This window comes from Columba livia, chromosome 3, assembly GCF_036013475.1.
Source record: "Columba livia isolate bColLiv1 breed racing homer chromosome 3, bColLiv1.pat.W.v2, whole genome shotgun sequence".
Taxonomy (NCBI): Eukaryota; Metazoa; Chordata; class Aves; order Columbiformes; family Columbidae; genus Columba; species Columba livia.
Window position 1 is genome coordinate 77,346,776 of NC_088604.1, and position 242,044 is coordinate 77,588,819.

General features: G+C 39.8%; 1 protein-coding gene across 1 annotated transcript; it reads left to right on the forward strand.

Moving 5' to 3' along the window:
• Nucleotides 1–16,427: 16,427 nt before the first annotated feature.
• DISC1 (DISC1 scaffold protein) lies at nt 16,428–220,455 on the forward strand. Its single transcript, XM_065057750.1, has 15 exons — nt 16,428–16,790; nt 36,525–37,516; nt 41,204–41,273; nt 77,723–77,873; nt 81,349–81,472; nt 85,474–85,709; nt 100,372–100,426; nt 104,946–105,048; nt 116,972–117,160; nt 172,555–172,615; nt 194,909–195,152; nt 200,892–200,936; nt 205,379–205,486; nt 210,692–210,808; nt 217,682–220,455. The coding sequence occupies exons 1-15, from the start codon at nt 16,715–16,717 to the stop codon at nt 217,829–217,831; spliced, it is 2,721 nt and encodes a 906-aa protein (XP_064913822.1). The 5' UTR covers nt 16,428–16,714; the 3' UTR covers nt 217,832–220,455.
• Nucleotides 220,456–242,044: the final 21,589 nt, after the last annotated feature.

A 242,044-nucleotide genomic window follows, 5' to 3' on the forward strand; every position in this document is an offset into this window, starting at 1 on the left:
TTTAAGGGTCCTTCTCCTACATTCTTCATTGAACACCTCCAGGATACCCACCCTGGGACTGAAAGCTATTGAACAGTACAGATCTCCCGATCCTACACCCACAGTTCCAGCTTGTCCTAACATCTGACTCCAGGGTGGTGGGCTGGCACAAGGGAAACAATCCGGCAAGACTGGTGTGCCTGGACACGTGGCTGCAGACATCTATTGCTGCCCAGGCACTCTGCAATACAGAATGAGCCCTGTTTTACATTATATTGTCACAGTCATATCTGAGCATCTTTGGCTTTTTGTAATGTAGCTGGGGGCCAGATACCCCATTAACGTAAACAGCTCTCTGGCTTACAGCCACAGGAGGAAGGAGACACTAGTTTGTTTTAGAGCAGTTCCTTTGCCTGTGGAAGATCACAGGTTTTGGAGGGATTTCCATGTTTTTCTGCCATGGCATAGCAAAAACCAAGATTTCATATGAACTTCTGAATGTATAGGACCCAACCTCCACTGTGCATAAAGGTAGGAGAGAGTTGGAGTCCTCTCAGTCTTTTGGATAAGCTCAGGTGAGATTCCAGCTGGTGTCTTCAGTAAAAACACTCAGAAATCTCTAGCTCTGGTGGGGAGGTTAGTGGTATCCCTCTCCCGCTGAAACTCAGCAGCTACATCCTGCAGCTCTGCCTTAGGTCAAAGCTCTCCCTGAACTCATCAGGACCTTTGAGCTGAAGTTGGTGCATCCTCTGGGCAGCAGGAAAACGTGGAGATAGGCAGCTACAAAGCTGTCTCCCCAGCTCGGCAGTCCTTCCTCGGCCCGCTTGTGGCCCTGCTTATTTTCTTATTCTGATCTTTGCTTTTGGGAATCACATTTTGCTGCAGGGTGTTACCACAGGGATTTGTTGATGCAGCACCTGAAAATAGAATAACTGGTATATGACTATGTACTCATATTTTTGCCTTATTTTCTATGCACTTCCCTCCCCACACATGGAGCGTACCCATTAAGACATAGAAAAGGAGGTGAGCAAGCTTCCTCATTATGAGATACTCACTGTAGTAAAGACAACAGTTGACCAAAACAACACAGAAAAGCATTATGAGACTGCAGAGTGACTGGATGGGAAAACAGATTGAGCATAGGTAGATGTGGAGCGGTACATATAGGGAAAAATAATCTCTGCATACTGTCTTCAAGATCAAAATATTGGGATTTTTTCCATTAAAAGATCAACTCAATGCTCATCAACAAGCAAAAAAGCCAGTCAAATGTTAGGAATTATTAGGAAAGGGCTAGAAATAAAGACAAAGGCATGCTGTATAAATGTCACCGTATGAATTGCTGGGTCACCTGCTGTTGAGTGTGACTTCGATCTCTTATCTCAAAAAGGGTATAGCTGAACTGAAGAAGGTCCAGAGAAGGCCAGAAAGGATGACCAAGGGTAGGGAATAGTTCCTCTGTGAAAGGGAGCTATGTAACTCCAGTGAACTGGAATCCTTCAGCCTGGAAAAAATGACTTTAGGGAGGGTGTAATAGAGGTCTACAGAGTTATGTGTGCCATAAAGAAGGTGGGTATGGAGCAACTGCTCACTGTCTATGCCAAAAGAAGAATTAGATGCCATCAACCGCAGCTGCCCAAAGCCACAATCTGGTGCCTTGCGCAGTGGATGGACATCTGGGGAACCCCTCATCCGTGGATGCTGTGTTTGCCAAAAGCTGAAGTGGCCTTAAGGGGGCCTGGACGAGCACTCAGAGAGCGTGAGAGCCACTGCAGATTACTGACTCGACAAACCAAGCGGAGCTGAGTAAGCCCCTGAGCACTTTTGGGTGCAGGCTCCTCTCAGGTGAGCCCTGCTTTTGGCTGGAGGGTTGCCCCTGCGGGCGCTTTGCTCCTGCCCCATGGAGGTCATGCTGCGCAGCGGGGCAGCCCCCACAGGGGCTGAGCACAGCGAGAGCAAACAGGGCCCTACACCCTCCGGGAAACAGCCTGAGTTTGGGGCCAGCTGCTACCGCTGGTGTCCTCCTGCTTCTTCATAGGAAGGGGATGCGGGAGGGCTCCTGAGAGGCCTGTGTGTGTGGAGACAGCCACAAACATGGGGAGGGAGGACATTGGCATGTTGCTGAGGCCATACTTCCGCTTTCAAAAGCATGTTTCAGCACAGGAGAATAGAGTTTAAACAAGGTTTTCTGGGTCATTGAAGGCAAATGCTTCCTACCAGAGCCAGCTATGTCTTATGACTTTCACCTCAAGCTCCCCCAACAAACCAGTCAGGTTTCTCACACAGGGTTTGGGGCTGGGAAGGGGACAGGTTGAGGGTGGCTGCAGTTCCTAAACACAGCAGGGCACAGCCCCGCAAAGCAGTAGGGATCCAGACTATGCACGTAGCAACACCCAGCAGAGACCTCTTGGGCATCTCAACACAAAGCTACTGCTGGACGTGCTTCAGGCATGGCTCCGCAGCCCAAATTGGACCATCTCAGCATCCCCCAGGCTCGGCCTGAGCTCTTGCCTTGCCACAAAACTCACCCCGCTTGAGCTAATGCAGGTTTTGATGTCCACGTCCTTAAATTGTTTGTCTCTGCTTCTAACAGGCTTGTATTGATTTAAGTTAATTTGGTTACCCAAAAAAAGGGTTGTGCTGATTGCTCTAAATTGATTAAATAGTGATTTTAGTTAAACTGATGGCAGGTTTGTGTGTGGACAGGGCCTGGAGCTTTGTAAGCTAATGACTTGGCAATGATGCAATGAGGTTTTTTTATATAGCTGAGACCAAGCTGCTGTTTTAAATATGACGGTAAGTGTTACTACTCTAGTAAATGGTCCCCAAATGTGATCATTTGACACTAACTTGGGCTCCTGAATCCTGGCATATGTCTTGCTAACTCTCACTTTTATGATAATAATTTGGCAAGTAGTTCTCCTCCAAATGGACTTTGGATTAAATCCGAGTATAAAATATGGAAAATTTCCACTTTTTGGCAAGATTTTCTAGTTTTTGTTGACCTTCCCAGACTGCTAATTTTCTCACATTTTTGGCAATGGAAAAAAAGTTTGTCTTAATTTTTTATAAAAATTCAGATAGAAGAAAAATGCAAATGAACCCAGCTCTTGCCAACAGCAGGGACCTTTCCCCACAAGTGAGACCTGAGAGGAGGACAGGTCCAGAAGCAGCCACTGTTTAATTTCTTCACTCAGAAAAGAGCAAGGGTGAGATCAACCCTTTGTTATTAAATCTTTCATGCCCATATAATCTCAATGGGAAGAAACCACTGTATCTGCATAAAGTCTTTCCTGCCTGCCTCTGCACTGAGCTTCTGCCAAGTGCATCTGCCTTCACAGATCTTTTCTCTATCAAACTGCAAATCCCATTTTGATTAATCTGCTTTCTCTGTTGATGTTTTTGTCTCCAGATTGGGACTGCAATTTGAAAAGAACATGACTCCAGACCAATGAGTCGCTGAGACTTGGTTATCTTTGATTTGCAAGGAAGTCTACTGAGATACTGAATAAGCCTTAGCTCAGAAAACAACAGTACAGCAGGTAGGCTGTGATCCCTTTCTAGGGATCTAGGTCAGGCAGGTCCATGCCTCAGAGGACAGAGAGAACAGGAGGAAAGAAAAGCTCAGGGCTGCCAACATGACAATGATTGGAGACCAAGAATCTCAGTTATCTAGAGAAATGAGTACACGGTAATCCAGTGTGCCCTAAGACAAATTTTTTGGCGAAGAGGTTTCTGTACCACTAGCACATGTCAGATCCTGGACTGTTTTCTGCAGTCCTGGATGCTGGAAATCGGATCCCAATAACCCGGAGCACCCATAGAGGTGAAGCTGTGGAAGAGGGACAAGACACAAATCAGGCAAATCAGGGATTAGATCATTTCTGGAGGAGCTGGGTTGCCCAGAGGGAGTAACAAACCAATTCTCTGTCCAAGATGTAGGCCAAAGAGATCAAGGGAACCACTGTAAAAGCAAGTGGGTTGTGTGTGATGGAACCGCAGCAGCTTGCTGGGAGTGGTGGTCAGTAAGGAGTAGGGAAGGGCAAAAGCACAGCCACAGGGCAGCCCCACAGCCATAAACTTGCAGTTTGCTTGAAATCCTGTAGCAATAAGCACTGTGGAAGCCATCTCCATCTTCACTGACCCCCTTGCCATTGCGATCTGCCAGTGGACAAATGCCCTTTAGTCTCTCCTTCTAACCTGCAGTGCGTTCCCAGCCATTCGTGCAACCCCTGGGCCTGAGACTGCGCTCATCCCTCTCACGTGCATCCTCAGTTCCCATGACCAGGGTGTATCAGCAACAACAGGAGCGCCGATTAATTGTTCTTTTGTGAGGGAAAGGGAGCTGACAGTACACTATGCATTTAGGATAAGGATACAGACTGTGGCAAAGCAGGGCCCTGGATCCATATGACTCCCAGACCCCTGTTCATTCCCACTCATTACCCAGGGTGTCACATCCAGCCCCTAGTAGGTAAACCTCCACCAGAAGCTCTTCCCCATCTTGTATCTGGCTCCACAGCCCCACTGAACAAGACTCAGGGGCTGATCATTGGGACATCTTGTTCAAGTTCAGAGAATTGAGGCTAGAGATATTTGTCAAATAATAATTACAGTATCATAATCTTGCCTGGCATGTCTGAAATGTAGGTGAACAAATCTTAACCGAACTGACCAAAACATTTGCACAGAGCTGATGGGACAGCTAGACTGGGAGTAAGGCCATTTATCCCCTCCTCCTGTCTGCCATCCAGTGGTGTCTGAGAGCTCTTTCTGGGCAGCCTCAAATCTGTTCCAGGCTCACAGCAAAAACCACTGCCCATGAGGGATTCCCTGCCCTGGAAAACAGCCCTCCTTGGGCTATGTGTTGTATAATAAACTCTCACATCAGAATAGCTGGCTTTGCTACAAAAGACTGCAAAGTTCACAATGAGTAAAAGAATATCCTACAAAATCCTTCTTCAGACTTCCCCAAGCCTCTTCCATGAAACAATTAGTGGATGCTCTTGTTTTGAACTCTGTGACTCACTCCTGTAGTTCAGCTGCAGCCTGTGATCACTCGGTTGCCTAATGCGGCGCAGGGAAACAGGCAATTGTGAGAATTTCCTTTCTCTCTCCCTCGGCCTCTGCTTGTAGCTCTGCAGCATGTTCTACTGCAGTGCCGTGCGACCACAGCCTGGATGCTCGCATCCCAGATGTGCTGGCTCACTCTTCAGGCAGCGCCTCCTCACAGTATTAAGCGGTGATCAGGAAGGTTTCTCAAAGAGAAAATGCATCTCACTACATTTTACAGTACTTCATAATCCTACATTTTACAGTATTTCATAATCCGGCTACAAGTGTAGTCCTTTCATCAACCATCTTAATAGTCTAAGTTGCGGTTTGGCTCTACCAGAGGTTTATTTCTAATTTGATATCTACTGTGTGTGTACATGTGTGTGTGTTTGTAAAAACCCCACTGCATGTAATAGACTCTATTAAAGCAATTATATTGGCTAGTGTCTCCCACATTCTTTTCTATTAAATGTATATAACTTTGCCAGTCAGCAGTATATTTACTGTTATGAACTAGTAAGTTATCTTTAATAACTGGATTTGCACAGCATACGCATTTGTATAACTTTCCAAGTAGGTACAAAAGTAATTTAACAATTAAACCAAAAGTGTTTCCAGAAATTCCCAGCACCCACAGAATACGTTTGGAGGCTTCGCTGTGCTTACCTTGCCTTGGTCATGCTGTGATAATTTAGGTAGCAGAGCTAGGAAAAAGCCCTGAATAATTCGCCAACTTTTTCACATCTAAAAGAGAAGGAAAACAGAAAACTGAAAAATTCTTCCTGCTGATACCATGCACTGGAAGCCCTGCCCTGTGTCCTCTAAACAGTGCTGCATGCTTGTCATGATGAAAAGAAAATTTCATTCTCCAGCTTCTGATACCCAAGTGCTAAATTTCCTCTGTTAACATGGATGGCAGGAGGGACCATTGCATGAGTGACCCAGACAGAGCAAGCTGCAGTGTCCTTCACGCAGGGCTCCCTCCAGCCCCCGGGTGGCTGAGCCAGTGGCTCCTGTGACCACAGGCAGCAGCTGCTCCTTTGTCAGGGTTTGGGGACAAGGGCTTCTCCACATGATGTTTAGGCTTCTTGCTTGGCTGCTTTTGACTTCCCTTTGCTTGATCTCACAGACAGTTTTTCCTCCTTAGTCTCTCTGTTATTTCCCTTTGGCTGTTGCTTTTCCTCTTACTACTCATCTTAATTTCTTTTCATTTCTCCTCCTTTTCCTCTTTTAGCTTCCCTGTTTCTCTTGCTTTTCTCTCTTGCTTTCTGCCAAAATGTATGCACCACTTTCTTGCTTTCTGATCATTTTCAGAAGGGCTGGATCACAGCAGGTCTATTTGCATGGCCATTTGTGTGGCTCAGAGTCATCTCCCACAGCTCAGGGTGCTCTGCTGAGGATGGTGACCTTCCTTGGCTCCCTCTGTAGTTACTGGGGAGAGACAGGAGCCTCAATAAGGTGACTCAGTCTGTAAGGGTGTTCAAAGACTTTGTGAAGGCTGACCTCCTGTCACCTTTCGTCTATAAGAAAGCCAGATGAATATGCGCTTTGAATTGAGGGCTAAAATTTATTTAGTACAAATTCTGCTTTTGCACAGTCTTTTTGCACATGTCAGGGAGCACAAATCACAGCATCTGCCCTCTAAGCAACGTTGCCCTGCCAGACTTCTGCCCATGCCCCGACACTCAGCATGAGTCACACCTGCAACACACGCAGTGGCAGATTTGCTGACAGAACCTTGTGACAACTTGCAGCCACCCCAGAGTCCCAGCTCTGCCCTACAGAGAAAGCATTTGGTCTGACTTCAATAAGCCAAGTGAGCATTTTTGTTCCTCTTCCCTTTTTTGTCTAAATATAAATTTCGTGCAAGGAATAAGGAAATAAAAGTGAAACGGGAAGCAAGACTTTCATTCCCACCTGAACATTTAAAAGCAGGCATCTGCAGTTTCCACAGCTTTCATTTCGCTGGAAAAATGTCTCCCAGGGGCTAACTTTAACATTTTGATTGGAGCCATGTTTAGCCTTTTCAGCAGCAAACCACACAGGAACTAAACTCCAAATGCAGCCTTATCTCCATCCAGGCATTTGTCCCCGAAGAGATTTTTCCAGTTCTCTGTGATCAGATCAAGAAAATACAGGTGACATTATAACACTCCCAGAGTTTCTCCATAGGTAGACTGTATTGTACATTGAGGTTGCTGACAAGCTGTTACATAGTAAAGGTCTATTTTCTATGTAGAAATCTGCTCCTATGATCTGCCTGCAAGATTTTGTCAGTGGCTTTCCTGTTCTTCCCATGAAGGTTCCTTGTCCCCAGGACAGGCTCAGCAGGACATGCTTTCCCACACTTAATCCTTCTCTGCAGGTCAGTGGTGGAGGGAAAACTGGTTCCACATCCACACATTCTTTGGCTCAGATAGCTCTTGGGAGTATTTGTGATTAATTTTATTACTGACACAAGACATGACATAACAGAAAAGTGTAATTCCTTGGCCTCATGCCTGACCAAGGTGGCTATTGTGGCGGTCTCGCTCTCTGCCCCCCAAATGCCATTCTGTTTGCAACTGACCTGGTGGCTTTGATAATCAAATTTTTATTAGCCTGCTAAGTAGAATACTGGCATTGAGCCACTGTCAAGTTGTAGAGCTGGCCAAATAATTGGAATAATAATTCACTTATATTGAATGTGGTCCATTTAAAGGTGACACGTATTTCCTGAATAGAAATTAATCTCTTCTAGGGATTTGGTTTAGATTAGTTCACTGCATGGTTTACTTCAGCCCTATAATTTTACCACTGATATGTAAAGTAGGTTCATAAATAGAGCAATAGAGCTTTGGCTGTGTGAGGAGATAGTGCTATGCACTAATGTAAATTATAAATGTAGAGTTAGAAAACCTAACAAGCCTAGCTGGCAAACTTCCATGTATTATCTCACAATAATTTCTTCCAGCCAGTAGATATTTTTTGTGCAGCAGAAGACAGGTTATTTGTATTATATATTTAGCCTAAAACTGTAATAACATCCTCTGGCAAAGGTATTATCTGATGGTCTCTGAAATGGAACCAGCCTTCCTCTTTCCAGGCATTAACAAATCAAAATCTTTGTGTCATCTCATGGCATTTCCTGAATTGGAGAATAAAATTAAGATGATTTTTAATTCATATAGTTTATTTATTAAAAAGTAAATCTATTTTTGACAACCAGGTTTCCCAGAATTGTTACGTGTGGTTTGCATCACCGACCAGGGAAATATTTCCTTTATCAGTCTCATCAGGCAGAAATAACAGTACCACTAGCAAGACTGGCTCTTGGTTTAGCGAAGTCAGAAAAATACCGGTGAATAAACAAGGTGTGTGATGGTCAGAGAAGAGTGTATGTTTTTTCCTATTGTCTCAGAAATGCTCAGATGCCTGCTACATTGCCCATCTGCACATTCTCAGACAAGCACTACAGCAGTGAGGATATGAAATCAACAATTAAGAAGACCAGTTAGGGTATGTTTTAGAAATCTTAGGCAGAGAAAAATCTTAGTGACGGGCCAGGCTCAGCACTTGATGTAGCTGTTCATCTGCTTCTGATGACAGAGAACAAGAAAGCAGGAGGTTGGGACCTGGGCTTTATGAAGGTATCTCAGGACTGGAGTCCTTTGGTTATTTGGGAGGACATAATGAATACTTGGCCTGAGTTGCCTGCTCCATCCCCAGTCACAGGTCTTGGCCGAAGAAGCCTCTGCCAGTGTTTGGATTAGGTGACTCTTGGGCCTTGGCACAACCCCAGAAGGTCAAGCTGTGCTAATGACAGGATCCTTCTCAATACGGGAGACTAGCCTGACTCGGAGAACTCTAGGCAGGTCAGTTTATAATCTCTGCTCTGGGCAAATTCACCAAAAACAATTTAATTACTGGTAAAGAGCAAACAGTTGTGAACTGAAGATGCTGAAGCATGGAAGGCATTAATGAAAACAAGCCTTGTCAGGCCTGAGACTCACTATTCATCTTCGATGAGAGCACAGGTTTGATGGATATGGGCCATCATAAACGTGAGAGTTTATGTCAGTTATTTGAACAAGTATCACATAGCAGCCTGATTTCAAAAAAAAGAAAATGTAGAACCATGTATAATCAAAATATTAAATGGTATGGGACCTGGTGGATTTAAAAGATACTGTTGTCCAAGGAGAACTTTTAAGAAATGGGAGTTATTGTAGTGAAGTCTGCATGGAGCAATACAAGACTTATTGCTTTTTTAATCAAGACAACGTTTTTATCAAGACCTGAGAGTAAACATAAGATTTCTGCTAAGAAATGGGATAGTGCAAACACTAAGCAGGTGGCAAACAATGAAAAGAAGAGTCACTTATATTGGCCAGGATTGCTCAGGAGAGAGCTCATCCAGGCAAGTGATGTCTTAGTATGGTCCGAAGATATCTAGCTGGATTAAGTACCTAAAAAGCAGGAATACAGGCTGTACTTACAGGAGATGAGTTTCAGAGGGTAAGGAGCTCCCAGTGTGATGGGAGAAAAGGTGTTGGCTGTCTTTGGACACACAATTGGTAAGAAGTGGGTAGGAATCACAAGCCCTACATGAAACCATTGCTGGAATACGTTTCCCATTGAAAAAGAGCACTGAAGAATTTTCTGCCAGCACATGAAAGAGTCACAGAAGTAATCTGAGAACTGGGAAAAAAAAGCCTTTCATCAGCTGCTGTAGAGTTCACTTTATTTAGTTTATTCAAAGGAAGAAGATACCAGCCTTCATCATTCAGGGTATAAACACTTCTATTGGGTAAACCCCCAGGGTGGAATTCAATTGCCTAAACACAGTCATTTACAGCATATTAGATGCTGGATCTGTTACTCCTCCTTTGGGCAGAGGGAAGGATGAGATAAACTCTCAAGGACTTGCTCAGTCTTGCATCCCAGAGGCTGCTGGACAGCCACAAGCTCAGAGCTAGGGCATGGTGTGCACTGCCCGTATTCAGCACCTCAGTCTTCCCCGTCAGCAAGTTGCTCAGCTGCTCTGCAAACTCTGCAGGTAACAGAAGAGTTATTTTAACAGAGCAGCAAAATCCTCCTGCTAACATAGGTATCTGCAGAGGATAACCTGCCCTTCCTGATGTAAACTCCAAGGACAGACTCAGCACAGACATACAGGGATCAAGTTGGATTTGAAGCCAGACCACATACTCCAGCTGGAGGACCCAATGCACTGGGGTTTCAGTCTCCAGACGGCAGTCCTGCTCTAGCACCCATTGGATTCCTGGCATCCAGTTCTGCGTCTGGCAGAGAACATGTGTCTTGAGTTGCTTTATTTATTTGCACTTCTAACAGCAGTTCTGAGGGGCTCTGCACAGCCCAGGGCACTTGCTTTCTCAGCACCCGCTGCTCCTTCAGGCATGGCAGCTGTGTTGACCGGCTGTGGGCAAGTCACAGGATCATGCCCCAGCCAGTGTTTTCTCCTGCATCACAGCACCACCAGGTCATTTGATAGCCCTGATGCAATTAGCCGGGGACTTCCAGGAGTGTGGGAAAGCCAGCAAGAGCCACCATGTCCCAGGGCTGCGGGATGGGACAAGCTATTGCCACAGCTCCATGAAAGCATGAGGGGTTTGTGAAGGACTCTGTGCCAGAGTCACTGTGATGGCCCAGGCCTTCCCCTCTATGTGATCCATGCAATGCCTACAGGAAAGTGGATGTATACAATGTATGTATACAATGATCATCTTATGGGTAAAATGACAAGTTAAAGGGGTAAGGTTGGTTGAAATGAATGCTACAGCCAATAACGACAAGTTCATATTCAAGCACACACATGCTGTGAAAAAACCCCAACACAGTAGTGACAGTTCAATAGAAAATAATTCTGTATACAGACATAAAAAGATAAATGCAGAAATGGTTGTTTACTTAGTAGCTGTACTGTAATGTTTAAATCCCAGTTTGTGATAAGCATTAGATACTGAAGAGTGTGAGACAAGTAAATTTGAGGCAATTTGGGATTTGGGGGGTTTAGTATGGTAAAAATGATAGTTTCTGAGAAAAGTATGCTTATTCTGCTTTTTTTAAACCACCAGTACTCCTGCTTTCATCTATGCTAGTTTTGTTCTTAGTTGATCTGCTGACTTAGAATTAAAGCTGGTCCATATTACTATGAGTAAAGGTCCCTAAAACACATTTTTAAACTGTGAGGAATGGCAATATGAATCCTCAGCTTGTTTGTTGGTCATCAGGTGTCTCTAGGGAAACAAATTCTTTTCTCAAACAAATTTAAGTGTACAGGTAAGTATTCCGTCAAAAGAAACATCCAAAGGCTTGACTGTTGAGTTGTATATCCACTGAATTATCTATAATATATGATTCTTAATACTATAAATATTTTAAACCAAGTGGTAATAAGCTATCAGCTTTACTCTTATTTTGAAGTCTGCCATGTCACCAGTTAAGTCACTGTCTTCAGAATAAGATCAAAAAATGATGCCAGTAAAGTCAACCAGCTGCTCCATTACAGCCTTAGATGAACAACAAAACATATGATTCTGGAAAGTGAAATGTAACAACAATCACATTAAAGTCCCATCAATTTCTTTCAGATTTGCATGAGTTTGTTTTAAAAAGTTATTTAATTCTTTTAACAAAGTCCTGGCTTAGTTGAAGTCTCTAGGAGTTCTGTGGTTTAACAAATGAGACAAGGACTCATATTTCTTTTATTTCTTTTATTTCCTTATCTATTATGAAGATTACCTTTATACTAATCACACCACAAAGCATGTTCCAGAGTGATTGTAAGTATCCATGGAGTTACGTAAAGCACAATCAGTTTAAGAACATCTCATTTTGGATAGGGTGTGATAGTATATTAAATAATATTAAAGCTGTGCAAAACAATTCCGCTTCGGTTTTGTGGATGAGCTAAATATGTATGTGTATATATATATATATACATATATATATGCTCAAAGTTTTTTGGAAATTAAGCATAATGCCCTCACTTTTATTGTTTTTTTTGATGGAAAACAATCCTTTGGAGGTGAACTTCACTACTGAAAATGAAATGAGCTCTTCTGGTTTTGGACATTTAAAGTGAAAATGAAGGAACAGTGGGAGAAAGTGTTAGTTTTCCCTGTAAAAGATGTTACTGAGGGAAAATAAAAGGTGGTGAGCTGAGCCATGAGGGTGCACAGATGAAAAAAAAGCAGCTCAGGGGTTGTGGCTCCAGCAGGACCAGGCAATGGAAAAGTACTGGCCAGGTTCTGACTTGTGCAGAGGGCAGCAACATGGGGAGCAGGAGCCTGTGGCCACAGCAAACCACTGACTTGAGCTGCTGTCTGCCAGCCTCCTGGGCAGCCATGGTTATTGTCAGACCTTGTCCTGAGTCTTCTGGTGAGACAGAGCAGCTTGGCTGGGTGCCCTAACTCCCCATGGACACAGCGTCCACCTGGCTCTGCTCTGTGCCAGCCCGTGCTGCTGCTCTACCCCAGCCACCCCTTCCTGGCCTCCCACCTCACCGCAGCTTCCCTAGTCCGTGCTGAAGCTGTGCTTTGAAAAGTGCCATGTGAATGGTTTGTAAAGCGAAGGAGACATGATGAGAATATCTTGAGAAAATCTGTATTAGAACTTGAGGACATGAGCATGATGGTGATTCACTCCTCTGCTCTGTGATAGACACTGCAGTGCCACATGTGAGCCTAGCTTAAAAAGACCAAGATGCCTTGATCCTGGAGAGATCAAAATAAATAAGTCTAACATGTTCTGGGCTTTCCTCATTTTTATGCTAAGCATAACCTTTTTTTTTTTCCTGAATTTGACTTGAATTTGCAAGTAGAGTTGGCTTCCATTCAGCAGCATGTTTTGGTGAATACGTTATTTACCACTGAAGTAGAAAAGGTCTCTGGTGCAGCAGTGATGGGGTAGAGAGTAAAAAACAAAGATGAATGCAAGAAGAAGAAAAGCAGAGTTTGCAGCTGAGCTATGAGATGAACCGGAGGTCATAATGGACAGAGCTACAGGAAATCTGTTCACGATGGCAGCAGGTGCAGGGGAGAGCTCTCAGACACTCATGTCAATTGGAAATGAAGGTACCACACAAAGAAGCAGCCATGTGTAGACAATGGGAAGCAGAGAAGGCTGAGATGAGGAGTGGAAAAAAGAGGAGGCAATTTTGAGCTGACACAAGGGCTCAGGAAGTCATTTGAGATGGAAAGAGGCTGCGGCACTGTCTTGGGTACACAGGGAGGATTGTTAAAATCTGGTGGGATTTCTGATGCGGCGTGTAATGCTATAGTTTGATGGTTGCTTTCAGTAGGAGAAAGGTTTTTGGTGAAAAAAAAAAAAAAAGTTTAAATCCACATCTGTTTCCATTTTACTGTAGAGCCAGAGAAATGCTCTTGCCAGCACAAAGCAGACAGTAGCTTGAAGAAAGGGAAGGAAAGCACAACTGGAGAAGCAGTGGAGGGAACAGGCAGGACCATTTCTTTTGGCAGCTGTGGCTGTATATGCCATCATAATGAAAACTTGACATGAAGAAGGAGCAAAACACTCCAACTCCCTCCTGTCTGATCTAGAATAGAAGATAGCCATATAATATTAGTTTTAAAGTTTACTCTTATCTGTAATTTTACTCTTATCTGTAATGTTTACTCTTATCTGTAATACCATCCATCTTACTCTAACACCTAACTAGTGTCCAAAAGTGCATTAGGGCAAACTGTAGGTGGGTAGATCTCTTCATAAGCTTTGGATGTCTCACCATGTCAATAGGATCAGACCTTCTATGAAGGGCACAATTCAAAAAGCATTAACAACAAAGAATACTATTCTCACCTACCACTAATAACATTTGCTTCAGAACTCTGTCTGCTTCTTGCACTTTTTTTCTACAGGTATGCTTAAAGTCCTCTGTAGAAACTCTCTGCCACCTCCCTCCAACCCTTTTCCAACAGTGTGACAACTGGCAGAGGGTGGGAGAGTGCAAAGGGGAAGCAGTGTGTGTGCTGCCTTGTTCCTGCCCTTGCTGAGGCAACTGCCCCAGGTCCCAGAGGTAGGCAGGGCTGTGTTAGATGGGCCCTTTGTTTGCACCAGTGCAGCTGCCTTCTGAGAACAAGCTTCCCTCTGACTGATGGGAGCTACCACTGACATCATCTGCATCAGACACACTACAGCAGGGCTGAAGGAAGAAGGAGAAGGATGTGTGGCTATTTTTGGCTTGTGAAGCACAGCTGCTCACTATCTTCTCTCACAAGTCAGGAAGGGCACAGACTGGAACATGAGGTCAAAACTCCCTTAGCATGTCCTGTGTGTCTTAATAAGTGGACTGAAATCCCACAATATCAGTAATCTGTCAGTTGTTAGATAAACCTGGGCCTTTTTTTAGCAACTTTTCTGATTGTTACAAAAACTTTCCTGTGCACAGGATAGTATTTTTAACTTACAATAACATTTGCTGCATCTGAGAAGTCAGAAGAATTCTTGAAGAATAGGATAGATGGAGGTCATCTTGAAAAACACTGATTTCATGTACATGGCTCATATAAAGTATATGATGATCCATGATTGAAGCAGGTGCTATTTTAGCAAAGTTGATAAAACGCTGTAGTCAGTGGACAGTCATAAGCTTATATAAAACTCGTAACTATGGCTTTCTATAGAAATAAAACTGAGCAGAAAATTACTAGCGATAGCAAAAGGTGACACTTGGGTTAACTAGGGAGAAGGTGACACATGGGAAATTATGTGGGACTACAATTATCTACAACACAAAACAGGTGAGGGGATTTTAGCATAAATTCACATTGTTGCAATGATATGTAAGTTCAAGGGGACAGGCTCTGGAAACGTACAGTGATCTTAGAAAAATGACTTGAAATGATTTACTGTATATCGTTATGGGTTAACTCTGGTAGGCAGCTAAGCACCATGCAGCAGCTTGCTCAATCCCCCGTGGTGGGATAGGGGAGAAAATCAGAAAGGTAGAAGAGAGAAAACTTTTGGATTGAGGTAAGCAGTTTAACAGCTAAAGCAAAATCTGTGTGCACAAGCAAAGCAAAATAAAGAATTAATTGACTATTTCCCGTTGGCAGGCAGCTGTTCAGCCATCTCCAGGAAAGCCAGGCTCCCTCATGGCTAGTGGTTACTTGGTAAGACAAATGCTGTAACTCCAAGTATTCCCTGTTCCTTCTTCTTCCCCCAGCTTTATGTACTGAAGCATGATGTCATATGTTGTGGGATATCCCTTTGGTCTGTTGGGGCCATCTGTCCTGGCTGTGTTCCACCCCAGCCCACTTGCTGGCAGGACAGTGTGAGAAGCAGAAAAGACTTAGAGGCATTGAGGTTGTGCAAGCAGTGCACAGCAGCAACTAAAACATCCACATGTTTTCAACACTCTTTTGGTCACAAATCCAAAATGTGGCACCACATGAGCTACTTCGAAGAAAATTGCTTCTATCCCAACCAAAAGCCATACATATATGTTATATAAATGATAGCACCTTGCAACAAAATGAAAAAGCTCTGTATTTGACATCAAGAGAGGTGAAGACATACAAAAGTAATGAAAATACATACTTAGCAGAGATTGGTTCCACATTTAAGCTACAGAAAGCCAATGCATACCACACTATCTAATTGTATGCATGCCTTGCCGAAATCAGCAAGTTTCTGACACGTAAAGCAGTGCCAGAGAAGGGTCTGCGGTCGCCTTGTCTTCTAACACTGGTGTCCTGCAAACCTGGGGGAACAGAAACTGTACAACCTGATACCACTGCATGTGCAGCAACCTGCCTTGACCTAGAAGATCTGATAGAACCTAAGGGAGTGGCAGGAAGATACGCCAGAGGAGGTTTAGGTTGGACACTAGGAAAAGGTTTTTCACCCAGAGGGTGGTGGAGCACTGGAACAGGCTCCTCGGGGAGGTGTCACAGCCCCAAGCCTGACAGTGTTCAAGAAGAGACTGGTCAACGCCCTCAGACACATGGTGTGAAGAGCCACGAAGATGGTGAAGGGAGTGGAGCATCTCCCTTATGAGGAAAGGCTGAGGCAGCTGGGTCTCTAACTTGGAGGAGACTGAGGGGTGACCTCATTAATGTTTATAAATATGTAAAGGGTGAGTATCACGAGGATGGAGGCTCTTATCGGTGACAACCAATGATAGGACAAGGGGCAATGGATACAAACTGGAACACAGGAGGTTACACTTAAATTTGAGAAGAAACTTCTTCACAGTGAGGGTGCCAGAGCACTGGAACAGGCTGCCCAGGGAGGTGTTCGAGTCTCCTTCTCTGGAGACATTCAAAACCCACCTGGACACATTCCTGTGTAACCTCACCTAGGTGTTCCTGCTCTGGCAGGGGGATTGGACTAGATGATCTTTCGAGGTTACAATCCGTGACATTCTGTGATTCTGTGAACTGTGGGGTTGTCATATGCAGAGATAGGAGTTGGACTTGATAACCCTTGTAGGTTCCTTCCAACTCGGGATCCTCTACGACCCTTGCTCTCCGGGCCTGTGCACGGCGTTGACGACAGCCCTGACACCAGCCGCAACACCCTGCACCGCCGGACCCGCCCGCGGTCCTCTCCCTCCCCGGGGCGGTCGAGCCGCCTGCGGCCCGCCCCTGGCTGGGAGTGGCCGGCGCCACCGCCGCTTTCCGCCCCGGCGGCGGGGAGGAGGGTGCCCGGGATGTGGTGGCCGCAGCCCCGGCCGGGTGGTACCGACAGGCGGCGCCGCGGCGGCGGGGGGGAGGCGGCGAGTTCAGGTGAGCGGTGGGCGGCCTGGGGGCCCCGCGGCTGCCGAGGGGGAGGTGGGTCTGGCCGGCGGCGTGGGGGGAAGGAGAGGGAGGGGGGGGCAACGGCGGGTTCCCCGCCGTTGCCCCCCCCTCCCTCTCCTTCCCCCCACGCCGCCGGCCCGGCAGGGCAGGTGCCCGCTCGGAGAGAGGGAACGGGTGCGTCGCGCCGAGTGAAGCCCGTGAACGGGCACGGTGCTTTGGGGAGCGAGGCTGAGCCCCAGCGGTGCCGGGGGCGGCAGCGATTCTCCCCGCTGAAGGGGCCGGGCGGCGCGGTTGGACGCTGCCTTCAGGCGTGGAGGGCCGGGAGCACTTGGTACGGGGAGTCGTGTTGAATGTTGGGCGAGTTAAGGCCTTTTAGGTGGGGAAAAAAAAGGGATTTTTCATTTTGCACTCTGAAAGTTTTGGGGTTTTAAGTACCCAATGATGTTAGCATTTATTTCACAGTAAAGGTAGCCTAGGAAGCCATGTTACAACATTGAAATAACATTATGATTTTTTTAAACTCAAAAAATCCTCTAGTTGGAACTCTGCCAGTGTGGAAGCAGCTATAGTGATGCAAACATGTACTTTTTAAAAATTTTTCTAAATAACCAACTGCAAAGAGGGAAGTAAGGGTACTCTTAGAAAAGTCACTCATATAATATCTCTAAACCTCGTTCGAGGGAAGAAAAAGGAAATTGCCGTCTTAATGGGGAGGCTGTGTGTATACTTCCATGAATAGCTGAGTTTTAAACAACCATGACCTGTAATGTGGATGAGCTGCTCTCCTTCTCCTTCCTCAGAGCAGCAACCATCAGAAACTTGCTGGCCTGAGTTAGGCTATCCCTGTTACCAGCACTGGTCCTGGTGAAAGGCTGGTGCCGTGTGGGAAGTCTGGAAAAAAAACCACTTCACCTTTTGCAGGAGAGCTGGGGAAGAAAGACATGTTGCTCACCAGGTGCATCCCCTGCCTTTTGGGTTTTTTTGGGATAGGTGGTTCTCTGAGCCCCATTAGTCCAGCAAGACTTCTTGCAAACACTTCAGTTGTCCTTGCCAACATTTCAATAGAATACAGCTCATTCATGTTGTGGTAATCTAGGCTAATCTTTGTGTACAAGTGCTTGAGTAACTTTTGCTGTGCTTCTGGATAGTGATTTAAGAACTCTGAAGTGAAGTGCTTTTATAATAAAGGTTTTTACAAAATATGCTGCAGAACATACAGCTGGAAGCGCTACTGGTAGATTAGAGTTTTCAAATAAATAAAGTATGCTGGGATGCATTATCTCTGGTTTTGTCTTTTTGCATTTGTTTATTTACTTCCTAATTTGCAATTGGTCTTACAGTAACTCATGAAAATGGGAGAAGTTCTACTTTATTAAACTTTCCTTGTGTAAATACTAAAGTCCCTTTATGTTGTATGGGTATGCCCCCATCTCATCGCTGGAGTTGTGGCTCATTCTAGGAACGTGTTGACAGTGGTTTTCCAGTTGAAGCTATGGTAGATTTTTACTGTTGGTAGGGCTTTTAGGCACTTATAAAACTGAAAATTAGGGATGTTTTATTTAAATATTTGCTTTAAAAGGAAAAAAGCTGAGTTTAGAGGTTTGTAGTTACTTAAAATGTTGTGGTCATGATGGGTCAAGGGAGTGTAAATGAACACTCAAATGCTTATGAACAGTGGTTTGTATGCTTGAGGTTAAGAGCGTATCCAACGATGCATTTTTTTCTTGCTTCCCAGTGTTTATACTATCAAACTTATTAATTTTCTGTATAGTTCTTTGAGACTGGGCAGTGAAAATAATCTGTTCTTATACATGTTAGTGATGATTATGGTGCAGCAGCACTCTAAAGAGTGGTCAGAGGCAAGCATTGTGTTGCTGCTGGCTTCCTCCCTCTTTAAATTTAGATAAATCAGCCTTTGTTCTCATCAGTGAAGTGAAGTCAAAAGTTTGGGCCTAAGCTTCTGCTGCTGGAATTGTAGTGGGGCCGTGTAAGAAAAGAGGATTTATTAGCACCAGGATAAATTAATTGTGACAAACAGGAAGACAGAGAGCACCGCAAACAATGTTTTGTACACACAAAAGCAAAAACCCTAAAGGTTAATTCCGACTTTGTTCACAAATTAGGCACACTTGGTTAGGCTTTTTTTGCTCACCATAACTTGGGCCTCCGACAGCTACTGAACCACCTGACCTTTCAAATGAGATTTAGTGGAGTGTGTTAACACCTTCTGAGTGTTCCTCGGGAGTTACAATTTTTTTAATTTTAGTGTTGGGTTTCCTTGAGCAAACTTTCTTTCTAATTGAGCTGCAGACAGGCTGCGGTCTTTTCTTGTTTCAGCCATAATACATATTAATGACTCCTGTGGAAAGGGGTTTTCTTATCTCCCTTGGAGTGTCGGCCTCAAAGGTGAACCAAAAGGAACCTGTGGGGTTGCCATAGTGATTTCCAAGTTCATCCTTAGCATCTTGTATCTTTTTTCCAGAGAGCAGCTCTTTCATGCTGTGTCACTTAGATTAGGATTGAGCCTGGGGTATGTTGTAATACTATTCAATATCCTTGAAGGAAGACTGCTGCAAAACCCTTATGTATTCGGGATGAATGTGCCCTTTGTAAATCAGCAGTCACATGAGGAAAAACTTGGCCCTCTGGCACTGAACAAAGGCTACTGTGCGTGTGTTAAGTGTGGTAGTATCCTTACGTGGAGGTGTTTATTTAAATCTGTGTAATGTTAACTGTTTAACACTCCATTTAATTTCCTCCCACTCTTCCTCCTCTTTTAGTTCATTCAATGAACTGTTCACTCGAAATGCTTTTGGGGTTAAATGTTTCATTACTGAGCCTCCTAGCTGCCGCTGCTACTGCTGTGGAAGCTGAGATCCACTATTGACATACTTTGTTTGTTAAACATGAGTTTCTGTATGGAAATTGAATTAGCTATTGATGTGGAGTTACTTCCCTATTTATTGATGCCGAGAAGGTAAAGTGGCTTAATGACTAATCTGAAGTCTGCAGACAGAGCGGTGAGATCATGTGCCTGCCTCAAGTGGTGTCTCTTTGTTAGTGCGATTCCTTTGGGGCATGCAGAATTTGGATTCTGCCTCCCCTTTGTACATAATGTACAATGCTGCTCTCTCTGTTTCAGATGCTCCTTCACCTTATAGCCACACTTCCTTCCAGCACATCTCTTATTCTCTCTGTGTAATAAATTATTAATTAGGACTCTGCTGCCTAAGGGGTATGATTGGTGGCACTTCCTATTCTTTCCTGCACCCTCCCACCTCCCTTTCCTGCCTCTCTTGCTGCCTTACGAATAGGTGTGTTAATTGTTTGACACTGGTGTCAAAGTAACTTTTCTAGTTACTCTTCGCATTTTTTTTCTATCAATGTGTTTATCTGTAACAACAACAAATGTAAAAAAAAAAAAAAAAAAAAAAAAAAAAATTTACTACTGTTGTGGTTTAACCTGAGCTAGTAATACAACCACAATAGCCACTCACCCTCTCCTCGCCCTCCCCAAACAGGGGAGGGAATCAAAAGGGAAGGTAGAAACTTGGATTGAGATAAACACAGTTTAATAAAATAACAAAATACTAATACACTACTAGCAAATATGCATATAAAATAGAAATAAAAGATACTCAAGGCAATTCCTTACAAGCATGCTGAGCAGCCAGTCCCAGGAAACAGCTTGGTCCCAGCAGCTGATCCCAAAGACAGAGAAGAGAGGAAAATGGCAGAAAAGCCCAGAGGCCTCTGCAAAGTGGCAAAAGGCCGGACTGAACATCCTGACTGAACTTCCTGGCTTGGAAGAGCCAAAACTGGAAGGCTCCACACGTAAATAATTAGCATGAGGCCAATGGGATGGAATACTCTCATTGATCAGTCTGGATGTCAGTCAAGCTCTGCCCTATCTCTGCTCCCCCTTCCATGACACCTGTAAGCAAGGTGCTCAGAATGTCCTTGGCTTTCAGACCAGAGCAATTAAAAGCATTAGCTCTGTGCTGGGGTGTTATCTGCTTGTTCTCAAACTGAGTCCAAATAATGAGCATGCTAGCTATGAAAAGGAAAGGTTTCTAACTGCACAAAAAAAATTAACCAGTTTTCAGTCAAACCAGTACAGCTACATAAACAGCTGTGTATTCAGAATTAGTTATGGAAAGTGGAAAATGTATTTTGTTAATAGTGCTTAGCCAACTCCTTTTGTTTCAAAGGTGTATGCCTTACCTGTATTTATAGATTGGATCAAACAGCACCTAAGTCAGAACTACAAATGCAACAGTAATTTGCTAAACACAGTGTATGTATGGTCAGATGACAAAATCTCCCAGCTTTGTGGAAGAAATGGCTGCTTAAAATTAAGAGCAGAAGGAATGTGATGTACGTGAACTTTCCTTTTTCTCTGTAATGGCAGAAGAGTTGGTTGTTTGGAGTGGCTTAGTGGACCCTAGTAAAAAGGTTTCGTTTGCTGGGCTGAGAGGTCAGTGGAGCAGGAAACTGTTACAGGGAAAAATCTCTTAGTAGAGCAACTTTGAGGCAATATGTGGAACAAAAAGTCTAAAGGTTTATAGTGAGCATTATAAAACTGAGGAAGAGTGAAAGGGTTGGTATCTGTGGGAGAGGCAGGACCTGGGAGTTGATATAATTAGATTTTCTGAATTGTTTTGCAAGTCTCCACATCTGTGTAAGGTGAGGCATGTGGTATCACTGTAGCTTTTCAAGACCTTGCTAAATTCTGCATAATAATAATGGAAAATCAGAATCAAATGATAGCAATGTTTTCAAGGCACCTGTAGAAGATGAACTTTGACAGTGGCTTAATGACTTTGCTGATTGATGGGGTGAGCAGAGTAGTCCCTAGCTCAGTTCATCTATCTGGCAGCACTTTGAGTTTAAATTGGCAGTCAGGCTTTTGGGTCTGACAAGTATGTTTTGAGCATTGAAGGAAACCATTTTTAGGGTCTTCTTGTTTGTTTTTGGAAAACCACAAAGTCTCCAGAGAGCTTGGGAAGTAGAAGGACACATTTTTTTTTTCCTGCTAGTAAGCTGCTTTCTTGCTGTTTTAGTGGTCTGCTGAAAATATTTTGGTTCCTATCTTTAATGATAAAGCATCCTGGTAAGCATCCTTTCCACTGACACATCAGCTTTGTTTTATGGATTATCGCTATTGCAGGTATACAGACATCTGGAATGGTGCTGGTGGAGACTACTTGCAAGGCCAAATGCCTACAGCCACAGGGTTTTTTCTTATATTGTGCTTATCTAATTCTTGTGGCCTGGTTGTTCCCCTTTTCACATGCACAAATGTTTTACTTCAGGGAAACACACTGAGGTTCCAAGGAAGGAGCATCACCAAGCCTCTTCATTGTGGTAAATCCAGGCAGCCTCAGCCCTGTAAAATATCTGACTTCTTTTTGCAAGGGCTAATATGATCATATCAGGAAGGCCTTGTTTTCCTGTGTTGTTGGAGAGCATTGCCTTGAGAACAAGAGCTTTTTCTTCTCCACCAGGGATGGTTACTGAGGCAGGGATGAGGTTGAATTTTATGCACTGGGCTAATGTCCAGGTGCTTCCTGTTGCTAATGACCCATGAAGACCCAGGTGGTGGGGGAATGGGCAGCACAGCTGTTTAGTGGAGTTTGGCTGTTCAGATTGATTGAGTGCATTAACCTGTCAGTATTTGCACTGATAGCTCAGGCTGTGATTAGCAGGAGCTGAGCTGTGGATGTGTTGCATTCCCAGTTTTGTTCTTGAAGAGCGACAGGCACACCAATCTCATGAGAGCAGGACAGACAGCTGCTGAATTTGGTGGTGTCTTACATTGCTGTAGCAAGATTTCATTAATTTAAACATATTTTTGGTTGCCGTGTCCCCAGTGGAAGCGACACAGAAGGGATGGTGTACATCAGTGGTGGTGTGGAGCATCAGAGGCATGAGATGCTCATGGACACCCTGGACAATCCCAGGCTATGTTGCCACTGTGGTGAGCAGCACTTTTTTGGCAGGGTACTGTGCTGAAACTTTGCTTGTGTCCTGCCAGAGCCCTTCTTTGGGAGACCAGCACCTTTTTATCTGTTTAGAGCAGTGAAAACCCTGAGGAGACCCTCACTGAAATTGTGTGAAAAGGGCCTGGTCGCTGTTGCCTGGAGTGCAGCAGCAGTGCAGCTGATCCTCTGTGTGGTTTTGTGCCCAAACTAGTTAATAATCAACTGGTATTCCTGCTGTAGCATTCCCATGCTTGTGGTCTGCCAGGGTCTTTTACAGATGTGGCCATGAGAAGGGCTGCTGCAGCTAATGGTTCTCTCTGAGCCGTGCAGCGACGCTGGCTGGCTGCTTCCCGTGAGAATGAAGGTGAGGGGCAGGTGTGGGGGTGTGTGTGGAAATCCTGGTCAAGGGGTCTCGGATTGCTGTAAGGTGAGAAAAGACCAGGTCCTGCTTCTTCCCTTGTATGCGGTGAGCAGTAGCAGTAGGGTGTTTGTTCTTTTAGCGGTTAGGAAATCTTCTGTCTGTAACACCAGCTTTTGTCAATGAGAGAATTTTCCATGGCATTATCTACCCAATGCCAAGTAAGAAACGATTTTGTGTTAGCCAAAGAGGTGTTCTTTGTCTGTCTGGAGTATAGTTGTAATGCTTAGTTTTTTAGAGGTACATTTGTTGTCTTTTCCTTTATGAGGTAGCACTGGGAACTAATATCCAGTGTTACTGTTTTGGGAAGGACTTCTGATCATCTTTTGTGAAATCCACTGGCTTGCCTTGTTTTTGTTCAGGGCCTTCTGTTTATTCCTTAGAGTGTGGCTGGTAAGGTTTTTAATCTTTGCTGGGTTGAATGGACTGGGTATATTCATGCTATTATTCACCTTCCAAATTAATCTAATATAATTTTAAAATAACTTAGCATTGTTATAACTAGTGATAATGGTGTGTAACAACACTTCTGTTGGGTTTCATGTGAGCTTGGTGTGGCACTGAACTTCTTGATGAGGGTCCAGACATTTCTACTAGATGTGGACACACAAACTTCTTAATGTTAGTGCTTTCTGTGCTGCCAGGTCTTAGGGAAACTCTGCGTGCTCTGCCTGGGCATTAAGGTGGAAGCCTAGGTCCCAAGTGTGGCCATAGTGAATGTAGAGCAGCTGTGGTTTTAATATTGAGCAGCCAGTATGACTGTTCAGTGCAGGCTATATGGGAAGTACACAGGGTTGTTGTCTTTATTTCAGGTCTTTGCTTAGGAGCAGTTGTTCTAAGTTAGCTGTCTAAAAATGATCTCTAATGACTTACAAGTCATGATATAAAATATGAGAGGAGTTTAAAAAGGAGGATTACAATGTAGAGTGCTAAATAGGGAGTAAAAGAAGTACTAATACAAGGTGAAGACAATGCAGAGGACAGCCTAAGGGTGTTCTAATAAATTCCGTGTAGCACAATGGGTAGTGTAGAAGTGGTATTCCCTGGGCAGAGGTGGTCTTTCTCCTTCCTTTGCCAGGAAGTTTGTGTGAGAGGCAGGTTTTGTTGCAGCTGTTCAGAGATGATGTTAGATTTTTTTAATGTGTGTGTAATGCCCCTGGCACCATTTCAGGGATTATGTCTTTGAAAGTGTCTTCAGACAGTTACAGTTAGGCAGATGGCTCCATCTTGTCCTCCAATTGGCAAAACATCCTAGGAAAAGGTATCAAAATAATTTTTAATATACCAAACTGAATAACGTCTTGAGATAAATGCCCTCCAATGTTTGTGTAGCCAATAAAAATCCTCAGTAATAAACATTTTATGAAATAACTGCAGTAGATCAAAGTGACATTGAAGTGGTGCTCATGAGCAACATTTAATCACCAGCTAACTACGAAAGGTCTGTTGCTGTGGAGCATCAGGGGTTTCCTATGTTATGCCATATTGTCTGTGTCTTCCCTAAGGAAGGACTATCATTGAAGCTTGTGTTTTCTCTCTGTGTATGTGTGGATGCTGGATGCTTAAACACTGGTTGAGAACCTATTTATTTCAAGTGCTGGATTTTAATCTTAATTTTGTTAATAGAAAGTCAACCGTTCCCAGCTTCCAGGATGTGACGAAACTATTGTTATTGTGACCCCTTTGTGGAGTTAAATTGGATAAATTGCTTTCTTGCAATGTTGGATATGTTTTAACAGATGAAACTCTTGAACTTTTGTTGCATGTAGAGATAACAAATAGAATGCTACAAATCCTGAGACTTGTATGTAGAGCTTAGATGTATGATAGGATAGTTTGTGTTGGAGGATACCTCAGGAGGTCTGACTGAAGTTAGGCGAGGTTGCTCAGGGCTTTGTCCTGTTGGGTCTTGAAAACGACTACGCAGCCTCCCTGGGCAGCCTGTTCCACTGCCTGGCTGCCCTCAGGGTGTTTCTTTGTACCTAGTCTGAACCTCTCTTGTTTTAAGTTATGCCCACCTCTTTCTCCTCCTCCTGCCGTGGGCTGCTGTGTGTGGATTGCTGTTATCCTCACTATTGGTCTGTCGTCTCAGCAACGATCTTGCTATTAGAGGGTAATCAGGTGCCGTTTGTAACATCTTTTTAAGTTTTAGAGTACCACATTTGGCATTCTTCACTTTCCTTCTTATAGCGTCAAATAGCACTGGGTTTGTGGAAATTTACTGTTGCTGCAAATATATCTTTATACCCAAAGAGGGCATTCTAACATTAAAGATATCCTTAGTTTTGTCTTCATGTCTCTCTGGTACAGCAGCCCTTGCTTATAGCTCTGACTTGAAGGTAATTTATGTTTAAGACATTTCATATGTTTTTGTTCAGTAAAGCACTATGACACTTTTATTGTACAGAAATGAAAATCCATGTGTCTTCTCAGTATCTTTCACAGTTTTACTGGCACCTCTTTGTTTTTGTAAGGCTGTTCATGCAAGATGTTCTTCCTCTCTGAGGGCCGGAGGGAGAAGATGCTTTTCAGGTTGTGGAGCTTTTGCAAGTCCTTTCAAAATCCTGTGAGTTCCTTTTACTAGTCAGCAGAGGATTTAAAAGACTTCCAGCTTGGGAAGTCAAGTTTTACTTGGGAATTAAAGGAGTTAGTCAAAGTTCTCCTTCTGTCTATGGAGTATCATTTTGGACTTACTTGACACAGATATTTTATAAGTATACTTTCATGTATCAGATATATAGATTAGTATAGACTTATTTAGATTTTGAGTACAAAAATGTAGGCAGGCTCGAGTCATGTTAGTTAAGTTAAAGAGTTACCCAAATACGATGTTTCTATTTGCTTCCAATTTCTGTTACGCGTGTTACAAATTTAAGTTACACTTGAAGTTTCCAATGAAATTTCTCTGTACAGAATCCCCCATGGAATAGCATTATTGCAGGATCTGCCTTGGGGCGGACCCATGACTCCGAGGTTTGATAGTTTTGAGAATATTAAGGTAAAATTATGCCTAAATGCTGTTTTTTAAATCTCCAATATTTTCAATGAAGATAGGAGTTCTAATGGTGCAAAGCCTTCTGTGTATTCTTATAGTGAAAATCCTTTTTTCCTAGTTGTCTGCCAGGAGTCCTGTGCAAGTCCTTAGCTCTCTCTTGGGTGTGCTTTGCGATGTGGATAGGTCATGCAGCTTCTCACGTGGTCTGTTTTAACCACAACCTAATGCATCCGATTACTGCTGTACCTCAGGACTGATGAGGTCAAATGTCTATGAAAAAACACTTTGCTTTCTTAGAAAGGAAGCTGCAGCAGTTCTGTCTGCTGCTTTTTAATATTAATACTTGTCAGTAGTACAGTGTGTGAACCTGAAAGAAGCAGGGGAAGGAAGCCCCCACTGCTACAACCCTAATACTGCCTAGAGGTCTGACTCAGACAACTGAAAGGGACAGGCAAATGTGAGCTACCTCGCCTATGACCCTGCTAATCCTGGATTCTGAGTTCAGGTTTTCTAAAGCAAGTAATAACTTCAAAAAATTAGATATATATATATATATATATATATATATTTATATGAAATAAGGAGTTAACTATCCATATTTATTTTGGAAAACAATTTGAACGACACTCAAAGTTTTCCTCTGCCAAGCATTTTGTTACCAAAGCAGGTCTTTTCAGGTGTGCGTGTTTAACGCTATATGGTAGAATCTGCACCTTTTTTTAATCCATTTTAAATGCTAAGCTGAATCTGGAATATATTGACCTGAAAAACTGTTTCATTAGCTTATTCAAGACAATCTTCTTTTTATATACAGAATATTTTTGAAAGGTCAGTCTGATTTATGTTTACTCTTTGTTATTTTTTAACTTGAAGTGTTTTTCTTAAGACTTTGCTTCATTACAATATCACTTGGAATCTTTGGTGCTCAAGAACTATCTGCAAGCTATCTCATGAAAGGGTACAAGTTCTTTGAAGGTTAATACTGTGCTTTAATTTACTTGGGTAATAAGAGCAGACAGGTAAGGGTCAATAAAAGATGGCAGATCCTGTGGCCTTGTACTTAGGTAGGAATACTTCAGTGAATTACAAATAGCGTGTGACAGAAATAAGTTTAAAAAAACCTCTGGCAAAAATCTATGCTTTTGTTGAGCATCATAGGCATATGTTAATAAGCGTAATCTGTATTATTAGTTAATATATGTTAGCCTGGGGAGACTGTCAGAGTAAATTGTGGCAGGTAATTGTCTTGATTTCCTAGACATGAATAGCAGTGATTTACAGTCTTGGGGAAAGAAGATATTATAAGAGCATCTTCACTGAGGTGGTCTCAAAGGGAATGAGTGGAGCCAGTGTCTGTCTGGCTTTGAGCATTGTTTTGGAGCTTTGTGGATGGTTATCACTCCAGAATGTGCAGTGTTAAATGTGACCCATGTAGAGTTCAGTCAAAGGTCCAGAGCAGCAATTGGAAAGATTTCTGGTTCAACTGTCTGTTTCACCATTGGTTTGTGAGAACTACTTGGGGGCCAAGAAGATAAATGCAGTGGAAGTTGGTAGAAGACAGGGTTTGATGGCTGCAGTGGAAAGCATGTGCAGCGTTGGTATTGGCAGAGTTGGAATGGACACAAAACCAAGTGACAATCAGAGTAGATCTGTCAGTTTTGGTGGTGTGCTTCGTCAGCATGGAGTTTGGCTGGCTGCTGCTTGACTGTATCCCCTGATCCTTGTCTCCTACTGGTGGGCGTGGCTTTCAAATCTGTGTGGAGACAGGACTTTGGTCCTATTGAGTCTTTAGTCTCCAGTCGTGGTGTGAGGTGCTGAGCAGGCAGTTGCTCAGATCTTCTCTGAGTTGTCACTCCAGTGGTCTGTTACAGAGGCAGCGGTCCTACAGTACCTGGTGATGTGGGTAGGAAATACCAAGTTTGGCCTCTAATGCCTGGGCTCTTATCTGGGGAGTTACAGCCTGCAAGCTGTCTATCACTGGTGGGTGCTGCCTCTGAGTGCTCTCCAGCCTTTTGTGGAGGTCTTCTCAACCTTCATGTAGATTACCATCGTCGCTCTGTAGTGGCACATCTGCCAAAATCTGTAAATTACTGCAGTTACCTTCTAGAGAGAAACTATATTCTTTACTGGAATGTTAATTTGTTGTTATTATTGGGTGTGTGTGTTTTTTTTTTTTTTTTTTTTCTTTTTTTAGATATCTAATTTGCTCTAGGTGGAGCGACTTCTGTCCAGCCTTATTTAGAAGGAGCTGTGATTTGTGGGAAAAGAGAGGTGTTTGTGCCTGTAGGTAGTATTCTGCTGCAGTTTCAGCAAAATCTGATTCTTCCACAGTTTGTTCATAAGATAATCTTATAATTTCACCTAACAATCTACTTTTCTCTTTCATGGTAGAGGAAAAGCATGTAGCTAGTATCTTCACTTCTGTGTTCTCAGGCCCAATAAAACAAACTTCCAACTTCTGTTTTGTCTATCTACAGGCTTGAGTAAGAGTTGTAACAGTTGAGCCATATTGTCACTGAACATTTTAAAAGGGATATCATGTGCATCTTTGCTGCTTATTAGTGTAGGTCTCTAAGGGAACTGCACTTGGCTTGCTGGAGCCCAAAGGCTGAGCCCTTGCAGGCTATACCATCTGCAGACTGATGATGCTGAGTAATCTGCTGGCTGTTAGCATGCACTTGTGTTAACTCAGGTTGTCCGTGTAGCTGTTGAGGATTGGAGAGCAGAGCTGCAGCTTGTGTCAGTGCGGGTCCAGCTGAGAATCTTTATCTCACCACTCAGAGTGTCGATTTATTGTCAGCTAGCAAAAGCACAGTCCACACAATTGCTGCTGCAAAGAGCAGAGAATGCCCGAGTACAGAAGTTCTGTGGGAGGATGAAGAGTTGTGGGGGTTGGTGCAAAGCCCTGAGATTTTCTTTTCAAGGGAACTGGGGTGAGGGACCCGTGCTACTTGTTTTCTGCCTTCTCGCTACAAGTGGAACCTGTGTCCTATGCGTTGCTGTAACTGCAGCTTATGTACATGTCTGGCTTTTGCAGTATCTCATATTTAAGCTGCATCTTGAGGTGCTGTGCTTTCTGTGGGAAGTTATTGCTCAGGTTTCCTGATGTCTGGAGCTCCATTTCATCTCCATTTTTGTCTAGGCAGCATTGACATCGCATCCTGACAGCCCAGCTGGGGCTGTAAGGTAAAATTCCTTCAGCAGGCAAAGGAGGAGCATTTGTCCTGGGACTTCGATATTAAATTGTAAAGCTCAAAGCATTCTGACTCCTCACCCTTGGCAATATAGGAACTGCCATGTTGTTTTATTTTCATTATATGTGATCACTACTGAGCTGTTAAGAGAAAATTACTTTCTATTTCAGTAAACTCAATTCTGATTTCAGACTGACTGTGCATCAGATGCTTAATTTGGAACCCACTCTCTTGGTGAAATTAAAAATTCAAATCTCCAAGCTGGAGCACTCAAACTGTGCTTGAATTAGAAATTGACTGCTGTCAATGTGCTCTCACACTTCACTCTCTCTTCTTATTCTTTTTTTTTTTTTTTTTTTTAAATTCCTGTCTTCCCTGCCCCCTGATGAGTTTTATATTAGTGTCTTGCTGTAGATGATCTGACTGAGCAGAAGTAGTGGGAATCCACACTGTCACTCCATAGACAGAGTGATGAAAGAGAAGTGTGGTGTGTTAAATAGACCATTCTTGAAAAGGACTGCTGTGTACTAGTTTCATAATTACATACATGTTTGGTGAAGCACTTTTAGGAGATATGACTGCAAGCACAGGAAGTGTTAGTTGCAAACTAATTTAGGACCTAACCAAACTTCACAGTTTCTATGCAAAATCCTTGCTCCCCTATTTATATGTAATATTTAAAGCTGTTTTCAGATCTTGACTGTAGGAACCGAGCTTTGTCTTTACTTGAGACATTTGCATAGACTGCCTATACAGACTTTCCAGACAAGTGGGAACAAGAGTTGTTTGTGGGATTTTTTTGGTGTTTTTTTTTGTTTTTTTTTCTCTGCCCAGGAAGAAAACTAATGACAAACCTAACAAGGACAAACCTAATGACAAATAAACTCACCAAAAACCCAAACTAAACAGCAATAACCGTAAAACTACAACAACATCCCCTCCACCCCCAACCAACCAAACCAACCCCCCAAAAAACCATCAACAAAAACCAACCAACCAATTGCAAAACAGAACTCCTGAAGCAAGCTTTGGTTATCTATTCTGAGTGTTCTCTATAGACTTGCAACTTAAATGTCCCCGTGCCTTTTTGGAAAATGGATAAATTATTCTCAATTATTTAGCTGTAAGTTAAAAAATAATTATGCTGATGGGTGTAAAGTAGATTGGGGTTGGATATTGTGGAGAAGTGAAGTGTCTTCTGTTATTGGTTGTGCTGCAGGTACACAGTGCTGGTACTGGCTTGTGTTCTGCCCAGGGTGTTTGGTTGTCCATCAGTGGTGCAGGGGTTGGATTGCAGAGATGCGTGAAGGGGAAGCAATGACTGGGGAGTCTGAAAAGGAAGCTTAAGTCAGGTAGTTGATTATGTGATTTGGGCAGTTTCAGCTCTCCTAGGCTGATAGCAGTGGGTTGGGTGAAATATATGAGTGAGCTGTGTAAGGAGATTGGGAGACACTTGGGGCCAAGGCTTGTCAACCAGAGATGAATTTTGAGTATGAGATGTGGTAACAGCTGGAGAATGAGGTATGTGAGGAGTCTCTGTAACAGGATTATTCTGAAGTTTATTGCAAAAGTCTTAGGCTTCCCTGGCTTTATCTTTTTTTTTTTTTTTTGGGGGGGGGGGGGAAGGGGGACTTCTGTAATAGTAGCTTGTTGGGGGGGAGAAAAAAAAATGCAGACATGATTTTTTTTCCACATTATTGTGCTATCTATGTGGTCCTGTTTTCCTGAGACAGCAAGGAGTCACTTGGCTGTTCCAGAGTGAATCTGGCCACTCATTTTTCTGGTCAACAAAACTGATTTTTCTTGTAACACTGCAGTGGAGAAGTTGGGTGTTGTAATTTTCATTCAGGCTGAAGGAATGCATTGGGTCTCAGGTTGCCAGCCATAGGGTGTTGATTAGTTATCAAGGAGACCTTCACAGTGCAACTATTTGCTTTCACAGGCTGGGTAGTTACTGTATTTTTAAACTTAAAAAGGTCAGAAAGGCATATTTCTGTTCTTTTTGTCACATTGAGGTGCTTAGGCCCTGATTCAGCAAGGCGTTTGCTTGAGAAAAAAGCCCGCTTGTGTGCGAAGACAATGGACTGCTGAATACTGATGGGTGCAGACGTGTTTTAAAGTATTACCAGTATTTCACACAACTGTAATACGTAATTAAGAAAAGGGGTGTTTCTTTTATTCCCTGACTAAATAGGTTGTTGTTATTGATACAAGAACTGTTTTGATATTTACCTGCTTACTTTTTAATATTTTTTTTTTCTTGGTGTTTAGGCAAAGTGAGGTTTAACACACTTTTGTTTTTTTCTTGAGGGGAAAAAACGTTGCTGGGTGTATTAAAACTGTTATTGGCCATTGTGATTCTAACTCTCTCTAGGGGTGCTGTGATTTCATCCAATGGCTTAAAATAAGTTGTTGCATTAAGGAGGTGAGTGGCTCAAATGTAACAACACAATGACAGATACATTATGGGAGTGTGTCAATAAAAATATGATTATTTAAACACTGGCTAAGGAAGCCTACTCTGGCATATAGAATGCACAACTCCTTGAAGGTTGTGGTTGTGGTGGTGTGGTATGTCTGTGTGTGATTTTTTTTTTTTTTTTTTTTTTTTTTAATGAAGAACAGAAACTGACATGTACTTATTGACTTCAGAGAATATTTTGTATGTGACATCTTGGAAATTTAACAACTGAATAACTGAAGCCAGCCTGTGATCCTAGAAATCATAGGAACCCTTGGTGAGGAAATAATTGGTAAATGGTATCATATATTATGTGGCTCAGCCAGTGCTTTCCTTCTGAAGGTTGGGTAAATCAAAGTGTAATCAACATTCAGTAGGTAAAATGAGAAACCTGAACGAAACATTTGAAGAGTTATAAAAATATGTATTTAAAAATAACTTTCTTTGAAAGCTGACTTGTGTAAAGAGATGGTGCTGGTTTGTTTTAATGTAGGTTGCATTGAGATCAGGGCTGTCTTATTTTGAATATTTTGTAGTATCCTGAAAATTCAGCAAATGAGTAAAAATATAACTAATTAGGAACCTGCAACATTTGACGTATTTTTGATGTAGGACCTGAGCAGTAATGGTTATTGTTATGTCAGATTGATTAATTTCCCTCAGAATTATTTGTTTTTGTTACCGATACGATAAACACTTGTGTGTCTCTGTAAACAATAAATATTTTCATCTCACCTACTTTGTTTATGTACAGTTTAATGCAGGTGTTTAAGGCTTCTTTAATAGAAGCAGCACTACAGAAATTGCTCGGAGCAGTGCTTTGATATTTGGCTTTGAATATGACCAAGTATCTTTTCTTTCGCATCACAGTCACCACCCAAAAATACTCTAAAGGTGAATTTGTTATTCTAATAAAGAACAACACTGTGTAATATAGGTATATTCGGATAGTTGAGCTCTCTTTAAAACTGCATGTATGATTTCTCGGTTACTTTCAGAGAGAATTTAATGAGCTTGCAAGCATTCTGCATTATATGTTTAAAGCAGGGGTAGGGAGGTAATCAGGGTGTCTGTGCTGATCTATAAAATCCTTGTGGACTTCATAAAAATGTAAGGTAGTTACGCTTGTCCATCTACAGATGCTACTAGAGCATTTGATCAAAAACTGAACTGCCATTTTTGTGCCTGAAAACAAAGACTGATTATGTAAAATAAATTAGATTACTGTTCTGCTCTCCTTTAGCATTAGGCTGGGTACAAGAAAATGTGCTCTTTCCATCATTGGGAAATGCTCTTTGGCTTCATGTCTCCCTCTTTCATCTTAGTGGTGCAATTAAGACATGAACAGCATTGCTGGTCATGCCTTGCTTCAGAGCAATAAACTCTTCTTCCCCACTATCCCCCCACCCCACTCTATCATTCTGAGTTGTTAGTCTTTATGAAACATTTGCCATCAGGAAAGATTGTTATGATGAAAGTTGTTATAATTAAGTTATTTTTGCGCTTTCACAATATGGATTTGAAGCAATTTTCACATAATCTGACATTAGAATATATATTGTGTCATCTTCTAGGGTTGTAACATTTTTAAAAATTGATTTGTAATATTGCAATTGAAAGGACCTTCTTCCATTTGTGACCTTTCTCTTTTTCTGAGTGCTTGTCTCATGCAATGCATGACACACTATAATGTAGTTTTATTTTAATTACCTTCAGTTGTTTCACAGTGTTCCAAGGTACCATTTTGATAATCTTGTAGTTAATTGCCATCAGTTATTTGACATGCTTGAAACTAAGGGAATTATGAGGAAAAAATTGAGGCCTGTCTTTTTTTAACGAGCTAGCTGAATTGGTTCAGTGTAGTTTCTCTATCTGCTGTGCAGACAAAGTGAGCTATGGTTGGAAGGCTATGCAAAAAAACCGGAGTCTTTGTAAGTAAATTTCAGATATATGATGATAAACAACTGAAATTATCCTGAACTTCAGAAAAGCAACATGAAAGAAGGGAAAATGGCATGCCAACAGTGAGCCCGACGCCACGGTACCATGCTGGCTGGATGTTGTGATGGCTAAGAGTGCTGTGACTGCCCGCTGGCTGGAGACAGGGCTCTGGCTGTGGCCACCTCCTCCCTCCTGTATCCTTTGGGGAAAGTGTGGGTGTTTGTGTTGAGATGCTGCTCCCAGTTCTGTGTCTGTCCATCCTCTCCTTCTCTGCCTTGTGCTCAGGAGCAGCTACGCTGGCACTAAGGACCTGCCTGCTTTTCCTCATAGCATGCTCTGAACGACTCGTGGCTCTGGTCATGGGTACAGTTTGGGCTTGTGGTGCCCCTCTGGTAGCCAGGCGAGGAGCTGGTGCTGCTGGGCTCACCAGGAGGCAGCCAGGACTATGTAAAGGACCTGGATGGTAAACCGGTCTGGAGGATTTCCTGCAAGTGTGGGGAGGAGTGTGGAGGTGTGTTGTTCTTGTTCAGGATGTGGGCTAGTTGAGGACACTGGAATTGTACCACTGCAACCCAAATAATTTTTAGAATTGCATCTGGTTTCTTGGTGTAAATGTCTAGCACTTCGGCAAATTTAAACCTTACTTACATTAGCTTAGTTTAAATGTGGTGTTTAAAGAGCTGTAATTATCTGTCTGCTTTTGAAATTCATAGTGATTTAGTGAGATCAGTTTTAAACTGATTTTAATTAAACCCAAGAACCTTTTCCATTTTTACAGATGAGGCCTCTGACAAGCCTTTGTAAATGGCGATAAAGTATATCCAGTCTTAGAATGACTTTTTTTCTACATGACCGATTTCTGCTGAAGGCAAATTTAGGCTGTTATTTTGTATATAAACTAAAAGAATTAAATTCTAAAGAACATTTTGTTAAATTTTTATTCCTTTAGTTCAAGAGTGATTCCCACTTGTTAAGACTTCTATTAAATCGTTCCCAGTACAGCATTTCACTATCTTTTTATAGTAGACAAGGTGATGGACTCCATGACCTTTTTTATTTCTGATTTCTCTGATGCTTTTTCCTCTGACAAAAGAGAATGTAAGGGACAGCTGGGGTATTCTAATCTATGGTGATGGAAGCAAAATACAGAAACATAACTGCAGTCCCATGGCGAGATGTGCCATTATCGTAGTGTGTGGAAAAAGTATAAGTTGCTTCCGTTGAAGGTTATTTGGAGAGGATATAGGAAATATTGGGAAAAGTCTCCTGGGAAGTTTCAGGTCTAGTGCTAGTGTTTGAATAGGATGTTGTTCTAGTGAGGTGTGTACAAGACCTGGGTTAGGAGTTGCTGAGATGTGTTTAGATTATATACACATCTGTCAGTGTAAAAGTGGTCAAAGGGTTGTGATTAGAGATGAATATGAAATACATTGCATGTAATTTTTTTGTTTTTTCCCCAGAAACTTGTGTTTCTCCAAGAGCTCTGTGCAGGTGATTAGAGTATTTCTACCACCTGAGATTCTGGTATTTGATTCTGTTTCAGTGAGTAGAGGGCAGCTAACTGAGTGCATAATTCAGCTGGTCACGAAATTCCTTGGAAGTGAGATTCTGGCAAATAGGCCCGGTCAATATGTTTTTGTGTTACAAAATGGATGATGGTGCAGAGCTTGTATTCTCATTGATTCTGTACAGGACAGAAGAATGGAATATCTTTTGATTAGCAGTGAATCCATAAGAAACTGAAAGTAGTCACCACGTAATCTTTCACCCGTAATTTCTTCTTATAGAAATATACAGAAAACAAAGACAAGATACCATATTTTCATCTCCCACTTTTAATATTATTTCTCTTTTTTTTTGTTGTTTTGTTTTGTTTATCTTGGTTGTTTCTATTTTGCTCTGCAAGCAGCAAATTTGTCTTTTCATCTGTGTAAGTAAGGTGTATATGGAGAAATTGACCTATTGAGGAGAGGCCCTTTCTTAACGATATTAATACTGCAGTAATGTTAGCAAACATATAGTGGCTTTTGTTTTTTAGGACTGATGGTACTGAATGCAGGACTTTAACTTCACATTTTGGACATCAAGAAGTACAGTAAATCTTAATGAAAACTTATAATCTCGTTAGACTGACATATGCAGCCACAGACTGTTACAGGCTTGCATCTGTTCTGGAAGCAGAATCTGAAACACTTGCTGGTATTAATAAAACTTGTATATGAACACAAGACACTGGCCATGAGCAACAACAGATTATGTGTAAAATTTATTTGCAATTATGATTCTTATATTTTTGATTCAGATTTAGTCCTATCCTAGATGTGCTCGTAAATCTGAAAATAATTCTGGATCAGAGAGACTTGAACAAGGTCTGTGCTTTAGTGTGCTGCTAAGCAAATTAAGAATGAAGTAGTTCAGGGAGTTGCTGTGAATAGGGAACATGATACGATTCATCTTACCCAGGTTTGTGTCCTGATGGATGTGACTATGTTAGCGAGTTCACTTAAAAGCAGTGCAAGCTCTTTAGAAAGTGAATGAATGCACACAGTGTTCTCTGGCAATAACTTTTCTCCTCTACCTGCAGTATGATCAGTGTCTTTGCTTTGTTGAAATGGAAACTGATTCGCTGTTTGAAATTCCTGAAATAATTATTTTCAGATTGTATGATATGTTAAGCCTAGAAAACTGCAGAAACATTTTAATGACTTTTTTCTCTCCCTTTCCTTCAGATGGTCAGGAGCATTTCATGCCTGCAGGCTCTCTTCGTAAAAAGAAACTGGCAAAAAGACCTGGGTATATGAGGCCAGAAGCTCAGCGCCAGGCAGAGTTTCAGTCCCTGGGTGCCTGCAAGCCATTCAGCCCAGAAGAGTTCAGCCATGGCAGGCAGCATTGTGGCGACTTTGAGAACTGCTCTCTATGCAGACAGTGCCAAGATAACTTTGAATTCTTAGACAGTAGTTCAGTTACAAATAGTTCTGTAGTTCCTGCTAAGAGGGTAACAGCATTGGCTGCTGCTGGAAATACACCAGGGCGCTGCAAAAGTCTTCCATGTTGTAAGAGTCCATGGTCAGAAAACACAGCGATTGGGGTTTACCCTGCTGCAGCAGCAGGCAAAGGAGATGTTTCTGCAGTGTGTTGTACACGGCAGAAAAGCCACGGTGCTCAAGTGAGCAAGCCTGCAAACATGTATGCTTCGGATCAGACAGAAGTGAATAACAACTGTGAATATCAAAACAGAGACGTGGTTTCTCGTTCTGTTGGTGCACACGATAGTTTTAGTTCGAGTTTCAGCTTCATACAGCTCTCCCTGGACTCGGCTTTTGCAGTAAGTGATGCTGAAGGCAAATCAACTGTCAAGGAAGCCGAGTATGCTCTGCATCCCAGCACTGCAGGAAATCTGCAGAAGCCAGAAGAGATGGCACAAACTCGTGAGCACTTGGGAGCTTCGCATTGCTTCTCCAGGCCTGGTGAGGATTTGGAATATGAAACTGAGACCACAGCAAATGATAAACTACAGGACTGTGAGACTGTTTCTCTCGCGGATACAGATGCAACATTCTCATATTCTACAGATTCCTCAGATGCAGCATCTGCTGGCTCTTCTGTCACTTCAGGCTATGAAAGTAGCTTTACTGTTAGTGACCATCGCTGGGATACTTTGATGAAGAAATATGAACCAGTGCTACAGGACTGCCTGCTTGGTAATCGCAGTGCATTAAAGGTTAGTAATGTCGCTTCATCTTTGATTCCTCCCCCTGGACCTCAAAACATTTGTATTTATAGAGCCAAAGCCAAAGTTGGTGTAGGTGTTGGGATATTAATGGATTTTGCAGCATTTGTTCACAGAGGTTTACAGTAGCAGTCTGCATGATAAAAATAAGAGAACTGATTTTTTTTCTTTTTGATTCTTTAAAAAAAGGTGATGATGTTGCAGTACTTGATTCCTGTGTTCTACTGAAACTGTGATCCTCTCATTTTTAATATGTCGCACATCAGTTTCTGAATTCAACAATACCATTTACTTTCACAGGTAGCTGTTTTGTCTGTAGTTTGGAGTATATGTAGTACAAAATTAAGGGGTGGTAAGAACTCTTTTCTTGAAGCACCATGACCTAACAACACTAAACTTTGTAATTGGAAATGTGTAAGTTTAGCCAAAGATTTCTTGGAGTGAGGCACCTGTATGAAAGTAGCCTGTAGTCTAATAGATGGGTGCTCTCCCTGCATGAAGAAAAATGGGTATCAAGTCTCTGCTCTAACTCAAACTGGGAATTGAATCTTTTGGTTTTTACTTCTACCTCAGAGGAGTACCGGGCTGTTGAATCAGGAGTCTTTCTTTTTGCACGTATGTTTACCCACATGTCTACCTACCATATATACCGGCAGTCTCATTCACTGTGTTCTTCATTGGAGAAGGGTGGGGAAACTTTAAGAAGGATCAGTTATGCTTTTTTTCTTTTTTAATACAGTTTTTGGGATGGTGCAGTGAGCATTAGAGGGAAGCCATTCTGAGTGTACCTGAGCGTTGCATGCGGGAAGCAACAATCCAGAGATTAATGCAGACACGATAGATTTCACAAATTTGCTCAAGGTGTACTAAGTGGGTGGTGGGGTTTTCCTGGTGTAGTGGTTTTTGTGGGTGAGTGTGTTTGTGGGGCTTTTTTGTGTGTGTGTCTCACTAGTGTCCTGAGTTTCTGGGATGCCTTTCAGAAAACCAGATTCTTGTGATTTCTCAGCTCAGATGTATCTGCTGAGATGCACCGTATTGTCTTTAGGCCTGGTCAAACAAACTGCCCTGGGGAGGCTTTACACAACCCTGCTGTCTGGGCAAGACAGAATGTCAAGAATCTTTAATTCTTACTTTACTCTCTGTGACATCTGACTGGGCTTATGATGCTCTCTAATACTTATTTTCATAGAGGATGCTTGTAAGACTCACACTAGATTCTCTTACTTACAGACTTCGCATGCATTGATGTGGAGCAGTTTCTTTGGCCTCAAGCCTAGAGTGACAATGTGCCTGTAGTCTAGGATGGTTTGGGAAATCAATTTGCTGCAAATGTAGGAATATATAATATAATCAAAATAGGAAATTATTTTTGTGTCTTATTTGATAGGCACAAAAGAAACATTGCTATCTTTAATTTTTGTATTCACTAATTCATTGAATGGAGAATTGGGGATTTGTACCCTCTTGATGTCTTTGCCCTTGGTTAGCCAGTTGTGTGTGTTTAATTGGAAGCACCTTCCTATTGTAATGATAATGAGCAAGACTCAAACTTTTCAGAAAGCAACAAAGGCATCTGTAGTCAAGAAAAGGAGACAATACCAAAGTTGTTAATTTTTATTTTATTAATAAGCATGGAAAAAGGAAAGTAGTCATCACACGGTACAGATATAAGACATGCCACGCTGAAGCAGCTCTGATCAGTTGAGCTCCAAACATCTTGCCAGCCTGCAAAGAGAAAGCACTTTACTGTGACAGCATCAGTTGGTTTGCCGTGGGCATGCCTGGGCTGTGGTACCCAAACAGACTTTGATTCACCTGCCACTGAGTGCGTGATGGGATAAACACTGCAAACAGCAGCAAAGCTGTACTCTGGGTACAGATGGCTGTTACACATCAAATATATGAAAAAAGTGTTATTTGAACTATTCCTACTGTAGGCTTCTTTAAAACTCTATCAAAAGTATGGTGTAAAATACAGAACATAATTTATGATGAGGATTCAGAGCTCCTCCCTTCAATATGTTACATGTTCCTCACCAGCCTCAGAGAAAAAAGATTTGACTTCCAAGATGTGAAAAATAAAATAAAGCCTTGAGAGAAAGGGAATGTATACAATGTTTCTGTTTGTTTGCTTTTGTTTTTCCTCTAGGGCATCCTATAGCCTATTATTAATTAAGCATTTTTAAAAATCCGTTCCTGGCTTTATTTGTGTAGTGCTTTTCTGACTAGTCCACTTTCACATACCATATTTAGAAGGGATACCATTAATTTAAATGTCTTGTCTAATTTGTGTGTTGACTGCATAGTCACGATAGTGTTTCTATTAAGTTGTTGACTGGCTGTAGCTATTTTTCTCCATGGAATTGAGAGTTTAAATATAGGGATTTAAATATGAAAGAGTTTCAGGGAGGAGGGAAATCTTATGTAAATGCAGGATGTCTAAAGTATGGACTTCCTTGTGTTGGAAAATGCTTTCCTAAGTACTTTCAGGCTTTGGATAGGAGTTGAAAGGGACCCACAGGGATCATCGAGTCCAACTCCTGTCCCTGCATATGACAACCCCACAGTTCACACCATATGTCTGAGGGTGTTGTCCAGTCTCATCTTGAACAATGTTGGGCTTGGGGCCATGACACCTCCCTGGGGAGCCAGTTCCAGTGCTCCACCACCCTCTGGGAATATATGCTGCTTCTTTTTCTAGGCTTACATTTTTCAGTGTTGATATTAGCTTGTTTGGTAGAGGTCATGTATAAATATAACAAGAAAACAATTTTCATTCTTGTAACTTTAGCTGTGTTAGGCTGTGGCTGGCATGGCAAAGAAGAGAGGACTGACAACCTTCTAGTTAAATTCTTCTAACAGTAAGAACTTTTAATGGCTTTTGAATGCACAGCTGGCCTTATGAATTTTTAGTAAATTCAGAACTTTGGTCCAGACCCTTCATGTTAACAGAGAGAAGCGGTAACTTTTGAAATAAAGCTTCATTATGGTAAGTTTCTTTTTGGGTGTGGAAGGGCATGCTCTATGTGGTATAGGTGTTTTGCTTTTTTTCCCATCTAGCATTTGCAATGTGAACATTTCTGAAAATGCAAACATCAATGTTATGTAGATGAGCCTAAATTATATTTTAATGAAACTTCATTGGCTGCATGTGAACACAGCTTTCTGTGCCATAACATGAACATACCTGTTCCAAAATATTCATACTGCATTTCTTTTTTCTACTTAGAGAAGAAAAAGTGGTTTGCATATGAAAATTCTCTATTTGTTCCGTGCAAAGCTCATATAGGCAAAAAAATTGTTAGAATGGGCTCAAGAACACACTGTTGAGTACAATGTGATCAGGAGTAGATGTCATGCTGACAGAATCCTTTAATAATCCTTACTTTGATTTATTCAAAGGGTGAAAAATATCCAACTATCACATGATCTCTTTTGCTTTTCAAGGAATATTTTTTGTTATTCTCTGTATGTGTTTGGACTAGAGCCGTGCTTGGCTCACATAGCTGCAGTTCAGCTGATTTCCATATCAGTTTGTCCACTTAAATGTTGGGCCTAACTCTCAAAATTGGGCCATTCCAGTGAAGTAATAATCCATTAAATTTATATTGTCCTAGTCTAAATAGGTTTAAAAGCAATTTCATAATAATTAACTTCATTTTTTTTCTCTTTGCGTAGATAAAATCCTTAATCTTCCAGCTACAGAGGCTTCAAGAAAAAGCGATAGAGGAAGATGACTATGATAGAGGTGAGAGATGCTCCCCCCTACGTCCTACTGAATCATGCTGCTTTTTTTTAATTTTCTCCCTCCTTCATCTACTAATTTTATTTCATATTTGCTATGTAGAAAATGTGGAAGACTAGTTCAATGAACTGTATTGTTTATTCTGTTGTATAGCAGGAAACAAATTAAAGAAAAAAGTAGGTCAGCAGCAGGTAGCAACAGTTTTTTATTTTCTTGAGCCACATCACCATGTGGAAAGGTTGAAATCTGAATATCCACCATCTGGATCAGCTGTTTTGAAGCAGCATGACTTTAAAAAATGCAGAAATGAATGAAAGCTTTGAAGGGAGAAAGGACAGGCGCTGGCTGCTGACAGTGTGCTTTGTTACTTACCACATTTAGTCATAACACTACAGCACGGCTCATACACATAAAGGAGGTCAGTAGCTATTATGAAAGTGAATGATATTGTCCTGTGGGATTAACTTGATGTCCACTGAGTTGAATCAAAACCAGATACAGAATATGATGGTGATACAGCTACTGGCAAATATCTGTATTTCTTTTCAAATGCCTTGGCATTTCTGATAAGCTCTGTATGTCTTCTTATTAATAGTTAGAGCATCTATTAACACAGATCTCAGGTTTCTTATTGTTCCTTCTTATAGTACTCTGTGTTCATATACTGATATTTTGATAATCTTGAAGTTCTAGATTAAATTCTTCCTGCTAGATTGATCTTTGGTTGGGAAGCTCTGCAAACATTTCAGCAAAATCTGTGTGGTTGCTTCAGAGAATAAGGCTGGTAAAAGTAGTTTATTCCTGCTACTTTTTATTCTCAGCTTTTAGGAGTTGGAGAGTGGTCAGACTTGTGGTCTGCCTTTCAAAATTTATGTGTGAAACTTTGCAGATGCACCGTGGCTCTGTTTCTCTACTCCCAAAGGTGTCCCCCAAGATTATGAAAATGTGTTTTAATAGTGTCTGAGTAGTAGATGTGTAGCCTTTTGCAAGAGTGGTTTTGTTTGCCTCTTAAAGACCTGCCTATATATAGGAGAAAAGTCTGCTACTGTTGCAAGTCATACATTATGTGTGGCATTTCCCAATGGGGAAAACCTTTAGGTATGTGAAGAGCTGAGGATGTTGTACATATTCATGGGTTTAATCTCTGTCAAATAGACATTATTGATATGTGTGCTTTACATATGCAACACTCATAGCTCTTCTTTAAGTGCCTGTGGGTTGAGTTCTCAGTTGGAGACTTCCCGACAGCTGTTTACTCAGTGCCTGTGGTTCCCACAGATTCCAGCTGGGATTCTCTGGGCAGCCAGGTACTCAGACAGCAATATTTTATGCTATCAGGTGTGACATCTGCATGCAGTGCCATGTAGTCATTGACCACAGTGGAAGATGGTGACTTGTCTAACCTTGCACAGAAAGCTCCTGTGTAGTTTTCCTGAGTGCTAGTCTTGTATCTTCAAAACAGGACCATCTTTCTGTTGATCATCATTTTATCAATTATTCTTTTCAGTTTCCACACTTAGTTATCAGGCAGGTAGCACAGAGGCCGGTTTGCAGTCTTGCATTAATTCCTCTCAGGAAAATGGTCTCGCTGAAATGTGATTTCACCAGGTGTTGTGGGCACAGCTTGCAGAGAGCAGAAGTGGCAACAGTACAAACGTGGAGAGCAGCATCCACAGGTGGGATTGCTGTTTTCTGTGCTAAGTCTGGCATATACAGGCAGAAAGCATTTGTCCTGATATGGGACTAGATACTGAGGTGCTTGAGAGACTTTGCCTTGAGTTCCTCCATCCCTTTGAAAACTGGAACTCTATCTTCACACAAATGTTTTCAGAAAATGCCATGTTCCCTGTACACAAGTGACCATGGATCCTTAATTTTATCAATTTCTCATTTTTGAGTCCTTGACCCACTTTTTGTCATACTGGTCTTTGTTCCTCTTGTGATACAACTGTCAGCCAGTGTTTTTTTGTAATTAATTTTCATTGTTTTCCTCCTATATGAACTGGCTTAATGTTTGTGTGTGGTGGTGTTTATTGTGTTTTGTGGTGTGTTGTTTTTTTTTTTTTTTCTCTGAAACACGAGCAGAATATCTCCAGGGAAAGACTCAAATGGAGAAGGTGCACTGCTGCAAGAAGAAGCACAGTTGTGACCTTCCATCCTGTCTTGCAGTGTCAAGCTTTCCACCTTTGCTTTTAGAGCTACCTCACTGCTCCTCGTGGAGAACAAAGTCTTGCTTGGTGTGAAGTTTGAAAGCTTACTAAAGAACCCACAGATTGGCCCAGTGCCAATTTCTGTCCAAGTGAAATTTCTAATTAGCCTTCTTTAAACGGATCTTATTGCCAGATATTGCCAGCAGGGAATGGAGTTGCTAAATGTGCAGTGCTGTGATGTGGGGTGTAAATGGAAATAGATTATCAGGGAGTGGGAGAAACCGACATGGTGTATGTGGAGGGCTGAGAACATTTTAACTATAATGATAAAAAAAAATTGCCCCTGTAGTTTGGTGGACTTCTTTGAGTACAGAGCTAGTTCTCTGTTAAGAGCAGAGCTGTTTGGAGCCAGAGATTGCGGTAGTGCTGTGTATGGCGGTAGCGTGGGTCTGGCTGATTTGGGTGTGCTGCAGGGGAAGGGGAGGTCTAGTGTGATGCGAGTAGCTGCAGAGTGCCCTGAACACGTAAGACATAAAGGAAGGAGAGCAGGTGGAGCAGGTGTGTGGGTGGCTATATCCCTGAGTGCAAAACTAAATTGTCAATAAATACATTATTGTGTGTAACTATGTTATTGCTTCATTGGTAGAGGCTCTTCTCCAGGTTCAGCCACAGACAAGAACTCAGGAGACTTTCTGACCTCAGCTCTTTAAAAGCCATCTAGTCTTGCAGGAGAGGGCTTGGTTTTTAACAGCAGTTCTGTGAGAGGGAGATGTGTTAGCACTTAACACTCCTCAAAGTGCTCAGGACTAGTTTCTGCTGTCTGACACTGCAAATGTGGCAACTTAAGGAAAACCAAGCATCAACTGCCTAACATTGCTGCTTTCTTGTTCTTTGGAGCTTTTTGAAAGCTCCCATGGCTTATAGTAGCTTTTGAAACTGAAGTGTAAGTAAAGTGGTGCCCCTACAGAGAAGGGAAAATGATATACCGTGTTTTTGGTTGTGACAATGAGACAAGGAAATGACACAGAAATAAAGGTAAGTTTTTCCCACTACAAAATCATGGACAAATACCTTGCTGCAAACAGTTCAGGAATAAGGATATATTTGTTTTTTCCTTTGGCAGAAGCACAGAACACATGCTTGCTGCTTGGGTCTGTTAGAGAACGTGTATGTTATCCAAGTGCATGCGAATGAATTAGCATTTCTTTCCTGAACTGGTGAATGACTTTTTTTTTTTTTTTAAGGGATATTTGGAGCGAGAGCCCTCTATTGTTGTTTAGGAGAGAAGTGAATGCCTTTTTAAATCTTCAGCTTGTTTCTTCCCAGTTTTTCCTTTCTTCAGATGAATCTGTTTGTTCCATCTTCCTGCTTCCCTCAAGCTTGGGTGGAGCACAGCACAAATGGCTTTTGCCATTGCTTGTTTATCTGCGCTGTGCCTTCTTGAACACCTGCCCTGGTGTGGTTAGTGTGTTGCTTTAGAGGAGCTTCAATCAGTCATTCAAACAACTACAGTTTTTTAGTTAAGTTGTGGCAGTGCCGTATGTATGCGGGGCGGGGGGGGGAATTCTTATTCTCTCGGGACAGAGGCTGCCCTCCTGTCCCATGTTCCTGCCCATTTGCAGGAGCTCACTGAGTGAGCACAGTGCTGCGAGGTGCCACCGAGGCAGCTGTGGGTTGTTTCAAATGCACATCCACTGCAAGATGTTTGTGTCCAATGCATATTCAGTGAGACAAATCTCCTCCTCAGTCCTGGTTTAATTTTAAATAGGATCCATTAGGATGTGACATATTTTATTGCTTATTCTGGTTTTGTAGGTGATGGAATATTGGGAAGTAGCTTTTTTTCTGTATTTACTTGTGGTCACCTCTTGATGGCCACATTACTGTATATTTTCAAAGCAGGTACAGTACCATGGGAATATGATAACAGTGCTTTGCATTGCATAGCATATAGTAAAAATTGGTCTGTTTTCCAAGGATCATTTGGACTGTTGTCATGGCTCATTTTTCGTGATGGAGCTTGACGGCTCCAAGGTTAAACACACTGGTACACACACTACAGGAGGGGAAAAAAAAGGCAGCATATTTCTGTGTTTGTGGGAGCTGTGCTTGCAGTGGAAGCAAGTGTATTCTGCTTAGCGCAAATCCATTACCCAAATGTTTAGAAAGCCTTTTCCAGTTCTTTGCTTCCTGAACTCCTCAGCCTTACCTGGTGCAAGGGGCAAACGGATTGGTAAGTAAGTGTCAGTGCCGAGTCGTGCCGCTGAACTCCACTTCTAGTTCACACACCCTCTTGTTACTGAGAAATCTATCTGCAGAACTACTGTGGTGTGTTTTGGTGTGTTGCTGTTGTTTTTTGTTGTTGTTTTTTGGGGTTTTTTTGTGTGTTTGTTTGGGGTGGATTTTTGTTTGTTTGTTTGTTTTTAATTCCTGTATGCAGGAACGTGAGTGTACAGATTCACTGCTTGCAGCTGGTAGGGAATAGTAACTTCCCTGTGCGATCAGGTTACATTTGGAGTTAGGGTTCTCAAGTGAAGGTCACTGAGTAGATCAGAGCAACTCCTTGTCAGTCCAATATGGCAGCTAGAATACAGAAACATTTATGCTTGTCATGGCAAAACCTATCCTATGTTGGCGGTGAAAATTCATGCTGTAGATACACTTAACATCATGTGAGCCTTCAGTTATTTTAGCTGAGGTCTCAAAGCTTGAGCTACATGAGTTGTTGAGCTGCTATAGGCTTGCGTATTGTGTGCTCTGCAGAAAAATAGTGTTTTTATGCTGTTTTTTTTATTTTCTTGTGCTCTTTGAGACCTCTTCCTACCAACTGACCTTTTCATGTCTCAGGATCTTCAGGGCATTAAGGACAGAACCCTATGCTGTGTAGGAGCTGAGGAGTCTCATTTCACACATTTTCCATTAATCAGAAGTGTAGGAAGGAGAAAGAAAGACTTTTTAGCTGTTAGCCTTCTGTACATGTGCACTAGAAGAGATGCTGTTGCTTGTTTGAACCAGCTATTTGTTTTAAGACAACTGCAGAGAAAGAAAATAATATAGTGTTGATTAATATCTGAGCTGAAAATGTCATTTGTTAAATGGTATTCAGAGGGAGGTCTGTGGTACTCACACATGCTGAATTATGCAATAAACTCAAACTCCTGGCCAGATGTACAGTTATTTCATCTTTCAAATTTTCTTTTTGCAGTTTAAACTGAAAAAGTGTTTTTTTTCTGGTTTAAAGTGCTATTTCTGGTCATAGCTCTTAATCTGGTCATAGCTCTTAAACATTTGAAACCATTTGGTCTCCAAGGTGGGTGTTGGTGGTGTTGTTTTGTTCATGGTGGTGTGTGGTTTTTTGTTTGTTTTTGTTGCTTTATTTATTTTTTTTTTCTGGAAAACCTATTTGCAGATGAGGTTTGGATAGAATCCCTGCTTTACTGTACTTCTATTCTTTTGAACAAAAATGCTTGCTTGACAGATGACTGTTATAACAGGACACAGAAATGAATGCAAGTCACCTTCTTTCTGAGGAATGACAGTGAATTTGAGGGAGAAGCTGTATCTGGAAATAACTCTCAATGAACATGTTACTTTGGATTGTACTTGTTTTGGGATATTGTGTACGTGTAGAGTTAAAATCCCTAAACCCAGCTGTATGTTGAGTGAAGCTCAATAGCTGAAGCTACTGAGTCAATAAAAGGTGATGGGGCAGAGCAGAGCTTTTGGGACGCTGGAGACTTAACTGGGAGTTTGTAACTTGCAGTTGCAGGCCATTGAGTTGGAAACGAGTTTGGAATGGATGGGACAAATAGGGTCTTTCTGTTGTGCTGTACTGTCAGAGCCTTATGTGGTCAGAAGCTTGCAGAAGCTTCCTGAAATCTGTGGGTAAGTCTTCTCAGGTTTCATTTTTCATTTCTATAACTTTCCAGTAAAGCTATTAAGAGGATGAGGGAGAAGGGCTTATACAAATTCTCAAACCCAAATCTTCTTTGCATGGATCTTGTTTATCCCGTCTTTCTCTGACAAATTCAAATAACCTCCACAAAAGGGTTTGGGTGGTTAAGGAAAGCAAGTGCTTATGTGAAGAATAAATTGGACTTAATTTTCCTTGCAACAAAGCAGAAGCAGCAGAAGCCTTGCAACTCTTCCACCTTGTCTGGGTTTCTCTGCTTACGACACCAGTCTGAAATGAAAAGATAAGACTTTTTGTCTGTGTCTATTTATTGTTTGGTGCTAGCTGAAACTGTAGACCAAGATGCGCTCATTCAAATGCTTGGTGCTGGCTTCTGTCTAATAGTAGTAGTAGTAGCACTAACAACATTGCTGTTTCCTTTTGGGCAGCCTATGTCATGCTGTTGTTTGTGGTAGTTGGTTTTCTTCCCTTGTTTGTTTGTTTGTTTGTGTTTTTTTGTTTTGTTTTGTTTTTAAATCACAAACTTGGGACAGGAGTTGAGCCAGGCACAATTTAAAGGTCTGAAATTCCATATCTTACTGTCAGGTAGACAGCTGGAAAACTCTTAAACTTTTTTTTCAACACTAACAGAATATAGTAATAGCCAATGTTTGCTTGAGGGAGGCCTGGTAGACGTTTCTGGTACTTTCTCCTCCCATGTATTACATATGTAGCACATGCAACTTCATCAACTTCTTGAAAGACTTTTTGGTGTGAACCCTCATTTTGGCTCTGTTTTTCAGTTTCCATCACATCAGAGGATGTCTTTGAAGTACATCAGGGTCTTGCTGTGGGTCTGCTTATGCCCACACATTGAAAATCCAGTCATGTTTTCTGCATCTTTAATTCCTTAGCCAACATTGAAGAGAAGCTGCTGTAGTCATGCCGTGTCTCACTTCGACTGTGCAGCCTAAATATTTTTAGGAAGCGGTAGTATTTTGTGGGATTCTACTATGCTCTCTTATTTATTTAAATCTTGGCCAGCGTGAAGAGGTTCAGCTACATCTTGTGTTTCTGGAAGCTGCTTGACAAAAAGAAAATTGTTGAAGTTTTGGCATACAGTGTGCTTGGAAGCTTTCTATACTCCCGGCCATCTGCTGTCTAAAACTGACACTGCGGGCTACCCCTCCTCTGGTAGCTGGGCTCTATTTCTCAGTCCATGATGCAGCCAAGCTGTTCCCAGACAGCCTGGCTAGTCTTTTACAAACAAACAAGCAATGAAAAATCTGAATAAAAAAAAGCAGTTATGGATAATTTAAGAGCTTGCTTGCTGATTTGCAGTTTGAAGCATAGAGTTCTGATGGGTGTAACTCGGGAGAAGTGTTGATGTGCTATCTGGACAGTACCCACTGAGTGAGTGACATGGCTCTCCTGCTACCCAGCCCATCTGCTTGCTTTGCACTTGCAAAATCATGCAACCCAATTTTATATTCAGGACAGACTTAATTTCCTTTACTTTTTAGAAATATTAACTCCAGATAAGAAAATTGTCTGTATTTGCAATGTGACCACTGGATGACTATTAATTCAGCCAACAACTGGAAACTGTGTTGCTGTTGTCTTATCCTTACTGTATAAATATTTTAAGGGGCTGGGGGATGCACCTGCTCTTTTTAATTATTGTCTGCTTAATAGATGACTGAACATGGACAGAAACTTCTAGATGGCATGATAATGCAACTTCTGTGTAATCTGGAATTAAAATGTATGCCAAATGACTGTGACTATTATTTGAAAGCAAATATGAAAGACTTCCAATGTGAATCCTCTGCGGGGAACTGATAACACTCCTTGCTGATTGCTGGGTGGTGTCTGGTCGAATTCCTTAATAGGATGCTTTTATTGAAGATCTCTGCAGACCTTCCATTGCTTGTTGAACTCCTCTGCAAAGTGGGATTGCCGCAAGTCAATTAACTTCTCCTTTCTCTTGAGATTTCCCTCCTGTCCGCATGCCCAGACCCAACTGCCCACGCTGGGTATGTCCATAGTACTGTAGGCATGTCTGCCCTCTCTGATGCTTCCCCGCGCTCAGCGTATGCAAGCTTTTGTGTGTTCCTTTCTTATCTTCACCCCATGGAAGGTAAAAGTAGTAAAAAGTGCTGGTTTATGGATGTCTTTAGTCCTCTTGGGACAGGGACAGGGTTATAACGATGAGCGTTAATCAAAAAGGTGAAGAGGAGAAATTTCAAATTCTTAGTACTCATACAGTAATGTGCTTTGGACAAAATGTTACCAAGACTGAAGGAAATGTTGACAGTGGGAGCTTTCAAACTGATGCCAGGTAACATGAGTTTTAAATGTCTGCTATTGATACCATCTTGCCAGTCTAATACTAGTCAGGATTCCTGGTAGATTTTGATTTGAGGAGTGGGAAGTGATTTGGACATCTCCCTACTCACTAAGATTTTTTTTTAAAGCATGAAAAACCAGTCCAACTCATCGATTTGATTTACTTTAATGTAAGGCAGAATTGAATGAAAAGCAAAATGATGTGCTGTGTATCAGAGGCATAATTCAGACATGGTAGTGGGACCAAATGAAAAAAAAAGATGTACAGCCTCTTCAATTACAGAATGTACTATTAATCTGATTTACTTGTGACTGTTAATTTATCCACGCTTCTGGCGTTCTAGAGTGCCTCTGTATGTCTCCCTGCTAGTGACATTTCACTAAAGTAGCATCTTGGAGGACAGACTGTAATATTTGAGTTGGTAGAAGCTGTCCAGGATTCATTCAACTTCTTGAGGAACTGTATCAGCGGGGATAAAGAGCAAAACCAGGCCGGATTTGTATGTGCTGTGGTGCCATACAAAGCATCTGTTGCATTGCACCCAAGTGTCAGGAATAGTGTTGCAAACTAAGGAACCTGGGATAATGGCCTCAACAAGAAGACCTGCTTATAAATGGGTGTGTCTCTATTAGATTTTTTTTTTTCCATTATGTGCTTATCTGAAATATTTCCATGCTGTCTTGATGCCTAACCCTAAACTTGGAATAGGTGCAGCTGACCTAAGATCTAGAATTACAGAATCTAAATTTCAGATAGTCTTGTTTTCAGTTTCTACCTCTACCTGAACAAACTTTCCAAAGGCATGTTGTAAGGAGGTACCAACTGATGTGTCCAGAAAAGCCAGTATGTGTGAGACATGCTAAGTGAAAGCACACAGGAGGCAGAGGCTTGAATTTGATATGCATAACAACATAACTTGTCTACTTAATAAGCATTCTTGAACAGATGGGTTTTGTAACTTCCTTTTCTTAGATTTAGGATTTAAATTGTGCAAAAGATGATGTGGGAAAGTTTTTATTAATTTTCTTCCTGTTGTGTTGTGAATTAGTCAGGTAAAGAGAGTCTAGATTTGTAGACACAGGTGTTCACTCTCTAGAGTTAAGTGAACTGATTTCTTGGGGTGGTATTTTGCAGGGCCATTATGATTTCCAGACAAGGTTTGTTGCTAGGGGCAATGTCTTTAGGAGTCTAACCATAATTAGATAAGTTTTTGGACACACCAGTTTGAGGAAGGGCTGGTGTGCATTGAAGTAAGTAATGTTATTCTAACTTAACTTATTCCTGCTAACTTGCCTTAGCTAACCAGTTAGCAGGACAAGCCTTGTGCTACCTATTTCATGGTGTCATGGTAAAATGCATTGTAAGCAATGTTGTGTATGATGTGGTATTGTGATGTATGTGGGGGAGAAAAACTAGTTCTAGCTTTGTGTTACAAAAGGGTAGGCTCAGTGCTTACCCTTGAGACTTCACGGTGAAAATATGACAGTTGCTTCTCTAAAAATGTCAGATTACAACTACTGCAAAATATCAAAAACTGGTCATGTTGGTAGAGTAATGGGACAAAACTGAAGTTCTGTTTTGCCACTATTATACTCTGTGCATACAGTTCTGGTCGCTGCATCTCAAAAATGATGTGGTCATCTGTAGTCATCAGGTCCAAAAGAGGATAACAAAGATGAGCTAGTGCAGCTCTTTTTCTGTTACTGCTTAAATGCAGCAGGCAAAGTGAAGTAGAATTAATATATGCATATACAATGTGTTCTTCAAATGAAAAAAAAAAAAATAGATATATATTTCTATGAGCTAACAGGTGAATCTGGAGTAAGTAGTTCAGAAGCGGAAACAATTCTGACTGTCTTGGAATAGCAATTGATAATAAGCAAGTTATAAGATCTACCTGATTCATTACATCTGCATAAGCAAGAGAATGCATAGATAACTAAAATTTTCAACTAGAAAAGGTTTATTTTTATGAAAAATAAATTGTCATTATGTATTAGAAAACTGGAAATTCAGTAGAAAGTAGTTTGGAATTTCTTGTTGTGCATGCCAATAGCAACAAAAGAAATGCTGCTGGAATTAAAGAGTTGTTTGGTTTTTTTTTAGAGACTTCTGGATGAATTATTATTATTAAACTGTTTGTTTTGGAGTTGTACACGAAGTTCTCAGGTGTATCAAGTGCCAGGGAAGCTATTTCAGTTTTGGTTTTGACTAGCAGACGTCTTGGAAATTTTTTGTTTGTTTGTTTTTGTTTGTTTGTTTGTTTGTGTTTTTTTTTTTAAGATAAAGTAGCTCTGTAGAATTAAGACCACTTAATTCTGAAAAAAAATAAAAAACACCTGTAGATGAAGAGTACATCCTTCAGGCTGTGGGATTCTTTGGAAAGCACAGATGGAAGAGGTGGTAGCGCTCAGTGTGCGTCTGTTTAAGTTTTAGTTTTCTTTACAGGGTGAAGATCAGCCATGCAGTCACACTGACGATCTGTCACTTCGAGAATTGTACATAATTTGAAATGAGTTGTGGCAACAGAAAAAGGCATATGAGTAAGGGTGTGAACATCAGTCTAATTCTTGAACTGAATTATGCTTTATCTGGTTTTGGATTAATTCTTTTTAATCCCAACAGATTTAATAGTTATAAAGGAAAACCTATGTTTAAAAGACCTGCCATCCCCAAACAATACAACCTCTAAGTGCATTATTCTCATCGCCAAATGCATATGAAATCCTCTCATGTTACTGGCGGTCTAGTATTTTCATATTTCACCAATGAAACTTTCCTCTCTTCATGTGTGGTTTTCCTGTATTTATGGTTTGTGATAAGAATTTAACTAATAGGTAATTATTTTTTTCAGAAAACCGCAAAGCAACTTTCTTAAATATAAGTACATACAGTGTTATCCACTGAGGGTGTATTCCCAAACAGTATGTCATTTAGCAATGTGATGGATAGGAAAAAGTGTTTGTTTTTTTTTTTTTTTTAAATCCCCATTAAAATGAATATAATGAGGGCTTATGAAATACAGTGTAAATTTACAGGGACAATGTAGATAATATGGCAGACAGAGATACAGAAAGGACTGTCACCCTCATCAGGTGGAGGAGCTGCTTGCTTTCTGGAACGGATTGCTCTTCTGAGAGTTCTCTCCTGTTTCAGCTGTGAGACTGCGTGCCTGCCCAGCCACTGCCCTTTTCTGTCCTTCACTCTTAATTGGCTTTATTCTGAATCATTTTGGAAAGGTCATGAAAATGTAACAGTTAGGAAAGAGGCAACGTGAACACTTTGAGTAGACGAATTGCAGAAACCTTTAGTCTCAGGTGAAGCAGCTGAGAGCTTTAAGAATGATAATCTTTTCTGAAAAGGCAGCATTTCTTTCAGCTGACCATACTGCTATTACCACTGTGCATCTCTTATCTTCCACATCATGTGTACAGTCCCTGTGCACTTCAACTGTGTGTTAAGTCCCTGCATGCATTCCCCTCTCCATTACATCAAATCTTAGGGAAAAAAATTGCTTTGTTGTCTGCTCACCACAGCCGTTTCATTTGTGCAACTTATGGCAGCTTGTGGAGTAGGATATGAAATCATTGCTGATGGAATAAAATAATGGAGAGAAATGGCAGAGGCTCTTGTGGTACAGCATAAACCACGTTTGATTTCTTCTGAATAACGATACAAACTACTGGTCTGCCAATTCACAGTCTCCTCAGTCGCTGTTGGCTATGGTACTGCATTGAGCTGTTTGGTTGTGTTTTGGTTGGACCTGGCATTCAGCAAACTTGTGGTAGATTTGAGCATCAAGACCCTTGTTAGAAAAGAGGTGGGGGGTGGTCCTAGGTGAGAGCTATATGTCTGTGAACATGTATGCACTGGAGGAGATGGCAGCATTTGAACATCTCTTATGATTACGGGAGGAGAGGAAATTCTCTAGCCAGGAAGCATTGTTTAGCATTCACTTTAAATCTAGAGGTTGAGTGAAGAACTGTATGTATAGATCAGCACTCGATGCAGGTGTCAATTTATGTGCATCTCTAAATGAGGTCTATATTATGAGATATCCCAGGTAGGCTTCAGGAAGGGGTGGGATGAAGGTGGGTTGTAGGAAACCGTCAGCACAATTGGATTTTGTAGAAGCAAAGAAAATTTGTGGAGCATTAAGACTGCATTGGATCAAGCCTACAGAAACCGTGATGTATGTGCTTTTCTATTTGTTAGAGCTCAAATAGCCGAGGCTGTGGTTCTGCCCCCAAAATGACATTCAAATGTTTTACTAAATAGTTTTTTTTCTTTCTTTTTCTGTTTTGACCATCACCTGCTCAGTCTCAAGGGCATGGGTGACTCCTAGTGCTGCCAAATACTCTGGTGTTAAAGTGGAATGACTTCTGGCTGCTGCTCTGCTCTGAGTTGAAGCTGTGTGCTTTTCAGTCTGAATCCTGAGTAACAGCAAGAACTTTCTCAGTAGCAGTCAGCTGAAATTAAATCACTCTTTTAGTGATGACCATATAGAAATAAAGAGAGAAAAGGTCCTCGCTTTACACTATAATGTAGTGCAAAGCCTACCAGTGGGGTTTATTGCTGAAAAATCCTCACCTATCAAATACCATTCAAGGGGAACAATTTCTCAATCCTTAATCTGAGCGAGAGTCAGACTGCTGAACTGGAAGCAGAAAGCTCAATAGCACATTTTTAATTCTATGGAGGTCTTATGTTTACAGGTTTAAGCTCTGGTGACTTAAGGGTGCTACACTGATCCTGACCTCCTCCAAGTGTGTATGAGAATTATCTTCTATATTCATAGGCTGAATGTCGCGTTTTGCCCAATTTCATAAAGAATCTGCTGTCCTGTCCTTTCAAAGAACAAACAAAAGTAATAAACCAGAAAAGCTCAGCTCTTTTAAGTGCGCAGCAGCAATTAAAACCAAACACCAATTCATATTGATGTGCAGAGGTGTTGGTTTGAAATATTTTAATCGTGACCTTCTCTTGCTGGAGAAAATACTTGTGAGCAAGAGCTGACATCACCCTAGTCACAGGGAGGCCTTAACAGCTGGTTATTCTGGTGTCATCTAGCTAATAGCAAGAATGAAAACAGTGAGGAGTTCTGAACAAACAGATTCTAGTTATGCTTTGTCACCTGTTTTGCGGAATGTAGGGTTAGAAGAGTCAAGATGTACTAGCATTAAAAAAAAAAAAAAATTCATAATGTTGTGTAAAATGATAAGGTCTTCCAAGGTTAAGAAACATTGAATATGGTGAGAAGAAGAAAGAATGAGAAATACTTTGGGGAAAAAAAATTTCTGAAGTAGAATTATTCAGAATTAAAATTTAATTCTGTTTCAGAGCACCGTGCCTGCAGAAGCACTGCTGCTGGAGTAGCTTTCTGATATTAGTTATTCTTCAATCACAAGTCTGTTCATCTCTCCCTGTAGATAAGTCTTCTGAGTTTTGTGCTGTTTTATATTTCCTGTCTTGGATGCTTTTCATCCAGTGTAACTCCCAGGACTTGTAACAAGGAATACACAGGATGGTGTTATTTCATTTAAATGACCCTTACATTTCTTCTTTTGGACACTTTCAAAAACAATCATGCAGTTCCAAATAAGAAGGAGAGAAATCTGACAGAGGAACAAATAATCTTCATTCCCCCTATTTGTACTATTATCAAATATCTTCATTTTTTTCATCTATATGCCACTTTGCTTGTTGGTTGAACCTGCCTGTTTTGTATACAAGAGGTGTTTTGTCTCTTCCCGTCTTCTGCTTTCAAAATACTTGGGCTCTGCTTGTGTATTGACTAACTCATTCAATCTGAATATTTAGGGGCAGCCTCACATGATCAGCAAATCTATTTCATTGCCATTATTCTTGGGGCGGGGGGAAGAAGGAAAGAAGCTGTTTCCTTTTAAATCAGGCAAGGAGAAGGCAAGGCTGCATGTCTGTGTGTGAACAGCTAATGTCTCCCCAGCGTAAACAGATGGGAGTTACTTGGAAACAGTGTGGGCAGCAAAGCAGCTGAGCTGTATTTGACTTACTCTCTTCTCTTGTGTCTCACTTATTTGTTCAATGCAGGAAAAAATTATTTGTTTTGTCAACAAATGTGAAACAAAGGGTGTGGTTGTTTTTTTTTTTTTTTGCTTGTTCAAACTGTCAGAAAAAATGCTACTGTAACTCAGATGAGGGAAAAAAAAGAATTCTGTTCCTATCTAAGTTGGAGCTCAGTTATGTGATGGCTACAGGAGGCATAGGACATGTAAGGGCTGGAGTCATGCGAAGGGTTATGCAGCAGGGCTGGTTCTGCTGGACAAGCATCCCATGGCTTGTAGCTTTAAGGATGCAAACTTGGACTTTGACTTCAACAAGCCTGTGGCGAGAGGTTTCTTGTATATGTATGCTTCTATAGGGACTATGCTATTAATATTAGTGGTGCCAGCCACATTTCCTGGCCTCCTTTGTATGCAAGCAACAGCATTGTGTCTCCTGTCTCTCTGGAGTTAGAGGCCAACTCTGCCTTGCATGGTGTGCCTGCTTTAATTTGTCTAGAAACCCTTTCTTTGCCGCTTTAATTGCATAGGGTATAATTGTTTAATAGAAACTTCCTTGCTAAGTGCCTCTAGTTGTTGTTCAGAGTGAGTGCTGTTAAGAGCAACTAATAAAGAACTGAACGGTTGCCTACAAAATTAATTATTATTTCAGAAGTTAGGAGAGATGGCAAATTTGTCCTTCAGAGAAACTTACACTCGTTGCTTCTGAAAGCTTTCCTGGCTCTCCCTTCCCTAAGCAGCAGTATTTACTGTATTTCTATTAGAAAAGTGAACTTTTGCGTTCCCACTTCCCTGCTCGAGAGTTCAGCATGCTGCTTGGCCTTCTCTGTGCTTGCCAAAGTCACTTCTTTCTGTAGCAGATGCAGGCAGGTCAGTGGTTTGTGTATCTTCCCCGCTGCTGAAGGAGGGATCTTAGAAGCTGGGGTGTTCATAGCCAAAATAGATGGGTTTTTAAGTTTCTTTCATGTAAGCCAGATGCCTGTGGGGTTCATATTTCTTTGTCTGTAGGAAGATCTAAAGGACTGTTGTTTGGATGGTTGGTAGTTCAGGTATGTGTAGTTAATGCCTGTTAGTTCTAAGGAGTGACTTTTTATACATTTTTATATGATCTTAGTTTCTTTTCCCCATCCAGTACAAAGATACACTGTATGTCTGCCTAAAATTACCAAATACCTACTATCTCCAATGCCTACCCAAAAGAAATATTACTGTTACCTGTGGCACAGAATTTCTTGAAGTACCCTTGGGAAAGAAAAGAAAGCATTTACAGAGCACTGGTAGGCAACCAGAAAGGTTACCTATACCAAAGTAAACTGGATAACCTTTGGAAAAATCAAGAAAACAGTGTGAAATACTAGCTTTTTTTTTTTTTTTCCAATTTTCATCTGCAGGCCAATTGACTCTTGACAGTTGGAGGTCTTTTTTGAAGTGATGTACAGCGCACAAACCTATCATCTCAGCTTCCAAGCGAGTAGACAGAAGATACCAGGGCCAGCTAAAGGTCATGAAAAATACCAGTTGCCCTTTCCATGTAAAGGGTTTTAAAGCAACAGCCCAAACCAACTTGCAGAAGAGAGATATAGAGAGGCTGGATCTTCCTTGATGTTAATATTCTGCTCAGCTAAGATTAACTGACTGCTGCGGATTTCTTTTGAAGGTTAGGATGAAGCTGTGGCAATGCATATTTCTAGTCAGAGAATGTTCTTATTGGCAGCTCAGAGTAAGGTCAAAAAGTTGAATGAGTATTTCATCACTGCCAACTCTCACAAAATTCATGACTGTCCTGCTTCATCCTATTAGTGAGGAGGCTATTTTGGCCTCAGGTACCTGTTTGAGAAGCAACAGATTTGTGTTTAGCAGATGTGTTTAGCAGAATTATGATGTCTTCAGTGACATACTGCCTGTGCGTGTCCTTTGTGCAGGTAATGCTCTTGCCATGCTTGCTTTCCAATCGATATTTAAACAGCCTATTCCTTATTGCTCAGCTGCTTCTAAGCATAGGCAACTGCTTGCTACTGAAGTCTGTGGGAATGACCATAGTGAAAATGGAGTGTTAATTACCAGGGTAGCCCCAGTGGGAAATACAGATCTGTCAGAACTGCTGTTCCTGGGTGGATTTGTCTTTGGGGGTTTTTCAATTGTATCGTTGAGAAATACACTGCTTGGGGTTCCTTTCTAGCAAAAGGGCTAACAAATGGCTTTTCTTTGCTGCTTTAACTTTGGCCATGGGGAGTTGTCAGGGTTCCTGTTGTGCAAATTCGGCCCCAGCAGGTGCTGTTTTTATAAATTAAGATTTCCAGGCTATCAGGCATGGAATTTGTGCAGGAAGAAGAATGCATCCTCCATGCACAAGAAGATATGAGGAATTTTAGTGATTGTAAGGCAAGAAGCTTGCTTTCCCGTGTCTCCTGCTTTTATGTTCTCTGTTCCCATGCCCTCATCTTACAACATTAGGATATTTCCTAGAAGTAACTTCTCTTTCCTCCACTTTGTGTTTTAGGAAGGTGGTTGGCAAGTGTCTTTTGTGTCTTCTTTCTATCCTGTGCCCTTCTTATGTATTTATTCACCCAGCAGACATTGTTAGCCTGTGCTGCTGCTGTTTCTGCCTGTCACCTGGTGAGGAGGGCTTGAATTTACTCCTCACCTGCTCATTGTGATGCCCTGAAGGTGGTAGTGGATACTATCAATGTGCTGCTGTGTTGCAAAACTGTCCTCTGGGCTGAAGGCACAAAGCTGGTGCAAAGCAGTCACTCTGCTCTCTCCTTGTAATCTTGAAGTTAAGATGGGTGCATGGTGTCAAGGTGCATCTTCCTTGTCCCCTTATTTCAATGAGTTAATTTTCACCAGACTGGAAAACTATTGACCTTTTCTTCTCAGGCGATGTTTTCCTGCATTCCTTTATTTGCAGCAGTGCCCCAGGAGCCTGAGGAACAGTGGTGTGTGTATGAAAGGAGCTGGAGGTCAAGCCACTGTGCTCTTTAGTATGGAAGGCAGCCTCACACAATGCATCTGCTTGCATCAGAATTAGATGGTGGTGGTTTCAATCTGTGCCATCTGGAAGCTAGTAAAAATTATTTGGATGATGATGCTGTGTGTTTCTGTGTTGTTTTTCTGCTGGCTGTGAATGGTTTGAGTCAGATTCTGCAAGGCCATCCTCAGCTCCTAACCAAATTCCCTGCCCCTTCTTGAGGCTTCAGACTTCTGTGTGCGATTGGAGGAGAATAATTCTGGCAGGAAGGTGTAGTGGGAAGAGCCTGGTTTAAAGTTACCCCTTCACTGTCCTGGTTTGTCCTAGGAGCAAGAGAGCAGTGGCTTCTGGCTTGCTCTTTACCTATACCTTTTGTCCTTGGGCTTGTCAGAGCTTCCCATTTTAGAAGAACAGTGGGATTGTTTTTGTGTGTGGTGTTTTGTGTTTGTTGGTTGTGGTGGTTTTTTTGTGTGCGTGTTGTTTTTTTTTCTTCAGCACATATTTACTTTGAACTGTGTAATTTTTGTTCTCTTGTTTTGCCAAGAGATGGAGCATGCATGAAATGTTTAGCCTCAAATACTCTACTTTTCTTCTAGCTTTCTTTCTGCTTTCTTTTATTTCCCAGCCTAACTTCTCACCTCAGATCACATTCCTTGAAACCTCTCTGCTCACCGCCTGCAATCACTGTCTTTTGTGTTTTCTGCCATACCTTCTACTGCAGCTGGCAACATTTGCACCTTCTTAATGATTTGCATCACTGCTCTTTTCTTTCCCTCCTCCTTCTCTGTTTCTATAAATCCCATGCAGTCACTTTTCTTCCCCCAGTATCTCCAGGAAATTCCCAGGCTACCTTTGATACTGGGAGCGGAGCACCCATGTTAACCTATTGTGGGGCATCTCTGCTGACCAGGCTTGTGAGGCTCACACATATCTTTTGTTCTTCTGTTCCAAGTCCCTGCCTGGAGCCAAAGCTGCTGGTGGTCTGATTGTGTCCTTAGTCCTGAGGTGATGTCAGGCGTGCTGGCAGCCTGCAGGTCTGGGGTTCAGCTGGAATCATGCCTTGCTCTAACCACATTGGGGGAGCGTCACACCCTGCCCTGATGAGAGCTTCGTGGCCAGCTGCCAAAAAGCTTTTAATCCCCTTTCAGTCCTTTTTGCCAGAATTTGAGAAAATCTGTACTCATTTCACAGCTAGGGCTCATTGTTGGTGGATTTAGGTAAATAAGCCAAAGACTTGTTTATATGTGATGGAAATAAAGCCAAGCTAGGAGAGAAGAAGCTGTAGTGCTAGAGAATATCTTAATCGCTAAATATCTTGATCCTTTTATCAGAAAATAAGTAATTTAGAGAGTCGGGTTAGTACAAATGATGGTTTGTTGAGTTCTCAAAGGAAGATTTGTGAAACTGGATGCAATGACCATGAATGTCTCAATTGGAGAAGATATGGTTTTGCTACTTACAAACGATTTTATTTCAAACTTTTTGGGAGTTTTATGTTAATTCTTTTGTCTAATAACAGTGGAAGTAGAAGGTGAATATAAATTAGAATGATGCTAGTGCAAATTTAGCAGTCTCAGGGAAAAACTCTGTAGAAGCTAATAAAAAAAATAAAAAAGGCTTTTGATCATCAGTGAAGCTCATTAACAGGGTTATAATGTAGGAGACAAGGTAGTTATACAGAGAAAAATATTCTGTAAGAGTTTTCTGAAAGAATAACATTCAGACTTTTACTTTCTTTAAAACTTTATGCAAATACTTTGCATTTTTTTATTATACTCTTTCATGTATTTGATACATTATTATACATGATTGCACCTTCCTTTTGATTTCCCAGCACCAAAACATGTGCAGCGTTCCAGAGGCTTGGCAGGCTGCCCCTCCAGGACTTTCTCTCCATCCTTTGAAATGTTGAAACATCCAGTCAGCACTGCTGCAGGCAGCATCCTGTGCTGGATGGACCCGCATCTGATCTAACCTGGCAATTCTTGTCACTTCAAGACTGTTTTTGTTTCGTTTGCTGGTGTAATATGCCTATCTTATGTTGTATGTACTTACATGCTGCTGCATTGTGCTTGGAAAGGTTTAAGGTATTACCTGTAAATTTTTCTTTGTATTCCTTTATTTTAAAAAAAAATCAAATGCTTTTCTTCCCCAATTTAGGCTCATATACTCACTCCAGCCTGCAAATAACCTGCACACTTGAAGATCCCACTGACTTCAGTGGATATCACATTTTTTATATTTTGATTATCAAGTATGGATTTTTAAGCTTTCACTTCTTCAGGTAGGAGACAGCTGGCCAAGAGCAAATTTTATTTACACAGTAATACATTTATTTGATGAAGTTTTCAAGTAGACATAAATAACATTCTCTAGAATGGGGGGAATATATTGTATTGCGTTAACGCAGTTACATTTAAAGCATCCATATCTCAAGGGGCATTAGTCAAACACAGTGCTTTGTTAACATAAAAGTAAAAGACTTTAAAATTATCTTTTCTGTCCTTTACCAAACAGCTAGAAAACAAAGATATTTGAGACTAATTTTGTCTTCTTCTGGATGTGCTTCACTGCAGCTGTTTGCAACCTAACATTGCAAGGCTGCCATTGTTTGTAGTCCTTGTCACTGAAGAAACCTACAATTACATTATGGCTTTCTAAGTTCTTGATAGTGTTGTTATTGAGTATCTTTGAATAACTAGTTGAATTTGTCACACTTAGGAAATGTGCCAGGGGGTAAAACAAATGTCACTCCCATTCTTGCATGTGGCAGCTGAAGTGGCAGTGAAGAGGTCTGTGAAGAATGCCACCCCATCCCTTGGCCGCCTTCCAGCCTCCCCTTCCCTGTGGAAAGGAAAACCTATGAAAGGAGCTCTGTGTTACTATGCTGTGCCAGATCTTTTTTTAATGGAGCAATAATGCTTTGAAAGAGTAGTATGTGGCTTCAAATACCTGTACAGTATCTCTTACAGTACTTATTGACAGGTTGGCCTGGCTCTGTTATTAATGTTGGTGGTTAAAATTTCCATTAGCCTTATTCTGGAGATATTTGGGTAGTTAATGTTGATTCTGTATCTTAGAGACAGAATCACAGCTGTCTCTTGTTAACTTTTTGTTAAAGAAACAAAAGTTATTTCTTCTTGATTTAATCTAAAGCTTGCTTAGGGTGCATACAGTTCTTGGTTATATTCATCTGCAAGTCCAGAAGCCCAGTGCTTACAATCAGAGCATTGATTGCACACTATGCTGAGAAAGATCTTTGGCTTTTTTTGCTTTTAAACTATTTCTGCTGCACTTCCAAATAACTGCAGAATTTCTTCCAAACTTGTTTTGATGATACAAGATCTGAATCTTATGTGCTAGTGTTCAATTTTTAATCTTTCATTAATAATGGAAACTGAGAGTACACTGAGTTGTATAAGAACTGCTTTTGGATTACTGTAGTGAGATGAGGTGAACCTGAATATCTTCCCTCTCCTCTTCCATCATTGTGCAACACAAACCAGGTTTCCTCGGGTGATGAGGGTCACGGGTCTGTAAGTTAGGTAGTTGCTCACTTAGCCTTAGGATTTCGGCTCCAGCTTTGAAGCGGCTTAATGCTAACTTCTGTATTTGTATACATTAATTTTACATTTCACAGCATGCTGTGGTGTTCCAAATGGTAGAGTGATAGTTTCTGGAGAAGCAGAAAAAAAGTTTTTATAAGAGAGAATGAATTATACAGGAATAGGGAACTAAAAAAAGAGAAAAAAACAAAAAACAAAAAACAACACAGAAGAAAAAACAACATAAACCCAAACCAACAGTTTTTGGAGTTTCAATTAAAGATTCTAAAGCCCATTGAGCTACTATCATGCTTGGAGCTTCAGAGTTGTAAGGTGTTAATGTAATTAAATGTCGACATTTTAATTTTCATGTTTTTACAGAGAAGTTGTCCTCGTGTAACTTTGTGTATTGCAGTAGATGTACTTGTGAAACCTATAGAGCCTGTAGGTTAAGCTGTTCTCATTAGACTGTATAGGCTACAAGAAAATGACAGTAATGTTAGTTTGTCGTGGAAAAATTGAAGGATTTGAACTGCCTTCTTTTTTTTCCTCTATCATGTAGATTACAACAAAGTTATTTTCTGTAATAGCAATTATTGGATGGAGTGACCTTTACCAATTTATGACACTGATGTAGTGGAAGGGACATTTTTCCACTTGACCTTTATGTGATGTGTCGGCTTGTCCTGTAGCACCAAATGAGTTGCAATTGGCAGATTTGATGGAACACTAACTTGACAGGAGCTTATTGCTTGGAAGAAGATATGTGTTGAAAAGTGTAGCTTCTAGTAAATAACATGATAGAAGATATTTGCATATCCTCTGTCACTAAGGAACAACTTGCTTAGAAATGACCAGTGCCTAAATTGCAATTTGAACACTGATTAACAGAGATTGTAGTAAAACAGTCATCAAAGAGTAATATTTCAGTGAAACTTAATTTTTTAACTCTTTCCTTTGTTTTTTAATCAAATAATGATATTTTTGGTATTTTAACCTTGCTTCTTGTCTTAATACCTCTGTTCATAAAAGGAAGAGTAATGAAAGTCAGATAAAGAGTATTCAATATACAACGAGGAAAACATCTCCTCATGTATATATGTATACATTAGAAATGTAGTTTATTTGGTTATTTATTTATATATTAAAGAAATATTGGTGATATATAATTGTGGGAAGAGAGAAGTTCTGGTTGTGGGGAGGAACGAAAAGCTATGAGCATGCCATAGGGCGAGGATGGATAGTGTAAGGAGGACCGTAAAGGAGGGGTAAGTTGTCTGTACCCTACTGTTCCAGTTGGGAAGTGCAGAGGAGAGCTGAACTGCGGATCTGTTGAAATAAAACGGGGGGGGGGTTGTGGTGTTGTGCTTTTTGGAGGAGAAATTTAAAAGCTAAGAACTTGTTATAATCCTCTTTCCGCCCTGGTTGAAGGATCTGGTACTTCCTGTAAGTAAAATAATTCCACTTACACAGTGGATGAGATGAAATTGTAGTGGAACCCAGGATCCATCTGAGACTATTCAAATAATGAATCATCATGGCTTTTTGAAACTATTGAGCAGCAGGACTGATAAAAGAGCAGAAAATACCATCTGTCTGATCTACATATTTTACCACAGTTCTCAAGCTGCCCAGCTGAGGTGGAGTAAAAAGGAGCTGAATGGGTGTGGGAGGGGAAAGCAGCTATCTTCTGTTGCATTTGCAGGAGGTATTTGGAAAAAATGTAGAGGTTGTTGTTTAGAAACATTAATCTTTACTCCTTATTTCAAAGACATACTGCTCAAACAATATCAGTAACAGAGAATGCTGCTGGACAAAATCAAGGTGAGAGGCTAGGTGAAAACATTTATCTTGCTATAGTAAAATCACTTAATATTTGTGTAAAACTATTGAGGTGTTGTGGGTGTACTGCCATAGAGTGAAATTCATAGCAGGATTCACTATTGTAGTGATACTGTTTAATTGTAACTCTTGAAGAAGGTAGAGATTAGTTATTGTAAAACAATGCTAATAATATTTTTGGCAGTGTGGTCATGTGTGGCTAATGCATGCTAAGGGAAGAGAGTAGGCTTGAATACATTTATTTTACATGCTTACAGATGTGTAGAAAGCTCAGCTGCAGGGCTGCAAGCAGAACCCGCATCTGGTGAGCGGCAATTCTGGGGCCTGCGACAGGATCACACTTGAAAGACGGTCCTTTATTTTGCTTGTGGGTTCATATTAAAATGGCAAATTCTTCATCTTTTCCAGAGCTCCTGCTTTTTGAACCTCTTTGGGAGACCATGACAATAGCCAAACCTATTTCCTCGAACTCTGTTTCCAGCAGGTGCTCCTGCCTTTGCCCCTGCATGCCAAGTCCCATCAGAGTGCGACTGCTCTTCTTTCCCCTTTTCTCCTGGCTCTGGTTTTCACCTGGCTCTCAGTCAGCACAGATACTGGTCTGGCAGCTTTAATTTCCAGGCTGAGGGGCTCTGATGAGCAGGTGCAGAGGCTGCTGGAGGCAATAGAACTTCATGGGCTCAGGCTGGAAGGAGGCAGTGAGCCTGTATTTAAAATTTTCAAGTGCAATAGCATGAAGCAAGGAGGCTAGTGAAGGTGCCTTGGCACTGCTGAGCTTCGCTCAGCTTGGATGTGTGAGAGGCTCATCTGTGGATCTGTGTGCTGGAGGAGGTCAGGCTTCTTTGCAGCGGCTGGTGTTGGCTGGGCTCTGCTCCTCTGATGTGACCGCAATCTGGCCCAGCCTCTTGACTGCATTTGGTAGTTGATGGGATGTTGTCGGTTCATAACTGTGTCCACCCCAGTGAAGTTAAAGGATCATGGAACTTACCTAAAGAGACTTTCAGTTTTCTTCCTGGTGACCTCTGCTGAGATCCTCCTGAGCAGCCCTGCCCTGTGTTCTTGGGGGTAACTCTTGTGCCTGAAACGCTTTCAGGAGCTCTGTGCTGGGACAGTGGGGACAGCTTCAGAGCCCGCATGAAAAAAACATCAAAACACTGAAAAAAGTAAAGCTTGTGTGAAAGGGAGAAAAGTAAGGGAATGATCATTTAAAATGAACACAAAACATAACAAAAACCCCACAAAACAAACCAACACCCCGGCTTCTCCCTCCCGAAACTCCAGGGTCCCTTTTGTTCAAAATAGAAAAGAAAGGCTGGGCTTTATCTGCATTTTGAAATCAGAATATTAAGAGGCGACTGCAGGAGGCAATACTCTTTTATAGGGAATGGAGTCCTATAAAAGAACAAAAGGGCACTAACTCTTAAGAAAAGGTCAAATTATGAAAGAGATAGTACAAGGTTTCTTATGCAAGAAGCAGTTCAGATTCTGTAATTACAGCAATCCTTTTATCTGAAGTTCTCACACAGGTGTTAATTAAGCCTAATGAGGCCCCTATAGTGCAATTGTCCTATCTACATTTTTACAGACAGAGGATCTAGAAGCTGAAAGAAATTGGGTTATTCATTTGAGACTGTGTAACACAGCAGTGTAGAATTGGTGCTCATGAGAGAACAGGCAGACTGTGACTTGAAGCTACCTGGCACAGCAATGGGCAGAACCATTTCCATGAAGCTGTGTATCTCTCTACTTCTTTTTTTTTTTTCTCCTCCTAAAAATGTATGTATGTGTAAATGCATCAAAAGAAACTGTGGACTAAGGAAGTTACTCTTTCTGATGTGCTGTCTTGATTATGCCTGCAACTACTCCTGTGTTTGTGTGTTTGGTTTCCTTTTTCTTCTTTTTACTTTTTTTTTTTTTTTTTGTTTTATTTTTCTTCTTTTTTCCCTTCTTCCCTCTCCTTCTTCCCTCTCCTTCTTCCCTCTCCTTCTTCCCTCTCCTTCTTCCCTCTCCTTCTTCCCTCTCCTTCTTCCCTCTCCTTCTTCCCTCTCCTTCTTCCCTCTCCTTCTTCCCTCTCCTTCTTCCCTCTCCTTCTTCCCTCTCCTTCTTCCCTCTCCTTCTTCCCTCTCCTTCTTCCCTCTCCTTCTTCCCTCTCCTTCTTCCCTCTCCTTCTTCCCTCTCCTTCTTCCCTCTCCTTCTTCCCTCTCCTTCTTCCCTCTCCTTCTTCCCTCTCCTTCTTCCCTCTCCTTCTTCCCTCTCCTTCTTCCCTCTCCTTCTTCCCTCTCCTTCTTCCCTCTCCTTCTTCCCTCTCCTTCTTCCCTCTCCTTCTTCCCTCTCCTTCTTCCCTCTCCTTCTTCCCTCTCCTTCTTCCCTCTCCTTCTTCCCTCTCCTTCTTCCCTCTTCCCCAACATTATGCTTGAAACTTGCAGGTTCCTGTGATGTTTTGGATAGCATTCAGTGTTTTGAGAGCCTTAGGGGTTCCAGCAATCGGAAAATAAACCTACGTTGGTGAGGTATTGTATGATAATTCCTTTCATGTGTTCAGTCTTTCCAATGTAGAGCAGATGGATAGATTATTTTGTGAGCTCCCTACGGGGAAACCAAAGAACTCTGTACAAGTGCTGGTGGATGTGTGAGAATGGGAAAACACAGAGTTTTGAGATACTCTTAGAAGACTGTTTGTAGGACATTGGGCTTTTGAGTCTTCTAAGTGTTAACCGCTGTATCTTACCACACTGCATGTAGTGTGGGTGGCTGCCTGTTTTGTACTTGTTCACCCTCTGTGCAAATCCATCATTAAGCCTGTAAAAATTGCTACTTTCATTGTGCCTTGGAAGGCTCAATAACGCATTGAATGCAGTGGGTACGTTTACACCACTGCTACCGTGATGCGTTGGTATGTATACAGAGGGATGGTGCCCCTGAGTCACCAGCTCTGTTTTCCAACCTATTGTTCTACTGTATGGACTGGATCACTTATGAATTACTGTGCTCTGCTGGAAATCTGAGTTTTTCAAGGCTTTGTTCCTCACATGCACAACGCACAGCTACTGTTTCAGTGGAAGCATGTTGTATCTGCTCATCTTCCATAACAGAGGCTTGCAGGCTGTGGAAGGGTAAAATAGCTCAGCAAACCAAAGTAATTTTTAGAATAAGAACCTGCTGGGATGCTTGTTTTTTAGTTTTTAAATGGGTCTAAATGAACAGCAGTCTGTGAAATTCTATCACTTCCAATACAGAGTCATTGTCTGAGAAGGGGTACCTGGGACCTCTGCTGGTAGACAGCTATCTGTGCTACTTGTGAAAACATAACCACTTGGCAACATAATGGGTAGGAGTCCGTTTTGGAAGACTTAGAAAATATTTAGAGGTGAAGACTGCTTGGGATTCTGTGCCGGTTAAGGAGTGGTGGTCTCATTTTCACACAGCAGAACAATTCATGGCAGTAAGGTGTTGGTGTGAGGGCTGTAACACGTGTGTAGGGAAAGGAAGAAGTCTTTTTTTCATGGCAGTGCTGTGGCAGATGGTGATGCCTTGTGGTGCAATACATCGCACCACTGCCAAGCTGCTGCTGTGAAGAGTGACTTGATAGTAGAGGAGGTGCCTACTAGAGGTCTCCTACTCTGGAGGCATTTAAGACCTGCCTGGATGCCTTCCTGTGTAACCTCATCCAGGTGTTTCTGCTCTGACAGGGGGATTGGACTAGATGATCTTTCGAGGTCCCTTCCAATCCCTAACATTCTGTGATTCTGTGATTTTGTGCCTCCTCAGAGGCTGCTGCAGTGAGGTGCGGCTTTGTTCCAGTTCAGCTTGAGAACCCATGTCTACAGATAGGTTTATTTTGCGTGGTGCTCTGAACCCCACAAATGTACTGAATTTTTTACAGAATTTGCTGCTACTTTGGGAATATCAGTAAATATTGAATATTTGAAATTGGGGGGTTAGGGGTCAATTGGACAAAGTATGCATGAGATAAAGTTTCCAGGGAAGAAAAAAAAGAAGGGTTTACAGCTTTTATATTTGACTTTTATTTTCTTCCAGAGTTGCAGCATCCGCTGACAGTTGTCACTGCCCCAAATTATTTAAATTGCTTTGTGTTTGCCCCATATATGTTTTGGTACTAAAAGCAGTCTTGGGAAAGCAATGTTGAAGATGGTAGTTAGGAAACAGGCAACAGCTTAGTATTTTGTATATGTAAACCAAATAAAGCATGTGTAGGTCAAATAACTGAAAAGCTTTATTTTGCGTGGCCTTGTGTCTCTGTGCCCCAGCAAAAGTTAACTTTATTCGAACATTCGTCTGAGGTGGAGGGTGTGGGCAGGCAAGAGGATGAAGGGACAGAGAAACAGAGTGGGGAGAAACTGGTGTTTAAGGGTGTCAGGGTGACTGTGAGTTGTCAAGAAGAGAGCATTGGTTTGTGAGGCCAAGTTCAAAGGGAAAGGTAGGAGGTAGGTCACCAGATAGTAACAGTCAGCAACCATTCAGTGTTTAAATGGTTTTCTTTGCTATTGAATTCAGATTCCATGATCTGGTGAAAATTACTGGATCTGACTAGATGTAAGGAAGGAATGGTTTACAATGATGGTGGTCAAATGCTGGAACAGGTTTCCCAGAGAGGTGGTAGATGCCCCATCCCTGAAGACATTCAAGATGTGGCTGGATGTGGCTCTGAGCAACCTGATCTGGTTGAAGATGTCCCTGCTGATTGCAGGGAGATTGGACTAGATCTTTGAAGATCCCTTCCAAACCATTCTATGATTCTATGAAATTTTAAAATTTGTGAATTGATTTTTGACTTGCAGCAGGCAAAATAATCTGAGAACAAATTACAAACATGGTAAACTGTTCTCCCTTATTGCTTGCTTTCTTACAATATGGCCTTTTGGTGTAAAGTAGAACAGCATAACTTCTGAGTGCTAGAACAGTGATGGATGGTGGGATTTGGAAATGTGGCTAGGCTCAACTAACCTGGCATCTTTACCAGTTCAGGTTTTGTGTTTTACATCTACTGATCCAGAGTGCTCAGGAAGAGTATCGGCTTAATTTAGTGGTGAAATTTTAATTCTTGAAGAACATTGAGGTTAAGGAAGGAATAATGAGAGAGGAAATTAGATGTATATATTTGAGATTATGTAGGCTACTAAATATGAGAGTGAAAACCTGGAATACAGGAAAACATTGAGCACTATTGTTGGAACTCATGAAGGGTAATGCAGGGAGCAAGGGGAAAATAATATATATTTATTTATTTAACCAAAAGCAGAATTCTGGCATCCAGGTACTCATCCATAATGAACGGATGTACTGTTTTCAGCCCAGTTACCACGAAGACTTCCTTTATCTTTTCTTTCACCTTTTGTTTCTTGAGCAAAGTTTCAAGTTTGCTTGCAGAGTTCCCCACTGCAGTTTTCAGAGCAATCAGTTTAGGGTTGTGTGTACGTATTTATATTGTTGCTATAATTCTCTGCGTGTAATATCTATTCTATAAGAAAGAACATTTGATACTTTTTCATCAGTGTGCCTTGCCACAAAAGGAAGATCATGTTGTCTAGTTGCATTTTTGTTGTTGTGCTGATCTGTAGCTGGTGGCTTAAGCAGAGCTACACGCTGATTTCTTCACATATTATATTCTCCAGGGAAAATCCCACAATTTAATAAACACCATGCTTTAAAATCTGTGTTATTTTCTCCAAAACTTCAATGTAAAGCAACTCTACACCTACTTGTTGATGTTTCTTAGCCTACACTTTGTGCTGCTTTGTTGTGTATTTTTACAGCATGGCTTTTAAAAGTATGAAGAAAAATCTTTGTGGAAAACTTTGACTTCTATAGTATATATACGTGTGTGTATATATATATATATAAATCTTTCAAATTATATGCTTTAGGATGGTATTCTCAATATGTTCAGGTTAGGCAACAGCAAAGGAGTGTTTTCTTTGTTTGACAGCTGGAACAAAACACTTTAGATTCACAATAAGTGCTTAAATAGAATCTAGTACAAAAAAACAAAATAAAACCAACATAATCTGACTGTTGTTCTACTCATAAAATCCTGGCTAGAAAATCCCAGATGTAGTCCACCAGATTTCTTAGTGTTTTGTCAGAGTATTTAGAATTTGCTTTATAAAAATGACTGGTATCTCACAATACAATGCAATTAGTTGTAGAGTATTGCATCATTTTACTGTTAATTGACTGGCCTGTCTTCTAATCAACCCATGGCATTTATTCAGAGGCAGTGAAGAAAGGCAGATGTTGGCTTAGAGATTCCTGGAGCGAGGAAAAGGACACAGTGAACTGGGATTGAATTGTCCTCAGTCAACATTAATATATATCTGTCAGTTGTTCATGTATGTGAACTGTGCTGATTGGAAACCTTTACCAAAGCTCTTTCTCTATCTCCAATGAATAAGGAACTGTATTGCAAGCTAAGGAGCTCTGCATTGATTTCTGCTAGCTTCCTTGTCTTGAGGGATCTTTTAAAGAGTGGAATTTAATTCAGAATAGGGATCTATACCATTGTGCTGTATAGCCTTACTTTTAAAAAAACGCAGATTCATCCTGGAATCAGTACGTGTTTTTCTTTATTTCTGTACAATTTCATGTGTAGTGATAGTACTGTCAGCACTGCTTACAAAATAATGTTGATATCAAAGAAATTGCACCAGCAATCAGCTTGTTTTTTTCTTTAATATATCTTTCAATGTTATTGTAATTTATTTTTACTGTGATGTCATACTAGAAATGTAGGCATCTTGGTGGTTTCATTGGAAATTTGATGTTTATGGAAGAACATGAAAAGCAAGCAGTCAACAGGGCACTGTTTGTTTTGTATTGTGACTTGACTAAAACAGAAATTATGTCTCCAAAAGTCCCTATGCATTTAAAGCCATGTGCTGTTCAAAGGAATTTACAAAAGCAGCACATCTGAAAATAAGGACTGTATGGCATAGACACTGTATAGAATTGTACCTTTATTTTAGTGCAGTTACAAAGATGAGTAAGGCGTTGCCACACACAGAAAACAGCCCACTATTTCAGCAACTTTTAAGCATGTCAGGCACTTTTAAAAAAAGTCATTACTACAGCATTTGGAAGATTGTGGAAGTGGCTAGTTTATGCTGTAATGTAAATTACTTATGAAGCTCTTACTTTCGAAGACTTTGCTATTAAAAATACTATAAAAACTTAATGTTTTTTGGAAGCATCTGATTAAAAGCAGTGACGATTAAGTTGTTTCTGGTACACTAAAATTATCGTACATAATTTTTACCCAGAGTGTATGTCTGATACTTCATTCTCTCCATTTATCATTTTGGCTGTCATTTGTTTCGTTGATTGTAAATCTATTGATGTAGGACAACTGGAGACTGCTCTGTGAGATGATAGTGGCAAATAATAACTACTTTGCTTGCAGGATAGTAATGTTACAGGAAATTTAGCGTGGGTTTGTCCAGATAGTCCTGATGTGCCTCAAACTCAGCCCAGGAAGAATAGATGTGAGAATAGTTCAGCCTACATCATTGTCAGGTGATAATGAGAAAGAAACATGGGAGAGCAAAATTTTTCTAACACTGGTCAAGTAACTTAACAGATTAATCACTCAAGTCAGGACTCCAACATTTCCCACTGGGCTCTCGCCATTCCCAGAAGCGTGCTAGAAGAACCTTTCTGGCTTTGTGGATCCTTAATAATCTTCCTGCTGATGTTGAAAGTAACTGTACCTCCACCTTCACAAAACCTACTGACTCCTATGGCTTGTACCCATAAATCATGGCTCCATTTAACTGTTATTACTGAGAGACAGTGAACATGTTACAGATCTGAGTGACAATCTGTCAGTGGTGTTGCTGCTGTGGATGTTCTATGAAATAGAGGCACTGATCAAATTTATGCTGAAAGTCCACATTAGGCTTGCACTGGTGCCCTTCTGGGAAGAAATTTCATATATAGCACAGACTGTGCAGTGTTAAAATATAAACTAGGTGGGAAAATTGGTGTTGTGCTTTGGGGGAAGCATCTGTGAAACTTCTCAGAATTTAGCTTTTTGTTCAAAGCCTAAACGAGTGCTCTCAAATTCAATATGAATTAGAGGGGGAAAATCAATATCTGCCAATGTGTCATGCTCCTTTTGTAAGAAGTATAACAGCTGAAATGTATTTGTTCTTGTATTTTTGAAACCTTTCAGACTTCCCAACTCTGCTGCAACACTGACATTCAGTACCTTCAATTCTGAAATGTTAGATATGTTTAAAGGATGCAGCGATTTCCCAGCATGTACCTGATACGGACTGGTGGGGGAAAACGCAGAGTTTGCTGGGAGGCAGAGCACCTGCTTCAGCAGTCCTTGCAAGAAATCAGACACTATTCTCTGTTGCTTCTCTTGCAGGGTCTATTTCAGTCACATACCAGATTTCCTTTGCTTTCCTCCCTGACTTGGTCTCTCATTGCTAGGGAAGGAAAAAGAGTGGAGAGATGGTAGACAGCTGATGTTGCCTGCAGCAGAGGAACCTTGTGGCATTAAATGTGACATCAGGTCATCATCATATGTTTTGGCTACTCTGATGCCTTGCATCTGGCTGGGAATGCAGGAGACCTATTCTCTTGTACTCTTCAGGTTACTAGTCTTTTAAATTTAAATAGCACCAGAATCAGAGGCAAATATTGTTCTAGTATTTAGGCAGAGTAAAGCAGGGGTTAGAATGGTTTGTCAACTGCACTAAGAGTACCAAATAACTGAGGGATGCACACAAAACGAAGAATTACGGAGTTGTAGCGCTCTATAGATCTTGGCTGTCCTGCTTTGAGGTAAATTCTGTAGCAGTTGCTTCTGACTCCAAAGGGTGTTCAGCAGCCAGGAGTTTGATTTGCTCAGCTGTTCCTCTAGGTCGTATTGGTAGTTCAGGAGCACAGCTGGAGTGCTGAATTTCACAACGTTGCCTTTTGGTTGGAATGGAAAAAATTCAGTGCTGGGTAAGCAGAGTAATTTAATTTTTGTTTTGCTCCAAGAGCCATTACACTCTAGCCTTTTATGAACTGAACATGAACATCTGGCTGTGGTAACCAGGGGGTTATAGCCTTGTCTGGAAAGCTTTAGCCTCTGCTGGCCTTTTCAGGAGCTACTTTTTCCACTGACTGCTGGAAGCATTCCACATACCCTGGCTCAAACAGCATTTTAGTTGAGATGAGGTGTGAGAGCCTTTGAAGGGAATCTCCCAGTTGTCCCGTTTACCCTACTTCTTTTTGCATCATGGAGCAGTCTTGGAGTCCATGGACTGGTTTTCTTTCAGGTGGAGCGAAGTGTGAAGATGTGCTCTAGAGGTGTACCTGAGGGGCTCCAACTACTAACTGGCCTTTGGTCCATGGGGCTACACTAAACCTAGTCTGAAGTAAGACCCTCTGAGCTGCAGATGTTGGTTGCTCAGTGCTGAACTGTTTTGCTCTGCGGTTGTGCTCCTGTTGGCCTGTGCAGTCAGAAGGGCAGGCACAGCTCTGGGGTACAGCTGCTGCTCCTGTCCCTCCAACAGGCTCTTCCAGTGTCTGTCCCCAGCCCCATGCCTTGTTACCCAGCCAACTGTGCTTGGGTGTCCAGTTGTACTCTGCACTGGGTTTATCTTGTTGGTTTCCATATGCAGGGCTGAATGGAAGGCAGAAAAGGTTTTGCTCTGTACCACTGACCAGGCAGCACATGGTAAGGGCTAACTGTTCAACTGCCCAAATGTAATCTGCAGCTCCCTTTCACACATAACTGGGGTGTTAGGACTTGCAAGGAATATCTTCTACTGTGTATCTCTTTGATACTGTTAAATGCTGAATTATTTTATTCTTAATTAAGAGCACATGCATACTGTGGTTGCTTGTAGTGCCTTCATTTCTGATCACAGTACCTGTCTTTACATGTCAAATTTGTATATTAATTGGCCTACATGTTCTCCTGCAAGCAATTTTGCAGGAGGCCAATGCTAGTAATTGGGCTGTAGATACCTTGCTTACTAGTCTGTTCTCCAGCTGTATTTTAGTCACGTATTCAAGCTCTGCATTAGACTGCTTGCATTCTAGCCTTTGTAACATTGCTTTAGCTAATGCAATTCTGTCTGTCCTGGAAAATGAGTGATACAATGGGAACATGGCAATGTCTAAGTTATTAATGTGCAGGGCATGTGAAGAAGGAATATTTTGTTTTATTTACAGAAATAAAAAAAAAAGAAACACCTTATAAGATCATCAGACCTTTGGTTTAAAATTACCACATGGGGTACATGTTTGTACTTCATAATTCCATTTTGAAGTTCTCGGTCATAGTATATTTTGGAGACCAAAAGCATAGATAGTCTGAGAAAAGGTATGTTTCTGGTGGATAGATGTCCACCAGTTGGTGATTTCCCTGTGTCCCCCCTCACCCCCCCAAGCAGTGAGGTGATCTGGGAGTAGTGTCTTGCTTAGGAAGTCTTTCAGTTGACAAACATCAGAGTCAAAGGTTCAGGAGCAGTATCAAGGTAAACGAGCACCTCACACCTTGGTTCTTAGTCAGTTATTTAAAGGCCTGTTGCCGTGTGCGGTTGGAGGCAGACTGCTAGAACACAGGTCTTTGTATCTGAAGCTGGGACTTTTTCAGTTCTTACAAAATTGGTAGCAGTATCTTTGCTGAGTATACAAAACCACTCTCTTCAAAGGAATAAAACCAATATCAGAATATGTAAAAGGTAGAGGGGTAGCCAGATGTTCTCATATGATCAATTAAAAATTATGGAAATTGCTACCCTTGCTCAAAGCTGTTACAAAATGTGATCTTTGGAGGCAGTGCAGTTCTCCAACTGCTGTCAGTTTAGTTGAGAACAGCAGTTAGTCAGCATCTTCCAGACCTGTACCCTAGGTTGGCTTTAAACTGAGTGGGATGTCTGAAGTGCACCAGAAAGTAACAGATTGAGATGGAGGGTAATTTAAGAGTTGACTCTTGGTGTCTGGTAGCAACAGAATAAAGTGAAATAAAGGGCTGGTAAAGAGAATTAAGCTTTGTGTGTGATGGAGGGAGGTATCAGATGGTGTGTGGTTTCTTTCAGTGTCTCAGTCTGTCAGTGAGCTCTGGGATCCTGTGAAGGTCCTTTCCATGTTGAAATAATGTGCTAGCTGTCTCAAGCATTTAGTGCTTTTCTATCTCTAATGTTTTTCCTCATCTCCTTTGCTGCAGCTCAGGTTTGTTACTAAGGACTCAAGTTCTGAGGAGAGGTGAAAAGTATTGTATTACTTCTTTGTTTGCACCTTCCTGATATGTAACAGTACTGGAAGTTACTCCCCTCAGCCTCTGTCTCCACTAGATCGAGTAACTCTACTTATAGCTGTCTTTTTAATGTGCCCTATTTTCTTGACTTGTGATCATTTCCATTACCTCTGTTTGATCCAGATCTCTCTTGAGTTGCGGCACTGAAAGCTGGACTGAGATGAGCCTTATTTGCATGGTTCCCTCCTCTGCATCTGGCACTGAGGTGCATTAGTCTCTCCATGCACTGTAGACATCAGCAAGGTCAAGCCAAGGGGTTACCTTTCCAGGAGACAAGTGTGAAAACCAAGTGCTGCAGTGTTCAGCTCAGTGGTGGTCGAGTGTCTTGAGATGTAGCCCATAACCACAATGCTGAAAGGGCAAACCATCATTTAGACCTGAGAGATGACGAGCAGATATGGCCAGCAATAGTACTTATAAAATGCCAGTGAAACAAATTATTTAGAAACGTCTGTTAGTAGAAACTAATTGAATTCTCTGTAGACTGGAATGTAGAAAGCAGGATGCAGCCAAAAATTGAGAGAGAGACTGAAGTTGGCACGTGGATCCCCTCATCTGCTTTCCTTCTCAAAATAGCTTGTTTCTAGGGCCAGGATGGGTAGGACTGGAACGGTGAAACAACTGGACACACAAACACAGAGAGAGCATAATTATGTCAAAGAACAATGACAACCTTGTTGAACGGCTGTAGAGAATTGCCACAACTCCTGCTTTGGTAATGCAGGAAGCTTGAGAGTGAATGGTTTGAGTAAAAGGAGGTGTTTTCATGTGTTTTGTCATTCAGTGGTCATTGGTCACAATCCAACACTTAGTTTTCTGTTGTAACAGTGGCTGTGTTCGAAATTCCACTAGAAATGTGAATTCTGATATGTTTTTTCTGGTCAAAGTATGGGTTTGGAAGTCTCATCTGGGCCCAAATTCTATTTTCCTTGTGGTGACAGGGAAGGGATACATCTGTTCATCTGTGGTCCCTGAGAAACTCCTTGCAGATGTGGTTCACCTCCACTGCTGAAAAAGTGTTTCTCCTTTGCAGGAAGAGTACATGCACGTGTATATGTGGCTATTGGGGCAAGGCCTGGACCCTGCAGTAACTTGAGTGGTAATCATTTCAGCTAGAGCCTTCTGGCAGCGTTTTGTGCCCTAATAATTAACAACAACAAAATGAGTTTAACTACCTTGGAAGGGTCTGTTTGCCTAGTGAGAAGATCTAGTACATTTTGTGTCTTCATTCTACCCCGTCCTCACAAAAGCAGAAGGGAGATCAATATTATTGATAGATCATTGTAAAAATGAATAATTTCACTAAACTGGCAAATGTAAACAACCTGTTTTCTTAAAACCCCTTTGAGGATAAAGAAAGAAAATAAGCAGTGAAAAGACCGCACAGATGGATGTTATTCTGATGGTAACATGTTGTATTGAAAATGTTAGAAGGAAAGGAACACTAATCATGCAAAATTGTAGACAGCAAGGTCATGAGGAAAGTACTGAACTGTGAAGGTTTTCCATTTGTTGGCTAGCTCAAAACTCTCTGATTTTAGTCATGTATTGATAAAAGGTATTCTGTCTTGGACCAGCCAGACTTCTTCTCTGTTGTTTGTGTGATTTTGCCAGTACACTGGCACTATGGAGAATATACGTACCGGAAATAATATTTTGTAATTGGAACTGCATTCCTTTGTTTTCTACAGAGAAACAGCAAAAAAATAACAACTGATTTATACAGAAAAGTGTTTAAGAAATCTATAGTTATGATAGAGTCAAAGCAATCTCTTTAGGACGGTTGTTATATTTTGAAGTTGAAAGTAAATAATTTTGTTGGATGATAAAGTAAGCCTAATGCAGGAGAGCCTGGAATGAGAGAACTCTTTAATTACTATAATTGCGCATGGATTTTTCTGCTGAAATATATTGCTGAGATATTGTCTGTGATTCTTTAGTTCTTGAGCTAATTACAATGAAGTTTTATAAAATGTCAGACTTTAAGTGTGTGACTACCATCTAAGATTGTCTTAAAACTGGAATTGTGAAGAGTACGTGTTTTCTTAGCTTTTCCTAGAGTAACAGTTTGAAAAGAAAAGAGCACAGATGATAACTTTGAGTCAGTTCTTTGGAACCTCACCAATTAAAACTCAGAAAATGCTGGGAAGCCTTCAGATTTGTCCTTGTCATAGAAGAAAGTAGCTTAACATCCTGGTTATCCGATAGTTTCCATTGTAGTCTTAGTACTTCATCCTTGAGCAAAACAGACATATATTTTATCAAAAGGGAAACAACTGTCTCTGAGGTGGATTTGACTTCTTGTTGATTGACCTTTTTTCTTCTTCAGGTAAAATGGAACCTTTTTGTCTTTTAAGTAACTTTTGCTTTGTTTTGTTTTATTTTCTAGCTGATAAATTTAGACGGAAACTGGAAGAACTGGAGAAAGAGAAGAATTCTTTAAAATTTCAGCTTCCTTCAAGGCATCCTTCAGTTAGCAGTTTTTTGCGTAGGTTCATTACCCAAGTTCAAGCAGCATTGCACTGGGCTGCTGAACATCGGTAAGTTTGTTCACTTCTTATTATGTAAAATGATGCTTGTGTTTTCCTCAAAATACAGAATACAATTTAAGAATAAATTTTGAACCATTTTAATAAGAGTTTTAAGGACCTTCTAATATATCAGCTTGGAGCTTGTTTATAGAAACCCCCCTTTTTTTCTTTCTTCAATTCTTTCAGAATTGCCCTCAAAAACATTGATTGTGATGAACTGGTGAGTTAAATGGAACTTTTCTCACTGATGTCGACTGGGAATGAGACTGAATCCTTGACACGTCAGCTTGAGCATACAACAGCAAGGCAGCTTGAGAAACAGTTCCCCATGGAGTTAATTCTGATGCTCCTTTTCAGGCAATGAAAGGATATTTAAATATAAACTAAAAGCAGATTCTTTTGGAGCTTCCTTTTATGCATCTTTTGTTGGGTGGCAGTAATGTGCTCAGCGCTGTACGAAGTAACAAAAATAAATTCTCAGCCTTCTCTTGAAGGGATTAAAATCTTCAAAGATTGGGGGAATGTGAGATATGTTGGGTGACCCAAGGGAGGTAGTTAGCTTAGGAAGCAAAACTTGTCTCTGCTTCTAGGTTTGTCTTCAGCTGTGTCACTGGTTAATGTTGTTAGAAGTAAGAATTCTTCATAGGTATTGGAAGCTATTCTCAAATATAATAGCACAAATGAAAGAAGGAAAAACCTTTTGTTTTCTGGCACCTTGTACATGTAAAGGATGCAGTGTACATTTGGGTGTAATTTTTGACAGACATGAAGATCATATAAAATCAGTACAGACAATAGGATTTTATTGTGAAATTTGAGACTTTTAAGGATATTTTAGCCTCTATTTGTAGTATTTAGTAATGATGCAGGTTTAAAACAAACTTCACTTCTTCAGGGCTGTTTCCTTCTACCTCCTGAGGCCCTAAGAGGCTGTTTTACTGTTCCTTAAAGATTACAACATTCTGTGTTTTGTCATTAATACACATTTGATCTATGCATTAATTTGTAATAAAGATTTTGGTTTTAGTGATAGTGTTGTCTTAGTGTTGTAGAAACTATGTCACTAAAGCATCCTTGTCTGTTTATTTATATATAATATATTTATATTTATATTTATATTTGTATTTGCATTTATATAAATATAAATATAAATATAAATATATAAAATATAAATATATATTTATATTTATATTTATATAAATATAAATATAAATAGTCTGCTTATGTATATATAATGTATTTTCATATATAAAATATATGTCTCATAAAACACATACATTTATGAAAGGTTCCTGTCCCTCAGATGATTATATCTGTAACTCTCCTCTTTGCACAGATCTGAGAGCAGTGCCATTCTTCAGGGTCAGATGAATATCTTCTTCATTTTTCTGTCTTGTGCACATTCCTTTTTTGAGCTTGACTTTGACTGTTGTTGTGACACCCATTCTTTTTCTTACTTGATTCTTGTAGCTTTTCACACTGCTTTGACTGTGGTCTGACTCTCTTCTTGATGCAGCAAAAGGATACACTTGGTCTTCAATGGATGTTTAAAATCTTTCTGTTCCAATAGTATTTTTAAGCAGTACAGGGTGGGAAACATAACCACTTCTTCAAGGGAAACTTGTAGGCTTCAGTTTTTATCTTCATTTTGAATCAGGAAAAAACCCAATATACCCAAGATTTCTTTTTTGACCTGGAAAATTAAAAATACAATCAGACTAGCCACAGAAGACTAAATCATTGCAGTTTTAATGTAGTTAAACCAGTCGCATCTTTTTGCAAATAAAGAACTTTTTAAATGAAAAGTGTGCATAGCAGAATATTTTTCTACTACATGAGGCTGGAGTTCATACCCCAGTTTTGTTTGACTTAAATTATGAGGTGAATTTTTAGGTGAATGCATTTGGTGTCAACACAGGATATTTGCGGCAGGTGGTAGGAGCCAGGTTTGGTTATGTTTAGCTTAGGAACAATGCTGTGTTTGTGCAATCACCCACATTTGGTTTGATCAGAGAGATCTTGTTTCTGTTTCCTTGGTACCAAGTAGACAGATCCCATGTATTAATACATGGGATTTCCAAGGAGGTTCTGAGAATAACCCATGTTTGTCGTGGAATGTTTCCAAAGTTTTCACCAGCTACTCAGGAGCTTCTATTACATATAGCTCTCAGAAAGACACAGCCTTGCTAAAAGAAGGCGGCTTCAGAGCTGCTGGGCAGTCTGGTTGGGTGGAGCTGCAGCAACCTATAATGATTGTGAAGCACATATGTAGTGATGGCCTAGCACCTCCTGACACAGGTGTCTATTTGATCTGTGTTGTTATTACAGAAACACAGTTACACTGTCTTTGTGTTTATTTTGTTGGGAGTATTAATACTATCTGTTTTAGTTCCAGGATTTATTTTGCTTTTTCAGTACATTCTTAAGCCCACAGAGGGAGTAATGCATGTGTGTCTTCTGATGGTCCTGTAGAAGAGATGGGAACCTCTTGTTCTACACACTTATTAAACAGCTGTGCATGGAGATCGTAATTGTGTGATTAATCATGCCTAAACCAGACTTGTGATGCATGTTTTGTATGTGGCATGGACGTGTTTGCTTTGCAAGATTACAGTGGGAAATCATGCTTCGAACACATGCTTTGTTTGAGACAGTGCTTTTTTAAAATAAGATATTGAATAGCATCTGTATCCTTTATGTGGAAATGCACCAACTTGTCTCTAGAGATGGACAGAAATGCAGTTGGCCTTGTAAGCTCACATGTCCTTATGCAGAAACATGCAGGACAAAATCAGTTTGCATTGTTTGCAGGTGCATTTTGAGAGGCTGATTATAGACTTGACACTTAATGTAATGCACTGATTACCTTGGGGTCCAATCATGCGGAGATTTACAGCTGAGGGTTGTACCGACCACTGTGAGGAATCCCACTGACTGTGATTTGGAAAGAACTTGCTATGCAAGGGCGAAGTAAGATTTGGCATTGTGGAGCAAACACTCCAGATGATCTCTAAATGTAATCTCTTAAAGCTGACAGAAGCTGCAAAAATGGCTTTGGCAAATTTCTAAACTTCTGTCTGAGAGTGATTTTTTTTTTTTTTTTTTTTTTTTCTTTCCTTTCCTGTATTGATAGAAATGACATGCCTTAGTTTTGTCTCTTTCAAGGCAGTGATGGATAAATTTCTGAAATATGAAAAATCTGGGGGAAGCCTGAAGCTCTACAAGTTTTCCTTTTTCCTTCTTCAGTGTGTTGCAAAAACAGTGTAAATGTTTGAGGTAATAGAGGAAGATATGCCAAGGAAAAATCTCTTGTTCTCTAACTGTATCCGTTTACAGTGTAATCATGTAATCGTTCTGGTGATGGAGTGTTATGACTCTGAAGGTAACATTGTAGCATTCTGATCTACTTAATCTTTGAGACATTGATACTCAGTGATAATTCTAATTTTTAACCTTTTTTTTTTTTTTTCCTCCTAATGGTTAGACATGAAGCAACACAGCTTTGGCATGAAAACGAACATAAACTTTTGAGATCCGCTTACCAGGAGAGAATGCAGGTTTCAGCCACGAAACGAAACCAGCTTTTTCAAGAAAAGAAATGGTTGCAGGTAACAGGACTGCAAAGTTGCCTATAAAAACAGTGCTGTGGGGGGAAAGCTTGTAAGCTGTCACACAGAATTAAATAAATTTATTCTAATAGTGACTTTGCTTCTGTGCAGCAATTATAGCCTTGGCTGTAGTCCAGTTGATAATCTAAGTGATGATTGGAGATGGCAGCCACAGGAGTTGTGTTAATCTCATTACAGTGAAGCAGAACTGGGAGGCTCGGTGGCTTGTGTTTGTGCTTTTAACTTCCCTCATTATCTTTTTAAGTGTGCTCTTTATGTTCTAATTTGCCATTTTAATATTTCTCTGCTCTTCAGAAGTTTTGATTCAAAGACAAAAAGTTTCCATCCGTTTCTGGTTAGCATTGACTAGAAATACATGATTTCCCAGCTTTTGTTCCTGAAAGATGATTGATGCATTTTATAAGGATGAAGGAATCATCATGGAGCAGTCAGCATTTGCCAACAATAACTGTACAGTGACACGTGATGTCACAATGTGGTAATTTGGCAAATGGAATGTTTTTAAGATGGCTTCTCTCCAATTTGAAATCTGTGAGCCTTTTAAGCAAAATTTAGCTCTTTCTTTTCACTGTCCTTCAAAAATCTCAGTTTACTGTCTAGTACAAGTCTTTGTTCTACCTCCTTTTCAGCCTGGGTGATCACATTTGGCAATATGACACCTTGGAGAGCTAATAGGTCTGGTTTTCTTCTTTTGTGGTCTTGTCTTGAAATCTCATTATTTTTGATACTTTTCTTCCTTTGATGGATCTGATAGTATAATCATCTGTGTGTTTATGTACACAGAAATGTATCTATAAAACTCAGAAAGAAATACAGAAAAGCATCTTAAATGGCCATTGCAAAATCTTAGGTGAAGAAATGTCTTTTATATCCTAGACATTGCCTTTGTATTGTTTAGATTTATTTCATCAACATTTAAGAGGAGACATAGTGTAGTTCAACATTCAGTGTTCAGAAAACTATTTTTGATAATCTAAACATCCAGGCAGTCACCTCAGGATATTCACGTGAAAACTCCTGTACTTAAGACTCCAAGCCAGTTAATGATCTTATATGTGCTCCAGGTGAATCTTTATTTCTATGTAGTTATACTAGAGACAAATTAAACACATCATTGTACAAGCACAAAATTTATGAGCATTTGATCAAAATTATAATGAATTTGAGCTTCTGGAGAAGCCTCACCTCTAACGTTTGGTGGTTTCCAGCATCTCTTAAGGATTGCTCCTGCCCAAAATCTCACATGATCTGAAGTCATTGTTATGACTTATTTTTTCCTCAGCCCTTCACTGACTTTCATTTTCCTTCTACTCTCTCTCCTGTTGGTTCCACATTTGTCTTGAGGGATTTGAAAGCCTGTGACAGTATCTAAAATTTACCTTATTAATGTTTCTACTGCAATCTACGCTTCCTGGAGAACACTAGCCCATAAGTGAAGCTGGAGGTTGACAATCAGTACTTGATTTGCCATTGTGTTAGAAATCTCAGCTTAAACTCCAATCCACAGAATAAGACTCCAGCTTATGTTTAGTGAGCTGAATATCATATGTTGCTCCATGCTAAGACTTTAAGTCCTTTTTATCTGTCCCTGGAGGCTGACCAAGAGCACATTAAAGGCTTCTTAGCATTTCTGGAGAAGAATGCGGGAGAATTCCAGTTTACTGACTAAAATTTCCATTCTCCCAAGAATACGTGTGAGCTATTCCTGAGCAGAACAGCTTTGTCTCTATGAAAGCAGATTGTGTGCTTCTGCTATCTATTTATGTTGTAAAAACATTTCAGTAGTAAAAGTGTGTTTATAAAACCAAATTCTGTTCATCTCCCTTTCTGTTCCCATGTAGGTTCCTTTATTGCAGTGATTGCAATTACTACATTTTCACAGAATATGGAGGTCTTTGTATTAAGTAGGGCCTATTAAGATTTTGGCAGTGTTCCCAAACCAGTAATACAGAGACAGAATTGTCCTTTGTGCGTACTAAAAGCCTAATTTGAGATTGAAAGAAACAAAACTGATGTTTTTGGCCTGCTGACCTTTTCGTCCTTGGCAAATGCCTGTGGGTTGAAACACGGGCCACTGTGTTCTCTTGTCACTAAATCTAAAACCAAAAAAGGAGGAAAATATTTGACGAATGTAGTGCACAGCTCTAATATAAATTGAAAATTCTGAGCCAGTCAACCTTTCAACATGCAAGGACCGTTTCTTTTTTTAAGTGATGCTCAGGGAGCTTGTTGCGGTGCAGCAAACCTGAAAATGTTTGTTAACAAAATGAGCATTAGTGAAGTAAACTTAAATTACATTAAGAACATTAAAAAAATGTTAAGCTTTCAAAGTGAAGCACTCAAAAAGCAAAGAAGCGGTGAAGTCACTTATCTGTGCATAGTATGTATGTTTTATGAGAATCTTTAATTGTATGAGCATGCCATTTTTTTTTTTTCCCCTCGATATCTCTCTCCTACATTGCTGAAGATGGAAAATGCTTGTTCAGCTATTCAGAATACTGTTTTAATCTTAATTACTTGGTATTCGGCCCCAGAACTCTTTTACCATATGCCACTCAAACCCTCTTTTGGATGCAGATTTATTAATTTACGAGTGGGCTCTTTTTACAGCATTAATCAACATGGCATCTGAGTGATTCAAAACCATTTAATTTTATCTCCATAACATCACTTTGGGTGAAGAGATATTCTTATTGCCATTTAACAGATAGAGGGTGAAGCAGTGAATTACTCTAAAAAGCAATATGGTCGTGCCTAATGGTCTAATGTCAGTTTTGTAATGCCTAGTTATTTACATGAAAAAGGTGTGTGTGTGGGGGGGTTAATTATTATTATTTTAAAATAAATTTTTATTTTTAGCTGGACTGAATGTGGTCAGAGCATGGAATTATATGCTATGATTTATGTTGAGAGTCTATAGATAGTACTTGACAGACCTCTGTTGTTGGTTGTATGGAAAATGGTAAACATTCAATATGTGGCTCAAAATGTGCTTTAAACATTGACACTGTAAAAAATGTAGAATCAAATTCTCCAGTATGGCATTCAACTACTTTGATAGCAAGTAGTTCTCCTTTAGGTTTTTTTTTTTGTTTGTTTTGTTTTGTGTTTGTTTTCTTTCTTTTCTCTTTTTTTTAAACTCACTTTTCAAGTTCTGGGACAAATGAGCCAAGGGCAGTATATTAAATAGCTTTATTAACTCTGCAACCTAGACTCCTTCATGAGGTGCTCATTCCTTGGGTGCAAGGTACCTGTTGAGTTTTCAACTAAAAATTAGAAAATGCTTTTGAAAGAAACATCAGTATTTTAAAGCATAGGCTTTGAACCTCTGGCAAGATAAGTGCAACTGAGGTTGAAGCTTTGGTTATTTTAAGTCAAGGGAAGGATTTTGTGCTTTTAATTAAAATTAGATATTAATAATCAAAAGGACTGGCCAGACAGTCAGTGATTTACCACTTGCATCCTGTGCCTGATGTTGGGTTGGAAACCTAGAGGAACCATTGCAGGGACATTAGATGGTTGATCACTTTAGCTGCCAGTCTGTAACAAGAGTGTTTGCTGTCATTGTTGACTGCGGTGTTGTTTTTCTGGTGTGGTGTGGTTTGTGTTTTGTTGTTTTTTTTTGGGGGGGGGGGGGTGGAGGTGGGGTGGGGAGAGGGCAAGGGGGAAGTTTTTAACTTGGGAAATACCCATGTGTTTTAAAGGTAAAAGGCGGCTGAGAGTTGGTGTTGGAAAAAGGAACCTGAAATGTGGTGTTGAAATGGAGGTGGGGAGTTTCCGACTGTGGAAGCACTAGTTTCTAAATACAACAAACCTAAGAATTTTTGTATGTCAGCAAAATAATGTCTTCTCATTTTATGTTGTGCTTAATTGGACAACCTTAATTCATGCCGCTTCCGAGACTTGTACTGCATTTTTCTAGGGGCAGGGGAGTTTATCTAACAGGGTTCAGAGTAAACTCCATTTTCTGTTCTCTGCAGAAAGAAACTGAAGACCTCCGAGCGAGACTAACCATATTAGAAGCAAAAGATCAACAGCTCAGAAGAGAAATTGAAGAGCAAGACAGGCTTATTCAGTCACAAGACTGTGAACTGATGGCTTTACTTGGCTGCATTTCTTTGAGAGAACTACAGGAAATAAGCAAGGCTGTGGATGACACTTTAGCATCCTCTGACCAAATTCCGTTCAGTCTGGATCTTCCAGGGACAATAAAGAGGTATCGAAATTTCAATATGTTGTCAGTGATGTAGAGTCTTGTATTTTCCCAGTGTACTGTTGAACTGACTGTCAGTAGTTTTCTATGTAATTGTGCCAGCTAATTAGCTGGATTCAGACACTTTAAAATTTTCTAAGAACAGATGAAGTTCTAATATTAATATACTTGCTCAGGAAGGAAGACTTTGAAGTTATTTGAAGGTCTTGCACTTAATAGTTCTAATGGTAAAAAGCCACCTAGAGAAACAATGTGTATCCATCAGCTGTTCATACCTATCACCAGTTTCACTTATTTCTTGTTAACTGGTGGATTTTTTTCTCCATTTTGGTAAAACAGTAATTATAACTTATTTCTCACAGCCTGAAAGTGTGTACCAGGCACCATCCAAATAAATATTTGAGATGCTTCTTGCTTCAGTGAACTTGCAATTGTAATGAAGTCCAATGTGATGAGTCAGTGGACTTGAGGTAGCGGATATAGGGATATAGTGTGGAGACTTTTGGGACACCTACAGTTAAATGCACAGCGTATGGTTCCTTTAAATGGAAAAGTAGCTACTCTTGGTAACCTTTTGGAAATAACCGCATCTTTATTTACAAAAGCAATAGAAGTGCTTCAGGGCCTAAACTGTACTGGCAGTCAATGGGACGTTGATGATGGAACTTTGAAAGTGCTACTGCTGCACCAGAACAAAATAAAATTCCTGTTTGTCCTAACTTGCATTTCTTCCAGATAAGCAATAACTGTGTTGCTTGCATTTTTTTCTCCCTTCGGGTTTATTGGATTTAGTCTGGTTATATTAACATTCATGAGAAATTGGTGCTCATGTGTGCTAATTTATACACTTTTTTAAAAGTCAGCAGAACCTTTCATAGAGGACATATTCCTCTCTTTTGAGGTTTGTTTAAAGTTTTAAATAAGGTTATAGAAATTAAGTTTATTTTGTTTTAATGGTATTCTGTGATTCTGTGATCTTACACCTGTGTTTCTGTGATTGAGGAATAAAAGGTCTCAAGCAGTCTGTCTGAGAACTTGTGCTTTGATGTGAGTTTTCTCTTAGTTTAGGATTTGCTTACTAAAGAATATTCAGATTTATTTTTTTTTCTCTCACATTGCTGATGCAACACTTGAGTTGCACTTTTTGGGAATTTTTTTAAAGGTGAGTTAAATTAGTATTGACTCTGGAGGAACTTGCTCCCATTTCTTCACTCATCAGCACCATGAATAACACAGTCAATTGAGGGAATACAGGCATTCATTATTTGAACTGGGTTCAGAACTTTCATGAAGATTTAGAATTAATTTCTTTCCTTTCTGTTCATTTTTACAAGATGCGTTGAATGGAACTTTCCTGTTTTAGTTTTGTTTGTTGATCAAACCTTGTGTCACCAGGGCCCATGATCAAGTGCTTACACTCTCTTTACCATAGCTGCAGTTCCCCTGTTGCAAGTGGGGACAAATAAATGCTGTTTTGGGCTGCACAAGTAAGCACACTTAAGCAGGCATCTGTGACAGTCTTCGGGAACAGTTTAAATCTCCTATGTCAGTTTGTAGTTGTGTGCTCTTGTCAAATTCAAAAACCTTTTCTGACCAGAATTAATGGCAGTGGTGTAGATGCCCACCTATGGCATGGTCATGTGGTGGCGAGAGTCCGTGGTTCAGGAAGTGCAAGCTCTACGTTTAGGTCATCTGCAGCCTGTCTGAATCTGAGCCTACAGTCTCAGAGCAAGCTCTTACCTGCCAAGGATTTCAGTGTCCTGGCAGGGAGTATGCTTCATCACAGTTCTTAAGCTGGGCCTAAATGTATACAGGAATGCAAAAGCAGAAATATGTGAAAAGGCCAGAAGGCTAACAGGCAAGAGATCAGGTGCAGGAAGAGTGACAGTGGAGAGGATTAATAGTTGTAACACTCAGCTGACATGAGAGAGAGACCTGGTGGTCACAGTTGTTGAGGGAGTCGACAAATGTCCATTGATGAAGTGCTAGATTTATTTATTTTTTTTTTTGCCTTCTCTTCCCAACTTAAAAGCAAAGTGGCAGGAATGTCTCACAAGCTGGCTGATGCAGCCTTTCAAAACAGCAAGGTACCACTGCCTATTCAGCAACTTCTCCCCGCAGGAGATGATATCTCTTTCTGAATTAAAAACACCTTGTAGGTGTTCTCTTTACATGATGTGGCTTCTTGGTCTGGTAAATCCCATTCAGAATCTGCTCAAGTTTGTATATCCTGTGCCTGCTGCTTTATTGAAAAATGTACAAGCTGCCTTGGGATCACAGACTGAAATCTCCAGTTCAGCTGTGTGACTCAACCACTTGACTTTATCATCTGCCTCCTTTCTTGCCTTTAGTTCTCAAATCTCTTCCCCCCAAACCACTTGCTGCTTTGGGTGGCTGAAAGCATCCCCAGGGCTGTGCTTGTGTGATGGTCAGCAGGCACATTTCCAGCATGGGTTCCATGCCACTTTATGCTTTGAGGGCAGGCTATATATCCAGAAGGGCTGAGGGGAATAATATCCTTCTACAATGGTTGTGGTTAATTAACAATGCAAATTAAGGTCACTGTTAAACTGAACAGAGTCATGAGTGTCTTCCTTTTCAAGCTGTGCAGTCCATCATACCGTACGTACAGTGATCTTATGTCTGCATCCAGTCATGTTCTCTTCTATCTTTCTGTAAGATGAAAAAGCAGAAAGTAAGACATCTGGTGTGTATATACTTCCCATGTACCTATGGGCATCCCCTTCATTGTCCCACAATTATAGAATAATTTAGGAGGTCATCTTGTCAAAACCCTGCTCAAAGCCCAGCCGCAATTCCCAAGTGCGATCAGCTTGCTCAGGGCCCTATCTGTCTGAGTTTTGCATATCTTCAAGGATGGAGATTTTGAGCCTTGCTAGGCATCCTGCATGTCACCACTCTTGCTGTGAAATGTTTTGTCTCTTATCTAGCCAGAATTTCCCTCATTGCAACTTGCATTGGCTTATCTTAAATCAGTACTTCTTGTGAAAGGCAATTGTACAATGAGGTAACAGCTTAAAATACTTGATGAAGCCAGTTCAGCATATTAGTTTTAAATCCCAAAGTCTAGGGATATTTAATGTGAAAGAGATTTTTCTAGAAATGTACACTTTATTTTATGAGTTATTGCAGAGAAAAAAAAATAAGTCTTCTAAAGGCTGTCTGTGTGAGAAATGAAGTTATTACTCATGCATATACACTAAAGATCAGTGCTTATGTAGAAAGTAATTCATTATTGATGGGCTGTAAATGACAAGCTTCTGGGTATTGGATTGCAAAATACTGGGTATTGGATTGCGAGATACTATGTATTTATTCTAACTGTATTGTGCTAGTCAGTAAAGTACTGCTATAATGTGCTTTTGCGTAATTATTTATTGGGTACATGAATTGCATTCAGCGCTGGAACAACATGGCTGATGTGAAGCATCTCCTAAGACAATCTGTGCTATAATGGATCATATTGAGTGGCTTGCAGCTCACTATAAAATACAAATTATTTTGCTTTTCTTGGTCTAAATGCCATTAAATAGCAACTTATTAAAGCAAACTTCAGGGAACATGAGAGAACATCTTAAATGAAGAATAATTGCTTAGATAGAAGTATGCAGAAGCAAGAGAGCAAGTCAGTGTAACTCTGGGCTGAGCATTGTTTCTAAGCATATTTTTCTTGTCAAACATTGTTATTTTCAGGAAGATTAATAACTCTTTGTTTTGTTTATCTTTGGTATGTGGTGGTCTTTCTGAAAACAAAAAAAAATTGTCAGTAATTATAGAATGTTTTAAATTTGAAGAACTGAGAAATATTGCCCTGGGCCCTTTCTTCAGGGCTGTTGGAAACTGAGGTTAAAGCCATTTGCAAACAGATACGCTAGCTTGTGTTTTGATATTGTATTCTCATGGAGGTTTAGATCACAGAATGTGGTCATTTTGCTCATCCAGACAGGCCTACTTGTTCTTGGTAAACTGAAGCATGTAATCATTATTATAAAACAAGGAAAATACAATGCAGAAGCTCAGTTTGCTTGCATTGAGGTTGCATGGAGATGTGTTTAAAAGGTGACAGCAGCTGGTGTTGTGTGCCCCACGATGTGTCTGTGTTTTAAATAAACATGGCATATTGAAATAGGTCTGAGTGTTTCAGTGTGAACTACTTTCTCTGGAGACTGCAAAAGGTACCAAAATACATAATTTCCTTATCCTCTACTGAAGAGGACACCATTTCAGGAATATGTTTTTAACTAGTGATTCTTCTGATTATAAAATAAGACTGTGTTAATTATTCGACTTACTCTTTTCAGTACCTGTTGTTTCCTTTTTTGTTTATTTTCATTTCACAATGAAAACTGGGGAAGTCTGTTATACTTCTGTTCAGATTCAGTTTCACTCAGCATTTTCTCTTTTGGTTTTATCTCTATCTACATATGCATGTGACTGTACAGCATATCATCCTTAAACTAAATTGCACAGTTCTGTCTGGACTATTGTCTGAGAACTGAATGCTGGTTGAAAGAGATTAAATATCTTTGAATACTCCACCTCTTCTTCCACTCTTCCCATGAAACAATTTTTAATTAGTAAGAATTTGTTCCACAGTGGGTATGGGGGTTCTTCCGAAGACAGGGACATTCTCTATACTTTTATATTAGTTATTATAGTGCTGTCATGGCCAGTGGTGCAAGGAACTGAACTTGAAGCTTTATGCAACCAGTTGACTCTGCTTTAGTGATGCCTGGAGCTCATCTAACAAAGATTAATTCAAAGTGAAATACATATGCTCATGGGGTTGAAAACCTTAGTTGGAATATGCTCAAAGCATTCAGCAACTTCAGTTGAGGCCAAAGCATTTTAAAGAAAATAAAGGTGTTCCTTTTTTTTTTTTTTTTTTTTAGAGAAGTTGGTTTACTTAGGAAAAATTGGAAAAAAATACTTATGCATAGTTTCACATATAAACTTAGGAAAAGTGCCATTCAGAATGGGCTGTCATGTACTGTCATTAGGAGAGACTGATTTGTACATCTTCAGTTGTCCTTCAAATCATATGTCCACATGAAATTTCAAGTCAAATTAGCAGTTAGGAAGCTATGTGAAATTATGTGTGCTATGTGTGCAAATGCAGCCTTATTTATTCACATCAGCCTTTCAACAAAAATCTTAGCTTTAAAGAACTGTATTTAGAAGCAGCAAAACAAATTGCACCCTATTCTTTCAAAAAGATATCTGTTGTTTGCTACGTAACATGCAGTCTATCCAGGAAAGACCTTTTAAAATACATTGTTTAGGGTCTTCTTTGGCTATTTCCATGAAAATATGTACTTATCAAAAATATCCTCTAGAAATAAAAGGATAGCACAAATACAAAGAGCAGATGGGTGAAATGGCTTTATAGCATCAATAAATTTCTACTACAGCGCCCAGGCTGTTGATGTTCCTGACTTTTTGCTGGGCCTGTGTGTGAGAGAGCAGAGAACTGAACTGTACTTTTAATGCCAGATCAGATACTCTGGGAGTCTTTACTTTCTGAGTTTGCTTCTTGGGTATTTGTGTTGTTGGGAGATTTTCTGCTGTCTGCACTTTTTCCTGATCTCACAACCTTAGTAGTACTTAATTACAAATAGAAACTGATGTTGGTAGGTAGGTTAGAGGCAAAATAGTTTAAACTTTTAAAAAGATCTTCCTGAATATTTTCAGGAGAGACTCCTATGCTGTGTTATGAGTTGGATCAGTATTTGCCTTACTGCCTTGACTTAGAGCCCTTTCATGCTGCTCTGTTTGTTGTTGTTGGTGGTTTTTGTTTTAAAAAAAAAAGCTTAATGCAGATTTTTAAAACCGTGTTAGGAAACATGTCTCCATGCTACAAGAGATGAACCAAAATACAATTATGGGGTTAAAATACAGCCAATACTACTGCTGCTACTAGAGCTAGGCATACTAAGGATGATACGCTGCCTTGTTTATTTTTTTTTCAATTGTAGTTCTTTTGTTTAGTGATCCATTGATCCATTTTATTCTGCATGCCACAGCTTCACCAAACTTGCAGGAGTGGGCATGCAGCAGAGGAGCAGAGCCAGAGAGTTTGTTCCTCAGCACCTGGGGAGGGCTCTGCCCTGCAAATTCCCCGGCCCTCCTGCCCTCAGAGTGACTGGCTGCACAGCCAGCTTCCTTCGCCACATGGGGCTTCTTGAGGGAAACTCCAGATTTTGTGTCAAATGTCATAACCCAGCCTGAGCTTTGCTAATAAAATTGTCTCATTTTTCAGCTAATCCCATGGCTAGGTTTGTGTTTTGAGGAGGTCATTGTCTCAGCTTTGTCCAAGAAGTTGGCTGCAAGCTCTTGTGAGAGGCTAAGACAAGTCATAGGTGAAAGGAGAGGTCTGCCTCTTCCTTTGTAATCTGACCGATTAGGAGGCTCAGCTTTCTTTTTGTAGATAGGTAGGTATTTTCCTCTCTATTTTGTCTACCTAGGATTAATTTTGTTCCTTTGTTCTCTCTAGGATTGAAGGGTAGACTCCTTGGGCAAGTGGTTTTGTTTATCTGGGTTTTTTTGGTGTGTTTTTCACTTGTTGGAGCAACTCTAGACGAAACTGTCTACTGAAATCCTGTCGTGCTGTACAATGTGTTTCAGCACACGAACTGAATGTACTTTTTGCAAAGGTGCAAAGGTTATTGGGGAAGAGCTGGCAGAGTTTGAAATTGTGTCAGAGCACTTTTTGATTGAGTTGCCTGTGTCTGAGCTGAGTCCTTTATTCTGTGACTTGGCAGTTCATAGTGACTCTGACCCTATTGGGGCTGGTGGGGACCCCCTGTTGAAGGGGGGAAAAAGAGCTTCTGTGAAGTCTGGCTCTGCACCACAGGCACTGGCTTTCCTTGGGAAGAACAGGAGAGGGTGGAAACACAGCAGGGAAAGGAGAGAGCAAGTCTTCCAACTTGGAGGACAGAGCCACTGCTAGTAACCTGAAATACTTTTGAGCAATCTTGGAGGCAGTTTTTTGTCTTTTCAAGGAGCATTATAGAAGGAAAAAGGCACAGCACAAAGATGAGTACTATCTGCCTGAGTGCCCGCGTGTGCATGGTAATGAGGAATCTGGTTTTCCCAGCTGAGCATCTGGTTCCCACTGCCTGCCTAAACAGCATCCAGTGGGATGTAGCAGCCTATGAAGTCTAGGCCATGTTTGTGCTGATTCCTCTGGGTATACACACAATGAGATTTATTTCTCTTTAGGCGAAAAATGACCAGCTGTCCCAATCATTGCATGATACTGAATTCATTTGTATATAATAAAGAGAAACAACTATCAACGATATCCAGAGACAGACCCTTTTGGGCAGTCTAGTACAATGGCTGTTAGGAGAATAATTGCAGATGCTGTGAGCACGCTTTAGTTTTTGGGCACTCCAGACAGATGTAGCAGAAGAATGGGGATCTCTTAACACATCAGAAAATCTGGGCACAGTGTTTGGATGTGACGAACTGCTACTGCAGAGAGCTGTTTGATTGTGCCTTTTTTTTCAGTCTGATGCTCCTGTTTCAGGTAGCATCTGGAACAACAACTGCCACAACCGCTCTGCAGCAGCAGCTGACGCAAGAGTGGTGGGGAAGTACAGCATCATGCAAAAGGTTGGTTGAAACAGGCAGCCAGTTCGTTTGTCTGAATGGTATGTTATAGGACCAGAAGATTTCTCAATACCTGGCAATGAAAATTCAGCTTGGATTCATTGTTAAAGATGCTAGCAGCATCTTCAAGTTTCTGTTGGAGTGATTTTTATCTGAAAAAAAAAAAAAAACCCAGCTACCGTACTACACAGACTGAGATGCTGCTTCAGTCCTCCTATGGTAAGCATTAAAAAAAAAAAAAAAAATCTTATTAATAATTCTTACAAAAAATTGTGAAATGTCATCTAATGCCCTGATTTTTATGCAAGCCACTCATAACTGGGGCTAGTGTCTGGCAGCACTGCAGGAAATCAGGGTCGTCTCAGTTTAGAGTTCTTGTGTATGTAAGAGCTTCTCGGCAGGATGATGAGCTATTATAGTCCACATAGTCCGGGTATAACTCTTTGAGAGTCAACAAAGACAAGTGCAGTAACCTAGCAATCCATGTGTCAATGGGAAACCTTTTTGGTAAGCTAAAGTCATACAGAGACATTGGGAAAAAGTGTACTTGTAGTTCTGCCTCTTGATAAACACTGAGTGGTGGGGGAGCACGTGTACTGAAGCCATCCTTGACATAAAGCAACAATGAAGAAATACTGCTCTGCAAATGATAGCTAGAAGAAAAGCAAATTGCTGGAGCAAAATAATCTCTCTGGTGTTTCAGAACTAGGTACATAATTTTGGGTTCTTATTCATATTGCTTGGAGAACTCAGTAGATCAAAATATGCAGAAGGTCCAATGCTCCTGTACCTTAAAGTACATCTCTTGATAATTTTTGTCTCAGATTAGACTAATTTTTGAGGTTGGAAGCTTTCCAAGGTGACACTGCATTCTACTTCTAATTCAGGTGACTAGTCCTTGCAACTACTACAAATTTCATTTTCAGGGTGAATTAAACAAAACTTTTCTCTCTTTCTATTAGTGTCAAAGTCCACGCCTCAAGAGCAATGACAGGTTTAGACAGAGAAATTGGATTTTCACCACATCAGTTCAGCAGAAATTTTGTGTTTTTTATCATTGTTTAACCAGCTCTGTTGTCTTACAAAAGTTTTCTGTGGGCTGCATTATCTAGGGAAAAATTAGGGTTTGTCTGGAAAACCTTGACTTATGTTTAGAGGATGATTTTGCTTCCTAACGTGGAGATATGCAACTGTGAAAATACCGTTGTTTAAAATCCCATGCGTCCTTGCACAAAGATGAAAAGGAACTTAGGTGCTTGACTGAAAAATTACTTTCCTGTTACGGTAATACCCAGATATGCAGCTCAACCAAGCTTATGAATAGATCACATAGAATGAAAACCTTGTTATTCAATGTCTTATTTTATTAGGTAGAATCAAACTTTTTGGTGGAGACTTCAAAAAGAAGACAAAAAGTACTGTGTCACCTCAGTGCATTTAGTGCAATCTAGCTCTGAACATTCTTAACTGAGCAGAAGTGTAGGACTGACACCACCCTTGTAGGTTTTTTCCTGGTAAAAGAACTGCACATGATATCTCTAAATAATGAACCGGTCGATTTGACTCAAGAAAACTTCAGGTCCAAATATGTTTTCTTATTTTTTTATTTTAGCCTTAGTTGTTAAGTGTCTGGCTTAAAGCTGTATCTTGTTAAGTATAGTTTTGTTCGAAAGCTTTTCTTTCCTGACTTGACTTTAAAGCTCTCTGAGATATGCACATCAAAGGAACTGTAAAAGTACAAGAAAGCTATTGATTGTTTGATTTGAGTTTGTATTTTGGATTTCTTCCTTAAAGGCCCAGTGAAGTTCCTAGACTTAAGATTTCTGGTGGATTTTTGTTGGATTTTTGCCTTGATGTAGACTGTAGCAGATGTTTACGGCAAATGTTCCCTGAGTTGTACTTCTGATTTCTTTTGCAAAGGACTGGACAAAGGCTTTTTTGGAAGGTCAGCTTCTGTTTACTGTTAAAAGCAAGATTACGAGTGTAGGGCTTGATTTAAGTATTTTCATCTTCTAAGAGAGTACAGCTTCTTATGACTTCAATATCAAAGAAGGAATCATGTTAGAAGCCTTCAAGTTGTAGAAGTCATGCACTGTGCAGGCTGTGACCTTTAGAATGAGGCTATCCATTGCAGGCAGTTTCATTACTCTGGGCCAAATTCAGACATACTGCAAACTGTTTAAATTTGCCGATAGCCAAGAAAATACTCTTTAATCATTTTATCTAGGAGGGAATACAAATCCATATGAATTGATAGTTCAGCCCATCATGCTTTCGCATATGTGTACAATCTGAGCATAGGCTTCTTGACCATTGTTCTTGAATTAAAAATTCAAATATGGATAATTTTAGTTGTTCTGAGCTGTGCTTAGTTTTAAACAAATGAAGGTGTTTTTTGCTTAAGTACTGTATTGTGGTGTGGACAGGGAGTGAAATAACAGCATCTAGAATAATCTTTTAGATGACAACAAGGTAAAGAAGAATATTTGCTGTTAAAGGTCATCTTTTTGTCTTTCAGTCTCTTCAAGAAGACATTAGAGATGGCTGCTCAGTTTCTGTATGAAAATAAGGATTTCCAGTACAGAATTTACTTATTTATTTTACACTTGTAGCACACATGTATGTTCTATTTTGCAGTTATGGAAATTACATTCTGACTACATTTTTTTTTTGTCACTGTATTTATATATTTTGTCATTAATACAGGAACTGTTTCTGTTTAAGCAGTATGTGTGTTTATATAACTTGAATGTAGAGAACAGCATGGCTTGCCTTTTGCCCATTTTCATTCTTTGAATTTTTTCTTAGGAAGCAAAACATAAACACACAATAGCCTGGAATGCAAAGGGAAGTATACTAGCAAAATGGAAGGAAAGACATTCAGAAACATGCTTTCCTGTAGTAGAAAGCCATTCTTCCCAGTATTGTGCTAGTCAGCCTTCCTCTGAACAAAGCCACTTCCATAGCATCTGTAATTCCTGCATGTAGATCATAACTTCTCAGAATATTCTTTAAAAGCCTTTTTAAACATTATATCATGACATTTTATGTCCTCTGTGGTCATTGGGAAGCCTGCGACAGAATGAGGAATGTGTGAACCAGGCCACTCAATTTCCAGTCTTCCTTCTGTCCCTGTTGCACTGAATTGGCTTTCTTTATTTTGCCAGCACATCATTCCTGAGTACGAGCATCAATGTCTCAGCAGGATCCAACTGTGTTATTACAATTCAACATACTCAGTACCTATTTATGCTCACAAAAATGAGATACCTAAAAAGCACTGGCTTGCTTGAAGTATTTGGATCTTAATTTTTTTTCCCAGAGTCTATTATTACATGCCGAGTCAGCCTCAGCTCCCGAACATGCAGAATTCCCACATCTTTCTGCAGTTCTCCAGCTGAAGTCCATGTTTTGCCAAAGTATTACTTCATTTGTCATCCAGAAAGGGTAATTCCTCAGCTCCTGCTTTCCTGTTCTAGTGCATATACAAGTCTACATTCCTTTTCTTCTCTCCTCATTATGGATTCTACTATGTGTAAATCCATTGCAAGCCATTTAAATGATAGGCCTACATGGCTATCTGTGTGATTGAAGAAATTACGCATGATGTATAGGTTGCTGTCAGTTCTGCAAGTGTTTAAACCCTTTATTTTCCTACATTTAGTCAGTTAAATTTGCGTTAATTGAATTCCTGTCTCATTCTAGTTCTTCCTTCAGCTGGGTCAAGAACTTTGCTTTCTCTGTGATGGAGTTAGCTTATATTGAATTCAAGGAATAACTTCTGAATGGTCCCTATAATAGATTGCAGAGACTGTGAAGACAACCAGTCAAATTCTTGATTAGCTCTTCTGCTAGAGAAGAATAGCAATGAGTCAAAACTATGGACATCTTCCTAAGCAAAAATTTAGTGTTATTCCAAGGACCTCTTTTTAAAGCCATATTTCCTGGTAGTCATAAGTAAAGCAACTTTTAAACAGACAGAGTAACCCTCTTAAAATGAAATATGATGCTCCAGGGTAGTGGTAGAAGAAAATACTGTTTCTGGTTCAAGTCACATGTTAAGATCGTTGCTGTTAAAGCCCTTTGTTGGTAGAATGAATCTGTATTGACTGCTTGGTTTCTCTTGCGGGTCATTAGCTTGTCAGTTAATTGGAAAGCTTGTGATGGGCTTCTCTGTGATGGTGGTTTATGGTACGAGAAAACGACCCAGGAATAAATGTAGTTAAAAGCTCTTCTCTTGGTAAATGTGGCTGGTTTGTACACAGTTTTGATTCCCGCATGTGAATAGTATCATGGGATAATCTGTAAAAGAGATAAGGGATTTCTATAGTATCTCTCTGAAGGCTAACAAGGATCCAAAATGGGATACTACTGTGAAATTCATACCATAAATAATACACTTGTAAGAGTCTGCATGAGTGCTGTAAATGTAACAAAAGGATTCTTTAGATTCAAGTATGTGGTTAATGTGGCTATCACTAGCTTGAGGCAAAATGATGATTTACTAATTTTATCCTTTTTGATATGTGACAGATTAATACATAATTCTGTTAAAACTATAGTTCTGTTGTCACTGGAATGTCACTGTGCAATTCCTTATTTATTTTTCAGTGACTCAATAGATGCTCATAGAAAGGAAAACTGGGTACAAAAAGGGTATTTTTTTTCTACTCAGCACCTGGATCTGAAAGCCCACGTATGCTTGTGCATTGTTCTTAGCAATATGGACTCTACAACTGGGTCTTTGTCTGTAGTGCTGTTTTGATCTAAAAAATTAAAAATTTTCTCTCTTTCTGTTAGCTATGTGAATTCTCCAGAGGAGTGAAACATCTATGAACCTGGGGGGTGGGATTTCTGTGAGGAAAATAAACAGATGAGAGGAAAGGCACATGGAAGAGATTTATTAAATAGAGGTGCCATCTTTATACTGTTGTTCTTCTGGCTATAACTGCACTTTACATTTTATTATGGCCTGGGTCTTTAGAGTTGAATTTTATAAGGCAGTTACAGAACAATTGGGTCAGTCACCCATTATTCATTCAATTGCACACTGCAGCCTTGCTGCTCCCCGGTGACATCTGTACACAAAGCTCAGCTCCTTTTTACATAACCTGACCAGCTCAAATGCCAATTGTGGGAGATGCTGAAAGTCACTGAGAGCTCCAGTGCCTGAGAAAAGAAATGGCTAAATAGTTCATTCCCTCTGGCATGCCCAGAGGCAGGCAGGGAGCTGATAATGGCATCATTACACATGTAATGTTTTGTGTTTTGCCCATATATTATTGTAGAAAAGGGAGAAATTGGAGACTGCTATGTGGGAAATCTTGTTAAACCACTTTTATGTAGCTAGCCAGCTGTATTTCTGTTTGTTGCCTTACACAGGCATTGACTTACGCTATCATGAGCTATTTCTGAGGGGTCTGCCTCATCTGGGGCTGGAGGGACCCCCTTGTGCTCTGGTGGTAATGAGGTGGCTGGTCTTGCTGGGCTGTGGACTGCAAAGGTGTGTGCACCATGAAGCAGGGGGTTAGGGAAAGCAATGCAAATAGCTGTCTCATTAATGTGATCAAGTGATACAGCTGAATTCTGCCTCTGAGACTGTCTTGTGCCTCTGTGCAGCCAGGCAAGGTGCTCCAACCAGCCTTGCTCTAGGTGGTCAGTAGCTGAGTGCAAGTCCAACACTGCTTTGAGGTTCGGACTTACATGTGTACTGATTCTTGAAACAGCACTTAGTAAGTTCCGTGCTTGGAAAATACGGAAGAGCAAGTTCTCAAAAGAAAACAGAGATGCACAGAGATAGGGAGCAGGGACTGTGCACATGTCAAAACGGGCACTCAGTTGTAACATGCCTCCTGAATAACAGTGACTTGTGTTTCTGCCAGCTGTAAAATGAACACAATGCTGCCATATCTTGCAAGAATTATCATTGAAATAAATCCAATAATGTTTCTGAAATGTTTGGACACTTCAGCGCTGAACACTAAAGAAAAGCTCAGAAATAAATTAGTAGTTCTTTATTTGGGAAGAACATCAGTGGTAGGTCTTGAAGTACAATTTTTACAATGCAGCTAAAAGGAAGCATTGAAATGCTGCTGGTGGGGGGTGCTGACTGTCACGTACACTGAATTGAAGTGATTTTCTTTTCTTGTGGAAAAGAAAATAGCTTGTGATAAAGTAGATGAATACTGTATAAAAGCGTATGCCTGCAAAGTAGGAGGGAGGGAAGTATTAAAGTTGCAAAAATAATCTCTATATTTCTAATGATTTTACTTGGATTTTTGAACTTTTCGTTAAAAATTAACTTGTGAATTTATCTACAAGCACCAAAAGGCACAGGTTTCCATTGGGTTTGCTAATATCAAAGTAGTAAACCTACCTGTTTTTATATGTGGAAGAAAACCTTGCATTTGTTTGTATAAGCATTGACGATGCCTCAATTTCAGCCCACTGTTGAATCAATTTGGTACAAATATTTTGTAGGTTTTTATTAGACTAAACAAACTAAGTAGTGATATTTCATATAAAATTACTGTGAGAACAAGTGATAGCTGTTTGAACTTTTCCTGGCAGGGTTGGAAGCTGGGTTATAAGAGAATAGTTAACTGCAACTGTTTGTGTAAGAAATGCCTTTGTGTCAGGTGTTTGGATGGTAGCTCAGGAAAGCACTGGTCCTGCATGCTGCTGAGAACTTCTAAGATATTATGGTTACACAAATGATCATAATTGTGTTTCAGATGGTAAGTAAAATGTGTATAAACTCATTAGTTAAGAACTGTAAAGCTAGTGTGCAAACCACTTTGCAAACATGGAGGATTAAGTGGGTAGAAGTTGGGTGGAAGAAATATTGGTTAGTCACAAGCAACAGTGAAACCAAATATACAGATTTTATATTGGTATTGGCTCTTTTGTGTTACTATGAGTCATCTTAAAGCCTGTATGCTTCCATCTGAAAATGTGTCTTGTGTAGCAGACCACGATGAGCACAGCAGAGAAGGTCAACTTTGTTTTATTGTATTTTAATCCCCTCTAGCCTTCAGGAAAAAGAACAATCGTTCAGCACTTCCATTAAAGAGACTACTGCCAAAGTAAGTACAGAATTATTATTCAGAATATTTAGAGAAGGAGATAATAGCTTGCATCTTAATAGATTGTGTATGTTTTAGAAAATTAGTTTTGCGATGTTTCTTCTGAACAGATTTTGCAGGTAAATATTTTTACGCATACACTCCAAAAAAACCTACTCCAACTTATATTTGGACAGGCCACATAAATTTTGCTTAAGGAAGCAGATTGAGTAATCTGTTGTTTCTCGGCTTGTGTTCACTAGTGGTCGGTCTTCTCACCGGTTTCCATTTAGGAACAGATTCCTTAGCCTCATATAATGAAAGCGAATTCTGGTCAAGGTTGAATGTTTTCACTCTTAATACAGAGCCTCTTACTTTCCTAGCTGACTGGCTTTGTTGTTGTGAAGGAAGAAAATAAATGAAGTACCTCTTTTCTCCACCCTTTCACTAATAATGAACTAGCAATCTAATTCTCATCCCACTTTAAAATATGAAGAAAATTGATGTGGCATATTTGGCATACGTTTTGTTTCTAACCAGTTATGTTAATACTTTTCCTTTTAATTTTCTTATTTCTCATGGCCTCCTTTCAAGAAAGAAACTACTAAAGTTTTCTTTTTTATTTCAGAATTACTCAGTGAGCCACAAAGCATTTTTGCTCCAGGAGTGGTCTAGAAAAAGGCCTATTTATTGTAGCTAATTCATATAAGTCTACGTGGAACAGGGCATGGAAGGCATTTCTGGGTTTTGATCAGTAATGAATTTATACTCTGAAACTAGTTCATTTTTCATGTTCTTTTTCTAACAGCACTCACCAAAATCAGTGAAAAATTTATCCTTTGTTGTCTTCTAAGTCACGTGGATCAACACTTTTAGCATGCACTGTTAAAAATACCATTTAAAGACTGTGTCTCAATACCTCTCCATCCTTCTCTCTTCTGCTTTATTTTGAGCTCATTCTCCTCTATTCCTTGGTTATGCACCATCTTGGAAAAATTAGTGTAGACCATTATAATATGATGTTCCTTCCTGTATATTTAAATTACTATAGAAAAAGCATCAAGGAAAATATTGTAACTGACCTACTACTCATCTACTAAAATGAATGAGACATCTGGTACCTCAGAGTGCTGTGTTGTTTCAAGCTATCTGCAAGCTAAAACATAAGTTACAGATTTTACCCTCTGCTCTGAAAATATGTGCCTCTTGGAGTTTTATTTTATAACTATAGTATCTAGACACTATTTCAATAAGAGCTGAAACACTGGGTAACAATTGAGAAGTCTGCAAGTTAGAATTCCACAGCCTGTTTTTTTCTTTAAATATTCAATAGATAAAATATCATTTTAATTTTATTCCATTCCTATGTTATGACTTTTATTTATTGGAGCAGATAAATATGAAGCATGTAATAATACTCCTCCAAATAATTTATAATTTTACTTATTCAGATCATCTTATCCTATTATTTTCTTCTCAAACTGAATAGAGCTGGTCTTTTAAAGCTCTTTGTTTTGTGGGGAAGACACTAGATTGTCAAAGGTCTTTTCTTTTCCCATGTGCCACTAGCATTTATATGGCCTTTTCTGCCTCATCTGTGTTGTTTTCAGCTGAGGCTGCAAAAGCTGAGATTTACCTGTTAATGAAGGGGCAATCTCCCTTATCCACCTTCTTCCTTTGGAAATTAATAAGTGCTTTTGCTAATGGCAAGATTGCACTGTATGGGAGATCCAGGTGTGCTGCCCTTTTCTTCAGGCAGCGTAAAGAGAATTTCTGTGTTTTCCAAGTTACTGTTGTAAAGAAATGTGAAGGCTCCTCAAAACTTTTTTTTTCCTAGAGGTGTTTGGAGGAAGAGTAAATTTCAGTGCGTTAGTTGGTGTCCTTGTCCCTGTTTTTGCTCCTTTAGATCAACTTTATATGCTGGAGAGATGGAAGAGGATGACAATGGGCAAATTTGCTTTTGATATTTTGCAGCTTCTCATCTTGATTTCTTATATCTTTGCTAACCAGTGTCCTACTGGTTTCAGAGAGACTTCTTTGTGTCTGAACACAGATTTGTAAGGTATAAATCTAAACAAAAGTATTTTTTTTCTTTTTTTTTTTTCTTTTTTTTTTTTTTTAAGTTTGCAAAAAAAACCCTGCGAAGCACTGAAGAGGATTTTGGAATTATGCAGTAACATTTGGCTGTAAAGAACTTCCCTGAAATGGAAAGGGAGTTTTTTTAGACTTGGAGCTTGCTGCTCCATGGGTGGCAGCAGAGCTGATCACTATGAGCAGTGACAAGGCATTGCTGGGCCAGAGGCACAGGCACTGGCAGTCAGACTGGTCAGGGGAGGATGGCACATGCCCTGGGAGCAAAGGAGGCTTTGTGAATGCTCATTGTCCTTGTTAGCTAAAAAGTAACCTTTCCTTGTGACTTAAAAAGCTACTGTAATGAATAACAGTAACTGTTATTAGGATAAAATAATTAGGAAAAAATGGAAAGAATTGGAGCTTGTAGAGTAGAAATGATGTAATGTAGAAGCAGTGCTATTAGTTTAGAGGACGTTACACTATTTGCCTCTCCCAGTTGCTCATTTAGTTTTGTGGAACTATGCCATATAATAGTTCTGAAGATTAATGTGGTTCATTTATCTACAGAATACATGTGACACAGATACAAGCAGAGGCTCTGTAACACACTTACCTAATGTTCCAGAAGAATCAGCTCCAAGTCAGAGGAACTGCCTTTCGGCCTCTGATCTCTGCATTTGGTCCATTAATAAAGCGCACCAGCGAGCTTCATTCTGACAGTCGTGCTTACAACGTGGACAGTGTTCACTAGAAACTGATTAAACCTCCTAGCTTATTTTGCATAATCGCCAAACAGCTGTCTAGTGGTAATGACTTTAAGTTACTACCAGCATGGGATATATTCATGCAGTTTTCCTGGAGCTGAAAGAGCCCCCATCTAATTGCAATTCACTGAGCCATTCAGTACCCCTAAAGAGAGAGCGCTGCTTCAAAAGAAGTCATTAAAAACTTTCAGATTTATTTTAGAGATGTGAGACTGAAATAGCCTTTGGGTTCTTTAGGTACGTTTATTCACCTCTGACAGGTTTGGACTTTTTGAAGCATTTTAAGTGAATTAGTAGGCAAGTTGCTTAGGGGATACTGAAACAAAGTGAAATATCTGGGAACTGAAAAATTATAGTAGGTGCAGAAGTGATGAGATATATGTGTTTTTAAATTAATAGAAAGACTCTAAAGTCTTTAGATAGTAACAGTTACTGCTTGAAGGATAGTTCTGTTGACTCAAGAAAAAGATATGACCCATTTATGGCTAACAGATGCTCGCAGCTAAAACAAGAGGACATTATCCATTTAAAAGGATTTACAGTTAGTGTCATATCTGAATTATTATAATTTAATTGTACAAACAGATAAGCCATTACAGCTGTAAGGCTTTTGCTCTTAAAAAGTGAAGTGGTAGCTATGCTTCTGTTAATAAGCATGGTATATACACTTATTTTTGAGGGGGAGGTGTGGAAAAAGTCAAGGAGAGCAGGAAATCTTTCCTCTGGAGATTTCATTTCACATTTCATCTCTTCACAACTGGCCTGTGCTTCTCTTGATTATTGCTTTACCCTTGGCTCCAATGAGTGCAATGTTTTCTCAAGTGTCAGCTACAATTTTAAGCAAGTGTTTGACGTCTGCCTTCAGAACAAGTGGTTTGCCATAGCTTGATGAGGATTTTTTCTGTTTGTTCATTTTGCTTTCCTTCATAAATGTGGAGTAAGAACCAACATCTTTTTTGTATGTAGGAGTTGTATGAATTGTTTATGCTCTATAAAGTTGTCCTGAGGTGGGTAATGTACAGTAAATGTAAAGTACAGAAACAGTTGAACTTTCTTTCTTTTTTTCTTCTGTGTCTCACCATGTTATTAGTACTAGTCCTGATTCGTTGCTGAAGGAAATTCCAGCTAAAAAGATAAAAAAGAGAGAGGGAAAGTCAGAAACGTGACGCCCCATCAGCTGTGTGGTGAAATAAGTACAGTATTGAGCTGGTATAGCCTTGTTTGTTGCCTTTGCAGAGAATTAATGATGGATATTTTGCCTTTTTTTTCAGTTAAGATGTGCAGCATGGTGTATTTTGTAGAAAAATTGCTGTATATTCTGTATTATGGTATCGAAAACTCCAAACATTGACTTATTTACACTCCCCTGTAGGCATCACTAATAATGCTGAAATCATACAGAATCTGTTAGATGGCCTTTCTTCTTCTATGTGCAGCCTCAGTATCTAGTAGTGAAACTTCTCTTATGCAGGTAGCTAATGCTAATACCATTCCCTGTTACAGTAGAATGTGTGGCAAAGCCTGGAAATTTTGATTCATATTGGGTATTTCTGTAGAGACATCATTTTTTATTAAGCTTCTTTACCTGGCTGTAGGATGTTATATCATGTCTGTAAAGCAAGAACATTTGCAGCCTCATTTAAGTTACCTTATACTTTTACATAACTGAATTATATGTATCATGGCTGTCTGCCTCAATCTAGGTTTGCACAAGTCAGAAACTCTGCAGTACTTTAAGGAGGAAAGTGAGTGATATCGAGACGCAACTACCAGCTCTACTTGAAGCCAAAATGCTGTCCGTTTCAGGTAAGTTTAAAGTGATGAGAAGGACTAACATTGATGAGTGGTCTGTCAGAGCACTCGTTGACCCTATCATGGCTGAGACTTGCTAGGAAAAGTCACTGATGTGCATTTGTGTTGATCCCTTGAAGTCATGGCAAGTTCAGCAGAACAGGGCTGTGTTGTATCTTGTGTAAGGTCCTTCAGGCCCCACTTCATGGTTGGGAACTACTGACAATTGGATGCTGTGTGGTAGGCAGTAAACATGAAAGGAACACTATGTTTTTCCATAGGTGAAGTTGGTAAATAACTATCAGTAGCTCTTTCTGGACCTTTGAAGTTATATGTCTAGAGCTCTATAGCTAGGAGCATGAATTTATAACAAAGGTATAACAATTAGAAGTGTGGCTTTAAATGACACTCTCAAATGGAATACAGTAATTGGCAGCTTCTGCTGTTCAGATCGTTAAACAACTAATGTTGATAGCAAAAGAGCAGTTTGGTCCTTGGAGCACTCGTGCATGTTATTTACAACCAGTAGAACACTGAAATGTGATTAGAGAGTCTGATACATAACAGCTTTACATGCCACTTAGTTGGGATTACTGCACTGCTCACTAAGAAAAAAGGTAAGCACAGTTCTGCCTCTTAAGTTTGAAGAGGTGGGTTTTCTAATTCAGCAGATTATTTGTAGATGTGTAATTAGGTGTCTCTTTGCTGGACACCTGTCTCAGAGAAGAAGCTGAATAGGAGGGAGTGTGGACTTGGATGCAAGGAATTTTCCAGTGTTACACCAAGAGAAGAAAGGCTAGAGGGTTTTGAATACAACAAGGTGACGTGTTGTAGCTATCTGTTGGTGATTTACCTTCTCAATTAGATACAAGAATCTGGTACCAGCGCACATTAATTATTTTAAAATGAAACCTCGTGCCATGTCACATGGTTTGCTTGCCAGAAATGGATAATGTCAAGCTTGAGCAAAATCCTAAAGGAAATTACGGATCAAATCTTGTATTGCTGCTGAGCGCACTCAATTTCCTTACTTCTCATAACACCTCTTCAAAATGGAAAACCTCTCTGTTTCTCTGTGTCCACCTGTGAGAGGTGAGCTGAGCAATCGCCCTTCTCTGCCCATGGGCTGTTTGAATGTAAGTAATTTTCTCACTTTCAGAAACGGGGTCAAAGTTTTCCCCAACCATTTTATGACTTTCTTGGGAACAAAATAGCCCATAAACTGGATGTGCAACTGTTTCACACTGCCAGCAGGAAGCAGTTGGCCAGAAAAGATGTAACTCAAGTCTGACACTTTGAGAGAGTAAATGACAACTTGAGGACTATTTCCAGAACATTCAGAACAATATTTTATATTTGTTAGCTCTTAAAAAGAGGTTGTTTGTTTCAGGAATGAATTCAAAAGACAACCTAATGCTGATGTTTCTATGAACTGTTTTCACAATATTGTGACTATGATTGCTTTTCTGTGCTTTTTAAGTAGCAGCAGTGCTATTTCTTAGTACTGATAAGCATTATCAGTACTTTTTTATTCTTACTCTGAAAACTTGTACTTCAGGGAATTTTAATGACTTTGAATGGTACAATCCTACATTGTTACTAAGGCAAAATTCTGGAGGAAACTGGTTGAAATTCAAGGACAAAAGGTAATTTAGTGACAGTGGATACTGTAATTTCTTTACGTCATTGTAAGAAAAAGATGCAGTTAGTTGATACGATGGCACTCATCTATGTTAAATGCAGAGTAGTATCAGAGGATATAGGGGAAACTTAAGAATAAAAAAAATAGCTCTCTAAAGACCTGAAAGTTAAAAAAAAAAAAAAAACCAAACAAACAAACAAACAAACAAAATCTGAGAAAATTGAAATATTTTTAGTCTTGGAGCATGAAGTGATAAAATTAGAAAAGCTAGGATGCAGAATGAATTGCACCTAGCAGAGAAACAAGTCAGGAAGAAAAGACTTGGTATATGCCGAAGAGGAAGGAGGTGATAAAAATAGCTTTTTATTTTACTTAACAATGTGGAAACAGTGAGCGGTGGATAATATAGAGAAGGCTGAAGCATTCAGTATCTGTATATTCCTGTGTTAGGCATAAATTAATGACACCTCTTATATAAGGCATAATTAAAAAGTGTGTCTTAACTTTTTAAATACTGGTTAAAATTTAAGCAAGATGCTGTATTCTTGTAACCCCTGAACTGTCAGGCAGCTAACAGTATGTTAGTCAACAGCCTGGATATATGAAATCATTAGTAGGTGAGAGAATCTTCAATTTGGTAATATAAAATTATTTAAGGACAACATCAGAATAGCATGAAGTTCAGAGGGAATTATAGTGTATATATAAATATGCAGGTAGAATAAAGTTTGGTGGTCATAGTTGGAGGTTTTAATTTAGTCTGGAAGCATCACGCAGGGATAAATATCTGTTATTTCTGCCTTTTTTTTTTTTACCATAGCAGTTAGATCATTCATTCAAACAATTTCCTCATGCAACTGTACTGATGGATACCAAGAACAACTGTTTTTGTCTAAACAGATGTTGCGTCATTTTGGTTTAATGTAGCATTTTCCTTGAGGAAACAGACAGAGTTAAGTGATTTTGGAACAGCGTCGTAGCAAAAAGGTAACTGAATGCAGTTGCACACATCTGGATTCATGCATCCCAAAAGTTAAGTTAGATGAATTTAAGAATACAGTTATTGAGTGATGCATTAGTTTCAGAGCTCACATGTGATGACTTAATAATGTGATGACTTGGAAAGCATAATACATACCTCAGCCTTTAATGGCTACCTTGACAGCTTCAGACAGCATTAATCTTTTATGTGAACTGTACTTTCTATTTCAAACACATTGTGTTTGCACCAGAAATTGGAAGAATATAGCTGGTCTTTTTTTTGAGAGGACAATGCACAATAAATGCAATGTAAGCAAAGCAATTCTGTTAGTCCTGTCAATACAATACCTTGGATTTTAAGATTGTACTGTAAAGACATAAGACATGATCCTGTATGTGTAAATGTCTCTCCTCACTAATATTTCTTTCTCGGAAGAGGTGTAAAATTAAATTTGGAGGAGAAAGAAGTAAGGTTTGAGAATCTTTGGATTATTGAAGGTCATAGGATAAATATAATAGATTAATCAAATCCAAGTGAGATTTCACATGGGAAAAAAAAGAGAAGCCTGTACTTAAATGTTCAAGAGGTATTTCTGTCAACAGTTACAATTGAGATCCTTTATATCAACAACTCCCTTACTTCTGATTGACATTTGCTTGTTGTGATAAATAACTTGCAGTTAATACTCCTGAGATGCTAGTCTAGAATTTTTCTCCAAACATAATTAGTAGAGTCTTATTATATTGTTCATGGTTTTTAAGTCAGTAGCTTTAGCTAATTGTAGCTAACAACTGCTGCTGATTGCATGAGATGTTACTGTTGACATACACATTTGTAAATACTTATCAATGAAATCATATGGTTTAGCATCTACTAGATTTTTATTAAAACAAAACACCTTAGTGTCAGTGCTTAGAAACCTACATGGGAGTATTATAACAGTTGCTTCTTACAGTAGCTCTTAACATGTTTATAAATTTTTTTTCATCAGTTATGGGAAGAACATGGCAGTACATGATACTCTGGTCTCTCTCTTAGCATCGTATGTCTATTCAGCATGAAATTTTTTGGGGGAGTAAATTGAAAATGAAATAGCCCTAAGCCAGTAAGAAAAATCAAATAGGGACAATGTGTAAGCAAGTGTGAATGTGACTTTAGAAATATTATTAAAATTTATTTTCCTACTTTAGGCTGTTTTGCATGAGAGCAAGTCATATGTGAGAAATGGTGTGTTTCTCGTTTTTCCTTAGTAAGAAAATAATTTGAGAATAGGAGGGAGGATGTAAACTAAAATGAATTTTTAGCTATCATTTTGTCTGTCTCTTGAATGAAAGAAGTTGGTTGATATATTTTACAGTGTCTTAATATACTCTATATGAATTTTTTCCTCTTGAGAATGCGTGGTAGCGTGGGACTAGAAGCCAGAAAGTGACTAGCAGGGAGCTAAGAAGCCATGAATGAAAAACTGAATTCATTATGTACTATGATATGCATGTCATTAACTTTCCTTATGTCTTTGCAAATACAAATTAGATCCAAACACAGAGTTAGCATGATGTGAGTTGGAAGACGTTAAAAAAAATTAAATTCTGATCTTAAAAGTGTCTAAACGAGTAAGACCAGTAAGAGGTCCTGTGTTAGTGTCCTAAAATTAGCTCTATCTCTGTTTCATTAGATACCTGGAAATGGGAGCTGGTTGAAAATGCTCTTGCAGAATGATTTCCAGCAGTACAATGAAAAGGGTTTTGTCCTTCTGTCAGTCTAGAATTGTAGTTTATAAATAGCATGACTTAAATACTAGATAGTGTATTTTCAGAAAATTTGATGCTGAGACTGCTGTCTCTTTGCCTGCTCGTTGATGCTGAGTTAGGGCAAGTTCTGCAGCCTCAGAAAGCAACTGTAAACAAAAAGGCTCCAGCCTTCCAGTTTTGGTGCTATGTGTTCCTGTTGGGAATGAGACTGATGGAGAAGGGTCAGAGCAGTTGGGGTGGAAGGTGCCTGTACTGTATTCTGTCATTTCATGGACAAATTTGTACGGGCATAAAGGTCTTGACATGATGTTGAGATCTTCCCCAGACATGCTACACGGAACTTGTAATTTGCCTTTCATTGGAATGGAATGGTGCTTATGGCTTGCTTGTTTGTTTTTATTTTTTAGTTTTTTTTTTTTTAAATCCTTTCTGCATGTGAGTACTGTTGTTTGGTAACAGTTAGAGAACTCGGCTGGTCTTAGAGGCAAAAATACCAATGCCTCTTTGTGCCTTCTTATGAAGGCTTAGTTTGTGATAAATTGGATCTGATAGAGGCTTGTGTCTTGTCAGATGACATGGCTGCTTCTCCACTTTCAGATTCTTGTTTTAAGCAGCAGTCTGGGTTGATGGCTCAGAGGCATAATGAGATTAATTCTTCTTCATGCCTGTATTGCAATGTCTGGTTCCAGCATATAATGCTGTGTATTGGGGTGTCTTCCCACAAAAGGCACTTTATGCTCTGTGAAATAAAATTTACTACCACGTATTGCTGCAAGTGATGTGCTTTTTAGCAAGCCTGTTAACTAATTTTAAAAATAATGCCAGTGAGCCCCCGCAAACCAACCTCCAAACAGTCACGCAGGCTGCAGACAGCTATGCAATGTGTCTTTTTATCTCATTTCTAAATGAGACTGCTGAATGTTACTGGCTTTCAGCGAACTTCAAGGATAATTTGTTGTAGCTGAAGTTTCAGCATGGTATGTGACCAGACAGCAGAAAATCATTGCTTTTGTTGCAGAAGTCAGCCAGTCATGTAACAACTTACTCCTCTTCTCCCCGTACCTAGACCATTCCTGGAGTGGGAGAGAGGGTCAAGCAATCTCTTTGGCAGTTCCTTTTCTGGGGTTTTTTGCTCGAAGGAGAAATGTTAGATGGAGAGAGCTGTGAAGGGAAGGTGCCTTGCCCCTTGGAAAAGCTGTGCTCTGGTCTGGCAGGGACATAATAAAACCCCTGTGCAATCTGTGGAAAGGGAGAGTGATGCCCACCTTTTCACTGACTGTCCAGGGAGCCAAGGTGACAAACCTCTGAACCTCAGTGCATGCACTTTTGGTGTCTAAACCTAGACAGCATGAGTATTTCCCTCCCTGATCCTTCTCTGGTGTTCTTTCCTGGCTTTGTTGGTAAAAAATGGGCTGATGATTTCATGCATCCCTCAAGATCATGGAGATCAGGTCTGGGGTGCTTCCCTACCCTCTGCATAACCCTCCTCATCACTGGTAGAAGTAGTGAGTGGAGAAAAAGGCAGGAGACGAGGGAGATGTCAGAGATCCAGAGACTGAAAGGCATAAGGTAAATGGGAGCTATGAGGGAGGGAAAAGTGATTATGTAGGGAAGCCAGTTTGCATACGTGTCGGTGCTGTTGGGTGACCCTTGAGCCTGGGAGTCACTTTCCAGTTGGGCATTCTTTACCGTGCGGAAAGAGAATGATATGTAACTTGTAACAACCATTTATTGGCCAATGCACATAGGAAATTGCTGGGACTAATGTGCTCCCGGACTGTACTTGTCACCTACAGTGCAGGCGCTTGACAGCATCTGGAGGCCCAGCAGTCACCAGTAGCTATTGCTCCTTGGAACAGGTTGTGTTCTCAGTATAGCTGAATTGCCATCTTCCAAACCTCTGCCTTTTTCTTCAGTGGTGGTTTGTTTGTTTTTTTTCCTTTTCTCAATGATAATTTTCACTCGAGCCTTTGTGCTTTTATTACTGATTTAAATTGTTGTTGTTGTTTGGATTTTTTGGCCCCTATTCTGCCCTGCCCCCCCCCCCCCCCACTTTTTTTTTTTTATTCCTGGGTTGCTCTGTGGTGACTGATTCAGTCTGGGTACAAGAGACTTTCTGTGGTAGAGAATTCCTTTCAGGATCACATCAACCATTCACTTGCATTATGCTTCATAAAAGTGTTGGCACCTGTTATTGCTTAAAAGCAATAATTGTGATTCACATATGCTGAAATTCTGTAAAATGTTTCAGGAGATGGTAGACTGTCCCTCACTTGCTATTCAGTTCTTCAGAGATGCAAACACACTGACAGTCCTTCCAAAATTTTACATTTCTGTCATGTTTAGCTTTTTGTGAGCAGCTGAGTGATATTTATTTTCTTCAATTTATTTTCTGGTGTTGCGATCAGTTTGTATTATCATTTATTGCAGAGTGGAGGATTTTCAGCCTTGAATTCCAGTGCCATTGATAAATACCATGGTGGCAAATGCTCTAAGCTAAAATGTAAATTTTCACTTTCTTATGTATTATTAAAGGTAGTGTTAGTCTGTGAAGAATTAGCTTATAGATAATGATAAATGATGAACCGTCTGTTCTTTCCTGCATTCAAGCTAGTGTCCAAGCCGAGTATGTATGCTTTACTGTTATGCAAAAATTGCCCTTTGGCTTGTACTACAATGAACATAGTTTCAGTAAGTATGGGATGTATCTCTCTGCTTCACGTATGAATAATGGAAACTATAAGGATGTGTAATTTCTAGCATAAATATGAGAAAAAGTGGGAGTAAAAAAGTTGTGAGCCATTAGCTTTGTCTTGTATTTTGAAGGGGAAATATTTAACAAAGCTTAAATAACAACACATTTTTTGTTTTTTATAAAATGTGACAGATTTCAAACCGTATTTTTAGGCATTTGTTGCTGCCAAATGGTATCAAAATAGTGCTTTGTTAACCCTTTCCTTTCCCCCCTCTCTCAGCCTACCCCTCCCCACTAAGGCAAGGAAATAGGAGGGCAAAGAGAGTGAGAGGACTTGCAAGTTGGAAAAAGTTAACAATGTTTTACTAATGCTACTGAGAAAATAGAGAAAATAATACAAAATATACAAAACCAATCTTGAATTCCCCAACAAACCTCAGCACTGCTCCAGAAACTGCAGGGCAGGCACCTGGAAGTCCTGTGTTGGACTCTGCGGCAAACTAGAACTGGATTCAAGGATGCAGGGTCTGTCACTAGGCCTCAGGTCTCAGGGACAGCACATACGGTCTTTCCCAGATGCTGGCCATAGTTGAAAAGAGAGCCGAGACCCTTGTGATCTCCCACTTTTATATGAAGTATCACATGGATGGGATGGAATACTTAGTTGGTCAGGTTTAGTCTCCTGTTCAGTTCATTCCTTCTTGCTCACAGGATGTGCATTTTATCAGTGACCTTTCATTCCACTACTATGTCTACCAAAACATGTATCCAACTTCAGAAAAGTGCAGTTACTAAGAACTTAGCTGAAAGAAAAATTCACTAAATGAGAAACTGGTCTTGTTTTTAACAAAACCAGGATAGGCTACTAAATGGGCAACAATCTGCCCAGTATAGTAAAATCTGACCATGAGCTGTTATAATGGACATGAGTTTGTGGCTTGTAACTATGTACATAGCAAATATGCTTGATATGCAGAGCACTGTTTAGCTGTAGTGTTTAGCCATGCAAGTAAAATTTTGGGAAGAGAGGAAAATAAGGTAAATATACTACTTATGTTTATGGTGAATAAAAGCAATTATATAACTACTTTGTACTTGGGGATAATTTTTAATTTGATTTTCCAATTTGGGTTGTTTTGTTTAATTTGGCTGGTATTTTTGGCCTTCATATCAAGCTGTTGGAGCTTACCTAATTTCACTATCTGTAGGGAGCAGGTTATGAAGGATGCACACAAGGGGAGAGCCCCAGAGGGCAAGATTAGGGAGGAAGTTTAAACTGGGTTGTTTTTTGCTGCCTTTTGAAGTAGCAGTAAGGTTCAGCTCCTCAGAGTTAAGTACACACACTCAGCTCCTTAGGGCAGCGTACTGCAAGCATGTTATTCAGCCTGTTCAGAGCACTGGATACTTCAAATCAGCTGGAAAGTGCAAATATGACTTTTCAGTGTTGTACTTGTAGAAGTATAATCAGTTTGGCCAAGTTCCTGTGAACTGTTTCAGTGTTTGTTATAAACTCAACTTTACTTCATGTGATTATTCTTCCTCTCCCCCTCATTTTAATCAAGCACTGCTGATTCCATGTATTTATTCAAGTTGAGACAGAATAGATTTGAGGTTCTAACAGAGCAATAGACTTTCTTGCCTGGATGCTTATAAACAGTTTTCTGAACTTGTGGGTTTCCCCATTTGGTGTACCACTTTGCATCACTGGGAGTCAGGGAGGAGGATGGGAAAAGTTGCATTTCACCCTTCAGACCCCTTCATAGAATCCCTGTCTCATTACTTGATTTAGACCAGGAGATCAGCTTTGGTCTTAGACTATTAATTTCTTAGTTTTGTTGTCTCTGTACAGATTTTCTGAGTAAGCAGTCCTATTAGCTTCAGTGATTTTTGAGTTTTCTGGGAAGAGATAGGACTGACCTCATGTATTAATATCTAATGTCACCCAACTCTCCCAGCGGTATGGCTAAAGAAAACATAGCTCTGAGTGGTTGACAAAGTAACAGTTACAGTGTTTACTTAGGCAAAATAATTATTTCATTCTCAAAAAGAGGAATTTTAACATTTTCAGAATATCAGCAGAATAAAATACTTTGACACGTGTCTTCAGAATGTTTCTACAGCGTCCAATATGACTTTGTTAATAAACAAAAAGCCCCAGGAGGGCATGTTTTTTAATGCTGGCAGCTAGAGATTATATATTAATTTTAAACCCAACCTTCTTTTGGCATTTAGAAAGCAGTTATTTTGGTTGCTGTGATTGAGGTCAGAAGCTCACTGATGGCACTTGTGGTGCAAGAGTTTGTCTATACTGTTTGTACATGAATTTTCACTGCAGACTTCCAGACATTTCTGCTGTCATGGGCAGCTGCATCAGGCGGTTTTGCCTTTTGGGCATGTATCTGATGCCATTTCTTCATAGTCTCCATTTGATATAAACTTCACTTCTGGGACTTATGATCCATTCAATATATATTAAACTTTCATGTGTGATATCATAGCTTTTTCCTTGCTGTCTTGTGAAATGTAAGAGCAGGCTCCAGATTCTAATGAAGAATCTCTTGCCTTCATGTTTTATTAAGGCTCTTGTGTGTTGGTGCTTAGGATGAGTTCAGCTGAAGTAAAAGCGCACTGTTTAATCTAAGTCTTGTTGCCTTAGAAGCACCTGAATGTCTACCATTATCCAAGTGATTTTGTCTTGCTTATCTTGTTGCTGTTTTTTACCCTTTGGGAAATGTGTGACAGATGAAGAAAATAAAATTTTTGCTGTTGTTTCCAATAAATTCACTGGTAAGCTGTAAGATCCTACGATTTGTAAAGCATATTCATGGTTATTTAATTGTATAATTCTTTGTAAGAGGGAACTGGCAAAGAGCATATTAGCTGAGGATTAGAAATAGGGGAGTCGTCTCTTTTTAAGAGTTGAAAAAAGAAGCCAGCTTTAAGTAAGGAAAAGGGGTTGACTGAAACTACCATAGCCTTGGGACTAAATTAAAAACAAAGAAACAAGACAAAACAATTTTTTTTTTTAAAAAAAGCCTCCCAAAAACACAAGGCTACCCAACTTTGCAATGTTCAGTCTTCAAACCTGATTTATTTGATACAGGCTTTCCCAAAATTTAAGGAAGTGCAGTCTCCTGTTGGCACACACCTGTCCTCAACCAGCCCCTGGGGTGTGCAGCAGCACTTTTCCTCCAGAAGAGTGGTGGTGATTCTGTGCGGGAAGTGTTCCCATTTGCTCTTACACTCCAATGGATGGAGCTGCTCCCAGCATCTGGTGGGGCTTTGCTGTCTGCCAACCAGTGTAAATACTTGTGGTCCGATCTTGCTCCCCTGTCCTGAAGGAACTGAGCAACAACCAAACCAGTCCTGTTCGAGACTTTGTGACTGACGCTTTTGAGACACCAGATAAAAAAGGATGCAATGCCACAACTTAGGAAACTCTGTGGATTTGATGTTTTGGATTATGTCTTAATATTCTAAAATAAACTTTTAAATTGACCTGTTGTGTATAAGCAACAGTTTATTATATTCCTGAAGCAAAAGCCAGAGAACACCTTTATATCTGAGTAATGCTGGTGGTATTATAAAGTTATTTCAGGAGTCTAAAGTCATTGCACGTATTTCAGCAGCTGACGAGACATATGTGTGACTGGATGAGCTTTACATTAATATTTCCTTCAAAGCTAAATATTCTGAGTGCCTTTACTTGCTAGATGAGTTTAATTATTAGATCATACCACCAAATTTTTGCTAAATTAGGATGATGCTAGAGTTTAGATCTTGTACTAGAGATCTTTTGACTTGTATTGAGCAAGTTGACATGGAAATTATTTTTGAGTATTTTTTAGATTGATGTGGGAGGTTTGTAGTGTTGTGTGTGTGTGGTGTGTTGGGTTTTTTTTCCCCACCCCATCCAAGTAGCTGAATCATTGAAGAGACACAGGTACAGCTGTATAAATGTAGCATTATAATAGTTACTCTACTGCTCCTTAAAAATAATTTCATAGTTGAGCATATGTCATCATCTCTTTATACTTAAGGCCTCTCTGTGAAGTAATGGAGCGTTCTCCAGCTTCTTAAAAAGGGATTTTACAGAAAGGTTAAATGGGCATATGTTACTAGGCTACGCTGTAAACTGCTTGGAAATTGAACTTTTGTCTCTGGATCTCTGTCCAGAGGGGCCAAACATTTAAAAAAAACTTCAGAGCAGTGTGGGCTGGTGATACTGAGGTATTCTCTCTGTCCCTGAGATTTCACACATCACAGAGAGCCAGAAGTGGAAAGTTGTGACTTCTAAATACATTTTCTCAGAAGAACATTGCCTAGTAGTCTTTGTATAGGGTGCATGCCATTTAAGAAATGCAACGTGTCATTTATAAACTACCTTCTGGTGCTTGTTATGAACAACAGCATAGTGTTACTTTGTTCAAGGAGGAAATACTTCAGGGTCTAGCAGATTGATAGCATCTATTTCAAGACACTGTGAGTTGAGGTGCCCTCCAAAACAAGGAAATGGTCTGACAGTTCACACAGCAACGATCAATGAGTTACAGTATGATATTTTCTGAAGTGTGGACCCTTAGAAACAGGTTTTCTCCAAAAATGTGAATTGTATCAATAATGTAAAAAGACTGTTTCTGTGTGTATAAGGTTAAATCTGCTACAATTGTGATTCTTTTTATAGTATATTAATGAAATGAATGCTTGCAAAGCATTTTTTTCATCCCCCTCCATATTGATCTTTCAGTTGCTGTTGGGAAGCATGATTGCTTAATTTCCTTTGTTTGCTGTGTAACCTACTGGTGTTGCAAGTGTCTACTTCATTGTCTCTTTTTTCTCTCTTCTCCCTGCCCCCACAAAACATGCAGGAAGTAATTTTGGTACTGCAAAGGATCTCACAGAAGAAATAAGGTCATTAACGTCAGAGAAGGAGGGGCTGGAAGGACTTCTCAAAGAACTGTTGCTCCTGAGTGTCAGAAATGTCCGAAAATTAGAGAGAATTAAAGATGATTACACCAGACTGAAACAAGAACTTGAACAAGGAGAGGCTGCCTTTGGTAAGTAGTTCACAGGCTGTTACAGCTTTTGCTCAGTCATGAGCTCTTAAAAGTCTGCTGGCTTTGATGAACCTTCCTGCATTTCACAAAGCATACTGATTTTTCTGAGAAAGGTTTGGCCAGAACCTAGGTAAGCAATATGCTGTCGGCTCTTTCCACTGGAGGTGGGAGGGGCTCAGTGGGAGATGGGATATCCCAACAATATACAGCTTTTTGGAATCTATCTTAGCCCAGTTCTCAAAGACTTTCTTTTTCTAAGCCTGTTTTTGTAATAGCGATGATGATGCTGTGCCTGAATTCACGTACAGAGAAATGTATGTAGTCTTTCATGTGGAAGCAGTAGATGTGGTTGGTTGTGACAATATGAACATATTTAGTATATAACTAAATATTTAGTGTATATATGTAACATAAATGGTGATGGGTCTGAGTGTATGAGGTGCATGGGCAGCATGTTCTGAAGGCAAGGGTTCTCTTTGTAAATTTATGTTTTGAGTTGGGGTTTAAGCAGCCTGCCAAGCTCAATTCACATGTAACTGTGAGCAGTGTGCTTGGGTTGTAGTGTCACAGTGGAATTGGGGAAGTTCTTTGTAATTACTGGGAAAGCTACTGACAAATGAAAAAATAGCAAAGTCATTGCTAGACTTGGCTTATTCTTTTGTCCTCTTTATCCCCTCCTGAATTTAGGCAGATAAAGTGGTCTTGCTGCTTGATTAAATGAAAAGGCTGAGTAACACTTAATTGACTACAAATGTACAGTTACTATAGTTACCTCTAAACAGCTAAGTATAAATCTGAGAGCTATTTTAAAGCTCTAGGGCCGGGATGTCAAACTAATTTTCACGGGGGACCACACCAGCCTCACGGTTGCCTTCAAAGGGCCGAATGTAACTTTAGGACTGTTTAAATGTAATTTGAGGACTGATGTGATCTCTGGTGAAAATGAGTTTGACACCCCTGCTCTAGGGTTTGAAATGTCTTTGCTTTTTCAGGATCTTATGAGCAGTAGGTAGGTTGAAGAGAGGAAAGTGCCTCTGTTTTAAGAGTTTATGAAGTTTCTTCGTAGGCAAGTGGAAAGGCAAGAGCTATTTTAGAAACAAAAAGTTTTGTAGGCAATGGAATACATCTAAGACAATATTTAAAGATTAATAGAGCAATACATATACACACACTCTACTAGATAAGAACTTTCTTATCTGCTAGGTGGTTAAAAATTTTAAGAAATGATTCCTCAGAGTGGTGCACTATTACCGAAGCCATGTGATTCAAACGCACATTGGGTAACACATCCTCATTGCTTGGATTTACAAGTGAATTGAAGAGGGTTCTGACCTAATCTGTCCATTTTGTTGCTGCTTTGTTTCTAGGACAATTTAACTTCCTACAATGCACATGCACTTCTCATTTGTGTTTTTCTTCAGTAGGGTTTTAAACAAAACCTGTGCAAGACTGTTGCTGAAGCAACAGAATTGGTAGCAGTTCGTAGACTCTTTTTTTCCCCTTTGCATTTATCTAACTGTAATGAGATGTCTTCTTGGCTTGACCTCTCCTGTCCTACAATTTATGACAGTAAATTGCAAAACACTGAGTGTTTACTGTGTGGATTCTTCTTTTAATTTATTGTAATTCTGTAGGCGTAAGGAGAAATTTACCCGTGTGTAAAATAAAACTCTATCAAGCACACACTAGTCAGAGATACACAAAATGAAATCTGAGATTTTTCCCTTTTCATCGTCCATGCTCCGCTTGTATGTGATCTGTACCATTTTCTCCTTTAACAAATGGAAACTCACTTAGGTTTGAGAACACGAGCATGAGTTTACTACCAACGCATTTAACTGAATATAAGCCTTCTGATACCTTCTGGAAAAATAGCATATAGATTGTGCCTTGAAAATGGCATCCACTTTTATGAACCAGTTGTTATTTTGTACTGTACTCTTATGTTTGGAGAATAAAGCATAAACAATTGGAATTTGATTTTGTTACTGTTTGATTTTGCTGTTGTTTAAAAGAACTGGAGATAATGTATTGACTTTGTCTGCACTGTGAAAGGTGTGATTTGAGCTGGGGTAGCCAAGCTGACTTACTGCCTGGCCTCAGGTTTTGTGGTTCATTTACACCAGTAAAATCTGTGTTCCTGGTGAGAAGGGCAGTTTTACCTTTTCCTTTTGTTCCTGCCCCATCCCAAATGCCAGCTCAGTGCTGACCAGAAGCTTGATGTAAGCTGAGCGTTAGCGTACCCATGAGAGCCACCAGTGTGCAGTGGGAGCACCAGCATCAGCACGAGGGGTGCCGCAGGGGTGGGGGGCCTGTGATGGGGGTTGTGTTGACCCATTTGTTTTGTGACAGTGTAATATTTTGGGGAGATTGTAGAGTGGCAGGAAAACGACTCCTCAGGTGCTTCTGTTCCTTGTACTGGTAGTGTAGCACAGACTGAGCTGCTCTGTGCCATGGGTAAAATCAGCATGAGTGGTTGGTACCATGGCTTGGTGCAGCTGTTCTTGGTTAGTCTGGCTTCTCCCTCTATAGCTATGAGCCAGGGAGGGAAATCCTTTTTCCATCTAACTCTACTAGCTGAAGATGTTACTGTCTTCTGGCGTTGTTACTAGCTGTCTGCCCAGTGTTCATTAGGGAGCCCTTCAGGCCAAATTAGCCATGCTAAGTTAAACAGCAAAAATAATCGGGGCTAGACTGGCTGATCTGTGTCCTGGCATGTGGTTGGGATGTACCTGTGATTCAGTTGTGTTATGCTTTGGCTCAACTCTTCATGGAATAGGTATCTGTCTATAAACTAAACATAGGTTATTGAAAGTAATGCAGAGGAAGTAGTCTTCTCATCTTTGAAGGCTTATGCTGGTTGAAATAAGTCAATGGTTTAAATGTCTTTCACTGTAGAAAGGACCTGCTTCATTTTTCTTCAGGAAAGGTAATCAGATTGACTGGTGCTGTTGTCTCATCTAATTTTTGCTTTCGTATTGTTTCCAGGGCTTAATCTTATACTTCCGCTGCGTTTTTTTGTGCACAGACATTCCTACACATTGCTATTTCTACATCATCTGGCCCTTGAACTGTTGTAACCTTTTGTGCCTGTGAACTTCTTGAAAACTTATTCTGAGATTTTTTTTTTTTATTAATAACTGAAGATAATACTGCTATGTCTAGAAAACATCAAAAAAAAATTTGAAATGCTAGAATATGTGTGTGTTTGTCTTTTGTGTATAGATTGGTCACCTATTTTTTTTTTACTTCATTTATAATTGTTGATTTCTCACAGTAATGCAGATATAAGGAAGCAGGCGTCAAGGGAAGAGACTTAATCACACAATAATCAGAGCTGGAATTTTAAATAGGACACATCATTAGCATGTTAATGAATTTTCTCACTTTGTGCCAGCTGCCCAAGTATAAAAGATATTGCAGATGTAGTGCAAAAATCAGGCTTGGCTTACTGTGCTGAGAGCTATCAATGTTCCCTATAAAGGAGATTTGGCAAAAATCCTTTCATATTTCTAGAGATTCTCAAAAATAAGTTTTTCCCATTGGATAATGGGAGCATCAACAAGTAACACAATGTATTACCATTTTAGGATGAATAGTACTAATTTGTCCTTTAGATGATAAGTTTCTTATGAGGGCATCAGAACAGTTCTATAAAAGTGACCAGCTGTTATGGCCATTTGACAGATAGAAAAGCCAGAGACTCAGAGGTCATGCAATTTTACCTGAAAGGGTGGTGAAACTGTTTCCCAACTGATGCTCTAGAATCAATCGGGATTGAACCTAGTCACTTGCAATAAACAGATTTGAGATCAAGTGATATATTTTGTGTGAGCTTTACATTCTTCTAGACTGCAAGTATTTCTGTAGCCGAAGACATAACGGTTCTGGGAAAATCGCTGAAGGTTTTGAGCTTTACTGTTGAGCAGACCTGCCTTATAAAGTCAGAAGGTTCTGTTACAGTGAGGCAGAGAACGGCTTTGCAGCCCAAAACAACCAAACCCATGTTCCAGACAAGTGAAGCTTAATTACATGCCTGTCTGCCAAGCTGCTGGATTACACTTATAAATCCTGGCTCGGGTTGATTGGCATTTGTAACCCAAGGCTGCAAATGAAACCTACACTCTTGTCTCGGTTTCCTCATTACCAATACTGATGGGCAGGTTTTCCTGCCTCATTTGCTGAATTCCTTTCCTGGCTGCACTCAGCCATTTTTGGCCCCTATTACACTTTTGGGAGAGCGTCTCCTGCTAAATGATGTATGCACGCACAAAACTGGGGAGGACTGTATTTCGCAATCTAATTACTGGGTTGTACTTGCCAAGTCATCTTAAGTACAATTTCTATACTGAATTAATTTCTAGAGGAAATATAAAATAAAGGCTACCTGCACATCAAAATAGCTTTTTAGTCCCCTTTTTAAAACTATTGTTTGGAGACTGATGCTTTAGTTTCTACTGCTCAACTCTCATTGACATAACTGAGTTTTATTGTCTTAGAAGTTGCTTGTTAAGTCCTAAAGCTCTTATCAGATGGCTTTGTAGAGTGAAGCTTTCTGGAATTGAACAGATATATTTATTAAATAATGGATTAAATGTAGCAGAAGGGTTTCTTAGGAAGCTGGAATTTTTTTTCACACTCAGTTTTTCTCTTCGATACACATACTCTGCATGCTTGCACAGAATATCTTACAGCTTTTTGTCTTCTGACAGAAGAGAAACCTAAGTCCATTTTTAAAAATTTGCCTTTTAAAAAAAATGTTTCACTTAACTACTTAAGAATAAGATATATTCAGAATGTACTTTGAAGAATAACATAAATTCCCCTAGTGTTTTTACAGTCATTGTTCAAAAAGCTGCATATTTGGCCATTACAAAGGATGTAATTAATTAACCTGAAGCTTAATATCATGTGGACTGCAGAAAAACCACTAGTGGTGCTGCTTAAAGTAATACTGGGTTTGCATACTGAAATATTTATGAAAAGCAGCTTCTGTGCTTCATATACAATTGTATAAGATGTGATATATCAAACTATTTATGGCCATTTACTGTGAAGCATTATTTTTTATCTTTTAAAACCACTCTTTTTATTTGGTAGATTCAACATTAGAAGTCTTATAACAGAAGCACATACAATGTGCTTCCCACTGGGAAACCTTTTTTTTTTGAGTTTAAATTTTAACAATAGCGGTTACACAAAAGCTTCTCTATTTATCTTCCTAATTGGTTTTTGTAATGCTTCTTGAAAATGTCTAAAGATTATTAGAAACTTTATACCACATTTAATTATTTCTTAAACTATCAATAGGGTATCTGCCTATGACATGATAAAAATGATGCCATGTTTTGCTTTACTGTGTTTTTGGTTTGTTTTTCTGCGCCCCCCCCCTTTTTTTTGGGGGGGGGGGGGGGGGCGGGTTGGTGTGGAGCGGATAGTGGTGATTTTAATTTTTTTTCTTCAGTGCTGTTTATTTTTGCACCAAACAGGTTTTCCATACTGTTTCCACAGTTCATCCTGCATCTGAGTGATTATCTGATCCTTAACTGAAAAGCTGAACCTTTTGATTGCTTCTGTTTAAATAAATCATTAAAGGAGAACCACATAGCGTGTAACAGATGGTCTTCCATGAGGAAGAAGCTGTTCAGAGTCTCATTGTATATCCACTTCTAATTTGTGCGAGGTCATTACGTTCCCCATGTCACACCTATATGAAAGGCTTGTTGTCATTCAGGGGAGTGGCGAAATGGAACGGCTTATTGCTTATGTCTAACGTCATTGCTACTTGAAGAGTGATCTTGTCAGATTTAGGCAGTGTTCACTCTATTTAGCTTTCAAACAAAGTATAAAACCCTTGGAGGAGATGCAGGAATGGGGCTGGCACTGCAGCTGGTCGCATCCTTTATTCTGAGCTGACGTTCAACTGGTGCTCCAAAGTAGCGCTTTGCCTGCTGTCAGGCAGCATGTGAAGCCAGAACAATGTAAGAAAAGGAAAGGAAAAAATAACAACAAAAAAAAAAAAACCCAAGAAACCCAACCTTGCAGAGCTCCTTTTGTGTTGTCATGGCCAAATATAGCATGAGTAATTGCGCTCTGCTCATCAGTATTCTCTCTGCTGTTTCATTTGAAAAATTGGTATTTTTGCATTTGCTTGGACTTGTACTGTTATGCATATTGTGTGCTTGTCTGCATTTCATTGATTGTGAGCCTGATTCTCATGTTCTTGGGTCATTTTTGAAGCACTTGGAATCTTTCAAGTTAAGTACACCCATATACATCTTTTGGTCTTACAATTCTCTAATGGTAGTCACTGCATTTTGAATTGCTGTCGAGACTGATGGTTTTTGTTCTGTGTCATGCTTCCACAAAATCTATATAAAATATGTAAACTCATTTTTTAATAACATCTCTGTTAAATAATATTTAATTGTAAGTAGTTGAGGGGTTGTTGTGTTATGGAATTGCCTTTTTTTGGTAAATAGTATCTGTAGTATTTAGTAACACATAAAATCTAAGTTCTGCTAAGCATTTCCTATAACTAAAACGTGTAATGAATTTTCATTTTAGACATCAATTCTTGTCAGGATTGAAAATATTGGAAAACAGTCTGGTTTAGCATAATTAAGTTTTCCATATGTCTTGAATCACTTGTAATTGTGTTTCTTATAATGATGATTATAAAGGTCATCTTGTCTGCTGTTGTTCATTTAAATATGTAAAATACTTTATAATTTTCACATGGAGGATAGAGGTTTAGTTTATATAAGTGCAATGGAGGTATTAAATTTAATCTGGCCATTCTGTATAATTAGATGCAAATATCTGTAATGCAGGAAATATGAAATATGTGTTCAGGCAACTTGGAACTGACACAGCAGCTTGGTTTAAAGCCCACTGATATCTGTGGGGGTCTTTTGATCAGGCCGTTTCTCTGTTGATGTTCAAAGGTGAACTTCTCTTCTGTCTCTTTCTTCTGAGATCTTATAGTATGAACTTTACTGAAATGTTTTATATACCTGTTTAATACTCTTTCTTTGTAGACAGCACTATGACCTAATTACACACAGAATAATAACTCCTGAAATGAGCTGGTACTGGTTTTGCAGTCATAGAGGTGGTTACCTACCAGGTGCAAGAAACAGAGCTTGGTCTGAAGTTTTATGCAGGCTCTCTTTAGGGAAAATGATGGTCTCATCTTTAACTAGGATAAGCAGTAAATAAATCAAGGTTTCCAAAGCTGTAGTGCACAGAAATACAGAGTGGCTCTGTTGGAATCATGGAAGTTCAATCTGATGACTAAAAGTTCTACTGAGTAGCCTTCTGGTGCAATGAGATGTGCAACCTCCACCCCGTCACGCGACACACAGACTTCAATGTGCTGCTGTATGATACATAGAAACAATCAGGCAGAAGGTTCTGGTAGTATTCCAGGCAACTTTTTCCTTCACATCTGAAATGCTATGGCCAGCTACATACACCGTGCATTAAACTTTTGGGGTGTGTGTGACATCACATTGTTCCTGGTTTGCTATTTCTGCTCTAGGTTTCTGCATTACTCCACTTTTTAGTTTAGCTGCTTCACTGGATTGAGCTGCATCAGGATAAATATGAAGCAACACAGATGAGTGAATTTGGAATAAATTTCAAAGTGTATCCCACCAATTTTAATCATTCTTCATTAGATTTTAACTCTGCAGCTGCATCTTCTGTGATACCAGGCTCAGATTGAGCTTTCACTGTTTTTTTTAAGTTGCCATAGCTGGTTTCAGAAGAAATGAGATGCTAAGATGCCAGAAAACTAGGATTAAAAAGAAAGAAAAAATGAAGTGTCTTGTGCTCATCAGACAGATAGAACAGGTTCCTGTATGCAATTCTAGCTTTAGCATGGCACTTAGTCCCAGTGATGACCAAGAAACACTCTTTAAGGTTTGCCACTTATTGAGTTTGAGCAAATAGTACTGTCATGCTACTGAACTTCATGTTATTTCATTGTGAAGCACTTTTTTTCTTGATGGTGTACAGCTACTGTTTCTAGATCTTGCATTAAGAGAATTCCAGTTATGGCAGAGAAATGAAGTTGTGTCTGACTGGAGCTGCTCAGAGGCAGGCAGAAAGGTGGAACCTGTCTGAGGGTGGTGGGGTGCTCAGAAGATGACCAAGAAAACTACTGACATACATAGTTACATTTAACAGATAAGACTGAATTACTTTTCGAAGAAAATGCTGCTTTTCCTTGTCTCACAGATGAGATAGCTGAGATACTTGGGTAACTGGTTTTGTGGTTCTGTTTGTTTTGGTATTTCGTATAGGTATTGACTGTATACATTTGCTCCAGGACCTGTTAGATGAGATTACAGCATGTATTGGATAACTTGATCCTGAAACACGAAGAGGTTGGAAGTATGCGAACAGTGTTTGACCTCTTAAAACTGTGAAGTTTTATTGAAAAAGTCAGTGAACAGTTGGCCTAGCATTCACAGGTTTCTGTACTTAAAGTTATATTGATTTTAGTTTTGATTTTCAGTGCCATACAGCAGAGGTGGTTGTGTTTGTTGTTGTTGATTTTTTTAATTAGTTTTGTTTTGGTGTTTTATTTTGTTGTCATTTTTTTGACATTATTGGAGTTATGTTAACATGGCATGATATTTTCAGGTCCCAAAAATGTACAAAGGGACTCTTTAGGATGCTTTGCCTCATTTACTTTCTTTTGAGGTAGAGTGTAGGATAGGATATTTAAGGAATAGTGTCAGTTTGTTTTCAAGTAGCATTTCACTGAGACCAGTCAGGCAGTTCTCTTTCCAAAGGTTCAAGCTCTCTGTAGAATGAAGATAAAAATAGCACAACCTTTTACATTCAGTTAATGTTTTGCATTTTAGTGTTGTTGGTTGGTTGGTGTTTTTTGCTGTGAGCAAAAAAATGTCGTTTTGGGTCATCTGGGGTCACTGATGTAAACCGAGTGTACCAGAACAGCATTATATTGCAGCAGAACCAGAGAGTGAAGATGTTTAACTTTTTAGTTACTGGTATTTTTTCAGATGTATGTATTTTAATTCAAAACCTTACATTTCCACCCAAAAGTTTTTTGTTGAAGAGTTTTGGCGGGGTTCTTGAGTTCCAGTGTCCGAGTCTAATTCTGTGCTTGCACAAGTGCATGCAGTTTGTACAGAATTGTTGATGGTACAGATTATGTTGATGGTAAAGTCACCTCGGCAGCTGAATGAAAAGTCAGATAGTTTTCTGAGACATTACCTTTTATTTTTGCTTTGATCTTGATTGGTGATATTCAGATACAGCATCTAGGAATGTGAACATCTAAGCAAAAGAAACCCCTGGGATAGCATTCTGTTTGGAATACAAGATGTCCCTCATGAAATACAGTTGTTCTTTTTTCAGTTTTTGTTCCTGTTGATTGTCAGATGTAGAGTAGTTAGATCCTTCTGTCCTGTTCTTTCTTTTTGTTATTGCTTGACAGTTTTCTTTCAGGTATGTGCAAATACAGTAGTAAAGATACAAGCTAAATGAAGGTTTCTGTAAGAAAGATATTGTAAAATAGTGACATTATCATTCTTGACTGACTTTTTGCTTAATAATTATATATCTAAAAGGAATGAAATTCTTGTCTGCTGTATAGTTTCTTACTTGGATCACCATAGGCTTGCAAGCCTGCTGCAGACTTTATACCCACAGATATGCAGAAGTATAACCAAACCTGGAGTGATGGAAAATATTTATTGAAACATGGGGGAGGTATAATATCTGATAATAAAAACAGAATAAAACCACTGAAATTGTAATACTTTCTAGAACATCTGATTTTTGTCCCCCAAATTATTTTAATCCTGCATACATTATCCTAGAGAGCTTTACAGTAGAACACCTCTTCCAATGCACAACTTTTACCAAGGTACAAAAGTGGAAGTACAGAGAATTTAAATGGAAGTAGAGATTATTTGTTCTGATTCCCCAGAGAAAATACATTTACAGTTCTTGTTTTGTTTTGTTTTCTTTTAGCTTTTTTCTTTTTTTTCCCCCCTTTTATCCATTAAATCCTGATTGCTCTGAGACAATGGAAATTTTATGATTTAAAGCAGAGTTAAGTACCTTATATCCTCCGTTCAGGCACTGGAAGTTTCCCTGCAAGAATTTTCTTCCTCCCTCTGTCCTTGGAGGCAAAGTGGAGTAAAATGCAGAAAACCAAGGATTGGTCACCTGGGATCAGGAGCTGGAACTCTATATCCTTCATATTGATTTCTCTTCTCACTGGAGCAGGAACAGAGAGAGTTTGCTCATGTTTATGTTGATTGGTGCCCCAGTTCCTTTGTTTGAGGAGTGGAGGGAACAACTTCTGTTGCAATTACATTGTAAGGTCCATGCTCAGCATACTCAGCACTTCTACTGCAGCCTCCTACTACCATCTCTTGTGCTTAAGACCAGGGATTTTGTCACCTATTATTGCCCAGACTGTGTGGTCCGTGTGCAGCAGTGATTAGTATTATTTCTGATTACTTGCCAAATTTCAGCTGATAGGCAGAGATCATGTAAGAAATATATCAAACTGGTTATTCAAAGGTCTACTCATTGCTGTTGTGTTTGAACCCTGGTTTATTTCTTTATACAAAAATATTGTATTAGATAGAATATAATTAAAACTTTGAATAATGAAAAATGAAAAGAAGATGCAGTCATCATATTTGTGGAAGATATGTTTTGTTTGATGTGCATGTTGAAGGCTTGGGTAAAGATAAACAGGCAATATTTGCTAAGCTGCATAAGATTAAACAGTTCATTACCTGTTGGAATTATCAGCTGGAAGACACATTGCATAATTTGGATTATAACCTTTCTATGCTTTCGTCTGGATTAAACCTCTTATCTAGTGAGGTATATTGAAATATAATGAACGATGTGAACTGGAAATGACAGGCTGAAACTATGTGTATTTTTGTGCAGATAAACAAACCTATATCTAGATCACAGACATGGTAACATTTTCCCTATTAATTTTTTCCCAGTTCCTGTGTTCTAAAGCATTGTACAGAGAAAAATTATCTGTGCTCCATGACGGAGAAAAGCAAATAGGCACAAGCCATATCTCCCAGCAGCTTGATTTGAAGTACCTTTGGAAAGGGGTAAATCCTGCAGAAAACAGCAGGAATTGCAGATCTCTTGTGTTCTTGATTTGAATATTTTGTTTGACAGATAATTTTGAAAATACATGGAGGCAGAAATTCTGGTCCATTGGTACAAGTAAGAGGTTTGCCTCCAGTTTCAGCGGACTTCAGGGTTTTACCTGTCATTCTGCTATATTGAAACTGCAGCATCCGTTTCTGATCTGAGCTGCTTGTATGCGGATCCTCTTTGAGGGAAGTGCTGTCTGCATACAAAAGACCATTAATTGGTCAGAAATTCTCTTAATTAGAAAATCCTTCCGTTTTATCACCAAATGATACATTTTGCAGTTGGTAGGCCCCTCCTGTTAAAGAAGAAACAGGTATTTTATTTTGTAGTTTTTAAGCTGAAAGCTAATTACTTTGATTTTTAGTTCAGTGAGCTCATAGTACTTTGCCTTTTGCAATATATTTTTATTTTAGTACAGCGTTTCCCTGTAGTTAGGAGGAAAATAGTTTTCTTTACACATCAAAGCATTTCCAACAGTCACTTGCAGCTTTCATTCTTGTTAGCGCCACAGAAGAATAACATGAATGAAATGTATTGCTCTTGTATTTTCTGGTTTCCACTATATAATCTTGTGGATGTGTAAATGTTCTTGTTAATTCTCATCTAGTGATCAAAATATAAATTTGCACATCCCAGCAGAAAAATGTTAAAAACCTGGTATAAAGTTTATTCCTTCTGTTCATTACCTATGAAAAAAGCTGTGTAAGTACCAGGGTAAAGTATCATCGTTCAGCAGCTCATGAAATGGTCATGAAGCCACATTCTCAGATGGCAGGATATTATTTCAGTGAAAGAGATTTCATTTAAATAAGCCTTAGACACTGTCTGAACTATCTAATATTGTGTTGTCCTTCTTAGCACCTTAGATGGAATTAGAAAGGCATAGGTGTGAAAATTTGTTAGCTTATCTCTTTTTTTTCTCCATGTATTTTCTGTTTACATGCTGAGTAATGAGAATCTTGGGAAAACTTAAAAACCAGCAAAACTCTGGGGAGGGACACAATTTTTCTGCTTCTGAACAAAGCTTTCGGCAGTTTCTGTGGGTATTTGACTTAGTCTTTCACCAGCCCACAGAAGAATGGATGGATGGTGTTTCAGTGAAGCCTGAAGATACTTCATGAGCAAACTGACCAGCAGTCAAAAGGATTTTGCCTAAAACCTGGCTGCAGTAGGGATTATAGACCAGAGAAAATCGAAAAATAAAGCTCCTGAGGGTGGTTAAAACCAGTTGCCCTCTTTGCTGTGCCATCATGGCAATCTGAGACAATATTGTACCTTTGTTCAGGTAGTTAAGAGCATTCTCCATTGCCTGGAGTTTGTCTTGTGTCAAATGTGAGCATATTTGAACTGATCACCTGCTGCACAATTGGTTTGTACAGCAGTTGGAAGAAGGAAAACATTTTAGATACTTGATTTTTCCTTTCTTCATTGTGAGTAGCTGTTTTCCTAATGTGAACAAAATATAGAACTTGTGGGGTTTTTTTAAAGTACTTCTGTTTTGTATCTTTTGGAACGTCACAGGTGGTGATCGATGATGGAATGGAGTCAATACTTTCAAAAATCAAAGAGAATTAGTAGAGCAGTTATGGGAGATGAGAGACCTGGGAGACGGGCTGTGTCGTGGAAGGCCCAAGGTGCTTTGTGTGTCTGCTGAGCTTAATGAGCAGAAGCCTGAGATCACTGGATGACAGTCTACAACTGCCTGCTCAGAAACCAGAGCTTGGTGGTGGAGAGATCTTTAGGATGAGAGACAAAAGCAAGAGTGATCACTTCTAAAGGCTAGCAATAGAAGCTTGACAACTTCAGGTTAAAAAATGAGCCATTCACCTTTTAACTGACAGGACAGTTAGCTTTTGCCAGAGATTTTTGTAAAGATTTGCAAAGATTTTTGTAAATTCCCAGTAACATACATCCATCCATCTAGTTCCATCTGGAATGAATTCGGAGAAATCTTACTGCCTGTGTTTTGCAGATGGCCATGATCAGTAAATGCAATGGTCCCTGTTAGACTTGCATTCTGGAACTGTTGTTTTATCAATATAATGATAACTAGAGAAGCTATTCTTATTTTGGAATTTTTTAGATGAATGAAGCCCAATGCAGCATGTTATTAACATTTTCTATTAGTTTTACAATTCACTGGGGTCTGGAGTAACTCCTAGTTCTCTTCCTTCTCCCTTTATTTTTTTTTTTCATTTTTAATTTACTAGCTCCTGATACTTTTTTCAGTCTCTGTGTAGTTTATTTTCTTGTCCAGCTCACGCCATATGAAATTGTTTTCTTACAATTCAATAATTCATTGGAGTTCTGCTCATCAGAGCACCTAATAACATGGAACACAATTTCACACCTTTTCTAGGGCAGTGCACAATTCACCAAGACCACTCTCTCTACCTGATTTATGTATTTCTAAAAGAAGCTGCCATGTCAAAGTCTTCTCTGATTTGCTTAATTCCTCAAAGGCCCAGTATGTAGGTGTTATCTCATTCTTATCCTGCTTGCATTTTGCCTTTCATGGTGACCCCTACTGAGGTTATTTATGTAGTGTATAAGTGGATCGGGTAGGGAAATGGAGGCAGCAGGAAAACACAGAACCCTCTAAAAGTGTAGAGCATTTTACAAGCCCTCTACCTGACCTTGAAAACCAATATTTTCTGATCTAAATGGAAGATGTGTTCAGTTTTGCAGGATAAAGTATCAGGACACTGGGATCTTTTCATGTGTTAGAACACTTACTTTGTCATAGCTCTACAATACTGAACTGCAGCTGAGAACCATCAGGCTATACATTTATTAGCTAGTTCTGCTTCTGTAGCATCCCCCTAAGTAGGGTACCAGCCGTCCTTTTATGCCTTTCAAAGGAATATAAAGTAGTAAGAAAATCTATGTCTTTTAAAATTCTGTTGGGTCTGGGAAGCTGTTTTCAAACTTCTGAACCCCCAGAATCTGTTGTATTTGGTATTCCTATGTTTATTTTATACGCCCTTTCTAGCACTAAGCTTTTTTTGTAAAGCCTGTACTTTAATACTTCTCCATCTCTGATAAATACCATGCATCTTTTCAGCAGAAGAAAGTTTTAACCTCTGAAGTCTGGGCATTGTATTGCTTACAGCAGTTCCTTTTTTCTTAAATGTTCTTCCTACCTTTGTTGTATGTTTACTTTCATTGTAAGCCATCATCTTTCTAAGTCCAGTTGACGTGTATTCTTCCTTTATTTTTCTTTTATCTTTCCTCATCTCTGTTCAACCCTTTTGTGTTTTCTGTAACCTTTTTCTTTGTATCTCTGTGTGTGCAAAATAATTTCATTTATTATGCTATTCTCTCATGTCTAACGGTTTTTCTGGTGCAAGTGGTTCCTGAAGAAAGCTGCATGGATAGACTTTGCTGTTAACTTCATTTTCTATTATATTAATTAATTTTGTTAACTTTATTTTTCCCCGTTTTAACTGAGCATTCCACATTTGATACTTAACTACTTTAAAAAAGCCCAAAAAACCAAAACAAAACAACACAATAGGCTGGTCCGTTGTTTCCATCCACATGTAGCAAACATGAATTGCAGAAAGATTCTTCATTCTAATGTCATGATTTGTGGACGTGGTAATTAGGTGGATGCTCTAAAAACTGCCAGTACTTGCTGGCAAGTATTTTTCCAGCCTATAAGTTTAATGTAAGAGAATAAGCCAAATAGGAAACAGTTTCTGCTTCTTCCTCCTGTGTATGTACCTTTTCCTTGCTATCCCAAGGAATTTCTGTAGGTTATATATGACTGTTTGTGCAGTGTAAGCCAGCAGAATCTAATGCACAGTATTTCACTCCCTGCTCCCAGCAGCACCATATCCAAAACTGTCAAAGCAGGAGACGACCCATCTCTGTTCAGTTAAGTATTGCTTGATTAAGTATTTGCCAGGTCCTTTTCCTGCTCCAGGAGGGGCGAATGCTGTGACAAAATGCCTTCACTCAAAATACTGCTCTCCCTTTCTGTCAGGTGGTCTGCTCTTGTTGGTGATGGCCAGGCTAGAGACAACGCTGTGCAGCTCTCAGGTGGACATGCACTGATGTATGGTTTCCTTATCACAAACCTGCTATTTTTTTTTTTTACCATGCCCATATTTCACCATTTGATGTGTTACTTAAAGGGTTTTGAGGTTGGGTAACCCTGGCTTAGTTGTGCCATTGCACATCACAAATGTGAGTTTCCTTCAGCAGAGTTTTGCAGGTTCCCTTCGGTTCTTTTGGGAAAAAGGACCATTGTGAGCTGTGATGAAGTACTAGGCTGTCAAGGCAGAGTGTGATGATCCCACAGAGTAGTATTTCTCCTATGTTAAGTATCAGGGAGCCCAAGATGACTTGGGTTTGGAATTATTATTTCTGTCTTTCTGTCTTTCTGTCTTTCTGTCTTTCTGTCTTTCTGTCTTTCTGTCTTTCTGTCTTTCTGTCTTTCTGTCTTTCTGTCTTTCTGTCTTTCTGTCTTTCTGTCTTTCTGTCTTTCTGTCTTTCTGTCTTTCTGTCTTTCTGTCTTTCTGTCTTTCTGTCTTTCTGTCTTTCTGTCTTTATTTCCTCTGTGCTGTTTTGCTACTGAACAGTAGAACTAGTCATAAACTTGTATACCCAAGATATTTCTGGAAATTACATTAGCTGTAAAGTTTAAAAAGGCAAAAAGATTCATTTCTGGAAACAACCTACCTAAAATGATTTTTTAATGAAGAATTCTGCTTCAGTACATAGTATATTCTTCAAGGAATAGCCTCAGTCTGAGTATTGTGAGTTTTTAATGTTATGAAATAGGTAAAAAGCACAGTAATAGAACAGTTGCTATCCAAGAGCAACTGTAATAAGAGGTTGGTAGGAAAAGTTATGTGACTGTCTAACAGTTCAAGGTCACTAGCGCTGGCAAAACTAATTTAGTTTTGTTCCCCATTCCTATTGTAGGTGATTGCTTTCTTCACACATTATTTTTGTTATTTGGGCACACTACGTGTGAGTGACAGAGCTTTTTAACTCTTCTCATCTTCAGCAACCACCCCCCACCCTGCTTCTATGAAATCACAGTCTCTGCAGGTTTTGATAAGGCATTCTTTAAAAGAGAGCTTAATCTGCCATCATTTATTTCATTAGATTGAAATATGTTCTTGCTGCCTCTGTTGCTGAAAGTTATTGCTTCAGCAAACACAGGCAAATCTGATCTACTGTAAACTGTTATAACAGCAGAGTAGGTATGTGGGCTGTAAATTGGTTGGAAAACGGGAGCAATTTGCTAGCAGAGAGAAAGTAACATTAAGTTAAACTGTTGTAGCATTCACTGGAGTCTTGTATCATCAGCTATGCCAGCTTAACTAGGTATTATGAGAAGGCTTTTGCCAGTTCTTGTTTCGCTGCTTGCTTTGCATGCGTTATCGGAGAGCACCGAGAAGGCACTTCCCTGCCTGGCAGGGTGCGGTACCGGCTCAGCTCTGTTGTGACAGGTAGTAAATCAGCTGCAATGAAGAAGAAAAAGGGAAGAGGCTGTTCCTCCATTGTCCTGAGGGGGCAGCTGTGATTTGGATACAGCAAATAATTTATTTTTCATTTTGTCTAATGAACTGGAAAATTGAAGGAGGGGAAAAAAAAGCTTCAGTGGAAGAATTTCAGCAGGGACAGGGGAGAGGCACAAAAACTGAGGATATATTTGAAGAAAGGGGTATTGCAAATGAGAAGCTCTTTATTTAGTAATGCATGAAATGTTTCCTTTGACCAAAAGCAAAGCTTAAGTCTTCTCCCCTTGCAAACCTCCAGAATCAGGTAAATTATTTCCCCCCCTCCCCCCACTTAAAGAAGAGGTGAGAGATCAGTGGCCCAATGTTTAAGGCACTATCCTAGTGTGCAATATCTGGATTCAGTTATTCAGTTCCTATTCTATCTAGGACTGAATCCACCTCTCTGGTGACCCACAGGACACAGGGGCCAGGCTGGAGGAGGGTGATGGGTCCTCAGTAGCTGAATGTGCTCTGGAGGAGAGACTGTGTTATAACCTCTGTGTCCCAACTACCACACTAGAGCTTTTTCCTTTTAGGGGTTATAAAACTCATCCTGCTTTATCATTCATTGTTTTTCTTAGTGCAAACTGTCTTCTGGAGCTGTGGGAAATTGTAATTATGCAATTTATATGATTTATTGCTTGCACTCAACAGCCTCTCTGCACTGCTGTTTCTATTACTTCTGAATTGGATCCCTTTAAAAGTTTGATGTTCTCACAAGTATCACATAAATATAATTACAGGTAGTGTAAAATTATTGGCCAGTCTCATTTGGGAAAGAATTAATTTCAATAAAGAGTATTTTCAAGAATTATTTAATTTAGAGAAAAGCTTTGTGTTTGCTGAATTTTGTTTGGTGTGTGGGTTAAAGGGTCACTATTTTCGTACATGGGAGAGATGCCTTGCTGCAGGGTTTTACACTGAGGCAAGCTCTGTGCTCATTAAGGTGGCAAATGTCACATTTTACATTAAAAATACCCCAAACTTTTAAACGTTATGTGTTTTCCACGTAATACCCTTTATACTGCCTCCCTTTGACCTTGGTGAGAGGCTGTAATTAATCTTCAATTAAAGTAATGCTCGCCTTTTCAGGGTCCGAGAGCCGCCTCTGCCGTGCCGGCAGCACGAGAGGGCGGCATTGCCGAGAGAGACGCGCGTCGCACAGTGCGAGTGGGCAGCGACAGGGGAGCCCCGCTCGCCAGACACCCCCTCTTGCTGGAGACCCCCCCCCAGCAGCCTCCTGCAGTGCCCTGCCCTCTATTTTGGATCACCAGCCTCGGCTCCAGCAAAAGGCAGGCTGGAATAAGATAAACCGGCACAGTGGCAGTGTTTCATGGTGGCCAGGCAGCCTCTTAAAACCTGATTTTAAATTGTTATTCTGTTATGAATGGCATTTTGTTCTGTCTGGGTTCTTCTTTAAAGTGCACCTTGCTGTAATATTCCAGATGGCTGTCGTCTTAACAATAGATAAGAATTGAGAATGGTAATAGAGGATATTTTATTTAAATCCACTTCTTTATCTTTCATTACTTATTCACATTCTATTATACCCTGGTGCTGTATTCAAAACACTTGAGGATTTAACAAGGGGAAAAATAACCATTTAAATTAGGATATTATGTCAGCACCATTCCTAATGGTAAATTTTTAAAGCAATTGTGCAGTATGGAAGAGCTGGAGCTGTTTCACATGGAGGAGGATGCTTCACAAACTCAAAATTGTATCCAAGTAGCATTTACAAGTGAAGAGTTAATTCCGAAAGAGGAAAAAAACAACTTATGTAGTTGGATGGGAAAGTGTCACAAACAGGTATGCTCACAGCCCTCGTGTGTGCTGCCGAAGTGATACAGCTGAGCTGAACCTTGTTAATCACACTAATAATAAACTCTTAAAATTATCAGAGGAGCACAGAGAGAGTATACCACACCACACATGTATTTCGTGCTACTTTACTGCAGCATGATGAAATAATGATATTGTGCATTTCCTATATACCAATTCTAAAACAGGATACTGAGAAGTGTGAAGCATTTTTTGTTTCAGATGCTGCATGGAAAAGTGCACAGTACAGACTATATAGTAGGTAGAACTGGTGAGAAGACATTTTGTAAAAACTTTGCTAAGGTTTTTTTATTTGTTGGAGCATCACAGAATGTTTTGCTGGGACTTTTGACTAAAACTTCCTCAGGTAAAGGATGCAAAACCAGATAGTAAATACAGTGGTCTCAGAAATGGGATATCCATGTACAGGTCTGTGTGTGGCATGATTTAAGAGTGATCTTGGATACTGATTTCTTCACAGAATGAGGTGGTGGAGGAGCAGAGAGATCATGCTGAGCCTCTCGCCCCCCTTGTCTCTGCACCAGGTTTCCTGGGGTGGATGGATTCACTTTCTTGCTTGTAAACAGACACTTTGAGAGAATTAATGTTTCTTGAGACAGTGACAAGATAAGTCTGGGCATTGTCTGACCTAGCCTCAAAATATCAGAATTCTGCTTTGAAACTGAATTATTATCCCTGGTCAGTGCTGGTGCTGCTGCAATGTAATGAAGCCAAATTTTGAAATGTCTGTGTGGTAATGAGTGATTGAGCTGCATAAAGTGCTTTTTCATAGAGGACAAATCTCCTCAAGTGTCAGTACAGGGAGGAAACAAGTGGGTGCATTGAAACTGCTGGAGATTTGTTTCTGTGTAACCACTGTATACATAGACTTAGCTTTTTGTCCATGTTAATTTTTAGTGGCAGAGGTAGAAGCACCATTTTCCTTTGTTGCTTGTGGGATCTGAGCTTGCTAAGAGTTTATTTGGTTCATAACAACCGTGCTTAGTTTCAGAAGGACAGCCAACTGTTTCAGGTAATTGCTAATGAAAGGCAGGCCCTTCTGTGTCTTGATTATCATCTTCAGGATGGATCTACTCACAGCAGATTTCTGAGTTGTTGGTAGTCTAGATAAACTGAGTTGTTGGTCATTGTCCACTTTCCCACTGCTACAGCTCAACCTATCATGGTATTTTATACCTTGATGACAATTGCATGTGAGAACCAGCACTGCATTGTAAACATGTTACTTGAATTCTCTCTTAGTCTTGTTCCCTAAAAGTCAGGATTTAGGTTTATTGGAATAGTGAAATGGGATCAGGGGGATGCTGAGAGTACTAATACTCATGTTGTGGTGTGTATATACACTGACTTTAGAGTATCACATTTAATATATTTGTAATTATTAAGATGACGTATGTTGTTAATGATTTTAATAGCCATCAAGTGTCTGTCTCTTGACTGCTTACTTTAATAAAAAACTTTGGATTTTAGGATCTGTGTTATAAGTGCAATTCCAGTTTTCGTGAGTGTTATTACTCACCTGTATCTTGATATGCCCTTGCATCATATCATGTTGATATAGTGTCAGACGTACTATGTCAGTAAAAGTTAATGTATTATCCATCAGTCTGAACTGGAACTCAGTGGCAGTGTGCTAAGATGAAAACATATCTGGATCTTTATCAACAGGAACCTAAAAATATCCGTAATTTGCCAAATAAGTAAAATGTGTTGGAAAAACCCTTCCTTTTCAGTGGTTACTCTCTTGTATTAGGGAAAACACACAGCTGATTGTCACTGATAAATCTATTGTAGCATGTTCTTAGCAAGGAAGTGGATCTATAGAAGGAAACAGCCCATAATAAAATATGGATTCTCTTTACTTACCATGCACTACCTGCATGTTTTTGGAACTCAACAAAATTGCAGGATGAGCATGTGTAGCTAAAAGCCTCATCAGACTGATCGAAACATTTATAAAACACTCCTGATCAATGGAGTGAAGACAACATGAAATATGTTTTAGCGGGAGATTATATTATCTGTGAGAATCAATACAAATGTTGCAGATTAATTACTGTTTCAGAATATTATTTGTTATGTTGAGTTATGCAGCCATTTTTCTTTCAGTGCTAGTGTTTAGCCATTTGTTTAGGAATAAGAGGAAAACGTGAATTTCATAGTTGACTATACTGAGATTTTTTTTTTCTTTTTTTTCTTTTTTTTTTTCATGAGTTCACTTTATTAATTTTATTGTATGGAAGACAGGAAAACCTGCTGTTGGACTTGCAGTTGTATTGCATTGTTCTCTGGATTTCTCTTTAGTTTTTCTTTGGAGAAGAACACCTTCTATAAGATAGAATGTGGACATTTTTAATGAACGCAAGTTTCCGAACCCCTTTTATGCACAATTAAAATGACATCTAAGGAAAGAATGAGAATAGCTCTTGAAAGTTAAGGCGGCATCACCCAACTATCCTGGAAGTATTGTATAAGAGAATTTCAAAACAGTGGGCAGAATCTAGAGCCTTTGTTTTTTTTGAACCCAGAGCCTTGCAGTCAGCAATTTATTTTGCCATGGATTTGTGTGACATGTCATGAGTTATTTAAATCTGCTTTATAATGAACTTCTCATCAAGCCTTTTTCTCTGATCAGCTTTGAGTACAGCTCTGTTTCGCTCAGTACAATTTGTTTGGTTTGCATATGATGGGACACATCTTTGTCTTCCATCCAGAAAGATTATCTAGGTGGAATTACATTAATTTAGGTGATTGTCCTTAAAAGGCCACTATAAGTGTACTTGTTTGATATATGTGCATGTGTACAGTTAATCTAGTTTGTCCAGTGTGCCTACCCTGCTGTGCCCTATGTCTCCAGCTCATGCCAAGACTGGACAAGGGTAGGATTATGAACCTAAATTTGTGTTATTATGTGTGGCTACTGGAAAGCATACATCCACATCCCTGCCTGTATACATGCAAGAAGTTTTGTCTGTTCAGATTGCAATTATTCATGCAGCAACAGGTACTTCAGCAGGATATGCCTATGAACCTGTGACAAACAACAAGATTTCTACCAGGATCATAGAAACCAGGATTTGTCCTTCTGTATCTCAATTTTAAACATTATGCTGTGAGCACAACTGAAAACAATTTGTGAAAATCAGTTTAGGAAAAAAATCAACCCTTAATTACAGCATGACCCCCTGAAATACTTGGCTATGGATTTGCGTGGAGATGATGGGAACTTCTAGCACCAGGGTGAAATGAGGGAGCTGGGTATGAATGAGATAGAAATGTTAGAGGGTGATATTAATACAAGAAGATGTTGGTAGTCTCTTGTGAAAACTCTTAGTAAGCAGGTTACTGTGTTACTGTCCCGGTTTCAGCTGGGTTTGATTACTCAGGACCAGGATGCTAAGCAAGTTTCTATGAAGACAACACTCTTCCGTAGTTTGCTCAAATGGTAGTTGCAGGAGTTGTGTTACTGTGTTTGCTGTCAGGCATGGATGAGGTTAAAGCTGTGAAATTATTTACAGAAATCTCTGGAATTCACAATAAAATTAAACTTCTCCACTTGAAAGATTTTATGACAAAACTGCTTTTGGGGAGGAGTTTATGGAGTGTCCAGAGTTTATGTTTGATAACTAACGTGTCTTATAAACTGTCCTTAGCATGTAACATAGTATGTGCATACAAGATATTAAGTTGTAAAGTTATAGTCAAGCTAAAAATAATGTTTTGATCTTCATGATAAGTTTGAAGGGCTGCAAAATCTTGTGGAAAAATGCTTGTTAGCATTCATTGCAGGGGACTCCACTGAAACATTAAGTAATTTTTGGCTTTCTGTCACTTTAATCATGAAGGTGGTGTGATAGCTCAGAACTCAGAAGGGTTAAACTGTGTCTCAAGGGCTGCTGGGGCTGTCAAAACAGTAGTGTTAGTGGAGCTTTGTAGCCATTGTGTGAAGCTCATTAGTTTCCCTCTGTCTCTGAATTGTCTTCTAGTTTTTTGCTAGAACATGTATATATTAACAGCAGAACAAGTAGGTTTTGGTTTAGATTCTCTCAAGATAAAATTGTGTTCATGTTAGATGCAGCTGTTGCATGATGGTTTTCAGAGAGATCCAGTGTGGTAGGAGCGGGGCTCTCACTTGAGCTCCAAAGCAGAGAGCCCCAAGTAATGTTCCGTTTCCTTGTTTAGGTCCAAAAGGTCGTGAATTGAAAGGAACAAAATAATATTGGCCTTCACAGGGAGAACTTTTCATTTGTATGTTGTCTGTAGTATCTAATACCTTACATAATTGCTGCCACTTCTCTTTTCACCCATCTTCCTTCCTTGCATTATTTTGTCCCTTCTTTCTCCTGATAATCAACTCATTCAGACACTAATGATTATCTTTGGGTCTTTAACTGATTTCTGAATAAAGAAACAAAAAATTGATTTGGGAATCTTGCAAAGACGGGCTTTCCAATGCAAGCTCAATCTCAGATTTGTTGGGTAGAATTCATTGCAGTTACACCCTTACTTGTCGCTGTGGTAGCAGTATGCTAAAATTACTTGGTTTCAGTGCAATTGGCTTATATTTAAGGCATCCTAAAAAGGTATTTTAAAAAGCAAGGAAATAAAAAAAAAAAAAAAAGCCTCCCAAAAGTAACAGTGGTGTAGGCAAATATTTAAGGCTGTGCTTCCAAAATTATTTTAAATTCTCCTTTTAATCTAAATTATTTAGAAAATCAGCTACTGTGCAACTTTCGGAGTGGCTGTTACCACAAATGTCTTAAGTCAGTTGCAGGGCCCTGTGAAAAATTCGATTAGGTTTGACAAAACTGAATGTAAGGTTAGAAGTTGTTTATCTTCAGTTGGGTTTCTGATTTTTCTGGCAGACACATAGCAGTGTAGAAGGGATTTCTAACCAATACTGGACAAATACTATTAAAAATACTTAAACTTACTTGAGATGGCAAAATTTTTCTTATCCTTCTTTATTTAGATTTTGTTTCTCACCAGTATTACAAATTCTACCTGTCATTTTGTTTGGTTTTGTCCCTGACTTTTAGGAGCTCAAAAAAAAAATTGATTTGCCGTATTTGCCTGCCTGTGCTGCTTGACAGCTGGGGTGTTGAAGCTGGTATTGTGTGTCTTGAGAGTCTCCCTTTGCTTGGCTTGTTCAGTGGAGTAAATAATCCCAAGTGCTGAAGTCCCATTGACTTGGACTAGAATTTAGGCTGTTTAATAACACAAGTGATTATAAAAATTAGATTTACATCTTATTCTCTATATATTGCTTCAAATGTATTTTCAGACAGGTTTTTTTTTCATCTTGGATCATTAATTGCTTAATGAAAAATGAGTAAAAAATGTATTATTCCATCTCAATAAAGTCTTGCAATGCTTTTTAAAGGTGTATTTGTCATACTAAATGATAATTTGTCAGGAAAAATAAATTTCTATAAAAAGAAAAAGCTCCAAGTTTTCCATCAAGACCTGGGATTCATTTGATCTAGTATTAAGGATTCCAAAACTGAGCCAGAGAAATGCAATTTTCTGAATATGTATTTTAAATTCTTGTCGCTAATGTTATCCTTGGAAAGAGAAGCTACAGTGCAAATGTTTCTGAAGTTAGCAGCTCTGTAAATGTATACAGTGTTTGCAGGCTGTGGCAAATGAGGTAGGAGTGTTCATCTCTCTCACTGTACTACCTAATGTAAATTACTTCCCTGAACATCTATTTAGCATACAGGGAGCAGTATACAACAGATGCTTCATAAACTTAACTAGGATCATTTAAAAAACAAAACATGTCCCTAAAACTTGTCCCTTCCTTCGCCATCAGTATTTCATTTGGTACTGGCATTGCCTCTCAGAAGAAAGTTCGCCTAAGCAGCACAGGCAGCATCTTTGCACAAAAGCAAATGTTGAAGATGATAGAGAGTAGTTAGTGATATGTGATCCCAAACTGGAATTTATAACCATGAGAAATCTGTAATATGTGAGTATGTGGATGAAATATTAAATATTCAAAGGAGTTTGTCAGAGTAGTATCCAGGTATGCTATGCAGGCTGCCAGCAATAACTCGCACCCAATGATCTGATAGTCTGTGGCTTGTTATGTTTTGATTTAGAACACCTTAAAGGGCAGCATATCAATATATAACTATGTATGCCCCTATGTGGTCTTTCAAAAATTATCTCTGGTGGATAATAAAATGGAGAGCAGACTTGCTGGCTCCTCTAACAGGACCTGCTTCTACAAGAGTTTTGCATGAACCAAAGTAGTGTCAATAGTGTGATCTCTGGATGACACATCGGCTTGGGAAATAGAGAAGTACACTGGTACAGCTTGTTTTAAATGTACCACTAGTGATGAATTGTTGTTATTTGAGAAGTGGTGCCTGAGTGTGTTTTTAAAGATGATACCACAATGCATACAAATTGTCTGTATATGTCTTTAAATAGGGTCCTTCCTTGTGAGTGCTAAATTTTAGTTTCAGTATTATTGTCTTCCTTTTCTAAATAATTTGTATCCTCTTTGCCACTACTTCCTGCCAATTTCCATACCTACACACATAATAGATCTTTTTGAATGTTCTGATGCATTTTCTGTGTTTGTGAAGTTATTTTTCTTCCTGAGAGAAGCAGGAATTATTCTTCTACTGGAATGTATGTGAAGACTCCCAGCTCCATTACTATATGTAAGAGTTCATCCCTTGAAAATAACACTGCACAGTGTGTGCTAGCACAGACTTCCCTCCCTTGGAACTAGCTATTATTCTTTGAGCGCTGTCAACACACTCAGTGCTATGTAATATAAAGAAAGAGGAGGATAGGATTTCTGCCCCAAAGGGTTTGCAGTCTGTTAGATGCACAAAACAGATTAGATAATGCTAAATATGGTACTGGTCAAATGCACAGATTAGTCTGAAAATGCCACAGATCTTTTTAATATAACTTCCTTATTTGATGGATGTAGTCTGTGTTTTAATGAAAGTAAAAAAATACTCCTGGCTTCCCCAAAGACTTTACAAAAAGCTACATCTGAATAACTGACAGGTAGGATCTATCATGCCAAGCTTAATCTTATTGCTAAGCCAAAATATCTGATAAAGATGGTTTGCCTACTGGCAAAGAATTAATTGGATTTCATACTTTGAGTCCTTTCTTTCGCTCCATCATTATTATCATGGAGTTACAGGAGGCAGAGATACAAAAGACCCATTAAGTCATCCAGGCGATAGACTTCTCAAAGCCTGCCTTCTATTGCCCTTCTTTTTTTTCTTGAGAGTTAGACCTTTCTTAATTTCATCTTATTATTTGTAATTGTATCTAGTTTTTGCCAGCCTAAATAATTCATTTTCCTTGTTGGTGTACATATTCTCCAAATATTTACAGGCTGTTACTGTGTCCCCTGGAAGGTTGTTCTTTAGCCAACCTTTATGCTGTTAACTTTTAATGTCTTGATATAATCAATCTCTTCAATCTCCACTTATCATTTTTGTTCCTTCTCTAATAACTCTTTAATGTGTTATCTTTCTAGTAATGAGGTGTCCAGAGCTGAACGCAATATTTCATATGTGCCTGCACCGGAGCTTTGTGGAGAGGGACTTTCAGCTCTCTGCTCTGGGAATTGATGCATCTGTAAATGTGGACAAACCCCCCTGAGCTTTACTGTGCTATATTGTCTAGCAAACAGGAGACCAATTGATTCAGATGACAATGGCTTTATATCATTTTAGGTGATAAAACCATATTATGTATGTTTTTCCATGCAAGTGTGAGTGGAATTGTCTAGACTTTTATCTCTGGAGGACTGAGCTATATTCACAGAGAAGATTTGTTTCTCTTATCCCCTCTCTATAACGCAGACAGTTGAAAGCTGAACAGAGAAGGGAGGTTAAGATTGTGAGATGATTGGCAGTGTCCTGCTGCTGGTCTTTCCTCTGAACATCTGCTGGCAGCCTCAGGGGGGAAATGATTGGGATAGGAGTGATTTCTGCTGACTCATTATGGTTTATTAACACCAAATTGAATATATTGGTGGTAGAGATATCCCTGGGGAAGTGGCAGCTAGAAGAACCAGGTCTCTGTAGGAGTACCTTATTTATTTGGTGATTAAAAATAAATAAACCCTTACACTGGAAAGGGTGGGGAGGTGCAGTGAGGATGTGAGGCCTTGGGAAGGATAAAGGGAAGAGTGCTCCTGCCATAAAACCTTATTATTCCAAGGTGCATTCAGGGAATTGCAGCTGTGGTCTGTATCCACAGTGTAGCAGAAGGTACAGAGTGATGGGGAGGAAGAGGAGGCTGGGGAAGAGCAGGCTGTCCTAGCAGTGTCACCCAGGCCTCTGCCCCAGGCAGCCCAGCATCACATCAGGCCATTGAACCCAGCCACCAGCTACAGAACCCCCGCCAATATATCAGGGTAGATTTAGAACCAAAGCTGAAAACAAATGGTCTGAAATTAGGTTTGATATTGTTACGTATTAAGCAGTAAGGCACTATGCTTGCTATGATGTTTTAAATACATTTTTCATTTTCATTTTTAGCTTCTCATGCACGCAAGTTAAAATTTTAACAGGAAAGTGCAGCCACTGATCTGAAAGGGAATTTGGAATCCAAGCACTTGGGATCTGAGTTTGTTTGAAAAACAGAACTTTTTGACAGCCTCTTGCCTCTCCTGCAGGAGCTGTGAGATCGTTTTCTCTTTCGGTTTCTTTGACTGATTCAGTTTTGTGGCTGGTCTGTTGAACACTGAGGAACTGGCTGTGTTAAACTAGTAACAAACTTGTTTTCCATCTTCCAATCTGCAAATAAAAGCTATGTGTGGACACACAGGGCTGTGATCTTAGAAGGATTTGGGACCCAGAACTGGTTGTGTCTGCTCTCTGATTAGAGGCAATGTTTTCTTTTGGTCAATTTTAAATATAATTTTGGATTCCATATGTACTCAAGTCACTGAAAGTAATTTATTTAGTGAATTAACACTGTTCTGCAGTGTTCTTGTATGCATTTTAAAAAGGACTCACTTTTCCTTCGAGCTGAGTTTGGTATAAATATTAAGATCACTATGGAAACTTAGCTGACTCTTTTCTAATAAAATAAATATGAAGATAATAAAGATATAACTCTGGTAGATTATAACTGTAGTGTTTATGTCATGTGCTTTTAGAACATACAGTATATATTCCGACATACAGCATAATTTGGTTGCAGATGAACATGTTTTAATAATTGCTATCTAAAGAGAATCATGTCTTTTGAAGATGAGCTAAGAAGTAGAAGAGTGGATTAAGACTGATTTTAAACCAGGCTTTGTCCTAGTTATAATCCAAGATTAAAACTGTCCCAGAGAACAACATGGTAGTTTTGCCTGCTCTCCAGTTGTTTATTTGATGCAGTGGGATTTGTAACTTTGATCATTGTGTTCCTGTGCAACTCCTGTCCTCTTGCATGACTGGCAGGATAAATTGTTCTTGTACCTTTCACTTCAGTACGAAAGTGTTGGTGTAGAGTGTCTGACCGGTCCCCACACTGGCAGGCCATGGTCCTTGTTCAGCACAGCTTTGGGTTCATTTGTTCAGGGTGCCTGGATTAGTATCCCAGTATCTAGAATTGTTGTTCTTCAGTGTTTAGTACCCTCCCTCGAGTACCAAGTTGGAGTCAGATCCTGATTTTGAGTAGAAGGCATGGTATGAGGCTCCCAAAGTTTTATATTCCACTAATTTGGAGCAAGCTTGGATCTCCTGGCAATATGAAAGGAAATTAAGCCGGCCATCTGTACCTAGTTCTCTTTTTGTTATAGGTGATCATAATCTGCCACAGATGAGTGGGCATGTATTGTTGCTAACCTTACAGCATGTTGAGGACAACAGAGAGGAACAAAAGGCGAAACTGCTTGCCTCATTACAGTCTAAAGTTTTAATTTATTTCTTAGCTTTTCAGTCAGCCTAGCATATAAAGAATATAAAAACAATGTGTTGAAGTAACATATGTAATCATCAGCCTTGACTGCAAAATGCCTTCTACTTCCGTGCTTACTGGGGGATATACTGATATATGCTAAGGGAAAACGAGTCTGAATTAAATTAACCAGGAACAATGAATGATTTGCAAGCAGGGCAGCATCATTCTTCCAAGTTTCTGAAGAGATTTTTAAAGCACAAATTAATTAGTCTCTCAGCCCCTCTGAGATAAAGATCCTTTTACACTGGGCTGAGGCCAGGAGAGACTGTGATATTGTTTAGTCTGACTTTCCCCTTTGTGTGTGTGTGTGCCAGGCAAATGCTCTTTTAATGTCTCTCACAGACAACCTAATGTAGCTTTTCCAACTGGTCTTCAGCAAGGTATGGAGGGCTTGATCTGAAAGAACTGTATATGGCAACGCAGGGCACTGGCTTCTAGATGCTAGAGCCTCCAATGTGTGGTACAGCATCCTGTCATGTGTATGGGCATCCTATACAGGGCTTGGGGAGGATTAGTGCCTTGGACAGGGATCTGCGGCAATTGCTTGGAGCTAGACAGTAAAAAAGGCTAAGGAGAGAGATGAGTCCTCAGCCTTGTGTCTCTTCAGAGCTTCGGTACTTAGCCCAGACCTTCAGGGAAAATGTTTTTTTCCATTCGAGATCATAGCCCGGAGCTTTGTCCTGAAGACAGGACAAAGTGATTTTTTTTTTTTTTTCTTTCCCCCCAAAACCCCAAGCAAATCTGATTGTCCTGGAAAGTATGGGCAGTATTTAATTTCTCTTATCAGCTGGAGGGATAGACACTGACAGGTTTCACTTTATTCAAGAATATAGAGACTGCCAGGGAAGGAAAGGGACCCTAGGTTACTACCAGTCCTCCTTGTCTCCCACCAAGTGGATGCGCAGTAATACTTCCTGGTGATCTCGTTTTCCTATTTGATGGGCAGTGGAACATTTTGACTAGACTGAAACCTGAGATAGACATTGAGCATTGTGCTCTTGGCAAAACAGGAACACTAAACCCAGGAGGCTTTAGCTGATGGTGGAACTCAAAAGTTGGTGAACTTTGAGGCGTGTTGAGTAGTTTAGACCACCAACAAAATACCAGGATGATGTATTCTGTGTCCTCAGAGAGCTTGTGGAGTAGGTTACATTTTAGCAGAGATGAATATGTTTGAAATTAATCCTTTATATTTTGCTATGAAATGGCTCCTCTTGGGTAGATAAACCGAAGAGTGTATTGTGTCAAATCACTTGCATAGAAGGCTTTCTGCAAGGTTTCAATGCTACAGTTTTCATAAGTCCTTAATTACTTCCAGTTTAACACCTACATGTTTTTAAAACATTAAATGCTAGAAACAAAAAGTAATAACATAGAGAATATATTTGCAAAAAATTAGTTTCGCCTAGACTTTTTCTTGAAAATATTTTTCAAGTTTGTTTTTAAAGCAAAACCTTTGCCAGTTAATCTCTGCTGAAACATTGTCAAAACTCACAGTACAAAGGATTGGTAAATTACTTTTGAATCTATTCCGTTCTTGCCAACTGTGAGTCAGAGCTGTCTGTCGTTTTTGTTAAGATAGTGTTGTATTTCTTATGTGGCTGCTCTAATATCCTATCTACAAATTACTGCAGACATTATGGAATAAATTATAATGTAGAAAAACATCTCCTGTAAAGAGGGCAGTTTTAATATAAGACACAGGACTTCAGTATTGGGGTATACTGCACAAGGCTTGCTTTTACCTCTCTCAGGAATTAAAGTCACCGTATTCTCAATAAAAGCAGTTGGCAAAAAACCTTAGCTATAGTGGTAGAGGTAGAGAGAGAAAGGGGGAGAGCTGGAGGTTTGTCTTAATCACAACCACATCTCTCCAGTTCTGAAAAAAGTTTTGTCTGGTTTAGAATATCTTACAAAAGCATACTAGTGACTGAGCAAAGAGGTCATGGCTTTCAAAAGGTCCAGTAGGATTTGGAAGCTGAAGTCATATACAGTGAACAGTTTTGGCACTTTTGAGTATCTCTCTGGATGTTAGTGGAGGTTGGACTCCCTAGTATCTATGTCATTTAAAATGAGAATGAAGTATCCTGTGGAAAATCTTAAGCTTGGTTTTAATTCCTTTAATTGCTACATTTCACTCCTGTCCCTTTGAAAAACCTTTTTCAACACTGTTGGTTGGAATGATTTTGAGGGTCCCTTGCAGTACCAGTCCCTTCTCTCCCTCCTCTCCCACTTGTTTCTCTGGGCAAGCAGATGGTTCTTATAATTAAGAAACAGGGACTTCTGGGATTTGGGATAATTACAACATCACTTTTCAGGATGATGACAACTGATATTTCAGAAGCTTTCGAAGTCTGAAAAGGTTGTTAGCATGGTAGCAAAAGTCAGCATGTAATTATTTTTTTTCCTTTCTCCATTATTATTGTACCATTTGAATTGTCATGTAATGATTTTGTAGTGATCCATAGGAGGCAAACTGTGTAATTCTTTTATTTTTGATAACTTAAATGAGGTTTGTGGCAAAATGGATCTTATGGTTCTGAAGAAGTTTGCAGATCCTTGCTGAATTCCAGTCTGTGATACTGAGGAGTGGTGTGGTGGAAATATCAATACCGTTATAAGTGAAGGATGGCGACTTCAGAAGGTAGATGAACAACTGCAGTCAGTTAATGCCATAAGAAATAAAAAATCAGGCCTTGCAAAGTCATCTCTTGACAGAATAGCTGTCATGATCTGTAGGAGACTGTTTCTAAACTGATCAAGCTTCCTGTTAAACACTGTAGTCTAACATTAGATTTTATGAAAGAGGAATTCATACTTGATTTTTTTCCCCCCACAATTTTTTCCCAACAACTATAGCTTGAAGACTTGTGCTGCTAGTTTTAACTACTCAATACATGACTGAGGGAAGTGTGTTCAGAGCAGTCGCTCCTGAAGAGCACCAATGTCAGGGAGATCTCAATGAAATGTTTTTTCACATCTGATAGGTCTTTTTATGTTACAGTAGTTGGGCAATCAAGTGACTTCTAATATGCTGGTGACTGCTTTGCTATCACTTCAAAATGGATGTATCAATTATCTTCTCATGCTTTACATTTAATGGTCAGATCAGTCTCTGCACTGCAATTTTAGTTTATTTTTAGTGTACCCTTTTTAGTCATTGTTCTAGATGGCATATTTCAGATTAAGTTGCTTTATTGAATCTCTTTGGGGAAATTAGAGGAGGAGGAGTTTAGAATTCAATTGTTAATGCAAAAACCATGCTTCACTATGTTACTAAGCGAACTACTTTTGGGATGTTTATTGCTGCAGCATGAATGGGTATGAATGTATCAATCATGCACAAAGCAATTTTTTGCAGACCCTCCCTCCTTTTTGCCACAAAAGAAAGAAAGAATATCTTATCATATGCATGTATGTATATCTAGTTTTGTTTATTTGTTTGGTTTTGTTTGTTTTTAATTCCTTTAGTTTCATTCTTAATTCTGTCACTCTTAGACAGCAGTGGTAGGGGTTTTTTTGCGTTCACTCCCGCCTTGTACAGCTTGGTATAGATGCGTTTTGAGTTATCCTTCAGTGAACAAGTACAGGCCATTTATTTCACACAAAAAGTGCTGAATGAATCATCCTATTTTCCTTCCTCTTCCTTTTTTTTTTTTTTCCTCCAGTCTTCAGCATATTTGTATTGCTTGAAAAACAGCCACAGCCTTGCTGTGAAGTTTTGCAGAACTTCATTATATAATCTCTGAGCTTCGGTCACCATCAGCAGTGAACTTGCCATAGTTGCTTTTGTTCTTCTCCAGTTTGCTCTGATAACGGTTTTCAGTACCTTCTGTGATATCTTCTTCATTTATCTGGAACAACAAAAGGGACACTCCATTGTCTGTAAAGAGTAATTAATTTTTACCTATCTCTCTTAATATTTTTGGTAAAATGTGTAAGCAGAGTGGGAATACTTGGAAGATGATACAGGCTGTTTTTTCAAATAACAATTTTTTTCAGTGTTTTTTTAAAAAACATAACAGTGACTGTAAGCTAAAGTATGATTAATAACAAATTAAGCATGAAAGAATCGTGTGCACCAGCACAAAAGCTTTGTGATGAATATAATGTTCATATTGCAGCGTTATCCCCTAGTTCATAGTAATTATTAAATTTCAAAGTATCTGAAAGAGGAGATGGAGCAACTGTGTTTCTAATGAATCTGTAATGAGTTCTAAGGCTGAGTAACCATGCAGAGTTGAGAGATTTGCATAATAATTATTATAATTGGACAAAAACTATAGAGCTCTTTTCCAGAAGAAATCAGAATTGTCTCAGAATTTACTGGAAATTTAATTTTTGTAGCTTGGTGAGCAATTTCACAACTGTAACTAAGGAAAAAGAGCTGTAAGGAAGATGAAGTGATGGCACTTCACTTGTGCCTGTGTAAAAATGTGCCTGAAAGCAATGGATTTTATGGACTGTATAATTACAAAGAAATAAATTTGAATTTTGTACTAATTAGATCTCCTTCAGCCAATATTAGGATGCAGAAGAATTGAATAACTGAGAAGTGTAGAGTGTAGGTAAAAACCTCCCCAGCATCTTTACACACTAATAAATGGAGACAATTCTTTTTAGTGCAAGGATCAGTTGCAGGAGGAAGGGCTTTGCTTAGCTCTGAGGTGTTGCATGCTAATGTTGATGAGTTTCTTTTGTTTAGGATTACTTTCTACTTAGATTTCTTATAGTCTACAGTGAATGGTTCAAAACTGCATTAATTCTTTTTCTGTAATATGGCAAGAAAGAGCTCACCATTTGTCTCTTGGTTAATACTAGAGGATTCTGAGGGCTCTGAAACAGTGAACTGGAAATTCTGATTTTCTTATGATATTGACTTTGAATTTATATTTAAAAAATACAGTTGTGCAGTTTTCCAGGCAACCAATGTTTTACAACAAAAATATTTCATCTATATGCTGCCTGTTTTTGTTTATTCCATCTTTTAATCTGTCAGGATGTATTTTTTTTGTTTTACTTTGTAAAAGTGCAGCATTTTCTTGCAGGTATTAAAGGGCAGCATTAGAACCAACTCTGATCATCTCTAAATGTTGTGATTGTAGAACAAGAACAATTGATACACAGTATTATGCTTATGATTTAAAGCACTATGTTGGCCTAACAATTTGCAGTCACAACTGTGACTGCAAAAATAAAGCTCTTGTTATTGTTCTCTTTGCTTTTTTTGTCTCCTTCTGCTCCACCAGGTGACTGGTTTGTGCTGCTTGGCCTCATCTTATGGCTGGGTTGGTCCTCTTTTCTGCCAAGATCCTTTCTCCTCTCATTTTCCCATAGCACTTGCTAGTAGTAAACTCAAACTTTCTGTGACTTCGCTGGTCTCATTACATTTCTCCAGAACATGCTGCCAAGAGTAGTTTTTGCTGCTCTCTACCTCCTGATGTTGCACCATTTGTGCATGTCCACGTTTTTCTGTTACAACACTGGTTTGACTTTGGATGTTGAGGTGCACTGAGAGTACAGTTGGTTTGTTGGAAAAGTTGGCAGACAGTGAGTGAAAGTTGCTGAGGTTGACCCTACTCCAAAATTCCCCCTGATCTGTAAGGATGGATAAGTCTCTCTGCAACTCAGTTGTAGACCTCTTAACAGAGTGAGCTCCTTGTGAAGGGGTGGTTGGACAAATAGTAGGAATAGATCAGTCATTACCCATATGTCCCAGAAAGTGTTCTCGTGTCTTAGGTTTGTTCTAATACCAGTTTTGGCTCTTCTTCTCTCTCTCTTTTTCTTCTCCAAACAGATCCAGCTGTGGGATGGTGGATGTTGTGAAGCAGTGCAGGGGCAATCATGGATATGTTATAAAAACCTGTGTCAAGCCAGGTGGCTCCTCACTAAATGTAGTAGATACTGTCACATTTCATTCAGTTTCTTTGCATTCCAGAGGCACATTAAATCAGGCCTCTCCTTTTCTTTTTTCTGTGCCGTAGATGTGAATGTACCATGGTGATCTGTTAATCTTGGGCTGCTGAAGGTTTGAGGGCAGCAGGTACCAACAGTGCTCAGAGCAGTTTGCACATCTGAGGTCAGCAAAACCAACTGGCTCACCTCAGCCTCAGATTGCAGGCTAATGAGACAGTTAAGCTCTGTGAGATGTGTATTCTCTCTTCCACATTGTCTTGTTGTCATGATCAGTCTGTTACAAAGATGCAAATTCCATTTTCTGACCCCACCATCTCCAGCCAGAAATCTTAAAGTCAAATGGGGTCAACATTACCTGTGCAGCCAGAAAGCACATGGGTTAGTACCGTGCTTATCCCAGTCTCATGGCTCTAGGACAATATAGGAGCAGTTATCATTTCCTTAAAACCAGAAGTGCCTGAAGTGATGTCTTCAGATTGATTAAGTTTCTTTTTCGGAAGCTCTTTCCTGTGTTGTGAGTCCGGATGAGCTGATTTGAACTCACAAAAATATTTAATTCAGATTAATGTATCTCTACTGCTAAGCTGAATTGCTCTGTTAATAGCATCCAGAATAGTGAATGACTTGATTAGGAAGAGAAAACCTGATTGATAAACTTATTTTCTTGAAGACTTATCTGTCTTCTTTGAAGCTGCCTTGCTTTTGAATCATTACTGTGATATCATTCGCATGTATCTGTACCCTAAAAACATTTTTCTTTAAAATGTGGTCTCCAACAAGCTTTATCAAATCCTCTTGCTTAAGTGCAACTTTATGAATATTTTGAGATGTTTTCTACAAGTGGATGGTAGTGTTTTGAAAATACCCATCACAGTTTTTAGTTTAGCTCAATTGAAAACAATCAACAGATTAGCAAGCAATGCTTTTTGTCCCTAATTCCCATATCAAAGTTGTTTGTGTTAACTAGATAGAATGCATTCTGAGGCAATATGTGTAAAGGCTTGTTTATTAGCAAGGATGAAGTTATCCTCACTTGACCTGAATTTTTTTCTTTGTTTTGTGCTTTTTCCAGATGCTTCCAAATCATTTAAATGGAAAATAATTTCTATTTGAACTGCACTAGCATCATTTTATCTTCATGTTTTGTGGTTTATTGCTTAATTTAAAACAAATCTGTAAAAAGTAAAGGTAGTATTAATAAAATAGTGCTGTTCTTTCAAAAAAATATTAACACTACTGACAGTCATACATACCTTTTTAAGTTTAGTCAGAAAATGGTGTTGTTCAGTAAAGAAAATTGTGACTTTCTATGTAAAATTATTATAAACATAATTCCATCTATGATTAGTTGCATGAGTATAGCGTTAAGGGTATTATACAAGAAGACTATTGTCATAGCTTTGCTACCTCATTTGAGCCCATTCTGTGTATCCCAGTTGAGCCCCAGCACTTGTACACTTTGTATTTGACTTCCCCTTCCATAAAGGTTGTTATTAAGAGGATTCAACCCTCTGACCCCTCTCTGTATCCTTGTTACATCTTCTTGTGCCAGTCACCCACTGTGCATCATGAATGCTCATCAGGAGTTGAAGCAGTAGGCTTCCAGACTCGGTCTGGGAGTTTTATGTAGGTGGACAAAGGAGCTGTGATTGAGGCAAAGAGATTTTTGCTTCTCTCTCTTTTTTTCTTTCTTTTTTTTTTTTTTTTTTCCCCTTCCAGTGGCAGTACTGTGAGCACTCTCTATTTGAACTCTTTGATTCAATCTGCAGTGCCTCATCCCATTGGTAATTTGTTCTGGTGTTCTCTATGTCAAATCTCATACAATCTTCATGGAAGTGATGAGACAGTCCTTTTAAATGCTGGAATGAAAAGATTTTATTTCTTTAGAAATGTAGGGTTTTGCTTCTTGTTCCGGTTAACAATTTTAAGTGCATGCTGCCTTTAATGGTCATTATTTTTATGCAGTATGCTGATACTTTGAAGCAGAACTTCAGTAACATCACTGAATGCTATGGGTGGTTGTTGAACTCAAAATCCATTATTATTGGAGAAAAGGTTTAATTGCTCAGGATAAGCAATTAAAGGGAGGTCTTGGAGCTGTAGTTTTGTTCCCCAAGAGCTGGAATTGCTGAGAAGTGCTGATCTCAGCAGATGACCAGAAAAAAGGATTAAAAGCCGAACACCGTCAGTGAGAGAATTAGTAACTAAACTTTCTAAAAATGAACATCAGGGTGAGTAATGGGATAGGTGATTTTTTTTTTCTTCATTTCTCCAAGTGTGCACATGCCTTCTCTGGAAGGAAGGGGCTTTCTATCTCTTATGACGATGTCACATCCAGATAACATAAAACTGTTTGAAACTTATATCTGAAACTCAATTCGTGGGGGTTTTTTTGAGAGACTTTGTTGTTTTTAAGGTGGATCTCCTCTTTGTGTTTTGTGTTGCATTGATTCTTAAAGCTGTTCTTTTTTTTTTTTTTTTTTTTTTGAGAGGTCTCTGCTATTTTTTTTATTAGTTCTACTACAAAGTCTGGAAACACTGTGCAGGGGAGGGGGAAGAATTTCCATTAAAATTATAAAGGGAAATCTGAAAAATGATAGCAATAAAAAGAAATTTAAACTCTAGCATTGAATTGAAATATCATTTGACTTGTGCTTGGCTTGAATGTTCCCTGTTATGCCCTGTGGAAAATAACTTGCCTGTGATGAGTTGTGCTGATGCGGCACTAGAAAAAGCTGTTCATACTGAGATGGACCTTCGTGTGTATTGACTAGTTAAGTTTGTGAGGGGATAGTGGTGTTGAGCTGGAAGCATATTAAGTAATGCAGCTAAAAGAGGATTTTGCTGAAATTATTTATATCGGCTATTATTTTGAAGATCCAGAGACATTAATGTCCATGCAGAACAGACAGGGAAGATTCTTTTGTGCCAAGGGATCTTCCCATTTCTGTTTTGCTGTTTTCCCCTTCTTTTCTAGCAGCTGTTCATCAGATTCAAAATGAAGCACCCTGGTGCCTCCTAACCCCTCTCTCTGAAGCGGTTCCTGTGCTGTGATATGCCCTGATGTGCCTCCTTCCCTGCCAGCCCACATTAGGTGCTAATGTCCTGCATGTGCTTTATGGGTTAAGGTGAATGCTGACACTAATGCTACAGGAACATAGGCCGTTTATGCACATACTTAATGCTGTGACTGCAGATAGGTGAGACACCTTTGTTAAGTCTTTTTGAAGAAGAGTTAATGGAAGTGGAAAAAAAAAGATTAAAAAAGCAGGTCAGAAGCAGAGCCCTGCTGAGAGGATGAGAGGAGTGAGAGTTTGTTTCTGTGATATGTACCAGCCTATTAACTTTTTGCTTTGACCTCTGTAAGTTACAGTCTCTCTTTGAGGTGAAGTAGAGGGCCCCCTTGGTAGGAATTGTCAATCACAGTCTGTCGACAGATCCACTACCTTGGGTTGTCTTGCCCTTCACAAACTGTAGGCATGTCTCAGGTCTCCTTTGGGGAAAGGTGGTGTATCCCTGTGCAGGAGGCTGGAATGCAGTCTCCATGAACACTGGCTGTTTCTGGTATTGAGGACATCCCCACTAAGCTTCTGAAACATTCTGGTCCTTCAGGTGACATGGTGATCTTGCCCATCACCTGTGGTGAAAATGTACATTGGCAGGATGCAGCATACCCCCTTTTACAGCTGAGGGGTGGAATTTGGTTTCACCTTGGTAATGCTTTTAGAAATGTAACACCAGAAATTGCCTTAATTTTGGTTATGTGTTTAATAGGCTTAGGCTGTGGGTCTGTTGAAGCAGTGTGCAGTTTGGAGCAACAAACTGAGCAGTTGGACGCTTGGATTCAGCTCCTGTCTCCTCACAGAGTGCCTATACCTTTCTAGATCTGTTCAGGTAACTGTGAAATGACAAAACAGTTCCTCTCTCCCTAAAGAACGTCACTTAGTTTTTGGGATCTGGTAGTGAATGGTACTCATGTAAAGGCAGGACGCTGAGCAGTTCCTTGGTGCAGGAACTTCCTTGTGGAGGAGATAAGATGTAGCCATTGTCTGAAAACTCCTGGGTAGGGATCATCTGATCCTGGGCAGAACACTTGAGTAGCCTGAGAGCTGCTCTCTTTTTGCCAGGAGATAATTCCCAAAGGGGTTTTCTATTAACTGTCATAGCCCATCCAGAAGAAATTTCACCCCCTCATTGTTTTGGGCAAAAATGGGTATCCTCGTTTTGTTTCAGCAGTTGTAGAGGATAAAGCATGCTTAGGAAAAGCTGAGATTTGCCCTTAAATGCAGTAAAACATACAAGCTGTCCCTTCGCTCCAAAGCTCCTTGATCTGAAATAGTTGTGGTTCCTATCAGCTAGAATTCCCATCGCAGTGGCCAAAGTACATTGCTGCCTCTGTGCTTTTTTTGTAAGAATTTTTTTCCTGAAATAGGCTTTTTTGAACAGTGAAGGATTTTTTTTTTTTTTTCTGTTTTTCATCTAGTCCTTTCCTCCACATCTGGAATGCCGTGATTACCCAATCAACAGCACCAGAGATAATTTAAGAGTCTTAAAAAAAACAGCAGAATCTTGTGGGAAGGATTTATAGCCTATTAGGGTGCCTGTATGTTTTTCCTCTGCCTAAAGAACCTTTGCATTATTGTGCTGTTTCTCAGGATGAAGATGCCCTCAAGGAACACAGAAGTTCATCATAAAAATGTACTTGAGCATTCTTTTCCTAGAAATCACTCTAAATAAAAGATGCGTAATAAGTTAACACTGAAACTGTGTTTTCTTGGACAGTTTAGGTCAAAACATCAGATATTCTTCAAATAATTGACAAGGTGCAGGATAAGGACTTTTTGTTAGAGATGAAATGAGTTATATCTGTGTTGTATTTCCCATGCTCTGGTAGAAAGCAGATTACATTAACACCTTTCAAAATGCATGAATTCTCAAGACAGTACAAATCACATACATGAAATCCAATGCCGTTTAATGCCTTGGTTGCTAATTCCTTAGCTAAAGAAGTCAGGAGATAATCAAAGATGAGTCCTTCTAGATTACAAGCTGATTTTTATGGTGGGTGACAGAAGCCCTTTTGCAAGGGTTTCCTTTCATTCTCTTTCATTTTGTCTGCTTCTCCACTCCACTCCTCCTTGCACCGTACGAGCTGGGCAAGTCTGCCCGGCTGTTGGAATCTGGATAATTCCTTGCATGCCAGGCTGACTGCAGAGGGCTGGTGTGCCCCAAGAGTTTGGGGCAGAAGGTGGCACTGTTGACTCTCTGTAGGGCTTGAGTCCTGCCAGGGTGCCCTGAGCTGGAGACTGACCCTAGGGTGTCTGCTGCATAGGATGCTCCTGGTCCTGAACCGTTATGAATGAGAAATTCCTGTTTTCCAAATAGAAAATGGATAACTGTGGTAGTAACTGAAGGCAGGATGGAAAAAGTTTTGAGGAGAGCTCCTCAAACCATTGAGAGTGGATTTTAAGAATTTATTGAGAAGCCCAGAAGGAAGAGGTCATAACTGCAGGCAGTATGAGTAGAAGTGTCAGTTTTCCAAAATGACCGTACCTGGCCTCCTGTTGTCTATTTGACCAGTTCGCCTGGCCAGTAACTCTTCAGATCATCCAATTTGGTGGGAGAACAAGTGTTCAGAACTCTGTTAAAAAAAATTATGAAAACCTCAATATGTTAATGCTCTTCAAAGAATCATAGCTGTCTAAATGTCAAAGAGCTTCCCACAAGAATATATTTGGTGCGAAGATGCAATTGCAGAAATCGGGGTAAGACAGTTGTATTTTCCTTTGCTGACATGTTCCACTTCCAGTTTTAGTGAAGCTGTGCTCGCTTCCTGCTACTGACTGCAGCATTGTACCCTGTTTAAATATCTTCTAGGGAAGACCAAGGAGAATGAAGCTATTAAAAAAGAATCTGAGGTTCTCTGGGATCATTGGAAATGAATAATTATTAAGCAATTCTGCCTCACAGGTTTTTAGAAAGTGAGTGTTTAATTGCTGCTACTCCAATGCATTTTCACAGGGAATGGTTCCCCTCTGGACATCTCCATTCTCTTTGGGTAATTTAGTTTTAAAAATGCTGAAAACTGGAATAACGCACAATTAAGAGTAATAGTTAGACCACTTGTTAGGGAAGTGATAGCAGATTGACAGTCTTATGTGAAACACAGAGAAAGCAGAGAAGCTTTTTTCCCCTCAATACTTGCCCTAACCCTGAGTGGATGCATCTTGAGGAAAAGTCTGACACAAATTCCCATACATTTGTGTGTCTGTATATGTTAAAGAGAAACTTCTAATCAATGTTTCTGTGGGGATATAGAAATGCAGAATGATAGGTGGTGGGTTTTTTTATTATTTTTTAATTTCTTTTTTAATGAGTTGATTATACAAAATTTGGAGAATTCAAATTCAGCTGAATAGTCCTTTAAAGGCAGAATTTTCTTCATAGTATTGAATATTACAGTAATATGTTGCTTCTCTGACTCTGTAAATTCATTTGTGCTTGTAATCTAATCCTTCTAAGGCTAATCTAGGCCTTCCTGTGCTGCTAAGTAGGTAGATATAATAAGCAGTCTATTGATTGGTGTTGCTCTACCTGGTTCCAGAAGCACTTATTATGCCAAATAGCTTTTACTTTGCTGGGCACTCTATCTCATCTGGTTTTGCTGCTGAGTTTTCATGCAATAGTAAGCATCTTATAATGCTTACTTTCTGAAATATGCATTTTGTTTGTTTGTGTTCTGACAATATATTCATTTTCTTTCAATTTACGTATGGTTTCTGATCTTTCATGTGTTACTGTCTTCCATATAAAACATTTTTTGCCCAGCTGAGTATTCATAAGTCCTTGCCAGCTATTTATAATTCACTAAAAGCCTATTTTCTGTTTCACAGATCAGTTTGCATTGCAGGTAGGGTGGAATCTGTTATGTATTTCTGTGATGTTTTCTCTCAAAAAAGCATGCCCAGTGTCCCACACAGGCAAATCCTTTCATTCTCACCACTTTATCCACCATGAGATTACACGTATTTAGCCAGTCATGTTCACATACCTGGAAGCATTTCACAAAGGAACTTGATTCAGACATCTGAGTTAATTTTCCAGTATCTCTTTTTCTTATATACTGTTCTACCTGGTTCTGTGTCTATCATAGTCGTTCTTTTCAGGGCTTGTCAGAAGCTTTGGCGAGTTCACCCCTAGAGATCCATTGGGCAGTTGCAAAACAGGTATATATGTGGTACAAAGAAAAGAATTATAGATATTAATGATGAAATCCTCCTCTGTGTCACATCTATATATGTTGTAGTGTATGAGGAACAACCATTCTCATGCAGTTGACTGTGAAACCTGTCAATTGAGTGATTTCTTTTTGCGTCAACTGAAACACCATGATTTGATTTAAGATTATATAATTTTTGAAGTCGCCTGGCTGTAATTTCAAGTATGTTTCTGCAGAGAATAATGATTTACTATGAGTTAGTAATTTACAGAATTATCAGTTTTATAAGGCAGTTGTTTAGCTAAAATTTCAGAAGTTAACTATTATGTAAAATGATCAAAGGAATGAATCTTAAAGATCATCTTTGGCTGGGCAGAGATGTAGCCCCTGTACTGTGCTGACTTGATAAGACTGACCTGACTTGATCAGAGAGTTTAGACCAATCAACTGACTTGACTAAAATAATATCCTTTGGCCTTTTCTTTTATGTGACATACTTTGGCTTCATCAGAGTTGTAGTCCTGAGGTAGAACTCCATTAGGATACCCCTTCTCCTCTAGCATCTATATGCTTCTGTTCTAGCAGTTTGATCCAAAGATGCTGTTTGTGGTCTCTGAAGTTTATGAAGTTCATTAACTACTTCCATAGTTGTGTGCCTATATATATATATATGTATATACATATACACATGCATATACATATTCATGCAGTTTGCCCAAAAGTTAAGTAGTGTCCTACAGTACTTGTTCTGGGAACTTCTTACCTTAATTTCTTGTGGGCCTTCTCTCATCATTATTAAACTATGACTTTTTGGTCTGTGACTGTGGACTTTGTTGTGCTTGGTTCATCTCTACAGTAGAAACTAAATAGCTTTTCTGCACTAGTTGCATTTTCATGTAAGCAATATATTCTGTGTTAAATTCCCAGATCCTCCAAGTCTTCCTCATACTCACCTGTTCTTTTAAATTGAATGGGGAGAAAGTGCCTCTGTGGGGTTCTGAGGATTTCCACACTCCTGCAGGTTAATTTTGCCCTCTCTTTAGAACAGGCTTATTTTGCTTATCAGGCATCAAGGTCATTGGCATAAGACCACACTGCTGTAAGCTGAGGCATTGTGGTCTCTCCCACGAGCAAAGCCAGACTTCTTTTAAGATGTTCTTAGCCCAAGAAGGGAGAGGATTTCCTAGAATTTTAATCATACCCCTTATGTTTTCACCCAAATTAATGTGCTTTAGAGCTGTGATAATTGACCTGATGTTCTGTTTTTAGATTCGTGGTAGTAACCCTCAGAGCTAATTTACACAACGTGCTTTGAACTGAACTTGGTAATGCAAATATAATGTCCTATTAGCAAACTATGAATAGTTCCTACTGGGATTTGTACAATGATTCTGAGCTCATTATTGCTGTCATTCAATACTGTGGATGAGTACAGGAAAAAATAATTAAACAAAATAGTACTTTAAATCCCAAAAGGAATGTAAAATCAACAAAGTTGAAAACCCAGAAGTCTTAACTTGTGTTTAATATATACACCCTGTGGAAAGGGAGAGGGAAACATGGGTATGTGTTAAACACTCAGCATAGCTGCCCAGCCTAATTGGGTGGAAAAACTGATACCCAGTGAATCATGTATTTCCCCCCAATGATTCCATATTTCTCTGAATTTAAGACTGATAATGTTACATGGAAAATGGTATAAGAAGTATTTTCTTCTAATCCTCCTTTAAATATAAGTCATTTTCCAAAAGTGTTGCTTGGGGATTTAGCTGTGTGACTCTTGCTGATATCACTGGAAGTTCCATGGCTTAAAATGCACAAACAGCGCTTGCAATCCAGCGCTGTGAAAGCATTGCTGTGTGAGCATTTCTCATTGCTATAATGTGAACTAGTGTAAGCAGTAAAATCTATGGGAGGCCTTAAAGTTCAGAAAACTGTGGGATGTTTCTCAACTCTACATGAACTTCCAAGTCCACTTTTGGGTGTTTTGGCCCAGACTTTAAAGTTCAGTTGAGCAGGGGAGGAGGGGGTGGAAGACAGGCAAACCACTCTGTTCGACTGACAGTCAGCCAAGCAAAGAAGCGGCAGCTCAATTGAAAAAATGTTGTCCAATCTGGTGCTCTGTAGCACTTGGCTCCACTCAGATTTGAACAGAGTGCCCTAGAAAGTGGCCTGCAATATGCTCATCAGCTGCAGACCAGCTCGGACCAATGGAGCTCCCCTTGGGCTCAGTTCTTTCAGCAGCACTTTCCAAACTGCTCTTCATTATGACTTTTTTTTTTACCTATTTGACTCTATCCACTTCTCTTTCTGGAACCACTCCAGTCTGTTCCTGGGCAAAGTGTCTCTCTTACGCTGTTCACTGCCCAATGATTAGACCAGATACTGAGTGGGAAACCCAGGTCATCCTCTCTGTGTTCAGGCTGTGAGACTGGTGGAAAATTTCATTCCCTAGGCATCATAGCCCAAACTTTGTGTGGTCCAGCTGGTGGCTCGCAGACAATCTACCTGCCACCTTTTCCATGGAGGAGAGATGAGAAATGGCTGGATGTTATTTGAAGAAGGGATTAATTTCTCCTTAGACTGGCCAGAAAAAGTAGGAGCTATTGCTGCTCTTGCACCCTTGTGAGAAGGGAAGGTTGAGAGAGGAGTTAAAATCCTAATTTTATGTATTGGAGCAGCCTCACAATACTGGTGATGCTTTTGCTATGGGTTTTGGGACATCCTGAAGATTTGGACCTTGACTTTTACTAGAGTTGGACTTCTAGCTTATGTCTTCAAAACTTAATATCTTAAAACTTTTCAGGTACCACTTGAAAAATAGTTTGGGTCAGGAAGATTAGATCAACTAAGCATGTGAATTCATACCTAAAGAACATTTGGTATTATAAAATGTTAAATTAAGCTACTGTAGGAAGAGTCACTGGGAAGTTATTTCAACATTACCAGAATGACTAGTAAAATGTCCGCAAAGTACCGACTTGGGAGTCCTTATCAGATTGTGCTAAAAGTTTATTTTCTGCCAGGAACTTAAGCACTGGAAGTTTGATATGGAGAGCAAAACCAGAAGTAAAATTCCCTGTGGTAATGAATGATTTACAGGGTAAGTGAAAGAGCAAATCTGACAAGAACTTATAAAGATAAATTTGAAAGGCAGAGGACTGGAAAGAAAAAAGAAGAATAGAGGAGAAAATGAGACACAAACAATGTAGACTTAGGAATCACAGAAGGAGATATCTAGGGTAATATGGCAGACAAAATGTACAAAAAAGAAAATCGTAGTCTAAAGTCAAGAAGAAGTGTCAGCTGCATCAGAAATGGTTATTTTCAGTGGATTTTTTTTTTAAAGAAGCCACTGCATTAAAGCCTTGTGCTGCTTTGAAGAATGAATACACTCATCCTACTTACAATGTAGCAATGCTGAGACTCCATGTGAAGGGCAAGGTCTTTAATTCCCTTCCTTTGTGTACGTTACTCAAATAGAGGTCTTAGAGTTTAATTCAAATAAAAGATTTTCTATTGATGCTGTAACTGTCTACTTCAGTCTAGAAAGAGATTCTGAATTAGTAATAAGGCTGCTTTTTTCATCATCTCTCTAAGCAAAGTATGAAATAAGTACTTTTTTTTTCCTTCCCCCCCTCAACACCTTTTCCAAAAAGTTTATCCAGATAAGGGGAAGATGCAGATTTCTGTCTGACTCTGGTGACAGAAGAGGTTATCAAGGAAAAAAAAACACATGAAATACAGACTAGCATAGGTGGAAACTACATGGTCATCTGCAGTGTAGTAGGTTTTGTTTTCTATTGGAATGTCCTTGGAATCACTTGTTTATTGTGCAGTTGGAAGTGATGTGCGCAACTTATTTATAAAATGTACTTTATCATATTATATGAAGTCTTATGCCTTATGTTTCTTTCAAGTGCTCTAGTGTGGTAGAGTTTTGCATTGGAGAGCTAATAAGAAAGCTAACAAAGATTTTGTAGCGTGAGCAATGTTTTTAAGTCAGCCAATTTAAATTAATGATCCTGTCTTGAAAGCAGTTCATAAAAAGTCTGCCCACTCAACAGTGCGCACTTGTGTCTGTGGCTCTGCCCTTTTGGGTGCTTGGGATTAATATGAGCACTTAATGCACATACATTCCTGTAGCTACATCTGTTTTGCTCAGCTGCTGTAATTTTCCCAGTTACCTTTGGTAAATCCCTGCTCCAGCTTTGTATGTTAGTAACAGAGAGCCTTTTAAGGTGTCACTGCATGTTCATGGTCAAAAGCATCGTGTTTACATTGATATGTCAAATCGAGCCAAATATTACTGATGGGTTTAATGAAACTCAGAAGCAGTTGTGTGCAGGTTGTGTAACACCAGGAGGAGGAGGCCAGGGCAAAGATTATTAGGGATTAAGGAAATAGATATATTAAGGTGGTCTGCTTTAATCCTTGTGCCTGGAATGGCTACAGAACAGGCTCTGTGTGGCCTCTCTGCTGGGCAGCTTCACATTTTTTCCTGTTTAGAAGCCTGTAATTGCGTTGCAGAAAAGATGCCTGGTATAGCCAACAGTGGCCAAATAATTCACAGAGGGTTTCTGAAAACTGCAGTGTATCAGGCGATGTGGGGCACTTTGCTTCTCTGTATCACTGCTCATTGTCAGCTATTTTTCAAAAAAGAAATTGCTGCTTCTCTGTAGTTTGAAGACCTGGTCTAGATCCTTGGAGAGAACAGCAGTGCAAAAATGCAAGTTAGTGCTATTTGCAGTTATCGTTTGTAAGCTTTGGTACAGAAAATCACTGCTTTATTTTATGTCATTTCAAGGTTGTTAAAAAATAGCTTCCAGTGCTGAATAGTCCTTTCTTGTCGCTATTGCAATTTGTATTACTTCTAACCTTCAGTATCTACCTTTGAGCTCTGCTTTGCTTTCCTTAAAATAATCTGAAGGACTGATGTCTTAGCAGCCATTTGTTCTGTTGGAGTGAAGATAAGTGTTTTCCTTTGTCGGTGGTAACTCTGGCCTTCTTTTACTACTTTTTTTTCTTCATTGCTTTTCAAGGCACTTATAGTTGTATTCGACTTTCCCTTTCATCTATTTTATTAGCCAAATTCTATGAGAGCATTTGGGAACAATTATTTTTGTTCGATTGGGGTTATTTTTGTTTTGGGTTTTTTGTTCGATTTGGTTTTGTTGTTGTTGTTTCTTTTGTTTTGGTGTGGGTTTTGTTTTGGGTTTTGTTTTGCTTTTTTTTGGGCTGTGCTCCAGTGCTGCATTTTTGTTCCATAAAGAAGTTTTGAGCACAAATATCTTCTGCATTAAATAATTGTATTTGTTGAAGTACAAAATGTGTTTTATCCTCTGGCTGAGGGCTGTCTCTCTGTAGGTGCCTGAGCTCTTGCTAATTTGTATAGCCTGACTGGCAAACATGTTGAGCTGGAGAAAAGGTAATTAGCTATATTAAGACTAGCGTGAAATTTTGCAGAGTCCTTTTGAAAAAACAATTCTGAGGTCGTTAGAGTAATTCAAAGAAATCTTTGACCATCTTTCCTTTGTGACCTTAAATTAAAAAGCCAAAGTGGGTTCCTCTTTTAATGTAATTTTTTGATTGCAATTCAGGGACTAAAACATTAGGTGTAATACCGAATACTGAGAGTTCAGCTGAATATCTGCTATGGGAGATCTTAAACCAACTACTGTATATTTTAGAAGCCTTGATGTTGAACAGTTGTGACATACGTCCAGTGGTCTATGGATCATCCCTATTAGCCATAAGCCAAAAACTCAATGATGATTTCACTTGTCTTATAGTTTGTCTCCTGAGACAAAAAAAACAAGAGGTTTGAACAGTTCCTGCTTTTCATAATCTAGGCATTAGGTGGTGTCAGTTATTGTCATGGAGCTTAGCCCCTGCATAAAGCCTAATTGTTCTCTGGTGTTTGTCTTGGATAGCTGCATAAATGGCTCATTCTGGGCCTTTTTGTTTTATCTAACGGTGTTAAAATAAATCTTACTTTCAGGAAAAAGTTGTGGCAATTCAAGTCACAAGTTTGAACTCTCTTGGTGCCTATGCACATATCGTGTCTGGTTGCCATGTTAGTTTGTGTAATGGATTCCAGATGATCTCTTGTGACTGCTGACAGTCCGCAGAGGGTGAGCTGGACACATGGCTCCCCTTGATGTTCAGGCTTTGCTTTGTGAGTAGAAATGAGAAAGAAGAATTGGGGCAGTCTGGATGAACAGCTGGTCAGCAGAGGATTGAAGTAATAGGTTGCAAACAGGCAGAGAGGGAAACCAGGTAAGAGAAAATGTGAAGAAAATATAAGGAGATTGCTCTCTCTCCCCCTCTGCCTTTCCCTTCATTTCTCCCAAATTGCTGAGTGGAGAATGGAAGGGAAATAGGAATGGAAAGGGAAGGGAAACTTTCCTCATGTTTTTTGGAGAGGGTATGATACTTTCAGCACTAAGGTGCATTGATAAATGATTGTTCGAGGTAAACACTCACTTGGGCAGATGTACAGAAGCTAGCAAAACAGTTAGGAGGGTCCTATCTGTGTGATGGGATGGAAGAGTAAAACTCAATCCTCACATTGTCCATAGGAGAATTCAGGAGCTTTCTGCCCCTGCGGATGTTCTCAGTGCAAATAGAATAGAATAGTTCAGTTGGAACTTCAGCATCGTTCCAGAAATAGTGCTGTGCAGTCATGCTGGAGTTAAAAAATGCACATGGTTTCATGTCTCAACTAATTTAAAATAAAGTGAAACCTGTCTGTAATGGAGAAAACCTTTCCGGGAGAAGGTGGCTTCTTTGTCAGCAGTGCAAAGCAGAGGGATAGTTTGGGTTTAGGGTTGAGTGCAGCTACCCCAGCACTGAGAGCATTGCCATCTGGTGCCAAGCACAGTGAAGAGGCAGTAATGGTTTTCTCCAGATCTGCAGCCAATTTAAAGCTCCTTTTGGTGATCCCCAAACACAGCATTTGTAGCTTTTGAGTAATTTGTGGAAAAGTAACCAAACCTGTGGTAGGGGGTCTCCACCTGGCCTGTGGTTACTGCAGAGGTGGTATGAGCAGGAGAGAAGGTTAAGTTGGAAAGCCTGGAGCCTGCTCCAGACCCATGGCTGGACATGTGGGTGGTCTTGAACTAATCACTTTATAACCCTTCCTGCAATTTATATAGCTCTTTAAATTGTTGAGGCACATCTGTTGTCATCTAACTTAAGTGTTCTGGTCACTTTTGGGACAACGTTTCGCCTCCAGCCCCTTTAATTCAGAAGCGATGTGCTTGCTTTGATATTGCATAATAAAACAATTCATAACATTTCAGCTGATTTTTTTTATTAAAGGTAGATTATTTACTGAAAGTACTTATAAAGCAATTTGCCTCCTTCCCCCTGCTGTCTCCTTCATGCAGCTGTGTGTCTGGCACACCAGATTTTAAAGAAATCTGAAAGAAGCTTAGAAACCCTGTCAGGGTGGCATAATTCCCTTTAATATAGGCAATTTTGTCATCACAGATCTTGAAGGGTCACCTGTCTCTTTGGATGAAAGGTATCACATACAATGAAGAAGGTTCAGGAGGTAAATTCTGGGAATGTCTGTTTTCAAATGTGCTGTTTTATGCAGGGTGGTTCCCCCCACCCTCCTCTTCTGCTCTGCAAACCTTTTATGCCATGCCCAGAGAGACAGAATTGTAAGTTGTTAGAGCTGCTGGTACCTCCTGCCATTTCTCTTTTTTAAGATCTAGTTTTCTGGTTTTTATTTCTGTGTCAAACTTCTGTTCACACTGAGATTTTCTATGCCTTATATCTGGCCTGACATCTAACCCAAGGGCAGGACGTGGCCTCTCTATTGAAATCAGTAATTTCCATATACTTTATATGTTTAGATTTTAATTTTTTACATCAAAGGCAGGGTCCCACTTGACTCATTGGGGGTTCATTTTTGCACCGAAGCCTGCAAATTAAGCCAGCTGTAAATATGTTGAGGCAGAGAAACAAGCAGATGGAGCATGTTCATTGCCTGCTTCTGCTATGTGTTGAACAGTGCCATCTCTCCAAATGAGCTGGTACTTGGCCTTTCTGGGGTTTCCTAAAGAAAGCAAGCGGTTGTCTTGGGTCCTCCAGTGGCCACCCACTCCCAGCATGTCTGGAGGCTCAACTGTACTCTTCCTCATGTTCAGGATGTACCCACGAGTTTGAGAGAAAGTTAACAGTGGACCTTCTGTGTCAACAGCCGCAAAGGGAACTTCCTGAGGAAGATTAATTGTTCACTCTGTACTTTTCCTCTTTTCCTGTTTCAGTGCAGCAAATGTGGGAAAACACTATGCTGTCTTGTGTTCTGCCAATTTTGTTTTTCTTCATTACTTTTTGTATATTTTTATTCTCATATTTTTACCTAGGTTGAAGGTATGAAGTGGAAGGTGGCACCATGCTTTCAGGTTTTAAATGTAAGAGTGAGCAAAATATTCTAAGACAGTGATGCTCAAGCTAGGTCCTTCAATTCTTTCTTTCTGCTGCCTTATGGTATCAGAGCAATTGACTGTCTAGTGCTGGAGAGGCAACAGAAGCCAGTGGTGGAAATATTCATATAGACAAGGTGCAACATGGTGCATTCCTCTGAGAGCCCCCATCCTCTTATGGGATGAGATTAGGATAAGATCAACATTACCTGATTACCCAGTGGTTGCCACATACTCTCCTCTGTGCAGAGGGACCGAGGCTTGTCTGGCAGCCCTGCACAGTGCAGCCCTGCTGCATTCCCACAGCGCAGTCCCAGCAGAAATGCTGTGCTTGAGCTCCCTGCTGGTGGCATGTCACTGCCAAGCACAGCTTTGCTTTGCTGTGGCAGGACTGTATTCTATTCTCCAGACTCAGATGTTTTCAGCAGGAGGAAAAAAACCTTGTGTTTGTGTTATGGAATCATCTCCTATTTGGCAGATAGTATCTCCAACTCCATTGAGTTAGACTGGGTTTCATCTTTAAATGTAGGTCTTTAATTTCATTATGTTCGGTACCAATTTTTGTCTTCACAGTTCTTTGTGTAGTCTCTTCCTAAATTTTGGCCACCTCCTCTCTCATGTCTTTTTTTTTTTTTTTTTAATTTTGTGCAGTTCTGTAATGATATTTTGAGGATTAGCACATTCCTTAGAACAAACCACAACTGCTGGAAGAGACAGGTAGTGACTATGTATCTCGGTATTTACTTCATTACTGGAAGACAGTCAGTAAACCAGAATAGAATTTGGTTGATTGACTTGACCCATAATGTTTGCTTTTTTGGAGTATTTGCACATCTTTATTGAGCCACCTATTTGCCTCACTTTAATCCTGGCCTTTTCTGTTCTTTTTACTTGAGTTCCCTGGGAATAATGCACTGTAGAGAGGCTGTTGTTCTTTATGCAGAGCTGCTTCTTTGGGTTTTTTCCCCACTGTCTGCAAGATGCAAAAATCCTTGCCATTCTGTAATCCAAAATCTTGTTATTGGGCCTTGATAAATCATCTTGACATGTAGTTGAGTAGCTGAGATGTCATCTTTGAAGTCTGAAGCCTTTCCATAGTTTTTCAGACAATGTCACACATTAATGCAGCACATCTTCCATGACAGAAAAGATCAGATAATTTCAAATAAGCATGTTCTGCTTTCACTTCTCTCTTAGCATTAATAATAATTTGTACATTAAAATAAAATAGACTGCTTGCCCTGTCACTGTTCTATCAACCTTTTCTTAAGAGCCAAATCTCATCCCAGATCTTTAAGTCAGGCAAAATTTTCATTGAAGGCAGCGGGAATTTTCCTCTACCTGACTAATAAAGTGTTTGAGAAGGAGTGTAATGCTTGTGGATCAGAGAGGCTAGTTGTGTAGGCTTCAGGTTTGTCATGCAGTCAGGTACTGCCTTACCATTCTTTTGATGCTGGGTCTAGATCTGCTAGCAGCCATTGCAACTGTTCAAATGTTTAATTTTGTGTCAAAATATGTGTCATTATTTACTACTGAAAAGAAGGAAAAAAAAAAAGGGTGGGGGGGACTGGAAGAGTTAAAAAAGAAATAATGCCTTTTAGAATGAAAGGCAAAAAAATAACTTTGGGCTTTGTATCTCTGGGACTCAAGATGTGAATCACTAGTCTGTAGCAAACTACAGAGCTGTAGGCTGGCATTTACACACTTCAGTGATACTGACTGCCTATATTTTCAGGCACCTAATTCAATTTTTGTTCTTCTGAGGTGCCAAGCATCCACATCTGGAGCTTCCATATGGACACTGGGTTCAAGGTTTCTCCAGTCAGATATTCAGTTTTAGAAAGATTTTAAAAATAGTGATGATTGAATGCAAAGCATATGTCATGGTCCATAGGTCTTTGTAATTTCAATTTGTGAGGGCCAAGACTGAAGGAAAAAAACGATGATACACCTTTATATGCTGGCTCAAATAATGTTTGTAAGTAAGAGAAATAGCATCACTCCAGTGGGACTGCTTTCAGATGAGAAGGAAGTGATGTTGTTTTGAAAGAACTCTCTATACATTAATTATTGGAAGAGATTTATGCAGCTTCTAAAATGGCAGACCTACATTCCGTAACAACTAGGCCACCAGAGCACCTCACTTCTGCCCTTCAGCTCTTTCTGACCAGGACTGGTTCCAAGACTAGACTTTGCTGCTGGAAGCAGGAAGAAAAATATATGATAAAATAAGAGAAAGAAATGCTGAATCACTTTTCTTCAATTAAGACTTCACCAGAAAAGTCTATTTTTAATCTTAGGAAATACCCTTGTGTCTGATCTTCCATGAGTATTTATACTTTTTTATTTTAGTAGCTCCCCTCAAGGCCAATATGACCTAAGCATGTAAATCACCAAAGAAGTGATGAAAAAGCAATCCCATTTACTTAAATCTAAAAAAAAAATTGGCATGTTTATGCAGAAAAGAATCTCATAATTTTTTTTTTAGTCTGTCGTTTAGTACTTCCTTAGCAAGATTGAAGGCCTGCAGAGCTTCCTGTTTGAGATTTTTGCTTTGAAGTGAGGGTGAATAGATTCATTAAATTAGAACAAAATATCTGCTAATTTGTTGCTTGCCTTCTATTTCAAATGGATAATCTAAAAGGCTGAAAGCATTTGTGTATTTCTTGCAGTGCTCCTTGCAGTTTGTTATGAGGAAAGTAACCTCTATCAAATTTTTAAGCAATATTTTCATTCCAGCAAAATTTTCATGTCAAAGCTCTTCCAATTAAATGCAGAAGGTGGCAGAAGGTGGCAGGGAGACAAAGCTAGACTGGGTACCTTCTCTTTAAGCAGCAAAGTTTGCATGTCTTTTAATGTAGTTAAAACATTTGACAGGAGAGAGTAGAGTTTAGTGATGTGAGGTGATTTCCAAATGAGTGTTAGCTTTCTAGTGACCTACTTTTGACTAGTGGTATATTCTTGTCCATTACTTTTTGTCATTGAATAATGCTGATATATTAAGCTGTGTGCTTCAAGGGCATTGTAGAATTGCATGTAGGGGCAGGACAGAACTGTGAAAGTGCGAATTATTCTATCAGATCATACCCAATTAAAAAGTGACAAGCCCAGCAGGAGAAATTGAAAGAAAGGTTTATCTTTCATGTAACATAAGAAGTCACTATATCGGTTAGAAACAAAGTGAGTGTGAAACAGATTCTCCACCTCTTGTTATCCCTCTCCAAAAATTAATATCTGCTGACTTTATTATCTGAAAGAATAAGCCCCTGAGTTGTAACAGCTTATGCTGAGGGACATGATGACAATGGCAGGAGAAGGGGAAGTACAGCAGCCGTGCACCTTTAACTATCCACTATAAAAGCCTGCAGCACATTAGGGATTGACGGGCAGGGAGTTTGGAAAAAGTGGGTAGTTTATATAAAACTGTAGTGTGTCATTAAAGGAAGACTTGCAGTCTTGCAGGCTCTCCACAGTTTGGCAGGAAGCATAGGAATAAAAGCAAGGTGAAGAAACTGGGAACTTCTGCTAAGCCCAGTAGTTGTTATAAAACTGCTACAAGCTAAAGAAACTTCTCCAGTCTCCAGTGCCATTGCAAAAGTCCTTATACAACCTTTTGCATAACATTCACCAGCGCTCTTCTAGTGGTGAGATGGTTCTGGGAATGTATAAATAAATGCAGTTGTCTATGTCCAATGTAGTCTTCCAGAATCCTGCTGGCTCAAGATGTTGCATTGCAGAACCTGGTCTGATGGTGAATGTGGATCAAAGATGTTATGGACAGAATTGTGGTGCTTTCTGGAGTACTAGGATTGTGGTGGTGGGTTGGTTTGTTTGGGTTTTTTTTTTGCTAAGCTGATAAACTCTCTCATAAAATCAACAACAACAACAACAACAACAACAAAAAAAACAAAAAGTGAACCAGCTTTGCAAAACATGTCCTTTATTTGCTATTGGGATGTAGACCACTTCAGTGATGTGTGGCTGCTGTGTGACCAGGTGACCACCACCTTCTGCAGGCAGTCTATGTTGCATTGGCCCTGGTGCTTGCTGCTAATGGCATTACCTGAGTGGCTTCAGTTAGTGAACTCCCATGTGTATGTGTGTGTGAACACAACTGTAGCACAGCTGATTTGCTTATCACTGAGTTTTCAGATTAGGCTTTCGTGTGTGATGTTCTACTTTGTGAAGAAAAAAAAAAAGACAGAAACTAAAAGACAAAAGAGAAATACATGAAGAACTAGATATTTGTAAGCTGTGCTTGGAGGTGTTGTATTGTTGGGAAGATAGGGGGAGATGAATAGGTAAACTCAGAGGGTGCTTTATCCATGTAGCGAGTTTTACCCATAAAACCAGTACTGCTCTGTAGAATGCATCTCCATATATAATGTATATTTAATTGGTATACAATGAGTTAAGAGTTTAAAGGTGAGCAACTGATTAACAGTCCTACTAGACTTGGAGTTGGCAAGCAGATGTTAGGGAGGCAAAAAAAATAATCATAATATGAAAATTATTATTCTTTAAACACCTCTGTTTTTCTGGAGGGGATTTACCTTTTCCCCCATTCATACCCATGATGGAGAACCAAGGGCCATCCAAAAGAATGGGTTTATTGGGTTTATTATTGTGTATTATGGTAAGTGGTTTATCAGAGTGTCTTCTGAGTGAAGAAGTGGTAGGGACTCATATACAGGCAGTATCGAGGTCCAAACAGAAATCTCTAAAATACCAAACCACAAAAAAAGAAACCCAAATCTCATAACAAGATTGAGTGGCAATTCTTTCAATTCTGTAGTGTTTCAGTTCGATCAGAAGTTTGATATGAGATTCATAACATTTTAAAGGACTGATGAATTAGACTTACTTGTGTGCTTCTCCTGAAGGTAAAGGGGAGGACCTAGCTGTGTAGGTTTTCCTTCTTTTTTTTGTGTGTGTGGGTTTTTTAGGTGTACAGTTTTGTTTGTTTGGTGGGGTTTGGTTTGGTTTGGTTTGTTTGTTTGTTTTTGTCAAGAGGAAACTTCTACAAACTCTGGCTTTGTTAGTCTCACCATTTTTCTGCCATGACCAAGATATATTAATGTAATACAGACACAATACACTTTCAAGAAAAAAAAGAGAGAAGACACCCACACTGTAATTTGATTGTGGAAAAGATTAATGGAATGCTCATTTTAACTGATATATGTAAAATTTGTGGGTAAGACATAAGTTGGTTAAAAAAAAACCCAAAACAAAAACCAAAACTAAAACACACACACACAAAAAAAAGAAAAAAACCCCAAACCAATAACCAAGAAAACTGTGAAGTTATACCACTACCTAACTTTGAGTTTTATTTTGCAGTAACCAGCATAAAAGAAAATGCTGAAAAGTACATGGAGTTGCTGGAGGATAAACTACATAGGTAAGAATGATGCCACGGTAACCTTTAAAAGCTTAAAAATGCTTTTTAATGCAGCACTGACATGCATTAAAGTGCTAGGGAATGCTTTGGAACCTGCATTAAAATAATACTAAAACCAATTCCAATTTGGAAATCCCTAAGTGTGATTGTTGAGATCTCTGTTCATGGCTGTGGCAGCTTTGCCACCAGCCTGCCCATGGATGCTGGTAAGAGAAGGAATTGCTGTGTTCTGTCATGTGTCGGAGGGCTCTGGAGCAGCCTTGTTGCGGCCGGAGCACAGGGATGGTGTATGTGGCTGGTGTGCACCACTCCAGCTGCAGGTGTGGGAATCCATGGTGTGAGCTCTTGAACACCCAGAAGCCCTGAAGTATCGGGGATGTGAAAGCTAGCTGAAAAATCGCCCATCTGTTCCTATGCAAAACCTAACTCTGAGCAGAGCCAAGGGATCCCTTACCAGAATCCTGGGTATCTTTAACATGTAATGACTCTTTATATAACAGTTTTGAAAGAATGCCACTTCGGGGAATTGTGGAAAGCAAATAGAAACGAAGACAACAATGGAGATATTTTAAGAACTGAATGAAGAATTTACTTATTTTTATGCTTCCCCCCCCCCCCCCCCTTTTTTTTTTCTGAAAAAAAAAAAAAAAGCTAACACTTGTAGTGTTTTTTGTGTGAAGATCACCCCTCAAAATTTAGGCTGCTCTTTGAGACTTGGTTAGCAAATGTTGCAGTGCTGTTGTAATAGAATCTTCTATGGTAGTGGGACTTTGCCTTGGACAAGTATATTTATATGGAAGAAAGCTTTCATAGACAGTAATTGGAGTTTGTGTCTTAATAAAATGCAACCCATCAAGTTAGCATCGCTTCCCTTTCTATCATGAAGCAGGTATAATTAAGAAACTTGTTGCCCTTATTATTTTCTGTTGTATTGGTAAAGAGAGGGTTCTAGATCTTTTAGTTTTGCTCATACTTTTGAATATAGACGTGTTTATTTTGCATAACTTTTAATTTAGAAGTAGTTCAGAGCTGAATGAGAAGTGACGCAAACAGACCTCGAAAGAATAAGCTGTGTTTCGGTGTCCTGCCTAATCCCTCTCTTAATAACACACTCCGATCCATAAGTGTAAGACAAGTCTTAGGAACTTGCTCTGCGTTGTCTTTTTGTAAACCGTACTCTTTGTTAAAAAAATGAAATATAAGATATAACAACATGTATTGGTGCTTCTGGGCTATATGGATTTAACTAACATATCAGACTTCCAGAAACAACTAAATTTCTCTTTAGCTATTAAATACGTACAGAATCTGATTAGAAATATTTTCCTCCCTCTGAGAATTTATCAGATAGAATTTGCAGTTGTGGTTTGATTTACTTTATGTCTTTATATATAATTTTTGGGTTTCTACCCGAACTTTTCTGCATCTTTTTTTTTTTAATTGCACCACATTTTGATGTGTCTTGATAGGTGTTGTTAATGAACTTGCAGCATGCTCTTTTCTCCTCTTCATTCCATTTGTGGGAGAAATTTCCATGTTGAACTGCTGGTATTCATCATGTTTCTTTGGGGAGTATCATTTCAGAGGAATAATTAAATGTTAAACCCTCTTTTTGGCACTGCTTTATATTTTGGAAGCATTTTTTAATGAACAAGTAGTTGACCATTTCAGGCTCCCCTTAGCAGATTTAAGAGTTGTCGAATATGGTATTATAATTTGTTGCTTTTGTATGCAAGGGTTGCCTTTCTCAGTACCGCACAGACCTGTACCTGTTTTGGTCTAGGTTTTCTATTGCAACCAGTCTACAGGCTTCAAAGTTTCACTGTTGAGACAAGGGTTTTTCCCAGCTTTTGCTGAGGGCACAAATGTATGAAGTCCAAGTACATCGTTGCAGCTGTACTGGTGCTTCTAACTTGTACTTCAGAGCTTGCCATCAGCTTCTCTGTCTCTAACAGATTGTGGCAGTGCTCCCAAGCTTCTAAAATTTCCCTTCCAGCCCTTAAGAATTTAAAACAACAACAGGAAAAACCCAACAACAACAAAACTCCCTAAAACTCACTAAATAAACCCAACAAAGAACTCCACAAAAAACCCACCACAGTGCTGGCCAAGCCTCCAGATGGTGAAGATTCAGTCCTGAACCAGTGACAGTTTTCCAATATGTACAAATGGTATTATTCTAAAAATAGCTTATCCCAAGTAATTAAGGGCTAAGAATTTCTTTTAATGTTGTGGGAAGAGAAAATCTGTAATGTTTTTACCAGAAATGCTTCTCAAAAATACTACGTTTTTATGATCTTTTTATATTTATGCTAATAAAGTGGTTATAGACACTTGTTTGTTTAAAGATTCTTTGGACTTTAATTAATTCACTATTCCTGCTTTACAGCTGGAGTAATTAAAAAAAGTAAGCAAGAGCACGAGGGGCCTCCTCTCGCCTTAGACAAGTAGCTTGAAACACTCTTTTTTTTGGGGGGTCTTCATATGGATGCTCAGATTGCTCCTTTATATATATTGTAACCTACAGAAAGACTCTCTAAGCAAAGCTTAAAGAATAAGTTTCAAGTTTACGTTGTAGACAGAGGTACAATTTGCATCTGGCACATAAGTGCTCTTTTTTGAATGCCTTTGACACCAGTAGAGGATCATGTCTGTACAGTGTGAATTCAAATAAGCTTCTAAAGTTTTTCTACAGATGAAACATATCATTTTGCTACGTAATGTTTCAAATGGAAACATCCTGGATTGAAAACCCTTTGATTTAAGATATAGCTTCAAAATAATGTAGAACTGTCAGAAATATAGTTTTTGACTGCTTTTCTGATAGGAGAGAATTAATGAAGAAAACTCAGACCAAAACAGATTTAATGAAGTTTAAAGTTTAAAAAGTATCAATTTTAGAAATTAAAATGTTTCCCCCCCTCCCTTTTATCTTTTGTTTATCTGAAGTTTGGAATATATTCCTCTTATGATTGAAAAACAAGAATGACAATGAACAAACAAACAAAAACAAAACCCCAAACCCAAACAACTGCAGTGCTTTTGACTGGAGCCTACAAAATGCTTCTGTTCTCAAGTAGCTTAATAGAATGTTAATCTCTTAGTTTAAGAGTAGCACTCTTTTTATTAGCCTGGCATCTACAGAATAAAAGGGGAAAACATGTGTTGACAAAAGAAGGAAATATGTTCACTTTCTAATAATTTCACCCCAAAGTAGGCTAACCACCCATTAAGTTTACAGATTACTCAGCATTGTTTTATTGTTTTAAAATATAGCTTGTATTCTGAGTAGTGGATTGACAGCTGTTGAGAACAGTATCCTTCAAGAAAAGAATAAATAGCATGGTTAATAATCCTGCAGGCTGTCTATTTTCCCGTTGCTAATATGCATCAAGGCAGCCCTAGAATTTGCAGATTAATTCACTAGCTGCTCTTTTGAGGGTATAAATACCATTGCCATCGCTTCCATGGTAGACCTTGCCATTTGTTAGTAAACAGATGTGCAAAGGGGTCAGAGTTAGGATAATGAAACTGTGTTCAGTGAACACATCTGTCTCTATGAATGTCTGAAGTGCAAGAAGTTTTGCTTAAATAACTTCAGCTCATCACTTGAGCCATTTAGTAGGGATTGTACGGGAGAAGTTTGCTATAGCTGTCTGATCTAGCTCACTAAAAGTCAGCTGAGCATCCTCTGGTGGGACCCTTGTTCTTCCACAGAAAGTGCATTTCTTCATCTCACTGCTTTTGGCTCCAAGTGAAGGCTCTCTTGGGGCTTTATATCATTACCATGACTAAAGTGGGCTTCAGTGATTCAGCTCTTTCAAGAACCACCGAGTTTTGCTCCTAAATCAGTACTTAAATAAAATTGACCACATTTTACACAATGTGTGGGATACCAATAAACACCTTTGAAATCAATGGAGATGGAGAGAGAGTACCAAGTTACATCTGTTTAGGCCCTTAGATGTGGGAAGTCTAGACTTGGGGTTTGTAAAAATTCACTTGTTTTTGAAGATATGAAAAAATCACCTGCCTTTTAAATGGGTAAGAAAGCTTTCATATGAATTTCTGCATGAAAAGTCATCATCATCTGACTTATTTGCTAGCTCAAACATATCTCAGTGAAGGTCATGTGATGTGAGCAATTGTGTGTCTGACACATTTTACATGCGCCCTGTATCTCATCACATCTCTGTCCTGGCTTCAGTCTATTTCCCTTCCATTGCAGAGAGTTTTGTGAGAATGCACGTGCATAGAAAGATTGATCTGTGTGAGAACTGTATTTGATAGCTGGAGAAAATAAAACAAATGTGTGGAACAAGGTAAAATTAAAAAAAAAAAAATTATCTTTCAGACCATTGCCCTTGCAGAAACTAATAAATGTTCCAAAGTAAATACAGTTATCTTACAAAGCATTGTGCAAAACCAGGAATTTGGTTCCATTGCTGAAATATGCAGCAAAACGTTTTGATTCTTTCAGATCAGTCTTACGTTTGGAGACGTTACTATTCTATTCTTGCAGTAGTAGAGGGAAATAAGCCATTTTATTTTTAAGAAATTATTTAAATGATTTTTTTAAAAATACTTTTATTCCTGTATGTTTTCTTTTTTTAGGTTTCTTCATACTAAAGCAAACTAAGATTAAATTAATGGTGCAAATCAGCTTCATGAGATTTAGGATGAAATAACAATGCTTTTATTTTTTATTATCAAGTGTCCATCTGGTAGATATCCACAGAAACATATTTGGAATACATTGCCCTTGTGAAACTTATTAGAAACTGATCATCTGTGAAATTTTGCATTCTTAAGCAGATGGAGTAAATGTGATGGAATTGTTAAAAGAGAGTGTCATCTGAAGATTTCTTTCTTGTATCCTGTAAATGATTTGACATTTGCCCCAAGAACTGGAGTTTTTGGCATACCAAATACTTCCTGATGGGCACTGCGTGTTAACATGAAAGTGATTCCTGAACCATAGCTGGAGCAATTAATGATAGGTACAATATACAATGAAGGAGTGTCTCACAAGTGAAAATACATCTTGAGAGGAAAGGAGGCAGAGAGCAAATAAAATGTCGGGAGAAACCAAAGATTTTGGGACCATCATTCATCCTTCTCCACACACGCAGAATGTAAGATCCAGACCTGTCATGGAGAATTTAACCCTGAGGCAGCAGAAGCCACAGAAGGAGCTGCTTGCATCACTAATTAAGCAATTAGGCATTTAAACATTTCTTGAGACTGTAATGATTTTTTGCAGTGAGAGGAGGTCCCTGTTGGAGCTTTTTAGCCTCTTGCACCCACCCAGAGCCCTGTTTGAAGTCTGACACTGTACTGTTGAATAGCAGCCTGTGGTATCCAAACCTACAGGTACAACCTTGCAAATAGCCAACATTTTAATGACAAAGCCCCTCTGTGGTTATCTACAGACTCTTATCCTGTGTAAGGGTAAAACTTCATCTTGGGCTGTGAGTGTCCTTGATGTCATTGTGTAGAAAGCCTGATGTCCGCTAGAGGAGAACTGCTGTGCTCAGGATGCTGAGCAAGGCTTTCCAAAAGCTTTCCCCTCTGGTATGCGCAGCAGCACAGGCGTGCTTGGGAGTGCCAGGTGGCCTGCGGTAACTTTGTGTAACCTGTGAAAGTCCTTAGTTGCACGTTTCAGCTGCTGGTAATATGTTAGGAGTGCACAGATAGGACTGAAATGCCATTTTTGCCTACCTTCCCCCAAGACTATGTGTTTTCTATTACAGTTCCAAGAGACCACGCAGCCCTGTCCCTTGCTGCATAATGATCTGATCTTCTTTTGCTTACCAACAGTTCTGCTGCAGGAGTGTTAAATGCAGGTTAGACAAAATAGTAGATCCTTCTAGTGACTCATTTAGTCCCTTTCTTCTTCCCAGCTGGTCTAAGTCATACACAGCTGTGAGAACATTAGCTCTGAAATTGTGAGCAGCAGACACTTTATATGCGGTGATGCATTCCTTTATATCTCATGGCCCACATGGCGATGGCTTCTAAATCCCTTATCATAACTGCCTCAGGCTGGAAACAATTTTTTTGTACCAGCTGATGTAAAGATGACATTTCTTGAGCTGAGGGAATTTAATGTGATTGTGCTGTTCTCCAGGCCCCAAAAGATTATGCTGTGACTTCCATTCATCACAAAACTGGGGCTTTTTAGTTGTTTTTTCTAATTCCCAGATAGGAATCATGAAATTATTTTGGGGAAATAATACTGTTCAAGAATAACTGGTGATGATTACACAAAGGTGTTTTATTGAGCTATTTTCTGTGTTATTCTGCAAGAATGGAGAAATGAATAAATATGCCTGCTAGTGAGATGTAATTGTTGCAATGACTATTCTTTGCCATTGTTGAATGATACAGCACCTGGTAACTCTGCAAATGCATGCAAAACCTTTCTTCTTTAATTGACTCTCTTTCACTGTCTGTCTTGATTCATTTTCTGTTCAACAGTGTTTGTTTTCATGTTAATGGTGGCTTTTATTCAAGTCATGGATGCACGGTCCAAGAAATGTAGTGGAGTCTTACCCTGATGTAAGATGGGCTCGTCTTCACGGCTCCTTGCTCTCTGAAGTGTGAAGGGGATTGTGTGTGTCTAGGACAACTTGTATTTACTGAAAAAGCAGAAGTCAAGCCCAAGGTGTGTTTTACCTGGTCTTGCACATCTGTGATTTTTTTTTTTTTGAGGGTTTCAATCAAATGTTACTCGACTAGTTCAGAACAGTTGTGGCTACAACATGGTTGCTCAGGCTACTGGTGCATACATGCATGCATTCTGCATTTGAAATTTGTGGTTTGCTCAGGCAGACACTGTTTCTAATGCATTTGAATGTGTAGTCTTCACTGAGCTCCATTCCTTCAGATAAGACCTCCAGTGTCCTGAGAGTTCCATGCCATAGGACAAGTCAGGATTAATTGCCACTACATCACATTCCAGTTTACTTGAAAATGAACCATTTAAAACAGTTATTCTCTTCCCTATTATTTGTCCTGTTAGTTTACATAATGTGTGTATCAGTTCTCCTTTACAGCATACTAATTTTCAGAAATGTTTTTGGGAGCAGAGTTGGGTATGAATGCTCTCAATAACACAGCACACCGAAGGATAAAGCTCGTTTAAGGTGGTCTTAGAATGCACCAAAAGGGCTGGGTGTCCTTGTGGATGTATAAGCCCCTTTCTCATGTGGTTATGACTTCTGTTCCCATTTGTATTGGGATATATATATATTTTTTAACATAATATTGATTCTATAGGGATAGTTTCCCCAAATGTGTTATTTGCCTTTGACTTCAAGCTGTTGCTTATGAATGATCCTTATCTCCCTGAAAAAGTGCCCTTGAATATCGGTGTGATCACTTGGGTTACCTGCCCTTGCAACAAAGGGCGGCAGCACTAGGCCCTGAGTGATTATCTTAGATATTGAAAAGTGGGAACATGGTTAGAAGTTGATGCCACTGGAAGTGAACATGGTAAATAACTTGCAGATTCACAAAACTGGAAGGAATGTTTGCACACTTCTGTGACATCTGAAGGCATTCTGCCACAACTGTGGTTTGCTGTTCTTTAAAGTACAACCGTCTCTTTTGAACATTTTGTGTAGTTTTACCATGCGATGGGTTCCCAGACAGCTTTCAACCACCACCGCCAACAGAAAACTTGTCTGGGTTCAGTGATGTTCAAAAAGCATTACAGTGTCACCAAACCCACATGGGGACGATCAAAGACTTCACTTTAGAGAATCAGTTCTCTTTGTTGTGAACAATACATTCGTTTTGTTGCAGTTAACCTTATTCTTCAGTCTACATGAGAGGCACTGTCAGGAAAACAGGAGTATTGTCTCTTAAAGGCTCATGTTTTCCTGATATGCTTTTCCAGCCTGAAAACGGCAACTTATGTCATAGCACTTACTTTACTGTGGAAAGGTTATGATATCATGAATTGAAGGATTATCACTTCAGCTGTGTAACTGGTAACGAGAAAATAAGAACTTGTGAACAAAAGTAGCATTTTAAATAGATTTCTGTAGGGGAGGGAAAAAACGGCAAAACCAGCATGTATATGCAGAGTTGCTTCCACTCAACACTCAGAAAATAGTATTCAAGCTTTTTTTTTTACTATCCCACTGATCTTTTGTTTTAGTACTATTTTAGTGAGGGAAAGTTCACTTGCTAAAAATATTCATTAGTAAAAGGAGCTGTGAATAATGAAAAGCCAAGCACTAAGTGTGCTAGTTAATAAATTACAGGTGATTTTTTTGGTTGCTGTATTGGCCCAGCCTTATTTGGGGGATCCATCCTCTTTTTTTCATGGTTTTGGAAATTTAATTTTCACAATGGTGTATCCAATAAACAAATAAGAAAAACTTAACTATCCTTTTTTACTCTCTCTTTTTTTTTTTCCCCTCTGCTTTTAATGCTTGTGTGCTTTCTTGTTTGTTGTTCTTTAATTGTCCTGTCTTGAAGTTAGCATTCTTAGAAAAGGGGCTTTCTAATTCCCCTCCTGGTCTTGTCCTTTATTGTGGCTTCTCTGCTTTCCTTCCACGTGTCTTATTTCCACTTTGTAAACTTATTCTTCCCTTCTTTCTTTCATTCCCAATTTTATTCTGTAGCACACCTATTTTTGTCTGTCTCTTCTTTGTTTGTCATGGGGTTGGTTGGATAGTAAGAATGTAAGAAAGCACTTGATTCATAGACGCCCTTTCTCTCCTTTAAAACACAGGAGATTATTTTTCAAGATATCTTAGACTGAATGACCACAATGCAGGTTGTCATTAATTTTTTTTATTGTCTCCACAATCACTTGCAATATATTTGAAAATATCTGCAGTGTCCCGATAGAGTATAGTATCTTGTAAGTTCTCAGTAAATTTAAATAATCTCACAATAAATTTGATGGTATGTCTTCATGGAAATGGATTAGCCTAGATTAACTGGGTCTGGAGGAAAGGGGAGAATCTTTGCTGTTCTTTTTGTTTCTGGATGTGGAAAGTGTAGCTCATGCCCAGAGGGGTTGGTAACTGAAATCATTCCTCTAGAAGTGCAGCAGATTTGAGTTTGTAATGATGTCTCTGCAGCATAATATGCCTTTCATCTTCAGGGTGTTCTGGTGCCATTTGCCTTCGATAGACAAACTCATGGCTCACATGAGGATGCAACTTTGGGTTCCCAACCTGTAACTTGTGTTTTCAGCACTGACAGAACTAATATTTTTACCAGTTTATAGATGAAATGCACATTGCACAAGCTGTAAAAATGGTAAAGAATGCAATCTGCTTGTTCCACCAGGTGAGAAAATACAAAAACAAACAGAAAAAGTAAAGCAAAACAAAGCCAAAACCAAACCAACAAACAAAAACAAACAACTCCCCCCAACAACAAACAAACACACACCACAAAACACCAAACATCTTTTCTGGCAGTAGCAAGGATCTTCTGAGTCTGCACTGTTAAAATCAGTACATGCTGCAAGGGGCAGAGGACTTTGTTTCAATTCCTAAGGAGTCATCTGCTTGCTGAAGGTGTGGAGGGTGATTTTTGAAAAAAGGGAAGGATATAATGGGGAGGCTTTTCAGTCCAATAGTTGCCAATGGGTCAGGTAACATAACACAAAATTTCCATTTTATGTTCTAATGGACAGTTAGTATCGCACCAGTGTGTATTTGGTATATATTGCGCCCAGAACATTTTTGTAGTGACTGTTTGGCTTCTATATGAGGCATAGAGAAGTGAAGAATGGCACAAGAATACCAAGCTTAGCAATTGTTGTTGTCTTGTCTTTTTTTGTCTTTTTGCCTGGGTCACAAATATGGATTATTTTTTTTTCTTTTTAATTGGGAGGTGGGGGACTGTAGCATATGTCTGTACTGGTTTATGAGAAGTAGGGGGAAAGTTCTATTATTTTTAAATCTAATCTCAGCATTGAACTAGATCTATCTAGGGAAAGAAAGAAAAAAAGGAGGTCGTATTTGGGGACAGTCTCTTAAAGCTTCAGAAAAAGCAAAGCACATGGTTACACAGCCTTTAGTATTTGTCCATATTAATTCAGGTTTCATGCAGGTTAGGGCTTTTTCGAAGTTACTGAATTAACTTCAGTAGTTAGTGTCCAGCATTGGCAAAGACAAGGTGGCAGGGGATTTCGCGGCTTATTCATGGAAAAGCTTGCTCACCTCCCCCTCTTCCCTCCAGGCTCTTTGTCTTCCATTGATTTGATACTTGGCGTAGCAAAAATCATCAGAGGGCACGGCCGTGTCTCTCCTTCCAAAACAAGAAAATGTTGCCCTTGCAATAGAAAATGTGCTGAAAGTTCACATCCTCTCTAGCTTGTTAGTAATTGTGTATTTTTGTTAGGATTTTCTTTTATTCTGTATTCCCTATTCTTATGCTGCATTGTCCTGGTGCTGCTCAGTCATGCCTGCAAAGCTCGTGTTCAACGCTTTGCCGAAACTCATTAACGTCATAGTAGTCCTCTCTGCTGCGAACTCTTGCCTCATCAAGAATAAGTAATTCTACATCACTTTGCTGCCTTGGTGTGCTGAGATTTCCCTGTTTTGGAACAGAAGTAATGTTTTTCTATTTTTTTTTTTTTTTTTTTTAATAACTTGTGCTCTTCCCTGTTTTAATCTCTTTTTATTTGATTAATTACAGGAATGTTATTATGAGTTTGAAATTAATATTCATTAACTTTTTTGTTTAATCAGTGATACTTGTGAATGTGTAGAGCAGGGATGTCAAACTCATTTTCACCGTGGGCCACATCAGCCTCATGGTTGCCTTCAAAGGGCCAAATGTAATTTTAGGACTGTATGAAGGAGTAGTCACATTTATACGGTCTTAAGATTACATTCAGCCCTTTGAAGACAACTGTGAGGCTGATGTGGCCCCTGGTGAAAATGAGTTTGACACCACTGGGTGCAGAGGGATCCCATTTTGTGAATGGTGAGTGTCTAATATGACTGACATCAGTCACACTGGCTTCCTCTTCCCTGAGAGTAGACTGCATGACTTTTTCACCTGGAGGGCTATACCAAATTTTTTGTAGGTATCTATGCTAGGGTATGTTTTCATTAATGAAAGGAAGGTTGATACAACAAGCTTTTGTGATTTGCTTTTAATAGTTTTCCATTTCCTATGCAAAAATGCTTTGGCTGTGAGGTATTTCTATCTCACAGCTCCATTGTGCTTCAGAAAGATTGTTCAGCCACAGACCTAATCCTGGGATTTTCAGAGTATGTTTGAAGATAAGGTTCAAGACCATCAACATGAGGATGAATTTGCAGTGTGCTGTAGCTGCAGATGTGTTGCCTTTGGATACTCTGTCAAGCTAAAGGACAGTGGTTTCATCATCCCATCCAGATAATGGAGAAAATGAATAACAGGGGGTGCTAGCATTATTTGCAGATACTAGGGACTAAGTTTGAAAATTTATTAAAAAGGCATCTGTTTAAGCAGAAGACTGTTTCCAGTAATTTCATGGGACTTCTCCAAGTCTTTCATTTTTATGGAGAAAAGGGTGAGTGCATCATGGCTGTGAACTCTTCAAAGTGCTCCTCTTTGCCCATCAGCATCACCTGTGCTTCGCCCATCTCTGCCCTGCTATTGTATTCTCTGTGAGTTGAATTCATGCAAACCTCAATCTGCCTTAGTCGTGGAAATATGACGGTGTCGGGAGATGGAGGGATGCACAAAGCCGTTTGTCACATCTGTGTCTGTGGCATTAAGCTTTTGCTCTCTTACCAAGTCCCCTTGATGGCTACGTGTAGGTGAATGTAGGTAGTGAGAAAGACTTGATCCCTTCTGAACTTGGCAAGAAAATTGTTCAGAGGTGTATGTGTATTTTCCTACTGCTACTGTTTTTGATTGTGTCCCTGAAGACAAGACTTGAGACCAGTTTGTGCATTTTTCAGCAGCTTTGTCATCTCTCTTGTGCAGGATTGCCATCAATAGTAGTAATGGGTGCAGAACAATCAAGGAAGATGAGGATGTCATCTGCCTGCTGTCCAGCAGTGCTGCTAAATCCTCCTGTCCTCTATATGGACAACACTTTGCACAGAGTCCTGACTAGCATCATGATAATTAAACAAGTAAAAGATTAAAGTTAAAATAAATAAAATTTAAAAAAAATAAATAAACAAGTAGGAAAAAAAGTATCATCACCTGCATAGCGTGAGTATGAAGATGTAGGAGAGCTCTATCTTGCATACAACTGTGACAATCCTTCCCACTCACATGTGGAAGCATTCATTACTTAATGTACTTACTGCTGGGAACATACTCTGCCAGTTTGGGAAGACACGCAGGCCTTGGCAATTTAAAGTGTGCTGTCAGCAGCAGCGCAGAGTTTGTTGTAGCTGACAGAGCCCAACAAGGGAGGATCTGTAGACCTTGCCCTTTCTCTCATGCTCTTTTTGAGCCGGAATGGGATTTGGCTTCTGATCTTTTGACCCTGCAGCTACAACGGACCATATCGTGCCCACGGACATTTCAGAGGAACTCCGTAAGCACGCAGCTATTGACATCAGTATTTGGCCAGCACTCTAATTTTTCCAGGTGTGTCTTCCTGGTTACAAAGGTTGAATTTCAAGGTACATTCCCACATGATGGCAATAAATCATCTCTCCAAATTGTATCTCTTCTAAAAGGGCATTTCTTTGTCCTGTTGTTTTTAATTGTTATGTGTGCTTAGTTCCTGCTCAGTCGGTAGTACATACAATGATTCACATTCTCAGACTCACTTGACACTGAAAGTCTAAATCTGTTATCCTTTCAGAGAAGGGAATATATTATAAACTGTTGAATTTTATATTGGAGAATGGAGGTGAATAAAAATGATAAAAATTCCTTCTGTGTGCTTTCTTACACTTTTGGTCAGAGACTGTAATGAACAATAAGAGATCAGGCTCATTATTTTAATTGCTTTGAGACAAGAACACATTCTTCTCTTGGTATAAATAGCTATTGCTGCTATTGCAACAGTGCTGATGTGTGGCAGCTGAGAATGTGGCCTCAGTGCAAATGCTGTGCTTTCTTCCTGTGCTGTACTTTTTGGAAACAAGTGTATTTTCCTGGATTAGAATGATTGTGACTTTGAAAGCTGCTGAGTCGCTTCAGTTTCAGTGGAAATCACGAGATGTTGGATCCTTTGCGGGGTTCAAGCTCATGAAAGTATTTAGGCTTGTCCAGCAGCTCAACTGTTTGAACGGAGCTTAGATGAATACATAGATCCTGAGATGCATGCTTTCCAAAATCGTAGCCTAATGCCTCTCCTTTAAATCTGGTTTGAGATCAAATATTAAATAGTGCAAAAAAAAAAAAATGAATCATATTACAGCAATTCCCATTCAGTCAAAAAAAAAGAAAAAAACCCCAACTACTTAATGCCATTGTGGGGCTCTGCTGTTATTGCAGGAGCCAAAGGCAAGCAGGATGCAGACTGAGTTATCAGAGTTAGTAGCAAACTTGAAAGTGCTTTATCAGATTATGAATGAGGTGAATGATAAACTGGAGTTGAGAAGCTGGCTTTATGTGGACTGCTTAATAAGAAGAATTCCCTTGTAACTTTCTCCTCATCTATCAAAGTTAAATTTTTTACCCTTAGAATAGATTATTTATAATAGAAGTTTCAGTGAAGGTAGGGGCAGAGGAACATTACACCATTCGTTTTTATAAAGAGAAATAAATAGCCCTGAAAGCATGTAGTAAATTTTTACATTATAGATTAGGCAATATAGTAAAAATAAACTGTACACTAGATGTAGGGACAAAATTGAGTAGTAAATTCTTACTACAAGGTGCCTTCCTTCTTCCCTTGTAAATTACTTAATTTCCTGCATTCGACATGTCGGTCCCATTCCCGCATCCACCTTGCATTAAGAATCAAAGTGAAACCCATCAACTGCAGCAGTCTATCATTTTGTGTTTCCAGTGGAGATAATTTAAGTATAACACAGTGACACTGAGTATTGATAGAAAGATGACAGGCCATGATTAAAGTTTTGTGCTGGGTAAAATAAAAGGCTGAAGGATTGAAGAGAAAACGAAAAAAATATTGTTCAGTATTGTGTGGTATCTTGTTTTTTAATAACACTAATCAAACTTCCATTATTGGTTTTAAGCAGTATAGAAATTGTTCTTTCTCCTTGTTTTGAACAAGCGTTTCAAGAAAGAAAAAGCAGACATAAAACATGTACGTTTCACATAAAATAGAAGGTGGTAGTTCTAGCCTTAAGATGCTAATATCAGTTTGGTTTTTTTTTTCTATGGGCAATAGGAAGATGTCATGATTCTTAGCAGATTGTTTTTAGATTTCAGTTTAGATTATAATCCTTTGGTATCCTGGATGCAGTAGGTAATATTTTGTTGATTGGACTAAGTTGTGGATAATGAGTGTAGTTGATAAGCATATTTTTTTAAAAACATCATTTGGCAGAAAATACTGGCAGATATTTGCTTTTCTCTTTACTGGGTCACTGTGAGAGGCCATGTATTTTTATATTAATATTTCTTATTTGTTGTTGTTATTTTGTTTTTATAAAAGATCTCAATGTCTTAATGGGAAAGAATGTTTTAAGAAATGTTATATTAAGTCCGTTCAAGCTAATAGCATTTTGAAAGGTGTCAGAAAATTCCTTAGGAATCTTAGAATCCATCCATCACAATAGAATGCATGTATACATTTTTACTTAATTATACAATTTATAGAATTGGTGATGTGATCTTATTATGCATATGTACAAAATTCTCAAACCTGGTTTAAAATATTAATGTGAGAATGTAATGATTCTTCATATGAGAACTATTTTGACACATTATATATTATTTAGATTTTCTTTAGGGTGAGGTAGAGTGGGATTTGCGGGCAAAGGTACAACTTACATCTGGTTCATCACTTTGTTAACATACAGTTACTGCTACAAAACATAATGCTTCATTAAATCAAAACCTATGGAACTAGAGAACCACTTGCAGTTGGTCCTGAGCAGTGCTTTGCTTCCAGCAAAGTAAATGCACTAAAGGCTGTATTCTCAATAATGCATCTCAGCTGCTGATAGGAATCATTCAGTGACAAATCCAAAGTAGGAAACTGTCTCCACTCACAGATCCTCATCGCTTACCCTGCTTTGAGAATTTGGTATGCACATTTGAAAACTGTCCCTTGTTTTGTAGCACTGTGAAATACATAAGATCTAAAGGGTGCATTGATTTTGCCTCAGTGTCACTACCATTATGTTAAAAGCAAAGTATTTGTACAAGTTAGAAAGGTTTATTTCCTTTATGTATGTACATCTTCACATACTGTGAAGTCCTTCATGCAAGGGTAAAACAATACAATTAAAATAGTTTACAAATAGAACATAATACATATAATCATAATGTGTCATTTAGATGCTCTCAGCTAGTTAATCCTATAGTGCAGCACATGCTATTCTGTGCACTGTCTTTCATAGGATCTTCATCTGAAGACACTACCTGGGGCTACCACGAGTAATAAAATGGCAGCATAACCTGCTAGCTAACAGCAGAGAGCGAGGGGGAGAAAATAGAGGCAGGAAAGAAAAAAGTTTTCAACTGAAAGCAGTATAAAGATGTGCGGAGTTTGTCCCTGCAGCCTGGAGTGACAGCTCAGAGAGGGATGAGGAGAACTGCCAACGCAGCAAGGTCTATGCAGTTGGCAGCCGCAGCCTGAAGGAGGTCATGCAGCATTTCAGTGGTTGTATTCCAGCGTGGCATTTCTCCTTTCAAAGGGGTTTTGTTACACTTCAGCTCCACTCTGTAAATGTTTTTATACCAGGTCTAGGATGTCTATAGTGTTAAATATCTCAGATGAGCAGGTGCCTGCTCGTATTTGGGGTTCTCCACTAGGACTCATCTGAAATCTGGCAGATGTTGGCAAGGAAGGAATTGAACTGTTGCTCTTGTTTTTGCTTGTGAAGCCAAGAAGTGATAGCCCCTAATCCCAACATAACTTAAAAGACTGTGGTGGGTGTTCCCTAGCAATATCATAGAGGTTAGATCACTCAACAAAGACCCAGGAGACCTGGCTCCAGGTACTCTGCCTTCTGCACCTTTGGGTATACTCTGTCCTGCTACATCCCTGAATAGAGGAGAGGAGGACACCATAGCCACCACCACACTGAGGGCTGGGCTGCGTGCTCTGTTCACCTGCTTCCTCAAATTTGTCTCTTTCTGCATGTTTGCCTCTGCTCCTGAGATGCTGTAAAAAGTAAAGCCACTGCTGTAACCTGTTCTTCCAGCTGCTTGAAAATAACATCCAGATCTCCATGTTGTGCTGTCACGTCCCATCTGGGTGTGCTGGATGTCTTTTGGATAGGACTGTTGTGCAGAGGTCTTGTCTGCAGCTCATAAGGTTCAGATGTTAAAAAAGTCATCCAAGAGCAAAATTTTTAGGTGAAGATGTAGTAGTTGAGAAGTTAGGTGGGGATTGCTTTCTTGGGCTTTGGTGATTCTGGTCCAGAGTGTTCTCCAGTAGGTCAAACATCACATTAAAAGAGAGTCAACTACTTCTTTTTTTTTCCTAGATATTATTGTATGTTTTATAGGGGAGAAGGCAAGGTCAGAGAAGCAAATTTGTTGTGCAAGAGAAAAGGACTACAAGCTACTTTGCCTAGGGATTCTGGCTAGTCCCCAAGGTAGGTGTTAGGGCAGGTTATCATCTGACAGGGGAGCCTGGAGTCTCCTGACACTCTGGGAGTGAGTCCTGTTTTTGCATGGAGAAGTACAATAGTAGAGCTGAACAGCAAACAAGTGCTGTTAGTGAGCTTTGAAATAATGGACTAGGAAAAAAGTTCCCTGCACTGGAGGACAGCCACATGATGGGAACAACACAAAGTCAGTTCATGAGGTTTTCAGTTCCTGAGGAGATTGGAGAGAAGAGACACAATGCAAGGAATTGAATTGTGAAATTGGGGTTGTATGAAGGGGTTTGTGGTTTATAGGATTAGGGAGACTTGGACAAAAAAACCTAAAAGGTTTTGGTTTCAGGTGTTTAGAAAAGGTGACTTTCTAGTGCATGGGCCCAGAGAAAAAAAGTTGCGCGATTTGAGCAGAGTCCAGGAGTTTTTTGTCAATTTTCCTGCACCTTCTTTCCTTTCTCTTTTAAGTTCATCAATCTGCTGTTGCACACCAGCCAGATGGGGAAAACAGGGTTATATGCCTCCCTTGCCTTAGAGCCTTGTGTGACCCACTGATAGCAACATTGCAGTCCTTGGTTTGTTCAACAGATTGGTTGTAGGCATCTTCAAATATAACAGCTAAGGTTAAAGATCAAGAACTGATGAGACTGGAAAACGTTTTTCATGAAGGAGAGAAGCAAAACATATTCCTGAAATAGTAAATACTTGTGAAATGTAAGAAGGGCTATTAATACAGGACTGTGAATTAATATGATAAACCTAATCAGAGGGGTGGATTTCTGCTAACAGTAGAGTAATATGGTTGTCTGCCTTCCTGTAAGTATTATTACTCCATAGTTTCCTTTACATGCCTCCTTTGTTCACTGCATGGCTGTTGCCTCAAGAAAAGGCAACAAAGACAACTAAATGTAGAGTAAGAAGAGTTAGTTCCTTCCCTGTGGTGCAAAATATAAATAGAACTGAGTGAACAAAATGTAGAGAAAGTTCCCTAGTTTGTACAATAGATCAGCAAATAATGGGGATATAAAGCAAAGTCTTTTGATTCGCGTTTGCCATTTTCTGGAAACCTCAAAACTTTCCAGTCATTTTAATTGTCTTAATGAAAATCCCTGTTGTTTCTGCCAGACTGTTTTTGTTGCATCTCATTTGCTTTCTTGCCAGAGAAAACTGCCTTTAGGGTCAGTGAATGCAGTGTTCACACATGTGCCAGCTATTTGGAAAAGGTAAGTACATGCTTTCCTGAATCTGCACCTTAGTGTGGCTCTCCTATTAGAAGGAAGTTGTCTAGAGTATTTCTTCTTAGTGAAGGTTAATCTTCCCTCATAAATTAGCTTTTGTTTATCCAGTTTCTAAATGTATATCTTACTATGTAGCCTTTTAGCTTCAATCTCACTCTCTTGGCTTTCAGTATGTGGCTTCTTACAGGGATTTCCCTTAAAATAAGGAACATCTTCTATGAAACACAGAGTGTTGACCTGAGGGTGTTATAAACCACTTTTATCAATTCACTCACCAAGGGACATTCCTAAAAACTAGAGATGATAAGATTTACAAGCAGCGACATCTCCCCATGTTTTGCTTTTGAGGAGATTTCGGGGGACTTTTTTTTGATAGGATTTAATATAAATTCTTTTTTTGCTATTTTTATGTGGGCATGTTTTCATTAAGGCTGTAATGTTCAGGAACTGAATGTGCCTTTTGTATATATGCAGGGCCCTCAATAGGAAAGTTGTGTTCCAGTTAGCACTAAAAATAGCTTTTGAGTAATTTTGTGCTGAGAGCCACATAGAGAGCTCCCATTAATATCTGTGGGAATCTTGTGAAAAGGCAGAGAAGCAATGTTTTTTGGACTTCAAGGAAGAGAGAGAGAATTCTTGCTGGGTTCTTCGTGTTACATGTGGGTTGAAGATATCATTTGGTTTCCTTGTACCCTCTGGCCTCCGCTGTTGTTTCCTAGAAAACTACTTGAGACTTGGTAAAGGCCTCTACAATTACAGTTTCAATTGCCACTTTATGAAGAGAACTCAAGGATAAACCACTCCATTCCACATTCATTTCCTCCTGTCCATAAACAGCTCTGTTTCTCTGACAGCTCTTTAATCATCATCAACTTGACCTAATCCAGAATTCTCCCTGCTGTGTCCTTTTGTGTTGCTGTGGATGTCTCAGACATTCTTCTGGTCAACGTAGACCTGCTCTTGTAGATTCTTTCTGCATACTGTCCTTGAGATAAGCCTTGTCCCATCTATCCATCCAGCTAAAAAATTACTCAGGTTGAGTCTTGCATCTCACTTATTTCAACATCCGTTTCCCTGGCTGTGAGTTGACAAAAGCAGCCTTGCCCTACTCTTATCCATCTAAAGTGCTGTTGTCACTGCAACGACTCTTCTTTCTTTCCCCCCACCCCCCCAATTCTGTGTTTCTCCTCATTTCACTTTGTTTGCTTTTTTCCATTGGTTCCCTCTGTTCTTTCACATAAAACATAACTACAAGCCTTTTATTTTTATATATATATATATACACACACACACACATATATATATATATATATATATATATATATATATATATATATATATATATAAAAAACGCCTGACTTCCATTAACAGATGTTAAACCACATTGGTATCAATCACTTGCCCATTATGTGTTTATACTACCATCTTTTGCCTTTCCTATATTATTCCTTTATGGAGGGATGGAGATCTTAAGTATTCACTGACTTGTTTCATTGGCCCCCTCCAAGTCCTTAAAATGCTCATTCACTGTGATACTACCTCAGTGTGCTTGACAGTCATTAGACTAAGGAGTTAGTGACGTAACTAGTTAAACTGTGGTACTGTAACTAGCATGCCATGTTCAGTCCACTGTTGTCTTAGTGTTTCTTTGAACATCCTCATCTGTATCCTGGCTCTCGTTGCTTGCTATAAACTTAAACATCTTTCTGAGAAAAGGGCCATCATTGTAATCTCGTGTTTTTTACAAAGCCTGGCACTTCAGACTCATGAGCCCACTGGTACTTGGAAGCTCAGGATGAGTAGGTGATTAAGGTATTCTTTGCTCTTGCTGGGTCTGTATAAATGGTTGATGGATTCTAATTTGTGGTGGATCCCAGCAAATTGTTCCTTGGACCTCCACTGAACTTGCCACATATTCCACTTTGATAGTGATGTATGGACAGGCATCTAACACCTAGAGGCTGATATGTCATAAAGTATTTTTAAGTATAGGAATAGTATGAAATCTGATCCAATCTAAATCCATCATTTTGAAAAGCTGCATACCTGAAAAAAATCACTGGGTTCAGTACAGGCATCCACATACTTTTGGCTTCATGAAGACTGCAAATGCACTTTTAATGTGGATTGAACATGAATGAACCAAACTCTGAAATTCAGTTGAGCGTGATTTTACACCTGATAGAAAAGCCAAAGATTTTTGAATGCTGGGGACAACACGATTTCAAAAAATTATTTGCTGTTTGTCTCTGTGTCAGGTATTTGCAACTTTCAATAAATTTTCATTCAGAAAGTGTTTTTGAAAAATGCTCCTAGGCACTGAATTTCAAAATACTGAAGAACAGTACAAAGACAATACTAAGAGGTCTCTTGGGCTTGGGTATGTTCAGAATATACAAGTATACAGGTGTTCACTAGTGAAAAGTTCAGTCTAACACATTAGTGTCTTAGTTCTAGATGTATTAGAGTTTTACAGATAGAATGTTAAAGCAAAGATGTCCTTAAAATAAAAGCAAGCTATTAATGGTATGTTCACTAATTGCTGATTACTAAAATGGGTGTGAAACTTACAGATGCAATCAAAAGCATGTTAACCAATGAGCTGAGTCATGGCTGAATAAGAGCAGCATAATTTTAATTTTATATTAAAATGTGCTATACATCATCTCTGCTGTGAATACGACATACACCACTATGTCTGCCCTAGTTTTTTCAATAGAGCTCTTCATTAAATTGAATGGCCAAAAGAAGCTATCCATTGGAATTCATTATTTAGGTCTCTAGTGTATTTTCTGAGCCTTTAATAATAAGCCATATATAGCTGCAAACAGACTTTTTCAAAAAGCAACTAAGTGGGCTTATATATGTCTGCAGGGAAATGATCTGACTGTGTAACCATGACAAGTAGAGAAACAGTTGGGGTTATTTTATTTTTCTGGCTTGGTAAGTGAAATGCTACCTGGATAGAACACTGAAGTGTAATTCAGTGAGGACTTTTTTCTCTTTCTAATTAGTGATACTCTGAACTCCTTGGGGGAGATATCAATTTGTGGACCTCATGCTGCATTCTGCCTTCAAGAAACATATATAGTGATTCTAAGCACAGATCAAGTAGCTCAGCTTCTGAAGCTTAATTTTGCTCTCAGTCTCAAAATATTGCTGTGTGAATTTTACTGCTTGGCATTTTGTAGAATTTGTAGAGTTAAAAATGTGCCTTTGTTAGATTAATGAATTCATTGTGAGCAGTGCAGCCCCTTTATCCTTCATTTAGAATAAAAGATAAGCTGGTATTTCATTTAGTCAGAAAAGTTAAAATCAAATAGTTATTTTCCTTCTTTTAGTCACTTATAATTGCTTACTATTATATAGCGAATTATATAATTTGAAAAGCACCTTGAAAAAAATATTGCGGTTATTAGATATTAGCATTCAAATCTGTCTGGAAGCATGTATTGCCATGGGAATCAGTTCTTCTTAGTCCCATCCCAAGCTCTGCCACTGGACTGCTATATTTTAGCAGGCAATCTAATCTTTCGGTTTCTTAGAGACAACATGTATTAGATGGAGATGCGACCACATCTCTTATGAGCAGTGTCTTGTTCTGAAATACTGTCTATGCCTAGAATTCCCATTTACTTCAGGTGAAGATATCTATTGGATGGATCTTTGGAACAGTATCTGTGGACATCTCTGAGAGATAATCAATGGATTAAAAGTATTGAGAAGATTGGTATTGTGAATGTCATAATACTTCTCCTTTTTTCTTGTGTGGGATAAGTAGGTAGATGAAAAAACAAAACAAAGCACATAAGAGATAAGGACAGCACTCAAAGTGTAAGACTGAAGGAAAGGGGGAGTATTTTAATTTAATCTAATTTGATTCACCAGAGCCAAAGCAAGCACATTTCAGTCCAACAAGAAATTTAGTGTACCTGTTTTCCAAAAATTAGAGGTGATGTAATACAGTAAATAGTTGCTCATACGTGATATTCTACATCAAATTCAGGAAACCCACAGGACTGCTTTTAGGATGACAGGCCTGACAGCATGAAGAAAAATCTGATTGCTATTGCAAGATCCCCGGACTTGTGTCTGATTAGGAGAAGGTCACATGCAGCCAATGTGCGCTGTACAGTTGGAAGCAACATCTTAGCACAAACTGTTATTTTTATGTCATTAACTTTGTAATAGGGCCATAATTTTACTGCTTTTCAGTTTGAAATAGCTTGTGTTGTCTCTCTGGAAGTATTTGAGCTGCTGTTGTTTTTTTGTTGTTTTTATTTTTCTATCTAATAATAAGCAGTCACCCCTAAAGTTACTTGAAATAGCAACCATTCTCCCTGAACTGCAGTTTTATTTTCTTTTGGCTTTTATTTCAGCTGCGGGAGCCAGCTGCTCCAAAGAGTGTGGGAAGCTGACTTGGAGGCCTGTCAGCTGTTGATCCGAGGGTTTCAACTGAAAGAAACCAGTTGCTGTGTGTTTGAGGAAGAGGAGAACCAAATGGATGACATGGAGATGACTGCTCATGGCCCATCTGATTCTGAAAAAAGAAAAGAAGGCCACTTTCCAAAGGGCACAGAGTTGAGGACTGTTCCCTGTCCCAAACACAGCGAATTAAAAGAGGTATCTGAAATATTCCGCAGCTACGTTTCAGGCAATACTGCTGGTTTCCCTTTTGAGAGAAGTTGAAGCTGGGTGATGGGTCAGCAGGGCAAGTTAAGTATGAACTTAACATCTGGCCTCCAATCTGAGATATGAATAAAATAGCTTATTAGCTTCTCAGAAGCCCTTCAACCCCTTTTCCTTTCACCATCAGTCTTTTTAAAATGTGGAAATTATTCAGGCAATGAATACAGAATGTACATCAGGATCTAAAGTAAAAACAATTAAGTATTTGACAGAAATTATCAGCTGTTCCTCATCTCAGTGATGAGTTTCAGTCTGAGTTAGTTCTGCTGGATCTGTGTTAGCTGAAGTGAGGAGAGACTAGGTTTTCCTCCCCTCATTAGATTGTCAAAGGCTTCCTAGCTCAAATGCTGGTAGGCTTCCAGCATCCAAAAAATATGAAAAGGAGGAAATAAATAGTAATGCTTAAAAGATTTGACTTTTTTTTTTTAAAGTTTTCATGTTCTGCTTTGGAATACCATCTTGTTTGAAAAATGTACAGTTACCTAATAATCTTTTAACTGCACTGCAAAGGTAAACAAGCTGTTAAAAAGCTTCATCACCCAACAGCACCACTGTGACAAAAAGACCATCCAACAGGAGTTGTCAGTTTTATTGCCTTGGAATTTGGTTGACAAAAATTAAAAGTGTGCTTAATTGCACCTGATGTTAAGAGCCATTGAGATGAGTTATGCTGAAAGCTGATGCCATTTGTACTGGCTGAGACTTAGTGGAAAGCAGGCCCCTACCTTATTGCAAAATCTCATCTTGTTGGTAAAATAATGTTTTAAAATTGTGCATCAATAGTACTTGCAGCCTTTTCCTAGGGAAAGTGGTTTACAGACTGACTCTCCTAGAGATAGGGTTTTTTGTTTTTAATAGTCAGCTGTGGCTTTAATTCTGCCCCCCTCCTTGCCCCCCCCCATTCTTCCTTGTTCCTGATGAGTCCACTAAGTAATACGAGGAGTTCTGTTGGCTGTGGAAAGCTGTGCTCCCCTTTCAAAAGGGAAGTGGAGAAGCCCTGAAGGGTTTGTGGTTTTGTGACTGTTTCTGTAGTTTTCTTGAAACTTGTGCAATAGGTGACCACCTATTTTACCCCTGCAAGTCTTGATCATTTCCCTGGAAATCGCCATTGCCATCCTAGAATGACATCTAGGCAAATGAAGTGAGGTGACTTCTGGTTCTGGAGAGAGGTGCACATGGGTTGTCCATATGTTTGTTGGAAGAGGAAAGCATATTTGCAGTGCTTTCTTTAAGCTCCTTCTTTTGAACTTGCTTTTTGATAATTTCCTCTCTGCCTCTATCAACCGTAGGGGGAACTTAGAGAGACTATTCCCCTAACTTCAACTCTTCATCTAGGTGCTTAAACTTTGTGGTACAAATGCCTTTGCCTGGGATCTGTCCTATCCTGGTATCCTGAATAAACTTCATTTTGAGAATGTGCCAAAATCCATTTAGAAGCTGACGTGTAAATATAAATGTGAAAACACCCATCAGTGAAGGACCTGTGGAGGTGTTCCTGCTCCTGTTCCCACAGTGCTCCTAGGACTGACAAACTTGACAGAAAAAAAGCAGCAGTTTGTTAATATAAGAATGTTCATTTGTTTTCCAGCTTATAGCTATGCTGCTCAACTTCTATGTTTTATCGCAGCTCACTCAACTAACCTTCCTCTGCTTCAGTTCAGACTGCAGCTTTGACCATTGAGGCCAAGTTATGCATCAGTGATGATTGCAACCCATTGCAACCATAAAAAAAAAACAAAAACAAAAATATAGACTGTATTCTGGTTCTGGAATTAGTGTTGGTCCACTTGCTTTTATACTTTCAGGAGCTGGGATTTTTACCTTGTTGTGGGGTGTAGAAGTTTTACCCAAACAAGTAGACTTTAGGTAGTAAAGCCAGTAGGATCTCAGTAGGAGTGACAGGTAGTATCTAAATTTTCAGAGAGAAGCTATAACATTTCCTAACATGTCCTCGTAGCTTAGCAGAATATAAAAACAGACAAAAAACTTGACTTACTACTTACAATTTATGCTAACTTCTAGTTTTGAATGTGTTGAAGTGCAAGACAGAATATGTCTTGACTTATAAATGGACTTAGTTGGAAGACAAACCACTTCTGTAGCATTTATTTGCTCTGTTTTATAGTATTGCTTGTTTTTATTTAAAAGTAATGTAATGTTTGTGGCAAAAAAAAAGTAGTGGTGTGGATTTTAGTCTCTAAATTTAGCCATTCATATGACTTACATGAAAAAACTTTGTCGTCCATTAGTAATGAACCTTTTTGTAGCCATTTATCAGGAAGTCGGGATACATAATAGAAATGTTTGTATTTTCAAAAAATACCTGGTTTGATATTATTTAACAAGGCTGTGGTGTTCCTGTGAGAGGAGTAGCTTGCTGTGGTTGTCTTGTTTCTAGAAGGACTATTCCCTTCAACTGTGTCACCTGTGTTCCCCGGTGGGGAATTTCTAGAGAGACCTGTTGGTCACTGAAGCAAAAGGAAAAAAGAAAGAGTGTTCTTTGCATTTAAAGGTTACTGAGTTACCTGCTTTAAAACAGTATGGCAAAGGGTAATAATAGCATATTGTGCATGTATGCTGTGGAACTTATATTCATTCCCAGGTGATTGATTCACTTTACAGGGAAATACCTGTACATGAAGCTCTCCAGTTATTCATCATGTCGTATCTGGCTAAGGATTACTGTGGAGTGGATATCAATTTTATTGATGTATACTATAAACACAATTTTCTTGCATATAACTGTATCTTACTGTATAGGCTTCATTAGAAAACAAAGAAACAAATAAGAAACATAATAATAAGAAAAGCAAAACAGATGAATGCAAAGAACACTTCACTTAGATACTCAGATACTGCTTTGCAGAGGGGCTGTTTTTCATTTTTAATTAAATATCCTCACTAGATCATAAAATATGACATGTTCTGGTATGAAATATGTAACGTATAAATTCTTTGAAAGTTCAGATATTTTACTGTCATGTGTGAGCACAGGTTTATTAACTGTCAACAGTTACTTTATAGTCTTCATAACTGTGTTTTCAAAGGCAGTACAATTTTTTTTTCCCCTCGTTTGTTATTGTGGTAGACTGTGGCATCCCAAAATAAACCAGTAAATCAGGTTTCCTTTATAACACTTGACTGTTAACCAGTGAAGACAATCGCCTGCTTTGGCAGCTCAGCTTGTTGAAACATCATTACTAATTTTTTGGTCAGAACTACATAAAGTGAGGCTAGCGAAAACCATCCTGTAGAAAACTCTGAGTTACGTAAAAATTAAGATGTACTTCTCTCGGTGTCAGATAACTTATTAGACTATAGTATTTTTTTAAATGCTGAGGCAAAGTTATGGACAGTCAGTTTGTTACGTATGAGATAGATTCTCGAATTTTTGTATAAGCAAGTACTCTCCAGCTAGTGGTTGTCTTGCTGAATTTAAGGTGCCCCTTCAGTGCAGTTCTAGTTTCTCTCTTGATTTTGTCCGAAGTCTCTGAAGAATTAAAGATAGGTTCTTGTTTTTATCCCAGAAATGTTCTGTACTTTTAAACTGACTGCAAGTTATTTTGCACAGGTGACGTGTGAATGAGGTGAAAGTCGCTATGATTGTTATTACGTAGTAACATACGTATCTGGGTGATTTCTAAAATATATAGTAACATTTCATCTCTCTTCAGATGTCAACGTCTGCTTGTTCCACTCCTTATAAAATCTTGCTCTATTTTTTGCTTGTTGATAATGTCTGTGTAAACAAAATGCTTTTATAACACCTGAAGCACTGATGCTAACTAATAAGCAGAGAGATGTGTGTGTGCTGGGACCTCCCTAACACCAAGTATCTTGATGAACATGAGTATTTGTGCACCTGCAGTCTTGAGTTCCTGACCTATCCTTTTTTCTTCTTCTTCTGCTATCTGGCATGCTGTGCAGTGCTCCCTCTTAATCACTATGAAGGAAAGAAACACCTACTAGATTTCAAGAAAATTGAGGTGATAAAAGTTACAAGGTAAAACCCAAAATTCGGTAGTGTTACCTTTTGTAAGTCAGCATTTTTGATCGTTAGCTCATCAAAATTCTTTGTAGATAATTTCTGAAGTTTCATCATAAAAGAAGCAGAGAGTGGGTGTTAGAGTGAGGGCTGCTGTGTTTCCTCACCTCTGCATACTTCAGTTTTGCCATCTGAGGAGATGTCTGAGGGTCTTTTGTAGAGCACCCTGGTGTTTGGAAGATGTTCTGTAATTGCAAAGCCTTCATTTGATTCGCTTCTTTTAAGATACTGAGTGTTCTAAGTGATACTAAGTGGACAATCATGAAAAAATAATAATTAATATTTAATGTGGTGCCTGTCATTAAAACGAAGCCATCACAGGATATGACACAACATTTTTCAGAATTTAGCGATAGGAAGCACCAAGACAGCCTCTGTCAGCAGGCTGCAACTCATTACTGTGCATTGAGATAGCCTGTGGTCCAGGAAGCAAACGTACAACGTGCAAAGGACTAAGCCTTTAGAAAGCTAAATAAACTGTGCATTCATTTGAGTTTTAGTTACACATTGTATTTGTAGAGCTTCACAAATAATTTGGAAACTTTAAATTTAATCTTAGTTTTAAATGTCAGCATTAAGCATCAGTGAAAAGTCAGCACTTGAGTGTTTTTTGCATTAATCCAAGCTGGAAACTATTTTTGTAGCAACAGGCCGCTGGTTTGTACACAATGATCAGATCATCATTGCACAGTCACACATGTTGTTGTGCAGTAAGATGCACCTTAGCTGCATGTGATACTGTTGTGTAGTATCCACTGGTAAAAGTGCTAACTCTAGCTAGGGATCGTAGCATCTCAGTAAGCTTAATGATTAGATATATTTTGCAGTAAAAATATAATCATAAAACTAATCTTACAGGTAAAAAAAAAGCTAAACATCCTCTTTTCAGACAGATTACTGAAAAAAATACCCAGTAATAATAATGATCTTATGGCAAAGTAATGATTTTGCACTTTATTATATATAGATGTATGTACCTGCACAACTAAGTATTGCCCTTCCAAAACAATATCGCTATCTCAGTTTATTCAAAGATTATCAATACTGTTACATGTGATAAGTATTAATGATTTTCCAATAATGTTAACAAAAAATTCTTTGCTCCTCAGCCAGTCAATGAAATGTTAGCTAATTTCTTATAGACTTTACATATTAAGCAAGTTTTGAGAGGAACTGACTCTAATTAACACGTTACCGATACAGAACATCAGTGGGGTCTCTCATTTCTCATGCCAAAAGTCGCTTACAGTGTTTGTACCAAAAAAAATTTCTTTAGGCTCTTGAATGGTTTATAGAGCTGTAAGAGCTTGATAGAAAAGTTTGTTTCATTCTCTAGTTAGTCCTTGACTTCTAGAGGCAGTATTCTTCAGGGGTTTTAGCTGGGAAGCCAAAGGCAGACTTTAATAAAATATATTCAAATTTAGCTTTAAATATTGGGTGGCTGCCACTGCTCCATTATAAATGCAATTGAAATGTTTCATGTATGTGAAACAAAATTATGTAAAATGATGTAATTGTTCAGCTTATATAACCTTTTAATGTGCTATATGGTTTTTATATGTTGAATTGAAATCTTACTGTTTATATAGCACACATCTACCGTATACTTAATAATTTATCTCTAACAGGTTATGGAAGACATTTCATTTGGAGCGGAGGGTCATTTATCTGAGGTAAGTGTTTTCTAGGCAGCGTAAAGTGGTGATATTGTACAGACTTTTTCAGGTCTCAATTAGAACTAATGACACTTGTTTTTATAGTATTACCTTTGGGTAAAAATTGCTAGAGAGCGTGTGAACAATTAGAAAAGCAAAAGAGGCACAACCAGCACGGGCCCATTCTTTTTTTTTTTTTTTCCATTGAACATAACGGCAAAATTGCAGTGTATTTCAGGAAGCCTATAGTTGAATCCTATGCTAGTGCCTTTAATATGTATCAACAACAGAATGAATATGTTAGGGAAAGGTAGGACCAGTAGTATTTAGCCAGCCTCACTGTAGTGATGCTTAGGAATGGAATGCCTTACTTGTTTCTTTGTGTACCACTAAAAATACCTTTGAATCTACTTTTGAAGTATAAAGGCATATTGCAGCAGAATACAGGGTAATAGGAGTTTCATCTGAATAAAAATATGGGATGCTTGTCATTTTGCACTATTTGCATAAATCAAAAGGTGTCAGATCCTAGTCTATATATTTAAGAAAGTTTAGGGTAATTGAGTAACGTGAGATTCATTTCCTTATGAGAGCAAGTGATGGGAAAAATCTGCTTACATACAAAAATCTGTCTACTTACAAACTAAGAGTTTAGGTAACATATCTGTAAGCAGAGTTATACTGGTTCTAAGAGCTGTGCTGATTCAGTCTGGTCCATTTTTATATCTGTATGCCTTGGGCTGCAACTTACCTATTAAAGGAATTTAGTATCCAAGCATTGTGTCCAGCCAGAAAATTAATTACATGGCTAAGTAAACCCCAGTTCACCTTTCATAATAGGATACATGCCACCTGTCAAGAACAAGTGACAAGTGCTCAGCCAAGCAAATATTAAATAAATAAAAATTGCAATTTGGGATAACAATTCACATGAGGCTTTTTTTTTTTTTTTTTGATTCCCACCAATGAATCCAAAGATTGTGGAGCAGCTGGAACACTCCAGGAAAGATAATCTAACTATAGGACCAAACTCAGATTGTTGACCTTGTGTACAAGGAGATTATGATGTGAGAGCACACCTAGGATGGACTGCTTGGCTGGGTGTGTGATTTCACCATAAAGAAAAACAGGAAGCCTTGAGAATAAAGATGCAGAAAATGCAGATAGCCTTTCTTATCAGTGAAGTCTGCTGTGAATTAAAGCAAAACTGTGCAGGTGCTTGTGTCCATATGTAACATGAAATAGGGGCAGGTAGTCCCACAGGATAAAGGTAGCAAAATGCACTGCCAGCAGGGCAAAATACCGAGGGCACGTTGGTAGCGATAGCTGCCAAGACAGCAGAATGTTTGCTGGAAACTAAGAATTGTGTCTGATCTGCACCAAAGCAAATGAGAATACAACTGCATGCTTGTGTCCAGCATAACATGCACTGAAATCTGTGATACAGCCCAACTCTTGACTGAAAAAGTTGTTCTTTTGCTTAACAGGAGATGTGCCTGTAGCGTGTGTCATGTGTGTGCTGGGTTTACAAATGCATCAGAGCTCCAAGGCACAGAGGGCTGCCACTGTACAAGTACTCACTAAGAGGCCTCATGAGCAGAGGAACTTTGACCTTTTAAAGTTTTGAGGAAAAAAAAAAAAGGTGCATAAAGAGAATAGAGCAATGATACAAATAAAGGAAATGGAAATTTGCTACAAAGCCAGGCTCTACTACACTGCCACAGCTGAGTTGATGGGGACTTGTGAACAGCACTATAAAAGCACTATGAAACTGTCAGCGCCCTGTACCATGTCAAGTTTTTGCCTAAATGTTCCTTTGATGGTCTGGTCCCCTAATGCACTCTTGTCAGTCCCCTCACTGTCTGCAGGAGAGCACCCTGTTAGTCGTTCCAGATTGTTGAATCTTAGCGACTCGGGAGCAGAGATGGGAGTGAACAATGCTAGGAACCACCTATAAACAATACCCAGCTATGCTGACTCCTAGCACAGCAGGGTGTGGACAGCAGAAAACAGTTTGATGCTTTTGTTTCTTTTCCAAGTCCTGGCCCACTGTGAATTTTTATTGATAAGTCAGTAAACAGCCTCATCTTCCCACAGTAGGAACTGGAATTGTCCCAGTTTAATTAAATGAGCCAGTGCGGTAGTGCGGACTCAGGAAGTCTGCGCTCAGAGAAGTTCTTCAGTCTACTAGAGATGTAAAAGGGAAGACTGCCGTCTCACAGGCCACAGCAGGGTGCTGGAAGGCAGGGGAAAGCTCTACTCCTGCATAGATGCTTTTCCAAGGACACTCCTCCGTAGCTGTAATGGAAGATACACGAGGGGAAGAATTGCCAACATCAGGCTGTAATTTTGATGAGTCATTTAATGCTCCCATGTGTTGTAGTATTCCTGTGGAGGAGGGAAGGGGATCAGTTCAAGCAAAGGAAATGTGGGAAAAGCGTGTGAGGGCGGGGAGGAGGTAGGTCACAGTTGCCAAACAGCTGTCTGGAAAATTTTATGCCTGAATTGTTGCATATGAGAAACCAAGGAGCATGTTGTCGTGCTGCAGTATTCTAAATATACATAAACAGGCTGATGGAACAAGCTAGCAGTGTGTAACTGAAAGGTGATAAGGGCAAAAATTATTGGGAAACAACCTTGATTCCTTTTCTGATAAAAGGCAAGTAATCACCTCAATGAAAGCAAAACTCACCTAAACAGAATCAGGGAAGCAACAGGTGGGTTTCTGTGTGGCAAACTCTGTTGGAAGAGGAATCAGCGGATGATCTTTGGTACCCTCCAGAAGACATCACATTTATAGTACAGCATCATCTTCTTTTGGTTCACAAAAGAGCAAACACAGTAACAGACTCTGTCAGAGACTTTTCAATGGCCGAAAAGAATTTTCAAAAGGAAAGGACAAGAACATTCTTAAGGATGAGCCTGAAAGGGTGCTGCACAGTGTAAGAGTGAGCCAGCAAGACCACTGAACACACTGAGCAAAAGACATGCAAAGTGCAAGGGACTTCAGGGATAAGCTGTATGTAAGGGATAGGTGAAAGAAAGCTTGTAATCTAATAAGAAAGGTGATTGAAAAAATAATGAGAGCAGAAATATTTTTTTCTTGTTTTCTTTGCTTTCGGTCTTTCTGAAAAACTGTGTCTATATGTCTAGTGCTCTTAGGCTTCCCTACAAGGAAGCAAGAGATGAACACAGTAAAAGGTCCTGAGGCAAGTGAGATGTACTCACGTCAGGTTAGACTGATGAAATTTCTTCTGAGTGCATATTAGCCAAGAAAAGCAATGTCCAAACCATTAACAAGCTTCTTGGAAAACTAGAGGAAGCTTGAAGTCCCAGGGGATCAGTAAAAGGGAGACTTGGTATTTGCCTTTGAAAAGGAGGTAGGCCAAGAGTTTATGTGCCAGTCAACATAGTTTCAATTAGGATTAGAATTCCAAATGCTCTTGATAGATTGAAAGAATAGCCTGAAATCAATAAGATGGGATATGTTAAGAGACAGGTGCAAATTACATTTGAGGAAGAAAAAAAGATGTCTTTATGTATACAGATGGTAAATAGCAGCTAAGATGACAACACTGCAGAAGCAGAATCTAGGGTTATAGTGAACTACAAATAGAGTGGGATTCATTACTTTTACCCTGTTGCAAGAAAGGGCAAATGTCATTTGCAGCCTCATTAATGGGAATGTCAGTTGTAAGACAGAAATAATTACTATGCTTAGCTGAGAATGTCAAAGCCTCTGGAGGACCATGGCACTGGTCTGTATGCCTCACCCTGTATAAGACAGGAACACATGGAAAAAAAGAAGAAAAGGAATAGAAACAACAGCTTTAAAGTCCTAGTCTGGTTGAAAGCTGAAGTTTTCAACCACTTTAAAAACAATTATAAAAGGAAAACTATTAGTTATCATTGTGTGCTATGTAAGGGTAAAATGAAATGTAACCATCTCAGTTTGTCGCAAGGAAAGTTTGCTTTAGGAAAACCTGCTCACTGCAAGAGCAGTTTCACCCTGGAGCAGGCTCTGCCTTGCAACCAAAACCACAAAATCCCAGTCAGCTGCTAAGAGACATGTGGACAGATACCAGCTGAGCACAGTGACAGTGGGCTTGTTCACACTGCAAGTCAGAGTGGGCCTTGGTGGTCCCTGGTTGCTTCCTGGTGAGCCTTGCCAGGGTGCTGGGATGGTGTTTGTCATCAGTAACATACATTATTTTCAGAGTAAAAATTAGGTCTGATCTCAGTGGCCTCTTTGCCCTCATCTGTGACACTGGCCCAGAACAGTGCAACACAGGGCAGGAAATCTGGGATTCAGAGGAGGGACAAATGCTTCCTCCACCTGCACTTTGGACACACTGTGGCCACACCATGTAGGTCATTGAGAGCACATGCACTTACCTGCATGTGGGTGAAGCATCTGCTCAAGCAGGACCAACATATGAATGGTTGCCTTTTATTTCTAGAGATTATTTAAGAGGTGCCCTGGCCTGACTTTGTGGAGTTTCAAGTGTTCACAATTTCCACTGACTTCTGCAAGGGGTGAGGGTAAGCATGCAGCACTTCTGCCAACAGTAAGTCACTGTTCTAGACCTTGTGCCATAATGTGAAGTATCTGTAAGGGCAACTTTTTGTAGTTGTTATTTTGGATTATTTTAACTATTATAGGAGAGAGAGGATTTAGTACAGGTAAAACAAATCTGGCTTTGATGTTCTCCAGAAGATCTTCTAAGACTTTTATTTTACATATCTTATTGAGGTTAAAGTATTGCTAGTTTGAAGTAAGGCAACTCCTTTTTTATAAAGTTCCTCTGTAGGAAGAATTAATTTTAAGGATCTATCTGGGAATCCTGCTTCTCACTACAACCACGGAAGTCTCTAATAGAGACTCTAATCCCTAATAGAGTTAGGTTAATCTAGCTACCAGAATATTGATTCTTCTGTATAAAATTGCCGAACTAGATCCAAGAGAACCTGGAAGGTGTTTGCACTGGAAAAGCTGATCAAACATTTAACTTGAGTAATGTTGTCATGGAGCTATTGCTCATAGATCACTGAAGTGGCTAGTAAAAGAGTAAATTGAAATGCAGAAGGCTAAAGTGGAAGCCATACTCTCTGCTCTTAATTCAGTGTGTTCATGCTCCAGCTGTGCATCAGCTGGAACATGGTCTGTTCTTCCTGTTTCTTACATCAGACTCTCACATCTCTGGGAGAAAGTGAGAAATTCTGCTTTGCATGAGAAGACAGAAGAATTTCACCTTAAAAAATAACAAATCACACCCACATTTGAGCTGTTTTTACCTGCTTAAGGATTTAAAGGGGAAAAAAAAATCCCAACCAGCTACATTGCCTGTTCACAGCAAAATCAATAAAGCAATATTGCATCTCAGCTCTTTCCTGACTCCTGCAATCTCTCCTAGCTGCCTCCTAGAAGTGCTGTTAGTGCAACAATGAGCAAAGGAGTCTTAAGACTTACAGTAGCTTGTAGCATTGACATAACCTACAAGCTTGGATGAGTTGTATTTTATTAATTTATTGAGCTGGAGGCAGAGTCCACTCTCCTCTCAGAGATGCTGTTGATCAGTGTAAAGTGCCACTTCCCAGCCGGGACCTGTTCTGAGTAGTTTGTGCATCACTGACAGCACTTTCCCTGCCTACATAAGCAAATGTCAAATAAAAATGTTACCAGTGGCGTTACTAGGCATGAAAGGCACTGGGAGAAATCTTTCCTATCTACTTCTCTGAGTTATTGAACCTTTTTTTCAAAAGAGAGTCTAGGGGCAGAAACTGTGGAATTGGTTGAATATTTAGAATTATTCTTGTATATTTTTGAGAGCACTATATGTTTTTTTCAATTTTATCTATAACTCTTCCTGATGTTAAACTAGAGTTCTGTGCCTGACCACATCTTTCCAATCCAAAATAAGAAAGGGCATATATATGTATGTGTATATATATATATATACATATATATATGTTCTCTAAAATCATAAGCTATATGATATGATCTTCCTGAATTTTCATGTGATGCCTGCAAGTAAGTTCCTGAGTGATGCTGCTTCTCTAAACTGTGAAGGAATTTCTTATTTCAACTACAAAGGCAGCTCTGTGCTATGCGGATGCAAAAAGAGTTTATCTGTACACTATTATCTCTGCATTAGAGGTAATAAGCTGCAGAGTATATATTAGGAGTTTAAGATTAATATAATATAACCCCTACCCTATGGAGATACTTTAGTTAAGTTCCAGTGCAACCATAGCTTTAGAGTTATGATGGGTTAAGTGTTAATATTAAATGGGTTTCAAGTGTTTGAAGACCTAAATAAGTTTGATCTGATTCTTACTTACTCGAATTTTCCTGCCTCCCTATATTGTTGTAACAGTTCTGTTTTAAGCACACATTTTTTCTTGGTCCTCATCATTCATTTATTTCCAAAGTAAACAGAATTTCTTTTATTTTTTTAGACAATTCATTAAGTGTTCAAAATGTATTAATTCAGGAAGAATACACTATATTTTTTAAACATGAGAGAGAATGGAGTTTTTCTGGTAGGTGGGAATCTAAATATTCAGTTGATCAAGAAATTAAAGCCAGTGAGTTAAAAACTATAGTCTTTTATTTCTAAATATGTTTAGTGTGAGACCAATGAAGTCCTTGCCTGGAATTGCAGCAGGGTAGAAGCTACTAGCTAAAGCTTAGAACCCAAAAATACAGGTTAGTACTGATGCAAAGCACTGTGTGAGATGCCTTTGGTAGAGAACGAGCACTTACCTCAAGTCTCGGCTGCTTTATCTGGCTGTAAGGTTTTATTTGAAAAGGAAAAGGAGGTGTCAAAAATGAGATCAGATTAGGTAGCAGTACACTGATAAGTGTAGTCATCCAGCTGTGCTGTGACTGTGGATTTTGTAATGTCATTACATTTTTCTCTTGGGTTTTCAGGATCTGTGCACCTTAGAGCTAGGCTGCACTTGCAAATTAGAGCCGTTGCTGCCAAGCAGGTATCTAAATGCTCTTTTGTGTTGCCAGCATCTCTCAACCCACCTGAAGTTCAGTGAGGGGGTAGGTCTAAAGGGCCCATTTTTCCCTGGACATACACAGACACAGTGAATAGGGAAAGATTTTTCACTGTGGATCTTCACAGCAGGGCTATACATATCCAGCCAGTGTGCTTATCATTTAGATTAGCTGCCCAGTGAACTCCTTATATTTGCATATACAAAACAGGAAATACGAGGGCAGTTTTAAAGTGGAGGAAATGGATCTCCTCTTATAGCAACTGACGATAGTGCTAACTGGGTGAGCGATTGTCTGGGTAAACGTTCCTGACATCAACACTATCCCAAAAAAGGAAGTGATACCATCCTGTAATGCATATCTTCATAATGCTTTGTATATTTAACTATATTTAATGGCAAACATATTCAGGAGAGTAGTGTAACATGTGCTTTTTTAATTTGCTGTCTGTAGTAACAGATGACTTCAAGCCAGAACTAGAAATGTCAACGTGTCTTGACAGCATGAATGTGAATCAAAATCTCATATACTAATAGTTCTTGATAAAAGCAGTGACTGAATCAGAGTAAAGTATTCGTTATCTTGATGTTGTTGTAAGAGCAAGAATCTTCTTTTTATGATACCAGTTCTTCAGGATATGTCCAGGACTAATACATTTTGTCAAAGTACACAATCTGTAGTAAGAGTCTGGTTGAAAATTTGTCAGAGCAATACTTGGAAGTTTTTGCATTAATTAAAAGCTGTTCTTCCTAAATTAACTGTTCAATAATTGTATAGCACTGAGTGGTTTTGTCTTGTCTTTCTTGCATTTGAGATGATGGTCATGTGAAAACCTGATTTTCTTACGTGTATTTAACTGTTAACGAAAAATCAGTGTTCGGGGGGGAGCTCACTCTAGATGGTCGTCATGCCAGATGTGCTTTCAGGATACCAGGTTTTTACAATTTACTGACTCTCCTAGCGTGAGACCTAAGTTCTTTTAGACAGCTGTCTTCTGTTCTTGCATGCGTGTCACAGAAAGATTCCCTAAAAGCTTTCTATTTATATAAATTGCCTGAGTTATCCCACTACTTAAATGGATATGGAGTCCTGTTGGTGTACTGAATGATGATTTAGCAACTGGATGGAAGACTTGTTTCTCGTCTTCTGTCTCTGGTCATGAGAGAAGGACGTTCCTAGTTGCCATAGGGAGAATGCATACCTTTATCCTCCCCAGTGCTCATTTTACAAACAATGGCTCATTTTTTCATCTCTAAATTCCGTGGAGTGCTGCTGTAGGTTCTGATGTTCAGTAGTGGCTCTGAAGAAGGCTGCTTGGGTCTCCTACACAGAGCCAGGGACTCAGCCAGGTGGTTCTCACATTGTGCTTCTCTGCAACTAAGCTGTGGGTGTTTGCAACGTAACTTCTTGAAGCCAGAGCCAGCTTGCTTGTCCAGAGTTACCCATGTCTGGTAGAAAAGCTGGGAAAGCAAAAAGGTCAGCACTCTGTGCTGTAACAGAGGATGTGTCAGCAAGCAGAGCTCTTCTGACCTTGGACTCTGAGGTCTGGTAGATGTGTTTACCAAAAATGGGCAGCATTCCAACAAGTATTACGATGACTTCTTTGGAAGGCTTTTGAAAGAAGGCTTGATTTCTCTTAAACAACCATCGATGGCTGCTGTTATAGAAACAGATCAGTGCAAAGGACTCCAAATGGTTTTTTACAGAAGAAAAACTGGCCACGTGTGCAGCTTGCTTTATGGACGAGTTCATAGACTACATCTAGAGAAAATCCAGTTTTCTGGATTCCAGATGGTGTATGACTCTGGTTTTTTCCACATGGCTCAGGCAGAACTTCATCGTGGCACCATAATCTTTTATTTACAGAGAACCCTTGTCATTCTTTGTAGGCAGCACTATGATGTCTTCGGAGGGAGAGGAAAGGCTTGTCTTGGTGCTGCACAATTTTTTTTCCCCACCCCCCTCTTATATTTGCTGCTTGAGTCATTTCTCAAAGAAGTACTCAATACAAAATATAAATACACAAATTACCCTTGTGCAGTATATCTGAAAGCAGACAAACTTATGGGAAGGACTTTGCAACTGGTTTAAAACACTCAGTTTAAAGTAGAAAAAGTGTTTGTCTGCAAAAGTTCTAAGTAGAGAAGCATTAGCTTTGAATTATAGTCTTGTTTCATGATAACACAGTAAAAAAAGTGTATTTTCATCTTGTAATCTCTAAGACTTTAATGCGTTTCTCTGAACAGTTGAGCAAAGTCCCTAAGTGTTCTAGCCAGATTTTTCCTCAAAAAAATAAGTACATTTTGTTTTTATAAGAGATACTAAAAGTGATGCTGGTTAAAATATTTAAATAGCTTAAAAGTGTAAATCATATTTATATGAGCAACTTGAAATTTAGGAACCTAAATGGTGTAGTCAGTGTGAGATTTCCCTCCCCTGCTGTGGTGAGACAACAGGGAAGAGGGAGAGCAGTTCAGTCTTCACACCCCTTTAATCCTCCGCTGAAATTGAGATCATGACTCTTCTGCTGGGAAATAGACTGACACCACAAGCTCATTCCATTTTATATAAATCACCATATTATTATATAGTAACAACTTTTTGTCTCTCTGATGGGAATTTGCTTTCAGGCAATGTCTCAGCACCGCGAAGTGTCATATCCCCTTACTAATATTTTATTTTCCCTTTAATTTGATGCAAATTTGATGTAGAAAAGTGCAGTCAGCAGCAAACATGCTTTCTTCTCTTTTTCAACTTCCTGTAGGAGTTCTTCATGTTTTCTGCAGAGTTGGGAGAAAAATGTGAAGCAATAAGTGAGAAATTGGTGCATCTGGAAGATCAACTGCAGACTTCTTCCTGCAGAGTTGATGAAGGAGTTATTCATATCCTTTTTGATATAGCTATAGATATGTATCAATCTATGTAAGTATGTATGTATGTGAAATACTTGTCTTTCAGATTCATGTGGACTACTAGTTCTTAACGTAGATTAAATATCTTAAGAAGGGGAGAATTTATTGTCTTGCTGAAGTGGGCGTTTTTGTTGTTGCAAGTTTTGCTGCAGTGTGTTTTCACTGTAATCTGGTCCAGCTTTAACTGATTTAGACAGAAATTAGTTCTTTGTAAATTGAGGCTAGGCACTGAAATGCCTTTATTCTGGTGTTATAATCCTTTTGTTTGTAATACTCTTACAGTAAATACCTAGTAGACCAAAATCTGCATGGATACAAGCATCCATGCAATTGCTTTGTCCAACCTGATTTAGCTAAATTAAAAGCTGCATCATTGACTCAGACTGTGTATATTGTCACATGTATTTGGGGTTTTTTTCCTTTTAAAAAAATGAGCAGTAGATGCATCATGTGTCATCCTACACAATGCAATCTACCTCTAGCACTCCAGTGCAAGCAGCCAGATGAGATATTGTCTTAAACAGCACCCTTATCTCTTTCTGTGCCTCATCTGTCATTCGATATCTGACTGAAGATTGCTTAACCTTTATGAGGCGTTTGTTGGGCCTACATCTGTGGACAGTTTTTTCAAAATTTACGAGCACAGAGTATTTTTTCATTTATAACTTTCATAGAAAACTTATCACAAGAGAGATTTTGTTCCTTTAAGAAAAGGAAAAGACAACAAGAACCAACAAGGCTGAGGAAGATGAGAGTACTTAGCTGGTTAGGTTTTAGTGGAGAAGTGGTAGCAGGCAATGGGATAATGAAGAAAGACTAATAAATTGAGTTTGGAGAGATTAGCAGATGTGCCCTTACAGACACCTAAAAGTGAGTTGAGGTGATGATGGTGCTAGAAGGATTCAGTTCCTCCAAAACTGTGGTGGGCAGTCCTGCAGGAGAGAGTTTAGAGAAAGGATAATGAAAGGAGTGTGTGGAAATACCACTGTGTTTTAGGTAACTGGGCATCTCTTGTGATTGCAAAATTACTATTCTTGGTTTATTTAAAGGTATCAGAACGATAACCTTTAAGGAGGGGGTGGGGAGGAAGATGCTGGGGGGGTTGCATCAGAGGGGACATATCCAGTCACTAATTTGTTATTACTTCAAATGTGTATTTTCTAAGCATTTCAATGTACAGAAGGATTATTTTTTCTTGTATTTACCACAGTCCATTTTACAGTATTTTAAATTATATTTACAGCATGTGTGCTCGGTTGCAGTTGTGTTTCACACATGCTGTTTGTGAGTGTCCTTTGCAGAGCTATATGGATATGTGAGTGCAGACCATCTACTTCCTTCCTCCCTTATGTATATTTGGTCTCAAATTTGCTTTTCTCATTGAACCTAGTAGAAGAGCACTGTAGTTATGGGTTCTTTGCGTTGGACTTACATTCATATTCAAACCAAGCAGACAGGTCTGATCACAGTTACAGCTTACTAGATAAGGTGAAATAAGCTGAAAAACTGCCTTTTTGATCGCTGAAGAAAATACACTACAGCTACGCAAAACAGTAGTGTTTGTATTTTCTGTGGAAAGTGCATATTTCTTCGTAGCTGTTGAAAATGCAAGAGTTAGTTGAAAAAATAAAATTTAATAATTGAAAGTTTGAGAATAATTGTAGTTTAGTCCGTTTCTAAGCCACAGTTGTCTGATATAGGCCTGGTTTCCTCTATTGGTGAAATTCAGCTCGCGTTATCTAAGCACAGAAATGCACACTGTGTGATATCCCAGCACTAGCAAGACCATCAGCCACAAACTAAGAAACCATGTTTAAAAGATAGGGACGTACAGAGAAGCAGTTCAGGAATTCAGATACCCTTCATTAACATTCAGCTGCTATTTCAGAGGTAGTCCGGATCAATGTGCATAATATGTTACCATCTGGTACATGTAATCGCTGGGCTTTACTTCAAAAAGGGATGAGAAAAATAGCTACCACAGTGCTATAGACCTGTAGATTGGTTTTGTTTGTTTGTTGGGGTGTTTTTGTCTTGTTTGGGGTTTTTTAAAATAAAAACCTCTCAGTGCCTATAAAGTAAACCTTCAGTCATTGGTAACATTTCTATATTGCAGGAACTAGCACTGAGATTGGTGAAAGTAATTAGAAGAATTTATGTTTAGTAGATAGATCTGTTGTTTGCATGGTAGTTTATTTAGCTTTAAGTAAAACAATTTCTTATCCCAAATATTGGATAATGATGCAGTCTTCTTAAGCAGGAGCTTAAAGATCTAAAATTGTACTGAATGCAGGATAATTTTTTCAACTTCTTGTTCACTGGTTATTTTCACCCTTCCTCTCACCCCCCCCAGAAACTGCCTTACATGTGAATGTTACAAACTGGATTAGGTCAAAAGTCTAACTGGGGTCTGCACAGCTGTAAATTAGTCCTGGTGTCTGATTATTAAAAGACTTTTAAAGACTCCACTGAGAAAAATAAATTCCTGATGCTCTTGAGCCATTTGCCAATGTTTAGTGTGTGTCATAGCTTTGATTAATAATTAATTTGTATTAGAAGAAAAATCCAAGATGTCATTGTTTTTCACTCTACATTTTGATGGCATAGCACCCTTAAATCAACCATGCTGCTTGTCGTAATTGCCAGCATGAACAAAGAAGAAATCCAGCTATATTTCTTAGTCCTGAGTGTAGGCACAGACCCACTTGGAATTCTCATTAATTATTGAGGCTTTTCACAGTGAATATTAAACTGCACTTTTGTATAAAAAGCATCAAACGATGGGGGGGGCAAGGGAAGATCTCTTCTGTAGCACCATGACGTATTTGCTAAATTCTGTGCAGTATAACCGAATAAACCCACGAAACATTCAATTGTGGTTAAACATTGTTGAGTGTATGAAAACAGTCCACGTAATTAATTGGAAAAACCAGAGGACAAGTGGTGACTCATTTTGGTGTCTGTATTGCTGATGAGAGGTGTTACTTTCCTGACAGTAAAGGCCTGGAATTCCCAGAAAAATTAAATGGAGCCTATATTGTAATTTCACAGTCTTTTTTGTTCTTAATTAGCAGTTACATTTTGATAGACAATTTGAATGCGTGTAATAATTCCTTCTGGTGAAATGCTTTTGGTGGAAGAAAACCTGGCTGGACTATTATTATAAAAGCAATCTCCATTCCTCTCCCTAAAACGGGCATTTTAAACAGTTGTTTTGATAACAGAATTTTGTGCCTAAATGTTCATTAGGCACAGCAGGTCACTTTGCTAACCCTTCACCTTTATCATGTGTCAGGCTCTCATACAAGTCTTGCTTTACACCAGCATAGTTTTTTGACAGGATCAGGAGTGTAGAATTTAGTCCAGATTGTATCTCACTGAGGAATCTTGCTCTGGGTGGACTCAAAAGAAATCTTGGGATCCCACAAGAGCGAGAGGTGGCAACGGTGCTCGCTTTGGTTTTATTTTGGTTGGCAGGAAGATGGGCTGTTCTCAATGTGCATTACATGGAGAGAACGTGATTCCACCTTTTTATTTGTTCATGTTGAGATGGAGGTTGGTGAGTGCATTTCCACTTGTGTACTACAGCTTGTCTTCCATTTGGTGCTGGAACAATTGATTTAGAGACAGATCTGATATCCAGATTCCTAAAGTGAGCAATTTTTCAAAATGTTGTGGTGGTTCTGTTGGGGTTTTTTTGTTGAGTATTTTTGGTGAGAGGGGGTATTTTTTTTTTTCATGGGAAGGGTGCTATGATAGTTTGTAGAAACACACTGGCTGTGAAGGAGGTAGGCAGGAATTGGGAGTGAGGGGAATGGAAGAATCCTAATCAGGTTTCATTACTATGACCACCCCTGTATTTTGTAGGAAGTGATGGACTTCCAAAGGTCATTTTGCTTTCTTGCTGTAAGAACACGCAGGCCTCATATGGGAGCAGCAGGGACTTTCTTGATGTCTTTCCTTCACTCCCGAGAGCACTCTTCTAAAAAGCCAAAACCCAGGTCATTCCAAATAGACATGGAATTTTCTTGCCTCTTTGCTTGTCCTTTGGCACATAGCACACACAATCACATAACTGTTTAGTTGGAAGTGATCTCCTGAGATCATCTGGTCCAATGCCCTGCTCAAGCAGGGTCACCTAGACCACGTTGCTTAGGACCATGTCCAGTCAGATTTTTAATATCTCCAAGGATGGAGACTCCATAACCTCTCCAAGCAACATGTTCCAGTGTTTGACCACCTTCACAGTAAAAAAAAATTTCTTTTATTCAGATTCAACTTCCTATTTGGGAATTCTTGCTTGTTGCTTCTTGTTCTGTCAGTGGACACTAGTGAGAACAGTCTGGCTCCTTGTTTTTCTTTCCCACCTTTCAGGGATTTATACACATTGGTAAGATCCCCCTGAACCTTCTCCAGGTTGAACAGTCCCAGCTCTCTCAGCATCTTCTTCATGGTGGCCAGAAAGCTGGACACGAGCCAGCAACACATCTTGTGGTAAAGGTGGCCAACAGCCTCCTGAGCTGAATTAAGAAAAGCCTTGCCAGCAGGTGGAGGGAGCTGATCCTTCTGCTCTACTCAGCACTGGTGAGGTCCCATCTGGAGTGCAGGGTCCAGTTCTGGGTTCCACAGTACAAGACGTGGACTTAATGGAGCAAGTCCAGCACAGGGCTTTTTCTGTCTACCAGAAAAGAACTTAATAATTGCTTGGGATATTATAAACAACAGCCTGTAGTCTGAAACTGCATAGAAGTAATTTAGTTTCAGAGGCTTCATGGTGTTAATAAATGGAAGAATTTCTGCTTTATCAGTTAGGTTTTCAGTAGAGCATCATGATTAAATTGCAGAGTTGTGGACAGTCCAGTAGCACTTGAGAGAGAATGTTTCTTCTGAGAAGATGCAAAGCATAATTAATTTTTCCTTGTATAGTGCTCTGAGATCATAGGATAAGATACTGCTATTACTGGTAATCAGAGACAGAATCCCTTTAGATTAATAGAGCTGTCCAGAAATTAGAAGTATGCATGAATACTCCTGGTGAATGTAAGACATCATATTAAATACATGTAAATACATAAAGATGAAATTTTCAGGAACAGATGACAGAATCAAAAGCAGCTGAAAGGCTTTCAAAGGCATAACTGTGACTGCCTGAAATAGCAGTGATTTGTGTAACTTTCCCATGGTCCTTTCTACTCTCAATTTTTCAAAAGTAGCATCTTATTTTTTACAGTCACATAACCTGAGGGTGCCTTTTTTTTTTTCTTGACTTTGCATTGACATCAGGGTCAAGTAAAACAGTGTTTCATAATGGATGAGCTCTGTGAAGGGTAAAACCTGTCCTTGTGTGTTACCCTTCCTGGGTGTTGGATTTTTGAAATTGTTTCACTGTCAGCCTGTTTCATTTCCCTTGAAGTGAATTTCTGGCTCTCTCAGAGATCATCTGATGACTTACTCCTAGAAATGAATTTATTTCTCTCTCCCTTGCTGTGCTTGGATTAGCCTTTGGGGATCCTTGCCCTCCAGCCATACTTGTACTGGAGGCCTGAGTGTGGATGGGTTGGGCCCCAGGTCTTGTTCACATAGACTTTGGACTCATTGGTTTGGACCTTCAGCAGGGTCTGACTTTTCTCATGCTTGCTGTGCTCTCTATAAGCCATGGAAAAGAAGGTTGGTTGTCTCACTGAGCTACACCCAGTCCTCGCACTTGATTCAACAATGAGTAGTCTCACTGACATGAGATTACCAGAAGAAAGGCTGATGTATTCCATAGTACAAAGTGTGCGTATTCCCAGGAGAGGCAGGCTAGTCATCAGAACAACAAGCTGTACTGCCTAGGAAGCCTGGCCTTCTGCACATCTCAACAGTTGCCACTGTCTCCATGCATGTCCTATCTTCATCTGCCAGCCTGCTCCTTGCTGCACCCCCCATCATCTTGTTGCCACCACCTGACGCCTTCTTTCTGTTAGTGTGGAGCTGGGGAAGGGAAGTAGAAGGTCTCTTAACAGGCTGAGGCATTTGCCATCTTTTTATTCTCAATTGCCTCGCAGGAAGCCTGAACTAGATAATGGCAAATAAAATGTGAAAAACTCCTTTCTTAATGAAGTATTTTTAGCGAATTATCAGATGATTTTTCTGGTGGCCTTTTTCCTTTTAATGCACGACAGCACAACTTTGATGCTGCTTATCATGTTGCTTTTCAACTTGTTCAAAGCATTCATTGTGGAGCTGTGTGTTGCATTATATTTGTGTTTTCTGTGCTATAATTATACTGATAATTCAGCTAAGATTAAAGCCTTCTGGAGGTAAGTAGAGCAGAAACATTTTCTCTGCTATAAGCTAATTTTGCTGCTTACCTATATTCCCACCCTGCCTTTCAGAGCACACATCGTCAAGCCCGCTAATGCCACAAGAGCTGTGGCCGCTGTCCTGGTGCCTTCACCTCAGGGGTCTGATCCACTCAGATCTGCATCTCTGGCTCAAAAAATCTACCCTCCACCCAGGAGGGAACTTGAGGCTGGTGCTGCTGCCTCCATAGTGCAATTTCTTTCATCTCCTCCCATCCCACAGAACAGCAACCAAGCACTATCTGCCATGCCATCCCCTTCCTTTTTTCAAGTGTTAATAATGCTACTTGAGAACTTCACTTTGCCTGGATTTTTTTTTGAAAGCAAGTGTGAGAAATGTATTAATATTTAATCCAAACAATTTGAAAGAAATTGAAACTACAATTAGATAGCCATGGCCATCTGTTGTGAGCAGCAGAACAAGAATTTATTAAATAACTTGGAAAGAGAAAAGGAACTGCCAATCACCTATAGATTTATTCCTTAATAAAGCTTGCACAGTCTCTACAGAGGGAGATCCAGGTGGTGAAGGAGACACTCCAGACCGTGCTGGTGCAACTTCAGCCAGCCAAGGAAGAAGGAGAAGAAAAGGCTGGAGGCTTCCTCTGTGACAGCTGGTGTCCAGGAAAACAAGATGTGAAGGAATAATGAGCAGAAAGAGCTGGTAGGATGACATTAATTCACAAAGGGCTGCTTTTAGTAACTGAATACTGTTTTACCAAGCCTCAGGGATCTCTTCTCTCCCTGCATAACTAATAACTAAATCAATTATGGAGAAACAGAGCCTGGAGGTCTATCATCAGAAGTATTCTACACAGCCTCACAAGCTTTGGCACAGATTGGGAAACAGCTTTCAGAGCAGAGCATCCCCTGTAAATGTGTAGATTACAAATTGATACATTTCAAGTGAGTCTGCAAAGTTGCCTTTAATGTCAGTGAAATGTTCTCCTTAAGGACTCAAACAGTATCTGTGTTCTTTACTCATGCATTTTTTTGCCTGATTTTAAAATGTAGTGTTAAACCTGGAACATCTCGTATTTCTTGAAAAATAGCTGTAAGAATAATAAACTCTCTTCTCCCCCATTCCCCCCTCCTTTGGCTTGAGCAGCTTTCTTACACTGAATATATTTTCACATTGCTGACAATAATTAAATCAATAGGATGAAATTCAAACTAACCAAGTCCTTTCAATTGAAATTTGGACTAAAGTTACATGGTGGTATCAAGTACAGTGGAAGTAACTAATAGCAGCCCCTATAGCAGTAGTCTATTTAAAAACCTACATGAAAGGAGTTAAACTTGCTTTAGTATTACAGGGGTTGTAAAGCACAACCCCCCTCATACTATATATTTATGACCGTTGTTCATTAATTTTAAATACTATATGAATAATAAGTGATTTAAGTCTCCTTGTAAGGTTTATTGCTACTATTGTATTACTTTGATCTTCCTCATAAACTTCAGAAGGAATGCAGATACTTTTTGCAATAGACATGTATGTCTATATATACATACTTAAACATGTATTTTCTATAGGAAATAAAAGCAATGTTCAGCTGAAGCCAACTAATATAAATGTCCTATATTTAGATTATTATTCAAAACTGTTAATGCCTTCAGGAATTCATCATGCATTTATACTTGGATACCAATATATTTGTCACAAAAAATTCTGCTTCTGCCATTTTATTGCAGAGGGAGAATTTAAATGAAAAAAAGATTATTTTTTTTTTTAAAGCCAGCAGATGACAAAACTGTATTGCAACTCAGTACTGTACTTTTTTGTACAATTTTTCTGACATTTTTAAGATTACTCTTTTCTGCTATTTTTATTACTTGTTTTATAGCCACATTGTGAAGGTTTTCACAGCTTTTCAAGGTCATCATGTTCATTTTCTTTGTGTGTTTTAATACTAGTTGAAACTTCTACCTCAATATTAAGTACGTAAGGAGGGAGGAGAAAAAAAAGTGCCAGGCAGCTGAGACATACAACAGGGTTATAATTGCATCCAGGAGTATATGGTTGTCAAACCAGAGGAGCAGATCTGGGGTGGTTTCTGTAGTCATCAAATCCTCAGGATAGAATTACAACCCTGTAATTCAGAACATGGTTGACTTTTCTCCGTATATAACGTATGGGTCAGCACCCTTGTTGTGGTAAAGACTCTCAGATCTTTACCTTGCATGGACTCTGCTACTTGGTTCCCATCCCTAGTCTCAAATGCAGGTCTCTTCCTGCTCTGCTGCTGCTCTGGTTGGCAATTCTCTTTCTCCAGGCTTTGATGGACAGTCCCTTTTCAATACCTACCTCCCCATAGTGGACTGGGCACTTTCTGAAGCTCCCCTGGACAGATGAGCAAGGTGTGTGCCTCCAGCTCCCAGCAGCAGCCTGTGCATGGAGCTGGCTCCCCTGGGAAACCCTGGCTGCCTGGGGATGGCTGTCAGACAAGCACTCATGGAAACCTGTGTGAGGGCAGGTAAACAGGAAAGCAAGCACACTGACAATATAGACTTTTCTTAGAGGTGTCACCTTAAGACCAGCAGAAACTGCGGGTTAACACCACTGAGTTTCCAGCAATGAGCATTTATATAGGATCATGAGGAGACCCCAGAGATGCTGGCCAGTACACTAAGGTTGCATGTCCCTCCTCTCCCACACACTGAGGGGTGTGCAGAGTTTTGTCCTTTGAATACGTAGTGCTTATAATGTAAATATTTGGGTGGGCACTGTGTGTACCTTAAAGCCAGGATCAGCCACAGCTGAAGTGTGAAGATGCATCCTTGCAGCAACAAGGGCTCAACAACCTGGACAGTAACCACCCATCACATGGGCAAGAGGAGAGCACCCTCATTCGCACTAGCACAATTTCTTTAAGACATTCCCATTCAATTAAAAAACCTGTGTGGCTTCTGTGTTTCTCAGATTCAGAGCACTGCTGCATTTTAATAAAAACTCAACTTATGTAACCACTCTAATAAGACAGTGAGCTCCTGAGGAAAATGGAAACTGAATCAGTCATCATTCATGTCATATTTGTATTTGTTAACATTTATTTTATACATAATGTGGACTACTACTACTTTAATTTATTATTCCATTAACTTCACTGTTTGTTGTGGGAACTTAGAGCCAGTAATCATTCCTTTTCTCAGACATGCTGATTAATAAGCATACTAAAAAGAAAATAAAAGTATTCTATGCAATGATGTATCAGCTGCCTTTTATCTGTGGATAGAAAACTTTCAAATAAATGGAAGTATGTTTTTAACTAGCCCAATGTCTGTTTGTATTCTGTGCAGTGTACAAGATTTTATAAGTTTCATCCTGGTGCAGGGGGGCGGATGGGGAGGGAGGAGAGGAATGAAGAAATCATGTGTATGGGCTGTCAACAACAGCAGTTCCTCTGCTTGAGAAAATTTTGTGATGCCTTCTGGAAGCAGTCTAAAGATGCATTCAAGACTAGAGTCTCACAGTGAGATGTAGCTATTTTCAGTGTGAAAGGGAGAGAAATATCATGCCATGAACAATACAGGTAAACCCATACTTGAGTCCTGGCTGGACTGAGCCAGTCTTGCTGTGCAACTAAATCTTTCCTACCTAGCCTCCCTCAGTTCCTCACCCATGGAGAAAGGTCAGGGGAAGGGAAGTATGACTGTGTGCTGGCTACAGCAATAGCTGAGGTCCAAGTCATGCTGTCACACACCTGCGTTGCCATTATGACAGGTAGGAGAGTGCCTGCAGTGTCCTGTGTGCTTGCTGTGACTTGCCACCTCCAGGTGTACTGGTCTCCCACTATCTGCAAACATGAGTCTCACCAGAAATACACCCCTTTCCTTAAGATCAAGTCCAGCCAAAAACCGCTAAACCATATCCCTACGCACCACATCTACATGTCTTTTAAACACCTCCAGGGATGGTGACACGACCACTTCCCCGGGCAGCCTGTTCCAGTGCTTCACAGCCCTTTCAATAATAATTTTTTCCCAATATCTAATCTAAACTTCCCTGGTGCAACTCTAGGCCATTTCCTCTTATCACTTGTTACATTGGAAAAAGATACCAACACCCACACCTCACTACAACCTCCTTTCTGGTAGCTGTAGAGAATGATAAGGTCTCCCCTCAGCCTCCTTTTCTTCAGGCTAAACTGCCTCAGATGCTCCTCATAAGGCTTGTGCTCCGGACCCTTCACCAGCTTTGTTGTGCTTCAAAAATGCATGCAATGGACAGCTGGAGGAGAGCAGCAAGATCAGGAGGCAGTTCACCTCAAGCAGGCCATTGCATGTGCTTTGGAGGAGGAGTAGTTGGTTGTGTTTAACACACACACACACAGCGTATACAAATATAGTCTCAAGAGACTAAAGAAAGCAAGGAAGGGACAACACATCAAAAGGTGTTTAGTTCCAGCCTAATATTTCTTTTTGCAATCAATTATCTAATCCATCCTTTCTAAAGCATGACAGCTTGGGCTCTTGATTTTGCTATCATTATTTGTTAAATCAAGATAAGCACACATTTTCTAGAGAACTGGAGAAGGCAGTTAAATAATGGGTCCCAGACAGGCAGTAGTGCTGCAGAGAGCTCCAGGGTGAGATTAGAATAATCCTCATATATCCTCTCAGTTCGGTATCCTATTAAAAATAAGACTGGGACCAAGAGATTTTTTTTTTTTGAAGTGTCAGATATTAACATGGTACAAAGAAACTCTCAACTATTATACACGTGGATATTTTTCTACACCGTTAAGGAAGATAATACAAGTATCTAGAGAGATATTAAAAATAAGGAGAAAAAAAAAAAGAGAGGCCTGTGAATATAGCAGATTTTTTCTGAACCTGAAAAACAGCCAAGGCAGCAACCACAGTAAAGCATTTCTCTCAAATGTCTAATGAAAGCTTGAATGCAAGGCCTGGGAAAAGAACATCTGGGGCTGAGTGAGTGAGGAAATGTTTGAGATCTTCACATGCATGGCATTCAGTCACTCCTTGTTTTCTTCTCTGGAAGAGCACTATTTTAAAGAAGGGGGTGCTGGGACATCATTGTCAAAGACACACACAAAGTCAATACTCAGTGGGCTATTTGTTCTTATGATTGCCTGCAAAGATGAACAAGTAGTTTGTAATGATAAGCAGCAATGCAGAAATACTAAGTGAAGGAAGAGAGAGAACATTAAAATAATCAGGGCACAGCTAGGAGACATGATAGATCTCACCAGAGAACTGGAAAATTAAAGAGACCTTTCCACAGTGACAAACCAGTTTACAAGGGGGAAGAAAAGAACTTAAAATTTATGACTTTTCTGACAATGAGACTGTGAAACACCAAAGGAAGCCACTCCAGGGTTTTTTTGCTGAGTTGGCTCGACATTTTAAGTCTAACAGCTCAATCCCACAACCTAGAGCTGTGCACCCTCTCTCAGGCTTCCATATAGGATCAGCCCTAGTGGAAGACCCAGGAGCAGGAGCCCAGAGCCAGGCACAGTTCTGCACGTAGGAGCTCCTCCAGGACTGTGCTGGGAGTCACTATCACAGGGACAGGGTTAGAGAGACCAAGGCAAACCTCTTCTGCTCCTGGGAGTTGTGATGGGCAATAGGAGGGAGACATGCATCTAACTGTTTCTGTGCTTTTCTAGAAACTTAACATTTTCTTTTCCTATTGTTTTTGTTTCAAAGTGTATTTTCAGAAGGTTCCTCATGCATCCTCCATGACCCGAAATTTAGAAGGACCAGGATTGTTTAAGTTCTCCTGGCTTAAGTACAGTAAGGTTGAGCAGTGAGACCTATTTTTTCTTAGCTGTTGTCTAATGAGCTTGGATCACAGCATACTCCTTTACTTTCAATAACATGGGTTCCTGGAGCAGCAGCTGACTGGTTGACCAGGCTATTTCCCCGACTTATTTGGGCAACATCAAAGAGCAGGGACATGGCATTGCCATCCGTACATGGCACAAGACTCCACATGCACTTCCAACTCCACTGTCCCCACAAAGTAAAAGAAGACAAGGTTTCAGGAAAAGAGGCACAAGAATAATTGGAGATTAGGAAAAGCTAACTTCCTTACAACAGAAGGCCAGCAAAGCTCAGTAGAAGTAGCTTAGCCAACTAAAGACCACAAGGGGACTCATCCATGTCCTTTAGTATTTACCTGGGGAAAGATTTCCAGCCCACTGGCTGTTTCATCTACCAGAATCCTTCACAGCAAAAATACGAGACATTTCTAGCAGAGAGAGTAATTGACTGTTGCAGCAAGAAAGTCTGTCCCTCAAAGTTAAAGCAGGTTTGGGATTCTTTGTTTGTTTGAAGTAAGCCCTCCTGCATCCCAGATGTAACATGCTTGATTCAGAAAACACCACAACGCAGGTTCATACAGCCTACACGATACATATAGCACCAAGGAACAGGCACAGTGCTTTACCTTAAATATAGGCATTTTCCTTAATGGCTTTTAAAAAAGACACAGAAGAAATGTTTTAATAAACAGTTGTTTAGTTGCAGAGGTGGAGTTGGAGGACAGGGCAGCTGTGTGTCTGCAAGCTGGAAAAGCCTATTTACCTACTCTCTGATCTTGACCTTAGCTCAAAAGGTCAAGTGAAACCAAACGTTAAGGAAAGGCTTATTGTAAATCTTTCCTGGGATGCCAAGACTGAAGCTATTACAAAACAGTTCAGAGCCTGACTAGGCAGGAGCCTAGGGGTTTTGAGCCAAATGTCCTCCCTCCCAGGATGGGGAGGTTAAAGGAGGCTGGGGCACATTTCAGAGTGCAGCACCTGGCAGGACAGGGTGATGCTGGAACTGGGCTCAGTGGCTGGAGAGCCAACCCAGGCAGCACCACAGCACTCACACTGTGCTCCAGCCCAAAAGGCACAACATCCCCTGCAAAAGAAAAACCCAAAGAATCTCAAGCAGCACTACAGCCATCAGGCACTGCTTGTCTTGGCTTGTGGTGCTGGCATTTGATCAACCTATTGCCCCTTGTTTTCATTAAATGAGAAGAAAAAGGTGAAAAGAGCACCCTGGCTCTCACAGCCGTACGCGATTTGTCATTGCTAATTTTCTATAATGAGCTGCAGCAAGTGAAGCCAGTCTTTCTCCATTAATCCTGACGGGAAACATTTCTTCTTTCTCTTCCCATCAAGTGCCCCAAATTCTTTGAGTGAATATGTGCTGCAGCTGTACCAAACCCCCAGCTCTCCTTGAAATGTCTCCCTAGCATCGTGAACAGAAGGCAGCAACACAGAGCAGCTCTTCCAGCACAGTAATACTCCCTTGTTAAGACATAGGAACAGTAAGACATCACCGGCTTTATTTCCTTCTTTCTACTGTGCTTGGTTTTTATTATCCTGAATTGGAAATGCAGTATTGATTGGGCCTGCTTAAACATCAACGCTTAATAATCCTATTAAAAAAAAGATCTTCTGTAGTGGAAAAAAAAATTAAAATGAAAAAAATTAAAATGACGCAGCAATATTGTCTCCTGAAAGATAAATAAATCACCAGGCCTGGTTAATGTCTCCTCTTCTGCAGCCCTAGCTCTCAAGCTTTAGAAAGTTCTTCACAGAAGATATATTGAGGCCAGAGGGAACAATCATTCAGAGATTTCTTTATTCACTGTCCCTATAAATTGGTAAGAGAAACTGCTTATCTGTCACAAAAGATATTGATAAGCTCCAAGTTTTGCCTTTAAAACTGTTAATGGTTACCAGACCATTTATTATGGGAGGTGGTATTTAGCTCCAGGACTTGAATAAACAGTAGAAAATAACCCCAACTCCTATGTATGGACAATCCTCTACAGTGACCTATGCAAAGTCAGTTGTTGTCTTATGCTCAGGAGCTCCCGGGGGCTTGTCGTTACCTCCTGTCAGTCCAGCCCTGGGTAAAGGCTCTGGTGGCCATATGTGCTCCACATTCACCCTTTTAACATAAGGATTATGGGTGTCCTGAACAATGCACAGATTTTGAAGAAAGGAGCAAGCTTCCTACTAGAATTCAAGACTTTTTTCCCCCACTGCTTGTCATCTTTTCATTTCAGGTCTCTGATTTCTTTGCACAGCATCCTGTCTCTGCTATGTGCTGGCACCTCAGCTCTGAGACACGGGTGGTTGTAGCAGTCCTCGTCTCTGTACTCTACACATCTACACACACATGAATCCTCACACACACACAGTCTGAGGGGACAAACAGAGCCTAGATGCTTCACCCTGACTCCTTTGGGTCGAAGCCTGCTGAATGCCTGATGCTCAGGAGAGGCTGGCATGCTTGCCAGGGACTCAGGATCTCCAGAGGTCAGCTCAGAGAAAGCTGTTATCAGCTGAGTCTCACATAAATATGCCTTTTCAGAAGCCTCTCACAGAGGCTTATCAGCTGCAGTAATACACAGGTTCACATACTTTTCCTGTCTTTGCAAGGGCAAAGAAAACTCATCTGCCTGGACATGCAACACAAATTCAAGAGTCAAGGATGGTCTGGTTCTCCACCTGGCCCTACCAGAGCTCAGCTGTGTGATCACAGGCTTCCTGCACCTCCATGCTCCAGGCTCAGCTGGAATTAATATATCCATCCTTATGTGGTTACTGTGTAGCTCACTTATTGGTTGTGAAGAAATTAAGAGAAATAAAAGAGGGTAACCTCTCATGCTTGATAGGCCACTCCTAGCTATCTCAAATATTTACTAGTGCTGCTCAGCACTATCCTCACTGAAGGGAGATGAAAGGGCAGAGGTCCCTCAGGGCTTTTAAGTGCATCCGTGATGCTGAGGATGTAAACCAAAGCTTCTAATAAATTTTACCAATATACTTACTTTAAAGGTGTTGCATACTAGATGTCAAGGCTGTCCATGTTGAAATTTCTCATCAGTCTTACTTCACTAATGCTAGGATGAAATCCATGTGCCTCTTTATTGTTTGCAATAAAGTCTCCTGGCCAGTCTATGGGAACTCTGCATGCAAGGATGCACTGTGTGCCTGGCACAAGCTGTTCATCAGACACTTTTTTGAGGGTAGTCTACACATCTTCTGTCGTGGGGTACAACTTTGATTTTGAAAAATGCCTACAGTGCTTCAAAGAGGTTTGAGGTAGAAGAAAAGCATCATGGTCATCAATAGTTAGGTAGGGATTTGTGTAACCCCTGGGTTGATAAAAAGGAATGATGCTCATAAGACATCTTCCACAAAGCATGTGCTGTAGGAAAAGATAAGCTCCATGTGACTACACAAACTGCAAAATTCAGCACTTATTAGAGCTAAAGTCTTCCTTATGACTTGGTGTCAAGATTTCAACCATATGGTCTTGTAAATCTCTCTCAGAATGTCTCTTGTCACCCAGAGTGAACAAGTTGTCCCAGCAGGAGCCTCAAGTACAACATTAAATGCCAGTACTTCAACCTCCAGCTGTTGCCCACGAGGTTATGGTGCTAACATCAAGTCTCACCAAGAGGTGGAATGACTTCCCCCGTGCTATTTTTGGGTAAAAGAAGGGCTCAGCAAGTTCTACTACAGCTTGTGTGCAGGAATAACATTGTCCTGGAGCAGATCTCAAGCTGGGGGAGACCTAGACTGAGTTGCAGCAGGCACCACTCATATGGGTGACTCCATTAAAGCAGCTTCACTTCCCACAGTCTCAGCTGCTTTCTGAGCTCCTGACACTGATTTTCAGCCGCTCTTTCCATCTGCTGATGCCCTCTGGAGACCCTGCCTCCTCCTTCAGGCTTTCTCCTTGCAGATATCCAGCCTCTCTAGCAGGGGACACAGTATAAGAATTTATATCAATGGCTGTTGAAGGAAATGGCCTCAAGTTGTGCCAGGGAAGGTTTAGATTGGATGTTAGGAAAAAATTCTTCACAGAAAAGGTTGTCAGGCATTGGAACAGGCTGGAGGTATTTAAAAGGACTTGATTATCCTGAGGGTCTCTTCCAGCTGAAATGATTCTATACCACAATACACACATTCCCACTTCATCCCCTTCCAGGCTAAATGTTGAGTCTTGAACCAAAACTCACCTGCCCTCCTTGCCCTAGTAGACAATCTGCCTGCCTTCAAACATAAATAAGAGCCCCAAAAAAAAGCCCAGAAAGCAAATTGCACTGTTTTGTTGATATGACAATTGTTCCCTGCCACTTTTAATCACAACTCAAAGTAATTATTTAAGAGGTTTTGCTGGAAGGAACATTACAGCATGCAGGATCATGTAGAGCTCTCCAAGGAGAGTCACAAAGCGATACTAGGGGAAAATAGAGGCAAGAGGCATGCCACTGATATGGCTTCCGAATTCTGCTCTTAAAATGTTAGGGAAACCTGAGATTACATGAGTGTTCACACAGGATGCTTGTAATGGCAGCCAGTATGTGCATTTCATTTCTGAATTACATCTTTACAAGCAGCACTGACCCAAGCATAGGATTTAAGCACAATGAAGAATTTACTGTCCCTTTTTGAATAACAGCTGAGCTGCTTAAGGAAAGCTTGACCTAAGGTGACAACAAGATAAGGAGCTCTGATGTCTGCAACCACAACCCCACAGCATCTGAACTCTGCTAGGGGTCCTTGTGTGTGTCTCCCCTTTGAATCTGGCATAAGACAGTCCTCTTGGTTCATCTATTTCTTGCTCATAAAATAACAGGAACGAGGACACTTGTAACTGAAACTTTGCACCAGAAGGTAGGCATTGCAGAAGTAAAGTACAAGCCTGTCTCCTCTAGCTCAGAGACCGATGTGAAACTTTCAGAGGGCAATAGGGTCTTGCTCTTCTTGCAACAAAAAACAGACATAGGCCAGACACTGTAGAATTTCTACAAATTACACACAAGTCTGATCCTTTTAATCCAGTGAGGCAGGAGATGCGAGGCTGGCCCCTTCAAAGGGCACAATTTAGCATGGCTTATTTTATGCATTCCTCTATGTAAGGGCTTGTAAGCTCTCAGAGCCCATTGTGCCATCATTGGATTAGCTAAAGAAAATACTATCTCACTTTTTTTTTTTTTAATTTCAACTCTCATCCAAAAAACATTGTGAATATTTTGCCCCCAGCAGAAACAAAGTCCCTTTTGTAAAGGGCATTTGAGTCATTCTCATGTAATGATACTGCACAACTGTTTTGAAAAGGAAAACAAAATATGTGGCCCTCGTTTTTAACTGCAAAAAGAGAATAAAACGTAAGTCAGCAATGCTAAAGATCATTTAGGAAAAATAAATACCTTGCTCTTCCAAAACAGGATCCATCTGCAGCCATTTCTCTTTTTAAATAATCGACAGCCACAAAGGGGTACAGACCTATCTTTTTAGCAGCCCTATCGTGACAGAGGTGGATACATAATCATATGCAATGCCTGCCCGCACTGATCCACAAGTCACTAGCATTGCTATGTCAACAGCAAGACAGTGCAGAACAGAGGTGTACGTCCCATTCTTTGCTTTATGCAGATTTATAATAATAGTAATTAAAAACAAACTATAAACCTACAAAAAGAACAAGCCCCCACTCTTCATGAGGGGGTGAACCACCATGTCCTTGCACACCTGAAGTTAACAACGATACCATTCTTGACAGACTATTTTTTGTGGATGTTTTGTGCTTTACACCAAGACAAAGACAGTAGTTTTTTTTCTCCCTCGTGCAATTTGCAGTCTTGCAAAGGTAGTGTAAAAACAGCCAAACAGTCTCCTTCACTGACTAAGACACAAAACCCTGTGCCCAAGTGTGGAGCTAATCCAAAGAAGCAAGAATCTCCCAACCATTCACCTGGTCTACACAGGGAGCTCCTACTGGATGGGTTTCCTCCACCTACTGCTGATTTCCCTTCTTCAGCCCACACCGGAGACACCTTTCTCACTGTGCATATCCTCCAGCCCAGATGACAAAGTGAATAGTGTGCACTTGCCAAGCCACAGCCCATTCCAAGGCAGCAAAGAAACCCACCATGCCACCCACTGAGAGGCAGGAGTAAGGAGCTCACTGTTCCCACCACTGACTCTCCTCAGCTTCACAGCAAGACAGGCCCAGGGAGATTGTCCCACCACTGACCCACTAAAACCAAAAGAAGTGAATGCAGAGATCTGCAAACATCAGCTCACAGGTAGATGTACCATGTTTCCTCCAGTGGTCAGGGCAGAGGTTGTCTAGATAAGGGCAAGGGAATTGGTACTGGCTGGCAGACCCCACAGTTCCCCCTTTGGAGGGCACAATATCCCCAGTTAATCTACAGGGTTGTTTCCTTCTTCCCCACCTCTCAGCCCCTTTGTACTACTTCTTCCTATCTGCACACCCAAGATCCTGCTTTCATCATGACATGGGCTAATTAACTGATTTTGACACAGTAATTAGCTGATAAAAGTAGGTCAACAGTTTGTTATTTAACACATAAATGCTGTGGTTCTTGCACCAGGGTAGCTGCAGACAGCAGCTGGGCACACATTGCCTCTTTGCACTGCTCCACGATGCTGAAGAGCTGCTGTGCACATGGTGACAGGGTGTGCTGTGTCAGGAGAGGCAAGGGGACATGACAAGACTAAGGGAAGGCACTGACTCAGAAATCACTCCACTTGTGCACCCCAGACATCCTATTGAGCCAGTTCACAGTTCAAATGTATCAGACATATTTTGTAAGAAGGCTCTGGCAAATCCACATCTGTGTCAGATGATGCTTAGCCAGTTTAAAAGTAGCTCTGTGAGAGTCACAGAACCCGTGGACCCGTTTTGACTCAGTGGCCATGTCACGGGTCGTGGTGCCAAACAGTGAGCAGACAGCAGATTACAGCTCTGTTGAGCCCCACTGAAGCAGAGAACAGGATGCACATCCCCGGGAGTGCTGGCAAAGCAGCATTTCACATGCTGTTTTGAACCACAGATATCAGTTTACTCTGCAAATGGTACTGAGTTTTAAATATCAAATGTTCTGCATGAACATGATATTTCTCCTCACCTTCCCCCCACTCCCCAGGTCATATTGCTCTCCTCCTCTCTATTTCCGTATTGCAGACCTCTTAATGAAGTTTCAGTACTTAACTCTCTGATCAGCAGTAATATTGAGGAACAGTCACTATTTTCTGCCTGGTGCAAATGGACCATGTGACTAAAAAGGAGGGAATGTGTTATCTTGGGAAGGCGCTTCTAAAATTTGTCAGGACAGAGAATATTTGGCTATTTTGGAGCAAGCCAGGACTGAAAGACGAATAATCACTCTAACGCTCATCAGTCCCTGCACCCTGAATTAGGAAGTGCGGCTGTCAGGAGGTCACTAAGCACTAGACAGGGCCAACCGTGGTTCTGTGAAACCAAGTAGGGCAGGGTTGTCTCCCTGCATCCCTGTGCTGGGTGCCTGATGTGTGATCCAATGTCGGTACAGCTGTCTCTCCCCTCCATCCATACCCCTCACCAGAGGTATTGCACCCCAATCCTACATAAATTAATGGCACTTTACTGGCTAGTGTCTGGGACAAAGGCTGGCCATGCTCTGGATATGCTTCTGCCTTTTGGCCTGACAAAAGACCTTTGAGCAGCCTGGGGAAGGTACTGAAGGCACATCTACATTTCAAGAGGAATACACAACCCTTGCTGAGAGAAACCTCATTGTTAGCCACTATGAAGATGTTTCCATCTCATAGCAGATGGCAGCATCAAATGCTGAAGCGGTTTTTTTGAAGTGCTTTGTGTACCAGGAAGCAGTTACATCAGGTTAGCACTTCAAGTTCAGAAATTCATTTACTGCTGTTCCAGCGCTTCCCAAACAGCATTTGTGAGACCTGCTGACCCCCCGTGACTATATTGCTATTTCCCTGTCCCCAGTAACTGGAAGATGCATTTTATGCTTTTTCTCCCCCAACACTGATCCCTGCGAACACATAACTTTTCAGAAAGGCTCTGCAGGATGAGTTGCCCCACAGCACAAATCATCTGCCTTGCCTGTTTCTGTACATCTTTAAAGAAAATACATTGAATAGATCCAGGGTCCAACAAGTTATGGCTGCAGAACCCACAGAAATGTGACCTCTAGAGGCTGCTTTCAGTCCACATTGTAATGCAAACTCTGTAACACAAAACATAGTACAGACAAATAATGAGCTTATGTTATCAGCTGATGTTATCTCACTGCTATTCCCCAGTTAAGCATGAAGTGTTCAATACTGCAGGTGTTAGATGTTCACATCACAAGCATCTCCAGGATCCTCAGGTTCAGGAGGTATGGAGGATGCTCAATGACTTAGCGGAAGAGTCAGATACTTTAACGCACCCATGCCCTGATTCCTTTAGGTTGATGATTTTTGTATTTATCTTTCAGTACCATTTAATAATGTGCATGATGTTCCAGCTTGACCACAACCTCTGTTGAGTACCATTTGCAGATGAATATTTAAGTAGTCACACTCCTCAGTAGCCTCTGTAGTTTTAAAAGTCTTGGGTGAGCATATGAAATAGCATTCTTTCTGTCCCAGCAGAGGCATTAGCAAATTATGTCAGATAAAACATTTTTTAAAGGGTGCAGTCAGGGATATCCAAGCATTTGTCAAAGATAAAAGGGAGAGCTGAGATTCAAACAGTGAAATGCCAGCAAGCAACCTAAGCTGAGATGTCCACTGCAGGGAATGGGACCCTGAACTTCCAACACTAAGCCAGAGACTGAGAAATATTAGAAGTCAAATAGATGAGTATGGAGTGAGTTTATTCTCAAAGGTGAACAATGTAAACCATGATCTGCAACTTTAAGATTGCTTGCATTTTCTTGGGTTTTTTTACTGTGGTGTTAGTTATGTAAATGCAAGCAAATTCCTGAATTATATTTAAATAAGCCCCTGATTATGCTGTCCCTTAAGGACATTTTAAAGGGTGATAAGGTTTCCCTGCCTCCTAAGTGAGCAATTAAGTCTACACTCTCAAAAAGACAGAAAAGTTGTCACTATCAGCCACAGCCCCATGTATTGGAGGGCAGCAGCACCTTACTAGAAAGGTCCTACAATGGTTAAGAAAAAAAGCAACAAGACATGTATAATACTAGCACATCACAAAGCAGCGTCTGATAGTTCTGTGTTTTTCTAGCCCAACGTGGACAGGTTCCACGGGTAACAAATTCATGGATTAGTATAATCCATACAAATGTAATTACAGACCTTAATGGCTTTTAGCAAGCTCTGCATACTGGCCATGTGAAGAACTACAAGTACTCCTCTATTCTCCTTTTCTTTTCCCCCCCCCACCCCCCCAAAAAAAGCACATAACCAACTCCTCCTTTATCCAGATTGAAGTTTGATATTTTTGATCTGCCAGAATCGAGAACTATATGCTGCCCAGCACAGAAGCTTATTTTTCTTCTCTTCCTCCACATCCCCTTTAGTCTGTCTGGCTACAGGAAAACAGGGCAGACATCAGGCAACAAGGTCTGTAACACCAGTCAGCTTTTAACTACAGGACAATTCCAGACTTTGCACAGACCACCATGCTCCTCTCAGGTTAAGTGCCATGCGCAGATATACCCATCAAGACCTGGACATTGGGACTGCTACCCTAACAGAAGTGGTGGTAGATGGCCCATGCCAGCAAGCTGTACAGGGCAGAAGGACAGACTCTTTGCCCTGCTCTCCTATGTCAAATGCCTCATGCAAGGGCTAGCTCAAGGCAATGCAAACATGAGAGCCCAGGCACAAAAGGACCAGAATATCCCTTCTCTTCTACAGTCAGAAAGGAAAGGGGTTGCTTTTCGAGAAGAAACAGATCTCCCTGGTGGTCACCATCAGTTGCCAGTCCAAGACCTGAACAAGTCTGTGCTACACATGCCTCTGGCTCTACATGCATCTAGTTCAGGTAGCTAAAACTCACGTGAGGTTTTCAGGTGAAACAGCTAACCCGGGATCACCCTCGTATGATCTGCAACTTACTACCAGAACAAGCATATGGGACTCCACTATCCTTGTATTTTCTCCATCAAATCTTGAGCCCTGGCCTGAAACTCAGGTATTCCCAATTCTGGAGAGGAAAATGAGACTTCAGCGTGCTCTGTCATGCCACTGCAGTAGGGAGCACACTGAGTTGGCTGCTCAACCTAGCTCCAGTGCCTGGTTACTCTGGTCAGGCAAAGAAGAAAGGCAAGCTCCAAGGACAACTCAGCATCTCTTTTACCCACCAGGTCTGCAGGAAACCTTCAGAGGCCATTCAGGTAACAAGCTACCAAGCACCGGTTCACCCCAGAAGCTGCTTCAGGAGCAGGCAATTAAAGAACAGCAGACAGGGGAAGTTCCCAGCCTGTCACTCATATCACTCTCCCAGACATGTGTATGGGGGTTTAAATGCTGGTGAAGGATGCCCTTCATGACAGCCCCAGGTCTCAGTGCTCCCTGAGCAGATGGGGAGCTAGACCAGCTCCCTCTCACACAGCCAACATGCTCCATCCCCACACTGCAGGGACACCTTTGAGGGGCATGGGCAGAGCTCACTTTCTCTGACCTATTATGTTAATGGCCCCTGTGATGGAGACAGACAAGAAATATGTCAGTTAATAGCAATTATAATGAGGGAAAGAAGCAATCCTTTTTCCAGTTGAGGTCGATAACAAGGCTCCCATGGGTACCTATGGGAAGTGGATTAGGACTGTTACAGGAAATTAAGATGTATGCAGAAGGTTGTTGAAGGAACCCTGGAGAGGAGTTCTGAAACTTTTGTAGCCTGATGAGAAATGATTCACTTATTTTCCCAGATGGATTTTAGGAGAAGAGGCAGAGTTGCACATACAGAATAAGTGACACGCATTTGCTGGAAACAGGTATGCTACAAATGTTATTTGCTCAGCTCTAAAGCTCTTCTCCATACTCCAATAGATATAAATACAGATAGTGTTCCTACCTTCCCCTCCAGCTAACAAACACCCCACTTCCAGTGAGCTTCACTTGAAATAAAGTTAGTGAGCCAGTAAGGACTGGCCTTATTCCCTACCAGTTGATCAAATCCAGAATGTTTCTTTAGCACAGACTCACTTTTTCAAAACAAGCAGCATTTTTTGCAGGCAGAAAGGTCTTAATTTCAACAACCTACAACATACTCTCCCAGCTGGGGAGAGTTTACTCCTTCCCAGCCTGGAGTCAGGCTTTACCTCTCACTTGATAAATCGTATCTCCAGCCAGTGTCAATGGCTATTAAAGTAAATTCAGTGCCAGCCTGACTTCTCTGCTTTCAGTCCAGTCAGCAGCAGAGGCAGCGACCCCAGCCCGGGGCCATCTTCTCCCAGCCCATGTGCTCAAGGCCTGCTCGCCCTCCCTCTGCACACAGATGGCCAGCTGCCATGCCAATTAGCACGAGTTACGATTTTGCCTCTTGATGTGAACACGTGCATTTGGGACAGAAACCAAACACCCTGCCTTGCTTCACTGAGCAGCCAGGTCCCAAACAGCTGATGCTGCATTATCAGTGAGGACCGCATCTGAGCACTGGCTCATTATTTACCAGTTTTCTAAGCAATTCAGCGCAAACCAAACAGAAAACATTTCTGGTCTCTGAAGAACTGGCCCTCTTCCAGTTCAAGACTTACTTCCATTCACTGTCTTTCAACACTTGAAACATGTTTGGTTTTTACTTTGAGGCATGGCTTTCATCTTTTGTAAAGCACGTGCTGGATGACAGTTTTCCAGGTATCTAGGCCTGGATAATTATACAGCTCAATTTAAGCCAAAATACTGTAGTTTGTACCACAATGAAGGGCTTGACACTTCTACCCAACAGCACATTCAAGCAGGCAGCATTTATAGACCCAGGCATGCCAGAAAGTGCCCCAATGTGCTGGGCTGCTACCATCTCCCAAATTCTGCATGAACAAGAACAACAGAAAACTATAGACCAGAACTGACTCAGACAGCAGTATCTCAAGCGAAAAAGCAAGACCTCCTTCGTCCTACATGGCAGTTCCTTACTCTCCACACCTCAGGCTGCAAAACAAAACAGCACAACCGGAGGCCAAAGTAAAGGCTCTGCTTATCGTTTAGTCATGGCAGTGGGAAAACACAGAAAAAATAGAAAATAATAGGAAAGATGCTCCCCAACCCCACTCCAAAGAGCACTAAAACCCATGACTGGATTTTCTCAGCTACATCTCACTAATATCTGAGATCCCATCCCTTAAATGGACAACAGCTATGTTTCTCCTATATTGTCTCCTTCTGTTTGGCTTCAGGAGCCAAAGGGGCTGTGCCAGTTTTCCAAGGAGAGAAGTGCTGGGGCTTCCCAGCAGTTTCTATGGGAGCTGTGGGTGCTATGACCTGTGAAGATCAGGATCCTTCAGGTCAGGTGCTTACATGCATTCTCTGAGCCAAGTTTGTTCCATTTACCGACAACCTGGATCAGGGTTCAGGAGGGGAACAAAGCTATCATAAGGCAGAAAAAGGCTTGGCAGTCCCAGGAAGAGCCATCCCCCAGAAAGTCTGGGAGAGAGCACAATTGAGTCGAGTGCAACTTCCTGTTTTTGACCACTCAGTATCACACTGAAAACACTTTGGTTTTTAAGAACTATTTCATAGAAGATACTCAATGAATTAGTGTCAAAAAAGTGTCTGCAAGTGTCTGCAACCTTTTAATCTGACTTTGAGTTCCTTCAGTTTGAATTTCCAGGTGCTGTTGCACTTGCATGTGGCCCTTGGAAAAGAACATCAATTTACAGGCTTTTGTTCTGTCTCAGAAGTCATCCTCTATATTTTCTCTTTTACTGTAGTTACAGTGAAAAGAGAGCCTGTGGAACTTTCTGGAAATGCTGACATCAAAGTCCATCTAAGATTAGCAAAGTACATGCTTGCTATATAGCTTTAGAGACACCAGGAAACATCTTCCTTATTTAGCTGCTATATTCAGCTCTCAAACATCGAGTAGTCTATCTTACTCCTATAGATATTAGGGGCAGATAGAGGGGAGAAGGAAGAAAAAGATGTAAGGGATGCCTAATTCTTTACCACACAGAACAGCAGCAAGTTTCAAATGAGAGCTCCCATCCATCCTAATCTTATACAGCAAATGCAGCTGGCAAGGGAAAAAATAAAATGCGCATTCGTGTCATGCAGGTCATAGGCAGTATCGCCCTCTCCCCCTTTCTCCGTTGGCTCCGTCACAGATAGAGCATCTGCAACAAATTAATTTCCCTTGGTGCGTTGCAGCCCCCTTGGCTGCACACAGACTGCGCGCTCAGCATCTGCTGCCTTTCCTCACAAGTTCGTGGCTGCTTTCAGCCAGTTGTCACAGAGCCTACAACTGAGGACTTTCAAAGGCTTTTACAACTGGATACAAGATGGATCTTCAAACTCAAAGCCAAGACAAGCCAAATATGTTACTTTTCATACATTGTCCAGACAAGAAATTGAACCTGGCTCTTCTTACAAGAAAAGCCAGGTACCAAACTTCAAAAGGATCCACATACCTTAAAAAGCCATAACATTATATCTTCCTAAGGAGGCTGGATTGTTAAATTCCTACTGTGAAACACTGTTTTATACTTCTCTTTACCATTTCAAATCCAAGATAGGTTGTAACAATATCAACGTACTACATGTTTTTGCTGCTGTACAGCAGCAGTTATGAGTAACAAAGGAGCAATAATGTTGAAATTGCACACTACAAACCCACCAAAAGCACTGTTGCATAAAGGTGGGGTTTTTTTCCTTTTTTTTTTTTTTTAAATAAAACCTAAACATTAAAAAATAGGCAGCTTAAAGCATAGATTTCAGCGAGGGTGTTAACTTTTGAAGACACAAGGTGCAAAGCTCATCTGTACCTGATGTAAACAGGGACAGAAAGTAAGATCTCTAAACATACAACTGCCAGAGACTGATATGAGTTACAGTGAGTCAAACAGATTTGACTTTTCATCCCTTACATTCCTACTTCTCATAGCTTCCTGCCACAGACATGCCCTTCCTTCTCTGTTGGCACCTCCTGTTTGTTTTCCTTTGCCACCAGCTCAGAGGAATACTCAAGGACACTCTGCAAACATGCTCCAGCTAGTAATTAACTCATTGAGCACTATGTTCCAGAAGGATGAGATTTCCCTTTCTGGTAGAAGGGACACTCTTCTAGGTATCGCAGTGCTGTTGTCACTTGGAGGTGGCTGGGGAGTCAAGAAGGCAGTAAAGCAGCTTGTGAAGGACAGGGGAAGAGGAACAAAAGCTAAAACCTGAGCACTCACATGCCAAAAAGCCATGGTGGCATGCAGTAGCCCTTGGGAGACTGCAGCTATGAGCCCAAACCCATGGGCAGGGAGAGCTGCTTCTGGACCCACACCAAGCTAACTGATGTTCTTGGGCATTATAACATCCAGTCTTGATGACCCACCTGTTAGGACCCTCTTGTTGTGGTCCTGTGCCTCCAGCTGAGTGTGGGCCCAGCACTTAGCATCCCACCCCCAGGCTGCAGTGGCAAGTCCATGGGACATGCCCTTCCCTCTGCTTCTGTCCACAGGTTAATTTTATGCTTTTTTCATTTAATTTAGCATGAAATAAGTGAGGAAGCCTGGACAGGAATGTCCAAACATTAAGCAAGGGGTCTGGGATATCCATCACAGGTTTTCCTCTAACAAACCAGATAACCACACTGCTCCTTTAGCATGTGCAGAGTCTCACAGTTAAAAACCTCTGATATCCAAATGTTTCCTCCACACACCTGCCATTCTGATTGTTTCTTCAGCATAACCTTGGATAACTTGGGACTTCCTTCTTGCCCAGTACTTTACAGCATAGCTTAGGTGGAGAACTTTGCTAGACGAGAAGAGAGAGGCTTCAGCCTCCTTTGCCAGGGCCAGGACCCCAAGACATAACCCTGTGTAGATGTTCATTCTGTTACGGCTGCAGAGAAGCACATGGTAAACACTTAAGAAGAAATAAACAACAACCAGACAACAAGACCAAAAGATACACCACCAATAGTATCACCATTTACAAGGTATGTGCATGTGACAATTTACACAGACTGAGGCAGCAGATAACATTTTGATTTTCACTGGTAATACAAATGTAAATGTGCCCAGCTTTAATAGTTTTCATCTGTCATCTGATGCTTCAGCTTAGATCAGCAAAGGCTCTGAATTCTCCTTTTAATGACATTTATCGTGTTCCGTATTCATCTTTGCTGTGCACTAGGAACTGCTATCTGGGGGAAAGCTAGCAGGGCTCAGCTCAGCAAGAAAACCACATTTGCTTGGGGTAATGCAAGAGGACTTTTAATAAGGAGGATCTCCACAGCTAAGCACTGAGTCACAGGGTTTGTTTGCAGGTCCATAGGGTGCCAACACCTGATCAAACCAACTTGCACACATAAACCTCTACAAAGACTGTTTCCAACCTGGCTGAGGCAATCCAGCAGCGACCAGAACACACCCTGTCCAGAGGTAGGCTGTCTCCACAGTGGTGCAAGAGCATCAAGCAGCAAAATAGCCTGTTGAGAAGCTACAGAAAATGCTTGGACAGAGGCAACAGCATGTTCCAAGTGCCAAGTCATCCCTGTTCTTCCCCGTTACTCATTGCCCCTCCAGAAAGCTTTCTGCTTTGCTGGTACTTGCTGCTCTCAACCAGAGGCAAAAGCCAAGTTCCCGTCATCTTTGAGAGAACTGATGGCTTTCCCTTCTCCACTGACAATAGCACCTAGGTACAGGCTCCTGTAAATCACTTTGATTAACTTGAAAGAGACAATTGGTTTTGACAGAATAAGACCCATTGACCAAAACAAAGTTCAGCTCAGACTGAGGCTGAGCTGCCTTTCAAGCCTGGTTAACCACAAATATGAACAAAAAAAGCCTTCCCTTCCTGTGCACTTTCTGCCTCCCTTCAGGTCCTGTGAGAGTAGGGAGGGGACATAGATGAGAGACCAACTTTGACTAGTTCTAGATTTGAGCAGGAGCCATAAAATACTGGAAACATCTGTTTTCAAGGGAAATATTTTTCCTAGAAGTTTCCCAATGGCCAAGGACACTGCTTACCTGAAATACTGTCTGAACTAATGGAATATTGCTATTAGAGCTGGATAGGAAATATTTTTTCCTATCCTAAGAAACCTTCCTTTTGTCTCCCTCCTGAGGAAATCATGCTTTGTTAGTCTTCTTACTCAAGGAAAACAAAACATCAAAACCCTCCATAATTAAAAAAATCACCTGTGCTTCCCAGGTGCCAATAGACAAGTGCTAGTAGACAAGCAATTGTGCACTTCCTTGGCATACAGGAGAATCAGGTTCAAATTCTTGAAGAGAGATACTTTAGTCTTGCTCTTTCTACATCCCTGATAATCACACGGGTCTCTAAGCTGTTGATACTTTACCAACAACATTTTCAGTATTATAGTTTTGGACAACCTGAAATACTCTGCAGTATGACAATCCACCTGGAGCCTGACACGCACGCACTATTGAGTTGGGATCTGGGAGTTCATACAGCACCTCTTGCTAGTAACTCAGAGCCATGGAAACTGCCAAAACAAAACCCAAAAAGCCTTCTGTGGTGCTGACAAGACAATTCTAGATTGCTTATAAGCCATGTCCTCGGTAACAAAGTGTGAGACATCACCAGACGTATGCAAAATATCTTGCATCTCATGAGGAAATAGTTTATCATAGACAGTTTAGAAAGTGCCTCACCCTGCTGTTCCCACTATGTTTCAGTCCAAATATATTCATCTAGAGGATGAAACCCAACAGAGAGTTTCACGTCACACAAATTCAGAGATTCTTCCAGCTCACTCCCGGCTTCATAAGCTGAAACAAGTTAACTCCACAGGCAGGATGAAACTAATTTGGCAGCTTTGCATAGGAAAATGGTTGTATTGATAGACAGGAGATTTTGAAATAGCAGAGGCAGACAACCAGGGTCTACAGCTACTATTATGGTCAAGGTGTTTTGGAAAGACTTCCAAAACTGCTGAACTAGAAGAGTGCTGGAAATTGTCATATTGCTTTGTAGTTTTGCAGGAAATATGATAAGGCAGAACTTCCCTATATGTTTCCCCCTACACACTTCTTTACTCACATGTGGGGAGTACCAGATCAAGGACTTCTGTAGGTGGTCCCATATGGCACTCAAGTAATTCCCACTTTTGCTTTAGACCTTAACCTTGTACCTTGAAGAACAGCACTGAAGACAACAGTGCATACTTCAAAGCATATAATGCTCCAGTATAAACAGGTTAACATCTACAGGCAGAAGAAGAAATGCCTTAATGTTATGGACAGACAGATCCCAAGAACAGATTGAAGTTCTTGGTTTAAGAAAGAAAAAAAATATCTTTTTCTCAGTGTCTTTAACCAGCGTGTGAAGCATAAAGGCTTTTTAGACAGAAGTCATCATACAGGCAACTATAAAACTCACTAAATTTGACCTACAGATCAGAAAAAACAGTCATTTGCCCTGATCTAGACTGAATCAGATTAGTGCCAATATACTATAGCAAGAATTCAAACTACAGGCTGTCCTTTCCATTGCAAAACTGAAGTAAATTTTCACATGTACACATGAAAAGGTCCTTTGATACAATTTACGTAGATTCAACCAAGACTGCATCAGAAATGAACCCAAATATTAGTTCACCTATATGTTTGTTAATTAATATATAAATCAAGATGTCTCAGATATCCATTGTATCTACTTCTTTTAAAATACATTATTTTTAATAGGGGATATCTAACAACAGATCATATTTTTGGCACTGCAAGTCAATGTGATTATAGAATAGTTAAAGGCATTCCTGGGTAAAACTACAGTAATTCTTGATAAAATATGCACAATCCTAACTTGGATATGCTCAGCTGAGAAAAAACAAACAAACAAACAAAACAAAAAAGATCAAATGGGCTCTTTAAGGGTTGTTGTTGTTGTGGTTTTTTTTCCTACCCTCACGAATGAGGTTGGAAAATCAGATTGTATTTTTATTATCTGTTCACAGGGCCATTTACCAGAACTTTTCAAAATGCGAGTGCCCACAACAGCACTACCAAGCCTTGACTTCTTTCCATCTACTAATTCATGCTATGTGGAAAGTTTTTGTGCCCATTTCAAACTGAGGAGAACAATAAGATATCCATGGATTAAAAAAAATAAAAAAAAAAAAAAAAAAAATCATCAAGACACAGGCTTAGGGTGAAAGTTTCCAGAGATTCTAAAAACTGACAAATTCTCTTAAGCTCAAGTCAGACACTCCATCTCCTTCAAGTACCAGTATCTTAAACAGAATAACTCAAATTGTAAACCTAAGTCAGATACCTTCCTAATCAGACTTCATGTTCACCATTTACATGGCTGTGGCAGTCTGAAGCCAAAAAGTTTGGTAACTGAACCCCTTGAGACTCAGTCTTCATCACTAAATGATCACCTGTTGCCCATCATCGTTGCTGGAAGCCAGAAAACCCAACGCCACTCCCTACCATGTGCATAGCACAAGCTTCTTTCATAAGCCAACCAGTAACAATGGTCTCTCAAGTGTTGTTTATTTTTCAAGATTGGTTTGTCTATTTTTCTCCCCCTACCCTTTCTCTTGATAGGCTAATTCTTTTGTTCAAGGCTTGTAGAGCATAGTCATGTTAAAGGCTGCAGCAAATGACAAAGATGCTTTATGGGAATGACAACAAAGACAGCGGGATGCACACGAGATCAACACAAAGGAGTACTGAATAGTAGCGATACTGAACTGTGGCATCATTTATCATTGTAGAAGGCAAGATACAAGGTTATCTTGGGGGATTAATTGTTTGAAATCCCACTAGGTCCTTCCAACAATCACCCTGCAGTTTCAGCTGTCGAGCTATTCCATTCCCTGTCCTCCAAGCTGGCTAGTTTGGTATTGGGAAGGGGGAGGCATTTTATTGTCAATGTATCTCTGTATAAAGAGAAGAAAAGCAGTATTACACAGCACTGAGAGATGAGGAAGTAA

Bases quoted from the DNA above. Each gene is read 5' to 3' on its own strand.
- DISC1 (XM_065057750.1), top strand. From the start codon at position 16,715: ATGTGGTGGCCGCAGCCCCGGCCGGGTGGTACCGACAGGCGGCGCCGC. The intron at 16,791-36,524 runs GTGAGCGGTGGG...CCTTTCCTTCAG, and splicing joins GGGGGAGGCGGCGAGTTCAG to ATGGTCAGGAGCATTTCATG. The intron at 172,616-194,908 runs GTAAGAATGATG...CTTTTATTTCAG, and splicing joins CTGGAGGATAAACTACATAG to CTGCGGGAGCCAGCTGCTCC.